Source organism: Trachurus trachurus, assembly GCF_905171665.1.
Source record: "Trachurus trachurus genome assembly, chromosome: 4".
Lineage (NCBI taxonomy): Eukaryota > Metazoa > Chordata > Actinopteri > Carangiformes > Carangidae > Trachurus > Trachurus trachurus.
The window spans coordinates 9,737,866-9,979,241 of NC_139898.1; the positions used below are offsets into that span (position 1 = coordinate 9,737,866).

The 241,376-nt window shown below is 42.6% G+C and overlaps 16 protein-coding genes across 27 annotated transcripts; 7 read left to right on the forward strand and 9 right to left on the reverse strand.

Annotated features, from left to right (window-relative positions):
• Positions 1–1,356: 1,356 nt before the first annotated feature.
• On the reverse strand, positions 1,357–9,513 carry cracd (capping protein inhibiting regulator of actin dynamics). The gene is made up of 8 exons (XM_083969702.1): positions 9,398–9,513; positions 8,911–9,043; positions 8,658–8,813; positions 7,219–7,422; positions 4,756–7,108; positions 3,047–3,240; positions 2,770–2,932; positions 1,357–1,590 (listed from the first exon to the last, which is right to left on the reverse strand). Exons 2-8 carry the CDS (start codon positions 8,950–8,952, stop codon positions 1,430–1,432), a joined length of 3,273 nt encoding a protein of 1,090 aa, XP_083825828.1. The 5' UTR covers positions 8,953–9,043; positions 9,398–9,513; the 3' UTR covers positions 1,357–1,429.
• A 14,494-nt stretch (positions 9,514–24,007) lies between these two features.
• Positions 24,008–26,799, forward strand: chst14 (carbohydrate (N-acetylgalactosamine 4-0) sulfotransferase 14). Its single transcript, XM_083969413.1, has 2 exons — positions 24,008–24,566; positions 25,519–26,799. The coding sequence occupies exons 1-2, from the start codon at positions 24,276–24,278 to the stop codon at positions 26,344–26,346; spliced, it is 1,119 nt and encodes a 372-aa protein (XP_083825539.1). The 5' UTR covers positions 24,008–24,275; the 3' UTR covers positions 26,347–26,799.
• Positions 26,800–26,955: 156 nt separating this feature from the next.
• Positions 26,956–37,101, reverse strand: cep135 (centrosomal protein 135). The gene is made up of 26 exons (XM_083970842.1): positions 36,929–37,101; positions 36,446–36,583; positions 36,142–36,332; positions 35,891–36,058; positions 35,609–35,750; positions 35,442–35,526; positions 35,214–35,342; positions 34,845–35,060; positions 34,684–34,749; positions 34,363–34,513; positions 34,052–34,281; positions 33,791–33,946; positions 33,569–33,706; positions 33,164–33,241; positions 32,845–32,996; positions 31,855–31,970; positions 31,591–31,745; positions 31,353–31,408; positions 31,088–31,256; positions 30,873–30,983; positions 30,477–30,662; positions 30,130–30,339; positions 29,815–30,017; positions 29,557–29,661; positions 27,485–27,634; positions 26,956–27,301 (listed from the first exon to the last, which is right to left on the reverse strand). Exons 2-26 carry the CDS (start codon positions 36,556–36,558, stop codon positions 27,280–27,282), a joined length of 3,498 nt encoding a protein of 1,165 aa, XP_083826968.1. The 5' UTR covers positions 36,559–36,583; positions 36,929–37,101; the 3' UTR covers positions 26,956–27,279.
• Positions 37,102–37,698: 597 nt separating this feature from the next.
• Positions 37,699–49,581, reverse strand: exoc1 (exocyst complex component 1). Of its 4 annotated transcripts, XM_083970609.1 has the most exons (20): positions 49,536–49,581; positions 48,493–48,624; positions 48,256–48,386; positions 47,999–48,158; positions 45,741–45,928; positions 45,157–45,384; positions 44,515–44,647; positions 44,324–44,433; positions 43,595–43,663; positions 42,812–42,961; positions 41,877–41,985; positions 41,167–41,211; positions 40,021–40,184; positions 39,807–39,920; positions 39,473–39,552; positions 39,056–39,284; positions 38,777–38,960; positions 38,490–38,689; positions 38,209–38,403; positions 37,699–38,114 (listed from the first exon to the last, which is right to left on the reverse strand). In XM_083970609.1, the coding sequence occupies exons 2-20, from the start codon at positions 48,614–48,616 to the stop codon at positions 37,962–37,964; spliced, it is 2,766 nt and encodes a 921-aa protein (XP_083826735.1). In that variant the 5' UTR covers positions 48,617–48,624; positions 49,536–49,581; the 3' UTR covers positions 37,699–37,961. The 4 variants fall into 4 exon arrangements, with proteins under 4 accessions (XP_083826735.1, XP_083826737.1, XP_083826736.1 ...); XM_083970611.1 differs by lacking the exon at positions 43,595–43,663; XM_083970610.1 differs by lacking the exon at positions 41,167–41,211.
• A 14,653-nt stretch (positions 49,582–64,234) lies between these two features.
• Positions 64,235–68,058, forward strand: nmu (neuromedin U; the record flags this gene model as incomplete). Its single annotated transcript, XM_083969539.1, has 7 exons — positions 64,235–64,382; positions 65,251–65,306; positions 65,443–65,490; positions 65,610–65,663; positions 65,743–65,772; positions 67,877–67,930; positions 68,023–68,058. The coding sequence occupies 7 exons, from the start codon at positions 64,235–64,237 to the stop codon at positions 68,056–68,058; spliced, it is 426 nt and encodes a 141-aa protein (XP_083825665.1).
• Positions 68,059–70,973: 2,915 nt separating this feature from the next.
• Positions 70,974–94,032, forward strand: clocka (clock circadian regulator a). 5 transcript variants are annotated; one of them, XM_083969541.1, is made up of 23 exons: positions 70,974–71,050; positions 77,049–77,133; positions 83,556–83,777; positions 83,860–83,951; positions 84,101–84,160; positions 84,782–84,930; positions 85,021–85,112; positions 85,753–85,842; positions 86,000–86,120; positions 86,247–86,360; positions 86,452–86,570; positions 88,378–88,460; positions 89,051–89,157; positions 89,274–89,421; positions 89,539–89,614; positions 89,707–89,851; positions 89,953–90,053; positions 90,189–90,311; positions 90,714–90,872; positions 90,995–91,207; positions 91,322–91,509; positions 91,702–92,005; positions 92,726–94,032. In XM_083969541.1, exons 4-23 carry the CDS (start codon positions 83,932–83,934, stop codon positions 92,993–92,995), a joined length of 2,682 nt encoding a protein of 893 aa, XP_083825667.1. In that variant the 5' UTR covers positions 70,974–71,050; positions 77,049–77,133; positions 83,556–83,777; positions 83,860–83,931; the 3' UTR covers positions 92,996–94,032. The 5 variants fall into 5 exon arrangements, with proteins under 5 accessions (XP_083825667.1, XP_083825670.1, XP_083825669.1 ...); XM_083969544.1 differs by having other exon boundaries at positions 91,349–91,509; XM_083969543.1 differs by having other exon boundaries at positions 89,710–89,851.
• Positions 94,033–98,460: 4,428 nt separating this feature from the next.
• tmem165 (transmembrane protein 165) lies at positions 98,461–104,464 on the reverse strand. Its single transcript, XM_083969407.1, has 6 exons — positions 104,160–104,464; positions 103,533–103,761; positions 103,269–103,444; positions 102,344–102,526; positions 101,986–102,091; positions 98,461–100,232 (listed from the first exon to the last, which is right to left on the reverse strand). Exons 1-6 carry the CDS (start codon positions 104,307–104,309, stop codon positions 100,156–100,158), a joined length of 921 nt encoding a protein of 306 aa, XP_083825533.1. The 5' UTR covers positions 104,310–104,464; the 3' UTR covers positions 98,461–100,155.
• Positions 104,465–105,499: 1,035 nt separating this feature from the next.
• srd5a3 (steroid 5 alpha-reductase 3) lies at positions 105,500–109,732 on the reverse strand (the record flags this gene model as incomplete). The annotated part of the gene is made up of 5 exons (XM_083969572.1): positions 109,504–109,732; positions 109,263–109,405; positions 108,544–108,729; positions 108,337–108,462; positions 105,500–105,759 (listed from the first exon to the last, which is right to left on the reverse strand). Exons 1-5 carry the CDS (start codon positions 109,713–109,715, stop codon positions 105,500–105,502), a joined length of 927 nt encoding a protein of 308 aa, XP_083825698.1. The 5' UTR covers positions 109,716–109,732.
• Positions 109,733–110,706: 974 nt separating this feature from the next.
• On the forward strand, positions 110,707–133,727 carry btbd8 (BTB domain containing 8). The gene is made up of 18 exons (XM_083969775.1): positions 110,707–110,809; positions 111,595–111,713; positions 114,185–114,364; positions 115,877–116,001; positions 118,843–118,960; positions 120,538–120,627; positions 122,397–122,477; positions 122,578–122,674; positions 123,117–123,205; positions 124,356–124,458; positions 124,937–125,119; positions 125,209–125,379; positions 127,061–127,190; positions 128,121–128,182; positions 128,757–129,279; positions 130,217–130,304; positions 131,631–131,743; positions 131,836–133,727. The coding sequence occupies exons 2-18, from the start codon at positions 111,610–111,612 to the stop codon at positions 133,704–133,706; spliced, it is 4,128 nt and encodes a 1,375-aa protein (XP_083825901.1). The 5' UTR covers positions 110,707–110,809; positions 111,595–111,609; the 3' UTR covers positions 133,707–133,727.
• Positions 133,728–136,104: 2,377 nt separating this feature from the next.
• On the forward strand, positions 136,105–136,893 carry LOC310984541 (BTB/POZ domain-containing protein 8-like). Its single transcript, XM_083969776.1, has one exon. The coding sequence runs from the start codon at positions 136,126–136,128 to the stop codon at positions 136,543–136,545; it is 420 nt and encodes a 139-aa protein (XP_083825902.1). The 5' UTR covers positions 136,105–136,125; the 3' UTR covers positions 136,546–136,893.
• Positions 136,894–137,414: 521 nt separating this feature from the next.
• On the forward strand, positions 137,415–138,771 carry cUnh1orf146 (chromosome Un C1orf146 homolog; the record flags this gene model as incomplete). The annotated part of the gene is made up of 5 exons (XM_083970048.1): positions 137,415–137,590; positions 137,813–137,906; positions 138,150–138,321; positions 138,433–138,511; positions 138,664–138,771. The coding sequence occupies exons 1-5, from the start codon at positions 137,525–137,527 to the stop codon at positions 138,769–138,771; spliced, it is 519 nt and encodes a 172-aa protein (XP_083826174.1). The 5' UTR covers positions 137,415–137,524.
• Positions 138,772–139,024: 253 nt separating this feature from the next.
• Positions 139,025–145,974, reverse strand: glmnb (glomulin, FKBP associated protein b; the record flags this gene model as incomplete). The annotated part of the gene is made up of 18 exons (XM_083970076.1): positions 139,025–139,120; positions 139,201–139,295; positions 139,421–139,556; positions 139,648–139,711; positions 140,617–140,726; positions 140,855–140,939; positions 141,165–141,238; positions 141,323–141,364; positions 141,551–141,640; positions 141,729–141,759; positions 141,848–141,901; positions 141,991–142,154; positions 142,258–142,348; positions 142,522–142,771; positions 143,250–143,358; positions 143,443–143,553; positions 144,906–145,031; positions 145,936–145,974. 18 exons carry the CDS (start codon positions 145,972–145,974, stop codon positions 139,025–139,027), a joined length of 1,767 nt encoding a protein of 588 aa, XP_083826202.1.
• A 13,656-nt stretch (positions 145,975–159,630) lies between these two features.
• gfi1ab (growth factor independent 1A transcription repressor b) lies at positions 159,631–163,293 on the reverse strand. Its single transcript, XM_083970077.1, has 6 exons — positions 163,038–163,293; positions 162,179–162,370; positions 161,305–161,681; positions 160,503–160,640; positions 160,181–160,346; positions 159,631–160,066 (listed from the first exon to the last, which is right to left on the reverse strand). The coding sequence occupies exons 1-6, from the start codon at positions 163,147–163,149 to the stop codon at positions 159,888–159,890; spliced, it is 1,164 nt and encodes a 387-aa protein (XP_083826203.1). The 5' UTR covers positions 163,150–163,293; the 3' UTR covers positions 159,631–159,887.
• Positions 163,294–165,725: 2,432 nt separating this feature from the next.
• On the reverse strand, positions 165,726–200,544 carry evi5b (ecotropic viral integration site 5b). 3 transcript variants are annotated; one of them, XM_083970237.1, is made up of 20 exons: positions 200,317–200,544; positions 193,105–193,337; positions 187,030–187,219; positions 184,714–184,938; positions 184,517–184,591; positions 184,259–184,384; positions 183,995–184,138; positions 183,207–183,296; positions 182,816–182,913; positions 182,159–182,219; positions 181,995–182,048; positions 180,845–180,877; positions 179,624–179,776; positions 178,619–178,750; positions 178,040–178,180; positions 177,758–177,916; positions 177,301–177,447; positions 176,722–176,817; positions 171,223–171,318; positions 165,726–167,621 (listed from the first exon to the last, which is right to left on the reverse strand). In XM_083970237.1, the coding sequence occupies exons 2-20, from the start codon at positions 193,254–193,256 to the stop codon at positions 167,358–167,360; spliced, it is 2,436 nt and encodes an 811-aa protein (XP_083826363.1). In that variant the 5' UTR covers positions 193,257–193,337; positions 200,317–200,544; the 3' UTR covers positions 165,726–167,357. The 3 variants fall into 3 exon arrangements, with proteins under 3 accessions (XP_083826363.1, XP_083826364.1, XP_083826365.1); XM_083970238.1 differs by lacking the exons at positions 193,105–193,337; positions 200,317–200,544 and adding an exon at positions 189,644–189,751; XM_083970239.1 differs by lacking the exons at positions 179,624–179,776; positions 180,845–180,877.
• A 4,585-nt stretch (positions 200,545–205,129) lies between these two features.
• rpl5b (ribosomal protein L5b) lies at positions 205,130–210,502 on the forward strand. Its single transcript, XM_083969403.1, has 8 exons — positions 205,130–205,242; positions 205,735–205,804; positions 205,905–206,020; positions 206,304–206,438; positions 206,638–206,840; positions 208,334–208,511; positions 209,988–210,076; positions 210,344–210,502. Exons 1-8 carry the CDS (start codon positions 205,240–205,242, stop codon positions 210,441–210,443), a joined length of 894 nt encoding a protein of 297 aa, XP_083825529.1. The 5' UTR covers positions 205,130–205,239; the 3' UTR covers positions 210,444–210,502.
• A 504-nt stretch (positions 210,503–211,006) lies between these two features.
• On the reverse strand, positions 211,007–219,844 carry dipk1ab (divergent protein kinase domain 1Ab; the record flags this gene model as incomplete). Of its 3 annotated transcripts, none has more annotated exons than XM_083970215.1 (5): positions 211,007–211,819; positions 212,261–212,437; positions 212,519–212,626; positions 212,750–212,884; positions 219,770–219,844. In XM_083970215.1, 5 exons carry the CDS (start codon positions 219,821–219,823, stop codon positions 211,007–211,009), a joined length of 1,287 nt encoding a protein of 428 aa, XP_083826341.1. The 3 variants fall into 3 exon arrangements, with proteins under 3 accessions (XP_083826341.1, XP_083826340.1, XP_083826342.1); XM_083970214.1 differs by lacking the exon at positions 219,770–219,844 and adding an exon at positions 217,056–217,154; XM_083970216.1 differs by lacking the exons at positions 212,261–212,437; positions 219,770–219,844 and having other exon boundaries at positions 212,750–212,878.
• Between the last annotated feature and the right edge of the window lie 21,532 nt (positions 219,845–241,376).

Below are 241,376 nucleotides of genomic sequence, written 5' to 3' on the forward strand. Positions count from 1 at the left end.
AAGAATCTTTTCATGAATATCTCTAAGTGGGACAAAAAAGTGCAAATAATACCAAACATTTTTTGTTACATATAACACTGCGTACACTACACTATTGTGCACGACCAAAGTTAGAAACGAAATGACAAAGTGACCCTCTGACCGCAGCTCTGCTTACGCCTTCCGACTTAACGCACAGTACATACTTACATACATACAGATCATTGAGTGAGTGTTGAGAAAATGAGAATACCGGAGGAAGTTTTTTTTTTTTTTTTTCTTTCTGTCATAGAGGAAATGCTTACATGTCAGATTGTATCACATTAAACGAGGAAGTGGTGGCGTTCAGCCCACAAACACGAGTGTGTTACAGGAGGACAGCTACGAGAGTCGTATGTTACAGCAAGCAGGTGTCGCGTGGGTCAAAATCCAAAAAATCACACCGTCACACAGCTGTGAGGAATCGTGTGCAGCTCAGCTCACTGTTAAAATGCCCGGTAACGCCGTGTGGTCTCCAGTGACGCGTTCAGGTGCACCCACCACCACCACCACCACCACCACCACCGTGTGGTCTTTACGTCAACTTTATAATGGCAGAACTGTACAGTAGCTTCGTGGACAGCCGTCACAGTAATCACGGACACAGTGAGAGTTGTTATACGCTAAGGTTTTCCAAGTATGAGTAAAAAAAAAAAAGAGAAAAGGCTTCTTCATCTTCTTCTGTACATGACAAACAAGGCTCAGAGAAAAGATACAAGTGTCGTTTCCACGCAGGTCGACCTGCTGCTTCACGTAAAATACCAGCCGCCTCGCTCTCACCAGCTGTCCATGTCGAGTTATTGTTAGTACTGGTAGCCCTTACAACACGGTTCAGACAGTTTACCCTCAGTTGATTCAACACTGTCACATGTCAGAGCTTTGTCTCTCTAATATAGTGTTATATTGTGTTGAGCGAGTGGTTTATTTACAACCATGGTGACACAGTTGCCTACAAAGTCAAAACAATAAAATATAATGGGGGGGTTGGCTATTGCAATGGCCAGCCATGGTTGTGATTGGCTGCTAAGGACCGTCTCCTCAGGACACATACGTTTGTGTGTTTGTATACAGTGTGTGCATGCTCGCAACAATTGTTTACATATATCTGTGCAATTGTACTGGAATATTTGAATGTGAAGCGCACTTTAACATGATAATAGTACCAGCCAGTGTTATGTGTGTGTACGTGTGTGTGTGGTAAGGAGGTGATGGAGGGCTCTACTTGTTTCACAGTCAGCAGGGGTTTTTTTTTTTTCTGGTGAGAGATGGGAGCTGGAGTTCAGGGAAAGGGGGGGGGGGATGGTGACGCCGACTCTCCAGGTGCTTCAGAGTCCGAGGGCAGTGTGCAGTCTCAATGCAGGCCGGAGCCCAGAGCGGAGCTGGGACACGGGGGAGGGGAGCAGCAGGGGGCTTATTTGATGATCTGAGGACAGTCGCTCCAGGCTTTGGCCTTCCTCTTGGCCAGGGCCAGCCAGGCCGGCTCCGTGGAGACCTGCGGCGAGTCGGTGGAGGGGAAGCGCTTTGACACCTCTTTGACAGCAGGTGGCGACGGTGTGGAGTCGGCGATCTCGACTGGAACAACAAACCACAGACAAACGTTGTTAAAGATCTTTGTTCAACTACATATGCAGACACAAACTGATTCTAACTGATGATAATGATCATTTTCAGTATCAATTAATCCTCGAATCGTTGTTCTTTTGATTATTGTTATAATTGACAATTAATCAAACTGCTGCAACTTTAATATGGAATTTGTTCAGTTTCTTCTTCATTTGATCTCTGGTTCCTGTCGGGGGCAGTTTTACAGCAAGCAGTCTCTGCATTTGCCTCGAAAACAACTCTGTCTCGTAAATGTTCCGTTATTATCTCATAGCGTGGTGAATGTGCAGGTCACAACTTGTCAACCAGAGCGTTTTGGAGTTGTTGGATTGTGTATTTGATGAGTTTTATGAGGGAAACCAAGAAATCCCATGAGCCTCCGTAGCGTAGCTCTGAGCAGCTCGCGGCTCTGCTCCGCTGTTCTAAAAATAGCTTGCACCGACAATTACTGTAAAGGTAACAAACCTACTGCTATGACTATAGGAATTATGACAATGGGCCAATTTGCCAAAATGTAGAACTATCCCTTTAAAATATTTGTTGTAAGTAAAATAAGGTGCAGGATTTGTTGGTTGCCACTGTTCCTTTGCACCTGCAAAATATATGTACATAGTTTCCTCCTGCTTTCGAAACACATTGACTTGACTTTTGCAACTAAATGCATCTTTATACTTTACTTCATTACATTTAAGAAATATTGTACCTTTTATTCTACTGCTGTTTATTTGACGTGTATTTCTTACCGTACAGATTATGAATACTTTGCATGGGATCAACATATAAAAAAAACTGCATGATACAAATGTCAGGCATCAAATCTCTCAACAGCAGCTGAGGATAGCAATATATCTTTGTTTGCATGCAGATGGCGAACTGTGCTTTGCTATGCTGAGATAAATCCACACAAAGACAACTTGCAGGCCGAGCAGCCTCTCTGTAGGATGGGTAGACATTTTCTTGTGGTATGTGGAGAGGTTTATCACTTCCCAGTAGAGCCACTCCTGTTTACCCTTTTAGTTTGACCTATATGCTACTAAGAGTTTAATTACACAATAATGATGATTGATGATTGGACTTGAACGTGGCTGATGATCAAAGACCGATTATCAGCAGCATATTGTATTTACAGCCGTGCGTGCCGGTTCTCACCCGTGACGGAGCTGGGTAAAGTGTTGGCTTTCTTCAGGTGCTCTCTGCGGTCCAGCCGTCCCAGAAGGCTGTCCGGTCTCTTGGGTTCCTCTGGGGTCTGAGGTTTAGAGGAAGGACTGCTGCTCCCACTGCCTCTGCTCTCAGTGGGGCTCACCAGTGTAACCTGCAACAAAACAGATTTGGGATTCTTTCAGAGAAGGGAAACTATGTCAGGGAGATTATGTGTGATCAGAGGAAATATAAGAAAGTGGGTGAGGAGGCCATCTGGCACACATACACTGTCTCTGTCTCTCTCTCTGGCCTGTTTTTCGGCCAGCTTGGCTTCTCTTTGGCTGCGGCGCTCCTCCCGGTTCTGCTGCTGCTCCCTGAAGCCCTTCTGCTTCTGCAGAGCCAGGGTGATCCACAAGGGCCCCTCCTTCTCCTGGACCTTGGAGCTGTCCAGTGAGTGCCTGCTCTGAAGGGACGGTTTTTCTGCAGAGGAACACATGAGTATTTATTACACTAGGACAAGACATGGTTCAAATGTTCTGAATCTGCCTCTGAGCTACATTTATAAGAACAGTGTCTCTCACTTTCAGTCTGTGCCTTACTTTGAGAAATATGAGCATTTTTATTAAACACCATTTTTCATTTACAACAAAATGAGATAAAGTTATCTTTTCAATTGCTAAAATCATAAAGTTACTTTTCCCAAACTCTTAACAGTCTGCAATACCAACATGCATCTCAGCTAACAGTTCATCTCAGCCCCAAAACTCACCCATCTCACCAACAATACACTTCACATGTCTCAAAATAAACTCATCTACTCACTACACTGGCAACGAGTCTCACTCAGGAAGCAAACACTGTCATTCTAAGCCAACAGGGAACATTACATAAAATCAATTCAAGTTTGAATGCTTTTTTAAAGGGGGTTAGTATTTTATCATAAAAAAATATCCAAGCACTTCCCTGAGTGCACTAAATTATTGCACATTATATTGTGTATTATAACAAGAATGAATCAGTAATGCAGCATTTTGCCTCAATTCCATGTATTGTGCATAATCAGGGGTGCAAACTCATCAGGGGTAAAAAAGGTGACAAGATACGGACCCCCTAGGAGGGTCCGGGGGCATGCTCCCCCGGGGAATCATAATCAATCATTATCATTATTAATGATTTACAGTTCTTACAAAAAATAAAGTTTACTGTAAATAAAGAAAAAAGCAGAATCACAAAATGACTAAAACATAACATGTTTTCCTAAAGATAAAGAAACATTTTTGTTCAAAACAATGAACCGTTTATAGATGCTCTTAACAATATAAAACTTAAAAAAGTGAATAAATAAGGGTTAATTAAATCTATATCAGGCCTTGTGCCACGCCCACCTGCTCGCACTAGGTTGATAGGTAAATGAGCAGCAACACTTTAACTCTCACTCTTGCTCTTCAGCCCCGCCTCCTGCCCCACAAGCTGACAGGATTGGTTCCTTAGATTTGTGATGTATGAAACCATGAGTCTGTGTTCATGAGACTCTCTTTGGTTATTGGATGTTAAGATGATTTTCATTCTATTTTTCATGAGAAACAAAATGTTAAAGGGATAGTTCAGTTTTTTTGAAGTGAGGTTGTATGACGTACAAATGGCCACTAAGTATAACTTCTGCAGTAGAAATGTCTCTGCTTCTCCCCCCACTGAGAAATACTGGCCATCGTGCAGGCAGTAATCTGTTGTGAATGGGGGGCAATTAATCAGTGTATTTTCACCGTCTATGAGAAGTCCCGTCTCAAAATAAAACACCAGTTCAAGAGTACGATATAAAGTAAAAATGTACAATGCATCAGCTGGTTGGAAAAAAGTTTGTTTATCTGGAACTAACTGGTGTATTATTTTGAGACGAGACTTCTTGTAGGCGGCGAAAATACGCTGTCTACAGTACTATCCCTTTAATTTTACTGTCTGTCTAACAGCAGGACTGCCAGACGAAGAGACACTGACCTCTTCTGATGAGCTCTGTCTTTCTGTCTGCCTTCTCTCTCCAGGGGATGTTGATGGAGGGGAAGAACGACCTCTTCTCCTTGGGCTCCTCGTCCCCTTGGACCTGTCCCTGGCTGCTCCGGTGCAGCTGGGCCACCGCTGAAGGTTCTTCAGTCCTGCTCGTCTGCTCCTGGACGCTGGACGAATCTGTGGCCCCCGTTCTCTGGAGCACGGCATCGCCGGGAGGCCCGTGGACAGATTTAGGTAGCGGCGACGGAGGAGGGGTTGGGACTGCCCCGGAAGGTTTGGGCGACGTGGTCGGCCTTCGGTAGAGCGGAGGTTTCGAGTGCACTTTCTCGCCCTCGCTGTGCGGGGTCGGGCTGGCGGACTTAACCGGCTTGGCCCGAGGGACGGCGGGGGAGGCAGATGAGTGTAAGTACTTGCAAACCACGCCTTCTCTCTGGGGCGAAGCAGGACTCGATTTATCGGAAAAGACGGAGGAGGCATCGGAGTCCTGCTCCATGGGGGTGAGAGGTGAGGGGACGCCGTCGAAGCTGTCCCCGGCGCTGTAGCGTTTCTTCCTTTTCTCGGTGGACTGCTCGCTGTGGAAGCGCAGGGAGTAGTTGGTCCTTCGCAGCTTTATGCCAAAAGGCGAGGGCTTCTCCTCGCCGTCCTGGCCCCGCTCCTCGCCCTCCTCTCTGCTCTCCGGCGCCTCCATCTCACTCTGAGCCCTGCTCCTCAGCTCTGCCCCGTCGGGTTTGGCTCCGGGGCTGGGGACCAGGAAAGACGGCAGGTCTTTGGCAAACATACACTCCTCCGACCCTCTGTCTACGATGCGGACGGTTTTACTGGTCCGGCTCGGAGGTTTAGCGGTCGGAGCCGGTGAGGCTGCGGTGGGGCTGCCACCGGACGGAGGAGCTTCCTCTCCTGCTTCCTTGTCGTCGCCACCGAACACCTCGGAGTTCCTGTTGGAATCTCCAAACTTCTTCTTCGCAGGGGTGATGGAGAACTTGGCGTTGGCAGACATGGTCTTCCTGAGGTTGCTGTGGGAGAACGCGTGCTGGTCTTCGCCGCCGGGGGGCTGCTGCTGCTGCTGCTGCTGCTGCTGGCTCCTGTTCTGGTCCGCGTGCTCATCGTACTTCCCCTCCTCTACTCCCTTGAAAATCTTGGACCTGATGCTCGCCCACTCTGCCAGGACGGCCGCGCTGGACTGATCCGTGGACAGCGCGGCCTCTGTGAGGGATTTGGTTTTCCCAGACTTGCGGTCCGGTGAGGTCTTGCCCTTGGGCGGCGGCGTCCCCTGGGCCTTCCTGTCCTCTCCCAGACCCAGCAGAGACTTACAGGCCGTGTCTTTGATCTGGTCCAGGTTGACGGCCGTCCCGCAGAGCTGAGCGCCCGTCACCAGGATGGCCGTGTGGGGGACGTAGGGGGACGCCGGCAGGTTGGGGGAGTCCGGTCCCTCGGAGGACGAGGCCTTGGCTCCGTCTCTTTGTTCGGCCGCGGCGGCGCTCTGGTGGCTGGAGGCCGGAGTGACGGGCGTGAGGTTGACCTTCTGGAACAGGATCTGCTTCTCTCCAGAGGAAACCTTGAAGGAGAACGGCCGCTGTCGCTCCTCCATCTCCCTCCAGCGCAGCTCCTCAGCTCTCCTCTTCCTCTCCTGTGGATCCGAGCCGCCATCAGCCTCCTCTGCCGACATCCTCCTCTGCTCCTCCTCCTTCCTAAACCTCTCCTCCGCTTCCGCTTTCTTCTTTTCCTCCATCTCCTGCAGCCTCACCTTCTCGGCTTCTTCCTCCCTCTTTCTTTCCTCCTCCTCCTCCTCTTCCAGCTTCCTCTTCCTCTCAGCTTCCAGCTCCTGCTGCCTCCTCACCTCTTCCTCCTCCTCCTTTTTCTTCCTCCGGTCCTCTTCCTCCTCCTCTTTCCTCCTCTGCTCTTCCAGTAGCCTCCTCTCCTCCTCCTCTCTCATCCTTCTTTCCTCTTCCTCCCTCTGCATCCTCTCTTCCTCCTCTCGCTGCCTCCTTTCTTCCTCCTCTCTCATCCTTCTCTCCTCCTCTTCCCTCCTCCTCCTCCTCTCTGCCTCCTCTCGAAGCCTTCTTTCCTCTTCCTCCTGCTGTTTACGACACCTCTCCCTTTCCTCTTCTAGCTCACGCAGCCTCATCTCCTCCGCCCTCTTCCTCCTCTCCTCTTCCTCCTGTCTGAGCCTCTGCTCCTCCAGCTCTCTCCTCCTCCTCGTCTCCTGTCTTTCCTCCTCATGGAGTCTCTGTTTCTTGAAGCTTTCCAGGGACTCAACAGAAGCTCTGCGCTGGTCATCACCGGAGACTCCTGCTGCCTCTAGGTCCTCTTCCATCACACCAGGGATGGACACCTCTTGGAGGTCCTGTGGAGAAATTAGGAAATTATTATTATTACTTTCTTCATCTTAAAAACGAGGGTAAAGGTCACAGAAATAACCGACAACGTGCTCGTCATCACTCGACAGCAGCTCACCTGTGTGAACCGTCTGTGCTTGCGGGAAATCCTCTGGTTTTTTGGTTTGACGGACAGTTTATGCTTGGCGGCGGTGTTGTCCAAGCGAGGAACAGACTGTGGGACGGCATCCAGGTTGATGGACTCAATTGTACCGGTGGGTGGAAGAACTCGTTTGGATCTTGGGGACTTGACTGGAGTGCTGTGTGCGTGGGCCCCCAGGACCTGTATTCATCAAACAACAGAGCAGATATTTAAAACTAGAACAACAGATCTCTTAATCTCTTGCACTCCAAATCGATGCAAGAGATTAATTAAAGGGATACTTCACCCAAAATCAATAATTCACCAATTTTCTACTTACCGTACTTACCGGCGTTCTGAGAATTTTTGGAGTCATCAAAACTCTTTTGGAGTTCCAGGGGGGGTCCGGCTGGCAACAGATTTTCATATAATGGTGGCGGATAGAGTTCACTTTTCAATCGTCCAAAACACACTATGAAACATCCAGATACCTCCATACTGCTTGTCTGTATTGATCCAAGTGTCCTGAAGCCGCCACATGAAGGAGTTGTTCGGAAAAAAAATGATTTGATCTCTGTTTTAACCTTGATGTAGTAGTAGCTCCCAGTAGCTGCGCAAGATTTGCTGCGAGATGTTCTTCTGTGTTTACATCATACATCCAATGGTCAAGGTCAACGACGAACAAACATCTGTCAGCAAATTTCACGCATGTACACAAACATCAACAGAGCCACTGGGAGCTACTACTACAACAAGGTTAAAACAGAGATCAAATATTTTTTTTCCAAACAACTTTTTCATGTCTCGGCTTCAGGACACTTGGGTCAGTACGGACGAGCAGTATGGAGGTATCTGGATGTTTCATAGTGTGTGTTTTGGACGATTTTGGAGTGAGCACTATCCACCGCCATTATATGAAAATCTGTTGCCAGCCGGACCCCCCCTGGAACTCCAAAAGCGTTTTTATCACTCTGAAAGTTTTCCGAACCCTTCCTTGGCATTACGGTGATTAGAAAATTGGTGAATTGTTGATTTTGGGTGAAGTATCCCTTTAATCTCCAAAACAGTTATTTTGCTACCCACAGTGCAACAGAGCGCACAGAGTTAAATACAGAGGCAGCCCTCCCGTTCAGCTACATAAACCCGGACCAGACTTCTAGCCCATATACAGCATGTTTCTAAGATGCTGCATCTACATCTGGGCGAGTTCTGGTTCACATACATAAAATCCTCTGGCTGTCAATCAAATGTGGAGGATAACAGCTGGACGGGACTGCCCAGATGTGGTCCTGACTTGATCAAGGACCCAGACATATGTTGAGCTACAGTAGGAGTTTCATTTCTCTCTCTGGCTCATGCTGCTTCCTCTGGAGCCACAACAGGCTCAACAGTGGTACGTCTTTATGAATGGATTGAATGAGATATTAAGTTGTTACCTTTGGCTCTGTTTTCGGTGGCTCGGCCTCTACCTGGGCCAGCACCTTCAGAGGGCTTTGGGGAACCTCTTCTTCATCTGAACTTCCCTCATCTCCCTCACTCCTCCTCAGGGAAGACGGCCTCTGGCCAAACTTTATACCTTGTGCAATCTGCCTCTGTGAGATCAGCAAAGAATAAAAAATTATAAAATAAATTATACACATACACAGAGAAGGGATCATTAAACAAGCCGACATGTCCACACGCTCCCACCTGCAGATTTCGAACTTTATCCGACACGTTTTCCTGGGACATGCTGTGATCCAGGCCGGGCTCTGTCGCCGGCTCCTCTGGGATGAAGATGCTGTCGTGTGAGAGAGCTCTAGATCCAATGGGATTCAACTCCCTGCACGATGAAAGAGAGCGTCCTCAGTGCCGCAGTGTCTCATCACTGTCAGTCATTCAGTCATTTATCATGAGCGGGCTGTGCATTGCGCTACGTAAATCATTTTGCACAATCAAAACGACTCGTGACCTCTCTACACGCCGACACTTTAAGCACATCAAGCTCATCTGGAGCTGAGCCTCGCACTTTTATCTACAGATTGTGAAACCACAACATGCAGCGTTATGTGAGAATGAGAACACTTTACTTTTTCAGAAAGTGAAAGCGTCTGATAAAGAGCTGTATTCACTAAATGACTCAATAAAGTAGTAAAAGCTCAAGCGTGAGTAAAAATGTAACTGATTATGTACTGACCTCAGATTTTGATTGGATTCCTCGTCATCAGAGACAATTCCATTGCACACTTCCCCCGTAGAAAAACTCGCCTTTAGCTCTGCTCCATCAAAAACTCCCTTCGCCTCCCGCTTCTTCTTCTTCCCAAACAGTCGTCTGAAGGGCTGGAATTTGCCCTGTCGCCTTCTCTCTGTCGGAGGAAGAGAATAAATGATAGCTACAGCCACATGCAATCAGATCATCAATCTTTATATCGCACCCTCGTGTAAGATAACGAGCAGGACTGGGCCTATGGGCGTGTTTTTGTTTTGGGTCCAGATGACAAAATGCAACTGAATTAAAGGAAAATAAATGAAAGTAGCAGATGGAATGAGAGAAAACCTTGGCTCCTTGGGTCATACTTACTTGTATTTACAGGAAGTGGAAAAGATAAACAACACACACGATAACAGAGCACCCACAGCCAATAGCAGCTTTGGCAAGACAGGGACCAACTCTTTGACTGAGAACAGACAAACGTTAAGTCCATGATTTGACCTGGGAGAGAGGGATGAAGTGAAAGCCCACATAGACTCCCTAACTACCCAGAAATGTACATCAAGTAACTCACATCTTACTTGACCTTCGACACCTCAGTAAATGACAACAATCATTGCTATTTGATGACACATTTTTATCACAGCTAATCACTGCAAAGGACCACGAGTCAGTGAGGCAACCTCTGTAATCATCAAACAGCATTATAAAGAACGGAGATTAAATAAAACGTGTCGACAACTGATGCAATAAAGCAGAAAAGATGTAATAAAGCCTGTTGGGAAGTCAAGAAACAAAGTTAAGAAATTAACTTTGGACTTGTTATCACTTATTTCCTCATAACCTTAAATGTCTGGAAGCTATAAACTTTCAACCTCACTGTGTGTAAAAACAAAATTGTCACTCTGCCCTCTATTCGAGATCCCAAAGAACAGATCTGCTGACATGATGTTGTTTGAAAAAAATGTTGATCTCTTTTCATTTCAAAATGTGACAAACGGCGTTTCTTAAGGACAGCTCTGTGCTCTTACATAAGTCTGTCTGTGTGTTTTGTTTTTGGCCTGTGTGTCTATTTGTGTGTCTGAGAGGATACTGGTGGAGGTCCTCTGGATAAACTAAGTGGGTGAGGTTACAGAGCCACAAAGCTACTCTACACCACTGTGCAGACAGGCGTCCTCAGGGCTCAGAGAGGATCCCTTTCAGAGCTATAAGTAGCAACTGGTGTGGGATTTCACAAAACCAGAGGCATCATGGGAAATGATACAGTGAACTCATTTCCCCAGTCGGAGCCACGACTCTGACGTCTTTTAGTGTGGGAGAGTAAAGACAAGTTTAATTGTCGAGAATGTATTTATATACTACATATACTGGCTACCATTTGATGATATTGCCTGTAGTGTACGGGAGGTATTTGTTATGTGACTGTCTTTGACTGTCCAAGCACACACACAGAGGGAAAACATTTATCCTTCAATTATAAATGTGTCACTCAAGTCCATGTAAATCACATAATAAACTGTTATTGATTGTTTTTACATAGACTATAGAATCAGTCTTAACCATAACTGTTATATACAGTAGTTGCACAGAGATAAGAAATTCACAATATTTTTTCCACTATTTGGACTGAAACTAGCCTATTATTTGTTGTTTTCACTGAAGGGAGAATATCACATTTTCTGTGAAAATTGTGCCCAAGTGTTTTTTGCAATGGAAACTGTTTTTTTTTGTTTTTTTTAACAGTTTACAAACCCTCCCCTCCAGCTAATTGTTATTATACCATCTTAATACCACACTATCAACCCCAAATCATTAAAGTGAGTTAAGGGAAAAGATGGGTTCCACACGTATATGTCGAGCTAATGCTAGCAACTAGTTAGCTTGGGTTGGGTATTGTTTTTACACCTTGATTTTTTTTTTAACAGATTAGAGGTTTTGGGAGGCACATAAAACCTTTTATTACTATTAAACACAGCCAAGGTTATAATATAACCATGTTCCACCCTCTTGTTTCTAGTTTTTCTGCCATGCTAAGCTAACCTGCAGCTGGTCATAGTTTTGTATTTACTGTAGAGGCACGGTCGTGCATCAGTCTTTTTAATCAACTTCAAGAAAGTGAAATTTTTAATTCAATTAATGTGTCCAATGTAAGTTGCTAATGGTTTGTGTCATTTGAAGGGGCTGAACTACATTGGCAGTTTCCCGCTTTATTTTTTAAATTCTTTTTACTGCTGCTCAAGTGTTTCGTTCATTTAGATTTCTTCAGTAAGAATATACAGGAAAAAAAATCATTAATCATTTCATTTTTGAGACATCTGGTTTGTGAACAGAGCACTAGTAAAATAGACTATGCGTCAAACACTCTCCTACACTCCCTTTTAATGCAGTGAGCGACGTGAAGGTGCGACACTGATGCCGCTCCCCTGCAGCATCAGGCCTGTCCAGCGTCCCCTCTCTGGTACAGAGCCCATGATGCACTGCCCTGGGCATGCTCACACAACTCATGCATGAAACAAGTAAGGACGTTTTTTTTCTGCAGTGTAGATGTTGCAGTGGTAAGAGCAGCCAATCTAATGCTAGGGTTAACTCCTGCCTCCTGTGTGTTGGCTGTGCAGTCTGTTTTGACCCAGGTCCTCTGGATTCAGACCCCTGCTGGTTTTCACTCAGGCCATGTGAGCGGGGAATATTTCACATCTGGTGAAGGCAAATGAACTCATTGATGGCACAGAGAGGCAGCAGGAGGCCGGCTGGACTGGCACAACCGCTTTTCAATTATATTAATATAAAATAAAATGTAGCCAACTGTTCTAACAGGCAGCATCCTCTCTTCCTTTTCAATGTCACTGAAGGAATCATGATATTCATAAAGATATATAATAAGCCTATTTGCTTTCAGGTGATAGTAAAATAATATTAATAACAGTGTGATGCTACAACCAGCCTACTTAGTTTAGCACAAAGACTGGAGCCAGGGGTTAACAGACAGCCTGGTTCTGTCGGCAGGTCACAGACTTTGATTAATTAACATTAACATTATGATCATTATAATTAATATGGTAAGTGGAAAAAAAAAAGACAATTTATCTTTTATTGGGGTGTTATGTAAGAACTCACAGAGAACAAAATATTCTGACACATGATGGACCATAAAAGATAACTTTGTTTTTTTGTACAGACCAAACAAACAAGGCATGGTATGTTAATTAATGAGCTAATTACTGAGCTTTAGCGGTGGATGTTGATAGCTTGCCTTTGGGCAGACCCACGGTTTCCCCTTTTACCAGTCTTCATGCTAAGCTAAGCTAACCAGCTGCTGCCTGTAGCTTCACATTTACTGTAGAGAGATGAAATTGGCATCGATTTTCTCAACTTTTGCAGGAGAAAGTCAAACTTGCTTAGTTAAGTTGAACAGCTACATAACCTACATTTAGCTGACGTATGAGAGTGGCACAGATCTTCTCATCAACTACCAAATACTACTGAACTATCCCACACTGATTTTTTTCTCCATTTTATCTTCTGTGAAATGTATGTTGCAAATCCTGACATCTAAATGTGACTCTTTGCCAGAAACATTCCAGGCTGATGACACTCACACAGCCCATTTGCTGCTGCACTTAGTTTAGAAAATGGGATGAATGAAAGCAAGGTGTACTACTGACCTTTTGTTGTTTTCTAAGTGACTTGGTTAACGTGTCAGAATCAGTGTGTCATCATGCACATGATGTTTCATAAGGACCAGTGGGGTGTGAACAGTTGAAACAATTCATTCCAACTATTTTTAGTTTTAAATATGCAGGTAACTTTGTCCCGTAGCACAATGACTAAATACTTTAAACATACATATTAGAAAAATAAAAACAAATCATTTTAGGATTATATTGTTTGCGTCTTTTGCCTGTTTTGTTGATCAGAAGAAATAAAGCAGATAAATTGGGCATATGCTCTCTATGCAGAAGAAAGCTCATTAATAAACCTTGAATAAATATGACTAAATAACTATTGTAAAATACACTACAAATTCACTGTAGACTTATTCATATTTTCAGAATACAATGCTTATTTGACAAAAAAGGTACAGTAATTGCAATCTGCTGTAATCAAATCGTAATATATTGCATCCATGATCTGGGTTGCAGCTGCCTCCAGGATTAGGGTCAGTTGCATTACCTGAATACTAATCAATATAACAAATGATCTTTAGTATGTATGTAATCTTCTGTAGGTGATATAGGTAAATATCAGATAGATGTCCATTTTATACATAAAAGCTTGGTTGTTCTGGTCCAAATGGTCTCCGAGTTATGAGAAATCTTTTTTTTTAAAGCGCTGCAACCTTCCTCAGGCTCTCCTACCACTGATCTAAATCTCTATATCTTGAATGTAATCAGATTATGAAACTGCTCAAAGACAAATAGATGAAGGAAGGAATCAAAGAGCTACAAATCACAAATGTAGCCACAGCACACCACAAACCTTAGTAAAGGTTTCAGCCAGGTCAAACCCATCACCACACCATGCAGCTCTTAAAGAGACAGCGAAAACAGAATCACACCGAGGTAATTCCATCCTCCCAGATCCTGTTTTAAAGCACGCTGCCTCTTTAAGATGTCGCTGAAAGCACTCAATTTTTCCTATTTACCTGGGCCTTTGGATTCGGTTACCTCTAAAAGCATGTCATGCTTAGTTTCCACAGCGTCCGTCGCCATGGTCACCGCACACCTTGGCTGGGGTGAAAGAAAAAAGGAAGTGATCATGGGGATGCTGTTATCTGCTTGAAAAGAGAAAGTATGAGCTTTTGACTGAAGGAAACAAAGAGGAGCAGTCTGAGGCCACTCTGTTGGAACTAGAGAGCACAGAGCTAAACACTTTATAAAAAAAAAAACACACTTTCAGCTGAACGTATTCCCTCCCACTAGATGAACTACTGCCCTGTCTAATGATTAGAAAATCATCCATAAAGATACAGCACGAGCAGTCACATAGAACCACCACGTATTTACATCTCGTAAACTGACAGGAACAAACAGAGCACGCCACACTGCTTCCTGAACCCTGAGCTGCACGGCCCCCCCTAGTCAGCAGAGCAGAGCCAGAGGTTTTCTGATGTGCTGCGGAAATGTGTGTTGTGTGTGCGAAAACCAAAATCACCCGGGTCGGCTGTATAAAACGGGAGAGACTGTGAGAGACAGTACTGAGAGAGCTGGAGGGAAGCCAGCTGTCTCCAGTGGGATCAGCATGCCGTGGGCTTCCTTCCTGACGGTGACAGAGCTGGACCGACTCTCTCAGAAATGTCTTGTCCCTCCGAGAAAAAGAAAAAAAAAAAAAAAAAAAAAAGGCTCTTTGTCCCGTCTGACTCCAGCCAGCGCAGAACAAGGAGCGAACAAGCATGTGTGGTAGTAGAGGGTGTGTGAACACGGGACAGCGTGTGAAGAGACTGTATGTAATTGTGTCTGCTGGTGTGAAGGGAGATACTGTGGATTTTTTGTGCTTGTATTGTTTGACCATTTTGGCTGCCGGTCCTAATGTTGAGCAAATGTCTGTGTCTGTTGTGTGTGTTTGTTAGACCTGCTGCTGCAGAGGACAGATTGGGGGGAGCAGATAGAGATGGGATGAAGAGAAGCACGAGGTGCAGCCATGTGCTCTACAGAAGCAGAGAAATGCCTTTGACAGGGATACAGCTGCATCATAGTATGGCGGCGGCATAACACGATGCTGCATCTCAGCGCTCTTGAAACAAACCCCGGCGGCTCAACATCACTTGATGGTGACACCGCTCTGCACCAGAGTGGGCCAGACAACCGCCAGAGTCCTGATGGCAGGGCTTAGTGTCGCTGTAGCGGCAAAGGGCCATAACCTTACAGCACAAAGTAGCTTGCTGACAAAGCAGACAGACGGACGTGGCGGAGCCGTGTTAACAGTTTACCTATTTCAGCTGCACAGCTCGAGATGGCTGCGCACCACTGCAGTAAAACCTTAGGGAACATCGATCTGCCCTTTTGCAAAAGCTCGTTTTACCCAGATGAGCGACGCTGCTGCTGCTTGCTTGCTTGCCTTCCGCTGTGGCTTTGGGGGAGAAAGTGGTGAAATACACACAGAACAGAGACAGAAGAGCAGATTTGGGTTCGTTAGGTCCGTTAGCATCAGGTGCACTCAGAGTGAGGAACATGGTCAGGGAAACGTGACGGCGGCGTGGGGGGTGAACATGGGACAGGGAGGATGAGGAAGCACCAAACAGAAGAACATGATGTGTAATGTAACTACGACAACACTGAAGAATCCATGTTTCAAAATATACGTATCATCTTCAGGTCCAGACTTTCTATACAACCCTTTGCCCCCAGTCTCATGTACCATACTTTTGACCAACCTTTTGGTTTCCATGGAGACATGTGCACAGCAGCCAGAGCCAGAGGAGACAGACGTACTGGCACAACAAATCCTTATCACTACAAACAGACTGAAATGGTTTGCTTGGCACACACCTGCATGTGCACAAACGCTGCCCTGGGTTCTCCTGATGTTTTAACAGCAGCTGCACTGGGCAACGCAAAGGGCCAGTGCCAGGCACATGCACGACAAGGGGGCGCACCTTAAGAGCAAGAGTGCGGTGTGTGGTGATTAATCATCGTCTATTCAATCAGCTACAAAACCTCAAACTGTGAGTTCAACATGTTGGCAAATTGGCCCATTGCCATAATCCCTTAGTAGTAATTGTCGGTGCAAGCTGTTTTTAGAACGGCGGAGCAGAGCCGCAAGCTGCTCAGAGCTACGCTACGGAGGCTAATGGGATTTCTTGGTTTCCCTCATCAAACTCATTAAATACACAATCCAACAACTCCAAAACCTGCACCTGTTGTGACCTGCACATTCACCACGCTCGACAAGCAGTCTCTGTATTTACCTCGAAAACAACTCTGTCTCGTAACGTTCGTTCCGTTATTATCTCATAGCGTGGTGAATGTGCAGAGTTGGAGTTGTTGGATTGTGTATTTGATGAGTTTGATGAGGGAAACCAAGAAATCCCATTAGCCTCCGTAGCGTAGCTCTGAGCAGCTCGCGGCTCTGCTCCGCCATTTTAAAAATAGTTTGCACCGACAATTAAAGGTAACAAACCTACTCCTAAAACTATACGGATTATAGCAATGGACCAATTTGCCAAAATGTTGAACTATCCCTTTAACACTATGTTTTCTCCATCTCCACAGCTCACAACAAACCAGCACTAAAACAGGCATCCCATTTATGTGATGCGCAACTAAATGTACATACTAATTGCTCCAATCAAAGTGTTTACTTACACAATGTTGTTCCATTACATTATTATGTAACTGATGTGCGTTTCCATCATGCATCACTTGCTGTTATTCATCTGTCAACAGCCATGTTCCTTATTCCAGAGGACGATCGAAGATCATGTTCCGCTTTATTCTCATGCAAATCCCATCTCCTCTCACCTTTGTTCCACACACACTCTATTGGACATGTGGAATAACACCAATCTTCATGTTGCCATGAAAAGAGCGATCCCTCAGTGAGTGTAAGAGACTAATGGAGTCACATTAGCATCTCTGTGAGGATGGACCGAAGCACAGAGCTGCTCTGACCTAAACACTAACATCAGCATGCTAACATGCTCAAGCTGATCAATTAGTTCATCATCTTAGCCGACAACTGCATGACAGCACTTAGCAGGAAATACAACTGACAGAGTGAAACGTCAACCTCACAGTGAGGCTAGAGCAGGGGTGGGCAAACTTTTTGGTTCAGGGGCCAGTATGAGATGGATGGAGAGTGTGTGTGAACTGAAATAGATTACATGTAAAAGCCATTACCTAAAGTAAAAGAAAACTTGCAAACAAGTTACATTCAGGTCCAGTGGAAACACTGTTGTTGGTCACCTTTTCTTGCCAGTGCATTGAAGTTTGCGGTCTTGGGCAGGCCGGATTAAAAAGCCAAATGAGTATATGTCCCCAGGGCTGTAGTTTGCCCATGCCTGTGCCAGAGGATGACCGACATCAGTGGTGTACGTCCCCTGGGGACCAGGAATGTTCCATATGTACTGGTTTCATAGACCTCCATTTAATTGTTGAGATATTTCACTCTATTTCAGTTGGTCATCTGACTCGATTGGGTAGCAATGCCATCCTGAGAGAGAGCAGCCAAAAGGCTAAAGCCTCGATTGGAGATGCAACACAAACAAACACAAACACATATCCCAGTCCAACAACAACCAATAACCCACTACTTTTGAGAATGATGTAATATTGTGTATTCTCTTTTCCACACAGGATGCTGTAAGATGTTGTTGGCATTTATCTACACTTGCTGTCCAAAGGCTGCATGTGAAGAGACAATGGAGCTCAGACTGACACGCAACTCCTGTCACATGACCGCGGTTTATTTTCAACTCTAGCCACCGGTTAACCAACAATGCTCGTGTGTAAACAAACGACAAAGAGGCCTTCTGATCCCGCCTGAGCATCTGGAGCACAAACACTGCGACTTGTGACATGTTCAGAAGTACACTGACACAGACACACTTCACCGAACCGCCTTGTACAACACGACACTGGTCATTACGCGCAGAGAGCCTGCAAGAATAAAAACAAACTCTACAGACTACGTTGACGACCTAAAGCTAACATTTGATCAACTTCCTGCATAAGAATGTCTTCTTACCGTCCTGCAGGCGCTCTGTGTGCGAGGGTGAGTGTGTGTCCGTTCCACCTGCCTGCTGTCACTGTGATCTAGGGCATTACCTGGAGTCAGGTGTCAGATGCAGTGTGGGCTCAGTTTGGTGTGTGTGTGTGTGTGTGTGTGGGTGCATGGACAGTGGCAGCGCAAACATCTTTTGATATTCTCATACTGATGAGAGATTGATTGCCGTTCTAAAGCGCAGGCATGTCCTTTTGGACCGAAAAACACAAGTCGGTGTGGGCTGAGTTCCCATGAGTGCAGATGTGTGCTGGAGCGCAGCACATGTGGAGAGTGAGGGAGGGGGCGTGTCAGAGGGGGATCAGGGTAGTGTTGAGCGGCTGAGTGAAGAGAGATGGGCGTTCTCCTGTGTCTGTTAGTGCTGCTGTGCTGAGGAGGCACAAAGTGACACTTTGTTTCCCCTCCAGATAGCCAGCGCAGGAGAACAGAGTGGCATTCAGCGTTTCAACTGGCTGATGCGCACAAAGGCTCTCATTGTGTTTTAACTGTAACCGTGCATGCACATGTGTGATTAAAACGCCTTGTAATGTGGTGCACCACGACCGCTTAATAACATTATGGTTATAAAAGTCGGTTTTGTGGAGCTCCTAGTCTTCAAAGCTGGTCTCTGACTGGGTGAAGAGGGGGGCACAGGTGAACTGGTTTTTAAAGCAGCCCAGTTCAACGAATCTCCAAAAGCCTCAGTCCCAAACGACTGGGAAAGATCCTCATTTCATGGTCGTATTAATCTGAGCTGGAATCATAATAGCCGTGTGTATAAGCACAGCATTAGTGTGTAATAAGGCTACCCCCACCGCCCCGCCCCCCTCCCCAATCTCCAGGTTTGGCAGCCTCACACTGCAGTCTCAGAGAGATATGGTAATGATGGGGCTTCACCAACCTGAATGCTGCCTATATTACAGCAGCACAGCACTTCAAAGACAGACTCTGACTGACTCGGTGCAGAAATAGAAACCCCCCAGTAAAGCAGTGCAAACATGCTCTCAACGCACACATCCTCATGTATTCTCACACGGGAAAAGCAAAGTGTCTTATTGACTCCACTTTATGTGAGAAGAGGCCAGGATCAACCACCCTCAGCTACTCTCAGTGAGACGGGAGCAGCCAGCACACTTGACATGTGGTGAAGCAGTCATTCTGATTTTCCGTGGAAGTAAAATAAAAGCACGAATGTGTCAAAATAATGATGCAAGTGTGAAGTGTGTTGCATAAGATAATGGTTGACAGGCATCATCTCGGGGAGCAGAGAAAATAAAAAGCCTAATTTTAAATTAAAATGTCATTGTAAAATTACATTAAATGACAGGAATCTCTATCAATTTGGCTTTTTTGTGATGTTAGGGGCTGGAAAATGAGGATAATGGGGTTGACTGTGCTATTGTCTACCTTGTTTGTTTGTGGATGGAGCTGGTAGGGAAGAATCCGTTTGTTTCCAGCTTGATTTACAGTCAGTTTTGGATTCACAGTGAAATTCCTGTGATTAAACGACTTAAAATTAGATTAACAGTTTGAGCAGAATCCACACTATACGGCGGCGTATCATTCTGAGCAGAGATGTGTTACATGAACATGTCTAACCTCATCAGGGAGCCACATATCTGAAGAGCTGATGATAACTAGCACCACACAGGGCTGAATAACTGGGACAGACCAGCTCATAAGAAACCGAGTGCGGTTGTAATTACAATTCTGTGCTTTAGATAAAGGGCAGCACTGATACTAATACAAATGTTTGCCATGCAATATACTGTACTGACTAATATCAAAACTACTTAATTCAGGGTTTGTGCCTCTGGAAAATGTTGAAACATTCATAGTTAGTTTTGAATGCAGGTGTTTTGTTTTGTATTTTTTAACATGAGGGTGTTTCCAGTTCAGTGTTTAATGTGCGGCTGTTTTCTGTGCGTTTAAAAGCCAATTGATTTGCAAGTCTCACAATGAGTCAGACTTCCCTTGTCTGTCTTACAGCGATTAAATCTAAATTCATAGTCGCATCTTTATCTGAGGTCAAAGGGTGATGCATGACTCAAATAAAAAAAATGGATGCTGTCTGGCGTTGCAGAGGCACTCCACAGATGTCTCTGGAAAAAGAAAACATCCATTAGTCACATTTATGGTGATGACAGGATAACTGTGAGTCTTCTCCTCATCTGAGAATCTGGAGCCTCAGGTTGGATGAAGTGAAGTGAAACACTGCAGGGCTGTAGCCTATAAAAGACTCTATTGAATCAGTGATAGTGATATAGTCTCTCTCTATGACAGCTCTTTGCCTGTGTCTCCTGCAAAACACAGAGCAGGGAGGCACACCATGCAAGCTCTGTGTGGCCTAAGATCTCATCATTCAGCCATTATCTATTCATTATTTATAGATCCCCAGATGACTACATAGGCTTACTACAACCCATACTGTCAATCATGCAGTGAAGCAGCCAACCAAAAAGCAGACCAGTTTACTCGAACCAGCACCATGAACCCAACACCATCTGTCTGTGAATTAATCTATGGCAGTCTGTCATCCACTCTCCCTGCCTCTCACTGTATGTCTCAGCACCATACTCCATATAGGATGTCAGCAACACAGCGGTGATTTAAAAGCCTTTTAACGCCGCGTGGAAATATAATCCTTTTATAAATATATATATTGCACATGGTACTAGGCCCACGCCATTGCCTAGTCTCTGGCCTACGCATGGTTTTCCAGCTGACTCAAATACCCTGACATCTCACCGGGCTGTACCGTGGAGAGAGCCGCGGACGGCTGTAGTGAAAGATTACATCAACACAGATCTAAAGGCACGGATCAATACGCAGCCGTTAGCTGTAGATTAGCGGATGCTGCCGCACTGGGATTATACAGTCTATTAATTGCAGACTAAAAAGGCGCATAGAGAACAAAGAATCTGGCCTCTGCTATTCTCACATAAACCCCACGGATGAATGTCAAATGTGGTTGAATTGATTAGCCTTATTATGGATTTTTTTTTAAAAATTGAATCAGTTATGGCAATTTGGTCTGTTGACATCGGCGTTTGCGCATTTCCAGTCGAATCAGATTCAAAGTCCCAGCCCATTTACAGCACGCGCGCGCACACACACACATACACAGGCTACACACACACATACACATCTGCGAAGGATGGAGCAGAAGATCCGAGCAGGTCAATGAGAAATGAGAGGTGAGATCCAGTGACAAGGTCATGAGCGTCGTGAGGATGGAAAACAATCAGCATCAACACAGACAAGGGGAAATGCAGCACCTTATTGTCTTAACCGCGAGTCCTCCTCCTCCTTCTCCTCCTTCTCCTCCGCCTCCTCCCGACCAGCGCTGAGGTAAGACCGGCTCCGGCTGCTCCGACCTCTTTTGTGTTGCTGATGCTGCGGGTGCCCGACAGGGAGACGCACGCACCGACCGTCAGCCCCGCACAGCTGCACGCGTGCGAGATGGAGATGGGGATGGGAGGGTGTGGCTGTGGAGAGAGAGAGAGAGAGAGAGAGAGAGAGAGAGAGAGAGAGAGAGAGAGAGAGAGAGAGAGAGAGAGAGAGAGAGAGAGAGAGAGAGAAGCCGCCAGACACACGAGCCCCCCTGTCACGATGCGAGCACGTTACCGGAACGTAAGCTCGTGCTTGTCGGGGACTAATTAGTGGAGGAAACGATGTAACGGTCCGGAGGTCGAGGTGCTCATCCCGCTGGGATGTCTGTGGTTTACTGTGAGGAGAGTGATCACCTACTGGAGGCCTATTTATAACCATCTACTGGTAGCTCCCACTCTCACACTGCAGCTTATACAGGTCAAAACTGTATTTATGTTTAATGGAGGTGTAGTTTATATGAATTCACATTAATGTGTCTAGAGCGATATTAAGTCCTGTCAATCTTCTTTAAATCGGTAGAAAATGACTGGAATGGGGTCAGAGAAGGGGAGGGGTGGTGCTGAAGGCTGACTCCTTGAATGTATTGTAGGTAAATAAATAAAAAGCTAAATAAAGACGAGCCTCACTGCAACATGAGAATTTTTGATATTGTTTTAAGAGCATCTGATCTACACAGATGTCAGGCTGTAGTTATATCATCTTTTCAAATCTGATGTCATCAATTCACTTGCTGCTCTGGTTGTAAGGACTTTTTATTCAAGCTAGTATCAAAAAAAATATGTTAACTTTGCCAAATATGAAAATTTGATCATCTTTTAATTATTTTACTCAAAGTTTGTTTAAGATGGTTTGTGAATGCAGATACACAATTAAAATAAGTGTGCAAAGGAGTCATAATTAATAAGAATATCCATGTTAATGCAATAAGCTTGATATACACTACACTATACAATACCTAAAGATTTATTAAGTTGATAACCAAAAAAACATATTTTCAAAAAAGTATTTTTTCTGTTCATTATCATGACAATCACTATCATTATCATGAAGTTACCTCCTGGCCATACTGAGTTTAAATGTAGACAGACGTTTGATATGGCTTTTATTCATTAAAGATTTTATGTTTGTCTTTCTGATCAGCTTCAGACTCATTTGGATGTGATGCTGTTAATAGCTGGGGCTCTGGTTTTCCCCAAGGGAAACGGCTGAGAACAAACACAGTCTAAATCCTAAGATTTCAGGTAGCATCTGATTAGAGACACTGTACTGATACTGGATGTTATTGACTGTGATTTTTCTTATCAGGGATGCTGAGTCAGACTGTAACAGTAATGATTTAAATATACGATTAAGTGGACAGATGGGTGGGTGTGACTGACTCATCTCACTGTTCCTCCATATTGATATTGCAAGCACCGATCTCAAATGGATTGTGACCTAAGATTCTGTTACTTCACCTACATTAGCCTACGACAGACTTAAAACTAACAGCACTGAGACCTGTGAAACACTGCCATAAGACGGCTATGTCTAATCCACTTGGAAAATGTGAATGCAGCAGAGAATCAGAATCAGCACTAACCAAAGGGAGAGTGTGACCTCTGCTAATAACTAGAATCAAGTGGACCATTATAACTCAAGTGTTTATTAAGTGAGGATTTTCAGCCGCAGTTGGAGCGTGTTTTGACTGTAGAGATCTTGTTGACCTGTCAATGAGTATTCAAAAACATTAACGGTGTGAAGTGAAGGCTCATAAAGCTGTAGGCCTACTAGAGTGAACGTCAAATTTGAGAAAAACTTGGAGTTCAGGTTCAAGGGCTCTTTGAAAGTCTTAGGCCTCCACAATGCAAATCTACAAATTTCCTGTATATGGCCCTGCCTGCCCCAGAAGCTGCCATCGTCAGCTCCTGTTGACTGAACAATTCCATATTTTACATTGTGAACTGTTTTCCTCATACAAGATCTATTGCACGTCTGCTCGTCCTGGGTGAGTGTTCCTTCCTCTGTTGCTCACCCTGAGGTTTCTCCTGTTTTTTCCCCGTTAAAAGGGTTTTCCTGGGGGGGGTTTCCTCAGTGGATGTGAGGGTCTAAGGGCAGAGGATGTTGTAATGATGCTATGTAAAGCCCTTTTAGACAAACTGTTTGTAAAAATGGTCTATACAAATAAAATTCCCTTGCCTTACAAAGGCTTCACTAGCTGAACTACATCTCCCAGGGGTCCTGGGGACATCTGAGGGTCCTGGGAGGAGGTGTTGGAGACCTGATTGTTCACAGTACAACCCTCACACACCTTTCTAAATACAGAAATTAAGATATTGTGACAGAATGAAACGATTATGAACTTTCATACATACAGTATTTGTCTGACGTGCTGATACTTTCTCTGATGGAAAATACACAGTGGGGGGATTTTATTTTGAAAACGTTAACCGGATATCATCTTTTTTTAAGCCCAGCTGTTTTAGTATTAGCGTCCTCAGACGAAAACGCCCTATGAGAGGAAATAACTGAGCACCAAAAACTTTTAATATAGCCCAGTAAAAACGCTGTTTTCCCCACAGTAGACAAAGTGCTCACGACGTGTAACTTTTACAAGGATTTTATTTTGACAGTTCAAACAGGAATAGCAACATTTGCGCTGGCTGACTTGACGCAGTTTAAAAGTTAAGTATGGGTACGTGGTAGGTAACCAGCGGTCTTCTCTTACGTAGTAGTTAGCCGTAAACTTTGAAAGCTGCCTGGTAGGTGTGAGCAGACGAGCCGGACACAAGGCATGGTTCCCCGCAGGCAGGACTACGGGGTGAAGAGGGCCGGGGCAGCGCGCAGCGGCTCGGTTATGAACTTTCGGACCACGGTGAGCTCGGGCTCGGTGCGCCGCAGCTCCGCGGTGCTGCCGTCGGTGCTAACGTTCCTGGTGATCGTAGCGTCCGGAGGCCTGCTGCTCATGATAGAGAAAGGAATGCTCAACAGCATGGATACGCCTCCACCCAGGGGGAGCGGCAGGCGGCTGGACTTCATCCGACAGCCCGGGAAACACAGCTCGGCTGTGGACGTGGACTCTCAGGTACGGGTCGGTCGTGGAATGAGCCACGGAGGCTCTGCACCGCAGGTTGCCACGCTCGGTGCAGCCTGCACAGATTTTTTTTGCTTTGTCTCCTTCTGACTGCGAAGAAATTTCACAATATTAGAGGATCTGTCGTAAACAGGATTAAAGGCAGGGAAGCCATTTCATCACACGACTAAAACACGTTCTTATTGCTGTCATTTTTCTGGTTTAAACACAAATTTGATTTAGGGAGATCAGAAACTTCCCTGCAAAGTTTAGCAGTTGGATCAAACAGTATCCAGGTGTGTTTACCACCCAACAGCCTCGGCCTCTAACAATGAATGTCATAAGATGAGTGTATATCGTTTAGTTCCAACTTTTATCATCCACCACACATGTAGGCTAATTAGTACCCATCTGCCCATAATGGGGTCCCCTATAAACACGTTACATTACTTGCTATAAGCATCTCAAACAAAACCCTTGATACAGTTGTTCTTACAAGGATACTAGAGTTAAGTTGGTAAGATGCTTCGTTAAAGGGATAGTTCAACATTTTGGCAAATTGGCCCATTGCCATAATCCTTATAGTTTTAGGAGTAGGTTCGTTACCTTTAATTGTCAGTGCAAGCTATTTTTAGGATGGTGGAACAGAGCCGCAAGCTGCTCAGAGCTATGCTATGGAGGCTCATATTTCTTGGTTTCCCTCATCAAACACACACAATCCAACAACTCCAAAACGCTCTGGTGGACAAGTTGTGACCTGCACATTCACCACGCTATGAGATAATAACGGAACATTACGAGACAGAGTTGTTTTCGAGGTAAATGCAGAGACTGCTTGCTGAAAAACTGCCCCCAACAGGAACGCGCATTAGTGGGTTTGCATAAATTTACCTTGAAAACAACTCCTGTCTCGTCCTAAATGTTGAACTATCCCTTTAATTCTTTAACTTGTGTTCACATGTAGATCCTTCAGGAGATCCGTAACCGGACCATCAGGACCATGTGCAGCCAGAAGAACATGCCCCACAGCATCTGGTCTCTGAGCCCCCTGCAGAGGAAGACACTGCTGCAGCACGTCCTGGTGAACGACCAGTACCGTTTCCTGTACTGCTACGTCCCCAAAGTGGCCTGCTCCAACTGGAAGAGGGTTCTGAAGGTCTTGAGCGGAGCGCTGGAGAGCGTGGACGTCAACATCAAGATGGACCACCGCAACGACCTGGTCTTCCTGTCCTCTCTGAAACCGGAGGAGATCCGATACCGCCTCAAACACTACTTCAAATTCATGTTTGTGCGGGAGCCCATGGAGCGGCTCCTGTCTGCCTACAGGAACAAGTTTGGAGAGATCGAGTCTTACCAGAAAAAGTATGGCGTTGAGATCATAAAGCGGTACAGGAAGGGTCGCGCCAAGGACGCATCCGTGACGGGAGACGATGTGACCTTTGCAGAGTTTGTCCGTTACTTGCTGGATGAGGATGTGGAGCGTATGAATGAGCACTGGATGCCGGTGTACAACCTGTGCCAACCTTGTGCCGTGTCATACGACTTCATCGGCTCCTACGAACACCTGGAAAGTGATTCGGAGTTTGTGCTCCAGCGCATCGGAGCACCTCCTTTTGTTCACTTTCCGGAGAGGCAAACGTGGTACAAGCCGGTCACCACGGAGACCTTACACTATTATCTGTGCAGCCTGCCACAGAAGCTACTAAGGGAACTCCTGCCCAAGTACATTTTGGACTTTTCCCTCTTCACTTATCCGCTCCCCAACACAACCACTGAACACTGTCGGCATTAAACGTGCAATATCTTATAGTTTGGAGATTATTTTTTATAGAGAATCATTTGTATTATTTTTTATGCTTTAGGGAATGTTGACAACTGTTACACATTTTCATGTCGATTATCGGAAGAGACGGAGACTTGACTTCAAAACCACTAGAGCTTGAAATCAGCTGCAGACAAAGGAAAAAAGTCACTGAGATGTACGTTACATGCACTGTTACAGTATATGAATCATTGATGCTAATGTAAATAAGGTGGAAGACCAAACTTTGTATTGTACTTGTTTCTTCATGTAGATAGAGAAGGCGAACGGTTAATGGCTTCAGTGGGCATTCAGTGGTTTAGCAGGCTAAAACACACACACACACACCATATACTCAGAGAGTTGTGGGGTTTATATCAAGCTTGTGTTTTTTTTGTATGTCACAGCCTCTCATTCCCATTCATTCATTTCCATTTTCTATTATATACCATCCAATTAAACCAGAAGTTTTGTGATTTACATCACTGCATCTTCTCTTTTTTTTGTATCATTTTATTTTGTGAATAACTTAATAATTTAGACATCATTAAAACATGAATATGAGGCATAATACAGAGAACCACAGGGCTGAACGAACAATTCTCTTGCTACACGTGTGAGGTTATAATTGGTGAGAACGATTCACTAACTCGTCTGGGACGTTAAGTCCTAATTCTATCAGTGGCTGTACCACATACTGACAGGGAGGATGCTCCGGTTATGTAACAGTCTGTTCAAATGTGAACTTAAGTGAGCATGATTTCATCCTGGGTGCTTCAGGACAGATGAAGGAGTAAAGTGGTATCAATGTACTGGCTAATTAATGCAGCGGCTTATGAAGGCCTTCACAATTCGTGTCCAGACTTCAAGCACCTCTGTTTGTTTCTGACTCACTCGTCTCGCCTTCATTTGTCCATGTCGTCGTTAATCCTTGAAGCTCACACTTCTGAAAAGAGGAAGGAGACAGAGACTTCAGTGAAATGAGAAGTATTATATTATTTGTTATAAATAGGTCTGGTTCATTTCTTTCTGGCTTTCATTTGCCTTAAATGACCAGATTTCTTCTATCACCCAGATGTTATGCATCCAACCTCTAAAAACACCATCGTTTGATCATTCAGTGTCTTACTTGTCTGCCGACTTGTCAGTGGAGCGCTCCAGGCTTCGGAGGATGGAGCGTTCTGGGGAGATGTGACCGCTGGACATGCTGAGGGACGATGAGCTTTGGAGCGATGAGAAAGACAAACCCTGTCTGCGCATCTCCTGGACCGCCCTCTCACTGAGGACACAGACAGACCAGGTCAGGATGTGCTACATTCTCAGACATCCTCAGACCCTACTTATCTTCTTAGGCAATTACTGTTTTGTATAAATACATTTAAGGGGGGTCAATATGATGAGTCAATTAGACAATTTAAAAAAAATAACAGAAACTTTTGATGGTTTAATCAGTTTGGGTGCAGCAGGGCTGTTTGTTGTTTCTTTGTCTCTGGTGATGTATCCTACCATCGCCCTGTGTCAGCTGGGATTGGCTTTTGGAAATTCTTGTGCAACCACAGAGGCTGTGAATTTTGAGGATGTGGATAGAGCAGACCCAGAGGTCACTCTGAACCGAGCATTAGTGGCTTGAATTTCATTCAGGCAACCATGGTCAGGCAGTGCAGGCCACATTCTGGACCATTTGCAAGGCAGACATATGAACACCAGGCGGAGCGCTGAAAACCTCCTCTGTGATAGTTCCTGCGACCGTAGTTGTCCCCAGGATGGCATTTTGCCATGGCATCACACAGACTCACAGGGTGAAAACAACAGCAGTGGCACACAGCTGGTGAACATAAGGGCCATTTCATTTTGCAACCAGCTACGAGTGAAAACCGATTAACTGTTTTCACGTGGGTTAAAAATCTAGTATGTTAAAAACTGCTGTTGCATTAACTATGCAACTTATGTAATTATAAGGCCACAGTATAAATCTTACATCGATGTTAGCTGTGACATCATCTCAGATTTAAAGGGATAGTTCAACATTTTGGCAAAGTGGCCCACTGCCATAATCCCTATAGTTTTAGGAGTAGATTTGTTACCTTTATTTGTCAGTGCAAGCTATTTTTAGAACGGTGGAGCAGAGCCGCAAGCTGCTCAGAGCAACGCTACGGAGGCTCATGGGATTTCTTGGTTTCCCTCATCAAACTCATCGAATACACAATCCAACAACTCCAAAACGCTCTGGTGGACAAGTTGTGACCTGCACATTCACCACGCTATGAGATAATAACGGGACTTTATGAGACAGAGTTGTTGAGGAGGGAAACCAAGAAATTCCATGAGCCTCCGTAGCGTAGTTCTGAGCAGCTCACGGCTCTGCTCCACCGCTCTAAAAATAGCTTGCACCAACAATTAAAGGTAACGAACCTACTCCTAAAACTATATATAATAGAGATTATGGCAATGGGAATTTTACCAAAATGTTTAACTATCCCTTTAATATAAAACAGGTCACAGTGTTCAAGGAGTCACTGATGGTTTTAAAGTATATAAATAATCTGACTCATCAGCTCTCGTTACAGTCATCAGGTCTCTAACCAACCTTAACACCTGTGGGAGATGTTGGACCAACTCGTCTGACAGCGCTCTGGCACAACCATCATCTAAACACAAGGGAGCACTGGAGCTGTTCTGACAGCACATGGTGAACACCACTTTACTGAGCACTCTTTCTCTTCAATTTATCACCACTCAATCTATACTCGCACAGCTGATAGCATCATCTAAATTGTGTCAAACTTTGGTTCCACTTTTCCGAACACGGATAGCCTAAATATTGAACCGGTGTTGTAGAATTTTCCAACTCCCCACCAGAATCCCAGTGACACACAAAAACTCGATGTTCGATCACTTCCTCACTTTTTTTTTTCTTCGCCTCCTCATACAGGACTCTTTACTTTCGTCCGACGCCGGCTCCGTCAACAAATTCAAGTACTGTGCCCCCGGGGGATGCTTGTAAAGCAGGTTGCACTGGCAGATGGGGGAGGGTTGTTCCTATGATTCATCCCATTAACCATTTTTCTACCACTTGAATGAGTTTAGAAACCTTTTTTTAAGGCCGAGAAGCTACATAGTGTTGCTTTAAGTGTTGCTGATTCCTATCTTGGGGGACACAGTGGAAAAGCAGATGTGAAAACCAACAGTGGGCAACCTCACCGTTCAAAGCGCTCAGTGGTCAGTTGTCTCTTCAGAACATCCATCTCCGTCTGCAGCTGAGACACTTTACCACGGAGCTGGGACACCTCCCGGCTATGCTCCACACTGAGTGTATGTACACACACACGGACAAACACAGACAGAGACACAGACATAAACACACACACACACACACACACACAGATAACGTTCAATAATTTTTTAACATTCAACAAGTGTGAGAAGCTCAAGAACTTTTATTGAATTTGGTTTGTTTACGTTTTGCTGTCAGCCAGCGTGAGCCTGTCGCGAAGAACTTTCAGCTCCGACTCTCTCTCGCTGGCTGTCAGGTGAGTCTGGAACTCCTTTTGGCGATTGGTGGAGAGCAGCGTCTCGAGGTTACGGACCGTCAGCCTCTCGCTGGCCAGCTGCTTCTTGAGTAGCTCCCCCTCTGACCGAACATCCTCCAGCTCTCCAGTGACCTAAAACATGACAAAAAAGGTACAAATGTGTCAAGACAAGACCTTCTGCTGGTGGGGTGGCAGACACAACCTGACTGGTTAAAAGCCAAGTCAAAGCCACGGTAAACCTCACCCTCTCCAGGTCCATGCTCTTGGAGGTGAGCTGACGTGCCGTGAGCTCCTTGCCAGAGTCCAATTTGACACAGAGCTCCCTGACTGAAGCCAGATCTGAGAGGAGAGCTGCCTTCTCCTCCTGGGCTTTGTGCAGCTCCTCCTCCAGTCGGGACATCCCACGAACCAGCGATGACACCTGGGCTTCATAGGCCTGCAGGGCCTGCACATGCTTCATAAACCAGCAGGGTGAAAGGGACATTTATCTCCTTCTGATTTTAATGCACAGTATAATCTTGTAAACTGATCTATTTAAAATCTTTTTACCTAATATGATGTATCAGCTACTTGTTCCAGCCTCTGTCTCACCTGATGGATTTCTCTCTCCTGGTGGCCGACGGTGTCTCGGAGGTGCCTGCGCTCAGTGTCTGAGGAGAGCAGCTCCAGGCGGATGGAGTTATTGAGGCCTTCGGCTTGCTGCAGCTTCTGCTCGCGCTCCTCCACCTCAGTGTGAGCCATTCTAAACCTCTCCAGCAAGTCCCTGTTCTCCTGCTCCTGTGGGTCAAATACCGCGCTAAGTGAGGCTGAGTGGACCTGCAGGATGTTCAAGGTCTTCAAAAACCGTATGGGAATAAAAGACTACTACACAGATTCTTAACCGTATATATATATATATATATATATATATATATATATATATATATATATATATATATATATATATATATATATATATAGCGTATAGTATTTGTGGTTCTCTCTTGCCTTGGTGGCCATCAGTTTCTCAATCCTGGACACTTCGGAAATGTAAGAGTGGACTCTGAGTTTCAGCTCGTCCTTCTCATTCAAAGCCTGTTCCATCTCCAGATGTACAGCCTGGGCAGACCATCACAAGAGTGTAGTCATTGTCATTTCCTTTACATTTCTTCCATTTCTTTATATACGTCACAGAAAAACTCATTATACTTGCTTTCCCATACCTGGTTCTCTCTGGTCATTGTGGCCAGGTCGTCCTGCAGCCTTCTGTTCTCTCTGATGGTGATTTCTTTGTCTCTCCTGAGTCCGGCCAGCTCCTCCTGAGAGGCGTCCAGCTGCCTCCTCAGGCTGGTTATCTCCCTCTCTCGGCTGTTTAATGCCCCCTGCAGCTGACTGAAAGGATCACATGTTAATGGGTGAGACTTTTTGACCCTGATGTTCTGATGTTTTAAAAACCAAACCTGGGAGCATTGGGAAAAAGATACTCACGCTAACGACTCCTCCATTTTTGTAGCTGTGAGTCTCACATCTTCAAGGGTGTTTTCCTGTGGAAAAGCCACAAAAATAAACTTTATTAGTCCTGAACATGTCGAGCAGGAAGAGGGTTGTGTCCATTTTTGCTTAGTGTACATTGGAATGGCCGTTATAAATAAGAGGAATTGTAACAGGAACCAATAACTTTCTCAAAGAAATGTTTTAATAGAAGCTTGTTAATGTCGACGGCTACCTTCTTGGACAGCTCCTCCTGGAGAGCAACCAGCTTTTCGGTCTTTTGATCAACTTCATCCTGCAGAGCGTCTTTCTCTCGATCCAGGGCAGAGACCGACTTCTGAAGAACAGTCACGTCCTCCTTGGTCTTTGAGCCCCGCTGACTCAGCTCCTCTGGCAGAAAAAGCCAAATCATGCAAAGAGCCAAGCGACCACAGAGAAGAGAGTGCAGCACAACTACACAGCACTGATGCTGAACCTCATCACATCAACAAATGTTCACCTATTCTCCCCTCCAGTTTCTTGATCTGCCCGTGGGCAGCGTGCAGTTCATTCATCTTCACAGACAGCCTGTGCTGGGTGTCAGACAGGGACTGCTCCATCTGCTCCTGTAGCAGCCTAGAGAGAGACAGGGAGACAGAGGGGACAGCCAGTCACTACCTCACCAAGGCCCTGACTAATTACTGTGGCAGAGAACTTGAGGTAAGTAGTTTCTATATCAATGTGGCCTGGGTCCATTTGTGCTCGCTACTTAAAGGGATAGTTCAACATTTTGGCAATTTGGCCCATTGCCATAATCCCTATAGTTTTAAGAGTAGGTTCATTACACATTTAATTGTCGGTGCAAGCTGTTTTTAGAACAGTGGAGCGGAGCCACGAGCTGCTCAGAGCTACGCTACAGAGGCTAATGTGATTTCTTGGTTTCCCTTATCAAACTCATCAAATACACAATCCAACAACTCCAAAACACTCTCATACCTCGAAAACAACTCCATCTCGTAATGTTAGTAGTTGTGTAGTGTGTAATGTAGTTATCATCTCATAGCGTGGTGAACGTGCAGGTCACAACTTGTCCACCAGAGCGTTTTGGAGTTGTTGGATTGTGTATTTGATGAGTTTGATGAGGGAAACCAAGAAATCCCATTAGCCTCCGTAGCGTAGCTCTGAGCAGCTCACGGCTCTGCTCCGCCATTCTAAAAATAGTTTGCACTGACAATTAAAGGTAATGAACCTACTCCTAAGACTAAAGGGATTATGGCAATGGGCCAATTTGCCAAAAATATCCCTTTAAAAAATGCGGTCCAGACTACCACCAAATATGATCTCAGTGATCAGATCTCAAATTGGTGTCTGACAAATCTGTTGAGCCTCACACATCTTTAGAAATAATGTAATTCCTTGGATTGGCGTGATAAGATGGATTTGTGACTTACTTCCTGGCAGCGGTGATATAATTAGCATTTTTAACTTTCATTAATGTTTCAACACAAACCTCAGAGCATTAGACTCGGCCCTCTGCTGGGCCACCTCCTCTGCATTCTGGACCACAGCAGCAGACCGAACCCTCAGCTCCCCCTCCACAGCCTCCCTGTTCTCCTTCAGCAGACACACCTGAGTCTGCAGGTCCCGTCTCTCCTGCTCCAACTGTGCCACAATGGACAGGTGAAATAAACCAGGTGGAAATACAGTGACGGTAAGATAACTGGGACCAAAGTTACAGTAGTGAACACAAAATAATAATTCTATGTCGGTGTTTTTCAACAAGCTTTGGTGAGGAAGCAGATTTTATTGAAACATCCAACAGACTTTACCCTCTGAATGGTGTTTTCCAGGTCAAGAACCCTGCTCTCCTCCTCCTGTCTGCCTGTGAGAGCTGACGTCTGGGCAGCCTGCAAGATGTGACCATATTGTGTTAGGCTCATTGGTGGCAATTCAAAGTTATAAGAGCAATGAGAGTCAAAGTTATAAAAGTAATGAGAGTTTACTTTCTGAACAGAGTTTAACAATGCATCAATTTCAATGGAGTTGCAAGAAATACATCTGAAAATAATGAATAAAAAATGCCAGAAAATACAGAAAAATGGCCAGAACAAGTCCAAGGTGATGTTTTCATATCTTCACTATGAAAGACAACTTCAAAATACAAGCAAATATTCCAAATGAAAATGTTTTAGCAGTAAATTAGCTCACGTGCAACAGTGCTCTGTGGGACTTACCATTAATCTCTCCAGCAGCGTGTCTCTTTCACTGCTCATCTGCTTGATTTTGATTTCTGCCTGTCTGATCTCCTCCTGCAGCCTCAAGACGTCAGCTGACTTATCCGTGCTGCGGGCCAGGTGTAAATCCTCTTGAGCCTGAGCCAACGAGAACATTTGGTCTTCAGTAGTAGAAAATAAGTCATTTCAAGTGCACGCACCTTCTGCTGTCGTACCACTCACCTGTCTGAACAGGCATTTCAGCTGGTCTCTCTCAGTGCAGAGGGCCTTCACGTTGTTTTGGATTTCCACTGTGTGCTTCTCAAAGTTCAACAGAGCGGCTCTCAGCTCATCTCGTTCCTTCACTACACAGAGCAGCTCTGCTTCTGCAATACCTCCCTGAAAATGTGAAACTTAAACTGTAGTGTTTTGGCATAGTTTTCAGGAAATTATTTAAAACGGCAATAAATAAAAGTAGTGAATCACATTTAGAGTTTTTTTTACCCTTGTTAATTTGGACCTTGGACTCCTGAGTCTGCCTGGACTACGACTGGGGCTCACGTCCAGACTGCTAGTCCCTCTGACTCTCTTGTACCTCTCGGCCTCCAGGCGATAATAATCTCTCTCCTCTTCTAGGCTCCGGACGAACGCATCCAGACGTGACGGGGAACGTTCCCTTCCACACACACCGTGCTTGGCCCGCATGGTCTCCAGCTCCAGCACCAGGTCTTTGTCTAGTCAAGTGATACAACAGTCAAAAGGTGGCTAAAGGAGGAACAGGTCTACAACTGAGGTATAACTAAACTGCTGCTTACCAGCTGTCATCATTTTCTCCATTTTGTCCTGCAGACGGATTTTCTCGTCCTCCAGGAAATTCACCAGTCCCTCCATTTTCTCATTCTGCCCCTTGAGCTCCACCAGGTCGTCTCTGAGGCCGTCTCTTTCAAAGTCGCCTTCAGACTGCTCCTGAAACCAATCATTACCAACAGGTCAGGCTCTTGGCTTGTGTTATATTTCAACATCGGACATGTTTTGGCAAAGAATGGTGGCGTATGCTGCCTCAAGAATTACATACAACAAGTCAGGGGGGTATTTCTATTTTAAAACTATATAATGAGAATATATGACGTGAATACCTTTCTCGTCTTTGTGATTATATCCTCCAGGTCTTCCATGATCTTCTGTTGCCGTTTAATTTCTTTCTGTTGAGAAAATATATTTAAGTATTATAGAGTTATTATCTCACTTTGTTACCTGAACTTAAGCTGGTACATTTTCACAGCTCTCATATTCTCACTTTAGCTTCATATAGTTCCATATCAGCGGTTTCCAACACCCGCTCTTTGTCCATCTCCAGCTGCTTTGCGAGGTCGTCTATGTGCGTAAGCTCTTCGCACAGTTCCAGGTTCTTCAGAGACAGATTAGCCACCTCAGTGGAAGCGTCTTTCTTCTTCTGCTGCAGTCCTTCTACCTTCTCCTCCAGTGTACTGTTGGTCTCCTGCAGGTACTCGATCTGTGTGACACAAAGAAATGCCAATCAGACAGGAAGGTGGGTAGCAACCATGCAAACCTATTTTCTGCCAGAGGAATGAGGCTCATCGTGAAAAAAGTGTTACATATGTGGCGTTTAACAGCAGCACACATCTTCTATCACAGCTACACTTACCTGAAGGTTAAGATGGGATATCAGCTTCTCGTTGCTGATGTTTTGAGCCTCAAGAGAAATGACGTCATGAGGTCGCCCACCATGCAGAACACGGTTCAGACGCTCTATCTCTTTGTTCCTCTCCTCCACCTGATGGAAGTGAATTTGAGCAAATCAACAAATAATTTCCACCAATTTAGCACTGAATGCATCAGACCTGTCAATGATTCTACTTAGTTTCTTTCTTACCTGTGTGTTTAAGTGTTTTATATGTTCTTGAGCATTTTCCAGGTCTAGTTTGACCTTTATCATGTCTTCCTGTAGCTCGTGAATTCTACAAAGATAATGACAGTGAGTAAAAACAGAAACAATCCAAATCCAATATATGATTCAGCTGTTCCAAAACTCTGACAAACCTTCCATCAGCTAACAGCAGTAGGTCAGCGATGTACGGATCATCGGGTTGCGACACGGGGTAAGATGATGCGGAGGACGAGGGCACAAGGTCATCAATCTGCATCCTCTGCCGTCTGAAAGGAATGCTGCGTTTCTTTCCACCTGTGAACGCCATGATTAAAGCTTGAGTTTTGATTGTTCTTTAAAGGCCAAGTATGATCTGTATTTTTTTCTTAAACAAAATCAAGACAGTGTAGCTTCTTTGACTCAAAGAGCTTGGGTCAGAAGAACCCTGGAGTCACCTGGCGTCTGCACCACAGCTTGCATGTTCTTCTCCTGCAGCTGCTGGATGCGCTCGGCTTTCGACTTGCTTTCCTTCTCCAGGGTGCGAACTTTGTGCACATACTGATTGTTTAAAAACTTCAGGTCAGACGTCTCATGGTCTAGTTTTCTGATGTGGGTCTTGAGCTCTAAAATGACACAACATATCGTTAAGTTATCAAACCATTTTCCTGTGGATGTCGTGAGGAGGAGGCTGGTTGTCACAGCTTACCTCTGACGACGCGGTCCTTGTCCTCCCTCAGCTTCAGCACCTCGAGGTGCAGCTCATTGTTCTCCCTGACCACCCGGGCGTTCTCCGTCCTGTACGGCTCCAGAACAGCATCAAGATTTCGGCTCTCTTTCTCAGTCTTGCCCGCTGACAGTTTGGCATTGCGCAGGCTCTCGGTTGTGTGAACCAAGTCACTGAAACACAGAGGAGAAGATCAGACTTAACTACCTTTAATCCACCCTACTGTTGCTGCTGATGTCACTGGGATGAAGGCGAGGAGGTGCATTGTGGGTGCTGTTTTTTTTACCTGAACAGTTTCTCCACCAGTGGCAGTGACTCTATGCCCAGTGGCTGTCTGTAGCCCAGCTGATCGAGACGCTTCCTCAGGTTGACAAACTTCCTCTCTGCATTGCTGTTCATGGCTGCGATGTGGCACTGGGGTTACCTTAGCAAAACATATCAGTGTTTATACTGGTTCGCAAATAAGACGACACTTAAAACAGCGTGACACAAATGATGTAATTTACTGAGAAGGTCAGTTTATGAGTAGCGTATGGTGGCTAATTACGCCTGCTACCGTTAGCCAGACGTTTGTTGTTGGCTACAGTTAGACAGCTAGCTTAACGTTAATTAGCTAATAAGCCAGCATGAGCTTTCTGCGTACTTAAGTATTGAGTTACTCCGTTTTCTAGAGCTAAGAAGTAGCATTAGCCCACCTGCCAGCACCGCCTGACAACCGTTAACTACTTTAAAGCGAGTCTTAAATCTCCGGACGTTTGCCTCGGCTCACCTGGCTTTGAAGGATAGTGCTCGTCTCACGGCTAACGTTAGCTTCACCAGCATCGACTTGTTAGGTTTAAATCTTCGACATGCATGTCTTGGTCGGACACACGACTTTCATAGGAGTTATTATGGCTCCACATCTCTTTCTGCGTTAAAGTTGTATCATCCGCAGCTCTTCCGTTGACATGTTTCCGCGGTAAAGTGGTTTGAAAAGAGCGCCGCTGGTCTCCGGTTTGGATTCGTCACCATGGAGGCTAGACGCGCTGCGTGCGGAGCGTCTGCGGCGGCTTGTTTTGAGAACCGACGTCGCCCGAGCGTACGGCGTAGGGGCGGGGTCGAAGTTGAGCCTCAAGCATGTAAAGGTGTTTTTTTCTTCTTTTTTTATTTTGTTTTACCTGGCTTGTGATTAGATTTCGCCTATAGGTTTTTCTTTTTTTTCCTATCCTTTATTTATTTATGTTGACCGTTTAGTTTGTAGTCTTCTTAGCCTATTTATTGTATAATTTGAGTTATTTTTACCATGTTCTTGCACGCTTTGTTTTATCCAGAGTAAGATTGAGCTGCAATTGCCTTTTTTCAAGTGTGTGTGTGTGTGTGTAGCTTTTGGTTTTACTTCTGCTTTGTTTTATGTGCTTTTATGGTGTAAATCACTTTGTGCTACATTTTATTTGTATGAAAAGTGCTCTATAAATAAAGTCTGATTCCTTGAAAGGGCATTCAGTGCTGTGTGCTTAATAGAATGGATACAGAGATAGGATGCATTGGAGGGTTGGCAGATGCAAATTTATTATGTACATATGGCATAAAGACATAAAAATATAACAACAAATATTTAGAGCAGAGATGTTGAGACTAAAAGAAACAGGCACACACACAATGCAGAGATATCTGCACTTCATCTCTTTCATTACATTACACAGACACACAAAGAGGAAACGTTTCATCATTCAAAAAGCATTACAGGGAAATTTGTGAATAGCTATTGTATTTTCAGCCAGTGTGAGGCAGTAGTGAATCATTAACAGTGCACAGCAGCTGGACTAGTGAGACTGGGCAATGCTGGAGAAGTACTCCAACATGTCCTGAATGGTAAACTCCATGGTGATCCCAGATCCAGGGTAGCATCTGCCGATCAAATCTTCAAAGTGCTTGTACTGACGGATAAACTCGTCCTGCATGGAGTGCCACACCACCTGGTGGAGTAAATCAGGAAGAGCAGCAGTGAGAAACGTGACACCACTGACACAGCTGAGCATCTACCCTCCCTTAAAACCCTGAATTCCTCACCTGCAGCAGACTTTCCTCCTCACACAGGTGTTTATCCACCTTTTTGTAAAGGTTGTCGAGTCCCTTTTTCACCTCTTTGCCTGGGTATTCTTTGATAACTTTGCGCAGCTCTTGTTTGTTGAAGGCCAACTGGTAGCTCACCTCCTCCTCACGAATACCCTGGGCTACGCGCGACTCAACTCCCTCAAAGAAATGCTGCAAGAGACACATAACACATTTAACCTATAATACATTTGATACAATATAATTCTGTAAATACTCTTAATGTTACAGCATCTTACATTGAGTTTTTCCAGAGGCTGGCCCAGGGACATGATAACATAGGACTGCAGGTGGTCTGTGTATTTGTGCTTGGCCTCCCGTCTCTCTGCCTCCAAGCAGGAGATCTTTAGACGCGACAGTGTAGAAAAGATGTGATGGAAATTTTCCATCATCACTACATCCCGAGGCGTCTTCTGGCTCTCATTGGCTACCTTCTCCACTGGAAAGACAATCAATATTCAGAGTTTAGTGTCTCGGGCCGGTATGCCAATATCAGTATTTGATTCTGGATTACCGGTGGTCTTACCATTCATGAAGACAGCCCTGATGAGTTTGACATAAGCTTTATCAAGATCCCCTCGACGTTCTGCGTTACGGAAAATTGTTTCAGCCAACTCGGCAAAGTCCTCGAACCCACCGACAAAAGTCAGGATGCCAACTTTGCTTTTTTTGGAAATCTTCACTTCCTCCATCTGTCTGATCTGCCCAGACTGCAAGAAAACAATATATTAGCCTTTTTATATTTCACTGAAATAAACTATACTTCCATTCAGGGAAGCATGAATTTTCCTCTTCGTCCACTCACAATGCATTTGTCAAAGTTCCTCTTGACAGTGACCAGCACATTTCCCAACGTGGTGCTGAGATACGAGGCCGGGTCGACATTCTCAGCTGTCCACACGTGGTGACTCATCTTCACCAGCATGTAGAGAGAGTTGAAGCTGTCGATCTTGTCACCCAGAGCGATGAGACTGTTGAGCTCCGTCTCGATGCTCTGGAAGATTTTATTCATCATCAGCCGCACCATGTCTTTCCTTCAGTCAAGAAGACAGGATAGAAAGTTGTGGAAAAAGGGGAAGACAGAGGTAAGAGGATGAGAAAACAGCAGTAGGTTGAGAATATGAATATAATTTGGTCTCATTGGATTCATGTGATAATTCTGGCTGTGAAGATGGGTGACATTTGCAGCGGCGCTGTTTGAAAACGATGTGTAACTACTCACTCTGATGACAAGGAGTGTCTATGTTCTGCCTGGGGAGGCACTCTTGATGGCATGCTTCCATCTAATTCCTCTGTCTCTGGCTGCCAGAACAATGGACATTAAACATGACTAATCCAAACAAACATCTGCTGACGTACACATGAATGATGCTGTAACTGAAAACATGTCAGCGTCCGTTATTGCTGTATTATCTCATGCTTACAGCGGAAAAAAAATCCAATTTCAGGCGGCACCACACGAGTAGAGCTACTGATGTATAGTGAGGTTACATTATTATTTTTGGATTAGACAATTTAACGTTACAAGGTTTTTCTGTACGTCACCGTAGATTTACCTGAGCAAGTGGAGGTGAAACCGTTGGGTGCTGCTGCAACTTAAAGAACTTGCTAATGAAGTCTTGTTCTGCAAGACACAGAGGTTCCAGCTCACTGAGGACCTGCTCAAATATCTGCAGAGAGAGAGAGAAACACCCCGTTTAATCCACCGCTACAGAACAACATAACGACACGGGTGCTTTGATTAAATCTGCGCATCTCCGGCAGCGTCACCTTGTCGAACTTGGTCCTGTCTGCCACGTCCAGGTCGGAGGCGGACATGTTGCCCATGTCCAGCAGCGAGGACGACTGGGAGCGCCTGCTGTTGGAGCCCTGCACCGTCAGCTTGTTCAGACTCGAGGTCGAGCCTGTCAGCTTCCCAGAGCTGCCATGAAGGCCTAAGACAGCACAATAAGTCCTTTAATGACAATGAGCCCAAATGTTGGGAAAATCATTCAAACTGCAGGATCATGTCTGTCAATTATGACATCACAGAGAAATGCAGTATTTAAACCAATACAAAAAAAACACATGGTTAACAATGGTTAGCTTTTATAGGCATTAATCATAGAATTAAGTGACAATGCATTAAGCAGCACTGTGAACATTCAGCTCAAACCAACCAGGTACATGGTGAGGTAATGGTTTGTAAGGCTTAAAAGGATAGTTAAACATTTTGGCAAATTGGCCCATTGGCATAATTCCTATAGTCATAGCAGTAGGCTTGTTTCCTTTAATTGTCGGCGCAAGCTGTTTTGGAGTTGTTGGATTGTGTATTTGATAGGGCTGGGACGATATGCTTTTCTCCCGATTCGATTCTTCTACGATTTTTTGGATGGCGATTCGATTTAAATTGCGATTCTACAATATTGCCGATTATCTCGATTTTTAACATTTATCTGCACACAAATACTGTAGGAGCCTATAAATTAACATACTCCATTATAAAGTGAACTTAAACCCTTTTCAAAGCCTGTACTCTCTGTATGTAAAAGAGGCTAACAAATACACATTGCACAATATTTAAAAAATTTCAACAACAAAAAAAAAAATTCAAAAAAAAAAAAATCGATTTTTGAAATCTAGTATTTGATGAGTTTGATGAGGGAAACCAAGGAATCCCATTAGCCTCCGTAGCGTAGCTCTGAGCAGCTCGCAGCTTGGCTCCGCCGTTCTAAAAATAGCTTGCACTGATAAATAAAGGTATCCTAAAACTATAGGGATTATGGCAATGGGCCATGTTGCCAAAATGTTGAACTATCGCTTTAATGTGTGTCAGCTAGCACAGGAGTCTGAGCATCTTTTAGTGCAGTTATGTAAGGCACTGTGGTACGAAGCAGAAATGGGTAATTAACAGCTCTAACCAGATGGCATACTTACTCTCCGTTTCCTGTTTGAGTGCACTTTCTTTCCGCGGAAGCGTGGCTGCAGCCAGTTAAAAAGGCAGGCATCAAAGACAGAGACAGGTTAGGGCTTTACAACATGCAGCATGGGAGGAGTGAGGCCAGACGTTAGATGTACAAAGTCACATATATGCTGACGTGCGCAGCAGTGGTTTAAGTTTAATATGCTCGTAGCTTTGGACAAACCTTTGGAAAACAAATACTTTACTTTGTTTTCAGAAGGAAAAGCTAAGACAGAGTGCAGAAAGCAGAGTCCTATAATTCTGCCAAAACCAAAGCTAGACCAAGAATACTATTTATATACTAAACAATAAAAAAAAAGAGTACAGTAGTTAGCATACAAGGTCCCCATGCAAAGGGAAGGGGATTATTGAAAGATAAAACAAGAAGCAGGACTTTAACACCTTGGAGGCAACATTAGTGAGGTGTTGCAGAAAAGGAAGAATGAGGCTTGTTTCCATATTTAGACATGAATACTCTATTCATTTCTGTGTGACAGTGCAAGACAAATATTGGACCAAATACTCTGGATGCAGTGAAATTCACATAGCTTTTGAGTGACGTACATGTTGTAAAAGGGGAGAAAAAGACAAAGAGTTACTAAAACAGAATCCTAATCTCACCGAACAGCATCACATGCAGGAGACAAACATGCTTGATAACAAGTCTCTGAATCACAGCTCTTACCAAACTTGCCCTTCGCTTCCTTCGTTGTTCCCGCCATCTTTATCTTAGCAACCTCAAAGAAGTCTTTGATTTCTCGTTCATACAGTCTGCTCATGTAGTCAACGTAGGTCTGTAAAAAGAGAGGGAACATTTCTTTAGACACTCAGACACAATCATCTTGTGTGTTAAAGGAGCAGGTTTGATTAGACGTTTTGAGAAAAAACATGTTCCTGTTGCTGAATCAATCTAATATATAAATATAAAGGTAGTGCTCATGTACCTGTATGTACAGTAAATATCAATCTCCAGCTGCTAGTTAGCTTGGCAAAAAGGATGGAAATGGGAAGAGGACTGGCCAGGGAAAAACAAATCTTAATAAAAGCATCTTTAAATTTCATTACACAATATACACATTCAACTAAGGCCCTTAGCTGCAGTTCATGCCCTCTCTTTCTTTCCAAACTTTCCTGTCTCTCTTACTGTAGTCCGATTGTCAGAATGATACATGTATGATAATACCAGCAGGTGTTAGACCTTGTGGATCTTGTTTATCAGTTCATCTTTTTGCCTTTACAAACCTTGCGTTATAAATGAAGAATTCAGTATGTATTAATGCTTAACTAATGCTTAATAGCGTGTACTTATTATAAGTGTTACCAATTATTTTTATGCACTTGTGTAGTTATGGTTACAGGTTCTCAAACATAAGTCTTCTCAGGCTCAGGTCTGAGTGATTTGCCAAAAAAAAGACATAAAATTTTTTTCCCCCATATGTCCTATAGATTTTGTGATTAAATTGTTACTGTGAGTTACTTTGGCCATGATAATACTGCACTGAAAACCATAGTAACCAGTCACTAAAATGTAATATCGGTCCTCTTATCTTATACTCCTTAATTATTCAATTAAGCATATTTTCCAACATGTTGAGGGTGTTTTGTGAGAACAGCACTGACCCTGGACAGGCCCTCGTACTTCTCCTTCTGGGTGTTCTTCAGCCACTCCATGAGCTTGGCGTAGCGCAGCAGGTCCCTGTGGAGGGGGCTGTGTTTGGGCAGGGTCAGCTCTGCTGTGTGCTGGGAGAGCGTTGAACTCTGGTCATGACCCTGGATGACAGGGTGAGAAATAAAGAGACGATTTGCAGTATATTCGACAACAGAGTTAATGCAGACCAACCAAATGCTGTTTAGTCTCGTTTCATCTTTCTGTGTTCACACAAACACACCACACGTTTAGGAAGATCATTTTCATACATTTCCACGAGAACAACAGATGTTTTTAAAAAGGTAAACGACCAGTTTTTCAATTTAAAAATCCAACAACTGTTTCCAGAAGTTATTGACAAGCTTATTGAAAAGCACCACTCTTACTGCCAGACAGATGGTCGCCTCACTTCCCCTCAGAGTTCAGGCTCTAGCGATTTTACTACAACACATGCACGCAGAGCAGACAGGCACAGGATTTCATGATACAAGGCCTTTTGCCACAAAGCCATGTTAGCACCTAAACATTAAAAAAGAAGCCCGTAGCTGAGTGCAGATAGTTGGTGAAGTTGAAGGATGAACGGTGCCTCTTCAGCTCTGAGCTCAGATGAGAGATGTTAAAGTAGTGAGAAACATATCCCATGCAAGAAATAATGGAGGGCATCTAAAGTAATGAGATGTAGGTTAGAGTGAGCTCTGCCAGGTCATACATTAGCAAAGAGGGGTGAGGCTGGGGGTTGCTGTGAGGGTACTCACTGGAAGTGACAGACACGAGGACCTATAGAACTGAGGGATGGTCATTTTGAAGTGACTGAAGTGGTTGAACTGACACAGAGACAGAGAGCAGAGTGGGATGTTTCAAAGTGAGCAACACAGAGAGTCAAGAATAGGAGGGAACCAACAGGAAGGAAACACAAGGAAGCCCAGGAAGAATCACAGCTAAACAGGAAGTCCATGAGGGGCCACAGACAGAGAGAGAGAGAGAGAGGAAAGAAAGAAGAACAGGAGAGACTGCAGACCTCTACCATGCAGCAGACTCACAATGTCACCGTGTGACAACCACACATTCCACTCCTACTTTGTTGCCTTATTCCTTTGATTTTCAGACACATAAAGGTCCACAAAAAAAATTATATTTGTTTAAGCTTGTAAAGCAATTTGTCATTTGATTCTTTATCAAAGTTTTACAGAAGTGATGTAAGGTCTGTTTAATTCCACAGCATTCAAATTGCCTATACCTTTGTGAAGGTGCTTATTGCACTAGTGACCAATAATCTCTGTCACACTGAACATGTTCACATTTTAGAACTAAAAATGACACAAAGACGATGTCAGAAAGTCAATAAAACCCGTCCAACCGGCATATTTCCTAACGATCAACAGGCTACATCTGTAAAATAACTTTTCTGTACTTGCTTTTGCTACTGCTGTATTTTTTTTTTTTTTTTAATTAATATCCCTTTGTCATATCAGACTGCTCATTACCTGGTGGACAAACACATTGTTGAGATGATTGGTAAGGCGCCGAGCAAAGTTGTCCCTCAGTTCAGTGAACAGGAGCTGCTGCTGCTTGACAGCCATCAGCTTGTCGTGGCCTTTGAAAAAAGAAGAATAGCTTTAATTTGATGACTTAGCCGATCAGCGAGAAATCATCAACACCTCATCTGTAAACCCACCTGGTCTGAGGGCCACGTTCATGCACTGCAGAAGAGCTTCAGAGGCATTGATGCAGGCCTCGATACCTTTAGGGGAGGCTAGGTCCCCCTCCTGCAAAGCCCTGATGTGCCCCTTTGACAAGTCCATGTAGTTCTACATGAGGAGAGTCACACCACAGGTCATCAAACAATCTGGCATTACATTTTATCTTTTACTGCAGTCCTATTTAAAGGGATAGTTCAACATTTTGGCAAATTGGCCCATTGCCATAATCCCTATAGTCTTAGGAGTAGGTTCGTTACCTTTAATTGTCGGTGCAAGCTATTTTTAGAGCGGCGGAGCAGAGCCGCGAGCTGCTCAGAGCTATGCTACGGAGGCTCATGGAATTTCTTGGTTTCCCTCATCAAACTCATCAAATACACAATCCAACAACTCCAAAACGCTCTGGTGGACAAGTTGTCCACCAGAGCATTTTGGAGTTGTTGCGTAGCGTAGCTCTGAGCAGCTCGCGGCTCTGCTCTGCCGTTCTAAAAATAGCTTGCACCGACAATTAAAAGTTTATGCGCAGTATAAAACTGAGGAATGGAGGCAGATTTTTTAAAGCAAACTGACCTCCAATAAGTATGGGCCTTCAGCTGAACGTGTCTGAATGTGGTCCTTACCACTAAGAACTGGATCTCATCCAGCAGTTTGCCATTGTTAGTGTTGCTGATCTGGATGAGGCGGTTGCTCTGGGAGATCTGGTCCATCTGCTCCTTAACACTCTGGAGCATCTCCTCATAGCTGCTCAGCTTTCCCTCGATGGTGTCCACCTCTGATAGAGCCTCATCCAGCAACTGCATCAGGATGTTGACCTGCTTCTCCGATGCCATGATGGACTGGATGTTGGCCTTAAAGTAGGGGACAAAGAAGAGATGCATTTGTTTCAATGTTTTTGAAAAGTTAGTACTTATGGTGCGTTCCAGCAACCCGTAACTCGTGTTTTTCCGACCGGTGAACTCGTATCAGTTCAATCTGGTACGAGTTCATGGGTTGGAAGTTACGAGTTTGACTGCCGTTATAGTGCATTTTCACGGGTAACAGGTCGGAAAAACACGAGTTACAGGTTGCCTAGAAAGCTACAAAGTCATAAGTCGTGACTTGAAGTCGTGACTTACAAGTTCAAAAGCCTGCCTGGGACGCGGCATTATGTCCAGACTTAATATCAATACTTTTCTGGTTTTAGTTCAAAATCTGCTTCACTCACTCCGTCTAAAACCTGCAGCTCCTTAGAGAGCTGCTCTGCAAAAGCCTCAGCGTTGGAGATGGCGTATTCGCACATCTCCATCATGCTCTCAATGTCCGTCTCCTCACGGGTGCTCAGCTCCTGGTAGTCATCCAAAGCATCCTCATCGCCCCCGGCAACGCTCTGGCTCTCACCGCTTGGCACCGACTCTAAACCCATGAAAAGAGACGAAAAGCATGAACAAGCCATGAGCATGAATACAAAGTTCAAGATATATTCTGCTACCCTCCAACTCAACAGGACTTACACTCCCCTTGTGAGGACAACTACTCACATAAATACATCCAGTAACAGGGATGGGCATTTTATATCATTCTGACTGAAGTGACTGAAGATTTTAAAAGTCAATTGAAGTAAACCATAAAACTGTAATAATTATCTTGTACTGGTAAAAATATAACATGAATTTTAAACAATGATAAGTCTAACTGCAGGTTATGTAAATCCCTTAAAACCACTACCATATGTTGTGGAAACGGGCATGTCTTCAGACTTAGATGGCTTTTATTGTTTTTTTTATCAATATTCTTAGTTATGTGTTATTCTTAGTATTTGTTTTTCCTGATAAAAGCTGCTCTGTAAAACAAATTTAAGTACTACGTGTAACGACTCAATATTATATCACTCTGGGTAATATTTAGAAACAATATGGGCTACGACCTTGGTTCACGTTAAATACATAGAGTACATTAACTCATTGAGTGCCAACCACGTAATTTCTCGTTTTTCGTTCCCATGCGTTGAGTGCCAAAAAGGAGATTTTTCGTTTTTTGCTTTTTTTTTATATTATGAAAATAGACACTTTAATACACATTATATGTAAATTTGGGGACTCTACGACGAGGAGAACTGAAATAGATGACGATCAAAGTCACATGACAGCTCATGATCTGGAAGTTTTTATCATAACTCGGCTTCTGCAAACGGAGTTCTGCATGCAGATGCAGCGCAGATGCAGCAGCTGCTCTGCTCTCACCCGCGCTGCTGCAGCAGCTCGGAGCTGAACCAGGAAGCTCTCAGCCGACAGTCCCGCCCGTTCTTCACCTCGAGCAACACCGTGTCCTCCCCAAAGTCCTCCCGCGGTAAAATCTGATGGTCTCTGGGCCAAAGCAGACCGGTACCACCGACCCGTACCACAGCAGGACCGCGACCACCGGCGGGACCGGTGTTCGCGAGCCGCTGTGGCCGACAGACCCTCACGCTCCGCGGCGAGTGGCTGTGACATGGCACGGTGCGTCTGTGTTATTGTTGTTTAGTGGCGCCCCCCCCGCCCCCGCTGGTGGATTTGTGAATAGAACAACCAGTGTTGTATATATTTATCTTATACGAGCCCTTTGATCCAGAAATGCGAGTGTCAGAAGAGCGACAGACACAAACAGCGCACCTTTCATAAAAGACGCTCTATCTCCTTTTCTAGAAAAAAAGGAGGGATTTTGGTGAAACCCAGCCATGTTTAGCTTGAGTTTTCTCAGGAACGGAGGCACGTAGAAACAAACGGTTTGTGGTCATTTGAAGCATTAAGTTAAACCTTTCAATTGAGCTACAGTATGTGTTGGTGGCAATAATATAGAATACACTATGGCTCTACATAAAAAGTCAAAAATGGTCTAAATTGCCGGTACACTTGACTAAAACTTTGGAAAGGAGCGCGGCACTCAATGAGTTGTGTCAGTAAATAATTTTATGAATTAAGGTGATATGGAAGCAAAAAAAAAAGACCTAAATGTTTGTTATGATTATTGACAAAATAAATAGAGGGAATAATGCCCATCCTTATTGACAGATGATTCAAACAGCAGGCGCTTTAAGAAGGTGAGAGTCTCTAATGAGAATGATGGTTTTGAGGTCATGAGCATACAATGGAGAAGGAGTGAGGAGAGGGGGGAAGTTAAGTCCTACCAACCTTCCGCTTTAGGAAGTTCTGGCCAGAGAAAGTTCAAGAGAGAAAAGTGAAAATAGAGGAGAATTTAACACAGAAAGCCATACCACAAACCAGGATACAAAGAAGAAGAAACCTCAAAACATGCTATTAATAAATTAAATCAACCAAAAGTTGCTTGTTTCCCATCAAAATCAGAATACCTCAAACATGACCAATACACACTGTGGTCGGCACCATTGGTTTAAGAGAAAAAGATACGCCCTTAAGCAAATATAATCAAATAATGTGAACAGACATGCAGTCACGTGGTTGGCTAAGGGACAGAGAGTTTCCACACCTTCCAGCAGCTGAGAACTGACATTCACAAACTCCACCTTCTTCCTCAAATAACGCTGGTTCAGCTTCCAGATGCAGGAGATGAAGGAGTTTTTTTCAGCCGTGCTGCTGGCCAGCCAGCGGTATACCTTCTCAAAATGCAGGTCGAATTCAGGATTTTCCTATCGGATAACATAACATAAACAGAAAGAATATATCAGATGTGAATAAGGGGGGGAATTAAGGAAAGGGATAGAAAGAAATATTGAGTTGTTTCACCTTGCTGGCATCTTTGGCATCTACTTCTGTCAGATCTCGGAGCTCCCAGGTTTGCTGACGCTTGTAAAAATCCCCTTTGTCCGATTTCTTCACCTTCACCACTTTGACCTGGACAGGCCTCTCTGTGGTAACTGGGAGGGAAATTAACACATTATGAGTAATGTCATTATTATTCCAGAGACATTTACGTACCTGTCGTAATAAGTAGTGATTTAAAGCTGTCCCTGTGGCCATTACCTGTAGCACACAAGAAGCAGTTCTTCTTCTTCTTTCCTGCCTTGCAGACATTGACGATGCCGAGGAGGCGCTCATCGTTGGGCGTGAAGATGTCCCTCTGGAGGGCATGCTTGATGGCTGTCATGGTGGATACTGGAACACAGAACACAACACTCAGCATACAGTTTCTTTTTTGTTGTTGTTTAATGGAAAGCAGGTGCAGATCAACATGTCTGTCTGTCACTGCCGACAGAAAACATAAATGCATACAAGCTTACAGACATATTCAAATAAAGACACATAAACATACACACATACATATACCAAGACATTAAGCAAGAAATAAATAACAAAAACAGCAACAACAAATATATATATATATACATACATGTACACTCATATATGTTCAACTCCAACCATTAGTCCAAATTCATATCATTACTGTGTACAGTTGGCAGACAGGAGTCGAGTTAGAAGAGAAATAACAACATAGCGTCTGCATATTTTATAGCAACCCCAAGCATACAGTTGTCATAAATATAACCCACTGACAGCAGAGAGACTGTCCTGCTAATGGCAGGAGACAAATACTAACACAAACAAATCTGTTTCAAACATATAACAGTTGCTCTTTATGTTTGACTAAAATAAAACAACGAATATTTTTTAGATGTCAGCGCTAATGAATGGTCAGTGTCAGTCTGTCAGACACTCCCCTTACCCCGGCGGCAGCTAGCTTCAGTGTTTTCAGTCACGTAAAAGCAGCTCACTTTAAGGTCAGCTCCCGCAGCTGGCCACACCAACACTGGGCAGAAGCAGCCACAGGCCCTTCCCAATGAAACGCACCGATGTCCTCCCTCTGTGTGTGTTAGCCTGCTGGCTGCTAACGCCGTCGCTAGCCTGAAAGAGCTAACTGCTGTTAGCTCGGCTACACCCGCGGAACACGTAAAGGTTTGACGCTACACCAGGGGAACAGTCTAAACTACAACAATGTGCATTGTGCTTCAGTCAAAAAGCTCCGCCTGTGTATCAAGACAGAGGTTTATATCGTTGGCTGCCGTTACCTTGTTTTGTCAGTCCACCACCACCAGCAAAGCGCCGCCCTCTCGCTTCCTGGTTCAGTGACGCAGCTGTCATGTGCCGCCCGCACTGTTGTCAACATCAGCTCCACCCACAGGGGCAGGGGCGGAGCAGGGCCGCTGCAGAGGGGTTTCTACGGAGCTTTTCTTCAGTCGATGTGAGGGTCTAAGGGCAGAGAATGTTCTTATGAAGCCATGTAAAGCCCTTTGAGACAAACTGTTTGTAAAAACGGGCTATACAAATTAAAGTGCCTTGCTGCTGCTGCTGCTGCTGCTGCCGCCTCGGTCCTCCGGTCAACTCATTATAGACTTGCCTCCACACTCAACAGTCCAGGGGCGCCACCAGGGATTTTGGGCCCTATGAAAAGGAATCTTTTGATCCTACTTACAAACTTTTGATGCTGTTTTGTATAAAACCATGTTTTGTTTTTAATCTGTTTATTGTTTGTGAAGTTAATAACTTACTTTAATATTATGCATTATTATCATTTTATTGGGCCTCTCTGGGACCCATCCTTCTTTTTCTCCCCTTTTCGGGCACCAGAGCAGAGCCACTGTTCAGGTTTGTAATAATATACACAAATGAACACCTTCACTGTCTTAAAGAAGGCCCTTGTGTCAAAATCTATATTTTAGTAGGCTACATTTATATTGGGATTACTTGAAGTGTTGATTCACAAATAGATGTGGCTGTTGTTATAAGTAACAAAAAAGGTAAACTTTACTCAAAGTAGTTTTGCTTCTCCTCTGCCGGGACCCTTAGTTTGGAGCTCTACCACTTCTACAGTACTTGTCACAAATTATAATATAGGCCTAGTCTACATTATAAATAGCGACTTTAACATGTCACATGTTCTTTGAGAGATTCTCATTTGGATTTGTCATTGTAAATAGTTGATTCTTCATTAATGTCATAGAGGGTTTTATTATTATGGAATCAAATAATTTATTTGTCACATCTGAGCTCTTTTGTTTCACATTGAAGCTGCAGAACCAAAGTAAATGGAGATATTTTTTTTACAACTGTAAGAAAAAAAAACTGTGCCTTGTTTTAACAATCAAAAAAATCATTGTAATGTCAGGATGTGTTTGTGTTTTTGAGATGATAGGGGTTTTTTTTAATTTTGAGTCTCTAAAATGTGCCATCCATTGATGCTGCTGCACTTTTTTTGGATGACACTAACAAAAGTAATTTCATACACTGCACATGGTCTTTTCAGAACACCAGGTGGCATTGTAAATCCACACAACTGCCATCATTTCCAAGAATATCAGTTCTTTTTATGTGATCTGTTCTCTTTGTTGTTACTGTTGCAATGATGCATTTGTTACGAGTTTCAACAATAAAAGTGGTGTACCTTGTTCTGCCATAGAGAGTCAGCTGGAAGTCTACATTATTGTCTACACATTGAGTCTCACATTAGCGTTAGAAAGAAGAAATAAATGAGCTGCAGAAAACGCCAGAGGAAACTGTCTGTGTTGCAGTTGCTCTGCAGAGATGGCTGGTGAATGAGGCATGCACTGCCATCATCATGTCATGGGTTATTGCCACCTGTCATGTAAATGTGTACACCACAATGGAAGTATTTCACAACATGTCTAGGTCTGTGACATATATGTTCATATCTCTGTTTTTAGTTGTCACCTAACCATGAACTCCTGTCTCCTGCGTCCAGGTATCTGACAACAACAATCACGATATCTGCAGAGGATTAACATCGCTCATATAATAGTCAGGCCTGGAGCTTATCACTGGTCCCCAGAGATGATTTTCTGCCCTTCAGTGGTGAGAAAGATGCACGTTTTCTAACCACAGCTCATTGACATTGTTTGTTGCCCAAATCAACTGAGCTGTGGCCTGCAATATTTATTTGTAAGAGTGAATTATCACTTTAATATGGAAATAGAATATATTGTATGTCTGCCACTGAAGAAAATTATGGCAGTAAGTCCAGAAAGAATATATTTTATTTAGCATTTCAACACAATGTAGCTATCTTAAATATTTACTGTAACATGAAGAAATTACATTTGTCCAAAAGGAAAACTTTAAGAAATCCCGTTACACACTTCAAACCAAATTCCAATAACCAGGTTCAAATTCTGTGGTGAATTAAATGGAAGTGACATCGATCTATCTGATTCAAATTTGAGAGAAGTTATGTGCCTATACAATCAATCAATCATCCATCCATCCATCCATTTTCATCCGCTTGATCCGGAGTCGGGTCGCGGGGGCAGCAGTCGGAGCAGGGATCCCCAGACTTCCCTCTCCCCGGACACTTCCTCCAGCTCTTCCGGGGGGACCCCAAGGCGTTCCCAGGCCAGCCGAGTGACGTAGTCACTCCAGCGTGTCCTGGGTCTTCCGCGGGGCCTCCTCCCGGTGGGACATGCCCGGAACACCTCACGAGGGAGGCGTCCAGGGGGCATCCTATACAGGTGCCCGAGCCACCTCAGCTGGCTCCTCTCGATGTGGAGGAGCAGCGGCTCTACTCCGAGCTCCTCCCGGGTGACAGAGCTCCTCACCCTATCTCTAAGGGAGCGCCCCGCCACCCTGCGGAGGAAACTCATTTCGGCCGCTTGTATCCGGGATCCCGTTCTTTCGGTCATGACCCAGAGTTCATGACCATAGGTGAGGGTGGGAACGTAGATCGACCGGTAAATCGAGAGCTTTGCCTTTCGGCTCAGCTCCTTCTTCACCACGATGGACCGATACAATGACCGCATTACTGCGGCCGCCGCACCGATCCGCCTGTCGATCTCGCGCTCCGTTCTCCCCTCACTCGTGAACAGGACCCCAAGATACTTAAACTCCTCCACCTGAGGCAGGAACTCTCCCCCGACCTGGAGGGTGCAAGCCACCTTTTTCCGGTCGAGAACCATGGCCTCGGACTTAGAGGTGCTGATTCTCATCCCAGCTGCTTCACACTCGGCTGCAAACCGCCCCAGTGCATGCTGAAGGTCCTGGCTCGAGGGAGCCAACAAGACCACATCATCTGCAAAAAGCAGAGATGAAATCAAGTGGCTCCCGAACCGTACCCCCTCCGGCACTTGGCTGCGCCTAGAAATTCTGTCCATATAAATAATGAACAGAACCGGTGACAAAGGGCAGCCCTGCCGGAGTCCAACACGCACCGGGAACAGGTCTGACTTACTGCCGGCAATGCGAACCAAGCTCCTGCTCCGGTCATACAGGGACCGTACAGCCCTCAGCAGAGGGCCTCCGACCCCATACTCTCGGAGCACCTCCCACAGGATGCCACGTGGGACACGGTCGAAAGCCTTCTCCAAGTCCACAAAACACATGTGGACTGGTTGGGCAAACTCCCATGCACCCTCGAGCACCCTGCGGAGGGTGTAGAGCTGGTCCAGCGTTCCACGGCCAGGACGAAAACCGCATTGTTCCTCCTGAATCCGAGGTTCGACTATCGGCCGAATTCTCCTCTCCAGCACCCTGGAATAGACTTTCCCCGGGAGGCTGAGGAGTGTGATCCCCCGGTAGTTGGGACACACCCTCCGGTCCCCCTTTTTGAAGAGGGGGACCACCACCCCGGTCTGCCAGTCCAGAGGCACTGTCCCCGACTGCCACGCGATGCTGCAGAGGCGTGTCAGCCACGACAGCCCCGCAACATCCAGAGACTTGAGGTACTCAGGGCGGATCTCATCCACCCCCGGTGCCTTGCCACTGAGGAGCTTCCGGACTACCTCAGTGACTTCAGCTTGGGTGATGAATGCATCAACCTCTAAATCCTCAGCCTCTGCTTCCTCGACGGAAGGCGTGTCAGTGGGATTGAGGAGATCCTCGAAGTATTCCTTCCACCGTCCGACGATATCCCCAGTCGAGGTCAACAGCTCCCCTCCTCCACTGTAAACAGTGTTGGCGGAGCACTGCTTCCCCCTCCTGAGGCGTCGGATGGTTTGCCAGAATTTCCTCGAGGCCGACCGGTAGTCCTCCTCCATGACCTCCCCGAACTTTTCCCAGACCCGAGTTTTTGCTTCCGTGACCACCCGGGCTGCAGTCCGCTTGGCCTGCCGGTACCCGTCAGCTGCCTCGGGAGTCCCCCGAGCTAGCCAGGCTCGGTAGGACTCCTTCTTCAGCTTGACGGCATCCCTTACTTCTGGTGTCCACCACCGGGTTCGGGGATTACCGCCGCGACAAGCGCCGGAGACCTTACGGCCACAGCTCCGGACGGCCGCGTCAACAATGGAAGTGGAGAACATGGTCCATTCAGACTCAATGTCTCCGGCTTCCCTCGGAATCCGGTCAAAGCTCTCCCGGAGGTGGGAGTTGAAGACCTCCCTGACAGGGGATTCTGCCAGACGTTCCCAGCAGACCCTCACGATACGCTTGGGTCTGCCAAGTCTGACCAGCTTCCTCCCCTGCCAGCGGATCCAGCTCACCACCAGGTGGTGATCAGTTGACAGCTCAGCCCCTCTCTTCACCCGAGTGTCCAAGACATACGGCCGGAGATCAGATGACACGACTACAAAGTCGATCATTGACCTCCGGCCTAGGGTGTCCTGGTGCCACGTGCACTGATGGACACCCTTATGCCTGAACATGGTGTTCGTTATGGACAAACTGTGGCTAGCACAGAAGTCCAATAACAAAACACCGCTCGGGTTCAGATCGGGGAGGCCGTTCCTCCCAATCACACCTCTCCAGGTAACACTGTCGCTGCCCACGTGGGCATTGAAGTCCCCCAGCAGAACGATGGAGTCCCCAGTTGGAGCGCTTTCCAGCACCCCTCCCAGGGCCTCCAGGAAGGCCGGGTACTCTGCACTGCCGTTCGGCCCGTAGGCCGAGACAACAGTGAGAGACCTATCCCCGACCCGAAGGCGCAGGGAAACGACCCTCTCGTTCAGTGGGGAGAACTCCAACACATGGCGGCTGAGCTGGGGGGCTATGAGCAAGCCCACACCAGCTCGCCGCCTCTCACCATGGGCAACTCCAGAGTGGAAGAGAGTCCAGCCTCTCTCAAGGAGTTGGGTTCCAGAGCCCAGGCTGTGCGTGGAGGTGAGCCCGACTATCTCTAGTCGATACCTCTCAGCCTCCCGCACGAGCTCAGGCTCTTTCCCCCCCAGCGAGGTGACATTCCATGTCCCTAAAGCCAGAGTCGTTGTCCGGGGATTGGGTCGCCGGGGCCCCCGCCCACGGCTGCCACCCAAAACACACGGCACCGGCCCCTCATGGTCCTTCCTGCGGGTGGTGGGCCTACTGGAAGGCGGGCCCACGTCGCTCCTTCGGGCTGGGCCCGGCCGGGTCCCGTGGGCGGAGACCCGGCCACCAGGCGCTCGCCTGCGAGCCCCAACCCCAGGCCTGGCTCCAGGGTGGGGCCCCGGTGACGCCGATCCGGGCGACGTGAACGTCCTCGATATTGTTCCACTCATGAGGGGTTTTGGAACCGCTCTTAGTCTGACCCGTCACCTACTGTAGGACCTGTTTGCCTTGGGAGACCCTACCAGGGGCATTAAGCCCCGGACAACATAGCTCCCAGGATCATTCGGGTGCTCAAACCCCTCCACCACGGTAAGGTGGCGGTTCAAGGAGGGGATCAATCAATCAATCATACCAAACTTAATTTGTGTTGCACATCTTCATACGAACAATATCACACAATTTTCTAATATTATTCCATTTTAAAATGATGAAATGATGTCACATTTTTGTGTTTGGACCATCATGTTCATAAGAATTAAACCTGTTTCCATTTTACATCAAAAATAACACATACTCTATCATACACACATAACTAGGAGACACGAACAGGCGCGCGCACGCACAGACACACACTACAGTACAATTATCTTTCTTTCACATGTTGTGCTTTCCTTTACTCATGATTCACCCACAGTCTCCACTCCTGGTGCCTGATGATGTCCATATACTTTTAGTCTAGTAGTTAGGAAAGGGGTCCCATGCACCAGAAAGATATACTGTATTTTTCCAACCTATTTGTGAATGTCAAAGGTCTGACGTTGATGCTCCTGCTGACAAAAACAACAACTTTGATAACCAACCAGTCACAGTCTTTTGAGAGAAACACAAAGGTGCTCTAGATTTGCTTCAGGGTTTGAGGGGTGTGAGGCCTTACCTCCGTATGAACCTGTGGTGTTGCGAGGGCAGCGCTCCCCTGAGGGAGCCCCGGTGGCCCGCATGGGGGAGGACATACAGATGTGACTCGCAAACAAAAGGGCTTTACACGCCGGCTGCTGTAGCGTCAGGGGAAGGTGATTACATCTGTGTAATCTCCATTTGACATTCACACAGGTGATTAAAGGCTGATAGCATTTTCTATTTCTGTTTGGAATCAGAAACGTTTGAGTTGCTATCTGGATGGCATTTTGTGCAGCCTTTAATGCGCTTGAAGGAGGCATCATCATTGTTGGCCTGGACCCATATTTGTTATTGCACATGAAGAAACAGGTTTTCGTTATACTTCTTTGACTTACTTTTCTTGTAGCTGAGTTGACAGCTTTGACATTTCTGATTCTCAAACTTCAAATTGAAACAAACATGACTCCTCTTCAAACACATACGGACTCAAGTGTCCTCCTGCTGCTGTTTGGGGTTTTTCCTATGTGGCACTCACTGTAAATACATCCTGAAAGAGGTGACACCTGACATCACCCATCCAAACAGCCTCAGTAATAGGCGCCTATATGAAAACTTTAGTAACCTCATCCCAAGGTGAGGTCCTCAGTCATCGCTGCCAAAATTACACATAAAATGAGAACACACCGTTTTTTTTTACAAAGTCAAGTAAGCATGAGAGCTGCTATTACATGAGCAGCGCTCTATGTAGAGCTCTCTGCTTGTTAGAAGATCGATCATGTGTGCGATTTTGTTTTAAAGCAATCATGTAATTTAAAGAGTGTGCATGTCTGTACGCCGGAAAGAGTGCTGTACTGTTTGTTTGTGTAGGGTTAGGGTCAGGCAAGTGTTCAGGTGATAGAGCATGTGAGAGGATTATTGATCATTATTGATCATTACGAAGACATACATGATTTCAAAACGCTGATGGCAAGAAAAAGACAATGACTGAAAATGAAAAGAAAAATAATGAAAACATGTTCAGTGTAATTTGTAATGATTTCATTAGGAAACAAGTGCACTAACTTTACTGACAATTTGTGAAAGTCCTTTTAAATTCACCTTTATCTGAGAGAATGTCTTTATCATGTTCATTTATTTTCCATTGTGTTTGTTGTTCTTTTTATACTCTTCATAACCACAGAAGATGAAAACACACAATAGCTCTTATTGATCCGATTTTGTGATGTCAATGGCTGCATCATGTAAATCAATGGCTCTCCTAAACTGTATTTAAAACATTAAAGCAAAGAAATATTTTGTGCATCTTCTGATGTTTCAACGCTTCATCACATTTAAATTTAGCTGTGGAGTTAAAGTCCTTCAGACTAACAGAAAATAATTTGACAGCAGGTTGATCATTTGAGCCTCTGTGGTTTATTTACAGAGCATGTGGTTCTCTTGTTGCCTAATTAGGCCTCTTCTCAGGATTGTGTGGATGAGATGCCAAGTTTGATTAAGGTTCTGACTCTTGTTTTTTGTTGTTGTTGTTTTTTTTTTAGCTCTGCTTATATAAAAATTCACATCTTTATGACCTTTGTGACCTTTAAGCTGAGCACAACTCCAGTCTGAGAGAAAATTAGCCTAAACTAAAGCTTCTGAGTTCACAGTTATGGAGACATTGGTATTCTATTCCAGTTCATGGATCAAGGATCAAGGAAATCTTTATTATCCCTGAGTTTTACAGCCAGCAGAAAAAGGGCATCATACAACAAACAGTACAGTAGACAATAAACAAAAACTTACACTGATGTATTAAGGACAACAGCAGTCAGCAGTAATATGGACGTCGTACCGGACCGTTGAGTGAAGCGGGAGTTGAGCCAGAATGTGAAGCTTTCGATTTACTAGTCAATTTTTGTTCCAACTCTCACCTCTGGTCAAAAAACAAATGGTTAAAATAAGTTTCCCCCAGGGTGACATGGGCTCAGCCTTTGAGAAGGTCAGGACATCTGGAGGGAGCTGGGAGTGAAGCCGCTGCTCCTTCACATCAGAAGGAGCCAGTTGAGGTAGCTCAGGCCTCCTAGGTGCCTCCCTTTATAAGTCTTTCATGTCCAACTGTGAGGAGGCCCCCAGGGCAAACCCAGAACTTGCTGGCTTGATTACAGTACATGTCTTTTCTGGCCTGGAAACATCATGCGATCCCCCAGGAGGAGTTGAAAAGTGGATACTGTAGATGTAGAATGTTAGAACCAGAATCTTCTCATTGTTCATGTCACAGCATCAGAACTTCTACTCGGAGAACTGACTAGTCTTTCATTTCAGGACACGGGTGTGAGCAGGCAACAGCACCATGAGAGGAGAGTGTGTTTTTCCTTTTTTTGTTTTTGCACTGGGAGGAATCTGGATTGTCTGCAGCGTGGCAGTAGCAGTTTACTCTGCCCTCAACATGGCCAACATCAGAAGGAACACAGTGGCAAGTAACGTTGTAGCTGTGGTCAAACTGATCGCCTGTTTGAATTTATTTGTGCTGGCCACCGATTTCCTGTACAAGATCATTGTTTACGCTGCACATCAATATCTCGACCATGAGATTATGCCGTGCGACTGCAGGCGTCAAACCTTTTAGAAGTGACATGGCCGCTTCCTTCATCTGTTCCTGTTGTTATACAATAAACATTCACACTCTCTTTCTCAAAGTCTTAACTTTGTAATTCAAAATCAATAACAGCAGGTCTACTGTCTAAAAGGTGCAGGGTACTTTATGATTTAATTCATGCCTCTCTGAAAGGTTATCATGAATGTGATGCTCTCTATCACTTGGTCCTGCTTTAGGACAAAATACAGTAGGTTATAAGGCAGAAGAAAGCTGGTCTGTGGAGGTGAGACTGCTTTCCATGCAGGTCAGCTGTGGTTTGCAGCTCTGATTCTTGTTTTGAGAGAAGTTGTGTCCATGTTTTGACTCAGCATTGTAGGATTACTTTCTCTGACACAGGCAGACAGGTGAAACCAAATATCGCTAATCTTTTGTTCAAACTTAAACAAAGTACACATGGGCTGCAATAAAATGGGTTTTATTTGAGGAAACGCAAACAGAAACTGGAGACGGTGTGACAATGAGTCAGTTCAGTTTAAAAGTTGTCACTATACTCATATAAACCCACAGTGTAGCTCAATCCTGCAGAATGAAGTGTTACCATATCCTGGTTGTAGACGCACATTATTTGTGTTCTATATTATTAGTACTGCTAATATCATTATAGAAGCTACAACATTTCCATATATTATCAGGGGAGGCTGGATTCCAGCTCCCTCCAGATTTGCCATCACATAATGACGGGAAATCAATAAATGAACACAAAGTGCCATAACATCTTGTAAAGCGTTTGGTCACCATGAGATCTTTCTCCCATAGATCTAGAAATGTGGTGACTGTGAAGGTCATAGTATCCGTGACACTTGTTGGAAACCTTGTCCTCCTGTCTCTCCATTCATTTTAATAGATAGTCGTCCATGTGTGTCTGTGTATAGTGGGGGTAAGAGATTATTACGTGCTTATTTAGCAGCTAATACAATACAGGAAATTGTGAATATGCTTGGTAAGAATGTGATACCCAGTGTGCTGTTGAGATGATGCTTATAGCTATAGTATAAGATGATTGCTCAAAACCTAATGTAAAATGAGAGTGAATCTAAGTGGATTTCTGTTACTCGATACAATCAGCAGTACCATTATGAGTTTGAACTGATAAGGTTTGTGCTGATGGTCTCTCTTACATTGCGATTCCACTGTAGTTGTATGACTCGGAACATAATCTTGTATTATTATCATGTAATATTAAATTGTCATAAACTAAATTAGTCTGCAACCTAAGGGAAGGAGCAGATTATTATTACAAATATTCTGAGCTCAATCTATTTCCTAGAATTGTGATGTTCATGTAGTCACTTTAACAATATTTGGGTTTGGTCCAAATCTTCTATGTCTTCTAAAAACACTGAGTTGCTGTTTTTAGTCATGGACATGATGTAACCAAAGTGATGAAGATAAAATGTGTTATTACGGTTTGGAGGATGTTGGTTCAGCTGTTTCTAAAGAGTGATTTTCATTATTCCTACAATTTGGAAACACAATAAAGTCAGAAGCTTGTCATATTTTATATGTTTAACTAATTGTCTTTGTAGGAGGATGTGACTTGTTAATAGGTTACTGTCCCTGCTCATTTTCCCCTCGTTTCTAATCATGAACATCAGTCAAGCATGCAGAGACATGAGACATGAGAGATGGATGCATGGGCTCAGTGTTTGAAACAAAAGTTCACTACTATGGGAGACAAGTAGTTTCCTGGTAGAGTCTGATGAGGATTTCAATACGGTGCACATAACTTGCAGTTAAATATCAGGTTGCTGCTTACAAACTTAGCTTGGCTTGGCAAAACAACTGGGAAAAGGTGTCAATTTTAAATACTTTTATGAACAGACCGAATTGGTTGGATACTAGTGTGTATCAAAAAATACCTTGTTATTTGATACCAAATTTCAAAACTTAGGAGTTAATGAGGGAAAGATGGTTATATAGCTACTGGAAGATGTAATGTTATTGTATCTTTTTGTTGAAGTTGGTTTGATGCAATTGGTAAGGACATTCAAGTAAAAGTCAAGGAAATCAATGTTAATGGTAATCTTTTACACTTTTTGTATGATTAAAAAATTTATTTATTTATTATTTGACCTTACAGTTACCCTCAGACCAAACGGCTAGCTGTTTTCTCATGTCCACTCACTGTCCCAGGCAAGTTAAGCTGCTAACATTAGCTTTGTATTTAAAGCTCAGTCAGCCAATCAGAAGAGAGCAGGCTTTGAGCCACTTTTTTTGGGCTTTTATGTATGAAATCTGTTATAAAAATTAATCGTCTTTAAAAAAAAAGACGATTAATTGTTTTCTGGATGATCCTATAAAACCAAGCAACCAACCAATCAGAAACCATCCTGCGAGGCTGGATGGTAGGTCTACGTGGTCATGGTTTGTGATATAGTGGAGAGCAATAACTGCTTTAAAAATGCTAAAATGTTACGCCAAAGGGAGAATATCTATGAAACATCAAAAATAAAGTATTTAATAAGCATATTCAATAGTAATTCATTTCCACATCTGTCCATGATGGGGGTTACAGTTACAGTACAACCACACAATAAAGACTCTATGATGCGTTTTCAAGGTATGAATCATAGACAGTAACCTTCCCTTAGTACCGTTGGGTCCTACCTCAAACAAACCAATTAGACCAGCACACACAAAAGAAAACAGTAAAAAGGTCATGACATTTCAGGCCTTCTACAGAATGGTGGAGTGATTGGAGCTTCCTCCAGAGCTTTCAGGAGGACCAAAAGAAAAGAAAAAAAAACAATAAACATGAGGCCTAGTTACTGAAGCAACAAATGGTGCCACTTCATCCTAAAGGGCCTTAAGAAAGGACACAGCTGTAGAAAGAATATATCTCATCATCCTGTCGCTCTACTTCCATATTGAGTCTTATTGAGTCTTAATTCACGATAATAAGGAAAAGTGGCAGATTAAAGAGGACAGAGATATTAGTGTGGGAGGATGACAAGGGTGGGGATGAGTGTGATGACTCCCTGGAACTGCTCAATTATCACTGTGCTTCATTTGTTGCTATTCGTGCTGTCAAACAAAGTTACATCTGGTTTTCAAAATGAGGGCAGGTCTATTGTTGCTGCTCTCATGTTCTCACAGCGTTTTCCCTCATAAAGTAGCTTTCATTTGAACAGTGATGCCAGGTAATGAGGGCGATGAATCAAGCTTTTATGATTTATGTTCCCAACAGGATTTATTTGTGTCATATTGATGCAGGACTGCAATGCAAATGCAATAAGATATTATTCTATGTACAAAATTCCTATGGAATATCTGCATGAATGCAATACATCTTGAAAATCTCTCTTGCAGCATCTGTTTCTCCTTCTCTTTTCTCATCCTGTATGCCTCACTTGTGCCATATCTCCTCTTCACGACACTGTGATAAATCTCAACTCCCTCTCAGTGACAATAAAACCAATTACAGTAAACCCACCTCTCTTTGTATAGTGTGTTTAATTCATCTCATATTCATCCTGGATTCTGCTGAGGGAAACAGGACAGTGGCTGTTTTAGTTATTACGTCGTCTAGTTTATTCTAACAGATCAAAATGAATTATAGTGCCCAAGAGTACTTCTGCCCTCACATACACAGCTTCACATAAAGACCAACAGTAGGTAGAGAAAAGGTAATTCAGTAATGATCCATAATGAGTCTCGGACAATGAAGCACATTTGAATTCTGTGTGAAATATGAAGGAAAGTTGTATATGAAGGCATACATCAATGAGAGAGTAATTATGTTCTAAGTAAAAGCGCACATTTTGTATTGTGGGCCAGTTATGTAATTATTAATTCTCCACATGTGGCCATGTTAAAGGGACAGTTCACCCAAAATTCAAATTTCATTATTACTCATTATCTACTCACCCTCATGTCAACTAAGAGCTGTGAGAACTTTCAGAGTCCTCCGTGCCTTCTCTGAGTTACGGGGGGGGGGGGGGGGGGGGTCCAAAAAGACACACCAAAAAACATCCAAATACCTCCACACTGCTCGTCTGTAATGTCCCTCTTGTATTGAAGCCCCGACATGAGAAATTGTTCAGAAAAAAATAAAATAAGTCTATATTTTAAGCTTGTTTGTAACGGAAGCTCCCAGTGTCTCAGTTCACTGCTCTTCCTGTGTCAGTGCAAATCTCGCGTGATTTGCACTGACCGGCGGAACAATTTCTCATGTCAGGGCTTCAATACAAGGGGGACATTACAGACGAGCAGTATGGAGGTATTTGGATGTTTTTTGGTGTGTCTTTTTGGACGAAGAAAAGTGGTATCTATTCACAACCATTATATGGACAAATACTGCTGCGCGGACCCCCCCCCCCCCCCCCCGTAACTCAGAGAAGGCACGGAGGACTCTGAAAATTCTCACAGCTCTTAGTCGACATGAGGGTAAGTAGATAATGAGTGAAATTTGAATTTTGGGTGAACTATCCCTTTAAATTAATCATGACTATTGATATACAGTAGCCTATATATATGTAATTTGAGGTTTTGCCTCACACCAGTGACACTATCAACAGTGACTGCTTCTTTCTTTAATGCTCCTTATGCAGAGGAGGACATGACACTATGGCGGATGACTAAATGTTTACAGCATAATTCAAAAATGGAATAAATGTGATTATACAACAATAAAATCTAAATGGAATGTTTTTTCTTAAGTATCACATTGCATTACAGCTGGCTGATCATAACCGTGCCATTCGAGCATGAAATAAAACTTTCCTTCACACAAGTGAGGTGAGGACAAGATGTGTGGAAATGTTCTCCTGACATGCACATAGAGAGAAAATCACAGTCAATTTTAAGCTTTGATGGAAAAAGAACTATAATCCTCAAAAGTGGCCCACGTCAGTCCTGGTCTGATCTTTGCTCTGGGTCCCTGTGTGTTTTCACAGTGTATTTGTTCTATTGCTCTATATGACACTGTATGATTTAGGACTAAAAAGCAGTTGTTGATATTTATTAAAAATTGTCTGGATGTCTCAGTGTCTGCTCACTGTCCATAGGGACAAGAAAAAGAAAGCATGAGGAAACTGTGTTGAGTTTTTGTGTAGCCTACTGTATATATATAGCCTACTGTTGAACTCCTTGAAAATCTGAAGTCTCCAGCTCTCAATTCTTTAACATCAAGGTAAATGCTTTTGTGTTTGTCATTGTCTTTTTATATAACCAAAATGTGGAAATAATGTATCTTTTTTTCTGTTTTATTTTATTCCCTTTTGATTCTATTTTCATGCATTTTCTTGTAGTGCCTTGTTTTTTGTGTAGGCTAATATATTTTTAAGTTGCCTGAAAGCACATTTAGCTGAGCTGTCATTGAAAAGTGATTTGCACAGCAGAATAGACATAAATTCAAATGTGCATCTGATTTCTACATACTTTGTTCCACTCTAGGAGTAGTAGCCTATAGATTGGTAATATTCATCTTTAACCTATGTGATAATAATAATCATTAAATCTGTTAACCAGATGTGAATACAAAATGTTTGTTTGTTGTTGTTTTTTACTTGAATGTTCAATAGCAACACAACATTAAGAAAGAGTCAACATGGTCTTTCAAGCAAAGTTTAATCTATACAAAAGTGTATAGATGAAAGACTGGACCAAAGTCACAGGTTGAGAAGCTACAAGCTACAGCCACACAAGTAACTTGAGTTGGCAAACAATCTGACACAACAATAACCAAGCACAAAACTATACGAGAACAACAAAAACTCAGGTGTAGTTGGTTAATTTGCAGTTGTTATCCAGCAGGACTTTTTTACTCACCTTCAACCTGTCATAACTTTTCAAGCGCGCGCGGAGCATCCAGTGACGCAGTCGAGTGTCAGCGCGCGTGGAGGGGGTGTGTGTGTGTGTGTGACACGAGCCTTCATATTTCTCTGACGTGAACCAGAAACTCTCATAAGAGCAAGAAGTCAAGCGGATACGGATAAAAAAGAAAAAAGAGAGAAAGGGGTAAAAAAGAGAAAGAAAGAGAGCAAGAGAGAGATGAGGACCTTCCAGAACCAAAGTCATCCTGCGCCGCGCGGAGCCTCCAGCAGCCTACACAGCCTCAGCAGCAGCGCCATGAGTCCACTCAGCACGGCCGGCATCACGCTCGCTGCCCTGCTCATCCTCACCATACCAGTGTGCACAAGTAAGTTATCTATCTATCTATCTATCTATCTATCTATCTATCTATCTATCTATCTATCTATCTATCTATCTATCTATCTATCTATCTATCTATCTATCTATCTATCTATCTATCTACTGTATCTATCTATCTATCTATCTATCTATAAATATCCTGTTTCAGACTATGACCATCACAATTTTACATGAAATTAATGGTGGATAACTTTTGTTGTTTTTGACTATGCTTAACTTACATCTGCCTGAAACCTGATCAATTTTACTCATTTTTCATGGTTCAAGTTCTAAGATTTTTTTTCCATCTTAGAACTTTTTTTCCCCATTTTTTTCCATTTTTTTCCATCCATTTTTTCCATCAACTACAAGACAGTTTGACTAAACATTTTCAGGCAAAGATGCCTGCAAAAAAAACAAAAACTGACCCCAAGTCACCAGTGATTGAAATGTCATACTATAAAGATTGACAGTCAAAGTGATCGTGGCATCAGCTGTATCTGCATCAGCATCAGAATCAAAGCAGCACGATGACAACTTGATTTCTTGCAGAAAACCAGACACACTGAAAAGAAGAGGAGTTCATAAAAGTTGTTTTCATTCATGATTCTATGAAGCAGAAGTAGATATGGGTTATCTCACATCAGCATGATGGATGATAATTTCCTCTGTGTTCTATAGCAAAGCTTTTAGCCCTTCTAATCGACATCAACAATCATGTAATCATGCCAATCTGGAGCGTCAAGAGAACAGTCGTTCTGCAGACAGTCCAGCGTCTACACATCTCATGTATCATTACTGTTGTGTCAATAAAATGTGTTACTGTTGTTTGATGTGAATATGAAGTGAGGATGTTATGTTGTATGAAACTACAGGTGCTCCAGCAGAACTTCAGCAAGCCACAACAGAGCAGAGGCAGCTACTCAGCCAGGTATCATGTCTTTCTTTCTTTCTTTCTTTCTTTCTTTCTTTCTTTCTTTCTTTCTTTCTTTCTTTCTTTCTTTCTTTCTTTCTGTCTGTCTGTCTGTCTGTCTTTCCTCCTCATCATCCCCTGTGTTGCTCCACAGATAGACGCTGCGTGCTCATCCTACCTCTCTGCAGACCCGAAGTTCTGGGTGAGTGAGGAGGAGCGATTCTGTTTGGCTCATTTTTCATTTCTTTAACCACACATGACATCACAGGTATCGGGACTACTTTTCTTTTTTTAATTCCTGCTCTTTGGTATCTACTCTAGGCATCCGATGTCTTAGGAGAACTCTGTGTGTTGATGCTGGTTCAGAAATCAAAGGTACTTTAAGTTTAAGCACTATACTTGCAAGTAAGTGCAAGATTTCACGTGAGGAGTGACGTCTTGTTGTCTTCTCCAGGAGCTGAAAGTGCGAGAAAACAGTAAAAGGGTAAGTGCAACTTTTTTTCCCCCACAATTTTTCATCAGGAGTTGTTCCTCCCATATGTGCGAGTGTATTTCCTTCAATGCAATGCACTGTATGTGCAGTTTTTATTTCACTACTCCAGACCACAAGGTTCTGCCTTGTCACAGAGGACGGTGAGTAAGTCAGAAAAGATTAATCTGTACTGCTACAGCTTGTTGCTTGACCTACAAAAGCACCTTCACATTGTCGTATGACTGCACTTCATGTGTGAGTGTGGTACTGTGCAGAGCAACAGCCGAGTAAATCCAACTGGCTGATAGAGCTGTTCTGTGACCGGCAATAAAAGAAGTTGTGTAAAGTAACCACATGTCATTCAGCAAACAGAAAGGCTTGCATGTAGGTAAATGTCAGACTGAACGTGCACACAGACACACACAATCCTGATATATACACAAATATAAACTGAAATCTGCTTCAACTGCTTGTGCGCTCTGACTGTTAGATGCTTCCTCTCATAAAGCAGCAGGCATGGCTCTCCAACCAGCTCTGTTTCTCAGCTGCATGAGGACTTGACATATGTTTGCCTCTCCTTGTCTGTCCCTCACATTGGACAACACACACATTGATCAAGAGACCGAAGGAAATGTATGACTGAGAAATGTGTGTGCAGCTCTCAACGAAGAAGGGAATTACATTTTGTTAATTATAACCCACTTTGATTTTTCATTGTGTTAGCTGAAACTAGAAAGCATTTCGAGCATTGACAATGCAAAGAGATGTTTCTCTTGCAGTGGTGATAAATGTTTACATCCTCCCCCACTTATGGATGTGACATAAGTTATGATTATTTCCATGTTCCATTTGTTATCCTCTATGTTCAATGAAACCCATAAAACATCCTAGTATGCACATCCATGATGTGCCACAGCAGAACATATTCCTTCAATGAAGTAATCTTGTGTTCTGCTCCTCCGTCACTGCTGTCAAATAACGCAGAATGTTACATGTCCATCAAAACACTGACACTGAGTGTGCAATGAGGAAATTGCTGCACGGAGGAGGCGTCCGTGTTATGTGTGCATTTCTGTGTTGCATGTTGTTGTGTATTAACGAGAGGGAAACAGTGTTTCATCATTTCCCTGTGTACAGTCCATAGTCTGTACTTTCTCTCTCCCTGGAGCTGTTATTCACGTCTGGTTCTGTGTGTGCGTATGGGGGCATGTGTGTGTGTGTGATCGTCAGACCCCCATGTTGCACCCTCTCCTGCATCTAGTTTCTCAACTCCATAACAGAGGAGAGAGAGGACTCTCGATGCACGTATGTACCACCCACGTCAATTCTCCTTTCACCCTCCATCTTTGTTTGTTTTGCTTTACAAAATAACCTCACAGCCCCTAATTGATTGATTGATTGATTGATTGATTGATTGATTGATTGATTGATTGATTGATTGATTGATTGATTGATTGATTGATTGATTGGTTGGTTGGTTGATTGGTTGGTTGATTGATTGATCGATCGATTGAAACAAAAGCTATCAGACATCATGATGTTTTGTTTTCAGCATACATACAAAACACTGTATGCAATCAGTCATGAACACTGACATGAAATTCTGTTGTATGTGATTTGTTTTGTCAGTCACTGCTGATAGTAGATACAGAGTGTATTAAAATCCCTCAAGTGCAAAGTAATCCTTGGTTGAAATCACAGAATGTGGGTAATGGATGGAAAATAATAAATTTACGACTGCATCATTTAAGTGCATTAGTGCCTTGTAGTTTTGTATGTTTGTAGGAAAATATTGAAATGTGTGTGTAGCTTACAATCAATAACGCAGCTTCGTGTTGGGCAGCTGTCCTCTTTCTCTGTGCGAGCCCTACATTAGTTGTTCTTTCCCAGGCTGGCGGCAATTATGGTCTAAAATTAGTGCAGCTGACAGGTGAACTTATCTATCATTACTATCAAGCGCTGACATTTGCAACGTGGACGCAGGACAGGGGAGGAATTGTGAGCAAGACATGTTAAGAGTGTTTGTTTTGGAAAATCCAGATGTTTAAGTGTGTGCATTCGTGTGCTGGTGGAGTTCACATTTCAGTTCAATTCTGTGGTTTTTGTGTCTATACAGGCTGAAATCCAGGGACCTGGTGGAATCCAGAGCAGAGGTTACTTCCTCTATCGGGTATAAACATTCAAACATTCAATTTAAAAGAGATGATTACAAAAAAGATTCCCTTGACAATATGCTGAGAATAATTTCATTTGCACTTGCAGCCACGAAATGGAAGAAGATCCTTAGAATATGAGTAAATGAAAGGTAATGATACTTTTTTTTCATTCTTTTTCTTTCAAATAAACACCAAATAGTAGTGGATTATTAAACTGATACAACTGTACACAAATGATTGTTTTAAAGTTTTTGATTCCCTTTTTAAAAACAAAACAAAACAAAACAAAATTATATATATATATATTATATATATATAATTTTTTTTTTTTACTTCTACAAGTAAGAGTAAGTAGGAGTTCTCATACTCATCTAATTGTGTGTATCTCCACCTCTGAAGCTTCGTGTGTAGAGACAACAGACCCTGAGACCTGAGCTGCTGCACCACGACTGAGTGACCCTGACTTTAACCACAGCCCTTTGCCACTGTTGTATAGTGATGTCTGAATGTATAATAAATACTAGTAATTTGTCCGGATTTTATTTTGTGTTATATGTTTGTCATTTGCATTAAAATGCTATAATGTGGCCAAGTGTTAAGCATGATTTGTTGCACACTGTGTTATATGAACACACACATCTGTCATTGTCTTTGGTATAAAAGCATAAAAATGTACTGTTTGCATGAACAGACAAAATTGCACTAACAGACCATGCATTTATGAAAGATGGAAAGGAAAAGGAAAACAACACACCTGACTAACCAATCACACCTTTTTGGAGAAGAATATAAAACCCAATTCAACACTGTCAGATAGAAAGAAAAAACTATCCTATTCAAATCTTTCTTATTCTCTTGAAACAGAGATTCTGAAGATTTAAGTGCTTGTTTATTTTATGTGATACACAATTTGAAGAATGAATATGTAATTGCTGTAATGAACAGTAGATGTCGCTATCCTCCACCAGTTATTTTTATACATTGCACAAGATATCTTGTTGAGGAAGGATTGACATGACATTTCTCTTTTTGTCTCTGTAGCCTACATGTTGGTTTAAATATGAAATGCACAAATTAAATACACAAACCATTTACTTACATGAAAAGCAAATAAACTATAAAGGATTCCCATACAAAAATATATGATAATAAATATACTATATGACATAGAGTATGAAATATCAAGTGATGTTGTCATATCGTCACTTAAGATATGGGCGACGTGTACTATCACATGACGATATATGCCTATAGTTTATAACATATGCATAGTAAAACATATGTGAGTAGCTGACATTATACAAACAATATACTGTATATATGGGCTATATTCAATTTGCAAATAAATCAACGTGTGCAAATTCTAACAAGTTTTATCTTCTCATTGTGGGAACATGGTCTCAGACTTTTGGAATCCACAGTTTATAATACCAAATCAGGCTTTGAGATATATTTAGTTATGTAATGTAGGCCTATGTCTACAGTATTCATACGTAACACTTCCAGTCCTATGTTTTGTGCCCATAGCCTCTATTCCATATGTGGATATTCCATATAGCCTATATATACATTGCGTTACATTTGTGAATGGCTGAGTTTGTTCAGGTTGTGCTGGGGTGGTGAGATTCTTAGATCCTAACAGGTACAGGAAGTTAGAGGGAGTTCAGTGCTGAGTGCAGTGTTAGCCTCATAGTTGTGGCTACAGCATGAAATCAGTTCAACTGCACATGATTTAACTAGTCTGAGAGCCATTGAATTTTACCACAGAATCAGCTACTGTGCAAAACATGCCACGACCCACTGGCCAACTCACTAAGCTATAATGACACTACCACACTTAAGGCTGTTTCGTTCAGTGTGACCTGTATTACCTATTAGCAACAGTGAGATCAGTGTAACTGAAGAATATTGTTTCATACTTTGACCAATAGAAAACTATAGGCTAGTAGTTGACCACTTTGCCCATTAAGCCTCCTTCCAGAGAGATTCCTCCAGAACATGTAATGTAAACTCCCACAATAACAATTTGCATTGGCAACATGCAAATCAATTAGCATTACCAGCAAATGCAAAACTTGGCTTCAGAGTCTGGTCAATACATGGGCCTCTGTCCCTGCTTCTTCATTATGAAATGAATACATTGGATAATTTAGGGCTATGTCTGCTTTGTACAATAGTTTTCCAAACATCAAGTTCATTCATCACCCCGTCACAAAAACGTCGAAACAGCGCCACCCACCCTCCACTCCTTCATTGTGGACAAGCATGGTATTGCATCTGTTGCCTCTTCGACTGTTGCCATGGTGACGAGTACCAAGCCAGAGTTGGGTGAAACAGCGCGATGGTCAATAAATCTGGAAGACGCTCGTTTCAGCGATAAAGAGGAGAACTAAACTGTGAGTATCTTATCATATCTGAGTCAACGAGCCGATGGGTTCTTAAGGAACACAATACCTGTGTGGTAGAATAAATATTAAAAAAAAATATATATATTAAAATAAGAAAAAAAACAACAACAACAAGGGTGTAAGTTAAAAAAGTTAAAAGTAAAAAAAAAAAAGTCCCCCGTAATCCAGACAATAAACGAATAAAAAATATGAATGAATAAAAAACAAAAACATTACTTACTCGAAAATAATGTGTGTTTTTATTTTTACGCTAAAAAAAAAACTTTCAAACAAGCAGAGCACTTTGTAGAGTGAATAGCTGATGTGGTCAATCGGGCAGATCGTGAAATGTTTTTTTCTCTTTCCCGAATATTTTCATAAAAAGCGGAGAAAACAGAGGTGGAGTAGTTTTGAAGTCTTCATTTCTACAAGTGGTTCCGTCTGTCACCGACCACCCCAGTAACTAAAAAACAGAAAGAAAGAAACTGCACGTGACGTGAATACGTGAGGGTCCCTGTCCAGCACAGGTGATCTACTAAACTGTGGATGCTGCTGACTGACCTCCCTCTGACAGACAGACAGACAGACAGACAGACAGGCATGTGTGTTATCTGGAGGACAGCGTTAGGCCCTGTTGGCTCCACTTCCAACTTCAGTCCGCCTGCCTCAGCGCTGCGCAGTCAGCCGTCAGCAGCAGCAGCGCCACTGGGTGCAGGGATATCCCGATGAAACAGGAGGCTGTTCGGGGTAAGTGTGACACCTTTACCGGTCAACTCCAACCACCGTGTCCGTGTCGCTTATACTTGCAGCCTCTCTGCGTGCTGTCGTCGGCTGGAAAGCGGCAAACGGAGCGAGTTTTTTTTTTTTTTTTTTCTGTGTGTGCTTTTGCTTGTTTGGTGACAGGAGACTGGCCAGAGGCCCGGTGACCCACATTCTTATCTAATGCTGCATGTTAGCTAAGCTAGCTCCGGCTAAAAGTGGGTTGACATCCAGCGGTACAGTAGCTACGCTGCTGGAGACGAGTTGAACGCCCGCTACGTCTCGCTGTAAAGTGGCTCGGCTTCGGAAAATTGACGGCTCTCTAATTTTCCACGGATAAGGACGCCTCGACGGTGTCTGTGTCGTGTCGCAGTAAGTGTGTCAAACTATAAAGCTCTTGTTTTGGTTCTGTAATTGACGTTAGCGGGCGAGCTAGGCGGCGTTAGCCTTGTAGCAATCAGTGCCCGGTGTGCCGGCCGGTGTCACCGGCAGCAGGGTGACAGGCAGGCGGACAGTGCCGTAGCACCAGGGCTTGTCAAGGGAAGGTTGTCCGAGTTCAGGGGGACATAATGTACCTGAACGCTGCACACGTCTTCCCCACATCTACTACCTCTGTGTTTTAAAGGGTTATGTCTGTCTGTCTTTCCCACCCGGTGTTAATCACTTGATCTCTGGCAGCTGCGATTCACTCACACTTTCTAGCTTTGTTTGTGGCTATATGTTTGTTCTGCTGCTCCTCATGCATCACGTCTTCACCTCAGATGTTGTAGATCCTAGATAGACAGACGTGTCCATAAATGTGTCATCAAATATGTTGTCTTAAGTTGTGAGTGATTTGGACCGTGGGCTACCTGGTGAAATGATGAGTTATGCGGTCTGGTGTGGAGATCAAAGATGTCTTATTTTGCAAACGCGCCACACATACATATGTGAAACAAGCGTGTTACATTCATTTCTGCTATTTGGTATGACATCTGAATAAAAACGACTTCGGTGTCAAATTGAGATCTGTTAATTGACAGAACAACATGAAAAGCCATATTAAACATCTCAATAGGTTGGTGTTGTTTCAAAAGGTTGGACAGTGACTCTGTTTTGGACCCTGATCCTTTTCTAGCTGAACTCTAGACATGAACTTAGTGGTTTCTAGCTTCAGTAATAAAACGACATGAGTCACCCTTTGATCCAGATTAAATACCATATAATGTGACGTGATATGTAATACCATTAGTTTGCTGTGACATATATTTTAGCCTCATGTTCTGCAAAGATCTGCCACTAAAGCATGTTGAAATGGTTTCGCACATAATGTACTGTATTAGTGCCCTTTTTAGAATGTCGTTTCATTAGAGCAATATGGCACTGCATCAGTATTAATCATTTATCATCTGCCAATGTAATAGTTATTTGGTCCAATCAGCTTTTGACTTGAGTCTGTGAGTTGTGCCAAAATGATTCCCTAAATACTCGAGCATGCAAGCTAATGAATAATTCTCATTATCATGGAGTCTAATGTGATAAAAAACAATTATGGTTAGGGTTATTTTTCCCCTCTAGGCTAAACCCGTCTCTATTACAGTATTTTATGACGATTAGTACATATTGCCAATCTCTAGGTGATTGTAAATTAAATGAAAAACAGTCACGGTAGAGAGCGATACATTGAAAGAGGCCATTGTTAATTAATAATACCTTCCAGATGTATTTACACACACACAGAGTTGTCAGAGCTGTCAGTAGAGTGTGGAAAAATACTTTGACACTTTGTCTGATGCCGGTGTTACGGCTTGCTGCAGGTGACGAGGGGAAACGGAAAATCTCTCTCTCTCTCTGCAAATCTGTTGTGTCAGTGCTGCTTATTATGGTTACCACTGCCTACCTGTGTGTTTCACTATTGCTCTGACTCTTTTACACATGTTTTGTGTGGTGGATAGGTTTTTCAAGATGTATATAGCCTAATAGAACTCTTGTTATGTCCTAAACTTTTACAATTCTGCAGTTTATACGTGTCACAAGTAGCCTATCATATAGGCTAATTGTCCTCAAAAAAGTAATGGGTAAAATTGGCAGGACAGAACTGGCAAGTTTGTTGTGTTTGAACTGAGGAGGGGGCGTGACTGTGACTGACACCAACCGTGATGAATGAGGGAACAAGCACTTACAGATTACATGATTACATGCCACGCCTAATAATGTAATTATGAGATGCTTGTCATGTCAGTTTGTTCCAATATGGCCGGTTGACGTTTTCTGGCTTTGGTCTAATGCAGCTCGAATCATTCAGTGGTAAAAGTGGTGGCACGGCTTGGCTTGGATGTTAAAACCTCAATACTTTTAAGGACAGACTGAATTAGGTTTGGTACTATGAAGGACTGAAAAATGCAGTCATTATAATAATAATAATAATTATTATTATTAATATGTATTATGCATATTGATATATTATTTTGGCAGTTATTGTGACAGCCAATTTCACTTGGAATGGTTTTGGTCATTTGCATAAAAAAGATGGTGATGCCAATGATGTCTCTTTTTGTCTCTCATTTATTTTAAGGAAAAATACATCAAACAGGGATAAAACAGGGGGAAAAATACTCTGTCAAAATGTAATAACTCTATAATTTATACATTAGCCTATATGTAGGCTAACAATCCTGGTTTGAATTTTCCCTTTTCTTTTACAGGCATTTGATTTATTAGAATTAGAATAAGAAAAGGAACCCAAAAAATTGGTATTGAAGTCATGGTTTAAGTATTGACTTGGAAATGTTTTGATTGATATGCAACCCCAGACGGTGAATCATCAATGAGAGACCCATTAATGGCGACTCACGTCTAGAGAACAGCAGCAGTGTGTAATCCAGATTCCATGTTTTACCTCTGATGGAATAAAAAGCTTGACTCAACGACTGGGTCATCATGAAGGCCAGAGGCTTAGAGTAGTGGCTTCAGATGAAAACTGTACATTCAGAGTCTGTACAATGACTTCTATTACCTCAGGGTCTAACTCTCCATTTGACGTCAGTGAGAGATTATCATATGGTACTGCAGCCAGAATGGTACACAATGTACACGCAGAAAACAAACATTCATTCTTACAAGCTTTGTGTTTTCTAACATACATAACTGATTAAATTAAAGTTGACATAGATTCTTGCTCCAGTGGATCTCACTTGACACTAATGAGGTCACAGATTCGATTCTGGTTCAACAGAAGTTTGATACCACCCCCCATGTGTGTCATTTTACTTGATCACCTTTGAGATGTTTCAACACCTTGACCGGAGTCCAGCTGTGGTAGATTCAGCTCAATCGGACATGATTTGGTTTCCCAGCTGACATCTCTGCCCTGCAGAGCTCAGAGACAGGATAGTGTTTAGGTGAGAAACAAGATTCTCTGCTCTGATGAAACCAAGATCGACCTGTTTGGCCTCAGCTCTAGGTGTCATCATGTCTGGAGGTAACCAGACACTGTTCGTCATCAATTGAACAATGCTATCCCAACAGTGGACAGCTGGCTGTGGGGGTGACCAAAGACACTGGTTGAGGTTGAATGGAAAACTGAACAAAGAACAATTAAAAACCTGGTCCAGGGCTCAGGGCCTCCGACTGAAGGTTCATCTTCCAACAGGACAATAGCCTTAAGCACACAGCCATGACTACACACACAGAGTGGCTTAGGGACAGCTCTGTGAATGTCCTTAAGTGGCCCAGTCCGAGCCCTGACTTGAACCTAATCGATCATCTCCAGGGATCCTGGATATGTCGCTTTGCTGACGCTCCCTATCCACCCTGACAGAGAATGATTGGATGTGCAGAGAAGAGTGGCAGAAAATCATCAAATCCAGATGTGCAGAGCTCTTATGACACATTCAAGAAGGCTTGAAACTGCGCTTGCTGCCGAAGGTGCTTCCACTAAGACCTGATCAAAGGGTCTAAATATTTAAGACATGTGATGGAGGATTTAGTGCAGATTGACGGGGGATTCTTGGCATGAGGTGTCTGTATACTTATGAACACACTAATGGTTCACTGCTACAAACATTTGGTGATGACCTGCAGCCAAGGGCCACAGGTTAGACCCAAACCTGGTGCCGCCGTGGTTCGTACTACTGGTACATGCTGTAGCAGGAAAGCCACTTGGTCGTCGAGTAATGTTCTATTACTTCGTCTCAGTATGTTTAATTATGCCACACTACAGTGATGCCAGTTGATGTGGTTAAGGACCAGACTTGTTTGACGTTGCTCTTTTTTTTTGTGCACAAGCTGTGAAAACGGATATCTCTAATCTCACACACGTTAGGCCTGGACAAACACTTGCACAAACACACGTGTCACATGGACATCACACATTGTTACTGAAGTCAGATGTTTTCATGCCGTAGCAGCAGGCTGTTTTAAATAGCATGCTATTTCTAGAATTTAAAGACTTGACTTGGTGAGTGCAACAAAAACATTGTTGTAAAAGTAGTACAACAGAATAAATATCACCTTTAACTGTATACATACCAGCAGGTAGTGCTTCTCATGCACTTTCAGATGTTTTTCATTTGTACAGCTGGAGAAAAGGTTGACCTACTTATAGATTAGGGGCAATCAACGACGATCTTAGAAAAGATGCTATCTGATTTTACTATGATCAAGAAAAAATGGGTCAAGTCTGCTGGGTGTTCCCCCGATAGTGTTTGCGAGTAGATGCGCAGCAGTGTTATCTGTAGAAGTCTACGGTTTAAATTAGTCATCAGCATGAATTAGGACTGTTAGGACCGTTGTAATGACAGATGTGTTGTTTCGTGAAACATGTTGTTGTGTAAAAGAAAAAGCATCTACTTCAGCAAGAGAATAAAAATAAGTAAGAGGTGCATGAATAGATGAGCTATGATTATCAAGTGGAAATACAAGAGTGAATGGAAATAAAGACTCAACAATCAGATTAGGTAAACACAAAAAAGAGAGAATTTGTATCACAGAGTTTCTCCTTGTTGGATTATTTGTCTTGGGTGTGTCTTGAGCCACAGTTCACATAGTCAAACCCTGCAATATTTCTGATAATCAATTAATTATTAAAGCATCCTCTCTAATAAAAGTACAAAGTCTTGTTGCAGCCTCAAATACTGTATGTGAGGATTTTCTGTGTTTTACTAGTTTAATTTCATGACATGCAAATATATACGGTGACTGATGTTGAGCTATTCTACTGAATTGGGTACTTGGTTCTGAGATTTTAATTAATTGTTGCTTTGTATTTGTGCTTGTTTTTGTGATTACATGTACATGATATGTATTACTGCTGCTGACTGCAAACCAAATTGCCACAGACAGAGACACCTTGAACCTCGAAATCAAAGCAACTTTTTTTTTCACTTTTCACTTTGACATTTGAAGTCTGAATGAAATCAAAACACTTAACATTTATCAAGAACATGGCGGGAACGGTGCAGATCAATGATCCTGTGAGGCCATCGTTTTATCATGAGTAGCACATTAACACCACTTTATTACTGGTTGTAAGTGTTAGTATGATAAGGCCCTTGATCATGAAGGGCTTTAGATTATCTGAGTTCCGGTGATCAAACACACACTCACTCACACACACTCACACACTCGCTCACTTTTCGCAGCACTTTTTAGAATCACGAGACACAGTTGGGCTCAGGTTTACATAGACTGACTTCTAAGAGCAGATGCTAATGTTTACATTGCCTGGAAGAAGACCCCCTTCCCAGCTGATGACCAGGGGCTCAGTTTGCGATTGAATTTCCAAAAGATGTTTGTATGTGTGAGTGTGTGTGTGTGTGTGTGTGTGTGTGTGTGTGTGTGTGTGTGTGTGCGTGCGCGCGCGCATGTGAGTTCAGAGCTGCTCTCTTATTTCTGCAGTGCTGTGGGAGGCTCACGATGACCCAGATGTTTTAGCTCTGATTTTAGTAATGTGAGTTTCTTCGCTCTAAGCCGCTCACTGGTGAATGTGTCTCTCTCTGTTCAACAGGTGAACAGTTCAGACCAGTTGACCACAGAGCTGGCCGTCATGAGGTGAAGCGCTTACCTGATCAACCCTCATCCAAACATAAAAGGTAAGACATGTTGGATGTAACCCACTGAATGCTGCTCTCGGGTGTGGACGTTGTGGCATGGGAACATTAGATTAAGATTCCATTATAAGATGTTCTTCAGTAGTCTTATTCTATTGATTAGCTCATATTGCTGTGTCGTGCCTTTTAATAAAAAGATCTCAGTGTTGATCATTAAAAATATCATATCTAAACAGATGTCTTTCTACCAAATAACTAAAAGTTACTCTTAACAGTTCATAGTCTTGTCAAACCTGTCACTGGTTTAAGTTTAATAATATCCAAACCATGCAGATTGAATTTAGTCTGAATATGATTATCATGACAACAGTTACCTTGTGTTCATGCATTCATCCAAACTGTGATGCCTCATCCAAGGTTTTTGTCGCAATGTTATAGTTTTTTTTTTTAAGCTTGTAATGTAATTATTATTGAGGTGAATTATTTGTTTATTTGTGCAAATAATCATCATCTATTTTGACAATTGGTTGACAGTTGAAGTCATATTTGAAGCATGCTAAGACTATATTGGCAGCATCTGAAATGGGAAGATTTTCTGCTTTTCTGTGTTTCTTCTTATTGTAAATGGAAAGTTTTCTGGTGGAACAAAACAAACATTGGATAAACAAGGCCTCCAGAAGCTTCTTCACTACAGACAATACAAACAAGTACAAACCAAACAAATGAAACAAAAACAAGAGAAACAATAATGAGAAAAACTAAATAATAACAGCAATGATGATGATCATTTTGACCAACATCTTTTTCTAGACTGATAAATCAAAACAATAATTAGCAGATTAACTGATAACCCCAAACATTCAATGTTGTAGGTTGGGTTTTTTTTTTGGCTTTGCTGGGGTCCTCTATGTTCAAGTTAACATGTGACTTGAACATGTGCTTAAGGTATCACCTCAGCATTTCTCCAACTCTGGCATCCAGGCATTCTTATACAGTCACTCTGTGAGTTCAAAAAGAAAGCTGCTTACATGATCATCATTTGGTTTTGTCCATTAAACTCACCGATGTTCTCTTTCAGACTCTGAAGCAACTTCTTCAATCGTCTCGTTCCATCTGCTCTTAATGACATGTCAAGCCTTACCTGTTCTGATGAGGATGTTTAGTCTGTGAGTGTTTAGGGCTCCTGGGACTCGGAGCTTGTTAAGGCTGCCGAACACTTATTGAAAAACCATTTTTAGCTCTGTCCTGGCGTAAACACATGGAATGAGCCACAGAACATGCTGTGGAGAAAAGCCCAGTTCTACAGCTGGGGGTTTTAGATGTAGGCGTGAATGAGGATCTCTTACCTCTGGAACAGAACCAATACGTTCTAGTTTCACTTCAGCTTGCTATTTGCAGCTTGGCATTTAAAACTTCACTTTGTATTTTCTCATGATGGGTTTAAATCCTTTTAATGTCTTTACTGGCAGCGTCTCCCACTTCAGCTCTTACTTGAGCCGTGTATAAAATCTTCCACACATTTTACAAGGTCTTAAGTAGGCTTTGGAAAGACGGCCTACCTAGAAAATGAAAAATGTTTTTGAAATATGATGCCATTTATGGCTGTTGCTCACAATTATTGTCCCTATTGCTTTACAATAACAACATGTCTTGTTTGCAAAACCTCAAAACGTCTGAATTTAGTTAAATGACTGATGATGAAATATGAAAACACAGACTAAAGCAGCAAAATTCTCACACTTATGTCACCATTTTTCTTGAAACATCCTGAATTAATAGTTGAATTTGTTTGTTCTAGCACTTAATAAAGTGAAAGCAAGTGAGTCCTGCTTGATGAACGTTTGATTTGGGATCTTGCAGTGGCACACCATGGAAGCCCCGTCTTTATCTGAGATTAAGTGCAGTCAATAAAGTGTGATTTTGGCCCGGACAAAGTAGGTTGGGTGTGCCTTGACACATTAATCCGTGGAGCATAATATAGTGTGGTGCAAAGTCTTCACAGAAAGGGACCAGACCATATGTTCACATACAGCACAGTCACGCAGAGGTGTTGGTTGAAGTCGCCCGGAGCGCGGCTGCTGTTGCCGGTTAGTCAGCACGATCAGCGTTTATATTATTAATAAAGCACACTGGTGTCGGTGGTCATGTGTGGGTCACATGCTCCGGTGGTAGTTGGTGGTTTTAAAGGGCCGGGGCTCTGTAGACATTCTTGATTGCTTCCCCCCGTGCTGCCAGTCATTCTCCTGGACTTCAGTGACCCACTTGGCATCTGTACCAGGCCCCTGGCTGAGTTCCTGCTCCGCTGGGACAGGATGCCAGCAGCAGTGGAGGGGCCCCTGCCAACCGCTGCCGCTCGCCTCTAACATTCCTGTCTGTGGGCTGTGCAGAGAAAACACGGAACAAAGAATCCTTTTGTGCCGTTGGTTCTGTGGATGCGTTTGCGTCGAGTGGAAACACAGCTGGCTGTGCCGGCGCTGAGGGTTTGCTGTGCTGAACTGTGCTGCAGTGTTGACAAGCTTGTGCTGTGTTTTTTTTTCATTAATTAATTATTTTTGGCCTAGTGTCCAAATGAACATGACATTATTAAAACTACCCTCAGTTGTGTCTTCTACCCAGTCATTGTGAAACAGAAACCTGGCAACTGAGTGGGCTCACCCCTGACGTTGCGGTGTGGATTCTTCAATGTGTACGAACCGTGACGCCACCGCAGACGGGATGTGTGACTCAGTAAATAATTCGTTGGAGTGTTTCTCTGATTTGCGTGCCCTCCTTGACAGTTCGTCTGCTGTTTGCCAGCTGTGAGAAACTGAATAACTCTGTCCAAGACACTTTCCCCACACACCTGGAGCGGAACGGACGCCCGCTCTCCTCTGTATGTCCCTCTAACCTGAGTCCACGCAGAGTGGGTGTTGTGTGTAATACATGATGCATCCTGACATTTGAATTTTAAAGAGATATGGCAAAACAAGCTGTTTAGATTTTCATCTGCTGCTGCTCTCGCTATTGCATCTCAACAAGTAGTTTCAGCCCTCATTAGAGCGCTCCTGTATTATCTATTGATATTTTCCTCTCCAATGGAGCATAAAAATACAACAGCTGTGTCCCTGGTGAGTATTGATATCTGTTTGCTATTGGATATTTACCGGCTACATTTAATTTCAGCTTTCTATCATTCTTTTTTTGCCTCTTCTTAGTAAAAACCACCAGAGCATCAGCCTCATAACTGAATAGGAGTAGGGGGCTTGTGTCTAATTGGTTCTCTCTGAAAGAGGCCCACTGCACGAGAGAACAGCTCAGTAATGTTTACACATCACGTGCCGTACCGGTCGACCTGTCAGTGCTTTACATTGCACATGACAAAGGGAGTAACTCAATAGTCTTAATAACTCCGGGTGCACGGCGGAGGGGTGTATCAGCTGTGGAGGAATTCAGCCAAGCTATTTTTACTCCGCACGGTGAGGCCGGTTGCTATGGTGTTGCCCATTAGCGCCGTTGCTATGCTGGCATCTCGGTGCGGGGTGTGGCAGGGTGCGTGACGAGTGGCGCCATAGATCCACTTCAGAGTGACTCATATCCTCAGAGCTCTGCTGCCCTATATCTGAATATGAGCGCCCACACCCACACACATAAACACGAGCACGAATACACACACACACACACACACTCAGCCAGACTTCTAACAATGCTGTGTGAGCAATAGAGAAACGGTGATAAAGGAGGGTTTTTTTCAGTCTGAGATTTGCTGTATTTCCAGATGAGAAATGCATGGCATGTGTGAGGTGTGCTGATTTGAAGACATCTCACTGCCAGAGAACATTGTGGACATGAATAAAAACTAGTAATTAGTTACTGGATGGAAATTCAGCACCTTTATTCATCTGCAAGGGTTTTTTTCCTTGACGTCTGTCCCCGCCGAGGCTTAGGAAACACCCAGAAGCCTTTGTATCTCATGTTATTAAATGAGGAAATGCGATACGGCAATGCTTTGATTCCCGGCTCGCACCTTTTCTTGTCGAGTGCCGGCTGCGTGAAATGTTGGCTGTGTGAGGATTTGTGTTGACGGGGAGTGTTGTGTTGCTGGTAAGAACAGGAAGGTGTTGCCTGTGGAGCTGTGATTAAGTTAGATCGGAGGAGGAGGAGGAGGAGGAGGAAAGTAGGTCATTGGGCCAGCAGGTCAGTGAAGCACGGATGACATCACAGTTATACAACCCCTGCTCTCCAGTTACACAACGCTGGCTCCGCGCTGCAGCTACTGCTGCTACATCCTCCGCTCAGTCACTGCTGTCAGTGGCTATAACTTTTTCTCCGTCTATTCTCAGTTACTCTTGTTTCACTAATATCTTTATGTAATTTTTTTTTCACTTCCTGTGTCCTTTTTTCCCCCTTTTTCAGCCTTAATCTTTGCTCCAGTGTTTCTTGTTTTTCTTGTTGTTTGTGATGTTACAGAGCAGAAATGAAATGCAGAAGCTGTGCACTTCTGTTTTTCAGTACAAAGTCTGTAGATAAAGCCGTATATGACAACTCTCCAGCCTTTATAGTGCCGCCGCAAAGTGTAGTCTGCTTGTGTTGACAAAACGGTAATCTTAGATTAGATGCCCATTCTCTGTAGCTTATTTTTGAGTCACATGCAATGAGCAGTGAAACCACAATGCATAGTTGAAACCCAATGGGCCATGATAAAACCTGCTCCACCTCTCACTGTCAGTTTTCCTGTGCGTGTCCCGACAAGATGGTTGACTACCTATTCTTGTTTTGGCGAATCTGGCACTAAGTTCATTTTAAGCCTGAACACGTTTCTGCCACAACAGTCAGTCCTGAATGGGTTGTTGCTCATAGATCTCTCGTGTGCTGCCAGTAAACAGACAGTGATTCAAGGTTTGTACTTTATCTGACTTCATTTATACTTTATGTTTTTGCATCTTATTTTTTTTCCCTGTGTAGAAACAAATGTATTCCATCAGTAGGTGGGACAGTTGTTTTAGGTGCAATCAAATGTTTAAAAACTTGAAAACAAAATGAATAAGTAACAGAGCTCCATTTGTGTGATGTGTATGGTGTCTGATTGATAATGTGGGGGCCTCCACAAATGTGAATAGTAGGATGAGGCCAGTGATATCAGGAAGTGCTGTTATATTATAAATGTTGCTCACATCAACAGACCTTATCAAACAAGAAAGGCTCAAATCAGTTTTCACTCAGTCAGATTAAAATCTCAAAATTTGTATTGAATGTAAATCTCAGTGTGAACCATGATACATGAAGAGCAACACTGAAGGGATTTTCTCACCAACACAAATAGGCCATTATGATGGAAAAAACCTCCCACACAGGTTGTGACGGTAATTGGCTCAAGCAAAGAAAAAAAAATGGGTCAAATATTTAGGCTAGACACCCAGTGGGCCTTCATTTTAATGTGACAATCTATTGTAGGCCTACCTGAGTCAGGTGATGAATACGTGAGCAGTTGGGCAGTATAATTTTGATTATAGGTTCCTGTACAGTGCATATCCGTCACACTGACATTCAAGGTGTCAAACATGACTCATCATACACCTGAGGTGGTGCCAGTCACTTCAGAGAGACAATAGGCTGGTGCCAAACTATCGTTGTTCTTCATATCATATCATGAAGCTCATTACCTCTTTGTGTGGCTGAAGCCCGACCATGACACAATTCATGCTGATTTTCTTTCCCATCCTCTGATATCTCAGGGAAAACAGGAACAGAATTTGTTACTGAACCTGCCCCACTGCGATCAGATCACATTTTTAAAGTACTTTACCTTTTCTAATTCATTATCTTAAGTTGGTAATTAGACAGATTACATATAAAATGTAGCTAAAAAAAAACAACCTAGGTTTGACTGCTGTAGTAAAGTAAAGGTCTGTCACGGTGCAGCAGGAGTTATCTGGCCATCTGGACCTGTAGGAGAGTGTAGGAGAGCATGCATGTGAATAAAAAATATTCCATGCAGTCTCACATTTCACACTGTGCAGGCAGCTTTACCTCTGAGTCCATCTTTGGTCTTTAGCCAACCACAGTCTACCTCTCAGATGAATAACTATGACTGTGTAGGATTGTAAAAGTGTGAATATACATATATGAACTGACCCATTTATGACTGTGTACTGTATTTCTTCTCACTACACATGTTAAATAAACACATTAAAATCAGGTCCTTAGTAGATGCTTATGGCTAGAATGACTTGATTCAGTTTGATTTAAAACATTTGCCATGCTACAGTGTAAACACTCACTAATTGGCCACTTATTGGTATCAGCATCACTTTTTAACTCAATGTTTTCCAGAATAAGATGTCAGTGTATAAACTAACAGCATGTGGTCATGCAATACCAGCATCTTTTCAATATAGGACAGATGGATAACATCAACTGAGATATCTCTATCATCTACACCTCTAAGACTTTTCTAATGGCCACACATGTTTTCTAATCCTTCACAGACTCGGATGTCGCTGCCATGTGCCACACTTGTACCCGACCCATACAGAGAACTCAGCTCAGTAAGGACTATTCGGAGACTTTCTCCCCTCTGATCGAGGAAACTTTCAGCGACTCTCCCCCACGACTCCCGGCGCTCCACCACAGTGTGTCCACTCTGACCCCGCCTTCATTCAGCAGCACCTTCCTCACCCTCTCACAGAACTGGCTGTACTGTCAGTGAGGTAAGATTTGGATTTCAAATTGTCAAACTGTCCTGAAACCGGAGCCATTGCAGGTGTTCTTACTGTGGCTTCTTTCTAGAAGGTTCATTCACAAATGTCTACCTCACGATTAAAAGAGCCCTCTCCAACACTGCAACCCTGAACAGGATACAAAATGACCTCAAGCATTGATCGGTGAGTCAAACATTCAAGTCGTCTTTTTAGCAGGAGATGCAGTCATTCAGACATTCATGCTCTGTGCTCAGGATTAGGAAGGACTCTGTTCATAAAACTTTAACAGGGAGCAAATGTTCACTTCAGCTGTTGGTTTGTTTGCTCTGCAGGGATGACAGCAGTATTTTTGATGGGTTAATGGAAGAAGATGAGAAGGACAAAGCAAAACGGTGAGTCCTGTTTCAACCTTTATCATACTACAAGTTTAGTTTTTATATTTTCAGTGTCATGCATGTTACAAGCAGACTGTCCCATGCCTCTAATACCCAAGTTAAAGGGACTTCAAGGACTTTCGGAAAGCAAAGTGTTTTTACACTGCATTTCCCATGAACCTACTGTACGCACGCATGGTGAAATTCTTGGACCGGCGCAAGACGGACAAAAGCGAAAACATTTGCCAAGAATGTTTTCATTAATCAGGAATGAAAGTCTGTGGTTCGAAGACGATCAGATACCGTCGTAGTTCCGACCATAAACAATGCCAACTAGTGATCTGGTGGCATTATTCCCATGACCCACCGGGCAGCGTCCAGGAAACCGAAACTAGGAAATGCTGGGCGAGTCAACCACTAAATAATAATATCAAAATAACTATAAGACAAAACGATAACAAGTGTGGGTAATGTAGATTCATGCACATTAATATGAGACTTTTATAATCAAAAGCAAACTCCTCTTTAAATGCAGCTGCTCTTTAATGACTTTTACATTGATGCACATTTGCTAATGTGGCCTTTACTGCACCAGGCCCCAGACTGTATAATGAAGAGAAAATGTGTCTGCATCCTCAGTGTGTCCCGAAACAAGTCTGAGAAGAAACGCAGAGACCAGTTCAATGTCCTCATCAAGGAGTTGGGTACCATGTTGCCGGGCAACACCCGGAAAATGGACAAGTCCACTATTTTGCAGAAGAGTATTGACTATCTGCATAAACACAAGGGTAAGAAACTCTGATTAATGCTACCATTTGTTCTTCAGGGTCACACTCACTTCTAACTGACTGTTGACATCTTTTTGCTTCCTTCATCAGAAATCGCTGCTCAGTCAGAGTCAACTGAGATCAGACAGGACTGGAAGCCTCCTTTTCTTAGTAATGAAGAGTTCACTCAGCTGATGTTGGAGGTGAGTTAGGAGCTCTGCTAAACACGTTTAGAGGTTTTTATCTTGATAGCAACAGTTCCCTCCCCTCCCAGAAAAGACTGAACTACAGACATGAATCATGAAGTTAGACCATTGGTCGGTTGGTCGGCTGAGTGATGGCGTTTCCACATTGGCCTTTGAAAATACCTTGGCACCAACAGTTTCTACTGCAGTGCAGCCAACTTAGAATATTTGCCGCTTGATTTGGAGACTTCAGCAAAAAAATTGAGCAGCTATTCCTCGAGCACAAACCTTTCCTCTTTCCATACAGAGTCTCTCCAGTCCTGCCCTCTCTGTGTATCTTCTCTGAGAGGAGGATGGAGTCTATTCACTGAATAAAAGAATGTCTGTAACTTTATGTTTGGGTATTTTTGTCAGACCATATGAAAGGAGAAAAGCTGGTATGTGAAATCAGCTATTATAAAATGCAGCATACATGTGAGGAGGCGAGAAGCAAGAGACATACTGATACCAGGCTGAGTGCACATTTGACAAGATGATGATGGGATGATGAGTCTGGCCAAGAACTAGAATTTGATCCAGTCTTGTTACGTATAATTTGTCTTTATATCCACATGGAAGTATTGGAGTGAATTAAAGGAGCATGTTTTCTTTCTGACAGGCATTGGATGGATTTTTCCTTGCAATTATGACTGATGGGAATATAATCTATGTCTCTGAGAGTGTGACATCTCTACTAGAACACTTACCTGTGAGTATATGGTGCTCAAGTTATGAACCCATGATAATGTGGAGTCATTGTAACACATCTTCATCATTTTGTATGTGCTGTAATCACAGTGTTGAGGGAAGCCATCAAAGATACACATGGTCTGATACACCTTTGTGTTAAATGTTGTGTGTTTCAGTCTGATCTTGTTGATCAGAACCTGTTGAACTTCCTGCCTGCTGGGGAGCATTCAGATGTGTACAAGGCTCTGTCCTCTCATATCATGGAGGGAGAGACACTGACGCCTGAATATCTGAAAAGTAAGTGCTGCAGGTGTTGAAATCTTCTACAGGCATATTAGCATTTTCATTAGTTCTATCATGCTGGTATATTATTGCACTGTTTTCCAGTCAGTTGGCCTTTTTAACACTCATCTTTTTTTCCAGCAAAAAATCAGATAGAGTTCTGTTGCCACATGCTCCGAGGGACTATTGACCCCAAAGAGCCCCCAGTGTATGAGTATGTCAAGTTCATTGGAAACTTCAAGTCCCTGAATAATGGTGAGTCACAGTAAACTATATCTCAGCCTCCAGGTCTGGTTTACTGGTCACAAGGTCTGACCTTTTTTGTGTGTGTTTCTCTCTTCCCCAGTGCCTAACTGTGCCCGCAACGGTTTCGACGGAGTGATCCCACGATCACTCCACTCTGCCTTTGAAGACAGAGTGTGTCTCATAGCAACTGTGAGGCTAGCCAAACCACAGTTTATCAAGGTGAGAGTCATTGGCTGTTCTCCCTTTTGCCATTCCTCATTTTTATCAGGTTGAAACACATTTGTTTTTCGGGTTAGAATATTGCAGTTGTAACCAGTCACCAGGAAAACAACATTTTGACTCTTGAAAACTTGATACTTTGACTTTTCATGAAAAGAAAAACAACTACGTAAATGCTTTAGTCTCCTGCCCACAAATCTTTCTACTTCAGTGTAAGAGCTGATTCGATTGACATGATGACACATCAGTGTCATGGAATAATATGGAGATCAGTGAGTGTTAATCATCGGGGGCAGTCTCTGCATTTACCTCGAAAACAACTCTGTCTGGTAATGTTCCGTTATTATCTCATAGCGTGGTGAATGTGCCGGTCACAACTTGTCCACGAGAGCGTTTTGGAGTTGTTTGATTGTGTATTTGATGAGTTTGATGAGGAAAACCAAAAAATCCCATTAGCCTCCGTAGCGTAGCTCTGAGCAGCTCGCGGCTCAGCTCTGCCATTCTAAAAACAGCTTGCACCGACAATTAAAGGTAACGAACCTACTCCTAGGGATTATGGCAATGGGCCAGTTTGCCAAAATGTTGAACTATCCCTTTAATATTGAAAAGAAAAACAACTAAATGCTTTTAGTCTGCTTCCCACAAATCTTTCTACTTGAGTGTAAGAGCTGATTTAATTGACATGATAACACATCAGTGTCATAGAATAATATTGAGGTCAGTGAGTGTTAATAAGGATCTGTGTCTATATCCTCCCACCGTACAAAGATGAAACTGAAACATTGTGGATATAGATGCTGCCATAAGCTCCATCACTTGATTTGCCCCACCCACACATCCTCCCCATCATTTGCGAGTCTTGTCAATCAGAAAACCCCTCCCCATGAGGATAGAAATGTTACATCAAAGGAAAGTGGCAATCACTCACAACAAAGGAGACAAATGCACTCAAAATGCCCCCACAGCGCAATACAGCCACAGGATCGCCCTCACTGTAGCGGGGGCCTGTACTCTTCTCCCAGTATACGCCACACGGGCACTCGCCCACTTGTAGAGAATATGGTAATGGATGACTCATCTGACCATGTCACTTTTTTTTTCTCCTCATCTCCGAAGAGCAGTGCATCCAAATTTGTCTCCATCTTCACACTGAGTGGTGTGTGCTCTGCATAATGTTCCTCTATGTAACCGTCAATGGACTGTATGATCACGCTCCACATGGACATTGTCAGTCACCATTCACTCTACTACCATTCACTCTACTACGTTTTAGTTATCAAACACATCATGCTTCATCTAATGAACTGCAATTTCCTCCCTGTTGTGTACATGAATGGCCATATGATATGAGTTTTCAGCTGTTATAATGGTTGGGCATTATTTCTGAAGTGGAGCTACACTGCTAGTCTAGATGAGGCTGTTTTTGTTTTTCCACTCATGTCTTTCTCATAGATCTAAATGCAAATTACACTTTAGTATCTGTTCCTGGTGAAACAGCAGCCAGCTGAGCATCTTTGTGACTGATTTAGGTGCCATATAATACGCCCCATCCACAATGAAACCTCTTTCAAAGTCAGTTTTCAAAATCCACGATCAGCAGGGCCTGTCCAGCATTTTTTTGATGACAGCTGTAGCTGGAGGCATTACGTTTTTAGGTTTTCCAATTGTCTCTCAGGAAATTTCTGATTTGGCACAAACATTCACTTTGTCCATTCTCAAATTTTAATACTCTCTGTAAACCTACATACCGTATACCATATGGAGAATGTCTAAATGTGTCCTACACTGTCACCTCTGCCCCCCACAGGAGATGTGCACTGTAGAAGAGCCAAATGAGGAATTCACCTCCAGACACAGTTTAGAGTGGAAATTTCTCTTCTTGGACCACAGGTACAGTGTTTGTCTCTTTGTTCCATTTGAGTTAACGTGTTTTTCTTTGTGTAAAGATACAATTGTGTACTAATTTGGCTTTTGTATATTTACCGTATGACAATTTCATGTGTTCTTTAAAACCTGTATTTGGTTTAGATGAAACTCAGCCAAACTGTGGTGTTGACTAAACACCCAGATAAAAACAGGTCTAGTGAGGTCTCGACCTGCTTTCATGTACACTCTGGTGCATACATCACCTACATCACTGTGTGAAAGTAGAAATGCAATTATAGCATTAATGTGGTTGTTAGATTAATATTAAGACCATGTGGCTCTTCTTTGAAACCAGTATTGTGTTGATTACTCACAGTAGTGTTTTGTGATCCCAGAGAGACACAGTAAAGGTCAGCAGCATTAGATATTCCTATACTGGTCCATGTGTAACTGATGGTGTAGGGTGACATCACCAAACTAACCTGAAAATCTATACATCATGTTTACAAACCAACGTGTCCCTGGTGTGGAAGCACCGAACACACTTCCAACACACTTTCACCTGTTGCCTGCAGCTAAAAAAAGAGTCTCTCTTACATGTTCTGTTTGTCCAGAGCTCCGCCCATCATAGGTTACCTCCCCTTCGAGGTCCTGGGTACATCAGGATATGACTACTACCACGTAGATGACCTGGAGACACTGGCCAAATGCCACGAGCACTGTGAGTACACGGCTCCTTGGCATCAGCGAAGCAAGCTGATCCGCAGCTGTCGGCTTCTCCGTGAGCTTCCAAACGCTAAATGTCGCTCTCTGCTCCTTCTCCCGGTTTCTCCGTAGTAATGCAATACGGCAAAGGAAAGTCCTGCTACTACAGATTCCTCACAAAAGGGCAGCAGTGGATTTGGCTTCAGACCCACTACTACATCACCTACCACCAGTGGAACTCCAGGCCAGAGTTTATTGTCTGCACACACACTGTTGTCAGGTAACCGGAAGATCCATCCACCGCATTTGCATATGTAGATCCAAAAGTACAGAAGAAGCATCTATCAGGATTCTATATACATTCACAGGTCTGTTTTTCTCCGTCTCTGCTTTGTAGTTACGCTGAAGTACGAGCAGAACAGCGAAGAGAACTTGGAATTGAAGTATCGCCACCTGAGATCACAGTGGACAAGGTGAGTCCGTTGTCCAACAGGAGTCGGATTCTGATCAGTTCAGTTTTCCCACATTGATACTGACCTCAGCGACTCTGTACCTCTAATCACAGCAGTCCCAGGACTCAGGCTCCGAATCCCAGCTCAACACTTCCAGTCTGAAGGAGGTTCTGGATCGTTTCGACCACAGCCGGACGCCGTCGGTGTCATCTCGCAGCTCGCGCAAATCGTCACACACCGCTGTGTCTGACCCAGCCTGTAAGCACCTTTAGCCAGCACCTGTAATCTTCTGACTGAGACACTTCTATGAAGCAGCTTCCTATTAACAGTCTGATATCATGTTTATGTCCTACCCGCAGCGTCACAGATGAAGCTTCAGGGAGATAGGAGTACACCTGGTCGGCAGTCAGTCTCTGCTGTGGAGATGACGTCACAGCGAAGATCATCTATCACCAGTCAGGTCAGAGAAGGGACCAGAACAGTCCGGTGTAAAATTTCTTAGATAATTATGTCATGGATTGGGAGGGATTTAACAGGGGATAAAGGGAGGTGAAGCACCCTGAACTCTCTATTCCTTCTCCATTGTTGCCAGCAGCAGTCGATGAGCTCTCAAAACACAGGACAAAACATGACCCCGTCTATGGTTTCTCAGCAACCGCAGCAGCCGCAGCCTCAGCCTCAGCCTCTACAGCAACAACAGGTTCAGAACAGTGGACAAGTAAGATATTTGTGTCATTTGTTTTAAAGCTTCATTCATCTTAAAACAAGAGTCTGACGTAAGCTGTGGCTACACACCACATTTTCCTGAGTATATTTTGAGCTTAAAAATAAAATAAATATTCAAAATAAAATTAAAACTTTACTGGTCCATAGTTTTCTTTGTTTGATATGTCAAGAGCCTTTTGGTTAAGTAACGATGGACAGCTCCTGCATCATAACCGATGCAGGACAGCCCTTGGATATAGCATTTTTATTAGGGGCACAGTCAGCCGCTTGGGTGGCCCCACGCGTTTACGTTACTGCATAAAATATTACAGGTACCTCAATTAACTGTAGTCAACACCACTGAAACATTCTTTTAATAATCTCTTTATCTCACGCACTAAACTTGTTGTCACAGGCGATGGTGCAGTTCTCCAACCAGCTAGAGGCCATGCAGCACCTGAAAGACCAGCTGGAGCAGAGGACCAGGATGATCGAGGCCAACATCCAGCGGCAGCAAGATGAGCTGCGGCAGATCCAGGACGAACTGCAGAGGGTGCAGGGCCAGAATCTGCAGGTGAGGACTGAGTGTGTGTGTGTGTGTGTGTGTGGCAAATGGGTGAACACACAGCCCTAAGAATCTGGATGTTTGTGCGGCTCCTCTGCTGTGGGAGTCTGACCGTGTGCTACATGTTTCAGATGTTCCTGCCGAAAGGAGCTGGAGGACTGAGTCTGGGCTCGGTTCAGATGGCCCAGGGTAATAATGCACTGCAGCAGGGGGGGACCCTCAGCATGCAGGGCCAGGTGGTCTCTGCAGGGCCTCTACAGAACAACATACAGCAACAACATGCTGTCCAGCCCCAGTCCCAGCAACAAACGCTGCTGCGGGAACAGAGCCCAGCGCTGTCACAGGTCAGACAGGCTAAAGAATTCTCCTTTACACCGTTAAACACATCCAACACTCACTCGTCTTATTCATATCTGAATTAGGATTTTCATTCTTGTCTCTGACTCTTTATATTTCAGTCTCAGGGATCATCTCTCACACTGCAGCCCCAACAAAACCCAATGCCCGTGTCTCTCTACAACACGATGATGATTCCGCAGCAAAACCCGGGCAACGTGGTCCAGATTGCCACTAGCCTGCCACAGAATACTGTACCCAACACTCCTGCAGTGGCAACATTCGCCCAGGACCGCGCCGCTCAGATTAGGTTTGCTTTTCTTTTTAAACCTCCTAACTTTATTTTCATGGTTACATTTTATGTCTTAGCTTAAGGTGAATTTTTTGATTCTGCACTAGAAGGTCAAGCATTTCAAGTTGTTCAAGAGTGTTATCCCGCCCAGCATCATTTCACTGTGCTTCTCTTACCTCTGCCTGACCTTCACTCACCTGTTTCTCACAGGTTTCCTGCTGGCCCTCAGCTGCTCACCAAGCTAGTGACTGGACAGATGGCATGCGGGGCAGTCATGGTCCCCACGACCATGTTTATGGGCCAAGTGGTGACGGCCTTCGCTCCTCAGCAGGGCCAGACCCAGACCATCAGCATTGCCCAGCAGCCACAACAACAACAACAACAACAGCAGCAGCAGCAGCAACAACAACAGCAGCAGCAGCAGCAGGAACAGCAGGCCCAAGCGCAGACACAGGTCACAGCGATGCAGCCAGGCCAGGCTCCACTGGCCCAGCAGCAAACACAGTTCCTACAGGTAACACACTCAGACTTACAGTATGCCAGGAACACACCTGTGCTTCACGTATGTTCACTGCAGTGTCACTGCTACTGCAGCTCTGTCTCTCTGCAAAAAGTTTGCCCTGGATTATGACCAACGGACAATCAGCGAGCTACTCAAATGTTGGATTTCTTTCACTCTAATTTAATTTCTGATTTATTTTTGATAGAAAATATAACTAAAATGCCAGTATCTCCACATGCAGCTGTTAAAATGGTTAAAAACCCTGGTTTTGGTATTTATATTTTGGCATCTGTCATATTCAGATTCAGCCTAGTCCTTGACAGCTACAGTGGAAGGTGTCTGTTTTATGTGATGTTGGTGCTTGAATATGGCGTTATCACTTCACTTCTTTTCTCTTTCTATTTCTTCGGAGAGACATACACATCACTTGTGAAAAATAGGCAGTGAATTATTATTTAAGTAACAGTAAGCATGGAAGAGTTCCTCTACTGCAGTTATTAGCTGACACACTGTACACAGTGATACATTTGCAATAACCTAATATACTAGTTCTAATAGATTAAATACAAATTGACCTACTTTTTCAAGGTTTGTGTTTACAGTCAGTCACTAAGTGCCTAGTATCATGGTTTCTCCATGTTGTCATTGCACATCCCGTTGCCAAGTGCGATCTTAAACCAGATCTGGACCCAGTTGGTTCATTTTCATCATAGTCTGAATATTTCCCTGCAGGCTCCGCGGCTTCTTCATGGAAACCAGTCCACCCAGTTGATCCTGCAGGCGGCGTTCCCTTTGCAGCAGCAGGGTGCTTTCACTGCCACAACCCAACAGCAGCAGCAGCAGCAGCTCCAACAGCAGCAGCAACAACAGCTACAACAACATCATCAACAACAGAAGCAGTTACAACAGCAGAAACAGCAGCTTCAGCAGCAGCAGCAGCAGCAGCTGGCTCCTCACAGAGCAGACAGTTTGTCTGACCGCTCCTCTTCTCAGCCACAGTAGCTGCCCACAGCCAATCACAGGTGGAATGAACCAAACCCAGGTGTGGGCGTTTTTTGTGATGGGGGGTCAAAAGAGGAGCTCTGCTGAAAGTTCAGCACTGAAACAAGCCTGAGAGGCTCAGAAGTGAGTGGCTGGGCCGGCCGTAGCCCTCCCCTCCCCTCACAAGGGTCTATTGCTGTTTGCACTTAACTCGTGAGCACAAAGTGCTGCAGAGAACCCAGGACCGGGCTCACTGTGGGTCCAGCAGTCGGCTTCGGTTCTTGGTTGAAGCCTTTTCTTCAAGAAAACAGGGAGCCACGATCCCTGTGATGGAACCCCCGCCCCACCACACACCCCTCCCCCAGCCCTCTCCTTGCGTTTGTGGTGTGCGTACGTGTGTGTGACTGTGTGTGCGTGTGTGCTCCTGTCACCCTCACAGGATTATTTTATGCAGAGCTGTCCATTCAATGCAGTGAAGCTTCTATCAGAGCTTCAAGGACGTCCTGCAGAGCAGCCAGAGGCTCTTTGTTTTGGATGTTGTCTCCTTTTTTTGTCGTTTCATGTAAAAAATAATTATGGGTCAGAAAATATTTTTAAGAATGTGGTGTAGATTGAACTTTTACTGTACAGAACATCATGTGTAATATATAATGTAAATATACTGAAAAAGAAAGAACTAATATTTTATATGATGCATGAAATGAAATGTGTAGTCTGTTCTTTGCAGCTTTGAATATGCTTTTTTTCTAGTACTCTAAGAAAAAAAGATCTTAAAATGCTCAGTGGCTGATATTTTCACAGACTTCCTTTCTCCTAGGGGATGTGTTTGTGTGTCTGCATAGCAGACAATGTCGATGCTGCTTGTTGTGTCACAGTTTGTTTAATCCTTGACCCATATTTTCATAAAACTGTCAGAATGAAAGACATGTTTTAAAGTATTTTTAAGCTTTTTAAGATGTGCTCCAAATCTGCCACTAAAGACTCTAAATTCAGCTAGAGTCAGATATTGTGAATGAAATAAATCCAACCAAGGATAAACTAAATGTATGGAATAATTTGCCAGCATAATCCTTCATAGCTGTATTTCTTCATTTCCAGCACTCCTGCTGAGATCCCTGATCCCTGTGTGGCAATTGATGACACTTTATTCCCACGATAAACATTTATTCCTAAACGTACACGTACTGGAATTCTACAAGACAGGAGATCAGGTCCTGTTGCTAATACACCCAGGCTGAGCTTGAGTGACATCATTTGTGCTAGCAAAGGGCCAATCAATGATTTCTTCATCTGCATGCTTTTCCCATTTATCGAGGTTAGCGTCACACAGAGAGCAGCCTGAGAGCCTCCTCCTCCACTCATGTCTGTACCATCTGTGAGACAGACCCAGATCACCAAACCAGCTTCTGGAGAGACGCCACCCTCCAGAGAATACATGTAGTCTCCCTGTACCAGCTAACCCGTTGACCCGTCATTAGCAGTTCTCAGCAGGCAGAATGACGTTTGTTTCATGGGAGCGTTGCTTTCTGGCTCTGTCATTTTACACTATTTAAGTAAATCTAAAGCCCCCTGCAGTTCACTCGCCCTCACTGAAACCAATAACCTCTCTAGGGACAAACCAAGTCTAGTGAACTTGTAGCATCCAACAACCGCAGGAGCAACTTTGGAGTCACATATGAATCCACTGTTAGGTCCCGTTTAGCCCAGTTTTTGGTCTCCATCAACTCCTGAGAGAAATACCAACAGATATCAGTTGAGAAAATGAACTGATATCTATTGATGCATTTATATATTTTTCAGTGGGACATTTTAATCTGAGCTGCGTACAATGAATCAAACCAGCAGTGTTTTCCCTGTAAGCATCAGGAAAATGGGAAATGTGGAAATCTTGGTGAGAAGGGAAAACCACAGTAATTAGATGAATGTTGCTCATAATTTGGCTCAGTTCAGTTTTATTTGTATGGTGCCAACTCGTGCATTATCTAAAGAAATGTGGGATGGGGAGTGATATGTTGCCATATCTCTGATAGAAAGTAAAAAGCTGCTGCAGTGTTTGTTGTGCAGTCAGGACAGAATCCAGCCTAAACCGGTGGTGTACGTTTCTAAGAGCTGTCCTCATCAGTAGCTGGGACAACCCAGTCTCACTTGGTACAGGCTGAAAGTGGGGACCACCCTCCTGTCTGCTGAATGAAAGTCCTTGTTCTCAAACTCCCGCTGACACCGTGGTTCAGCTGCCTCCTCACCATCTGATCCAGTTCACCAGCAGATGGTGTGGAGCTGATGGTTCATTCGTTCTTCTGTGTGTGAGTGTGTGTATGTGTGGGGAGAGGCTGAACTCAGCACGTAAACACAAGGCTGAGAAAGAATTTGGTTTTAACTTTGGCCTGAGGAGTCTGGCGACACCATTATCACGTATGCATCACTGCATCTCCTTGTTCATGTTTATTGTGTTCATGGAGAAACCTTGTGTTGCACTAACATCCATAATAACAGGAGTTAATTTAAATCTCCTCTTTCCTCTACGACACTTTGAATTCTGTTTGTTCATTTGGAAAGATCTTGCCGTGTCCTGGTTTTACTCTATTGTAAATCAGTCTCATTTTCACACCCTCGCTCTGAAGCACCCAAAGAGTCACAACATTTCTCATCCGCTGTGCAAACAGAGAGCCGTGCACCAGTAGTCATGTTTGGTTGAAGCTTGGCCTTGAGCAGCAGTGGAAAAATGCTAATAATAACTCTCATTTGTGGCGTAACTGCTCTGAGATACAGGACTGGAGCCAGAGGCTGGTCTGTCTAACGGGTTAAAGTAGCTCAGTCAGAGAAAAGATGATCTGCCAGTGGAGAGATGAACCCAACACGTGTAACAGCTGCTGTTTGGACTGATGGTTCCTGAAGACCAGCAAAGTTTGAGAAGATCATTTATACCCTTCATTACTACCTTTGCATTAAGATGCTACAGTAAATGAATGAACTCTCATTTAGATATATGTGACTGGTCTTTGTTCAAAGGTCCCATTCACAAACAGTGTTTAATGTGATGAATTGATCCATAAGAAAATACATTTGTGGTTTTTAGAAGTAAAAACCACCTCAGTGTAGTTTTACAGCTCCTGGAGCTATTGTAACGCCCGCTTGATCAGCCAATCAGAAGAGAGGAGGCTCGGAGCCTTTCTTCTGATTGGCTTTTTTCTTGAGTGATCTAATAAAAACAGAGCAGACTTCAGGTTAAACATCCATTGAATCCAATTCTATTAATGTTGGATGGCGGGGACTGGTGACTGCTTTGTTGTGACATCACAAAGTCACAGAAGTCCAGACGGCTGGTTTTAAAGCTCAGTTTTCTGAATACAGTCTGTATGAATTTCTCTGTGGGCATGATACTTTCACCAAGAGCTGATTTATGAACACACTACACATGGACGTTTACGTCATATCTGACCAGTTATTTTGTGGTACAGTACATGGCTACATCTGGAGTTGTTTTAACCAGTATCAATGTTATGTTTGAGTGTCATTTATTTATTTACATACATAATTTTAGTTGGACCCCCCATCGTCTCTCAACAAAAACCTGATCTCCACATGATGTGGATGAAACCATCATTACAAGGTCTCATACTAAACATGTACGTATGATACCCTCAGCTTTGCCATGAGCCACTTTATATTCAGGATAAACTGAAGCTGCTGTTCCCACTGTACCTGCGATCACCCACATCTCATTCAGTTCTTTCCTTCATATAGTCCCTGGCACCTGCCGTCTCTGCTATGTTGTTTCTGTGCTACTTGAATTTGCATTTAGTCACAGTATAGTTAACTACACAGCACCGCTGGATCTCTCCACTGGCATCAGCTGTGGTGCTGCAAAAGAAAAAAGAAAGACACGCAACAGTTCCCTCTCCATCACATGGCATTTATTCTCAAACCTGCACAGGTGGCGTACTGGTGCTGCATTCAAGGAGCACCGATTATAGGGTAGTGCAATAAACCTGAAAGAATGTACCAAAGTGTCATGAACAGGAATGTCATGAATAAAGAGGTTTAAGGCTGAGTGAGACAAAGAGTAAATGACAACTTAATTGTTTAAAAAAGGCAGCAGCACTTAATGTGAAATTAAAAGTAGATGTGAAGTTCCAAACCAACACGGCACAAAGGATCTAAACCAACTGTGACATACACACAAAGACTGTTGAACCTCTCCCCCTCAGAACGAGCTGGTTACTTGTGAGTTTATGGTTATGCAAATGACTGGTGTCAGTTTGAAAGGTTGATTTTTGCAGTGTTCATATTGAATCTTTACCTCCCAGTCAAATGTTACATCGAGCTGGAAATGGTTCAAATTGGCACATTTTGAAACACAATGCAAAGTTCAGTTGAGATATAAAGTACACAACATCCGATGACTGTATTGGCCTTTTAAAGTGATCATTACTTGGTTCTTTTCCAAGTCTCAAAATCACAAAGGAAAATGTTTTGTATCCAAAGAGAGTCCAGGAGGCGAGTCCTGAAAACAGAAGGACACGGTGCGTTGTGTTAAATGTTGTGTGGTTCTGATGTACACACTAGAAACTCTGAATGTCTCTCAGTGTTTTCTCTCCACTTTCATATTTGTGTGACGTTCATGTTCGGCTCAGGAAATTCACGGCTGCAGGACACTCCTCCACAGAAACACCTGTCGTCGTTCTCTCAGCTTAATCCTCACACTGTGTCCTGTTGGTTTATGTCACGCCCCCACTTTCCATGTCAGAGCAGGTGCTTCTCAACGGTGAAGACGAACACCTGCTGTGACATCGCTTTAAAGGTTTGATGCCCCTTTTTTAATCACGGTTCATAAGCTGTACTGCAGGATCAGCAGGCTGTGAGTAGTAGTAGTAGTTGCATCAGATCATCACTCTTTTCTGTAATCAATAAATTAAATAGAATAAAGACAATTGGGCCTAAAATACATCTACTGACAAATATGTAACTAAGTGCCACAATTTTATGAGTTAAACCTTGTCATTAATCACTTATAAGTGGTTACCAGCATGTATAATGATATTAATACCATAATAATTTTTTTCCCCTTGAATGTCTAAAATCATCTGTAATTGGGCTGCAACTGACTATTATTTTAATTAATTTGCCACAGATTATAATTATTATTTAATGGCCATTCTAACACTTCTAACTATAAAAATATAAAACTTTAATTGATTTAAGAAAGAGAAGCAACATATCTTAATATCTAAGATTAATAAAACACATTCACTGATTCTTTTTTGTTTTACCTCTAATCTAAAGCCTTAATATGGTTGTAAATGTTAATTAATGCATTTGAACTGGAGCTTCTCCTGTCAGGTAGGTGGATAGTTTATAAACACTTATATAAAATGCATATTGTATAGAATATGTCTTCATAGGAGAAGTTTTCATTGCTAAGCATATAAAAAAAATACTTACTACATTATTAATATGATTAAAACTTTTTACATTTTTACAAAAAATGAGAACTTAGTTTTATGAACTTCTGTTCACTTTGCATTTCTCAGAGTGCAGCGAGGCAGTGGACACGCTGCTGCTGCCATCTGCTGCTCAGTCTGAGCTCAAACATTTTCAGCCTCTACATTTTCAATTCAACCCTCGTCTCAATAACAAAATTCAAACTTCATTCTCTTAAAGCTTACATGATGTAAAGCCACTGGTGTGTGCGTGTGTTCTCACTTGGATGTCGGCAGCCGTGCATTCATTTCTTGAGCCAAACCAGAAATCAAAACATAACCTTTGAAGGCAAATGTATCAGTCGTTTGCTCCCCTTTGATCTGAAAATAAATCCATATGAAATGTTCTCCTGTGTGTTTCTCTGCCTCCACTGTTCAGCTCCAACACGGCACAAATGATTGGTTTTAGAAAATTAAGACAACACATAAAACATCTTTATTGAGCATTTTGGATTCATAGGCATCTCAAAACCAACCTGTATCACAAACTGAAGTATATTTCACAGCCGGGCACAGCCTGTCAAATATTGACAACGCAGCTTTGGCCTGTTCACTTAAAAAAATATTCCATTCCTTGTTTTCTTGTGTTCCCTCTCTCCCACCCTTTCTGTGTCTACAGTACATATGCTAAGAAGAAGAAGAAGAAAAAAATCAAGCTAAATAAATACATACCAGTTTAAATAAAAGGAAAGATGTAGGTCTTAAGTACATTGCTGGTTGAGGTGCAGCTGCTTATGGCAAAAATAACATGGTGGTGACTTCACGGTCACACTGACTCTGGGCAGTAAATGGCTGTGGACCAGACTCTGTACCTAATGCAGACCTGTCAGGTGTGAGGGTGACACCAGGACAGAGGTATTCTAGTGGTTCAGGTCTCCCTCTCTTCAACAGAAAACTGCTGCTGTGTCTTAACAGTCAGACCGAGGGAAATGTATCGGTGATGCCTCATAAAATCTCAGCTTTTCGAGCAGCATCTTAAATATGTGCCGTTGGTTCTGTGTTCAGTTTTTTCCTCACAGTACACACCAGGCCCACTTCCTCTGAGACTTTAATAGATTGCAGCAAAGAGTTTAACCCAGAGAGGAGACTGGGTGACCCCTGCACCTGGGCTCCTGTTAAATAGACAAAACTCAACCAGGCAACATTGGGAAGAAAAAAAAAAGGCAAGGCAAAGATTTTGAAACGGGGCTCAGAGACTGAGCGAGTGTGAGGAAAAGTACTGCATGTCGGCTCCGGGTCTGAACCACAGAGCCCGTGAGGAGCAGGTCAGAGGGCAGCAGTCAGTAACTATCCAACCAGTCCTCTCTCTCTCTCACACACCCCCCATGATGAGGACACAGGTCGTACAGAAAGCCACAGCCAGGCCTGCTCTCCTCTAGCTAGCCTCTCTTCCACTAACACCTGCCACTGGGTACTTCCTGCTCGATGAGAATTTAGTGTGTAGTTAGTGTTCAACGACTACTTCTCCCATGGTTTAGGTTAGTACTGGAAACATGTTATTTAATGCTAAGTTCCCCCTCTGAGTAACAGGCTGCAGTGGAACAGAGGCTCTCTTGGGGAGGCGGGGTGGGACTTTGGCTCCCTGTTTAACCTTGTCACATGTTCTGTTGGACACAAACAGAATCAAAACTACAGTCTCTCTACAGCAACTGGACCATTTTTTTTTTACACATATGTACAAAGTAAAGTCTTTTTATCCAATTAAAATCCAGATTCCGGCTTGATGAACAGGGCAGAGAAGGCGAACGCCAGGAAAACAATCCCTCCAATGATGGTTACTATGGAGACAAAGAAGAAAACAACAACAGCAGGTATGTTAGAGGATGATCAGACACTTATTCATGAATGTTTCCTAAAACACAGCTCATTGCAGCATCTCATCCCCTCCATGATCCTCTAGGAAGAGCCAAAAGGGAAGCTGCTTCCGTCACTCCGTTGCCATGACAACACACACACACACACACACACACACAACATTGACTGATGCTCAAATGAATGGCTGGATAATCACTTGAGGAGGAAGCAGCAGAATGACCTGCCTGACAAAACTGTCCTAAACACTGATCAACCAGCTCACTCAGCACGCTGCAACTAATTATTATGAGCTACTAGAACTTGTGCACTCACACTCAAAACATTATCTGATATCACAGACGGAACAGACGTTTTTAATAATCAATATGTTTGTCCACAAAAATCTGTCTCCGTTTGACTCACTGTTTGTGTGTGGCCCTGTTCAGGTGCGACAGCAACATCTGTCTCAGGTGAGCTGGCCACCAGCAGCCAGCTCTAATTTCAGGTGTGAATGCACCCGTGACACATTGAGGGCCTGTTTGACATCTGATCACTCCTGATCACATTCTTTTAACAATGTGAGTGAATCTCCAGTGGCCTTCTTTGTCCTGACTAAGTTTTATAATAAAGTGACAATATTTCCAATGGATAGAACCCAATGTTTTTGTAAAAGTGCACAGCGAAATGACTCACTAACTCCCCAGTCCCTCTTTCTCTCTGTCTCCCTCTCTCCCTCTGTCCACTTCTCTCTTTCCATCTCTCCACCACATTGACAATGGACCATCTGTCATAGTTGGAGCGTCTAAAAACAACACATACCTCTTCATTTACATACAAAGCAGGGAAGCGTGATCGGATCGCGAACTGTCACTCAAGACATGTGGAGATGCATTTTAATTCAGGGTGTGAGGCGACATATTTACAGCTGTCCAATTGTGATTGGGGCCAGAGAGACTTGCTTATTAACTGAATGTAGCTGAATTATATTTATGTTTTACACCAGGGGTGTCAAACTCATTTTAGTTTGGGCAAATTGGCCCATTGCTGTAATCCCTATAGTCTTAGGAGTAGGTTCGTTACCTTTAATTGTCGGTGCAAGCTGTTTTTAGAACGGTGGAGCAGAGCTGCGGGCTGCTCAGAGCTACGCTACGGAGGCTAATGGGATTTCTTGGTTTCCCTCATCAAACTCATCAAATACACAATCCAACAACTCCAAGACGCTCTCATGGTCAAGTTGTGGCCTGCACATCCACCACGCTATGAGATAATAACGGAACGTTATTAGATGGAGTTGTTAGAGGTAAATGCAGAGACTGCTTGCCGAGAAACTTCCCCCGACAGTAACGCGCATCAGCGGTTTTGCATGAATTTACCTCGAAAACAGCTCCGCCGTTCTAAAAATAGCTTGCACCGACAATTAAAGGTAAGAAACCTACTCCTAAAACTATAGGGATTATGGCAATGGGGCAAATTGCCAAAATGTTGAACTATCCCTTTAAGATGTTTACAGTTAATGAACTGTACTTTTACAAAACATATTATGAACAAGATGACATTTCTTGGGAAACATTAAGTGTAATTTCAACAATATTATACCACTTCTGTTTTCTATGTAATGTTCACACTTGGCAAATTCATCCCACGGGCCGGATTGGACCCTCTGGTGGGCCAGTTGTGGCCCACGGGCTGTACTTTGTTTTACACTGTAAGACTGACAACGGCAACAACAACACTCACCTGTTCTGACTGATATTTTCTGGGCGATCATTCTGCCCCCGATCACAGCCAAGCCTGTGCACATACAGTGTCCAAGTGTACCGCCCACTGCAACTCCAAATGGATCCTGGGAAATGTAACAAAAAAGCATTTCATGTTAATGTCAGAGAAAAGTATAGCCTAAGATGCCTAAACATTTAATTAGCAGTGTACTGACATAGTGGTGCAGTGTGTGTGCGAGTTACTCGACAAAAAAACAAACAAAGGATTTTGTTTTTCAGCGGGACCACCCGAGGGCAACATTCAGACATGCGACATGTGACGAGGCAACACGTTTTAAAGCAAACAATAAACCCGTCGCACAATAAATGCAACGAACCTCCCGTGCAGCTAGAATAATGGTGGTCAGCTGCGAGCGGTCCCCCCACTCGGCGAGGAAGGTGAGGGTGAGGGCCTGGATGAAGATGGGGGAGATGAAGCTGTGCCACTTTCCCTGAGGCATGGTGGTGCCTGATCCGGCCTCCACGTCTGGAGAGCCGTTGGCCAGCTTGGAGCGCTGAAGCTGAGGACACAACAGAGGGCAAAGTGAAGAACAGAATCACTGGATAAAAAGGGGGGACGGGGGGAGTATTCTTCATTTTACATTTCACTCTGCTACACAAAGGAGTACACTACTACCACCAAGGCAGCGTCGGGAGTTCATTTACTTAATTAAACGCTGTTAGAGTAGATGAGAGGATTAGTCAGCTGAGATACTTTACAGTCCACAGCACAATGGGTATGAGCTACAATTTGCTCTTCTCTCACTACCTGTGAAAGTGCTACTTCAGATACGTTCAGGGAGGGGTTCCCAAGACAACCAACCTGACTTCAATCCATAACGGCTGCAACAGAAATAATAAACCAGAATCCCATGCAGTCCTGTGATTGGCTTCTTTTTTTAAACCTTGATTAACAGTAGTAAAAATAAGTTTAAGCATTAATTTTTGATTGATATAATTCCACATTTAAATCTTCAGCCTGACAGATTTAACTGCTCATTTCCCTTTTCTCATATCCAAGCAGCACATTATCTTTTTTTCAATTCCTGGTGATAAGGTAATGTGAGCTACCTCTGAGTCAGAGTGTAGGTGAGAGAGTGCAAACAGTCAGCAATGGTGCTATTTATCTGGGACACTAGATAAATTATGCATGTGTAGTCAGACGTTAACGACTTACAGTCGCCTTGGAGGGGTACGACTCAATGAACTGGGGGTAAAAGTGTTATTAAAGTGTTAAGTGTTGGTAAAAAAAAATGTCTTTACCTCTTCATCCTTCTTCTTGATCTCTGCCTGCACCTCCTCCAGCTCCTCCTGGCCTTCATCTGGACTCATCCTCAGCCCTTCTCTGAGCATGCGTATACCAAAGATGGCAAACAGGGCAGTAGACACATAGTATGTGTAGATCCTGGGGATGATGGTGGTGGCATAGCCAAACAGCACTGCAAGGCAGGAGGGCAATGTGAGCGCTCATGGTAGAAGGAATAGTCTTAAAATACAGTATAGACGTCATTACACATTTCTACTCACCAGAAAGGCAGGTCATGAGTCCCAGAGCCAGCATAGCACCTGCCAGCACGGTGAGCCGGTTGTAACGCATGGCCATGATGGCTGCAATGAAAAACGTCTTATCCCCCAACTCTGAGACGATGATGACAGAGATCGAGGCCACAAAGGCGTGGATGAAACCCAGGTCTGCTTTGGTGGAGTCATCCTCAGACACCACCACCTGGCCCAGTGGGTGAGGACTTGGAGCTTTCTGTACAGAGGATCAACACAGCAGCACACATGGCGGTCAGCTCACTTAACGTACACACAATTGGTTTTAAAAGGACGGACTTGTTGTAGCCTATGTCTGTCCCAGCTGCCATGAAAATGTAAACAACGCTGGGGGTGGATTATCAGAGTGACCTTACAATGCTAACACCCAGCACACCCGCTGTATCCGCCCTTTAATTCAGTTTACTCGATATATTTAGCCGTGAAACACTAACTTTACCCACTCGGGCTCGACACCGGAACTCGGTGTGACATGCCCGTTAGCATGTCGGCTAGCTCGGTGATGCTAGGCGGCAGCGGCGGCTCCAGCGTCAAAACCTGCCGCTCACCGACGGTAATAAGGTGTTCAACCGCGAAAAACGAGGTCGAAACTTTTACCTCTTGTGCGGGCTGCTCTTGGACCGGTTTGTGCTCCTCTGGAACAGCGGCAACTCCGACCGACAACAACAACACGGCGGCGAGCGGAAACAAGACGCATATCACAGTTGTATGAGCCCGTCCGTGTCCTCCGCCGACCGTCAGAGGCATCGTTGCTGCCGGAGCTCGGACCCAACTCGGTTTGCGTGTTGATTTATCTTCCGCGAATTACTTAATATCACCTACAACGAGAGTGGCTAACTTCATATTAGCAACCTGCACAATATGTGGTACTCCGTGATACACGTCACGACGAGAAAGACCGAGCCAGCTCAAGACGGAAGTTAGGATCTTGAGGAGAAGTCCTGAGGACGGAATCAGTGAGCTGATTGGACCGTAGGATGGATGACCTCAGATGTAGGCTGACGTACGCGATGGAAAGTTCAGTGATTGGACAGTATTGCTGTCACTAAGAAATCCTTTCAGCTCTATCTGTACTCAATTCAATGGTTTAAAATCACACAGGGAAAATACTATGAAGTTATCACCACATGCAGTTAGTTACTACTTCACTGTCATCAAATAACCTCATCCTGTCTCAATATTCAGTATTGATTATCCTACAATAAGATTTTTGATACAAGCATGCAAGCGCTCACACACTTGTGCAATTAGTGGTTTTAATAATTTTTCAGCCAAAGATGACCAACGTATTGTCACCATTGTGTATACTGTAAACATAGACAATAAATACAACAAATAGGTGAGCAGAGCAATTAAACATAAATATATACAGTTGTCTTTTCAATGAGTGTAGTTTTTAATTTGATTGTATATTATGGTTCAGAATGATTTTTTATTACAAAACCCAAATGTTTCTATGAGAGCAGGATATTACTGTCAAGATAAAAGTAAAGAGTGCGGTTACAACAAAAATAGCTTGTGTTACAATATTCTGTAATTTCTTCATATATTTTGGTTTCACCAAAACCTCTAGATAGATACACTGGTATTCTGAACTTGATCATTTTATAATTTGGTATAAGAAGAAAAATGTTCAAAGCCAACTTATACAACTTATAACATACATCTGTATGTTGTCATAGGAATAATATGTCATCAGACATTATTATGACGAAAGAGTAGGATCCTGCAGCCCTGCTCCACCTCTCATCAGTTTGGAGCTGTCACAGTCCTGTTGGCTACTGAGCAGTTCCGCATAGCCCCGAGCGGCTTGTCAATCAACGCTGAGAGGGAGTTGAGTTTTTCACCAGCATGTTCAGCTCCTCAGATGTGCGTTTGTTTAGCAGTTTACTGCTCCCAAAACCCAGTGCATAACACGATCCAGTGCTGACAACTCCTCAGAACACAAAAGGTATGAGTGCTTTCCTATGTTGTGGGTATGACTCATATTTACTGATGTAAAGGTCATGACAGAGCTGTGCTGCCAGTGACTGGTTGAAGAGCACATAACAGACTACAAGCCACCATGTTTGAGACAGGCCTCCGAAAACCAAGGCAAGAGAGACGTAGATCAGCAGCTCAGCAAAGTAATGTGGACATGAGACCAGCTCGAACCAGCCTCCCTGTGGCACTCTGTGAGCCAGAGTCTGCACTGCTCCTGCAAGACAACACACAGCAAAGAATCACACAGCAGTTCACTTTGTACACAGACATTTACTACTATGTTAAATTAATGCTGCACTAACTGATATTTTTGATTAACAAGGGTTTAAATGATGTATAATGTGAAATGTGAATTTTAAAAGCAAACTCAAGACCCACCTTTTTAGCTTGGCAGTCCTATTTGAGCTTTAAGACAATTGTTTCAGGTTTTATTATCTTATCTACTTACTTATTTACTTTTGATTATTTTTATCCTGCTTTTATCTTAGCTTATTTTATAAAGTTATCCTTTGGTCTTGTATAACTTATTTATTTACTGAGTTGTATTTATTTTATTTTGTTTAATGTAATTTATTTCATTTTATTTTAATTTTCATTCTATTTTTCATTTGTTTTTAAAGGAACAGTATGTAAGAAATCAAAAGCAAATAGTCATAAAATCCTCCTAATATTTCACAGAGACTCAGGAATAATGTTGATATAACATACTGATCACACCGACAACAATAGTACAGCCAGAACATTCGCATACATTTTTTTTGCAGACCACAAATTACGTTTATGTTTTGAATTTACGTGATGGCATGTGGTGCCACCCAGCGCTCTCTCCCAGTCACAGTGTCTGTGGCATTTCAGCCTCCAGGTTGCCAGTTAAGCTTCCACTGAGCTGCAGCTACGGCTGGGAGATAAAACGAGATCACGAAAAAAAAGAAAGATCGTTTTCTATTATCGGTTATTATGGTCATATTTCCTTGATATCACAGTAAGCGGCTTGGCGCTCTGCTGTTTGATACACAGCTTGCTGTGAGCATGTAGCCTAGTTAAAGCAGAAGTAAATGATATATTTGTGTTAATATAAGTCTCAAATAGTTATATCTTCCGACAGCAATCACTTACATAGAGTGTTTGGACCGAAACACGGGTCTGTCAGTCACTCTGCTCTGCTCTGAGCCGAGGAGAAAACATTTATCGTATCCTACAGTTTTTATCCAATGAGGAGAGAGAACGGCATGCAGGGCTGTGTGTGCAGCCAAGGGACGCCGTGAATGTGGTGACGTAGGGACGAGGACTGTTATGGTGCGTTCAAGGAAACTCGTAACTCGTGTTTTTCCGACCTGTGAAGTCATACCAGTTCAATCTGGTACGAGTTCACGGGTCGGAAGTTACGAGTGGCCGTTATAGTGACTTTCACAGGTAAAACAGGTCGGAAAAACACGAGTGGGTTGCCTGAAATGCTACAAAGTCGTAAGTTGACTTGAAGCTGTAATTTACGGTTTCAAAAGCCTGAAAGACAAAGAATTCAGTTTGACAAACCTTAATCTGTATATAAAGAAATAAGTGGATGGCAGGGATCCACAAAAATACTGGGAGAAGATAGAAATGAGTTTAATCAGGCCTTTACAAGTTGGTTATGAGTTTTTTGTAGTGCAGACTCATCTGTGCTCTGTAAAAGGTTGTTCTCAAAGGCAGGGAAGAAAAAAAAAATCATCACCCACATCATCTTGGTCCCTACACAGTTGAGAAGTTGTGATTTTGTAATAAAGAAGGAAGTGGGCATTTTACACAATCTATGTTCTTTGCCTACAGTGCACACTGACTACACAATTTTCACTTCAGTTAAAACTACGGCTAAAATATAAATTGAATATCACCAAATTGCATTAAGATGTGTAATTATTTGATAAAGGATAAACTGTTTTTTAACTCGTGTTTACAGAACATTTACTTTAATAACACCTAATCATATCGAGGCGTTCAGAAAGTCCTCTGGCTGCTCACGGTCTGCTACTTTTTCTGATAGGAGCTACCGTTTTGTCACAACAAGCCCAAACGTGAGACCAGCGGCGAGGCAGAAAATCACCCTCTTTCTCAACGTTTCTGTCTGCATCAGCCTGGGGTGCGTCTATTATTGTGGCAATTAAGGTTAGTTTTGCATTGCTCATTTTAGTTTTCATAAAAATTGTAATTTTCACTTTTATTTCAGTTTACTGAAGTATTTTTTCACTGCTAGTTCTAGTTTTAGTCTTGGCTTTGGTTAACTATAATAACCCTGTTATAAAGTCACAAATCACATTATCATTTTGGGATTGTTTTTCAGGAAAATGAAATGACTGATACTGACTCATAATAATAATCAATTTTTTTTTTTTGCAGGTCTTTCAACCTTCCATAGATTTTGGCCCTGACCTGACTGATACAATACATCTGATTCATATGATATAAACTTTGCCCTCAGTAAACTATACTATAAAGATCTGGTTGGACTAAAAAAAAAAAAAGTCTTGGTTTCCCTTATACTGACACAAATATGTGTATTTGCCTGTTTTACATTCTGGCCAGTAGATGTCGACCTGGTTACATGAAGCATCAAGAAATAAACCTTTTCTAAACCTGCTTCATCTCACCATCTGTAAAACAAGTTGTGCATCTCTGCTAGTTATATAATTTGCAACAACTTTACTCAATAATGCAATAACAACACACTTAATGTAGATATGATGTTCTTATGAAATGAGATGAGATGGTCAGCATTAATAAGGACTCAAAACACGCTGGAAGACAACAAGCTGACCTGACTTTCCGGTGCGAAGCCTGGCCAGCAGGACCATGGACTGATGCTGCAGCAGTGAGGCAGCGATAAACAGCGTTAATCCAGCCACGTGGAGCCAGTCCAGCTGAGAGAGGAGGGGACCACTCCCTAAACAGCACAAACATCATATATGTGAGACAGTGGGAAGCAGTGACAGGCAGATGTACAGAGGACTAACTCCAGTCTAACCTTTCCCCGCACGGTCTGAGCAGAGCACCGTCAGCCCCAGTACGATGTAGTATCCCAGCCCGAAGGCGTACTGCACCAAATGCATGGACCCGCCGGAGAAGACGCTGACAAACAGGCACTCCAGCAGCCTCCTGAGGGAGTGCAGCCAGAGGAGCAGCAGCACCAGGATAGTGGACAGCTGTGGGACTGCAGACAGGACTCACATCAGACACCACCACAGACACCAGTTGTAAGGCAACAAAAATGTCCTCTGTCGTGTTTGTTTAACATTTATCAGTCCAAATGGATTTCCAAAGTTAATAGTTTTCTTGATGAATGTGGGTTATCTTTTTTATGGCATGACACTTGACTGGACCGTTGATTCCTAACAATGATTAAATGAAGATTGTCTGATATGGAGCTACAGAGATGGTATGAGAAACTACACGGTAATCCTTTATGTGATGGGTATAATATGTTTAAAGAAGACTTCATTTTTTAACCATATCTGATTATCTTAAGACCCTCTGAAAGGATGTGTATGTCTAGATTTCGTTGTGGAAACCACAAGTTTCCAAACTTAGGTATGACAGGGATAACAACCCACAACAATGTATTATTTGTTAGTCTGGTGACTGTGATTACTGATTACCATTATGTACTTGTAATATGTATATGAAATGAAAATGAAAGCACTATCAATAAGGGAGAACAGGAGCTTCAGAGGGATGTCAGCCTACTTGGACCACCGGTGCCTGGTGTTCCTGTCAACACGTCTATCAGCCCGGTCAGCCATGACGGGCGGGGCTGCAGCTGGAGCATGAAGCTGAGGAGGAGGAGGCCGTTCCAGCAGACAGAGAGGGCGTAGAAGTGCCAGAACCACCTGAGGAGAGGAGAGGTCCTTTATTAGACTCTTAAGAGGTAAACAATCACATAAAACAATATTATTTTAGCCAAATGAATTTGTGAAATCTCAGTTACCTTTTAGGGACGTCGAACACACGTAGCCATTCGTCTCGTTTGAGACTTTGTTTTGTTTTCCCGTATCGAATAAGATCCTGAAATAACATGTATAAACCACTCGTTTCATATTTACTCGAGGCTTTGTGAGCACAGAAGGCCACGAGGAAACACAAAGCCAGGAAACACCACAGAGTGTCAATAATGCTCAGGCCGACTGGGCTCCAAGTCATGTTTCTGTTCTGCCCGGTGTCGTGTGCATTGTTTTGTGCAACACTGAAAATAGACCGTCGGAAACGGTCGCTAGAGTTCCGGATGAAATGTGATAAAGTCTCCAGCAGGGGGCAGCACTCTCACATAGACTGTCTGCTGACTTAAATCCATAGACTATAAAAAAAAAAATCTTAAATCTGCTTAAATCTGTGTTACTCGTGTTGAAGTACTCTTGAGATCGAGGTCTTGTCGGTCTCGGTCGAGCTGGAATCGGGATTTTTTCTCAATACCAGTGAAGACCACAGCTGTGACATCTTTTTCTTCTTCTTCTTTTTTAAAATGCAAATATCTCTCTGCCACTCGCTTAATTTTGGTTTATGTAATGTAATAATGATAATCATCATTTAAAAAAAAAACTTTAAGACGATTAAAATAATCTGAAAAACTTGGTTGCCCCAGTGTCAAAGGTGTCAGACTTTAGCAGATTGTGTGCTGTTCTTCTGTTCAATCCAAAATATAGCCTACAGAAGAGAAATCCAACTTGGCCACTGGCGCCAGGGCCAGGCTGAAATCTACTTTTTAGTATATCTTTTTGACTAAACAGGTACAAACAAAAAACATTAAAATGTACTTTTCCTACATGGACACTTCAATGCCATTTCCAGATTTGAGATGTAATCGGATGTAATGTGAAGAAACTGCTTAGATATTGCAAAAAAAAATAGTTGTTATTAACTATGAATAATTACTCAGTTATTATTAATATTATTATTAATTATTATTATTATTATTATCAGGCTACTTTTACTTACTTAGCATTTTGTTTTGAGGTCAAATGTGTCAAATTAATCGTCGCTTGTCTGAGAAGCTATGACTGCGCATGTGCACTAGCTTCCGGGTCCTGACGCAAATGTCCTCTCCTGCTCCACTTTGCAAACCGTGTCGTAGTGGGTGGTGAACAGCGTGCAGCAGTGATGTCAACAACAACGGTCAGTGGGTCGGCATTGAGTAAATGAAAATAGTCTACTAATGCTTGTTTACGAGCCTCATAATAACAGACATTTAACGACTGAAATTAACGGCACCAGGCCCTCGTGTCGTCAGGCTTTTTAAGGTGCGAGAAGATAAACTACTACTGATGGTCGGTCCGGTTAGCTAGCGCTAGCATGCTAGACGCAGAAAACGAGAGTGATAATCTTAAAGCACGGACCGTGTCACCTGAAAAAGAGCAGATAAATATGTCAGCATCAGGATGTTTTCTCTGTGTTCGTGTGTGTGGAAGGGAGAGTTTCGCTGAGCTTATTTTATTTGATAAATTGCTGAAGAGAGACTAAATGAAACTTAACGGGAAATCAAGAACAGCTGATTTTGCTAGCAGGGGAGTTTTCTCCTGGAGGCTAACAAAGGTTGGTCTTCAGCTGGATGTAGTTTTACTTGCATGGTTAATCCATTTTCATGGTCATGTAACAGCTTGTGAAATTGTGGTAATGTCGCGGTCATCTCTTTTGCGTGGCCAGTGATTTTGTTTAAACTGGTGAAACAGCGCCCCTCTGGGTTGCAATGGCAAGTGAACGTTAGTTAGTTTGTGTGGACGGTGTTGGTCATTACAACAGAGGAAAATGTCAAACCAGGTTATGATGACAGAATATTATAATAATTTTAAAAAGCCTAAAAGCTAGCCATTTGTTGCGTGTTGTATTGTAGCACCGCGTAACAGTACATGAAACATGAAAGTACCATCGAGGACATTTGTCACAATTTGAGTATGTTGTTGGGCGACCTGTCTCATTTAGCTTCCACAGCATGTTTCCACTGCATGACATTTGATGTTATCTTGTCCTGTTATAGAGGTGTGCAACACATTCATAGACTGAAGTCTCTGTCTTGTCCCTGTCTCAGACCACATAATCAACCATGATTACCACTGAGGCCGCGAGAGAGTTCCAGGCCAAAGAGCGCAGATACAAAGAGCAGTTGAGGAGATGTTTATCATCTGCTTTGTCTGCAGACCTTAACAGGTAAGACACGTGACAGTACACCGTTAAACTGCAAAGGCATGTGAAAAATTGTCCATTACACATATGATTGAGACCCATGTTTTATGGTTTTCTCACTGCATTAAAGCAATGGAGGGCTCTCAAGTGGGGGAGAAAAAAAACTCTTGCTGCGTCTGTCATTTGTTTCAAGGCTGGCTTGCTGTCATCCAGTCAGCAGCCAGGTCTCCATCCAAACAAGTTACATTTTTTTGTTTTGTGAACTGATTTTCATCACCTGCAATGCTCCAGTCAAATGCCATTAATCCACTGCAGGAGAAGAACTGTGGCAAACAGTTCAGAAAACATGATGGAAGTGTATGTTTTTTTTAAATTCAGGAAATAATTTGAAAAATGTTACAATGAATCATCGATCCATAAAGTGCAGCGGAAGCTTTGGTCAATGTGTAGGTCACATGCTTTATTTATGTCATTAGTTATTCCACAAGTCTATCTGCATCGCCACGTTTTGGCACATCAACCTTCAACCTTAGTTAAGTGTTAATCATTGTGACAATGTTGTATTGTCCAAACACATATCAGAACTGAATTTTCCTTTGAAGCATTTATAGGGCTTCTTAACGTAAAAATTGTGACAAGGAGCACTGTACCTTGAACCTTTGTGTCTCTGAGGAGAACTTTTTCAAAGTCGACAAAAATAGACCAGTCTTCAGGTTTATTGAAGTGTGTCCCTTAAGACTTCAGAGTTTAACAGACAGCCTCATACAAACCATAGACACTGAGTTTAAAGATTCACTCTGTAGTGATAAACAAAGCACTCTCAGATAGCACAATAGGAAATCCATCTTTGATCTTTACTAGGAATGCAAAAATAAACATATCTTGGCCTCTACCACTCGATTTGCACATTCTTTCTCATATCTCTCTCCTTGAATCCCCAACTGTATGGAGGACGTACAGTGCTAAAATCTTAAAACTGCTGCTCAGAGTTTCCCTTTCCCTCCTCCATTTAGTTTTAACTTTCTTAACTATCTTGACCTTCCATTTATCCTTTTTTTTGTCAACTACTCTTTCCATGGTCAGTGATGTACTTTCACTCGTGTCAAAGTGTACGTATATAGGGTTTACATTAAAGCTCCCCACACCTCATAAAGACAATCAATACATATTTTAGTTTATAGAACATGATAGAGGTCGACAGATAAATAGGTTTGGCCAGGTAATCTACACCGATAGAAATAATTGTGATTGGCAGAAGTATCAGCTCTGCTCTGATACTCAGCCAGTCCACAGTCAAGCTGAATCATCTTGTTGCACCAGATCTCCACATAGACGCTAAGGGCTTTAGGGCAACACTAGTGTGTATCTGAGATGATTTATATTCAAACAGGGCTTGATGTTAAGACTTACTCGCAAGGAGGTGGAGCTTTCACCCCTGAGCTGTCTGGATCATTGACTTATAAAATGAATAATCTACTATCGGCTTCCTCCTGCTCCAAAACTAACATTATATCAGGGTTTAAAAGTTCAGTCAGACCTGCAAACCTCTACATATGATTACTGCTTAATCCTGTTGAATAGACTTATGGGGTGTTGTTGCTCTGAAGGCAACAAACACATACTTTCAGCAACAAGCATGGCCTGCCAGGCCGGTTAAATAACAGGTCTTGGCATTTAATGATTTTAGTGTCAGCGATGACATTCACCTAGTTCAGTACTATACAGATAAGAGCTGTTGTCATATGGCCACATAAGGGTTGGAGTTTATGCCTTGTTTTTGAGAAGTACAATAGTTCACTAAGTGGTAAAAGGAGATAGAGCTGCGGGGGAAGAAATTATACAATATCAAAGTAAAATCCTGCTATTCATCACAGATTTACTCTTAGAAAAAAAACTCACAAATATATTCAATATAGATGTACAAGAATAGCCAAGCCGAGGTTTTTCCTCACACGACAGGATCAGTAGATTTTATCATATAAAACAGAGCGGAGCTGCAATACATTCCCTAGTGAGTGGACGGTGGCTCACGTGTGTGTGAGCAGTTCACTGGGTTTGGGTCTCCTTGTTGCCTTCAGGCGCCCTCATCAGAGGGATACAGAAATGGACACAGCACCAGGCAGCATTTGAACTCCCACTGCCCAACTGGCCTTGAGCTGAGTCATTTCTGGGTCACCCAGATCAGTCACTGAGGCAGGATGGGAGAAAATGATGGGGTGGAATAAACGGCCCGCCTCAGGACCGCACTCACTGTGTGATTTGTGAAGTGGAGAAATAGGCCATCAGATTAATCTTTGAATCTCACAGGTTTGTTAAGAGTCTTCACATTTCTGTCTTAGCAACTTGGCGTCAGTCTGGTGTTGTCTTTTTTCCTGTCAGTTGTGATTTACACGCTCTGATTGGTTGAACGCCCTTTTTCATTTCTTTACTCCATAATTTTCGAGGGATTTTTGAGGGAGTTGCCTACGATAAAGTGTCATAATGTGTCTCCTCAGGTTGCTGCAGGAGGAGCTGGAAGCTGATGTGTCTCTGTGTGCGGCCTCAGGCTCACTCCGAGCACACAGGGCTGTGCTGTTGGCCAGAGCACCTCATGTCTTCCAGAGACAATCGCACAAAGACCCCACCGTCATTCATCTGCCTGGCTTTCAGCTGTCTGGGCTGAAAGATTTGCTCAGGTAGGCAGCGAGTTCAAGTGACACAGCATAAGGCGTCTGCATCCGCTTTCCATGTTAGGAGACATCTTCTATCCCTCCTTCAATGTGTTGCAGTTTCAGTGTCTCTCTGACAGGGGGCGCCAAGCACAACCTCTTGAATCTGCAGCTTGTTTGTCTCGAGGAACACTGCAAGTGCTGCATCCGTTAAATAATGAATAGCACATCACATTTTTATTTGCTGTCAAGGCTTTACGGTTTGGTCTCTAGGAGAGCACACGTCTTTGATCCACTGATTTGTGGCTTTGTCTCATTAACAAATTATAATTAGCACCAGCAGTCAACCTATTTTAGCTACACGACTGCTGGTTCAGAAAGTTTGTTTTTGTAGCTCCCTTTAACACATGGAAACTGTGACATTACTGGGTTCAGTTATCCAGATGAGGCAGAGCTTCTTAGCATTAACAAGTCTCTCATTAGAAATAGATCCAGATTTAAGAAAGGGTTTGCATTAAAAATGAAAAACTCAAATTTTCCGGCTTAGTTCAGTGATTCAAGATTATACTGGTTCAAACCCACTGTTCCTTTATGTGAGAGAAACCACTGAGGAAGTTTGTGGCTGAGAGGATATCGTTTCAGATTTGATAAAGTTGCCAATATGTCTCCTGAGGTTTGCAACCAGTACTAAAATTAGGCCTTTTTTTTTTGCATTCTTTTTTTTTTTTAGCAACATCTCAAAAATCACACATGCATCACCAGTAGTTTGTATATTTTTGGGCATGTGTGATATAGCAGGAGCAGAAAGACGACATAGGTTGAAGGAGCAATGGTGAATACAGGCAAAAGGCCCTGAGTGGATTCAAGTCACCATAACTGTTGTGGTTGCATTGTGATATTTAATTTTTGCCTAAAAACAAACAGCCAAATGAACATATTTACATTGAACATTGTTGCATGTTCAGACAGGCATGTGAGTTTTGTTTTAAGGTCATCTCTAGTCCACCATGCTGTCAATTGTAATTTCAGTACATGGTTTCACAGACACTTTAGTTGTTTTTACGGCCACCCCCTCCAGGCTGCCTCCCCCCAGACCTGATCTGAGCACAAACTGTCTGGAAGGAGACACAGCACTCGCTGGATGGATTACATCACCCAGCTGCTTTGGCAGCTTTTGGCATCTCTTGTTTCATGAAGAAGCTGCTGGGAAAATGATGTTTGGGTTGCTCTGCTCAGGCTTTTGCCTCTTTAACAATGAGCATGGCAAAAATTCAAATATGGACATATACAAAGTGAGAAGCAACGCACGCTGGCAGAACAGGCCACAGTGCTACAGCACGTTGCAATGGGAGTTGGGGTAGAAGTGCAATAACAGGCAGAGAAATGTTATAAGGTTGCCAGTCACTTTATAAAATGCTCAGCTGTAAAAACTGTTACAGGCTCCGGTGTCAGTGAAGTCACAGTGCATCAAATGAGATTGTAATTTAACAAGGTGTGAAAAGCCTAGTTTTAATTAACCTTTAGAGTCTCTCCCTGCAGGCGGGTGTACACAGCAGACCAGAGCATGCGCTCCATGGAAATCATCCCAGACGCAGAGGGTTTCCTGCCAGAAGGAAATCTGTCTGTTCCCGACCAGGCGGATCTTCAAAGTTCCACTGACTCAGGTAAACAGACTGACACGCTTCTCTGTGGAGGGTTTACTCCTGGTCTGTCCAGCTGCCTTCCTCCCTTCTCCTCACATCATGTTATCTCAGCCATAATCCACTTAAGGGCTAAGCGCATTTGGATCCCTGGTGTTGTTACTGCTAATCGTAGATTGGCCATACTATGGATAATTCAGAAATTTAGCTCTGCTTTGACAAACTTTTTTTTTTCTGTATTTACAGTATTTTTAGTTAAGTTATGTAATTACTTTTCACTCACACAAATAACCAGATTTTGTGGCAAGAAAAAGGGTGCTAACGAAGCCAAATGCACTGAGCTCAAGACAACACTCTTTTGTCTTTATTAAATACGCCGACCTGTTAACAGTGCTTCGGACTGAATGTGTGTTTTACAATTAAAGGTAGGGTTGGAGATTCTGGAAAAACGGTTCTATCAGGCCACATTTTGAAAACACACAAGTCAAAAGTCCCAGCCCCTTTCCCCAGACTTCTCTCTGAAGCCACGTCTTCACCTTTCCGTGGATGTGGGTGAAGACACCCAACGTGCATTCCCAGAGCTACACTGCCACCCATCAGATTGGAGTGTGGCTTTTCCGCGGATGTAGGTGAAGACTCTGATCGCGCACGCGAGAGGAGGGAGAGGGGAAGAGAGACGGCAGCTTGATTGGGCGTAGGCAGAACCAGACATGAAGGCATCTGATTGGTTTTTCCTTTTCGGAGCGGAAAGCATGGATTGGTCAGGAGTTTTGTCAGTCCTGCAGCTGCCACGGAGGTCTGATTATTTTCGTTCCTTTTTCTGAATCTATAATGTATTGACTACTCTCAGGATAGAAGGACCATTTCACCCAGTGTAACAAAAAGTGTTTCTGAACATGATTACCAACCATAACTTAAATATATATCATGGTATAATTTGAAGCATAAATGATATCGATATAGATCACAGTATATTCATTCATTTCAAGATTTTTATATCAATGTTAAAAGTAGCCTATGGTATGACAACTACAGTGATCTTGTATTACTGGGATATATTCCACATAGTACAGAGGTAAACATTTAGGATGCAAAAATACAGTAGGCATCCTTTTGCTTACTTCACATTCCAACACGTGCTGTGGGCACCTATGGGCAATTTTGAGTCTCCAGTCAACCTACCGTGCACGTCTTTGGACTGTAGGAGGAAAGAGGAGAATGACCCACACAGACACAGGGAGAACAAGCAAACTCCACACAGAGGCCAGAGACCCGGCTCTACTTCCTGTGCGGTGACAGTGCTAACTGCTGCCCCCTCTGTGTGCCATCATATTAACGAGCGTGTGATATTTTACAGACAGCTCATAATCTAGCAGCGGCGGTGCACCGATACGACCGCCGCATTACTGCCTGTGCTCATATCACTGCTTCTTTAGAGCTTATCTGCAGGGTCACACTGTGTATTACAGCCATTTTTGCATATTTAGTTTGATTATGATTATCTTTAATATTATTGAACTGGAACATAGATGTTTAGATGAAGTTTATGATTTAATTGACTGTTTGATTATTCATTGTGATTATTGTGATGAGCCACCTCCCAGGAAATGGGGACACAAAAGGGGAGAGTGGGACAGGTGTCTCAGATGAGACAGAGGAGAGCCACAATGTTTTCAGACAGCTCTCATTTGTCGTTTTACTTTTCTTTTAGTAATCGTAAAGTTGTCGTACGTTGTGTGTGGACACAGCAAACCGGACACGAATAAAACGCTGTTTGTGATTCAAGAGATGCAGTGATTGTTTTTTATTGGAGCGCGTCACAACAACAGCGAACCCCTGAACAAAGGACGGTGGCTGGAAGCCGGTTAAAATGCTCCCACACTGTGATATTAAAATCCATACTGAAACACAAATTCACACCGCTGTGCTTTTGTTACTGTGTTTATACTGCCCCCTCTCAACAGTGCTGTTGTAAAAAGTCAACCCTTGGTTGTAATATGTGGTCAGACCTGCCATTACAGCAATAACCTCAAGGGAACTGCAGATCAGACCTACATATGTTCTAATGTTCAACAACAAACACTCAGGATGTCTGCGATGAGTGCTGGGGCTCGCCCCGGGTCATGTCTGGGTCTGGGCTCTGACCGCTCCTGTCTCCACTCCAGCAGGCACACTCTCTTTGTTTGAAGTCATTCTGTGGTACATTTTACCACCACTAACTTAGTTAAATGCCTGATTTTTTTTGTCCCAACAATATCTTTATTTACTTCCCCACATATTAACATATAACATACATACAACCACTGGGACTCAATGCTCCTGCCCCTTACCATGCAGAACACATGTCCACCCAACCACGACCAAGACGCAACAACAAAACAGCAACATAAGTAAATAAATATTAATAACTGGAGAATACATATGCAATAAAATAATAATGCAAATACAAATAATACATAAGTAAAAGGGGGGGGATAAAAAAATAGAAATGAATTGTACCCAGCTCATACTCACAAGTATGCACTACACTACATCTTCAAATGAACTGCAGAGGGCTACTTCTGGGTCGTCCCCAGGTGTTTCCACTACACGAGACAAGTCTTTATTTGCAAGAAAATCTCTAAAGGGGCCCCAGATCTGATTTTTTTTTTAAATTATTATTAATTAAAACATGGAAAAGAACAATTCATGAGTGATTTAATGTGATTTGAATCATAAAAGAATGTGTTTGTTCATGATTTGTTCACAACATACGTAGAGATCTGACCATGTTTGAAGTCAAATGTGTGAGTCCGAAGGGTTTGTGTATTTTTTTTGTCTTGTCTCAGACGACTCTAAGCTTCTCTCCACCTTCCTTTGGTCCAGATGCTGTTGTTGTGGAGCCGGCTTCTGGCCTCGGAGCCGACTTGCTGAATCTGTATCAGAGGGGAGAGCAGTGTGACATCACCATCCAAGTAGCGGAGCAGGTCTTCTCCTGCCACAGGTACAGTAGAGCCATTTATGGTGGAGTCTCAGCTGCTTGTATCAGTAAAAACCTGTTTTCTTTAGTTTGTTTTTTAAATTCTCTTCAAAGTGTCATCCTAGGTAGCAGCAGACGCGGTGACAGCATGTTCACTTCAGTACATCACATCCACATTAACCAGATGTAAAACAACACAGAGGTTGCAAATCTGCTATTGACTCAAGCCAGTGTGGAGCAGCGGTGGTGGTGGGTGGTCAATCAGTGATGCAGAGGTAGTAGTAGCCGCAGCTGGTTACCATGGAGACAGGTTTCTCCCAGCTCGTGCTCATGGGAGCAGCCCAGCAGCTAAATCTTGTCTGAGAGAAGAAGCTGGGCTATTTTTTTTTTTCTCGGCTCCTCTGCAGCAGTGATGTGTTTGACAGTACAGTGTTAGCTGCTGCAGTTCCCGCCCAGCACTGATGCACCACAACTCTGCTTCACTGTCGATCTCATGGCCAGAATGCATGCATAGAGTAGCTAACACATAGAGGAAACCCCTTAAACAATATTTACATTTAGAATATCGCTCAAGAAGTAGGACCATGGAGTAAAATGCCTTCATATCTGTCATATTCTGTACATTTCGTTTGAAGTTATCCAAACTAAATTTGACAGACGTGCTATTCTACAATGTTGAGAGAACACATCCATCTTGATGATTTGTGGAATAGAACTGAGAGATGTTTGGGAAAGCATTTGACAGAGGTAGATAGGAAGTCTACTGAGAAATGAGAGCCTTAAAGATGGATATGTACTGTTGAACTTTCATCTATATTATTTTCAGTGCAGGTAATGTATATAAATTACAGCGATGCATCTGTGATTTGACAGTGTGAATGCTAGATAAAGATGAATGGTAAACAGGAACAAGCCTAAGCGGATGCATCCATGTACAGGAAGATAAAAAAAAACTAAACAAGGTTTTCTCTGTGGTCCAAGGGGAAGCATTGGCCGGCTCACATTGAGCTGCGACCTTTGGTTGGTGTATTTGTTGGGAACTACCGGCATTTGTAGCAGAATATTAATCCACATTTGGATTAATACCACTCACATTTTCTGAATATTTGTGGCAGCAGGACAGTGTGTGTGGGACTGAGTCCCAAAAAAAAAATATGAGTGGCGACTTTCATAGTAATGATGGAATATATCATCCAGTGCAACAATGTGGGTCAATGATGGGCTTTTAATAGTTTTTTGGAAAACAATGGAGGTCTGTGGCACAGCCGAATAAGATTACAGGCTTTACACACAAACAATAACATTGTCATTAGGATCATTTTATTGCCAGAATATCACCAGACTTGTGCTTTAATATATCTTATTAAGTGCCCCAAACATCGTCTTGGATTTGTATTTCCATATCACTGACAGTACCAATCAGTCCATGGAGAATAAAAACGTGATCCTCAGAGACTAGAGAACATAAACATAATAATCTTTTGTCTTCCCGCTTGTCATTTGAAAGCCACTTAAGTACACACAGCCCTCGACAGATGATGTGAAATATTAAAACAGTGGGTGGATCTGACATGCGACTGCCTGCTTTATTGGGTTTCTAGGGCAATCCTGTGCGCACGATCTCAGTACTTCCGAGCCATGCTGAGCGGGAGCTGGATGGAGAGCTCCAGACAGTGCATCACTCTGCAAGGGTAAGACCAATGCATCAGTATCATCCAGCAGCAGATTTACAGGGATCAGCAATACCCCAGGTCTAACAATCCTGTATTACAACAGTACAGAATACAGCTGAATTACTGCATATATTGCATTAAATATTCATGGCCTGCAACAGAGGTGGCTGTGTGCAGTATGAAGTTTCACTTCCCATACAAACACACACACACACACACACACGCTTTGGCACCCACTGCTCGTGGAATCTCAAATCCCTCACTCAGATGTCTAACAAACCAGGAGGCACATAAATGTCTACTCATCCCCTGCCTGCTGAAGAGCCCCCACCCCCCCCACTACCACCCGCAGTCTCCTTTCAGAGCAAATGAAGCCCATTTTTTTTTCCTCCGGGGAGAAGAGATGTGTCACTCGCCTGGGTTTTACTGATCTGAGGGTAACGGGGGAAGACGAGGCTGTCAAACCCACGCTGACGTGCGCGCGGGGGGGGGACCTGTGAAGTGGCCCTCAGGCTGCAGTCACGTGGACTTGGTGCTGCGTGATACATGGATTTTATTTACAGCAATATGAGTGGTGTTTCCAGCCCTTACAGAAAATATACAATATAGATTATTAATAATAATAATAATGATAATAATAACTTTATTTGTATAGCGCTTTTCATACATGGCTGTGCAACTCAAAGTGCTTTACATTAAGAGACAGAGGAGAGAGGAAGAGAGAGTAGAAGAATAAAGAAAAAAAGAGCATAAATAAAATAGAAGCATGAGAATAAACAATCATGTTTAATCATGGGGGGTAGGGTATTCCAGAGCTTGGGTCCGTAGACAGCAAAGGCTGCTTCTCCAGTTAGTTTGTGGTTTGCTTTGGGGACGACAGCCAGATGTTGCGGATCTCAGAGGTCTTTGTGGTTGGTAAGGGGTTAGGAGCTCGGTTAGGTATGATGGTGCCATTCCATTTAAGGCCTTGTAGATTAATAGGAGGACTTTAAAGTCAATTAAGTCACAAGCACCGTTTGTCTGGCTTCACATTAACAATATTAAAGGGATATTTCAACATTTGGGCAAATTCGCCTATTGCCACAAATCCACGATCCCTATACGTAGTCATAAGCAAGGTTCATTACCTTTTATTATCAGTGCATGTTGTTTTGGTGCTCAGCGAACACAATGGAGGTGAATGGTACAACCTCCCCTGTCCCTCAAAACTCATGAAATATACAATCCAACAACTCCAAAACGCTCTCGGGGAGAAGTTGTGACCTGCACATTCACCACGCTATGAGATAATAATGTAACATTATGAGACGGAGTTGTCAGGGTTCCCTACCTGGAAAATGGTTGACTGAGTTTTCATCGCACACAAGCTCAACCATAGGCCTCTGCAAGCATAATTAAATGATCACGAGTGGCTTTTCTAAGGGTCAGCAGGTAGATCACAGACAAACTTGGCTCTCAGGGTGACTGCATGGCGGCTGCCGGCCGTCCTGGACTACCGGCCATTCTGTGATTCTCCAGATCACACAGATGGCCAGTCCGCCCCTGATCCTATACTACCATGAGTGTGAGAACACAGAGAGATGATGCGCTTGCGAAATAAATTTAAGGCAGCATCAGGTGCACCATTGCAACCTAGAAAAATTATCAGTCGCCCCCAGTCGATCAATTTGGTCGCACTCTGGAGCCCTGCAAAATGTTGATCTATCCCTTTAAGTTGTGAGAGGAGACACTTCTGCACATTAACCTGTAAAATACGGATTGTAAATGGAATGTATTCACCTTTTCAGTTTAGGGCCAGAAGAGATGGAGATCCTGCTGCAGTACATGTATGGTGCCATTGTAGATCTACCTGCTGGAGCCAGCGCCAGGTACCTTGTCTGTGTGTGAATACATGTACACCTTGTCCAGAATGAGAATGCAGTCCTTGAAAAACAAACTGACCTGCATTGGGTGTCTCACCTCCCACAGTCAGGTGGTGCTGGCAGCGGACATGTTGGGTTTGGAGGGGCTAAAGGACGTAGTGGAGATGGTTCTGACTCGAGACTACTGCCGCTTCTTCCCCAAGGTCAGTCCCGCAGAAATAAATCTAGTGAATGCCTTCGTGGATGATGGATATAGAGGGCTTGAAAGAAACTGCGACTCTTTTCTGTCATGTCTGTTTGATATATCAGGTTTGTGTTTGAAGCATCACACAGTGAAAAAACAGCACATAAAGTCTTTGTAAATCTGTCCTTAAGTGTCAATATTGCACCAGAAACCAACAAATCCCTGTGTTACTCCTTTTGCTTTACGCTTTGTTGATTTTGTACTCTGCCTGCATGCACAGTGTCAACAGTGATGATGTTTTATTCCTCTCAAACGTTCCCTTTACATCCCTCTCTCACAGGACCATGTGCTAGTTAGCAAGTCCCTTTACGAGGCCCTGCACCTCACAGGTCACTCAGTGGATCAAATCACTTTGTGAATATAAATTGTTTGCATTGTTTGTCTTTTCTTCATGATTTCAGCCAGTTGATGGAGTCCAGAGAACCGTTCTCGAGTGCCTGTCCCTCACACACGCCATAGGCCTTCAAAACCTCCACATGCTCTGCAAGAGGTGAGAAATTTGCATTTCTATATCTGCTGTCATTTAACACGACTCCCACTCTTTGAAATCCTGGAAAGGTTACGGCGCAAAAAAGCTCATTAATTTAAAAAGGTGAATATTTAGAAACATAATTACATTCTAATTAACGGTCCTTGAGAATTTACTTCAAAAATTACCTGTGTGATTAAAAAAAATAAAATTGCAATGTTTTCCAACCTGTCGCCTCTCTTGTCACATTAGCATCTTGTTACTAGGCAACCAGCACGTGGGTTCATGCTTGCATGAAAGCATGTGTGAAGTGGCTAAAGGTTAGGGTTAAAATGCAGATAGCTTTAATGCAATTCTGAACACTGCACATTTGAGTAAAACGTGATCAATATTTACACTTCAGGAAGGACAAAAGAATTTATGGAAGGCAGGGTTAGGGTCATTTCTTCAATCAAGGTTAAGGAATTTCTCGCTGCGTAGTGAAAGATATTCATAGACATAAGTGCGTTGCATTGCAGTGCTCTGAGACGCTTGATTGTGCTCTTGTATCAGAATTAAGTAGAAATCTATATTCTGCATGTGTTGGCAGTTTAGTATTCTGCGCACCTTTCATCACATTCCTTTTAATTCATGTATGCGCACACACACACACACAATATCTATCGCTTTGAGTCCTCTTGTAGCTGGTACCACTGCAAGCTCTCTCTGCTCTCACTCACTGCAGTGAGCTGGCAAGAAGTGTGTGAATGTAGGTCAGGGGGAGAGGATGTGGTGAGTGAGGCTGTGAGATGGTTCTGGTTTGAAGTGGGGAGTGTGAGGTGGTGGGTGGTGGGGGGGGGGGGGGGGGGGGGGGGGGGGGGTGTGGCGTTGCCATGTTGTCTCCGTTGAGTTTGATGAGTCACGCGAGTGTGACGGTGAACCGAGCGGCGCAGCCCTGTGCAGCGGTGCGTTACTGACCTTCTCATCCCTACTCGTTGTGTTGTTCCCTCAAGCAAAGCTCTGCTGACCGCTGCGTGAAGCCTCAGAGGGCTGAGTGTCCTCAAGGTTAAACTGCAGAGACATAGAAAAAGGGGCTGCCAGCCAGGGTTTTGTCTGACTAGTGAAAAACAGTCTAATTGCCCAGAAATGGAACTGTCCTGTTACTCGACGACGTGTGTGTCTGTATTCTCAGGTGGGTTTCTGAACACTTTGTGAAGACGTGGTGCGAGAGAAACTTTTCCCTCTTGTCCCCCGAGCTGCAAAGGGCCTGTCTAAATGCTGTCACTGAGACAATGGTGAGTTCTTCAGCCGCACTGTGCACTCACATAATTACACAATTATCATCAACCCGTTCTGCAGTGTTTTTCCACAGGAAGGAAATTCAGCCATGATCTAATCAAAGATGACCTTTTATTGAATTCACAGTTATTAAAGACAGGCTAATTTAGGAGTATGATGTGCGGTGCAGACAGATGGGGAGGGATTCAGGCTTATAATTGATAATGAGTCCAGAGTCTGTCTTTCATCGCTGCAGAAGAGGTGGCGTTCATTCTGTGAGTAAAGCAAGACAAATGTAGTGTTGTTGTCCCCTGGCAAGCACTGGGGGTTCAGAGCTGGCCAAGAGCTATTATACAATTTGGGGAATCCCTCCTCTGACCAACAGGTGCCAGGCAGGAATAGCAGTGTGTTTCACGAGGGACTGTGTGTAATATGACTTTTAATTTGTGTTCTCACTAAGATAAGTGTCTGTAGCTGATAGATGTTTCCATTCAGACCGTGCAGAACGCAGTGACCATGCTCTGTGGCACCGAGCAGTTGCTTGGCAGTCTCCCAGAAGTCAAGTGGGCTCAACAGGTGAGAAGTCTCGCGACGGAGTTACAGGAGGAGAGCCTGCGCGTCATCGTCCAGCACCTTCCCAGAGTCACGCTGACGCAGGCCTTCCACGAGCTCCGCAGGGTAAGGCCTGTGTGTCCGCTGTGCCGACGACGCGTTCTCCGTCCGCATGCGTTTGCGTTGGGGTTCTAAAGTGTCTGACTCGGTTGCAGAGAGAAGAGTTTACCCGAGAGCCCACGCTGTTGAAGAAGCTGTGTTCAGCCATCAGGGAGAGGGTGACCGTGGACAACTGCTGTGAGCTCTTCGCTGCTGTGAACTATCTGTGCGGAGACGACGTGGAGGAGGACTCTCTACTGGAGCTGAGGAGGGAAAAACAAGAGGAGGTGAAATGGATTACAGACCAGCACTGACCATTTTGACTATGGCTCTGTTCTGACCTGGTATTAACATGAATCTCAAGTGGTGCGATCACAAGTGGTCAGCTCTAAGCACATCACCTCACAGCTGGCTTACAGATGTGTCTTCACATGCGTCTCGAGCGATAATATGTGTTTGGATCTCAGTTCCTTGCTTTATATGCAAATAAACAGGTAAGAGTTGTCTCTTTTAGCTAATCCAGCTGTGACAGACAGGTGTTTGTGGTGGCTGATGTGTTCTCAGTGCATCTAAGGTGCATTCACACCTGAACTAAGAGCAGACCACTTCTGATTGGATCACATTAGACAAAGGATAATAACAATCTGTAAGAGGGCATTTTACAGTATGTAGTTAATCAAAAAGTAGATTTTCTATTCATTATGTCATGCAAGTTGCATCCAGGTACCGAAAAAACAACTGAGCCAGGTGGTTCTTGATCTGCCATTAAGAAAACGTTCACTGTTTCAGCTGCATCTCAGTCTTACTAACTAACTTGGACTCAGTTGAATTGTCAGAAGGGAAAATATAGAAAGTTGACATCGAGTTCTCATTTTCAATGAATGCTCAAATGCAGATATTTATTTGGGAGCTTTAACAGAGGAAACAGAGAGAGAAAGGTGCTGTACAGCCTGACTTAACTACAAGTGGGAGTGCAGCTTTGAATGTCTGTTAGAAATCTTTGCTCTCCGTCAGATGGCTTCTTTGCGTGACTTCCCTAGAAATCTTTACTTACATGAGATGTACTTCACTCTGGGTGCAGGGTAGCATACAGTAAACTCCACGTGAGCCATACTGGTGCTCTGAGTAATGTGTAACTTCATTATGACGGACAGGGGCACTGTAATGTATTTTTAGTTCATCCTCATTGTAAATACTCATTCGCGCCAGATCTACATCTGAAAATAGGCCCCTTGTGAGTCCACTGTTTGAGTATTTTTTGTAAAAACATACAGGACCTCGCAGTTTAAAGATGTAATTAAGCCTTTAAAATTGAAAGTGACACTTATTTTAGTATCAACAAATGGGTGCATCTAGGCTGGAAAAATTAGGAAGTATAGAAAGCCAGACTTATAAACTGTTTCGGTGTCTTCGTAGTTTTATCCCTAAAATATCTCGGTTGAGGGAATACAGACTAAGCAGAATCAATTGTGTGAACAGGCGTGCTAAGCCTGTGAGCTGACTTCCAGGAGAAAGTGACCTGGCTGCACGAGTTAAAGCGCATAACCTTTGTAAATACTGTACTGTATGGCAGAATGGATTAGGCTGAGGGAGACTGTGACGTGTGCTAGTGGCCTTCACTAATCTGGCTGTGCATCTGCTGGTGAGGGGCGTGTGCGGTTCGTGCGGCGAAGGGAGGTCGACGGCTCCTCCCTACCTTCCAGCCCTGTTTTTATAAGCAGGCGTGGAAACAGGAGTATGGGCATCGGCTGCTGACATCACTGACTTCGCTCAAGGGAGCTCAAGTGGATTCTGCAACAGCGGCAGAGGGGGAGGGAGGGAGGGACAGAGAGCGGGAGGGAGGGAGGGGAATTTGTTGCCATGGTGAAAGGTCCTTCAAGCAGCTGCTGATTCGCCTGTGCTGTAGCGCACCCCTTTCCATTCTTCTCCTCTCCCTCTCTCTCTCTCTCTCCTCTGTGCTCGCGCCAGCCGTTCAGACAAGAGATTTGTACGCTACGTGGTCGGCTGTGGACCTTCCTGCTTCAGACCTTTTACGCGGTCCGCCACACGCAGGGATGGGAGACTCTGTCGTCCAAACACAGAGAGAGGATACTGGCAGGTAAGGAAGGATATTTTTATGCTCTCTCTTCCCAGTCACACACAGGATATTTTGCTCTGCAGTGTCTGTGTGTGGATGTATATGTGGAGTTTTTTTTTTTTCTCCCCCCTAACCCAGCCTAGCGTAGAAGCTGTAGCTCTGCATCATTAGAGGTGAACCAAAGCCCAAGGAACATATGCTGTTGGCTGATTTAACGCTTTAATGGCTTCTCTCTGCCAACTCATTTATTGTTTGGTCAGTGCTGCTCTGGCACAATTTAGCTCGATTGTTTGTTTTTTCTCAAACTGTCCTGGGCTAACGGGGTAAATGCGCCATGCTTGTTTTTAATGGGTGGAAGTGAAAGGATGGATTTATACCTCTGAGCATCCTCACATGATTAGAAGCATCCGTAAAAAAACAAATAATACGCTGCTTCCTCACTGTTGGGGTGAGTAATGTGTTGAAATGCACCGCATGAATAATTTATTCAGCTGGTATCGGTCTGTGCCTATTGCTGGTCCATTTCTTGTCAGTGTAATCGGATTCCAGGTCTCGTATGCAGACATAACAAATGCACTTTTGAAAATTGAATTAATTTTCCTGCCTATTTTTGTTCATGTATGACAAAGCATTAATCCCTGAAATTGTTTATACTTTATACTTATAGAAATGATTTTGCTTTGTTTGAGGTAGTGTTTACCAGACATGGCCGACTTGTCAGTCCATTGATTTAATGTCTGTGTCCTTATGGTCAAAGAGTAAACACAGGGTGTGGAAACAGGGATTTGTGAATGAAAAGAATGGCTCCTCTAGCTCAGATAATGACGGACCTGAGCAGCAAAAAACTGGTGCGGCCCCTTTTTTATGCTCCGATGTAAATAATCAGTTTTACAGGCGAGATTCAAATTGACTAATTTGTCATTTATCTTGCTTTTTATTTTGTTTTCACAGAAGCCATTGATAAAGGAGACAATAGGAGACTTGGCAAAAAGCCAGTGTTCACAAGCTCACAGGTAATACGATTCAACAATTTGGCCTGTTATTTAAAGTTGTCTTTTTGGATCAGAACCGTGAAACCATTCAGTTTTATTTGTTATTCAGAACTTGAATTAAACTTTTACTGTGCTGATGCTGTGAACTTGCATGTTTCAGCTGGGAGAAATCCATGTAAGTTTGTGTAATCCCTGTCAGTGATTACAGGTCATGGCCAGCAGATGCCATATGTCATAAATGCCGCACCCTTGCAGCAAAGAGATACGGTATGAAATGAACAGCAGGGCCTCTCTAAACAGATGTATAGCTAAGATAAGCCTAGCTGGGGTGATCCAGATAGGGATTGCCAACATGTGAGGCATGAGCGACTGAGAGCAGTGGAGCTGCTACTGATCTCTCAGGAAGTGGTTTGATAGAATCAGAACAGGAGCTTTGCCTCTTTAGCGTTTTTTGTGCTGGATCTAAGATAAAATTACAGATGTAATTGTTTCATTGTTTGACGGGAAAAGACAATACAGGTTGTCTGATTTATTAAATCAACTCAGATTATTTGCTGATTATTATGAAAGTAATATGGTCATTTTTTTCTCACAGCAAAGGGCTGTAAAATGCCCTTCATCTGCACCTGAGAGTCCTCCTGTGCAAAGGACCCAGAGGGTGTCTGAACACACAACTTCTTCCTCTCGAAGTGCAACATCAGCCATGAAGTCTGATGGACTGGGGACAGCTAACAAACCAGGAGATGGTCAGACCTCAAAGGCAAAAAACGTGAAGAAGCCAGGAGATCGCAGTGTCGCCGCAAAAGGAAAGACGGCCTCAGCTGCCGCACCAGTCGTCAATGGCACTGGGACTGCGGGGGCCCGACGTGACGTAGCCAGTGCCAATGGTCTCAGAAGCTCTCATGGGGCTAAAGACCAAGAAAAGAAGCCAAACCCAGGTGCAAGGCCTAAAACCTCCCCCCCTAGCTGCACGTCTACAAGGCAAACAGTGGCGACAAAGGCTCAGAAGAGCGCCGCTGGCACCACCCAAGCTCAGCCCTTCGCCTCTTCCACATCAGGCAACACTTCGCCAGAGAACGGTGCCAGCAGCCCTCGCAATGACACCCACTCTATTCCAGGTTTACACCCTTTATTGACTTCTTTACATTTCCTCGCCGATGCCAATTACAATGTAGTAGATCACTGCAGCCAAGTGTCTGCAAGTCAACCCAGGACATACTGTAGCTGAAAATTTGGAAGGACCTGCAGACTAGATTCAAGGTTCAACGCTTTATTGCCCCACCAACATGATTGATGAATAAGCTCACTTAAATGTCACACACTAATTAATATGATGAATCTTGTGTTGTGGCCAAGAGGGATTTTTTTTGGAAGACAAGGGAAGTGCCACTTCCCAATGTTGATCATTCAGGAAACAAAGCACATTAGGCCGTCCTCGACAGCCTGCTGGCATCAAACTAACGACAGAGGTCATAGCTCTATACAGCTGTCACACGAGGGGGGTGTGACCGATTGCTTTGAACCTCAGTGGTGTGGTTTGTTTTGGGGAGGTCGAGTAATCCCATCTCATAGCAGTGTTCACGGCTTAAGTGGGCCTCAGCTGTCTGTCCTGCTGGTACAAGCGCAGCATGGATCCCTGTACCCCACCCTTAAAGAGACTTGGTCTGTGATGTGAGCTCATACACAGTGCAGTAACCTGTGACCTTAAAAAGGGTGGGGAGCTTTGATTCTTTACGAACAGAATGACAGAATTGGTTTAACTATACACTATTAGGGATTGAAAAATGCCTTGTCATTCGATAATACGTTTCAATATCTGAGGAATATATGTGTAAATGTACTGTTGTTGTCCCCTGGCAAGCACTGGGGGTTCAGAGCTGGCCAAGAGATATTATACAAATTGAGCCAATACGAACATAGCATGCTTGGGCCAAGATCTAATAATGCTTGTATATGCTTATATATGCTTTTCTTAAAAATTTGTTCCTTAATGCATCTGTTTGTGCTCAATGCTCCGTGCTGAGTTATACATTTGGTTCATGTTCTGTGTTTTAGGTGCAAAGCCCAAACACCAGGCTAAGGCAGTGACCAAGTCCCCACTGGCCAAACCCTCTCAAAAATCAGATGCAGCAAAAACCAGCAGGTGAGCTCTTTGTGTCATTGTGTCTGTTCCCACTGTAACATTTTAAGGGATTAATCTGTACGCCTGTCAATTTCCCCTTGGACGTTCTCTGAAGATGGAGCCACGTTACGTTCCATCCTATCGCTGAACGCCAGAGAAATATGTAACTCTAACTGAATTGTGGGAGGTTCAGCAATTCTGCCAGCTGTTTGGTTGAAATATATCTGATCCAGAACATTATGAACTCTGTTTTTCTTACCACTCTAAATCTGTCTGCTATTCGGAGAGTATAATAGAACAGCTGATTTTTTACAGTTTCTGTTGTCTGACCAAACTGTTAAATGTATTTAAATTCTGGTTACAGCACCTCCACTGAAATAAGAGAATCAGTTGAGCCACCCCAGCACCATAAGAGAGAGCTTAAAGCATCCAACAAAACAAATATATATAAGACTGTATGTTCAGTAATATAACTGGAGGGAAGATTAGAGGGATCCTGCAGCACACTGTCACCTAGTTGTGTTTTTTAGGCCACAGGCTGACAGGAGGATAAAAGCAGCTGTGTAGAATTTTCTGACAAGCCTCTTATCTGTCCTTCAAAGATTTTAAAAATACCCGTTTCACAATCAGCATCATCCAAACTCCATCTGCCCTGCCAGCCTATTAATATTTTCACCAGACTCCCTGGAAAGCAGCTATGTGAGTTAGCCAATAAACAGCTGACAGCCTAATAAATCCTGTCTTGGTTGCATCTTCGCACTGAAACATACTATACATAACAGTTCATCAATTCAGTATACAAATTTTATTGTCCTGAATTTATGTACTACTCCAGTCTACTGAGGTGAACTGTTAAATTCAAAATGTAGATTTGCTGGGAGGGGCGTTGGCAGTGAACTCACCTCTAGCATAAATTTAGGTCATAAGGCTAATCATTTGTACATGATGTTTTTTAAAAACATAACTTATATCATCAATGAGTGTGTCCGAGGTTGATGAATCTCAAACTGTCAAAAGATGCTTTCTTTTTTTTGTTTTTCTGAGGTCAGATCCAGTAAAAAACAGGGAAGAATATCCTTTACAAAGACACCAGCGACAACTTGAAATTCTTTGCATTGGTAATCAGCCCATGTCTCAGAGTCTTGTCCTTGACAAAATGGGAGAAAAAACTTTGCTGCCCCCAACTGGTGTTAAATATTAATTCATGATTTACTCCACCCTCAGCTCCTCATAAATATTTTTATGATGATGTGAGCATGAGGTATTAATTAGTCAGGATGTTGTCGTAAAAACATTTGTGGATACAGTGTTGTTTATGGCTCCATCCTTCTCTTTCACCAATCACAGTCCTACCAGTAAATCAAGTGGCAAAGTCAAGACAGGTGCAGCTGAGAAAGCGCCTACTGCAGGGACAGCAGCAAGAACAGACACCAAAGGAAGAGGCACACCAGACCATCATGGTGAGATGTTGAAAGTCCTCCTGGTTCAAATGTCTGTGTCTGTGTACTCTGGCAAAGTCTTACTGTCGTGCTCTGCTCTGTCTTTGATTCAGCCTCCAAGCATGGGTCCTCTGTGAAAAAGCCAGCGTCACCCAGGAAAGAAGACGGCAAGGAAGGGTTGAAATCCTCCACAGCACACAAAGCAGGCAGTGAGACTCCTAAAAAGATCACAAAACCTGCTTCAGCTACTGGATCTTCAACTAAGCCCAGTGCTAAACCAGCAAAACCAACCTCCTCAGCCCCCTCCAAACAATCCTCAGTTGTAGCTGCCAAGTCCTCACCAAAGCCAAAAAGTGCTACTGAACTACCTACTGAGAAAGCGTCACCCAAGTCGGGAGGAGCGTCCAAAACCTCTAGTGCTGCTGCCACCAAGAAATCTGGATCTAAAGGAAAAGAGGCAGCGAATTCAGACTGTAAAACTGTCCCAGCTGAAAACACTGGTCATGTGGCAGTGGATAAAGATAGTATAGAGCTAGTAGCCCCAGACCAGCCTGCAGCACACACTACACAGTCGACAACACAGCCTGGAAACACTAATGGTGGAGGAGAGGAGACCAGTGTTACACCGGCAGCTAACAACGTCCCTCGTGTTAAATCTGCTAACGCTTGCAAACAGACTGAAGGGAGCAAAGCCAAACAATCCCCAAGCGGTGTCATCCCTGCTCGCACCAGCGCGGGGCAAGTTCACGACGTGGGCTCGCCAAACTCCCAGAGAGACACCGAACCCCCCATAGAGACCCCCTGCAGCGTGGGAAGCACTCACACCCCCTTGGAGGACTCCTGGAGCGGTATCCACCATCAAGTCAGCCCAGAATCTGAGACCGGCAGCACGCACACCACCTCCTCCGACGACATCAAGCCCCGCTCAGAGGACTACGACGCGGGGGGCTCGCAGGACGACGACTGCTCCAACGACAGAGGCGTCTCCAAGTGCGGCACCATGCGCTGTCACGACTTTTTGGGTCGCAGCAGCAGCGACACGAGCACCCCGGAAGAATTAAAGATGTACGAAAGTGGGGCCGGGTTGAGGGTGGAGGTGCGGCTGCGTGGGAGAGAAGCGGAGACGACCAGCGAGGAGGAGGGAGTAAGACGACGCCCCCGTTCCTGGTTGCAAAGAGACGAGGTCCACGTAGAGGAGGATCACTCGGAGATCGAGGCCACCGTCACCGTGAAAAGTGTCCCCGACCACCAGCTGTTCTCCTCCGAGGAGGAAGAGGAGGACGACAACGAAGAGGAGACGGAGGACGAGAGGTCAGAAGTTGAGGTGATTCCAGGCCAGGCTCCACCGCCACCGACTGAGCCCTCGCCACACTACCAGGGGATTGTCAACCTCGCGTTTGACGACGACGGCGTGGACCAGGAGAATGACCAGCCCGACTACCAGCAGACATCTAACTTCCGTCGGTCAGTGTTACTGTCTGTTGACGAGTGTGAGGAGCTGGGCTCGGAGGAAGGTGGCGTCCAGACCCCACCTCAACAGCCCGACGATGTCGCGACTCCCTGCGACGTCTTCGAGTCTGACCCCAAGGCTCCTCTGTCCGACTGCGACCAACAGAACCACCTGCCCTGCCGTCTTGAAGATGAAGGCGTGAAGCACAAAAAACACGAGGACGAACATGAAGAAAAATCCTCTGTATTCCTGACGGAGATCCAGGAGCCCGTGCTGGAGGAGAGTAATCACATTCAGGAGGATGGGATGAAGTCCAGCCTCTCCGCCGTGGACGCTGACCTCAGAGACCTCCCCCCTCAGGAGCGCCCATGCCACCTGGATCTGCGGCACACCGAACAATACAACGGAGGGCTGCGCAAAGCTCACACCAATGCCTCAGAAAGCAAGAAAGCTGATTTACATCTAGACTTAAATGAGCCTCTGACAGGGGACTCTCCTGTACATGCTGCACAGTCTCCAGCAGGTAATGTATAATCTACGGATGATTCCTAGACCCCAAATCTAAACCCATCTTATCTCCCCAAACTCCAGTAGTGAAGGTATAGTATTCCCCTGCAAGATTCATTTACCTCTGCTCTGACTCCTAGACCTTACCTATGCCCAACATATACCCATCCCTCCTTCAGAAAAAGGATATTATTGAGTGTACTAGTTTAGTAACTAGTTATAAATACATGTTCAAATTCAAATAAATTAGTGGTCATCATATTTCCATAGTTGAACGCTTCCTCCCATCTCAACCCATGGATTGTGTAGCTGTTGTAAATTTGAATTTGCAACGTCAATATCCTTTTCAAAGATGGAGATTGGCTTCATCAAAACAACTAATCTAAACTGTAAGGTTTAAACAACTGAACTACCTTTAGACAGGCATTTAGGCCTTGGTAACTCAGTTTACACAAAAAAAAAAGAAGGGGGACATCAGTGTACATCCGTTAAGACTGATCATAGAATTGTATTTGTCCAAAAAGAATCTGCCTTGTGACAAGGCATGTGACATAGTTACACCAATGCACTTTTATGTACATAAGAATAAGATTTTTTGATTATTTTTGTCATTTCTTTTATGCAGTGGAACAGTCTGGCCTTTTTAAGCCATAGATAATTTGACATAGTTAAAGGTACTATATATATATAAAACAGTTCGACGTCAACATATCATCGCTAAATTATCAGTGATTTGTTGGTGTAATTACAGTTACAGTTAGACTATTGTTGAGATAATTTGATATCATATCACTATTGATGGTGATATTGATTGATTGAAGCTTGTGTTTCTTGAAACTTAGAACACTTTATGCAGAAATCCCAGCACTTCTTGTCTCATAGGATGCTCAGACGGTGTCTCTTCTTTACTGCGCTTGTTTCTTTTTGCTTTGCATTATTGTAAAAGGATGAATGTGTTTGGCTTTTCATTCACTACACCTTTGCCATTTTGAGAAACACAAACTTCTTGCCTCATGATCTCTTTTGTGCAATCAAGCACAAACAAATGTTGACCTTGTGGTTCACAATGTCAAACGCAGCGTAGCATCACCTGGCTTCTCAGCGATGGTCTTTCTTGTTAATGGTAATTATATCAACATCTCACAATTCATTTTAAAAGATTTGTTTATACTCAAACACTATATGTAGCACCTTTAAAATTGTGTTAAAGGGAAATTTACATTACAATCAAATTTATGGATAGTGACTACCTGACATAAAGGTCCATTACAAAACTGCCACTGCTTCTCAAAAAAGTGTGTTATACTTGGAAACTTTTCCCTTGCATCTCCTTGCTGTTTTTCTTTTTCGATTTTGAGAATGTACCTGTTCCTGAGTTTGGGGATTTTTGATTTTAATTTTTGCACTGCACACATGCATGCTACTATTAAAATTTATTTTCCATCCTGCTATGCCATCCATTCTTTTTTTTGTGTTTTTTTTTTCTATGTCCCATTACCTTTTGTCATACCCAGTAGACTTGTGTCTAGAAACATAGATGTCCACTTTTTAAGAAATGTTTTGTTGTAAGCTTTGGTTTAGTAGGCTTTTGTGTAGTGTCAGTAGCCTCCTATGTACAGTATGTGATGTGTCTCTAGAGCAGCTGTTACAGCTCTGCCATGTCTCTCTTTTTTCACTATCACACTCAGAAAAAGAAACCCTGCTGCACCATTACTGAGGGTCTATCCCGATGCAAACATGTAAACCATTTTGTTTTCAGCACCAAACAGGCATCAGTTATTTCATCCTTTGCCATTTTAGAAATAGAAAACAGAGAATGTCAAACAGAACTTGGTGGTGTGCCATTTTTTGTGCTACTAAGTGAAGCACCGTTGCCTACATTTAGGTTTGTTGATAGTACTGTTTATTAGGCCTGCCCCTTCAAAGAACTGCACCGAAATCTCAAAAACATATCATTGTTAACTCAACAACAAATGCAAATTTCACTGGTGCTGGCAATGTATGGCTTACTTTGTTTGAACAGGTGGATAAAGAGATGCATTCAGAAAAGCATCGTCTGTGCATTACCTTTAAAGCTGTCTGTCCATCCATATTTGAAGGGGTTGGTGAGTTACGAGCCAATTTATTTGATATTCGTATTAACCGACAGCAGTTACCACTGACCAATTCACTGCTTTCCTCACCTGACTTCACTATGGAATATGTTCTGAAGGACACAGTTGCATTAAGGGTAAACTTTCAGTAATCACTGTTTGACTGTAGAAGGCAGTGACTAGTCTCTGAAATGAAATTATGAAAAAAAAAAAAAAAGAACTGTGGAGAATTGAATCAGTTTGTCATTTTGCAGTATTGTCAATTGTTTTTAGGGGACAATGGTTGTGACAGATTGGATCAAACCTGCAAACATGACCGCCGACCATCCAAAGCCCTCTCTCCCATTTACGAGATGGATGTGGGAGAAGCCTTTGAGCACTGCTTGGACAAGGACAGGAATGTAAAACTGCAAGCAGGGGAAGAAAAGCAAAGAGGAGATGATGAGAAAAGCAGTTACTTTGCAGAGCGGGACTGGAGTCTGCTCAGGCAGCTCCTCTCAGACCACGAGTCCAGTCTCGGTGTCATTAACCCCGTGCCTGAAGAGCTTAACCTGGCCCAGTACCTTATCAAGCAGACGCTGTCCCTATCACGTGACTGCCTGGACTCCCAGGCTTTCCTGTCTCCGGAGAAGGAGACCTTCAAACGCTGGGCGGAGCTCATCTCACCCATGGAGGATTCCTCCACCAGCATCACTGTGACCAGCTTCTCCCCAGAAGACGCTGCATCTCCACAGGGGGAGTGGACCATTGTGGAACTGGAAACACATCACTGACTGCACAGAGGAGAGCCTGCTGGACAGTTGACACCCTCTCTTTGAACTTTGAACATATTCACATTGACTTTGTCTTAATTTATTATAATTTATAATGATATTCTGTCTCCTCATGACACATCTTTATCCTGGACTCTGCAGAAGTCTGGACTTTGCAGCAGCTTATTGGCATTCCACGTCATGCTCTCAGTGGACTGTTTCTTAACAAACGGGCTGTTATGCATGCTGATATTTTTCTATGTTTGACTGTTTAATTGGTGCCGCTTTGAAAGTCCTAGAAAAGAATGAGAGTAAAAAAAACAAAACATTATAGGTGACTGAAATTTCTTAAAGAAAATACTATCGGCCCTAATAGCTTGCATTTTAGTGTCATATTGAAAATAAAGATTTGTGTTTCTGAAAAAAGAAAAAGAATTGTTCATCACTGTCTTGTCAGGCAGATTTCTCCTTTTTCTACGTTTGTCATGTTTACTCATTGGTCTTTTTAAAGACCCCTTACTCTACAGTACACAGGTGAAATTTTTAACACTCACAACGCTCATTCATTTGTGTGTAGAGCCTTCACTGATTTTAACGTCAATATCTTGCTATGATAAGTTAAAATGTGTGCCATGTTGTGTACATTATAAATGGATACTTCAATAATGAGAGCAGTTCAATCAAACACCAACAACAGCTGCTGTAAATTAGCATTGATTTGGTGAAGGCACACGTGTGCCGTGTTAACTAAAATAAACTAATCTGTGCAAACATGCAAGTTGTATTCCAGGACTGATATTGATGATTTAGACTTGAATACATTGATTATTGAAGGGGCCACGACCAGTGTTGATGCTGCAGCGACATCTCGTGGCTGTCTTTAAACACGACACGACAGGCTCGTGCGGCGTCCAGGAGGACACAGAGGTGGCTGACTGTCTCGAGCCCTGTCAGTTTGGTTCAAACTGCGTCACTAATTTGACTTGAACCGACCAGAACAATGGCGACGGACAAAGACACGACTTCTCCGTGGAAAACAACGATAATAGTCAGCACCTGCCTCCAGGTGGGTGATAAGTCTTCACCTGTCAAACCTGCAACAGTTTGGTCCTAGGTGTGCTGAGTTTAATAGCCTAGCCCTAGATAACGGTATTTGTCCACAATTAGCTAAGATGCTACCGCCAGAACTGAGCAGGAGTAGCACTCGATAACCATTATTGATTTTTAACCCATTTTAAAAGTGAAATGCAGTTGCCTTTATTTTGATCTACATTTCCACTTTTGCCAGAGGCATGATATCAACAGGATGCTCCAAGTGCAGCAGCATAGAATCAGATCCTCGGACACCGTCGAGTCTGGCGCCATTATTTTTCCCCTGTCAGGTAAACCATCATTAACCCTATCAACTTTAACACCACGTCCCTCGGGATATTCAGCTCTCAAATACATCTGCTGCACATTTTTTAGAATTAAGCATTGTGCCCATATTTTATCATCAGTTTACGTATATATATTGCCGACAAATATTCTTTAAGATTTGCCATACAGTAGATGTGGTTAAAAAAAAAATCTGTATGTCATCTTGTGTTTGGCATATTATATGCTATATATATTTAAATCTCTAGGCACTGCATTCCTGTTGGTTGACCCTCAAGACTTCTCAGGGCGTTTTGAGGAATCAGGACTCATTGAGAGGATAAAGAAGTTTGTGCAGGTGCACCGGAACAGCTTCCTCCTTCTGTTTGCTCCATTTTTTGGGAAAAGGGAGCTGGAATTCTTATTAGGCATTCAGCACAGGTATATAGATAAATGGCTGTGGTTTAATCTCACATTCGTGTTGCCTTCTCATTATGCTCATTATCATCAGTTCAGTTCAGTCAGTTAATATAAAGTATTTTTTTCTTTCAGGTTCTTTGGCAGCAATCTCAAGACTTTGCCTGTGAGAAACAATGCTGAGATTATCAAAGGAATGTTGACTATTGCCAAGGTAAACATGCAGTACACAAATTGTCTTTGGTAGTAGTAGTAGTACTACTACTACTGTATGCACTAAATTATTATAGATAATGATCATTGTTGTTTTTGTTAAATAATTATTTTGTGAAACTTTAAAGTAAGCCCAGTCTCATTTGTGTGCAGGCCACCAGTAAACCCCATTCAGTCACTATCCATGAGCGGATGTCTCTGGCCCAGGCTCACATCGTTGAAAGCAGTCCTGTGTGGGAGATGCTAAGAGACATACTGTAAAGTGCAGCAGGTGATCCAGACACAATCCTTTGAGTAGTTTTATTTGATACTAACCAGTACAGGTTGTATTTGGTGAACATACAAATGCAAAAGTAGAAGTGTTTGCTTTTTTTTTTTTGACATTTTTGACAATAACTTTGAGATAGAAAAGTTCACACATTAAAAGCATTTTTTTTATAAGTCAAAAAATTAAAACACAGCTTGGAAAAGTTACTGTGGTCTGAAGTGACACTTGAGCACAAGCGGTTGCAGTTTAGTGTGGGATCTTCATCTTTTCCTCTGTAATCTCTTCAATCCGGACTATAAGACTTTCCATCAAGTCAAACGTCACCAAAGCACTCTGCAACACCTGAGACACACGGGAAGAGTCAGTTTGTCTGCAGAGATCAGACTCAGAATGATAATTAAAAGGAAAGTTAGTGTGTATACCTGCTGCTGGGCCTCTGGGGACAAATTGGACACGTTCTCATGCTTCACTCTTATGCTTCTGACTAGTTTGGAGGATCTAGCAGCATCTCTGGCCTCTGGAGGAAAACCATAGAGACAGTCCATGGTGTGAAAACTGTGAGGCTGTTGTTCCATTTGTAATTTGTGCGAGGCTATTGCAATGTCATGTTGTCAGACAGTCAGATTAGCAGAAAACTCCTACCTTTTGCTTTGAGCTTTCGATCCTCCTTCAGTGCTTTCAGTTCAGCAGAATAATACCCTCTTGACATGCTGATACACACACGCAGTATTTTCACGTAGTCCTCCTTCATCCTACACAGCGCTTCCCACACATCTGTCTGAAAGAAAGAGGTGTATATCATCAGCTTTCTGCATTAACCAGGCTGACTGGCAGAAGAGCAGTGAAAGTGTTGAATGAGACTGACTTACAGTGCTCCACGGTTCTTTGTCTCTGATAAATAGATAGCGCAGAAGATTCAGACTCTCCATTATCCTGGATAAACAAAGACAGGGCATTTCTAAATGGCTCAGTCTGGATAAAGTGTCCCCGTTCTCACATTTATAGACCTTTGTCTTTGGATCCCTGCAGTTAACCAGACTTCAGAAACACCAAATTTGGTTTGCGCAGTGTAAATTAAATAGGCTTGTAATTTGTTATGTCACCTACATTTGATGCATTAAATTCTGTAGTGATATAGCTTTGTATTTTAATCTCAATGTGGGCACAGTTTTGTTTTCCACAGGCCAAGATAAATATTATATACATTGTAAACTAGTATCTTTACTGGGTTATGCATAATGTAGACTCATAAACCACAAATGAGCAGGCCTGTCATTTAAAGCAGAAGTAAGTGATATATTTGTGTTAATATAAGTCTTAAATAGTTATATCTTCCGACAGCAATCACTTACATAGAGTGTTTGGTCTGAAACACGGGTCTGTCAGTCACTCTGCTCTGAGTCGAGGAGAAAACATGTATCGTATCCTACAGTTTTTATCCAATGAGGAGAGAGAACGGCATGCAGGGCTGTGTGTGCAGCCAAGGGACGCCGTGAATGTGGTGACGTAGGGGCAAGGACTGTTATGGTGCGTTCAAGGAAACTCGTTTTTTTCCGACCTGTGAAGTCGTACCAGTTCGATCTGGTACATAGACTGTACAAAAAGACGTACTGGTACGATTTCACGGGTCGGAAGTTACGAGTGGCCGTTATAGTGACTTTCACCGGTAAAACAGGTCGGAAAAACACGAGTGGGTTGCCTGGAACGCTACAAAGTCGTAAGTTGTGACTTGAAGCTGTAATTTATGATTTCAAAAGCCTGCCTGGAACGCAGCATTAGCGAAAACGACCGGATCACTCACTTCTGCTTTAAGTTAAACTCTTGTTTACGTTGGTTACCTGTCCATACTGTTGAGCAGATCTGTCTGAGCACCTTGAGGCAGAACCAGCACCAGTCCCAGCAATGAGATAAATTCCTCTCCCAGGAACCATTTATTGGCATTTCCAGGCTAGAGAGGAGATACCATAGATTAACACCCTCTGATAAAACCATCAAACTAAACAGTAACCAGACAGTAAGACTGAGATTTAGCCCCAACCGCCTAAGAAAGCTCTCATCCGTCATCTTTGATCTCACCTTCATGGAAAATTCTACTTGATTCTTGATGTTCTTTATTATATAACTCTCCACTCCTGCGTGGTTGCTGACTTTTAACATGCACCTACAAAAGGAAAACATCAGCAGACTGAAACTGTGAACACTTTCAGAATACATACATGCTGAGCCACACTAATAAAGTCTCCCTTTACTCTCAAAACAGCTTCAGGTTTTCTCCACATTTTGAAAAAAAAAATGTTTTGCTTCATGTTGACGTGAGTGCAACATTTCTACAAATTTGTCAGCTGCACATCTTCTGTTCTCTTCTTACACCTGAATCAGATCTTACCTGAAAAACTTGTGCTTTGCCTCAGCATCTAATTTATCAATGAAGAGCTGGAAAACCTGCAGTCCAGATTCTCTCTGTGGAAGCAGTGGTCACAAAAATGAGAAGTGTGTTCTTTGACAATATCACAGATGCAGAATAGAGGAAGTCTGTATACTCACCAAATGTTGCATAGGGCAGTCAGCGAGTACTTGCCGCAGTCTCTGTGAATCACAGCAGGACACCAAAAGTCACTGATTGGTCAAACTATTCATATAGTTGTTGACCTAAGTGTAGTATGACTTGCATGACTGTGGGTATGAATGTAGTCATGTTGTGATATGAACAGTTTAAGTCTTAATTCAGCTTTTAAAATTGTGAGAACGAGGGAGCTGTAATGTTTGTGTTACCTGTGGAACACTAAAAAAACTCTTCAGTTCCAGTAGACTGACAGGAAGGCTGTCGTCCTGCACTTTCTCCAAGCTCTTTGAGTACAGTGCCTGAGAAAAATTACCATAGTTTCCATTAATCATGCTTGGTCTAATCTCACCTTCAGAAAAATACAATTCTATATTAATATACCCTTACCAGCCCTTTAAGCAAGCGTGATTCCTTTTTGCTGCCAAAAAAGCAAGACAGAAGATGATTATAAGTAACTGATCATTAAACAAGAACCATATTCACTTCACGTCGTGATAACAGCATACCTACTGAGAAGTTCATTGATGTATTCCATGTTGCACTGAAGAATGAATACAGGACTGGAACAGCAGGAAAGAGCAAGCAACGTTAACCATGTGCTGCACAGTTAGAATGAAGTCATTTTACTGGCCATTGCTTCTCATCACACCTGAACACTGCGGGAAAGCTGTCCATGGTGATGAGCTGGACAAACAGCAGATAAGCCAGACATGCTCTCGATTCCTTAGACTGAGTTATGTCCATCACGCTGCTCCTCTTCGAGTTGAAAAACAGGAGCTCTGAGGGGGACACCTGGATTGCAGGTAGTATGACCTGTAGAGTTGGGTAGTGAAATTCAGCTTTAAAAAAATTGAACACTTAGCCATTGTTGGTTCTCTTAAGATGTAAAAAGAAGAAGAGGAGAGCCTGTTCTCACCATTATATCTGTTGCAAAGAGCCAAAATGATGATTTCCTGTCTCGATTTAGTTCAGCCTCGAGCAAAGGCTCCCGCAAGCTCCTCATGCAGCTGAAGGGAAAAACTTATCATTTATCAATAATGCTAAATTTGTTTCACTGGAATTGTAAACTAAAAAATAAACTTAAAGGTTTTGTTATTGTTTGATATAAATGGTCATCAGCAAAAAAAAATATATATATATATGTTCAACTAAACAACCATAATAAAGACGGGAAACATACAATTTGAGCAGCTCAGATCTCAGCTCCTCATCCTCGGCAGTGGTAACAGAGTTTCTCTCTTTCTTCTTCACTTCCTCAATGAAAGACTTTGTAAATTCAGCCAATGCGGTGCAGCAGCGACACAGGCCGTGCTCATCAGCCTCCTCTTGCTTTGGTGTGTAAGGAACAGGCAGTCGCAACAGCTGCTTCTGTATGGCAGGCAGAATCAAGCCCACTTTGGCTGCCTTTCCATCCTCCATCCGAAGAAGCACTTTTCAAGATATAAGGTTGCTGTTAGTTACCGTACACGTACAGCAGGAGGAGCCAAACACCATAGTTTTTTAACAACAGCATGTTTTTACCACCAGTTAGTAAACGACCATGACTGCATCTGTGTTGTAAAACCTCCATAATTTACTCTGTTTAGAAAAATATTTCTTACACATACTATTTTGTAGAAAAGTGGGAGGAGACAAAAAGAAGAAGAAAAAAGGGAATATCAACAGTATAGCATATTATGAAATTGAATTTCAGCTGTTAGGATGCATAATGTTTCAGTCATCAGTGCTTACCAATGTGATTATTACACTGGTACTAGTGACATTTACAATGTCACTGGTCACAATTATTAAAGCTCCATCCATTGTGCATGAATGAATCAATAACATCAATATCTCTGTGACTAGCTCTCAAATTGGTAATTTATAGCAGATGTGATAATTGGCATAATTTCTAATGCTGTTAGTCACCTGTTTTAAGATGAGGAACAATGGCCATGATGGTCTCTGAAATGGCAGCTGGATCAATGTCCTCAATTATTTCCAGCAAACTGTACAGGAGTTCCTCTGGCCTGCAAGTCTGAAAAAACAACAACACACACATGGATTTAACCTACTGTATAGAAAGCACGCCACATTATATAAATGGATTGTTTGCACCTACCTGGGTCATATGTGTGATGGCAGTCTGGCAGGGGTTGAGACTTGTCTCTTTTTTAACCACCTCATTTACAAGAGGTGCTATGAGTACACAGCCCATAGACTTCACAATCCCCTAAGAGCAACAGAAAACAAACACACCTAGTCAATAACAAGATAAACAGAGACCCCGTTGCTATAGATTCACTGTGCCTTTCCTCTCCATTTGCACGTGTCACTGCAGAAAAAGTTGCATGCAACACCACCTGCAGTTTCACATTAACTGAGAAAGCGTGATCTCAAGGACTGACGGAAAAAAACATGATTAGGAGGGCAAGCTTGAGTATCTCCACAATGGTTGAGCTGCAGTGCTGTTGAAAGCCATTAATCTCAATGTTTGGCCTAAAACACAAAAAAGCATCAGTAGCGTCTTCACTTCTGTGTCTACGAGGAAACAATTGATGAAATTATAAAATCTTACATGGCTCTAGCCATGAAAAAAGGCCACATTTTCAGGCTTCTGGTGTAATCATGGCTAAAATATTTTATACAAATTAGAGGTAATGCCCCAAAAGAGAATAATAATTAATTTCTCTATAATTGTAGACTTAATTAGTAATCTGTGTTAAATCGTACACTTGTACATAATTGGAAGCGTACCAAATGAGCTCACTCTTTGTTTCTCCTATTATGAATGAGTCAAGTCGATACATATTTAACAAATCATAACGTAACTTATTTGAGAACAATTTTCATATACAGCAGGTCCAGACTCATTTTAGAAATTCATTACTGCTGCACTGACTGTAAAGATTTGTCATATTCTAAGTACCTAGTGGAAGTGACTGCCTGTTTATCGGTAGATTAAAAATGGCTGCCAGCCAGAGATATTTTATTTCTTCCACAGAATGTAATAAACTGTAGGATTGCAGTCCCTTTACTCTCGGCACTGCCTATGTCTTTCTCCATGTCTTTGCTCTTTAAGTTCACGTTGAAAGCCACGGATTTCTCATTTGATAATCAATCATTTGAACCCCTTGAGACTCCTTCAGCTTCAGAAAAAGGCAGGACTTAAAAGATGCTTCTAAAAGTACACTACTCAAAACTGCGTGAAGCATGGAGAGATAGGACAACCAAGGGCACTTAGAGGAATGCCGTATTGAAGAGGGTTAGCAGTGGAGCGAGAAATCTGACTGAATATCTGCTTGTTCCCTCCCCACACCTCCAGGTCAAGAGGCCAGTAAGCACAGAGCAGTGGTGTGCATGTTAATGTTTAGCATAGCTGGGTGGAAGGGAAGTGGTTGCTGCTGTTCACCTCAGTACATACGTGGCTCAGGAGGCTGCAGTATGTGCTTTTAGTCCTGTATGACAGATTAACACTGTCGATCCACTGTCACTTCATATCTGGGGGTGTGACTGCTACTAGTCTGGATGGATGGTACAACAGATGTTTCTCTGTTAGTTGTGCCAGTGCTGGAGGAGGATTACCTGGTTTTTCTCATCCTGAACAAATTTCAGCAGTTGTGCACTGTCGCCCTGGCTGAGACATGCAGATCCCAAATCCTTGAACTGCTGGTAGTCCTCTGTCTTCAGATGGTCTTCTGGGGTGTCTCTCTAAACATAGGATTGAGGATTATCAAGTTAAATTATTTTAGTGTGTCTGATGAAAAAAAAAAAAAAATAATAATAATATATAAAAAAAATTATAAATAATATTTTTGTTATTAAAAATTAAATAAAAAAATGAAATGTACAAATCCTAATAGTTAGGTGTTTCAAACAATATTTGAAACATTAAAAATGTTTAAAACTAAGGCTGATCACTGTTATAATCAAATTATAGTTAATGCTGTTGCTGCTTGATCACATTAACCTACTTGTTTAAGATCTTTGGCAGAATCTGAGAATAATCAAAATGCATAGCATGTTACCAACAGGAAGTGTTAGAGGAAAAGAGTCGGTAATTGACACGCGATCTCAGCCTTGAACCAAAAAAGAAAAAATGGAGTTTACACTACTCTCAGTTCAGTCCTGAATGTTTGATTGTTATCAATAAAATAAAAAGTAGAACACAGTATTTGGCATCCATACTTTTATGTGGGTTGGACATGGGCCACCAATACCTTTTTGAGTTGGAAAAGGTTGAGAACTAGTGAACCCAAAATGTCTAATAAATATTGTTTTGTTTTGTTTTTTTATGAAAATGATCTATTGATAATTGAGACTGTCCAAAGCTAAATTTGTACATAGCCCAGATGAACTAAGATAACATGTCTGCTATCACTGTGTTTTCTTCTTTTGTTTTGATAGGCCGCCACAGTGAAGGAGAAGGACTGCCTCAGATACAAAACAAACCAGTTCAAATTCACTTTAATGTCTAAGCATCTAAGCAGGTATGTTGTTGTTAATATGTTTTATTAAAAGCACCCACTTCAAAAGGTTGTATTCCACAGAGGCATCATGAGTGTGATTGCCTCGGCTTAATTGTGTTACAGTGAAAAAATAATCATTGACTTACCCATCTCTTGATTATGTCGTTCACCTGATCCTCCTTCATGATCAGTCTCTCCCCAGTCCTCACAGTCAATCCTATTATCAATATGTCTTTATTTTCAACACAACACAACAGATGCTGTGACAGGTATAAGAAGAGATGTCAGCACCAGCTTCAAAAGAACCAAAATGTGAAGCTCTGCCGGCGTCTCAAGGGAGACAGAGAGAGAGAGAGAGATTCAGTCTGTAGAGAACCCCAACGTAAACCTCTTATCTCCCTTTGTGCTTGTCATGTAATAGGATTAAACCAGGGCACTTATGTGTGGTCACAGAAACTTGTGGGTCTGTCTGGAAGGTTCCAGTCGTAGAAACACTCACAGTCCTGAACCACTACTTTTGATAGTGCTGTGGTCGACTGAAAGTGTCTGTACCCACTCATTTGCTTAATCTCTTGTAGGTGGGCAAACACCACTAAACACTGTATACAGAATAGTTATCAATTATATTGCAAATTAAGCCAATTTTTTCATTATTATTTCATTTATTTCAAACATGCTGGAAATTCATCATGTATCCATTGAATGAAGCTGTATATTTCTTTTCATTTTACTAAAGTTATTCAAATCATATTATATTGACTTGGAAGCTTTGTTATGTTGGTCATCCCAGTGATTGTCATGTCTGCTGATATTGTCATCACAGATGAGGTTGTTGTACAGGCAGATTTAAGAAGGGCTCGACTTCCACACATAGGAATGATAAATTAATTAAAGTTAATTTTAAAAAAATCAACCAAACATAATATGTGTTTTGTACACAATGTGTTTTGTTTAAATTGTTTATTTTTCATCCTCTACAGGTATTAAAGGAAAGTATTGATTGCTTTGAAGTAGCAGGGACAGAGAGACTGGTCAACATCAAGGTCCAGGTGAATTCAGTCAAATACAGACATCTGTGAAGAAAGCCACAAAAAAAGGTAACTTTTGACTGCAGGGCTTCTGTTTAAAGTTCACAGTATTGATGAGTATTGAAATTGAATTGTATGATTTGGGAAAATCTCAACAAGTATAAAGTACTTACTTTTTTAGTACAGTAACTACAAATAAGTACTTTATTCCTTCATCATGAGCAGCACTGGTTTGATCTCCATTGTGTTTCGACAGTATGAGACAAATCTACCTGTGTGACATGTGCTGGGACATTTCTCTATAATTAAATGGAAAAACCTGTTGTACAAAGACACACAGACACAGGATTAAGGATGCTTTTCTGTGATTGCTGAATGACAACATATTGCTCTTCTGTGTAAACACATAAGCCCCCCACCCCCCTTCCCCAGTGTTTACATGCATGGGTAATATAATAGAAAAACAATCACTGACTTCCTGCTCCAGGCACACAGCCTCGGTAAAGGAGCAGCTCAAGTCCTGATTTTAGATGAATAGGGGGAGAAGCGTGTTTGAACGGTTGGATTTAGCCAACATCTGCTGCTCAGGTTTACTCTCTGTATTGCTGTGTGATGAAAGCCTTAGACAAAAGCCACAAAGTAAATACAATACCCAGACTGCAGCTCACTCCGTGTTTGTCCCTGATTTTGTCATTCTTAATTGCCGGCTGATGAGGTTTAGTTTTGGCAGTTCTCCTGAGGAGCAGCAGACACAAAAGCATATAAACCCCATCTTGCGGTGAGATCACAGCAGTCGTACTCAGCCCACGAGTACTCAGTCATCACTGCTACATAATTACACCAGTATGCAGTAGTTATTACTACATTATTACATTAGCGCTCAGTAGTACGGTGGACCACACTCATCTTCAAACTCCTGAAGTTTCATGACTGCATCTTACATCATGGTGACAAAATACATAACACACATGAACTGAAATCAAAACTGCCTCTGTGGTAGCTTCCCACTGTAGGTGAGGCCACATGTCGCCATGATGGCGCCCACACAGACTCGCAAAGTGAAAACAATACCAGCAACATATTGTTGCTTATGACTTGTTTTATTTTCTGTGGCCACAACCCCACACACGGGAGACCATCTGCAAAAAATAGTAGTTCTGTATTTAATTTGATCTCATTCAATTCGAGTCTTTCATTCGATTATTTTTTTATTGGACAGGAATTGTTTATGTTTTATATTAATGCATAAAAAAAAATAAAATATACTTAGGATTAAAATTGGTTTACCCTACTTAATAAAAAAAAAGCACTCAGTTTTAGCCACGGACTATTTTAATAAAATCTTTTCTCCTTTTAATTTCTTAAGACACAGGCCTGTGATAGACTGGCGACCTGTCCAGGATGTACACTGCCATGGCCGCATGTCAGCTGGGATTTGTTCCAGCCCCCCCACGACCCTGCACAGACGAGCAGTTGAGACAATAGATGGATCACAAGAAATACAAACGTCCCGAAGAATAACGCAGTGATCTCCTTCCAACTCAAGAGGGCACTGTTTGTCTGTAGGGGCACATCCATGTGAGTACAATGGATTTGTCATTCAACACCTTATGGACACATGTAAACATCAAGTTGACACATCACAATTATATCTAAGAAGTATTATCACCCAAATGTGTTTACTTCAAACCAAGCATCTGCTTTTCACAAGGATCTAGATCAAAGTTAAGACACATCTTATTTTTTATTCAGGGTTCAACAGTCAAAAACTCATTTCAGGACAACATGGGTGTGGTTTGATCATCAGTAACCACACAACTCAAAAGTTGTCATCAGATTAAGATTCAAACGTTGATTAATAAAACATATAAACATGCCCCAGCTTTGTGCACAACAAAAAATATGATTGCGTAGTCTGAAAAACTTGTATAATTTGACTTTGATGTGTACAGAGCCAGGCTGTAATGGGCTCCAGTGTTTTGACCAAACCTGCTCCTAGATTTGGTTTGTTTCAATAATTAAATGGGTAACAGCATTGTGTGGCATAAGGTAAGTGTGCGGAAGGCTATGGCAATGTTATTTATAAAGCACCAAATTGTGCTTTACATTGAAAGATAAAAGACAAAACTATATAGATGAGAAAATAGAGTGCAGTTTATATTTATATATCAGCAAGCAAGTAATAATGAACACTGTAACCAATGATGAGCAGTATATCGCTCTCTGCAGTATCAGTGTGTCAGGAGATAAAATGTTCCAGTGTGAAATCTGAGACACAGTCGGCAGCTTCACTCTACACCTGTAATTTATCTTCGATTAACATGTACATTTATTCGGGAGCCTTGAATGAAGTATCTATTTCCCTGAATCTTCAGGTGAAGATACTGTGTGACGGTCTGTGTGCTGTCTAGGCATGTGGGGAGCGGTGGGCAGTGGGCAGTGTTCAGAGGCATATCTCAGGTCACCGATATCACATGCCCATCTATATTTAATTTACCAGACAAGGTATGTAGAGGATGGACTTCAATCAGCTCCAGGACACTGAGAGAAGTTAGATTAATTCAGGATTGGGTTTTAATTCATTATTTGTTTCCCCCTGTAATGAAATTTAAAGGTGTTTGTTGTAGAGGATGTGGCTGTGACGGTTTAAAGGGGAACTATGTGAGTCCGGTCACTTGCGCTGTTTTGCTAACCTTCCTCTTGACCATGTGCATTTGTTTACAACAAAGCCGGCGAGAAATCAATCAATAGAGCGGTAGATAACGTTATATATCATATATGATGTTACAACGCGTATATTTGTGTAGTTTAATCTGTCCTAAACAACAGATTACGGTCGCGGTGCACAGAGATGAGAGCTGGGACACTGGAGCGGCAGCCCCAATCTTGCAAAGTTGTTTTTCAGCCAAGAGACACTACGTGGAAGGCAGAGTGCCTCCAAGTTACATGTCATTTATTAAATCATCACAATTACTCCACAGCTGTTTAATTAATGTAAAAATGTAGCATTAAGATAAAAATCCTGTTTATTTGTCCTGGTAAAGGTAAAGTAGCTTTAGTTGGTTCTTAAATTGAAAGAAAAATCCAAAATTAAGCACAGCTGACTGTATCATTTCAGTCACAAAGCAGATAGTGCAGTATTTATGGAGCAGTCTAGTATACAAACAGGCAGCAATCCTATGAGAGTGAGATAAAGCCTCTCCACTTTCCCTTTCTATCCTCTATTTCCTTTGTGACCTCTTAGAGCAAGAGGTTCTAAGTGAACTATTTATCCATTCGGCGTCCCCGGGAGGCCTCCTCAGACTGCTGCAAGCTCTCGTGTCTGCCCAGCACCTCCCCAGGCCCCGCTGTGCTTGTCAAGAAAAACTGCCATGTTTAGGGCCGCTCCCACGGGGGCCCACTTCAGCTACACTGCTGCTTTCAGGGACGGGCGGATGAATTTGATTTTAAGATATTTTTATACAGTCCAGATTTGCTTGTGATTGCTACTTTACTGTCGGATTCAAAGGACCTCAAGTGAATTTAAATGTTTTATAGTTTAGATTTATAGTTTATACTTCACCCAAATCGCACAAAAACAACGAAATGGAGACACTGAAGTAAACCACCTGTATTTTTGTACCTCAATAATAGTGCTTTTACTTTACTGTACAAAACATCACAGGCTTTGATTATCAGTTATTGCATCCTAGTTGTTTTTGGGAGACAGGGTTGCCATGGTAAGGTGGCTCTGTTGTGTTATTGAACACTGGAGCTCTGTGGCACAGAGGAATAACAACATCAGATTCAATATCAAGACTAAAATGTTCCGTTTATTTTCAGCTAAAATGTCGGACACAATATGAAAACCAAAGCAGAAAAACATTATTTGTATATGACTAGGGGTAGAGGGATGTGTCTTTAAGTCCAAGTGCCCTTGTGATGTGCAGGTGAGTCCACATGAGCAACTCTTTTCTGTTTTCTTCCTGCCTCACCAGTGGTGCTAACCTCCAAGTGGGGCCTAGAAGGAGAATATATTCAGGGGGAAAGAGAGACCCCAGTGTACTGACAGCTAATGGAGATGGGGGTCTCACAAGGGAGAATCCTGACCTCGGCCCCTTTTTGTAAAAGCTTTGCCCCTGTAGCAAACAATCTTAGGGAGGGGCTGTGTGTGTGGGTGAAGTCTGAGTGTGTGTGTGTTGGAGAACATCTGTTTGTGCTCTGGAAAAAGCTGTTGTGGTAGTGTAGTCCAGTCTTTTTCACATCTTTCAACATGGCATAAAGCTGCTTTATCTGCCAGTGTACTGCGAGGTGAAAGCTCCCAAGGTGAGACAAAGGCCCCGGCCGCTCACCTCAGTCTTTCCTGAGCCGCAGCATCTGTCTGGTATCGAGCGCCGCTGGGGGAACCTGCATCAACAAATCCATACCGCCTGGGCCATACAGACTCCACCACTGCCTGCTCAACCTTTTGTAAATCGGCATTTTGATGACAATTCCCTGTGTCGAGTTGTTTCCCAATCAATACACACAGAGCGGACGCCTTAATAGACACAGATAACTGCTGCTTGCCTCGCTGTATCTCTGGGCTGTGGAGACTGACACCCTGTCTGACTGATCAATAAGTGGCGCGTGGCGTGGCGCACACACGCTCGGCCCTGCCCACTCTGCTATCACACACGGGGCTTGGTTTCCCCCGGCAGCAGGTTAAAACTGCCCGGCAACTCCCCAAGGTGGATGAATCGGAGATGTTACATGTGAACTGGCTGTCAAAACGATTCTGTCATCTCCCCTTCTCTCCGGTGTTTAAAGATGCTGACACACTGTGTTTGGGGTACCAATGTCTTGTTGGAAGTGATGGAGGCTTTTAGCCGTTTTTTCAAACTCCCTTTATCCGTTTAAGTGTTCACTCAAGTGTTAGAATTTCTATTTCACCTGCCACAGATGTCTCCTGGCGCTTCCTGCCTACTCACGGCTTCCTTTCAGGTCATCTGATCTGGACCTTTCTTTGAATTTACACACTCTACAACTTTGTTTAGAATCTTTTCCTTCACTAATATCTATGGTGGCCGTTGTTTTTATATTGTGTCATTTGCTCATTTTCAAATGTATGAAGATGCCTCAATTTTATTCATCTGTCGTCTCCCCAATATGGGTCATTTTATTTTGAAAAAGCAGTTTTTAACACAGCTAATCAATAGCTCCTTTGTGTTTGTCTCTGAGGATGTTAAGTGAATGTTTTTAGTGGGCAGGCAGCTCTGAGTAAAGACAAAACACTGAGTAAAGAAGGCCAGATCAGATTCAGCTTGGGGTCATTAATGTTTCAGAGGATGCCAGAGGGAGAATGGGAGAGTCACTGCACTGCCTGGATCAATTTCCTTTGACTGTGGCTTTGTCATTTTGGATCAATCCCACTGTGTGCACTCCTATTGTAAAGTGGCACATCCCTAATAGAGTGACTGGCAACATACTGGCACATGGTAAAATAACCCAATCGAATGTTATACTTCAAGGCTCGGCTTCATGTTTCATTGTAATTCATGGATGAAACGGGAGAAAGAGACGCAGGAGACAATCTACAGTATTAACACAGTGATTATTTTTCACTCTTTCCTGCTTCATGTTGCCGGGCCACGGCACAGTGCAGACCTCTGGGGCTGTGGAAGTACTTACTTACCGTCCTGCTCCTCCATGCCGCGATCTCCACAATGGCATTACTCTGCTTTGATCCTGCTGCAGTCTGACACATGACCACACAGACCCCTGAATGGGCATTAGTGCAGGCTTCAGCAAACCCAACATCTGTGCCTCCCAGCACTACCACTGCTCAAATCATTCATTAAATCAGAACACAAAAAGTAACTTTACTTGAATGCCTCAGCATAAATATTTGATCATGGCTGAGAATAAATCTTTGTCATTTTGTGCTCCTTCCTGTGGCTGAGGGTTCCTCTTATAGATCTTCCTCGCCTCGCTCTCTCCTGGCTATTTAGATACAGGCATACGCTTGGCTCGGTCATTTGTGAAATGGATCTTATGAATTTTTCAGAAAGATTCATAGCTGCAATCAGGCCTGGTTAAGGGAATGACAGTATCACGAAGTAACATCTTGTGCTGCCTGCTCGTTCACAAATAATCTGCTGTTTGCATAGATAATACAACCTGAAAGAGGTTTTGTGTGTTATTTTGACACAGGCACTAAGCTTTCCTGCATTACAGTGCATCTTACCACTCAATTAACAGCTTTGGCTACACAACCTTTGGTTGTACTGTACATGGTTTGTTTATTTATGCATGAGTCCCTATAAAAGTGATGTTTTCTGGTTATTAAAAGTAAATCATATCACATTTACAGTACATTTTTGACGCTGGTGAACAAAAACAGTAAAAACAAACAATGTGTGTCACCCGCTCCATGTCAGTAGGTCGATGATGCACCTTTCTGTCTTGAGTTTGGCTGGATAGACCAGCTTTGTTTTTGGACACCGACCCTTTTTCCCCATCCTGACACAGGATTGTGAATGGAACAACCTCTTTCTTAAACATTAACAGATCATATTGAACTGAGATCTGGACTAGGATTAATGTTGTTTGTTTCTGTGTAGTTATGGAGCTCATTAGATTGACAGCTAGTCTTTCCATTTCTAAATGGCTGATTTAACTGGACTAGAGGGATGTTCAGTGAATTAGACTTCTATCTGATCTCTTAGCGACGCCTTAAAATCAGTTCCTTGCATTGTCTTTGAGGTGAGGTCCAGATGAACCATGCAGATGTTTGCACTGTACACACTACAGTCAGTTGAGGCTCCCTGGATACACACAGATACGTCACTTCAATCAAAGCCAGACTCACCCTAATGATACCGTATGTCTGACTGTTAAAAGGGGTGATTAGTATTTATGGAAACAGATATTTTGACTTTGTAGAGCTGCTCTGTTTTCACTTTCTTGATTTTTTTCTTGATTCACAAAACATGGAAAGTTGGCAGTGTCACTATAGCTACACTGAAATATGTGATGTGTGAGGATATGGGAGTTTACACCCACCCACTTGAGCTCAGTCCTGCGTTCAGGCTGTTCTCACCTGTGGTTCCTCACTGCAACAAGCCACCGGATGTTATGAGTGCAGGGAAATCCCTCTGTCTTCATAGAGCACCTCCTCTCTTAACACCTCTAACATCACAACACGCCTAGCTAACGCTTGTTTAATTTCATCCCCAGGCACTTCTTGAATAGACGGAGTACTTACTGCACTGATTGTGTGGTGATGTCACTTTAAATGGAATTGTCTGCCCAATTAGTTACTGTAATGTAAAACAATGATGTGCTTTACATTTGTGAATGGCAGAATTTAAGATAACAGCATAATAGAGAGTTTGTTTATTTTTACATTAGCTTGTATACAATAGCTCTCTTTTAGTACCAATATCAAAATTACATTTAAACTTGACACACACACACTCACATACAGTATATACTGTATCTTACACCTCATGTTTAATAAAGGAAATCACACTTCTTAAATATATTTTTTCCTGAAGATCAGCAATTATACTTTACTAAAACAGTGGAAACATAATTTTGAATTTTTTTTCTTTTTTTAAAAAGGATGGAAACAATCAGTTGGAAAATAAAATTTTGTTCCAACATTAAATACGTAACATAATGCTATTGATGGTTTCCATCAGCAAAAAGAAGTATTGAAGTCCGATCCCCTGCCCCATACTGCACAATTAACAGCTCGGGGTCATTTATACTCAGGTTAACTTTGTAATATACAAGGATTTGTGCATGAATCTCACAGCTTTACATCGTCATCTGCACATCATCTAATCACAAATTCTCAACAATATAAAACCTTTTATGAGGGAACAAGACTATCAACCACACACTAAAAGGCAGCAAAGCTCTCTTTCTTGACACTTGGTTTTCTTTTCACGTGTTGTCTTTCCCCTGAAGAGAAGCGGAATCCTTTGTTATCGAGCCTTTTAACCAGAGTGGATCCTTTTAATGTCACCTTCAGGATTCATTTATTATTAGACGTGACTTGAGAAACCAGGCCAACGTCGCCAGCAGCAGCTGCAGTAAAAGGATTGAACACAGGTTCTTTTTGTTATAGTACAGAATATAAATGTATGTGTATCGGGCCGTCCAGAGAGGCGGTAGGCTGTGACACAGACAGTGACGGCAGAGCTGCCTTTTGTTCCTGAGTGACAGCTCACATCCAAATTGTCTAGTGATATGTAATGCTAAATGAACCGGATAAACATGTCTTTAAATGAGTGGACAGCCTCACCCCCCCCCCCCCCCCCTCTCTCTCAGCAAACCTGTGAGTCCTTGTCCTAGTCAGCCCCCACACGCCCACCACTACCTACCACCACCCCCAGCAGCAGCCCCCCCCACCCGACCCCCCGCCCCCTGGGCTCATGCTGTTCAGGGCCTCAGACCCCGAGAACAGAGGCCAGCTAATGGAAAGCTTTCAAGGCAGCTGGAAAAAAAAATGTCGGCTCTCATTTGGCCTCCACCATTTTCTGATGTCAGTGGTGTGTGTGTGTGTGTGTGTGGTCATGGCTTTAGCATCAGACACACACGCACAAACACCTTGGGACATGCCATTATAAACAGGCCTGAAAAACTGAAAACAACAACATTGTCCAACCCCTCCACAAACACACACACACACACACACACACACCTGTAAAACAATAATCTATAAACATATTCTTTCTTCATTATCAAAATATTAGTTTCATGGTTGAACTCATTTTTATCAAGCTTTTTTTCCCCTAAACAACACTGTTTTGTTGTTTTATCGCATTTACTTAAAAAAAACAGCAACAATGAAATGTAACTGCACTGGAAAAATAAGAGGCAGCTGAAGTAACTTAAATCAGGATTAACCAAAAGTTAGCTCTAAAGATTTCTCTTCTAAAATGAACCGTCAGGCAGCACAAAGCAGCTGGAGCAGGTGGAACATGAAACATCTTTTAAATATGGTTAAAAGCCCAGCACCTCTATGGCTTTTTGGTTGCAGCAAGTAAAACTTCTCTTCTTTAGTGTCTTTAAAATCAGATTTAATCAAAGTTAAATCTTTGCTTTTTTTCCTGATCAGTTAAAAAAAAAATACTAGACAAAGTTTCTTTGATAAAGTTTTAAGCCCCAGTGAATAATAAGAATACCGGTCTCATCTGCATTGTAATGTCATGTCAGAAAGACATTCCTGTGAAGAGGGAGCCAACAGACCAGACATATCATCCAGAATTGTTCGTAGTATGATTACATTAACACTCTCTAAAGTACTTAACATGCTTAGTTTTATGAACGGAGCAGCATCAGGGTGCACTCTTCACCCCCACACAGAGCTGCTATGATGATAGCAAACCCAATCACCTGTGACCTTTTTGAAACTTAGGGGATAAATAGCTTTTTAATGGTGTAAAAAATCTCTAAAACTGTGTGGTGTAGAGGAGCGGGAGAAGCACGGTGTAGCTGCGGCCGCTGCTCCAGGAGGAAGCTTGTCAGCCTGGAGAGGCCCGGCTCTCCCCACATGTGTTCAGCCTGTCAGCTGCTTCACTGATGTCTCTTGTTATTATTTTCCCGTCATTCTGCTGCCTTTTCTTTGCAAAGTCATGAATAATTTGTGCCTACGCCTTGTTGCTTGATGACAGCTGTGCAGTTGGTTTGCAGTCTGTTTTTCAGATCAGGTGAATAATGAATAAGCCTCTGCAACAAAAGAGGCTGTGGCCTATATGAGCCGTGCCTCTCATCGTCTGTCCCAGCTTAGCTGCCGTGTCGAGCGCAGGGGGAGGGGACAGGTGAGCAGCAAAAGTCTCTCTGATGCAGAAACTTTCCAAATAAAATGTGTGTATAGATGTATGAGATGCTTTTTTTTTCTCATATCTTTTCATGTTCCAAGAACTTCTTATCATCATTTCATGTATCAGCCATATGAATCAGTGCTTTTTCTCCGAAGCTTGCAACTAAAAATCCTGCATGTCTCTGTGTAACCTGTCAGACCTGTGTGAAATCTGCTGAACACACCGTGAGAGTAAATACCACTTTATTATTACAATATACACAGCAGGTCTAACTCGCCCTCAGGGAAATGATCATATTTGCTCTGTCTTCATCGTGGCTCCCCCATTGCATGTATTTGCGTGTGATGTTTTAATCACATTCTTTCCTTTGGTGCGTCAAGCTGAATATCACAGTGGTAAATCAGGAGTCTAGTTTCAAAAGCTGTTGCTGCCTAGTGACCTGTAGTAACATCTTTTCTACAGCTTTCACATCTAATTCCAAGGTTTTTGTCTCTTTAAAGTTGAAATAAGGGCACAAAGAGGCGTCTGTATTTATCGTAACTCTTTTCTTCAGTCATTTTGACAGTAAAACCAATAATAAATCTACTTGTTTAATCCCAGATTGGGAATATGTGTAGTTTAAACAGTAAAGCATGCAAGAAAGAAAAAAGGAAATCAAAATCCAACACCATAGTCTGTCTCTAAAATCCCCTTTATGATTCATATTTAATTTTAGATTAATAATAAATCATCCAAAACCACGACACTGAACTTTCTAATTGCACAACTGTGTCTGTCAGGAAAAATTAATCCAGTCATATGTGCAATTGGTGTACGTGTTGTGCATGTTTCTTGAGCGTGTGTGCACTTATGGACCAATATGCAGGCCTAGATTTGAACCTCAGACTGCAGTGCTCTGATTACTCGCCCACTCCAATCGATCGAGCCGGATTCTATCCATATTTGATATGCCTCGGGGCAGTGGGGTAATGCTTAAAAAGAAAAATCCACCCGTGGCCATGGAGGAAATCTGGTCAGTCTAATGGCTCGTTTTAAGATTTTTGCTTGAAAAGCTTCTCTCTGAGATTGTGCTTGAAGAACTGTTCTCAGAGGAAACCATGCAATGCCATACCTCACACATGATTTGTTTTCTCAAATCAGACATGTAGCTATGTAGGCACTGGCAGTCATCAGTGCACTTCGGTGGCAAAAGTTGAGTGGCAGTGTACCTGCTCTGCACAGAGGTGCCCCACCTGAAATCCCCTCCTTTGCCCTCAAAGAGATGTTGTCAGGCTGGCAGTTTCAGGCTTCCTCAGATTTAAGATACTGCATGACAAAGTCCCTGCAACATCCCCTGTGATCAGACTCGTCATCGCTGAGGCTGCACCCTTTTCTGATGGCAGCATTGCCGTTGAAAATGTATCTGACACTTTGTGATTTCCTGCAAAAGTGCCACTTGAACATAGAGACTGTGTTCTCATAGCACCTGAAGTTTATTTTTATACAATTGGCGTGACTCACTCCTGTGTCACATTGAACCACCGTGCACATAGCTCCACTAAGTCTGGCTTCAAATGAGCTCGCCTTTTCCTGTTCTCCAGCAGGCTGCTCGTCTTCGGGTTTAAAATATTCAGTATTTTTGCAGGCCTGGATGTTGTACGATCTGGAGGGAAGTGAGGCAGAGAAAATCCTTGAGAGTCAGTGATTTCAATCAATGTTGAGGGAAGACGGCTAACTGATTGTTTCTCTTTTGTCTTTGGTGTTGGAAAAAAGACGGCACCAGGAAAGAATCAAGAAATTAATCCAGAGTATCAAAGTGATGGAGGTTACATTATTTTATCTCTTTTATAAATTAATTGATACAGTATTTATTTACAGCTTGTATATACAGCATGATGTATAAATGGATACATATCTGCTGTAAATACTTCCCCCCCCCCTCCCAGACTAAGTTTGTTGTTTGATTCCAGTGGATCAGATTAAAGCCAGAGTAAATAAAGTGGATGTCAGTCCCTGTGAGGATCACAGCTGCTGCACGTGCACGGAGCCTCCTGAGTCTGCTCTCTGCCAAAAGTCGTTTTTCTTAAAATAACAGCCATGAGGGTAAAAGGCGTTTGGTTAACGGTTAAATCTGCTCACACTGTTTTAGGTCCAAACACATGGCGACCGTGGTCAAAACAAACAGCCGCCTCTGGGCATTCACAATCACGGCAGCAAGGTGGTGAGACGGCCCGGCCCTCTCTGTGTGGCTCTTATCATCCACATCAACATCAACAGCATGAAAATACACCAGAGCTTTGTTTGTGGCTGACAGATTAAAACAACGCGACGTTTACTTTAATGAAGATAAATTACTGCCCAAGGAAAATGTAAAATCCTTTGTGATAATGACATGAAATCAACCACTACTTCTGTTATTGATGTGTGGTTATTGAGTAATACAGTAGCGCATTAATTAATTAAACTCGAACACTGTCTTTAACTCTAGTTTTGGTGATGAAACAATAGCCTAGTTGTTTAATTTCACTCGGAGAAGAAATCGCATTTCACTTTTTTTTTTTTTGGTTTTAATGCAGAATTAACTAAATCGAACAAAAATCAAATAGTTCATGTTTTTTTGTTTTTGTTTTGTTTTATAAACGACAAAACTCCTATTCTGTCCAGAAAAATGTGCAAAATGAAGAGTCAAATCAAAGGTATAGGCTAAGAGCTGAGACGCGGGCGGTGACCGGTCCAGCATGTCCAGGCTGTTGTGCCAACATGAGTCCCAGCCTACAAAATAAAAGCCTCTGTTCTTTGGAGAAGCGCTGATTTCATCTGTCCCTGCTGGTTTTTATTGGAGTGTGAGTACAAATATTTTGGGTGTAATGCCCACTGAAGCAGATTCCTATCAGTCGACATACAAACATGATAAATGTCTCTCATCATACGTCATCGTGTCATGATGACAACGTGTTGCTCCAACAGTTCACAGCTTATCTCTGGTTCTCTGCCTGGGCCTTCAGTCGATCAAAGGCCCGTTTAGTGTTGTTGATGTCTCTAAACGCAATGTCCTTTTTCGTTTTATGTCATTTTTTAAACGTTTTCCTGCGCATAGAATAAAAAAAAATTAAATAACATTATAATTATATATATATATTTTAGACAGCTGTTTGTGGATCTTGTTGAATCTTGATCCATCGATTGTCCTGAAGCAGGCGACATGGCCATTTAAATAAATGCCTTTTTTTGTCTTAAAACGTCTTTGTCGGACTTTCTCTTTTGGAGAAGAAGGGTGTGAAGGGGGAAGATGACAGGTCACTTGAGTCCGTGCTGCGTCTCTTTGTGTCTCCTCAGGTCCACCTTCCTCTGGAAACCTTTGCCGCACAGGTCGCAGCCGAAAGGTTTGTAGCCGGTGTGTTTCCTGCTGTGTGTGATGAGGTTGGAGCTCTGGCTGAACGCTTTGCCACACACCTGACATTTGTGCGGCTTCTCACCTGCGGAAATAAAAACAGGTATTAAGTTATTATTATTATTATTATTATCATTATTATTATTATTATTGTTGTTGTTATATTGTTGATGATGATGATTCCCTCGGCTCCACTCGCCTGTGTGGATGAACGTGTGTTTCTTCATGTCGGACTTCTGGTGGAACCTCTTCCCGCAGTACTGACAGGGGTACGGCCGCGTGTCTGTGTGGATGAGCAGGTGCGTCGACAGCGTGGATGACCTCTTGAAACTCTTACCGCAGATTTTGCAGTCGAAGCTCCTCTCCTGAAACGAGACAGCAGAGGCGGGTTCAGGCGGTGACACCGAGTCAGCGCGCTCCTTGCTGACAGGAAGACAGGTTGACAGCAAGGTGCAGACGCAGAGGAAGGTGTGAAGTCAGGGGCTGTGGCGCACGCGTGTGTAGTGTGTGTGAGAGGTCACCTGAGAGTGCACGGCCTTGTGCTGCTCCAGGCTCACCGCGTGCCCGAAGGTTTTGCCGCAGATTTCGCACGCAAACGGCCTGGTGCCGATGTGAGACCTGCGGACGTGGACCTCCAAGCCGTGCGGAGTGGAAAACACCTGGGGGGGGAAAGGCAGAGGGGGGACAAGTCAGTGAAACAGCTGGAAATAGATTTGCAGGGGAGGTGGTGTCATGCTCAAATGCTTTTTGAGCATGTTTTTTTTTTTTAAGTAGCCTAACTTTCTAAAAAAAAAAAGTAGGCTAACTGAGTTAGTAACTGAATTACTAGGCTACACAAAATCAACTAGCCTAATTACCAGGAAAAGTAACTATTGTGTTACTGTGTTGTAAAAAATAAAATAAAAAGATCAAATATGTGAAATGACTTGGACTCGCCTCCCTAAGCCCCAAGCCCTAACCTCCTGTTTATCTGGAACTAACCAACACACTCAGTTAATTGGTTAGTTTTTTACGACTAGCTGATGGACTGATAAAAAAAAAAAGTGCCTATAGCTATAACGTGATGTGTATTAATTTGTGACGGGACTTCTTGAGTCAAGTCACGGTGCATTTTATTGTGGAAGCCTAAGGCCGTTATAACGGGGAAGCTGTAACTCTTTTGATTCCTATAGGCTACTCATTACTGAAAAAAGTAACGTCGTTATTCCCATCACTGATTTTCTTACATCAACCACAGGACCGTGTGCATGCTGCTGCAGTTAGTGGTGTTTTTATTATATTTCCGTCAGTCACCACCTGAGATGACAGACTCGTGTTCCTCACCTTGCTGCACTTGACGCACTTGAAGGCGCCGTTCAGGATGAGGCTGGAGCACAGCAGCTCGGACTGGGCCTTGGCGCCGTGGCTCTTCCCGTGCAGCCCCCCCTCTGGGAACAGCAGCCTCCTGTAGTCACTGTACGCCTCCTCCCCCAGGACCCGCTCTGAGTACAGGGCCGAGTGGCCACCTTGGTCCCCGTAAAATGAAATGGGCGCCGGCCCCCTGTCCACCTCCATGCTGGGATGGAGATTCTGCTGCTGCTGCTGCACCAGGGGCCTGAGCCCCCCGGGCCCCGGGTAGCTGCTCCAGGCGTAGGGCCGGAAGGGGACAGTGAAGGGCTGGGAGTCGTCCACCAGAGGAGACAGGGACTTCTCTGAATCAGCTGGAGAGGAGGACAGAAAGGCCAAGTGAACATTTGATGTAAACCAGTGAGGAGGAGGAGGTTGGGACCACCAATATCAGATGATGAAGATGAGCTATCAATGAACTTTAGGCAAATGTATCCCAGAGTTATTTCAGCAACTTTAACTCATCTAAAGAACTGAACACAAAACATGAACTCGATACCACAAAAGCCCCCTCTGTTTCTGTTACACTAATCTTGTTTGATCATGAGATTAGATCTGAAATGTTATGGCTTCCAAAATCTACTACACACACATAATGCAAATTTAGAAAAGCAGGCTGCAAGATTTAGACTTTCACGTCACGTCCCAGTGGTTCTATGGGGTTTTAGCCTCCATCGCGTTTGACTTCTTTTTCCCTTGGCCTTTAATGTGAAGCTGATCACATACGGTGTGTGTGTGTGTGTGTGTGTGTGTGTGTGTGTGTGTGTGTGTGTGTGTGTGTGTGTGTGTGTGTGTGTGTGTGTGTGTGTACCCGGTGATGCAGAGGGGGACGGAGGCCTCCAGAAGTCCTCGTAGTCCGGGGATCGAGCGCACAGACTGTCGGCGCAGCTCAGCGGAGACTTTGGGGAGAAGTCAGCAGCGTCAGCCAGGTGGGAGTCCGAGTCCGGGGACAGGCCGTAGCTGTCCACCGTCAGCTCGCTCTCATCTGGGAGCTTGTCTGCGTCTGAGGACACGCACAGGACAGTCAGCATCAAGTAAGCTCCCAGTGTTATCTAAAAAACCCAAACAGCTGCACAGTCTTCTGTTATTGTGCACTATCCTGTACAGTGGTAACCCTAACTATTATGGAATAAATGGTGACACTTTCAAAACATGCAGGACAATGTGGGTGAATTGTCAAAATGCACATTTATTAGTTGTGCAAAATTACCCAAGTTAAAGCCAATATCACATTATTCCTATTATAATCTAATATCATAGAAAAACAATGGCGATACGACAAAAACTAAAATAATAATCTCACAGTTGAAATGGATTTATCGAAGTTATTTTTCGTCCTCAGAAAATCTCAGAACCACCCATGTAAACACGAACAATTCCAATTATTTTTTGTGTAATAAAACTATTAATTTTAAATAAATTATAAAGCACATTTTAAAGAGAAAATAATTCAAGTGTCTTCAAACGATAAATCACTTTAGCCTGTGTGCAGCCGGTTTCACTTTGACTTCAGCCTTTAATCTGTCTCTTCTCCAGAGGGCCGGTCAGGCGCTCAAACATTTTTTTTTATCAAGAAAGAAATTTGAAAATGATGGAATGGAATTCTTTTTCTTTCTCTCTCAAAGAAATGTGTTAAGTCGGTGAAGAGTATTTGGTTATTTTGCACATACCTGAGCAGATCTGCGCCAGTATGGAGTCCAGCCTGCTGTAGTCATCCTCTAAAGCCCGGGGCTGGTGGTAACTGTGCGCCTTCTTACTCTTCACCAAGAAGGAGCGAGGCATCTCTGACCTGAGAGCAGACAATCAAACAGTCAAACAATAATCCAGCTGTAGAAAAGGCTGCTCCTGTGCGCGCCGCTGCTCGCTCTGAGTCTTGCAGACACTCGGTCTCCACTGGAGCAGAGATGTGTCTCCCAAGTGCTTTAAACAGAGTCCAACCTGCCCACGGAGCATGCGCCGATCCCGTCCCGTCCGCCAGGTGTTGCACGGACAGGTGTCAGTGCTGCGGCTCCCCACGCTCCCCTCTCTGCAGATAAATGTATCCGCCTGCGGAGTTTGAGTCGGCGTGCAGCCCGGGGTGCTCACAGGTGATAGGAAAATAATCAGCAGCGGGGGCGACTTCTTGTCACGTCTCCCCAAAGCAGCGTCACTCATTTCAGGACTTGACTTGATAACTTCGGCCTCTGACGCAGCGGTGCGCCTTTGCCCTACTTCTGTTTTCAGGAAACACTCGGGTTATTATCAGCACTTGTCTTTTTTCTTAATCAAAAAAATAAAATAAAAATACATAAATAAATAAATATATATATACATATATATATATAAAATAAAAAAAATCAGATCATAACTCTGAATCTTATAACTGCTCCTTTGAAGTCCAGATTGTTTTTTGTTGCTGTTGTTGTTGCTGGGGCTGCGAAGCTGCAGCTCGTGTCTCACATCAGAAGAGATACACGATTTTATCAGCGCTTTACTCAATCTATGGAGAGGGGACAGGGGGAGAGGAAACGCGGAGGCGCACCCCGGGGTGTCTGAGCCTGCATGTAGCACGTAGTGGTAAAAAAATATAAGGGGTGGGGGAAACTCTGACCCAACTGTGTCATCCTTTGCTTAATATAGAGCCGAGTCACTTATACATACAGTTAAAACAACACTGTCACCAGTAGCGCGTTTGGCGGACCTTTTGCCTAAAAGAACAATAACAGGATAGAGAATAAATCCAAACATGAAGCGCACATGAATGAGAGCTCGCCCAAAGTTCTGGTGCAGCTTTGTTCCGCTCTGCTGGCCAGCTGAGGCCACCGACTGTTATTATGTGACAGACAGTCGCCGTCCTCGCGCCTGCGGTGACAGTTTCACATTACTCTGGGCATTGTGCTCCAAACGAAGGAGCCCCCAAAACAAGAGGCGGTGTGTTTTCTGCTCTGCTCTGGACGCAGATTACCGCGGCCGCTCAGCGTCATTACGCACAGAACAATAGAGGAGCGGCCGGAGCAGCGCGCGCTGCACCACGGTGCCTTTTATCCACGGCAGGTGCGACACTTGAACTGGATCCTGTCAGTGCTACAGTGACGGAGTGGGTGCGCTCTGATGATCAACAAACAACATGAATACGATCTACTAGACCTATAGTTTCTTTATGTGGATTTCAAAAGTTACGAGGCACACAACATCCCACCCCGGCCCCGGGGCAGCGGGCCACAGGCGGAGCAGCCTATCAGTGGACGAGGGACAGGAAATCAAAGCTCCACATGTGCCGGCTCGATTAGCCTACCCGTCACGGCCGCGGCATCCGGACACAGTGCGGGTGAAGATATGATGCAGAGCCGATAAAAGCAGAAGGCGAGAGGGCCGGAGAGAGCCGATAGGCCGGCACAGGAGTTTCACAAGGCCGCGTAACGACTGTGTCATCCTGCCATGGAAGTAAAGAGTTAAATATAGCAGAGCTTATGTCCGATCAATAACAGCAGTCTAATAATAATAATAATAATAATAATATTTATAATAATTAACGTATTTAGAGTTTTAATCCTCTGAAACCGTTCTCTGAAAAAGTGTTGTTCCGTGCGGTTGTTTTATCGCTGCATAAATTAAATCAGTTTCATCTGAACTTCAACGTATTTTTTTTCTGACTGATGAAATCCAGATTTTAAGCAGCGCGTCTGAATGTGAAAACACTATTTGAGTCATCGGCTCTCATTCGGCACCACAGTGTCACCACGATCTGGTCAAATCGTGCTCAGGCTCCGTCTGTAGCTTTAACCATTCATGTTTAAAAATCTGACTTTTATGGACGTTAATTGTAAATCTAGAAACCCGTGCAGCAGCCGCTCTTGAAATGATCTAAATGATCTAAATCGTAATTTTGTGGAAACATCACGCGGGTCAGTTTTACAGGCACAGACAAAAAAAAATCACGTCAAGTTTTACCAGCAGCTTGTCATGATTTGAATAAACTATCACTGATTTTCCCCGAGCTGTAGAAAAAAAGCACATTCAACACCCACGAGCACAATCAATCACTGCAGTATAAACTTTAACACACTGGCCCTGATGGCCGATCATTTAAAAAAAATCACGCGTTCATTAGTATTTGGCATTTACACAAACCTGGTTAATCTTTCAGTGCCCGATGAGAGAGACGCTTTTTAAAATGTGGTTTTCTGCATGAAATGATTAGTAGTTGAGGCTCAGCTCTGAAAACCGCGAGAAATCACTTCCTGAAAGACTCAATCTAAGCAAAAAATCTTCACAGAGGAAGAAAGAGAAAAAAGACTGAACATCCCCCATGTGCTCACAGCCTTTGAGCCTGTGAGAGGAGGCTAGAGGTCTGACACATACAGACACACACACAGGGCCAGGAGTGTTTATCAAACATTTTATTATGAACTCATCAAACACACAACAATCTCATTTAGTCTCCAGAGTGTGCTGACTGCTCCATAGTGTTGCCATGTGTGTCCTTAACTGCACCGCAGACTCACAAAGTGCCATCAAGTGTTCCTCTCCCACCAAAACAACACAGGGTATCTAAAAGGGACATCATAATTACCCAATCAAGTCACAGCCTTTCTGTTTCCTGGAACTGACTCGTCCCATCACTGAATATAGGAGTTAGTGTTGTGTACGGACATTCAGAGAAATTCACTCTTTACACATCCAGGTCCTCTGCGCATGGAAGTGGAAGCGACTTGTGGATGAGTAGCGTTGCACGGCTTGGTGTTTGCTTTGGTGCCAACCCTAGATGTTAGAAAGGAAAAGTGTACAATCGTGCGTCGTCTTATCTCACTTTTCTCTCCCAGCTCGAGCTCCCCACGGCTGTCGATTTGTGATACCCAAAAACATATGATAGAGATTACTCAGTTTTGACTCATTGGTAGGTTACATGGGTTGCTCTGTATTGCTCATTTTGAAAGTGTAGTTGTGATGCTTTCAGGGAACTCTGAGCAACAAATCTGTCCTCTTCTGTCTCTGCTCATTATTCATGCAAGCTGACGCCTTCTAACCAGGAAACATCTTATTCTCTTAACAGGAATTCACCTCACTCATCTCAAAAAAACAACATCATTTGTCATTTGTGTTACCATATTAAACTAAAGTCCCTTTTTTTCTGTATTGTACAATATATTCTAAACGTCAGATATGCAATAGATACATATGTTCAAGTTCACAAGGAGTTGAGAAAAAAACAAAAAAACAAGGATAATACACATTTACATATCTACAAGTATTCAGATGTCACGATGAGCTTGTGATACACCAGCCCTGGTGAAAGGCACGTGGCACTGCTAAGGCCTAAAGGTTAGCGTGACCTCAGGTCAACCCTGGCTGATACAAGTGGCTTTGAAACCAGGCTCTGACCAAGCTCATCAAGACCCATACATATATATTTATATATACACACACACACACAGCACTCGTACAGTTCTGCCTCTGCATGACGGACACTTAGTAGTAACGGCATTAATACGCTGTTGACGTTCATTTATAAAACGCTTTAAAAGTATAAAAATACATCAGATGAAGTTGTGTAGTAGAGCATAAAATGTTTTATTGCACAGTCTCTTTCTCTGTGTTGTATCGACAGGGAGGGGGAGGTGGAGAGACAGACGGACAGACGGACCGCCTCTCCTCCCTCCTCCTCCTCCTCCTCCTGTCTCTGTGGTCCAGTAGAGTTTGATAACGTTCCACATTATTTTAATCTCTGCTCAGGTCCAGGCTGATGATCTGCCAGCTGTCAGGTGTTTGCTGCCCTCCAGAAGTTAACCCCAAAAAAAAAAAAACTACACATAGAGGTAAACAAAGACAAACTAAATCCAATAAGTGTGATTCTGGTGATATGAAATGTTGATGCATATCCTCTCTGAAATCCAGATCTCCAGCTCTAGACCTCTCCTCTGAAATGCTGGCTGGAAACACCCCCCCCTCCCCCTCCTGGTCGGTGGGTGCCGACAGCCTGTGTCCCGACTCTGGCAGCCAGCTCGGACCCGTCACACAGTGGTGGACTTGCTCTGAGGGACAGAGAGCCGCAGCGTCTCCCCGTCCTCCTCGTCGCTATCGCTGTCCCCGAGGTTGGGGTGCAGTCTGATCCGGCCGCTGCTGCTCTGCTGGGTGTCCTTGAGGGTGGGGTCCTTCACTGCATCTTCATCTGAAGACTGGTAAGACTCATCATCTCCTCCATAGTGATTGACGATGTGGATCCCATCAAAAGCGGGCTGACTGGCCAAGCCCCTCTGGCCTTTTAGGCAGCAAATCTGTGAGAGGAAGCAGAGGAGCGTTAGGACTGAAGCAATGTCTGTTTTCATCCTGCATGCAAACTGAGCAACACACATGTGTGTGACTCCCGAGGGAGAAAACAAGACTCTGACAGATGCAGTATGTTTATCAGGGCTTTGGCTGTCAGTGATACTGTAGACTTATCACTGACACAAACACAAACAGATGTTTGACAGATCTCACATGCAGCAATTTAACCAAAAACCTCAAGGAAATCATTTGGTAAGACAAAAAAAAAAACTTTGACCCAATTCCACACCACATACCAACAGGATATAGTCTGTACTGTATTAGGATTCTCATTCTTGATATTGAGAAATATAAGAGAGAGAAGATAAAAGAGAAGATGCCATTTTCTATATTTTGCTTTCAAACCATTAACAATTAATCAATAACTCTGCTTCTTCTGTTGTGTGTTATATGGTGGAGCAACAGTCATCACTGTGAACTCCAGAGCCAGTTTTCTGTCCACGCTGAGTAAAATTTACATTGTTACATTCACAGTGAGAATGTGTAACACACTCATACGTATGTAGTATGGATTTGGGACAAACCGGTTGTATATATATTTTTTTATTCTCTTAAAGGGATACTTCATCCAAAATCGACAATTCACCAATTTTCTATGCCAAGAAAGGGTTCGGAGAACTTTCGGAGTTATCAAAACGTTTTCGGAGTTCCTGGGGCGGTCCGGCCATACTGCTCGTCTGTACTGACCCAAGTGTCCTGAAGATGCGACACGAAAAAGTTGTTTGGAAAAAATGAATTTGATCTGTTTTTAGCCTTGTTGTAGTAGTAGCTCCTAGTGGCTGCGTGAGATTTGCTGTGAGATTTTCTTCTGTGTTTACATCATACATCCAATGGTTTACAAACATCAACAGAGCGGCTTCAGGACACTTGGGTCAGTACGGACTAGCAGTATATTTGGATGTTCCATAGTGTGTGTTTTGGATGATTCAAAGAGCTCTATTCGCCGCCATTATATGAAAATCCGTTGCCAGCTGTACCCCCCAGCTGTACCCCCCAGCTGTACCCCCCCCCCTCTCCCCTCTCCAAACCCTTCCTTGGCATGAGGATGAGTAGAAAATTGATGAATTATCGATTTTGGGTGAAGTATCCCTTTAAGGGGTTGTGTTTGTGACTGTTTGTGAAATGGTCTTGAATGTGTCCCACAGCAAGTGGCTCGGCTGTCCATCAGAGGTGGGAAGTGAACCCGACACCAGATCAACCAGCTCATCTTCACTCGCTGTGTCCTTCTGACGCTCCAAACGACCACAGCCACATCTGACTGTACAGGTTGTCTGTTAGTCCCATTTGATAGATCGGCATCTTCTTCACAAACACTAACTTGGACTTAAAGATGAACTAATGCTTCCTCCAGGTGAAAAGACTAAAAAACACGAGGACTGTGGATGGTTTGACTGGTGTGTTAGGTTGTCTTCTCCACCTCTGATGTGTAGCAGCGCACCATCACTTTGAGGACAGACTCCTGCCACCAATCCAACAGGATTACAGTGGGAGGGGGGCACAATGCTAATGAGATGAGGGTCAACACAAGGTCAGGCTTTAACCACGGGAGGTTACATGGGCACATCTGTAACAACCAACTCACCTGGAACGGCCTGCCAAGCAACAGACATGTAGGAAGAGATGCATTCAGAGGCCAGTTCAGAGCACGGTACACAATGCACACAGGAACAAAACTGTGCCTAGGGTTACCTGCACATGTCTAAATATGGGGGCTTCCTTCCTGACTGACAGCAACAGACCTTTACAGCTATATGATGCAGACGTCAATGCAGAGTGTGTGTGATGTGTGTGCATGTGAGGGGGCTGATGGTGGGACTTGTTTTTAGCCACTCAGGTTTGTCCAACGCAGCCACTTGAGTTCTCATGACTCATAGCAGAACAGACTGAGACCAGAATGACCACCAGGCAAAACCAGAAGAGACTTGTGACTGCAGCTTGATGTGACCACATTCTGAGTAGAGACAATGATGTTGTTCCTGTATATGACTCATCTTCAACTATGCTTAGAAAATGTACTCTTGATATCAACATTATTATACTGCTTTTTTTTTTTTTAATCGGTGCATGAATATTAGGGCCGGGCCGATATGCTTTTGTGCCGATCCGATTCTCTAACGATTTTTGGGTCCCGATTCGATTTAAATTGCAATTCTGATTAAACAAGATTCGATTTTACCAAGTATTGCAATTTTATACTTTCCTTAAAACAAGAGCAGGTTGAACCAAACACTTGACAATACATCATAAGTCATATTTACAAAAAACAATACACACATCACATCAGTTTGTCTGTTGTGTTCGTTTGTTCACATAGATATCTGTGAACAAACGAACACAACAGGCCGGTTTGACTTTGTCGAGTGTAATGGCACAGAATACATGATCGTACAATAAAGATTGGTCGTCCCCCAAAAAAAAAAAAAAAAAATTATTAAAAAACAAAAACCAAAAAAAAAAATTGATTCTCATATGAGGCAAGGCAAGGCAATTTTATTTGTATAGCCCGTTTTTACAAACAGTTTGTCTCAAAGGGCTTTACATGGCATCGTAACAACATCCTCTGTCCTTAGACCCTCACATCCACTGAGGAAAAACTCCATGGAAAACCCTTTTAACAGGAAAAAATCGGAGAAACCTCAGGGTGAGCAACAGAGGAGGGATCCCTCACCCAGGACGGGCAGACGTGCAATAGATGTTGTTACAGACAGAGAATATGAGAATCGATTTTTAAAAATCGCCAGAAAAAAATCGCAATTAATAAAAAAATAATTTTTTGGCCCAGCCCTAATGAATATCATGACAATTTCCACCTCTATTTTTTTTATCTTTTCATTTCTTTTCTTGAGGAAGTGCTGATTCAGGGCTCTGTGTGGGTCTGAGGCTGGGTCTCCATATTCAACCTTACAAACAAGACCACAACAAAACCTCTAATGCATGAGCCCCCTCCTCAGTTAATGACAGGATGGATCAGCTCCCTTCTTTCAGGGTTTGACTTTGATGCAAGAACCCCCCCCCCCCCCCCCCCCCCCCCCCACCCCCCCACCCCAAAAAAAAAAAAAAATCACAACAAATGATTAAGCATAACTGAAAACATGTTGCGTACAATACTATTAGCAAAAGAATATTTCTACATGCATACATACATACATGTATGTTGCGGTATATACAGTATCAGTACATATTCCTTTACTACAACTAACTTAAAGGATCAGATTTTACTTTCACTAATGTGCAGTTGTGATGTTTGATCTCTAAACATACACCTTTGTTACCTATCTGTTGCTCTCATCTGCGATGAGCTGAGTGAAACACTGTTGTACAAACATCTTGGGTCGTCACAAGAGCTGTGTTAGCTCCAAACAGGAAATCTCTGGGTGTAGTTAACACTTCTAATTTGTTAGCTTCAAAGAAAAAACATATCTGGGGGAATGTTGTGAAACTTCTGAGATGCTAGATGAAAAAAGACCCGACAACAACTAAGTTAGAATCAGAGTTAAATCGAGCCGGCCCGTTTCGTGAAGCTAGCTGGATTAACAGTGGACCTCTCACCTCGTGTTTGAGCTCTGCTATCTGGTCTTTGAGGTCGCGGATGTACTGGCTCGAGTCTGTGTGGTTCAGCTGGCCTTGGACCTTTCCTTCTTCTTTCTGTTGGTAGAGAAGACGAGTTCTTTAGAAAAATAAAACTGCACTCAGTGACAGAGACAGCTTTCCTACAGAGGAAGGTGACTAAACATCTTAGCATCATGTAAATTAATCGGCAGAGACTGAGTGGTTCAACATGGGACTGAGTGGAAAACGCTGCATACATTTAAAACACTAAGAGAGGAAATTTCAGTGACATCTTAATGCATACCCACTGATATTCACAGTTGTGAGCTGCTTGTCTAAAAAAGCAGCATGACGAAGTAGCCTGCATGTGTGAGTGAAGTGACAGATGTCAGAGGAAACACAAGACTGTCATTTGTGCTTGATTTCCTCCTCGGGCCCTGGGGACGAGGATGGTTGTTGTCTCTAACAGTTTAACAGCCCATGTGATGTTTACCTTCCTCACTGAAGACATCTGCATGCACTGGAGACAAACACTAACTTTTCTTTCAAAAACCTCAGCGACATCTCTTGAACGTGCCTGTTCTTAGTCTGAGACCAGTGATGGGTGCACAGAGGAGTTCAAACCACAAGCTGCAGCACAGATACACAAAAAGAGAGACAAAAAAAGAAAGACGGCGTACAGCAGGGGTTAGGCGTCAAGGTACAGAGGTGGACTGAGTGTTTTCTGGCTCACCAACACCTCAAAATACAGATGGGGTTTTTGATTCCTGTGGTGAGGCGCGGTAGAGTTCAGTGGGCCCCAGTGGGGTTTTTTTTTTTTCTTCACAAGGAGACGTATAAACATGTGAGATTAATCCAAATGTGTGTTGTTTTTGAGGTTTACACGCTTGAAAACAACACAACGATAAGGGGCAGGCAGTTAATAAGAGTTCCTCATGTGAATCACCAGGTGCCAGACTGTCGCAGAGGGTCTAAAACCTTTCAAAAAAGAAAGAAAAAGCAGAACATACTGTAGTAGTTTATGTTTAATTTGCTTACTGCACTGACATGATTTGAAGTGACCACCACAGACTAGGGGTGGTTATTGCCAAGGACCTCACAATACGATACGCATCACGATACTTGAGTCACGATACGATACGATATTGCGATATCCAAATTTTGTGATATATTGCGATATTCTACATAGTTCACTGAAAAATGTAAAAGGCATTATGCATCTTAAAATCCGAGTTGTATGTACATCAGATGACAGTGATAATTTATGGGACAAACTGAGTCAAAACAATGTAATTCAAATTATCCATGCCATTTTATACAATAGTACAAGTGCAAGTTACAACAACATATTTGCATGAACAACACACTGTCTGAGGTAGCAGTACAGTGACACCGCGCGGAGCAGAGGTGCGGAAGTCGTACCGGATTTACGCCTGAAACATGATTTATTATTTGAAAAAATATCGATATTGGGGGGCGTCGAGTGGAGCAGGAGGTTAAGCAGGCGCCCCATGTAGAGGCTACAGTCCTCAATCCCCCCTCTTTCTGTCTCTCTCAACTATACTATAATAAAGGCATCACTGCCAAAAAAATAAAAAATCGATATTTAAATTTTGAATATCGATATCGTATCGCGATATATTGCCATATCGATATTTTTGCCCACCCCTACCACAGACATCATCACAGCTTGGGCGGGTGAGCTCATAAGGGAAGTTTCCAAAAACTGCACTAGAATTTCCTCGGACAACACAAAGTGTTTTTTACACATTATGTCTCCATTGTAGTGGCGATGATGTGTGCTTTCTTCTGAATCTGTAGGATGTGTGAAGTCTCACAGCTGGTTAAGTTAAATCTGTCATGTGATCAAACTACACTATCAATCAGCTGCTTCTCAGTGAAGAGCAAATCTGATCAGTTAAATAAATCTACAATTATTTCCAAGAGATATTTGATGATGATAACATTCTAAGCTGCACCACAGATGCATGGCTTTAGTTTAGTTAAAAAACAAAAAAAACACATTTCCTACAATAACACGACAAGTACAAAATCAACATGATAATGCCACTTACAGTCTAAAACATTTCGTATAAATCTCTGAGCATGTAATAGAAACCTCAAAATAAACCATGCATGTCACCTTTGGTAAGAGTCTCTGCTTCAAGATGAGAAACCACTTCCTATCAGCTCAGAGACAGTGGCACTGTGGCGTTAAACAGAGGCCATGATTGTGGTAGTGAAAGAATCCTACATAAACCTTTCTAGAGATCTCAGTTTCACTGACAACGTTTTCCATCGCCACTCTGTGTTTGTTATCATCCCTCTGTATCATTCAATAAACCTCTGCAGCAACATCCGTGGAGTTACAAGAGGACGATCAAGTACAAGTCATCACCGCTTCACTCAAGTCTGCCACTGTTTGGAATTCTGCACTCAAAGTCAATCTGATCTCTGTGACCTCTGACCCCTCACATTAAGCTGCAAATCATCAACGTCATTATGCGTCACCTTCGCTTGCAAGGAGGGAAAGAAACTGATTTTTTTTTCTGCTCCTGACAGAACAAATAAGTCAATGCACAGACCACAGCTGCAAGAAGCATCTGAATCCTGTTGATAAAATAAAGCAAAGTTAAGAGCTTTATATATCGTCACACCCAACTGTGTTGATTTCATGTAGTCTAACGTGTGTGAAGGCGGTAGTGGTAAAGTTCTGGTGTTGCATGTTTTTGCTCTATCACTTAGTAACAAAACCTCAGACCACACAGTGTGATTGTGTAGCCTGTGAAGGGGAAGAGGGGGTGTTTTTGTTGTAGGTGTCAAACTTATAAATAGTCTGGGCCTGCAGCTTAGATCATGTCGAACACCTTAACACTCAGGAGCACATTTACAAAGACTACAGACCTGCAGCACTGACCCTGGGTCACAACTGTTTCCAACAGTGTCTGTAGCTCTGGCTTTGGTTTGATCATTGGCTCAGTTCAACTGATATTACACCCATGTCGGTGGCACTTAACTGAAGGCTCCTCCATGAGTTCAGCCTTCAACATAATTATATAGATTGATTTATTAATGTATAGCATTTGCCAACACTATTATAACCCTTGAAGACAAATATTGTTACAACTGTGTTAACTCAGTATTTTCTAATCTAATCTGTTCCTACAGCAGCATACACTAAGGAAAAGCTGTAACTATTGACAAATAATTAACAACTGTGTTTTATCTCATGTAAAATTTAAAATAAACATGGCATGTTCAAAAGATAGTGCGACCTCAGTGCATGAAAAGTGATTACAGCTGTGATTTTAAGGCTAATTAGTTGCACAAGGTCATGAAATTACATGTGAACACCACAGCTTTGAGTCTAATGCAGCGAGGCTCCACTAGGGATCAGCCTGAACTGAACTGTGTGACACAATAAAGACTGGAGAGGGTAAGAGAGCATCAGCAGACTGCAGCTGCAGCAGGAAGAGCCTCACAGCTCCTACCAGAAGGCTGACGGTGGCTGTCCATAACAATGAGTGCCACTGGTTTGTTCTGACGCAACAGTGGTTGATATTTATATAATCACTGCTTCTATCTTGTGATCTGGCGTGTTATTCATACACTCATATTCATTATGTTCAACAAAATAACACTGGAAAATTCTCAGGTATTGTTTTATATGATCAGATCATGTGTGGGCGCAGTGCCAAGCCAGACTGGGACAGTCACTTGTGATGCGACAAAAAGGTCTCTTGACTCATCTAATAACATGAATTTGTCCAATTTCTTCAGAGCTGCTCATAGTACTGGAATAATTCCAATAAAGTGTAATGACAAATATTATTAATAGACCTGGAAACAACAGAATTTAACAACACTATGTTACGTCCACCTCCTGTGATGTCACCAGTTTACACCCAAATACTTTGCAATTTCAAGTACTGTATTGGAAATTCACATTTATCCCCTACAGTTTATATAAACCACAATTATCTTCCTGTTACTCTTACTTAATAAAAAATGCCGTGTTTCAACACTAAACCAATCTGAAGATTTTTTTTAAAGATTATCTCATCTGTTATCACCCACTACTGTTGAGTGTTGGTGCTGTGAGAACAGGCCTGTATTTGTTTTGGTCACCCTTGTTGTGTGTAACGTTACATTTGTTTGGGGATAAATACTGATTTCTTAACTCCTGTTCGTTGACGGTGTATGTGTATGAGCTTCACTTAATGTTCTTGTGACTGAGAGTCTTCTTTGCATTCCCAAAATATTTAATATTTGCTAAAAAAAATATTTCCAGCTATGAAATACAACACTCTGGGAAACAAAATGATGAGTTAAACCGTAAAGATAAACCTTGTCAATCACTCTTTGTTGATTGAAGGTTTGAAATATGTGTGGAAAAATGCTGAAACTCTGCTGTGAGGCAGATTTGAGCTTCTACTGTTCATAAAACAAGGAGACACTCATTCTGCACACAGGATCAGTGTGTATGCATTTCTCTGTAAGATTACAAATTCATGACTAACCAAGTAGTGGTTGGGAAATATATAACCAAGTTTATCTGCTATATACGGACTGTGTGGGCATGAATTGAATCAGATTCAACACTAGTGTCTCCATGGCAACATGTTTAAACAAGCCACTGACTGCTATCAGATTCAGAGGCTCAAACTGTGTGTTTTGTTACTGATCATTCTGCCTTGTGCTTTCAGACTCAACTTCGTCGGTCACCCACTTCTAGGGAGAGAAGCCACAGAGGTAAGTTATGATGTCGTAATTATTCTAAGGCGACTCTGTAGCCCTAAAAGCTTTATAGAAATCAATAATTGTTGATTGTTAATCTTCTTCTCCAGCTCTTTTTGTTTGGCCTAGTTGATCCAAAAAAGGCAGCGTCTCCTCGCTCACCTGGAGGCGGCTCATTGGGTGTTTAGTGACCCACCTGTCCACTGTAAAGTCTGTGGCCGCTTAAAGCAGCAGTGAAACTAATTTTCTCCAGCGTCTAACAGAGGCAGCAGCCAAGTAGGAGGAGCGTGCGGCACTGTGAGTCTCAAGACGGTGGCAGCTTTCAAACTACTGCTAAAAAGCAGCTAACATGAGTAGAATCATTTTCCCATAGTGTCCTGTGTGAGAAGAACAGGTCCCATGGCAACACATTAAAGATGTGGTGGCAAGGGGGAAAAATAAAATTGAGATGGGATGTGATAAAAAATGATAGATTTTGTTGTGAAGCCACATCGCCCAGATCTACTGTGAATGTTTGAGTGATGTAACTAAGGATCTCATTATATTTCAATACACGTTCATGCTGAAACTGAGGTTAGTCTTAGGTCTTCTTCCTTTTTCTTGCCACTGTAAATTTGGTAGTCGAGGGCTGGAGTCATAGAAACTCAGTGTGTGTGTGTGTGTGTGTGTGTGTGTGTGTGTGTGTGTGTGTGTGTGTGTGTGTGTGTGTGTGTGTGTGTGTGTGTCTGTGTGTGTGTGTGTGTCTGCACGCTGGGACTTTACCTCAATCTCAAGCTCTGAGATCTGTTGCTGGAGTTCAGCCATAGCAGCGATGTTGTCAGCTTCCCTCAGCCTCACTGCCATCACCTCCTCTTTACTCTACAGACAAACAAACCAGACAAAGCTCTCAGGCAACAGCGAAGGCAGCTAAAGACGTTACGTTAGCTAAAGACAACAAGGCATCAAGAACATTTGTCTATTTTCTAAATTTGGGTGAGTAAATTTGCAGGGGGGAATTCCTACGAAGTGGGGGAGTCTAAACAGAGTGTACAGCAGAAATCTAGCACCATCAGTGCTGCTGAGATATAATCACAAAAAGCTTCCTCCTGGACCTGGAAACTGTCACGACAGGAGGCAACAGACCAGATTTTATAACATCACAAGGTTTTATAGCAGAGTCAGATGAGGAGACTTCACACCATCTGACCTTATTTCTCTACATAGATATGAATATGCAAGTTGACATAAACATTGAGTGTTCAGGGGTTTTACTGCAGATCCTACGCCACAACAGAGCTGCAGTGGTTTGTCTCCGTGCGCCGACTGTTGTGTTGTAGCTCGGCAACAGATGTACACACTTACCTTGCATTCAATCTCAGCTTGCCTCCGCTTGATCTCTTGCAGTTGCGTGTTAAGGTCTTTGTTTTGCGTCGTCAGTTTTTGCACACGGTCCTGGAGACAGCGACCCTCCTGCTCCGCCCGCCGCTGGTGGTTGCTGTGAATCTGACTCTGTGGGAGCAAAAGTGTTGGATTTAAATGAGAGTTTACTTTACTGTGACATTTACAACATTTTCAGATGTATCCAAACACAAATGTGGTGATTGGTGACGTTGTTGCTTCACACTGAAGTTTGTCAGTTGTCTGATCAGTAGATGACTGCTGCCACCTGAAGGCCACTGTGTGATAATGCAGGTAGAAGTCACTCTTCAGCTTTTTACTGTTTACTAGACGGACTGTGCATCCACCTCGACTACTGCAACATACCTTTATCTTTTCTGTGACTGAATAATTTAATTTGAAAGCTGATGTGATCCCTGACCTGCGTCTCCAGCTCCAGGATCCTCTGCCGAGACTCTCTCAGCTCCGCCTGCGCCTCGGCCTCTCGCAGCCTCACGCTCATCAGCTCGTCCTGCAGCTCGCTCAAGGTGTTCTTCTTGGGGCTGTCCTTCCAGCGACCAGTAGTGCGTCCCAAGTGACGCTGGGGAGATGTGTCGGAGTTGTGTAAGTCAAGAACATTTCTCATTATTTACTAAATGGACGGTGAAGCTTTCAGTTTTTCTTTTCCATTTCACAGACTTTGTTGTGAAACGTTGGCCCTCACCTGCCAGTGCTCCTCCAGGTCTCGGACCTGCTGCCTCAGCTCCTTCAGGCCAGTCACAGCTTCTGCTTCCCTCAGCTTCACACCAATCAGCTCCTCTTGTAGTCGTGCCACATTGGTGTCATCTGGTAGGGACGTGTTCCTCTGAGGAAGGCGTGTAAGAAAAGTACGTTTTAAACATACAGTGATGGGGCAATTTTTGAGATTAAAGCTGGGGTAGGCAGGATGTGTTTTCCTCGTATCTTTGACCAATCAAACCTATTCTTGCCTAGGGGTTCCTGATTGGTTGAAGTCCTACTCTGTCCTTACAAATCGGGAGGACAGAGTAGGGCCAGCCCCTCAACCATTCAGGAACCCTCAGACCACAACAGATTTGATTGTACAAAGATACTGGGAGCTGTAGGCTTTTCAGGCTGCTGCATAGAGAGACATAGAGAAACACTGTGATTGCCCCAAACACACAGACCTTTCCTCACTGATAGCTGAATGGGAAAACACAATGTTCTTTGTTAATGAAGTTAATATTTTGTTTCTAAAACAAATCCTGTCTACCCCAGCTTTAAGGCAGAGCAGTAAACTCACCTTTTCCATATCGAGGATCTTGTCTTGCATCTCCTTGAGTGCACACTGGGACTCTGCCTCCTTCAGTCGGGCCTGTACAAGCTCTCTCTCCAGCTGCAGGACGGCCTCCTCAGAGTAGCGAGGGACTCCCTTCTACAACCGACAGCACAGGTGAGTGAGCAGAGACCGACACGACGGACGGGGTGACAGATATCGACACCTGCGTCCCCCTCCCCACAAATCAAACACAAAACATTCAACTTTCAAAATGAACACGAGTCCTTGTAAGAAATGCCTATTTGTATGTGTTTGTGTGGTGTGGTGTGGTGTGGGAGAAATTCACAATACTCCTCAAATGCCTCTTCACACACGAAGAATTCAGCTGGTATCAAACGTTCTGTCTTTCACTTGCACATAAATAATTCAGGACCGCTCAGCGTTAAGCAAGACAGCAAATTATGTAAAACACGATAATGTCTGCACATTACCATCTGGACTCCAACCATCAATAATTAAGAATGCTAGGTCAAGAGAAATGTCATGTGAACAGGAGGCCAAGTGTGAAATCTACCAGCCTGGGAGACAACTGCTTACAAATTCATTCACTCATGACTGTAAACGGTGGCTGAACCGTCTTGCTCTCCATGTCCCAATTTGAGTTCATGCATGCCAAAACGTATCATTACCCAAAGCCGATGTGCTAAGTGAGAAAAGCTCTCCTCAGCCACCGCTTGGATTTTGTTGCTAGGTGATATGAGCCAGCACGGCAGGGGAGACAGAAAAAACCGTGACACGTTCGATCTCTGATGAAAACGCGTTCTTACTGGTCCAGCTGTCAGTGCACCGCATAATTGTAAAATGCTCAGCCTGAGGTTTTTCTGGCACAGCACGTCACAAACTGATTGGGGGAAACATCCCAGTGTGAATGTCCCAGCTCCTGTCACAGACTCGGCAGGATGTGAGGATAAGCCTGGGATGTAATCACCACTGCGTCCTGCCAACTGGGGACTCTGTGGCCCTCCTTACCGCTTGTGGCTGCTGCTGCGGTTGCAGCTGCGCGATGGTTTTCATGGCTTGCTCCAGCTGAGCACTGGCCTCCTCGCTCTGCTGTTTGACCGTGGCCAGCTCCCGCTTGACCAGGTAGTTCTCCTCTGCCTCCTGAGCTCGAGTCACTTGTCCCTTGGGACATAACCAACCAGGGAGGGAGTGAAGTGAGCATGGAAAAAAGTGAAACCAGTGGAGTGGGTGGGCAAAATCAGAAGAGAAGACGAGGGGTTTTGAAAGGACATGCTTGTTCAAAATCTAACAAGGCGGGATTTACATTTTGATTCTTTTGCTTTCTTAAAGGGATAGTTCAACATTTTGGCAAATTCTCCTATTTCTATAATCACTATAGTGATAGGAGTAGGTTCATTACCTTTAATTATCGATCAGCAGGGCAGAGACGTGAGCTGCTTAGCGAACACAATGGAGGTGAACGGTACAGGTCCCCTGTCCCTCATCAAATCATCAAATACACAATCCAACAACCCCAAAACACTTCAGTGGAGAAGTTGTGACCTGCACATTCACCACGCTATGAAATAATCATGTATAATTATGTAACATTATGACACATGAAGCAAATACTGAGAACTACTTGCGCTTTTGAAGTCACTCCACCCTGCAGCCGTGCCTGGAATGTAGTATTTGGCTATACATTTGCCTTGAAAACAACTCCGTCTCGTAACGTTACGTGATTATTTCATAGTGTGGCGAATGTGCAGGTCACAGCTTCTCCACGAAAGCATTTTGAAGTTGTTGGATTATGTTTTTGATGAGTTTTGAGGGACAGGGGACCTGTACCATTCACCTCCATTGTGTTTGCTGAGAAGCTTGTGTCTCTGCCCCGCAGATCTCAAAACAACATGCACTGATAATTAAAGGTAATGAACCTACTCTTATGACTAAAGGGATTATGGCAATAAGCAAATTTGCCAAAATGTTGAACTATCCCTTTAAGCATGATCTACAGTATGAGTCTCTTATTTCATCTGTCATGCCAGAATGTGGAACTGCATGCACATATTCAAAGTTATTAGTTGTCAGATATTATAATCTGGTTTTGTTCTATATTTATTATAATTCATTAGATTAATTTTTTCTCCGTCCTTCATTGTGCTAATTGCATGCAATACTACGAGAGGTAGGAAAAAGAGGGAGGGAGCAACGTAAGTAATAAAGGCAAAGAGAAAATAAGGAATATACCTGGATCAATCTATCTGCCAAGGAAGCACTTTCCTACAAAACAGAAATATCAACAGGAGACAGTAGAGAGAAAGAGACAATCCAGAGGACAGATTAAAGCACACACAAGAACAATTGATTTTTTTTAGAGAAGAAATGCAATGTTCATTTTCTCACTTGAAATATTTGTTTACAGACTCGAGCATGATGTTTACGTTCAGGGGTAGAAAAGGAACATTGCATGCAGGTGTGGTGAAAAGGTGCAAATGAGCTGGTGGAGAAGTGAAGACTGAGGCAGTGCTGATAACACAGTGAAAGGTTTCAGACAGGAAACGGCGCAAGACAGCTCTAGTTCAAGTAGAGAGTGAGGTACGGTAGCACAGCACACATTCACAGAGTTAGACAGCGACGTGCTGTTTAAGTGAACAGAAGAACCGGGCTTTGATGTAGCTTATCAAAGCTTTTTGAACGGTTTCAGTAAGTGAAGAGTTAAAAGGGTTCCTGGGAGTTAAGTGACAGTCTCATCAGAGAGCAGCAGCCTCAAGCTGGTTTTAAATATCGGAGTTCGATCGGACCACAGTGTTTCTCCCTGCAGACAAGTGCAGTGTAGCAGACACCCTTGTTATCATGGCAGACCTCATGCATGGTGCCTTTACCTGGCAGCAGTCGGCCCATTCAGAGAGACACAAACAGGTGCAGAACGATACAAATGGTGCAATTGTCATGCAGTGTTTTGTATCAGCTTGAACTGCATCAAGCTGCCACTTTCACATTCCAGACAAGCTTGTTTGTTAACAGTCTCAGGCTCCAGTTAGTGATGTCTGGTGAATTTTCAAATGTCGCTACAGTACATGAAGTTATTCAAGCCACCCAGAGCGTCACCATGACACAAAGACAACTTCAAATACAAAATCCAGCTTCTGTTTCTGATAGAAGCTTCCTCTACAATCAGAACATTTACTGTACCAGTCCACAGTGGTTTATCTTGTAAACTTTCAGCTAACACAGCCCTGTTAGTGAAAGACAAGACTCCACCATTAGGAGGAGATGCATGGTGTATGAACGCACACAGCCGGATGGGTTAATGTAATGTCGATGAGCGGGGAATGGGAGTGTGAAAGTGGTTTGTTCGGTGACCTTTGACACCTTTAACAAACACCGATGCACTCACTTTCTCTAGTGTGTCTATCCTCTGCTTCAGGAGCCTGTTCTCTGTCCGCAGCCTCTGCACAACAAGGAATTGCAAAAGCGCGTAAAGATAATGCATCACAATCACCGTGGTTAAGCCTTCTTCATCATAGTTCACATTTATGATAATTCACAATGTCCATTTACCTTTATCTCCACCTGCTCCTCCATCTCTTTAGTTTTGATTGTAGTGTATTCTTTCTCTAATCTGAAAAAAACATAAAGCGACTCATTGAAGACAATACTAGTGTTGCTTATTGAATAGCAATCTACTGAAGTCTGTGCAGTGTGGGCTGAACTACTGACAAAAAGAACAGTAATAAAAACAACTCAAACATTAAAACATACATTTCAAACAAATTTCTTTGGAGGATCTCTTTCATCTCAAGCTCAACTGATGGATTTTAGATAACATTAACATATATTAACCATAATAAGGTTTAATATTAACAATAACAACAACACTTGTTACTATTATCATTCCTATTATCATTACCATCGTCAGCATCGTTATTTATTTGTCTATTTTAATAGCATCTGTAAAATACAACAAGGCCAATCAAGGTTAAAACTTTTGGGTCTAAAATATAAAAATTTTAACATCAAAAACTTCTATTGAACTCCATAGAAACGTTTGCAGTTATGGCTGAAATGTCCATTGTTTGAGTTGGTAAAGTAAATGATGGAACCTGAACAATAAAGACTTGTGAGGTACAGTGAGATGGGCCATTCGCATGTGAGAAATAAATGCATGAACAAAAAAGAGAGAGTGATACGTAGTGAGGACACAATAGCTGTGCTTACTTTTTCATCTTCTTGGCATTGTACTTGACTTGATAAGCAGCCTGGATGACCTTGTCTGGTCCACTGTCAAACTGGCGTGGGATGACTCTCTGAAAGTGCTGGAATACAGTAAGGAAACAGAGTCAGAATAAGTTCCACACACCCACAACACACACACCCAGCGACTTTCAAACAACCGTGCACACACTCAAGTCCCAGGCAGGTGTTTGTCTGACCACAAAGCACTTTTGCAAATGTCATCATGTGCGCAAGTACAACTTGGGAGGATACATGTATCAATTAACTAGGTGTGGTGGAGGTTTCTCCCTAGAGGGAGCAGCACATTTTACAGCAGAAATCTGAGCTGCTTGAAGGACAAGTTACGTGATATCATGGTCATGGTGATATTTACCTGTAACATTCCCTCCATGTCGAGCTGGATGAGCTCAGTATGATTCATCTGAAGGATTGCAAGTCCCACTCGGAAAACGATCTCTAGCCCCTGAGGAGAGAGATCACCAGTGGTCACCGAGGAGTCGTCTTTAGAAAGATCTTTGAGAACCAGGGTGGGTGAAATATGTTTATAGAGTAAGAATTCAAGTTTTGTCACAACAGGTCTGAGGGGAAGGTTGAAAAAACTCACAGTGACAATTACAACTGCTCTGACATGTTTCTGTTCTCTCCAGCAGGTGGCACTAATGGATAAGGTAGCCATGACAACATAATCAAATTTTGTTTGATTTTTAATTTATACTGTATGTAATAAGTCTTTGTAGTAGAATAAAAGTTAGCCTTGCATCTTTTTAAGTGGAAAAGGGTCATATTCAACAACATAAAAACCACAAAGTAGTTAAGAATAAAAAATAAAGTCATGAAAGTATTTCCGATAGAAAGTGATCACTTGAGTATTGTGGAACCTCAAAAAATACAAATTCTCTATAGATTAATAGGTCTAGGGGCGTCGTATAGCTCAGTGGGTTGAGCAGACACCCCATATGCAGAGGCTACAGTCCTCACTGCAGACGGCCCTGGTTTGAATCCCGAATCTGGTGGCCCTTTACTGCATGTCATCTCTCTCCCCATTTCCTGTCTCTCTCAACTATCAATTATAGGCAAAACCCCCCCAAAAATACATTGAAAAGAAAAAGATTAATACATTTAAGTGGACACAGGACATCAGCCAGTTTCCTTTTCACTGACCTCACACATGAAGATATCAAAGATTCTTGTGGCGACGGGCAGAGGGAAGGAGGTGAGGAAGATAGTGAGGAACCATGAGGAGGCATACATGGAGGTGTGAAAGCTCTGAGCCTGGAAGTGTATGTGCAGCTCTGGAAGTTGCTCCTGTGAGGGGAAGATCCAATTTAAACGGATTCAAACCTTTACTACTGTACACGTCTACATTTTGTCAAACTGTTAAAATCCCAGCCAGCACCTTTACAATACAGAGTGTGAGGTTTCTACCTGGATCATGACCTCAAACTGGTACATGCAGAGTCCCAGCTCGGCCATGCTGGGTTTGAAGAGCTCTCGTAACCTGTAGTCTTGCATCAACTTGACAAACACACAGAAAGCCTCTTCTTCAGGCATCTGGAGAAAAACAACAACATGAAGGTTAAACCTCAACATGTGTCTTGTTGTTCACTCACACATGATAAACATGTTGCTGGAAGCTGGTGAATCAGTGTGTTTGTACAACATGTGGTGAAGATGGATTATTACCTGCATGAGCAGCAGTCCTACAATGAAGGCACTCCCCTGACAATAGCCAACCTCGCGGTCCACCAGAGAATACGCCTGAGGTAGGAAGAATTAGCTCTGGATGAGTCTCAGTGACTGGACACAAGTTTCTCCACTTTGGATTTCCTCAGGTCATCTTCTTACATGGAGGTGCCTCCGAACCATAAACCAGGACTTACCTTCATGACATTGAAGAGCACTTCCTGGCCCAAGCTGTCCTTCTCCTTGAAGAATTCATGTTCAGGATAAGTGCGGGCGATGTCTCTGCGAATCAGCTTTTCACAGGGTGACGTCATCTTCAGGAGTTCCGAGTATTGATCCTTGATGGGCATATTTTGGGCGTTGCACAACAGCTGCCACACTATTGCCCGAAAGTGGTGAGGAATCCCTTTCCTGACAAGGTCCTGTGGTGAAGGAAAAATAAAAGCATACTTTGTGAAACTGATATTAATCTAGTTGATTGTTTAAGACATTGACAAGGTTTTTAGAAGGACACGTGAAGGTAAGGCCGATAAGTGTATAAGTGTAAGATAACAGACAAGCCACATGTAGGGACAACTCTGGCTTACTTTGCCCTCTAGTACTTATTTTTTTCATTTTAACACAGCAAACATAGTCATAGTCATGATTTGATGTCCACTGGCTAATACAACCTTGTCTGTGGGGCACTTGCTGCTGCGATTTGTTTCCATACATTTCTGCTGATACAATTTGATTAAGCAATTTCCTGTGCTGACAGGGAACACTGGTCTTTCCTGCTGTGATGGGAGTGTGTGTGGCTGTGGCTGTGTGTGTATGTGTGTAAGTGTGTGTGTGTGCATCTGGTCGGTGCAGGGTGCATCTGGAGCAGAGGTCCACCCACACGGGCTTTCAGCAGGGGGATCCCTCCCCCTCTCAGAGGTTAGATAAGACAAACCGAGCTTTGTGCTGGAACAATGCACTGTCTCATATCTGAACTATCTGTGAGTGAAAGCTGCTTTTTGCTTTCTAAAATGCGTGTTATGAGTCTACATTTAATCTCTAATTTCATTTAGCTCTCACTTGGTCAGTAGAAGGTCTTGATGAAATGTTAAGTACAGAAAACATGAACACATCATGGGTTTTGCTGACAGGCAAAGAAAACTCAAGGTTCCTTCCTTTATACACCAGAAGCTGGGTCCCCCTCTCTCTCTCACGCTCTCTCAAAGCTAAGAGGAAGAAAACGTTGAATCTGCAGAGGCCTCAGCAGTTATGATTAATATGCAGACTGGTTTCACCCAGCTGGTCATTACTACTTCTGTTAAATTACATAGTAACACCCATGCATGTTCACTGGTCCTTTGCAACACTTCCCCATTTACACATGCAGCAACAAGAAACACTTTCATGCAGCAGAAATTCCATTAAGCGCATTTTTGGTATGTGAATGAATTACAAGCAATGGGGTTAAAAGTAATTTAGGTGATTATAATAATATAATACACTTTATCAAAATCAGAGCAAATCCTCCTCCACACTGAATAAGATGCTCTAGATCCAACCATTTTATTGTTGCCATGACAAATATCGAGTATTTCTCCAGGACTGTATACATGTATACAACCCTTAAAGTACAACAGACTCAGAGTAAGGCATAACTATGGCCAGTTTAGGGTGTTACTATGACTGTAGAGGTGTGGGTGGTTATTTAAAAGCTCAAAAATGAATGGACCAATCAGATGCTTCATGTTTTAGTGCAACGTTTGAGTTATTCAGGTGGCATGGCATCAAGTCCCAACATCCTGCGTTCAGTAAACTGAGCAGTGATTACGGTTTCCTTGCTGAGTCACTTCCACAACTTATGGCTGTTGTCAGGTGGCCCAACACGGCACTGTGCAGAATTTTTATGGTTTTTGTGGTCACGGTGTTGACACAAATTCTCACTGTGCATGTGCAGTTTAAATCTGACTACCGCTGACTGAGACTGGGCATAGGGTTATCACAAGACTTCAGAGAGTAACTGTAGAAACAAGGAACCTAAAATTAGCTTCAAATGTCAGGAACCAAAATAACAAGATCGGGGACAACACTACAGGGTCACTTAGGACAAAGATAGCCTTAGAAATTGTTTCTGGACTGAGTAAACATTCAAACAGATATGGCCATTGTAGCATTCAGACCAGAGGTTTATACAAATGACTGTGAAACACGTGTATCACAAATGAGACAGAGCAGCCTAGATTGTAACTTTTCTTTAGTGTTTCAAGTCGTTTTACTGCAGGAAAATATCAAGGGAGCTCCTCACTCTTTTCTTTGGGACCAGGGATACTGTTATTCTTATCAACCAGGCAATTATCTGAAAGGCAGACCAAAATAAATGTCTAAAATTACAACTCCACAGCCTAACCTCCTCTTCAGCAGCAGGGTCAAATGTGTCTCAGTAAGCTCTTAATGCAGTCATGTTTCAGTAAGCTCTTAAGCGTGTCTGCACAAGACTCGGCCGTCACTTCGCAGGTAGTCATGTGCGCTGGTCTCACCTTGAGCAGCTTCTCTTTCTTCTTGCGCACCTCCTCCCACTCATTGACAATTCGCCCCCAGAGAATCCACGAGTCCTCCTCCAGGTGGGAGAGGTTGGAGGAGGCAGAGGAGCTGGACACCAAGGAGGAGCCGCTGTTGCGCCTGGAGCCGTTCATGGAGCGCAGTGACTTGGTGTCCGTCTCCAACAGCCTGTGGTCAAGTTAAGAGATAGGAAGTACCGTTAAGATTTAAATAGCTGAATAGACACAAGACAACATTTTTTTGTGAAGTCCACTACAAAGAAACATTTGTTTCAAAAGATCTAATTTATGCCCCTTTTCTCAACTAATCCTAATCAAGAGTATATAATTAAGAACTGACAACAATAGTTGAATCCTTTACTAAAAAAATGTAAGAAAGATATAGTAATGTCAGTAACTACATTGGTGTACTCTTTACAAGGTTTTTACAGTGTTTTTATATGCGAATTGATACAGCGTGTCACAAAGCCTACCTGCATGGAGGAATACTGAGTGAGCTGGTTAGTTCGAGATAAACTAATCACTACTCCGACCAGCTGATGCATTGTAAATTTTTACTTTATATCGCACTCTTGAACTGGTGTATTATTTTGAGATTGGATTTCTCGTAGTCAGCGAAAATACACTGATTAATTGTCCCCATTTACAACAGTACACTGCCTGTGTCTCGGTGCAGCACGATGTGCTGGTATTTCTCAGTGGGGGGGGGGGCTTTCTACTGCAGATATTTTATTTGGTGGCCATTTGTACCTCATACAACACCACTTTAAAAAAAACTGAACTATCCCTTTAATTATTTTTTACCTTTAACTGTAACACACCGACTAAAAATGTTGGTGCATCATGGTCCCTGTTGGTGCTTTGAAATCTCATTAAAAGTATTAATATAGGCTTCATTTAAACAGCACAAGAGCAGGCGCACTCCATGGTCTGAACATCAGTACATCAAAGTAACATCTTGATAAAAATGTGCAGCTGCAATGCAGGACCATCACAACAATTAGAGTCCTTGTTGGAGTGGCATAGTGGCCTATTGGTAAATACACAAACCATACAACTAGTGATTTTGGCTCGTGACCACTGTTGCTATCTGCTACATCTTGAATCAGTGCCAGACAATGTGCAAGCTGTTTAGGCAAACAGACATATCGCATCTAGTACTGAAACCCAAAGCCACTCACATTTCTAGGGCACTGCTAAAAATGAAAGAGTATTTAGGATTCATGACTGAGAAACGACATGCTGCTTTATAACAGCAACTGGCTGTCAGAGTTTAGCAAACAATTAGCAAACAATCCCCCTCAAGAGATGAGTCTAAAAATTGTCAAAACTGTTTAACAGCTGTTGTCTGATGTTTATCAGCAGCAGCCATCAGCTGTCATGGTGTGATCATAAACAGCTACATTCTTAATCCATGAAAAAACCCCATCACTCAAATTGTCACAGTAACAACCAGTCAAATACTCATATTAAAAACAGTAGCCTTGTATTCAGACTGAAAGACTGTACAAAAGGGATCTAAAACACTTGTACTTTTTTTTTTAACCTCTGCTGCGAGTACTTGTACTTAATGTGTGGTTGTAGGAATGTGTATTATTGTGTTGGGTATGTCTGTCTGTGGTATGTAGGGATGCGTGGATCGTTGTTTTGCACCTGCACTTTTGATGTCCTTCCGCAACGAAGTTCCTAACGGAATAATAAAGTACTTTTGAATTGAATTGAGTTGAAAATGAGAGCTGGCATTCATTGAAATTCTACTGGCAGCCGTTTTAAGTGGACAAAAAAAAAAAAGCCATGGTCAGCATAGGAAGTGGCTGGCTGGGGATGAAAACACAAGCAATATGTTTTTCAGCAAGTTAATCTTGCACTGTAACGCTCTTATCAGTTTGCCGCTGAGGTAACTAAAAGCGTGACCTGATCAGGGATCAGTGTGCAGAGAAAAGAAGCAGTGACTGCCAACCTGCGCTGCAAAGAGGGGCTCATGACAGACACACAAAGGCTCAGACACCTGATCTCGGAAAAAGGCCGCGGCCTTTGCACCGGAGCCTGTGACGCTGCACAGCATACTCCCAGAATGGCTAGGGTTACAGCCAAATTTGGGTCGAGAGGGAGGGAGTGAAATGGATGTCCAGAAAGACCAGCTAGCAGGAGACCTCTTTTGCTTTTATGTAGCTCTGGCATGGAGCTAAAAATGTGAATAAAAGGTAAATCTTTTAGCAAGAGTTTAGCAGCCATTGTTGTTGTTTTTTCCAAGCATTTTGTCAGCCTGTCACATCTAGTCACTCAATGCAGTATCAGCTTGTGCTAAACACGAGCCTGTTACAGCTCTGCTAATAATTCACTAGTAGTCAAACACAAGTCTGAGGCTTTAAGAAAACAAAAATAGAAAAACCTTAGGTTAACTGATTTTGATTAAAGAATAATTGAGGCGATTAAAATGAAAATCCGAGTAAAGTTTGAGCTAAAAACACAAAAAGCCAAACAATTAGAAGCACGTCCTCTTTAAAGAGTGTGACAGTTAAAACGTCATCATGACCCCATTTCTCAGTTCATTACGGCAGCAGGTTAAACCATGAAATACTATAAACCTTACCAAGAGAAACTCATGATGTTCTCCTCATGTCTCTGGTTTCTACAAAGTCTGGCGCAGTAGCATGTCTGATTCACAGATCGCAGCAGCGCAGGGCTTCCTCGTCTATGTGACGCTACTCACTGCTTGAGCTCTTTATCTGCTCTGCAGGGTACAAAGGCCTCAGCAAACACACAAACACTTGGCAAGCGAGTACATGATGCATCACAGTATCTGTGACACATTAAAGGACAATTCCAGGCAAATTCAACCTGGGGTTATAGTTTCCTAATATTTTAGGTCTAAAAGAGAATGAATCTGAAGATTTTCTTTTTAATCTCTCCTGTTACTGTATGCAGTGGTTGTGTCTGTCCCCGCATCGCCATGGGAGTGGATGGATCTTAGGCTGTTGAGGCTGTTTACATCCCACAAAACCGCAAGACAGACAGCATCAGATGGCTATTCAAACATACACCAAGGGGTTTGTTTCCTTCAAGAAAGCCGACATGTTTGTAAACGGAGCTGTAATACAAAGTCTCGTGTGAGAGTCAAGTCACAACGTCTTCGTAGCAGTGAGAGTAAGTCTGTCTGTTGTTTATTCTGCCTGTAAACATACTGAGCGCGTCAACTTGACTCTCGCGCGAGACTTTGTATTACAGCTCCGTTTACAAACATGTCGGATTTCTTGAAGTAAAAGGACAAATGAAAAAGTCAGCACTCCCTATTACGTGTATGACGCTTGCATTTAATTGCGCAAAGCAGTAGAAAAAACTTAGGCCATCTTCAGTGTTGTGGACACAATCGGGGGCGTGTTCAATCATAAATGCAGTAAAAAAATTCTTGAAGGAAACAAACCCCTCGGTGTACGTTTGAATAGCCATCTGACGTTGTTGAGATGTAAACAGCCTAAACAGCATAAGATCGGTCCGCTCACATTATACACTGCTGTGGCGATGCGGGGACAGACACAACTACTGCATAACAGGAGACTTTAAAAAGAAAATCTTCAGATTCCTTCTTTTAGTCATAAAATATTAGGAAACTAATAGCCCCAGGTTGAATTTGCCTGGAATTGTCCTTTAATGCCATAGTTCCTCCCACCTATTGTTGCACCTGCCCTGTAAACACCTTGAGGACAAAATTATGAGATTTGTGTGTTTGGCGGTGATTAGCATGTTGCTACAGCGTGGTACGAAGCCCGGAGAGTGCGTCGTCAGTCTGATGCAAAGCGTGGAATCAGAGAAATGTGTGTAGTGAGACGGCCCAGCTGTGGCTCTAAGTGTTGGGGTGGAGACAGGGGTCAGAGGGCAGATTAACTATGAGTCCCTTGACACCACAACTTCTGTTCACCAGATTGGGCATCTGCTCAGATCCTCAGAGTGGATATTAGGGAGGAAATGTTTTACATTTTCCTGGTTCATCGTGAAATGTGACGAGGGAAAATCATTACAAGTGTCACTTGGCACACTGGAGCAATGGGTGCTGTGGGCGTCCCACTGAATCATCGGTTCTCTGTATTCAACAGAGCTTTGTTGTCCTCTTCACTGACGTTACCTTTGACAATCCCCGACTCTGAGCTGCATGCTTGGTTTCCATGCTGACACAGAGTGCAGCGCACCAGCCATGGGTGAGAGGCGCAACAGGGGAAGAATTCACAAAGTTGGCAAGACAGTTAGTGCTGCGTCATCCTCTAACAGTGCTTTAATCTGCATGTCAGGGGGCAGCGCACTCTTTACTTCTCAACTTTTACCCACGGACTTTTACTTGATCCAGTAAACAGATAAACTTCTCAACAACTAAGCTTGATGTGAGGTAACTTTTTTGGAGCTGGCCTGGTTCCTGTAAGTGAGTTTATCAAGTTATCTGATCAACTCTGATGAGGAACCTGCTAAAAAAAACAATGTGTCATTGAAAATGCAGTACTTAGAGCTGCTGTTGTTGTTTAACAGACATTGCCCGTTATTGTTTAGCTAGTGGATGAGTCAGTCACTACAGCCTTCAAGTTAAAACAAAGACAAAAAGCTTAACACTGAAAGCCAACAAACAGCATGGTCAAATGTATATCATGGTTTTACTCTTAGTCTTCTCCACTTAACTAGCTGGCACGGCACAACCTGTTGGACACCACTCACACCCGGCTGTGAGACTGCAGATCAGACGGGTGGTGGCAGGGATGACTAGGAGGTGCAGTCGGTTGTGCAGGTGTGTCAAAAGGCAACGTCATAAAACAACAATGACTCAAATGCTAACTGATAAAAATGTGTACTGTGTTGGTGTGTTAGTGTTTTGGAAGTATCTAAACTGTATAATATAATCAACTAAAAGGGTATGACACGAACAATGTAGCCTGCACAGCAGAGCATCTTGCTAACTGTACTTCCTCAGGAAGTTTAAACTTGTTTGGGGTGTGTGAGAAACACACACTCACATTCTGAGCATGGAGATTTGTCTCGTGCTGAGGAGAACACCCTGTACAGCATGATGAGTTTGTCCAGTTATGTCATACACAAGGACTTAACCTGTTTCACATTTATAAGGAGGAGGGTGAGTATCCATTCTATCCTCCTTGAGTGCAGTCTGGGTCATCTGAAGCACTGAGGGTCAACAGGACCAAACTGTTACGTCCCATACAATCAGCATCTGTATTCATGATGGTATAGATCGTCATGGTGAGGCTGAATGATGACGTCATGCTAAAAAAGGTTTGGGCAGTTGGATACATTCTTTTTATGTTTCTGATTTTAACCGTCATTGGTAGCCTTTATGAAGTGATGTACCTAATTTCACTACACGTGCAAGAGGAGTTTCCCTTCAGGAACCATTAGGTCAAAAGTTGCTGGAAAGTTAATGAGCTGGAAGGAACAAGCAAACTCACATTTTTCTTTGCTGAACCCCAATGTGCAGCCAGCTCTATAAAAGTAATTGTCCCGGACAGGTAACAAGCTGTCAGCTTCAATATCCTGTAATATTTCAATGCATTGTTGTGTTGGGAGATTTACCATGACAGCAGGGGATGAGGGATTTTAGCAGTGCAGAGAAACAGCTTAGAAACAGCTTTCAGTCACTATTTCTTAACTGTTGAACTGTCTGACTCTACAGACCAGCTTCATTGGAAATGTGGATGTGTAAGAATAATGTAAATGTGAGCACAAAGAGAAGAGAAACAGACATATAAAAGGCTAAGACTGGCTGATACTGGGCAGAAGGAAGATATGATGTAATGATATGCATGTATGAATACATTAATTAGGTAATTGCGTCATCTGGCAACATTTAGGGACTTCAGCTCCAGGTTTTTAGAAAATACTCACTTTAAAACTATGTCCTCCTTAATTTCACACGTTGATCATACACGGTCCAGCCATATACTAAGTTGTGACCTAGTTGTGTTGTTCTGCTATCCAGGGCAGCCTCAAACATTTCACTGAAGAAAATCTGCCGCCGCCACCGATTGGCAGGACAGGCTGTTGGTACCGACCGCTTACCTGTTCTGCTCTTCGAGCTTGGCGAGCAGCTCCACATCGTCAGGAGTGAGCTGCGCCGGCGAGGACGGTGAGAGAGCGGGCGAGGAAAGAGACGTGGAAGAGGAGGTAGCAGTGGTCTGCAGGGACGTGGGAGTGGCCACCTGGCTAGCCATCTGACTGACCGTGTGGGACACCGAGTTCTTCACCCATGAGAGAGTAGAACTCAGCTTACCAGCAACCTTGTCTGTCGCCACCTACGCAGGATGGAGAAGAGACATTTTAATTCAGGGGGAACATCTCACTCACTTTGTCATTTAATCATTGTGCCATCATTAGTGTATAAACTATTGAGTAAAACGTGTTTTATGAAGCCTCAATGACCTTGACCGTTGACTATGGCCCTCAAATTCTAATGTTCACTCATTATGCACTCCTGAGGAAGGGATGGACGGACAACCTGAACACCTAATGTGTGAAGAAGCAGTAATAAGTTCCACCGTTCTTATCTAGCAGCTACTGAACATCATTATATCCACACACTGGTGCTACATCCAGCAGACTGTATTGACCCAAGCTAGAAATGGCACACTTCTTTACCTGTAACTTGTCATGTATAACATACACACCGCAGTGATTTCTGTAATATTTTAATCACAGTGAGAAAGAACATCTTGTCCATAACAGACTACTACACCACTAAACACCATAAACAAATCTAAACAGCCTCCCCTCCAATACTATAACTTGTGAACTGGCAACTACTATATAAGTACGACACTATACACATGAAAATGACTACGGTGCTCCTAAGTGGCCAGTTTCTTCACCATAATCCTAAATACCTGCTTCAAAATAATGATTTTGTGTTTTTATATAACTTCAAGAACTCTCCAACAGTTAACTGCTTAAAAAGGTACCTACATTTATGTTATATTATCTTCCCACCTGCTACTCCAGATAGTCCAAACTCCTTGGCTTTCAGGTGTTAACATAATCCATGAGTAAATCCAGTTTGTATTCATTGAGAGAACAGCTTTAAAAATCCATTACGTTTAGATGTCACTACTACAACTACGGAAAGTAATCCACTCTCATGGACCTTCGACCGATTTAATGGTGCACTGCTGTGTAGTCATATGCTGATCATACTGTCAGGAAGGGTCAAAGTGCTCTACAAAAGACAGGCCTTCTTTAAGGCTCCTGCTGAGGTCAGTATATGACAGGAAGCACATTTCTGTACTCAGCACAAACAGACAGAAAGTATAAGAAAAAACAGAATCAGTCTTGCCCTCGCTCGGTTCCAGAAGGAAGTATGGATACTGCAACCAGAAAGAAAACCAATCATTTCATAGATCTTACTCTGTATAAAAAAGATGAGTCATTTTTCTGTGTGTATCAGACAACTGTAGACAAAGCAAAAGAAGGTGGAGGACTGTGGTAAATGTGGTGAGCGGAATGTGTTACAGTACAGACTGTAAATATGCCAGCTAAGCTGTTTTCATCCTCCTGTACACAGACAGACACACTGACAGTGCTTTCACACAGGCTCAGTAACTCTGAACTGATCATGACCTGGAGGAGCTGTATGTGATGACACACATCTGAATCAGCTGGACTGGATGTTAAGCAGCTCGGCCCCTAATACATAAAAGTCTATGTAATGTCCAAGTCAATGGATGTGCGACCAGAGCAGGTTATTGTCCAGAGAATTCAAAGCAATTCTTGTGAATGTTGATGATGACGTTTCCAGGCAGACGTCGCCACCAACCCTCACCTGAACCAAAGAGGGTATTTCCAGTGAGTGGGAACCAGAGGAGGCTGGTCCATTGAGGCAGAGGAGGTTGGTCCTCCTCTATTTTTGAGAGGCAAAAGGAAAATTTATTTTTTATTTAAGAAAGAGTAACTGGTTGAAATAAATCATTACCAAATCTCAGTATAATTTATAAAATATTATATATGTATTTTATCATAAAAAAAGTTTGTTTTTTGGAAGAAAATCCACTTAAAACGGCTCAACTGCGCCGCCAGCAGGCTCAGGAGACAGAGCAGGCTGTGTGAGGAGCAGGGAGCAGGAAGGTGGGGGCTCTACGGAGGTGGCAAGATTTTTACCTCCCTAACTGGCCTCGGGGCGGGATCTTCTTCCATTGACTCAATGCATTTAGGATGTCTTCATCCTGACCTGTGATTGGCTAAGACACGTAAAATGACGTCATGACGGAGGAGGCTCTTCTGTACCAATCAGCAATCAGAACACAAGATTGACAGCAGGTTGGTCCAATGACAGTTCTCCAACCCCCCTTGGTTACTGTTGCTATGTGCGCCAAACTTTCACTCCCAGCCGTGCTGCTTATGCTGCTCCTAGCACAAGAAATACGGAGTTTTCAGAGATATTGGCATCGATTTGAAAGGAAATATCAGCAGATTTCTGGATAAACTGTTAGGAGATATCAGAGAGAAGCAGTCAGAGAGATTGTTAATAGTTTTCAGTTACGTGACCTGGGCAGCTGGAGGGTAAACAAAGACACGACCGGACTTTTTTTTTTTTTCTCCGCCATCAGCTCAGGTAAAAGCATAGCTATATCTAAGAGGTAAAAGCCAAATATGTATGTAATTTGAGTGGAACACTTTGTTTTGTTATTAATAATTACAGATTTTCATGGTTTTTGTTTTTCCTTTTTAAATCAGAGGGTGTAAATCCCCACTGTGGCATTTACAGGTGTTGAACACTGGCCTGCTTTTTTTTTTTTTTTTACATCCCACATCCAAGATCATGGCTCTGTCTTTTTCATTAGGCCTGTGTTAATCTGAAAACAGTAAGATTTAATAAAATTATGTTGTTTTTAAGAAATCTTGTAAGACATTGTTTTACTGTTTAATTTTCATTGAATATAATAAAGTAGGGAGAAGTAGTGCTATAAAATAAAATGAGGCCGTGGACTGGTGTTCCTCCTGTCCTCCCTAATTTTTTCAGTCACCAGCCGCCACTGGTGGGAACGTTTCTGACAGACCATCTCCCATTATGAGCGACACGTGTGAAAGGAAAACACAGCTGTATGTACTTCATATGAGTGACTTTACTGTTACCAGTTACCACAAAACACACAGATGGATGCAACACTGTCTTCAGCTTTGTCAATAACATTATCATAATGTAATAATGTGTGGTAGGGCTGCATGCAAATACGAAAAACGAACAAACATAATCTTGCCATTGTTATGGGCAGATACTGCGGTTGCGATATGCAATTTCTGTGTCATTTTGCTTCATTTTCTGAAAAATATATAAAATTTGTTGGGTCTTGTACCAAACAAACATGTCGTTTTACATCTTGAGAATATGATTTCTTGGCCAGGGCATCCCTGTAGCAACACTTATGGTGCTGACAGTGAGCAACGATGCCTTTACTAAGTGTACCGTGTATATATATATATATATATATATATATATATAAAAAATACAGCTTCTGCCATTTGGATACTGAACTAGACCATATAGCGATTTTAATAACATTGTGTTTAATTGTGCAGCACTAATGTGACACTGTTGTGTGTTTAACAGTCATGAATAAAACAAAATGTCACCACAAATGTCAACAGTATCTTAAAAAGATACGAGACCGGCACCAACACAGTTCTATTAGTGTTTGTGTTACAAAACAAGTAACAAGTTGACTAGAACGCACATCTAATAAGCTGATGTGAAATCGCAGGGTTGGATTCACCTGGCCTGTGAAAAAAAACTGTGAAAAGTGCATTTCCCAATTTAAACCTTAAAAAAAGCCCCTTTTGCACCAGTGAGTCAGACAAGCTTTGTGTCTGTGCTTTTCCCCTCTGAAAGCAGAGAAGAGAATGTAAGGGCATGAGGTTTCTTCAAAGACTGACTCCAAATGCGGGATGCCATGCAGAACTAACTGGGGAGAAAAAAAGGGGGTCCGTGAGGACTGCACACCATGTGTTGCCAAGTGAATTTAGGCCTTGTTTGCGATGATGAACATTTTAAGTATGAAACTTATTAGGTCATTTCATTCATGTTGCAAGATCAAAAAAGAAATCCCAGTGTGCCTCGTTGCCTTTCAGTTTTTGAGCTATAAATGACCTGGATACCACATTCAGGTAGCACATTTGAAAAATGTTATCAACTCAAGTCAGCACAGCGAATGCCACACTTAAAAAGATGCCAACGTCCAGGTGGCCGTGGTGGCCTCGGCCATGTGAAACAAGACTTCCCTGTAAATCCTGGATACAGATTGTTTCTGCTTTTGTTTGCCAACCAACTCAAAGGGGCCCTGAGATGCAGTGCGCATAGATAATGAAACTCTCAGCAAGGCAAGAAGAAAGCCCCAGCGAAACAACTTCAGGATGATTGGGGAACTGAGAAAGGCCATGGGCAGAAAAGAGAAGCGTTTCCTTTCCCCTAATTCAAATTGCAAAAACACCCACAGTGCTGTAAAACAGAGCCGGCAAAGAAAAACTTGCTAGTTGGGACAAGTTTAAAACTTTCCATAACAAATTTTTTTATTGTTTTCATTCAAGGTGGAAAATTAACACAAATGTATCTGTTCTTTCTCCATTTCACTCATCTTTTCTGTGTTAGTTCCAGGCAGTGAATCAGAACAAACTTGTCTGGCTCAGCAGGAGAGAGCATGGGCTTCTTAAGGGAAACACACTGACCATGAGCTGTGTGAGGGAATTAAAACACAGCTCTGACTTACAATAACACACTCACACTGAGGTAGAATGGCCTTTTACTACACACATAGAGGGAAGCTCAGATTTTCCCAGAGTTCACTCAGCATTTCAGTGGTCTTGCTGAAGGCTATTCCTCTTTGATAAACCACATACCAGCTAACAATTTGGGCTACAGGCCCTTTAACGCAAAAAAGTAGATACACATCAAGTTACCGGTAAGTAAATGTAGTGGCTTCAACTTTGTTTCAATTAATAATAACACAATATTACACTGTAGTATATTGTGTGGGTGCGACAACTGTGACGACAGGATCCTTTTCTCTAAACTCAGTCTTCACATTTAATTCTCTCTATGCAGCAACTACAGCCAGCACATAAACAGACCTCGACAGCCTTGACCAAGATGTGTAGCAGGAAAGAGTTGACAAAATGAATATTTCAACAAAAGGCCTTTTCACAGAAGATATTTTAATATGTCACTGCAGGAAAACCATTGATGTTGGCTTGATTTAATTCATCTCCCACAATCCCAGGGGTCTGTTGATGCGTGTGGTGGTTTACTATGAATAACTGTCTGTTAAAATGGCTCAGGTGAAAACTCTCATAGCTCTGATTTCTGAATTGATTTGATTTTGATAATGTACTGATATTTTCAGTATGACTGCTACAATTTCAGGGTCAGGGGTGGTTGGCTGGTTTTATCAATAATCTCTGTCATGTGGAGCAGCACTTCAGCTGCATTACACAATTAAAATACCTTTGATATGACTGTATGTGTGGTATTACTTGATAGAGTGATCTTTCCTATTTGCACTCAGTGTAACACCTGCCTCGTCACCTCATCCGTCGCTCGACCACTCTATTTAACAGCCAGACTTGAAGATTTCAAAATACCGATGCAGAAAATGATAAAACACACACAATTACTCTGCTACTCCACTTCACAGAAGATTTACTGTAGCTCTTTCATCTATGTACCTCAGCGTCTCCAGGTCTGTGTTATGAGACCTGGGGGGTCAGAGTAAAGTTGGTAAAGCTTTAAGTCATAAATTTCAACAAGTACCAACGAGTGCATTTACAGGGCCACCCCTCACAGATACTCCTGACTGACTAAAAGTGAAGAGCTGCTTGGTGTTACAGAGGCATGAGACCATGACCAACCAGGATGAACAACACTCACAAACGGTCCCTATTTAGACACTGTGACTGACTTCAGCGAAGAGAAATCATCCAAATTAATTTATGGGCACTGTATAAGGTGTTTTTAATGCTGAATGCCTGTCAACAGCGGGTTAACTTTCAATAGGGCTGTGTATTGGAAATATTCTGCCAATTGACGGGATACTGTAAGCTAGGTCATACATTGCAACTTTTCCAAAAGCTTTTTTTTTTAAGTTCATTGTACAGTAAACACGCAATGTTATGCACAGAGAGAGAGAGAGTTGAACCTGAGTTACTTGCAATCTGAACAAAGGAATTACCATAAATTGGGGGCTCAAATACAACACAAAACCTCTGTCACCTATTGATAAAATATCCATACAACACTTCAGAGAACTAATAGAGTATCATGTCATGAAACACCACAATATTTCGGCTACCGTAATAGATATTTTTGACCTCATACTCTACTACTGTAGGCTACTATATCAAACAAGATATGATCAAACTTACAGTATAAGCAGTTAAGACCCCCGCTGACAATCTAGGCCTACATGTTAGTTTCCTTAACCTTACCCTCACATGCCGTACATTAGGGCTAACCAGTCATGGAGCGAGCAGCACTTTTGTATTGTCTTTAAACTTTGTAGAGTAGACACTTACACAGTGTTCACAGGTCTGTTGCTGCTGCACGTTCAAAGTCACACTTTAAGTCACAGGAGCCACTGTTGGCTCGGACACAGCCAATGCTACTACTGAGCTGTGTTAAATCTTTAGCTGCCAGCCAGGCCACACATTATCCTCTCGACTGGCAGCAACATTTTAGTCCAGAGGCAATAAACAGAGGACCGGTGCGTTACACACTGGAGAAGTCCCCAGTCCTTTTATGGCTCGCTGGTGTTGTGAGCTGAAATGGAGATCCAGCATCAGCTGCAGCAGCAGTGTGCTGTGTTACATACTGTAGGGTATATTGTGTTGTGTGTTATGTCCTCCAGAAAGCCCTAAAGTCCAGGAGCTCGACGAAGCCACCGTTGGTCTGAAGAGCTAACGTTAAATGAGTTTCTGAAGAACAGGAAAAAAACGTCCACGTCTGTTAGCTAGTGTTTTGTTCCAGGCAATAGCCGGAGCCCCTAGCAACTCTATTAAGGACTCGACTGCAAGCGTTTTATATGAAATGACAACACTATCGAGCTGTAATGTTAGCTAATTTTGCGACTAACTATGTGTAGGAGTTGAGTATTGACACCCCCCGTTACTTCGACGTAATGTCACGACTCGTACTTCGACAAATACATAACGTTAGTGACAACTAGTAGTCGCTTCATAAGTTAGTGTTCGTTACAGTAATTAGACAGAGCCCGAAAAAACAAGAACATCCATTACCTTGAAATGTTTTTACCGAGCCGCAGCAAACGTCGCCTGCTTCCCATGCACGAAGGTTATAGTCCTACTGATATGAGAAAGAGACTGGTTTTTCAGACACTGTACTACTCGGGTACATTAGCTGCGGTGCCCGAGGTAGCTTAGCTTGGTTTCCAGTTGAAGGCTAGCCAGCGTTAAGTTAGCCCGTTCCCATTGACTCCTCGGTCGGTCCAGCCCATGCAGCCGTAATACGTGTACACACAAATGTCTGCAGAGCTCAGACAGGCGGCCGTGGCCTAGCGAGTGTTTACATCGCATTGAGCATGCGCCGCCAGCTGCAGCCCGGAACAACACCGCCACCTAGTGTTCACGGTGAGGAACTGCACACAGGGACCCTTTAATTCATTTCCGAAAAAGGGAAGACAGTTAGGTTAAATGATGAAAAATGAATAAAAATAGATGTTTGAAATTGGGTCAGCAATGGAGCGAGAACAAAAATACCTAAATAACTGAAATATCTCTACAATCATCACATTTAGGAATTTCAAAAAAGATCACAAACTTAACCAACATCACTTGTGTTGCAGCAGAGTGTCCATGACTGCTCAGTAGCCTACACTGTGACTTAGGATACATAGACAGAAAGTCACTATTTAAAACTCACAACAAAACACAAATTTATCTGGGGACACATAAGTGATCCAACCGAAGGCTAAGCTATCAGTCCATGTTTGATGTAGGCCTAATATCAGAATCGTTATATTGGCGTTATAATAAACCAAACAAACTATGGACTAAAAAAGTGTCTGCCCTGAGGTGTGTTCAAACAGATTTATTATGGTAATTAAGGCTTGGCCAATGTGGTAGCCTATTAAACATCTATGACTAAATATTTGCAATATGAATATGTTTTGCCAAGCATTTGCCTTGTGACTTACAGTTCATCTTGTTACTCCACTGCTTGTACACAAGTCTAGTACTTACCTTTCCCAAAGTTGTTGAGTGCCATACAGCACTCACACATCTACTTAGTTAAAGTAGAATTATACATTTGTACATATGCAAAGACTAAATAAATAAAAAACCTACAAAGAGTTAAGTATAAAATTGTTAGGGCTATAGGGGGAACATGTTGCCATGTTTGTTCCATCACAGCACCCCTGAAAGATTCAAGACACCTATCAGCACTTACTGTGACAGCAAGCATCACCAGTGGTTCATAAAATGTCACTCTGGCTCTTTGTTGTAGAGCAGATTTACATTTAATGAAACATATCACTTCAACATCACTTAAGTTAGATGACACTGAATAAAATGATCAATTGTTTAAACTATGCCAGGGGGATAAGGGTGTAAAGATATTATACAGTAACAACCTTACCTACTCGGATAAAATAAAAAGCCCATCAAGGGCAAGGAAAGAGGAACCGAAGAAAGGGAGAATCTTATACACACCCAAAGTAAATGCATTGATTCTTGCACTAATGACTAGATATGACCAAACTTTGGGACCCTTTAACAATGATATTATCAGGTCAAGTTAAAAAGTATAAAGCCCCCACGTAGTCTCCTTGTGTTTTGGAGCAGCAAATGAAGAGCGTTTAAGTAAAAGAAAGGAGTCTCAAGCCTCATGTGATGTGTGGTGCTTATCTGATCAATGAGATCCGTCTGTCTTACCTGAAGTTCATCGCTGAGAGTAAAAATGTTTCTGCTGGAGTAGACCGGAGGTTCAAACCCTGCGGGCTATCTGAAGCTCTCTTAGTTTAGGTGTGTTGTCGTTGTAGAATCAAATCTAGAATTAAATGAATTCTGTAGCCTACACAAACTAACCTCTAGAAACTACATGAGGCAGCTAAACTCTATCTTAAACAGCTAGTTTTCCCTGAGAAATGTCAACAGAAACTCTTGATGAGGTGAAAATTTGACTTACGTGGACAGCCTTGATTCACATACCAAACAGTCATAAAACCTACTCTTCAGGTTTTAACAGTGACGCATATCTTTTGTCGGGTGTTAGACACTCCTCTATTCATGGAAGTAAAAGCAGCTGACATTGAAGTCTATTGGCAACAGTGATTGCATATAGGTCTCTGATTTGGTACACTGTCACAATAATCACACCCCAGTCATTAGATATAAATAACTCATAGTGAAATATCTCTTACAGAGGATATAGACCGTGAGGAAACAGTTGAATCATCAATAGAATAAAAATAAATGCAGTAAAAATGTTACCACTATAAAGTGTCAGATAGGCTTTTAGATCTCAGAAGTTACACTGGGTTGAAAAACATGGCAAAGGCCAAAATCCTTATGAGGCAGGTGTAACAGACATTATTTACTGAATATTACCGGGTTAACTGTAGCTCTCCTGTAACTGTTAAAAACCACTTGCATTATATCCAGATTCATCCTACTGTAAACACATTTTAATCCCAGTTTGTTCTCATTTATCTACATAATTCACCTCCCTTGCTGCTAGTTGTTGATTTTTCTATTGTACAATACCTGCCACCACCCTGTTACAATGGAAGTGACTAAATTTCTTTGTAGTGCCACCATCATTACAATATTATGAAAAACAGTTTGCCTTAAAGGGACAGTTCAACATTTTGGCAAATTGGCCCATTGCCATAATCCCTATAGTTTTAGGAGTAGGTTTGTTACCTTTAATTGTCGGCAGAGCAGAGCCGCGAGCTGCTCAGAGCTACGCTACAGAGGCTCATGGGATTTCTTGGTTTCCCTAATCAAACTCATCAAATACACAATTCAACAACTCCAAAACGCTCTGGTGGACAAGTTGTGACCTGCACATTCACCACGCTATGAGATAATAATGGAACGTTATGAGATTAAGTTGTTTTTGAGGTAAATTCATGCAAAACCGTTGATGCGCACTCCTGTTGGAGCAGTTTTTCTGCAACCAGTCTCTGCATTTGCCTTGAAAACAACTCTGTCTCGTAACGTTCCGTTATTATCTCATAGCGTGGTGAATGTGCAGGTCACAATTTGTCCATGAGAGCGCTTTGGAGTTGTTGGATTGTGTATTTGATGAGTTTGATGAGGGAAACCAAGAAATTCCATTAGCCTCCATAGCATAGCTCTGAGCAGCTTGTGGCTCTCCGCCGCCTTTCTAAAAATAGCTTGCACCGACAATTAAAGGAAACCTACTCCTATTTCTATATTGATTATGGCAATGGGCCAATTTGCCAAAATGTTGAACTATCCCTTTAAGAAAATGTCTGTGGATCAACCTTGAGCAACAAGGATGTTGTACCTGTCACATCACAGGTTTTTCCAAAAAAGGTTTGTCATAAGTGAAAAAAATTCCATTTTCCTTCTTTGTACCCCAGTGATGTCAGAAAACTTAGGGGCAAATGCTTTCCTCAAACATCACCAATGAAAGGAAGAATGGGCTTGTTTTGAATTACATAAACTGATCTTAAAAAATGATAATCAACTAGATCTCCACTTGGTAGTACAACGTGGTATTTCAAAAGACAGATAACCCAAAACCAAGCTTCATCTTGTTGTTGCCTGTATGATTCTGACTTTTTACTTTCAATCAGTGTAAAAACAACTGAAAACCAACCCAAGATGAAATTTATGTGTGGGTCAAATTAAGAATTTGACCAAAAGAATTTGCGAGATTATATTGATTTGTCAATTGTCATAGATTTGATACCATGGTAAATTCCCCCTAAACAGCCCTCTGAGCTACAGTAGATAAGGCAAGGCAACATTGCAAATCAATTATTGTTTTATTGCAACATTGTTTTTATGTAATTTTAGCTACATTGTCTGGTATTTCATTTGCTGTAGGCTACAGATCAGATGATAGACCGTGTGTAGTAGATTATTATCAGGAAATACTTTCTCAAGTGAGTTTTAGACTTGTGCTTCTTCTACTATGTTGTTTTGTTAAAAGTCAAAATTTCTTCCATGAACAATGTTGTTCATGACTCAAAAAATCTGTGAATTAAAGATGCTTTCCTGAGGATGCATAACATTTACCAAGAGGGATAGCAGCAAGTAAAAAGTGCCTTTGCCAAAGGCACTGATGTGAGATCCCTCCCTTCAGTTCTCCACTCCATAAATAACAAACCAAGCTCGTTAACCTAATAGGCTACATGCCCATGTTAAAATTGGAAAACCTTAAACTTGAAAGCTTAATCTAAACTCTAAAACTATTCAAAGTTATTAAAGGGCTGAAATAAATTAGCTGAATAGTAGTAAACATTTTGTATCTGTTATGTTGCTTGAGGGGTTGAAAACTTGTAAAACCTTAAAACAACATAGGCTATAGTTGTCATTTTAAAGAGAATACAGATGAATCAGATTTAGAATAACAAATCATTGCACCTTCACGGAATTACACAGAAAACAATCAAACAAAAAGATATGTGTGGAAGTGGAAATTATCAACAAAATATAAATAGAAGAAAGTATAGTTTTTATTTGTTTTGTTTTTCAAAAAGGTGCACAATAAATGTAGAGAGCTGAACAGTGAATAGGCTCTACAGGTGTGTGCGAGTGACAAAGTAAGGGAGTCCAGGGAATTGACCAGTGGAGTTACAGTGTTGTAGATGGTGCCAAAAAAGGACAGAAAATCATCATAGTGATAAACAGCGGGGGGGGGGGGACATTGTGAGCATAAGCATCTGTAATTGTGAGACTTTGGTTATAAATATATGAATCTCTGGTACAGTAGCCTACATGTGTGGTGTTCCTGCCTGGTTGGAGGACATTGCGATGTAATGGCGGCCCCAGCTCGACAGGGGGCAGAGTGGTAAATCCTCGACAGCATGGCGTCTCCGCGGCTCATCCTGTCACACGGTATTTACGGCGCATGCGCACGACGTCCTTCCTTTTTCCAGTGCAGCGGAGTCAAGCCCCAGTCTTTGGCTCCGGGCTCCTTCATAAGGAGACAAAAAGACTGCAAAAATGGTTGGTAATCCGTCCCAATATGCACCTATGTGCGTACCTAAGACATACATTTGGTGTCGTGTGGTGTCAGATGTTTGAAAACATGTCGTTGATGTTCAGATGAAGTTAGATTCAGTCCCGCTAACGCTCACCGGGGCTCTGGCAAACGTGGCCTAATGGCTTCCTTCACAAACCCACAGCTTCCCCACGCTTGTGACCTACTTCTGTGTTTATTTGTAATAAGCATGTGACCACCGTGTCCCCGGTGTCGCATCTCATACATTTCCATTTTTACCCACTTTATAATAGCCTGTTAGCTTACCGTCAAACCCGGGGTAGCAGTTGTTGCTAACTCCCGTCGTTCATTCCCTATGGCTCAGCTTGCTGGTGTTAGCCTGTTTAGCTTTACCCCTCTGACACTGACAGCTCGACCACACAGCAAAGTTATTCACTATCACGCAGCAGTCTGTTGTTTCTCTCGCCGGTGCTGAGTCTGTGCTTGTGTTGTTGCAGGGTTTTGTTAAAGTGGTGAAGAACAAGGCCTACTTCAAGAGGTACCAGGTCAAATTCAGGAGGAGGAGAGGTAAGACACCATGTGACAGTCTCTTAACTTTACTTGTTCAGGCTTCACTCGGTATTAAATGCACATGATTTATATGTGTGTGTTTGTGTTTTCTCTCCAGAGGGAAAGACTGACTTCTTTGCCCGTAAGCGTCTGGTCATTCAAGATAAGAACAAGTACAACACACCCAAGTACCGTATCATCGTCCGTTTCTCAAACAGGGACATCATCTGCCAGGTGGGCACACGCTGAGATTGTTTCTCTGTGCAATTTATTACAAGCAACATGTGTGAATGCACAGTACGGTTAATCCCTTTAAATAAACATGTGCATAATAAGTTGCCGATCAAGAAGATACAGTCTTGTTGTCTACCTTGTCGTTTGATGAAGTAAAGATGCTGAATTCCAGATGTGCAGAGTTCAAGCAGTAGTTGGATTCTGTGTTTTGTCACAGTCCAGTGACAACAGTCAGAGATGTGAATGTGCTTTAAGTTTACCATAATGTGATATTGTGTTGCAGATCGCCTATGCCAAGATTGAGGGTGACATGATCGTGTGTGCTGCTTACTCACACGAGCTGCCAAAGTACGGGATCTCCGTGGGTCTGACAAACTACGCAGCAGCCTACTGCACTGGTCTGCTTGCGGCCCGTAGAGTACGTATACATACGAGTCAACCTGGCTCCATGCCTGATCGTTACCCCTGACTTGTTGTTTATCATTGTCAATAAGATTGGCCACATCAAAGAATGTAGTTTGCATAGTTAAGTCTGTAGTAGAGATTTGAGTAAAAGTAGTCACCATATATTATTGCAAACTTTGGTTTATTTTTTTCCTTTTTGCTCTTGTCCTCAGCTCCTGAACAAGTTTGGCCTGGATAAGGTGTATGACGGTCAGGTCGAGGTGACGGGTGACGAGTTCAACGTGGAGAGCATTGACGGTCAGCCAGGCGCTTTCACCTGCTACCTGGATGCTGGGCTTGCCAGAACCACCACCGGCAACAAGGTGTTCGGTGTTCTGAAGGGGGCCGTGGATGGAGGTCTGTCCATCCCACACAGGTAACTGTCTCCTATATTTGATAATAAACATGTTCAGATGGACTGCTTTGACAGTGCAGGCTACATGGGGAAAACGCCGTGGTGTAGTACTTTCCTGCAACAGCTCCAGTGAAATGTCAAATGAACTTGATTAAACTTGGTAAAAACTGCACACGACAGCACAGAAGCCGTGTTTACATCCTCATAGAAGCCACCTGTGTGGTTTGTTGTGGCCTCACTCTCTGGTGTTTGTGCCTGAGGTATTTTCCATTTAAATAAGTCACTTAGGACATCATTAATGCTATTAACAACTTATGTTTGTCCTATAAATAAAGTTGGCTGTGTTTAGAAATGTATCATTGGGTTTTTTTCTTAGGAGTAGTTAAATTATCTGTGACTATATTACAAAACTGAGATACTGGAGCTACAACAGGTTTCAGCTTGTTAACAGGCAGATTTTTGTGATGACAAACACTCTCTTTTTTTGCATGACATACTTAATGTGTTTCTTAAATCCCTTTCAATGAAACTGGGGTTCATCAGTAGCTACAACCTCATTCAAACGCTCCCATGTGGGTCACACCCACCGTGGTCCTGTCTCATCCAGCCACCCTGAAGCAGGCCTGACTGGGGATTGTAATTCAAACACCACCTATATCAAATGAACTGGCATCACTTGTGGGAATGGAAATAACTTTTTATAATACTCATCCGCACTTAAATGGCCTGAATAGGGAGGGAATGGGCTGGTTGAACAGGTTGAACAATTGCTGTGCATCTTCATACGGTTAGACTAGAAGAGGTTTTAAACTCGTGCTAAACGTTTTTGCTGTCACTATGGCAAGTTGCTACTAAACTGCTAATGTGGTTGTTGGGTTAAAGATTAGAAAATAGAGCTTCTAGTGACAGTGAGCCGAGGAGTTGAATTGGAAAAGCATGCTAATTTAACCTAATTTCATTATTGAAGATGCCAGTTTGGTCAGAAAAATATCCTTTGAGCAGGTTCAGTTTCTCGTTTTCCTCTGCTGTGACATGTACCTGGACAGACATGAATGCATTTAAGTGGCAGTGCAGTGAATTTGCTTGACACGGTAACTTTATTTTGGTCATGAAAGGTTAAGATGTCAGTACGGCTCGTCTGTTTTCAAGAGGAAGCGAGGTGGAAACGACCGCTGTATGGCTGACTTCTTGCTTTACCACCTTTACATGATTCCATATACTCGCATCCAGACACTTTTTGGAGGAAATGAGACCCAAATAGTCAGTGTAGGTGCAAGAAGGATGATGTGGTGACATTCCCTGGTAACATATTTAGATGCAGAGCGTTTTTGTCATGGCAGGTGTGAAAAGGGCCTAAGTGTTAGCTGCTGAAACACCAGCACATCAGGAGGAGGAGTACATGCTGTAATGTAGTGATGTGCTCAGGCCTCGAGTTGACACAATATCTGGAGGTCGTACTTTTTTTTTTTTTTTTGAATATGATTTCAATGTTTTTGTAAATTTTCTTCTTCCAGCACTAAGCGATTCCCTGGATACGACACCGAGAGCAAGGAGTTCAATGCTGAGGTCCATCGCAAGCACATCATGGGCATCAACGTGTCGGAGTACATGAGCTACCTGATGGAGGAGGATGAGGACGCTTATAAGAAGCAGTTCTCCCGCTTCATCAAGAACGGAGTCACCCCTGATATGGTTAGTCCTTTTTGTTTTTATTCTTATAATGCATCGTACAAAAACTGGGACATACGATGGGTGTCATTAAGATTTCTCCAGGACCGCCACTCTTCAATCCAGTCCTTAAACATGAACAACTATTTTTGACTCTTGTTTCAGAGAGAAGATAAAATATATATTTAACATTGCTAACTTAGTTGTACTCTTTATAAATTATGCTGAGTAGGAAACTGCAGCAACATTGTTTTAAACTAATCACAAATTGTTGAAGTATTAATATGTGTTAAAGTCAGTTGAGTGCATATGCGCTCCAGGCTGCTAGCATATGAAACATGCCCGAGGCTATGACGGATAAAGTTTGAGCTAGGTGTGCAAAAACTGTAATCCTTCATTTGTGTGCGAGGGGCTTTCTCTGGATGTTCCACTGAGTAGTCACTATCAGATTGTGTGCGTGTTGCACTGTGCGGGAGCCTCCGCCCGTCACATGCAGGATTTGAAGCAGTCGGACTGCATCAGACATGATGTCTGTGATCCAATCTATTTTTCTTAATTTGCCCACCACTGAGAGTAGAACAGGAGCTTGTCGATACTACAATCCTAAATAATTTAGCACCAGGTTATGATGCCCATCCCTCGTAGATGGTGATCTGGAGTTGGCTTGTGCTCTAATTGATCTTCTCAGTCCTGTTGAATGAGCTCATACACTTTCCATGTAGCAGCCAGGACTTATAACACATTATAGTTTTGTCAGTCATTGCAGCTGCAAAAGTACTTGATTGTATTGAGTGGCCTTTAAAAGAAAAAAAACTTTTTAGACTTGAAAAGAGTTTTCCTGCTGTAATTATTCATCTTGAGAAATTGCATAAAAACCATACAGCTAAATCTTGTAATGACTAATTTTTCAGTCCTGCCCCTCAGGTAACTTCCTAGCCTACTAGCTGAGAGCCCGTGCTTATCAAATAGATTTGTCATTAATGGCACATTTCCCATGGCCAGCAGTGATTCCTCAGCTGCAGTCATTATGTCTAATGAATCAGGAAGGTGGGAGAAGAGAAGCACAATCTAAATCCAGTCCAGCTATTGTCTGTGTAGATGGTGAATCGTTCATGTCAACGAGCTCCAATTCTGCCATAGCTGGTGGATAATTGGGCCACGGCACTAATTCATATGTCTGGACTTGGGGCTGCTGAACATTATAATCCCGGAGATAGATGAAGTTAATCCTCATAAAATTTGTTTTGCAATACAGATGCAGGATGTGATTACCTCTGCAGAGGAATACGTTGATTTAACTGAGCAAGGCCTCAATATTTACAACATAAAAGACTGAGCGTTTGCGCAAGCGAGTCTTTCCATCAGATTGTAACAGCTGCTGTTCTTGCTAGTCCAGGAGCAGGATGGACATCGTCTAGACTAATGTGATAGAAGTAAGAGTTGAGGCTGTAGCCCATGAGACCGAATGACATGAGATTTAATGGTTTTCCATCTTTTCAGATTGAGGAAATGTACAAAAAGGCCCATGCTTCCATTCGTGAGAACCCAGTCCATGAAAAGAAGCCTCCCAAAGAAGTCAAGAAGAAGAGGTAAGAGATTTAAAATGTTGAAAGACTGGTTATTATAGCAAATATTTGAAGTTGTGGGTTATAGTTGCACAATATGTACCCAGCAGTCGTGTAGTAGCTTGAATGCATATGGCTTCAGTAAGTAAATCTAGTGGTAATTTAGGCTAGATCTGTGGACACAGAAGGGAGAAACAAAATCCAACCCTTCCTTTTGTTTTTTGGACCATACACAATTTGGATGTTACTGTATGAAAAGGCAAATGCTAATTGTGTGCATCTGGGACCTAGGTGGAACCGTGCCAAGCTGTCTCTGGCCCAGAGGAAAGACCGCGTCGCCCAGAAGAAGGCCAGCTTCCTCCGGGCTCAGGAACAGGAGGCCACAGACTAAAGCATCAGTCTGCTGGGTTCCTAATGCAAAAGTTTGTCCTAATAAATCTTCAAAAAGGAGTTGGATCTTCTGTGTACTTTATCACATCATTACATTGCCCTATCCCTACAGTTCCAGTTTCCTCATTAGGCCCTTATTTGTGGATTTTATAGGAATTTTAGTTTTTCTGCGAGTCATGCAACAGACTCGTCACTGACGTAACTTCTACATGAGTCATTGTTTGTCTGTTTAGATGGATGGATGCAGACTGTGCACTCCTAAAGGTTCACCAACCACTTGATATTCAGGAATGATTCAGATGTATTAATGTGTCATAGTTTCAAAAAAATTGCACTTTCTAATTTTGGCCCCTTAGGCCATGTTTACTAAACATTACATGATTCAATATTAAAGTGACATTCCATGACAGCTGCTGAAATGACTCCTTTAAAATTAATACATCAGTTATACCGGTACATAAAGTTGAATACAAGAAGAATCTTAATGTTTCCACAGTGCAAATTACCATAACTTCATTTAAAAATATCACAACAGTCTCTGTGCCTGTGTGCAGTGTTCGCTTATTAGGAGTCTTTTGTATGAGAGATTTTCTTCCATAGCAAAGTCTTGAGATTGTTCAGAATCAGCGAGTGCTCTATTTCCATCTGTTCTGCTGAACCTTTCAGTGCGATGCAGGCGTACAGCTGCTTCTCCAGCTCCTCCCTTACATCAGATGGCGCTCCCCTCAGAATGTAGTCCTTCAGCGCTTCACAGGCTTTGGCTAAGTTTGGCCTGGTCACCTCAGGGGTGCAGCGGTGCTTGGTGAGGTCACAGGAAGTGAGGCAGTCGGCGCCGTAGAGACAGTCCTCGTCCACATCGCAGCGCTGCTGCCTGACGCCCTCTTGGAAGATGGCCTCGGGAACAATATACCGCGCGTCCATCACCTTCAGGTCATGGCGGTCGTTGTAACCAAAAGTGGTAGCACTTACATCGCACATGAGGAAACTGCCAAAAGTACCATGGAAAACGTCCTCGACCAGCTCCAGCAGTCCGATGCTGATCTTGGCCTTGTGTGGCCAGGAGGGGGTGAACCACTGGTCCATGCTGCGGCGCAGACCTGCGGGAATCCACACCTCGATGATCCAGGGGAGACTGATCCCATAAAGGGGCGAGTGTGGTACCTTCTCCATCACATACAGGTCTCCACAGAAGCCCAGTAACTTGGGCGTGTGCTCTCTGTCCTGTAGGACCAACGCTAACAGGAACTCGTTGAGCTGCAGCAGAGCCCACGTGGAGCGAGCCTCAGGTAGTGAGATGTGACCGTCTTTGTTGGCGTCTGCGATAGATAATACTTGGGTCGCCAGGTCTGCGAGGTTGGCCTGATCCCCGACTTTAGCCTGTAAAGAAATTAGAGACGTAAGATGAACTGGTGACCCTTTAATTTACAGGCTGTATATAATTATGTGATGTCAAGAAATGGCAATTGTGTAGCAATGTCAAGAAATAGCCTAGTTGTGTCATGTTTTTCATAAAGGCAGAAGATTACACGTGCTTGTAATGCTTTGAACTTTTAGGAAAGGCGAGAATGTTTCTCCGACAAGTCCTTGCAATTGGCCGTTATTTCTGGGCTATTTCTATGCAATCAATTATTTTTTGGCTATATTTGTCAACATGACTATGAAATTGACCGTTATTTCTAGGTATTATGATGCAATTAATTGTTAATTCTTGACATTATTATGTATTATAGTTAACGGCCTGTAAATTAAAAGGTTATCGATAAACCAGTGTTTTTAATTCAGACTTGCTGTAGGACTTGGGTTCACAAACTTCTTCACCTTGAGGTGGTTGAAGATCATCTCCCTGAACTTTTCCACTGAGGTGCCCTTGGTGGGCTTGTTGAAGGCCACGGCCTCCTTCCTGGGCTCCATCTCATTTCCCAAATCATAATGAGGAGCCTCCTCCATCTGGCATTTAATGACTCCCTCCAGGTCTCCCCAGCTCCCAGAGTAAACCTAGAATAAAAGTAAACTGCAGGTGAATTACTCGTGAAGCAGACCAGAGGGGGCTGTTAGATTTAAAAACATGATACTGACCTGGTTGTTGGGCTTGGCAGTGAAGCACTTCCCCAGGTACAGCGTGTCTTTCTCACACAGGCTGCTGCAGGCCGAGCCGTCAATGACGCCTTTTCTGTATTTGTCACACTGGAAAATTCAATGGGAGAACATGATCAAGAGCATAAAAAGGAGCTGGAACAGGACCAGACGTGCTGCTGACAACATATACATTCCGTAAGACAAGATACACAAAGGAAATAAGATACTCACTATTGAATTTTTGCAGTCGTGCCCACGACATAGCTCTGTGTAGGATGAGTACTCCACATACACTATCCAGCTCCCCACGAACACTGCCAGCCAGGAGAAGAAGAGGTACTTCATATGTAGATAGGAGAATCTGGCCTGTTGAAAGGGATTTGAAACACTCAGCTTTAAGAGCGACATCACAGATTTACTGTAACAATCTCGAATATTTCCAGCACGTAGATTTCTACCCATGAAACTATGTGAGATTTACTCTCGAGTGTGGAATTCACACATTATAACAGACGAATGAGAGGATGAGAGTCATGTTGGTTGCCTCAGGACTCGTTCATCAGTCCCGTCTTTCATGTGAGGAGCACACAGTGTGCTCTAGCCAGGAAAGAAATATTTCAAGCAAAGCATTGACCTTTGCAATAATCTTCATACTAATATCAGAGTCTGAGGAGGATAAATGCACAATAACGCGAGGGGGTGAGCATTCACCTGGCACAGAGGTCTACAGAGAGATTGATAGTTTACACTACAGATCTTGTAGGATCCAGCGTTTACTACCCTGACCCACATTGGGAAATGAAAGTGACACGTCAGCTCCTGCTGCTTTGATTCACTTCAATTCTAAAAGATTTTTTTGTCTCTTGCAAGTACCAAGTCCTCCACTGTACCTCACTGCCAGCCAGCCAGCCAGTCCCTCCATCCTCTCAGTGCTCTTAATTACAGGTGTGGAGGAGTCAGGTCACCAGCTGCCAGCCTTCATCATCTTCCTGCTCTGCTTTAAATACCTGGATTCTCACCTCATCTCCACACTGGTTGCTTGGTCAGTCAGATTTTTAGCATCTCCAATATATTTTTCCTTGTTGTGTTTGCCAAATTTGTAATTCCCTGTCCTCCTCTGCCTGCACTTCCTCAGCCTGGCTCCGCACTGCCTCTTCCACAGTCTGGGCCGACCCTGTAGTGGGACTCACTCAGCTCCCTGAACTGCACTTCTTCTGCCTCTTTACAACAAGCCCCACCAAGCCCAGGTACAATTTCGGCGCCAACCCCACCAATGCTGGCTCCAAACCCAGCTGAGTCCTACCTTCCACTCTGCTCTCTGGCCCAATCTTAACAGCCTCTCAGGTCCAGTCATTCTCCTCATCTGAGCAAGCTATCAAAACTATTTACTTTATTGATCTGCCCCAAGCTTCTGTGTTCTCCTCTTGGGTCCACTACCAGATTTACAGGAACCAAATGGATGTGCAATACTGATTTGTTTTGGGGAAATTAAATTCCTTCCTGGTTGAAATTATCTTTCAATCTTTCAAAACACTATCTACTGTGAAGGCTGTTTTAAGTTCTTTAAAGAAATTCGACAGGTAATTACTACCTTTGGTTATTTGTGATTACAGTTTTCTTTCCTGAAAACAGCCATGTCTGTTGAAAATGGTCAGATTGAATGAGAGCAGGAAAGCTAAAACCAGCTATGTAAAACTAAAACAATGAGCTGAAAGATGCAAAAATCTATAAAACAAGTAGGTTTTTCACCATTTCATGAATTGGTGCCACTGGAAAGACCAAGCTAAAAAAGAAAAGTATTGGGCAGGGCCGTCGAGCCACTGAAATATGCAATAAGGATTGATCACAAATTGATTGCACATTTGTCATTTGTTTGAATTGTACATTAAAGGCATATTTTTCAGTTTAATGATGTACAAATAAACTGCTTTATGTAAATAAAACTATTATACTTGAACCAAAAACACATTTCAAATATTGCCCAGAAACCAAAAATAACATGACGCCTTCTTGGTAACTCTTGGCACAGATGGTTTAAATTGAGACTGCTGCTGATTCATATATGGCAACTGCTTCAAGGGTTGGGTCAAAGGTCAGTAAAACAGAAAGTGTGCTAATCAAGCATGAAAAAATGAACAGCATTTAAAAAGAAATTGTGTTTAATGTGTTGTTATGGTGTGAACTTTGAGCTCTGTAGTGGAGCTGAAGCAGTTCTGTGTGTTGACTTGAAGACATGACAATGAAGACATACCATCAAAGGGGTTACATTTATCAAGAATAACTATTTTATTAAAATGACCTTACAGTTGTATGGAAGCGATAGTGCATTTGTGCGGAAAAACACTTGCTGTCTTTATTAATTTCTGTGGCCAACAGCTCTGAAATCATCTTAATGAATTGGAGTGTGTAATGTGTTCAGCGTGTGGAGTGTCAACCTCACAAAAAACAACATTTTCAAGAGGTTATAATATGCTAAAAGTCAATATAGCACTCATTTAATTTATATTTCATTTAGAGTATTAGTGGGGGAACAGGCCTGTGAGTGGAATACAGATTAGTCCCAAACTGAGTTGTATTACAGGCTACATCATTAATGCAGTTTCTCCTAAATAGGTGCTGTGTAATTAACAGTAAATGCTGTTTGTGGTCTGGCACGGCAGCAGTGGAACATTTAGAGTGACTGCAGACTCATTACCTTGTCTTTTGATTTTCTTTCTAATTCCCCAGCTGATAAATACAGTCTGTGAGGATCCATAATGGCGCTCCTCCAATTGGAGAACATTAGTGGAAAATAACATACTTTTTTTTTGCAGCCCTGCTTTCCCATCTATTAATGATTCTTGCACTCAGTGCTTGACATTGATGGACTCCCTCTGCCTCCACCCTCTGCCCCTTTCACTTCCAATTTTCTCTATTGGCTTAAGTGTCTTCATCTCCCCCCTCTCTGTTTCCTTTCAGTAACACTTTGTGCTTCATCTTCTTGTGGGGTCCTTTTGACACAATTTTTTACAGTCTAACGGAAAATAGCTTGATAGCGCAAGAAAAGTTTATCTTCAGTATTGAGAGGATTACATTTACGGTATATTTGACTCTAAATGGATTTTCCATCAATTTTCTTATTTTGTCACCACAGACATTGCAGAAACCAAGCTTTCAGACAGCCTCTATATGTCCCACTCTAATCTAATTTCATGTTAGTCTGTATTGTGGAAATGCTATGATCGGACATCATATTTTTCTAAATCAGTTTTGCTTGTAAGTATACCTTTTGCCACACTTGCTTAAACAAACTGGGAACAACAGGATTGGTTTCTCTGTGTAAATGATGTACTATACTATATAGAATTAATTTTGATTGATGATGAATCAGGTCTAGGTTCTATAAGAAAACTATGAAAGTGTCCAAGCCTCCGTCCACAGTGAAATACACGTGGCCTGTATTCAGAAACTGAGCCTTGAAACGAGCCGTCAGGACTTTTGTAACTTTGTGATGTCACAGCAAAGCAATCACTAAGCCCCGCCCCCCTGGACCCACCACCCAGTCCTGCAGGAATTGTTTTCTGTGAATGTTTACCTGAAATCTGCTTTACTTGATCCCTCTGATTACAGTCCGAGCCTCTATTGTGATTGGACAAAGAGAAACCTGAGAGATGACCCACAAATATATAAACTCCTTATGGACATCGAAACTTGGAATAAAAAACAGGAAAAGTGTAAAATAACAGAAGATTAGGCACTACAACTAATGAGAGATAAAGCTGATTAGACCATTTTGCAGGCATTTCATTGTGGCCAAACAGAAAAATCTTTCTCTGATTATCACTCATGTTTACTTTTGATCTGCCAACAGCTCATTACAAAGTTACAGTCATCTCCAGATATGAAGATATCACTTTCTGACTGATAATTGTGCTCTTAGTCAGTTTGTTTACATCAAAGTCACCTTGTAAATGCCCAGCAGACGCAGAAAATAATCCAATTATTGGTGTCAAGCTGTTTGAATAAGATTTCTACTGCTTTATGTATTGATTGGTTTACTTACAAACCTGACCATACAGACCCACAGCAAATTTAACAGAAGTGACCACACGTGTTCAAGCGCTCCGTACACCGCCTATTGATTTTTCCCTAGGTGAAATGCATCAACAGCAAAAGCATTATGGAAATGACACTCTACGGGGAAAGAAATGTATGGTTGGCCTTTCTCTGATCGATAGATTGTGGCTTTCACTTCAACTCTGCCCGATGCATTTCTATCTCTGGGATTACATATTGACCCTTTGTGAGGGGAGAGAGTTACACAAACATGGCTAATGAGGTGATATTGATTGTGGCTGCTGTGACAGCTATTAATTAGAGACTGACTGGGAACTGTGGCCATATGCTGAGGTGGGTGGAAAGAAACGTCAGCCTTGATCTGGTTGAACTCCATCCTCTGCGCCCACACAGCCACAGCGCTGTTATCCATCCCATATTACAGTAAACCTCAGAGTTGTTTGAAATGACACATCAACATGCAACTACATTCGAATACCACCTGATGTCGAAGTACAGAGGCAGAAAGGAGATTAAAGCTGATCAAGAGCGGCACATTGCTGTTCTGACACTTGGTTTTTGCAGCCGGCACACCATTCATCCATTATGTATGGTTATAAAGCTATCCCTCAGAGGCTGCCTGTTAATGGGCTGCTGTGCAGAGCTGAGAAAGGCATGAAAACATGCAACGAGCTGCAGGAGCGAGAAACAGGAGATATATGTGAAGTTTGTTTGATATCATTGACAAATAGGAGCCGAGCCAGAGTTCTGAGTGTCGCGCTCCTACAACAGACCACAATGCCTTGCTGCCTGCGCACTGTCTGCACATACACTACAAAGATCTGACTCATCACAGTCCAGACAGCACCAACCCCCCTCCACACACACACACACACACACGCACACACACGCACACACACACACGCACACTCCACCACCACCACTACCCTTCCACACACACACATATAAAGCATGCATTTCCATGCTGACTCAACACTGCGACATTCACACATGTGAATGTTACTTTATCATCAGTTGCTACTGTAAATCTTAACAATCCAGCAATCAAACATCATCAGCGTCACACTGAAACAATACACATTATAAATGAAGGCCCGTGTTATTGCTGTGAGGAGCTTCCTGTTGGAGGAAACCCCCTTCTCATATCTGAACAAACAGCTGTAGTGTGCAAAAAAAAAAAATATATATATATACATACAGTTTATTGGTAGAAATGTTTTTAATTGTTCATAATCAGGCTTAGGCCACATTTGTAAAGCATTTAAAACAGTCATTCAAATCAAACTGGGAGTTGACCAAGTTAAGTTAGTAATTGTTATTATTTTACTCTAAAACAGCTGCAGCCACAGTGCTCTCCCTCCATCGCCATCTGTCAGTGTTTTTGATGCATTAATAGGCTGTATCACATGTTGTAAATCCAACATAATCTCAACAATCGCCAATTCTGAGCAGAAATGGAATGTACACAGCTGCTTGTCATCATCCAGACTCCTGAATCAGGCTGTGATGAAATGCTACATTTTGGAGACTAAAGTCCTCCATTTCCACTCGGATGGTTTTGTGGTCACAAAATGATTTTGATTTAACAACTTCTATTCTGCACAGGTGATTTTAAACTAAAAATAAAGATATGGTTAAATTAAGAGGATTAGAATGAAAAAATGTAGTTTATGAAATTAACATAGTGCATATGCGAGGGGAAAAACGGTGAGACAAAACAGATAAAGACATTCAAAAAAAGAGAAAGAATTAAAATCATTAAAATGATTAATGTAATAAAAATCAGTCTCAATAGATGTCACTGTTCAGCATTTGCTTGACTGATGGACACCAATGATTTCAACTGGATATTTCAAGCGACTTAATTTGTATGTTCGAAGCCTCTTTGCAACATGACATAAAAACACAATCGACAATGTTATCTTTTTATCAAACACGTCTGTATTTGTTCATAATATCTTGTAAATCTGAATACGATAAAGCAAAAACCTGTACACGAACAGAACCACAACTCTCCGGCTCACAGTGCTCGTCTACTTTTATGTATTTCAGTGAAAGTAGCTTCTCTCCAAGGATCAGTGAATGACACTTGTTAAGTTGTCACTGGAAGGCTGAGGTGGCCTAGAAAACTGAACGATGCTGGTGGCTGTCTCTGGAGAGCGGCTGTCTCTCCCTCTCTTCCCTTCACTTGACAGTTTTTGTTTCTAACATGCAGGGGCAAGGGCAGGAAGTGTGTGTCCCACCAGCTGAGGCGACACTGTTGGACTAAAATTAGTGAGGCAAACGGCTGCAGTGCACAGTGCCACAAACATGCAGGAGGAAAATATGGAGATCTCTAGTCTGATAAATGTGGGGCATAATTTCTTTCAGTCGGGCAGGGAACGTGTCCAAATCGACTTTCTATTAATTTCAGTGTGGATCCTAAATTTGGGTTTGTGAGACCTCCACACGTCCTTGAGGGGCTTCCCCAGCAGAGTTTTTATTGAACTTATGAGAAGTCACTGTGGACTTCACCCAGTTTCACTCACAGCAAACTGTTACATAATGTTCTATGGTATGGTCTATGATTTAATATTAACCCCCGACCCCTTTTTTCTTTCCTCTGTGTGTGTTTTGTCCTCTATGTGTGTGTGATTTGTCTGTATGTTGTTTTAAGTTGTAAACACCCACAATAAAAAACTTGTAATAGCAAAAAATATTAATTTACAGGACATGAAGGGGAATCTTCCTGAGAGATGCAACAATTTTAATCAGTATTTAATCTGTGGTTATTTACCAGGAGAAAGTCAGATGAATGAATACAGCCTGTAAAGGAGATTGATAATAAAGTTTTACAGCCTTTGACACAGCCTCCCTTCAATGTATGACTGTAGCAGCTGGATGCATCATGGAGGTGGTTGCTACAGCAACGGGCATCAGGAGGATGGTTGATTCCTGTCGAGCCGTCGAGCATCAAGTGAAGCTCACAGTAAAACCCACAATGATCACCAATGTGTTCGCAGCATGTGAAGGTCAAATGATGGATCGGTGACAGTTTTCAGTGGCTGCACGCGTCGCTTCACGTCTACTTTAACCTTATAGCAGGTGTTCAGACCACAGCCACACACACACATACACATACACACACAGACACACAGCCCTAGATTCCCAGTTGCACTTTTGAGCGGAGTGAGGAGGGATTTCCCGGCAGCTTACCTGGATATAGAGAGGCTTTCTGAAGAACCCCCATGGAAACAGAGCCCTGGCCATGGCAGGTGCAGAACATCTCACCACAGATGCTGAACGAATAAATTCGGCGCTCACTCGGTATCAGACAACGCCTATTGAGCTACCCCCCCTTGGAAAACGTCCAGAGATTAACCATCGGTGGTTTAGTCGGCGGCAGCGTGGATGTGACTTGGACACGACGAGGCAGCAGCAGCAGCAGCAGCGGCACACTGAGCTGAGCTGCGGCGATGTCAGACTCATGTTGGCCATGAGCTCTTCGAGGGCGTTTTGAACACTTACAGAGGGCGGGTGGGCTGGGGTGGGGGGATTCAGTTTCTATTTGGCTCTATTTTTGGACGCTATGAAACATGGCGATTATTTTGCATAATTAACATGTGAAGTGTCTGTAAACCATGTTTCTATGACTCCTTGTTACAGTGTGAAAACTTTAAAACTGTACAATAGGCTATTTGTTTTTTATAGGTACACTGTATAGACTGAAAACATGTATGCTAATTAAAATATGATAACCTTAGAAATTGGTATAATTTCATATAGCCTAGTGAAATATATGTTAAGATGTTATTAGCTATGTAAAGTGTGTTATTTGATATGCTTATATTGTAGGCCTACATAAACATGATTCATACATACAGTATACCCACACCAAAGACTACTGACATGTTTTTACAATTATGTAAATGTACATAAACATAAAAGACAGACCTGTATTTTTTTTTTTAATCATTAAGAAAATAATGCAAGCATATGTTGAGCATAATAGAGAAGATATAATGCCATCTAAAGATTCAATATGCAGATACCTTATAAATTTTACCTATGTGTACATCATATCAAGTTGTAAAAAGTTGTAAAATTATGTATTTATTTATATATGATAACATGTCCCTTTATGTGTGACGTCTTCCATATACTGTATGTGATACATTTCTGTTTGGGTGGATCTCCAGAAAATAAACCATGCAGCTTTAGAGTAACTGTGGCTTTCAGCTTTTTGTTTTGATTCAACAAAGTACAACTGCGAGAGTTGTGCTCTCACAGCTGTAACGTTTTTTGTTTTGTTTTTTAAGCAAAAACTCTTCACTGTATACTCCCTGTTCACCGTCAACCAATAGGTAATGAGTATTGGTATCAAGTGATTTTATACTGGAAGAAGTTGGTTAACAGTGGTTAATAAAGCTGCTTAGAAGAAGCTGTTCAACTTATAAAATGATCAAATTTTACATCAAACATGTGAAATGAAATCATAACAAAATATTAAAATGAACAATAATAAAATGTGACTTATTTAAATTATATGGCAGAAAGACGTACCCACTTGTTCTCAAATCATAACATAAACCAAAAATATTATTCATGGGAAAACACAACACAAAGTCAGTTTTTGTTGTGTAAACAGTGACTTCTTAAGTATGGCCACGGTGTCTGCTTCCTTAGGCTGAGGTTAATCCATGATGATGTTGTATCAGTGTGACCGCTGAGCACTGCCCTTGGCTTATGCACATGCAGGTCAAGTGTGTGGTGTGGACTGTGACAAATGCATCATCAGGACGTGTCGTCACAGTCAGGGCTGGTCAGAGGGGGTTCAGCTACAGTAGAGAAGCATTGGTGCTTAAAGGTGTACAGAAAAGAAAAATGAATTTGATTCAACTAAGGGTCATAACATTTGTGTAATAATTCATCTATCAGACAAACTTTTTGATTAAATCCGGGATGAAAGTGGGGTATTTTTTTTTGGATAATGGAGGCACACGAATTATGTGCCATGTTGCTCACGATTCATCAGCCACTGATATTGGATCCATCATCCGTCAATCAAACGTCTGAGACACACACACACACACACACACACACACACACACACTGAGCTCGGTCTCACCCCAAGCTTTGAATATCCCGCCCGCTCGATAACGACCAATCAAATTCATTTTCCTTACTCGGGTAAACTCGTGCGGCAACTCGTGGAAACTTGTAAAAGGAGGCGCGACAAACAGGACAAACAGCCATTTCTGAACACCTTTAAAAACCCCTTTATGTTCTAAAATTTCTTATATTTTCAGAGTTAAACAAAAAAATAGGAAAAGATAAACTTAAATCATATGGAACAGGTGAAAATTATTGAAACTTAATAAAGTTCCTCTCCAAATATGTTTTGGATGTAATAATACTCAGTAATGATTAAAGCAGAAGTAAGTGATATATTTGTGTTAATATAAGTCTTAAATAGTTATATCTTCCGACAGCAATCACTTACATAGAGTGTTTGGACTGAAACACGGGTCTCTCAGTCACTCTGCTCTGCTGTAAGCTGAGGAGAAAACATTTATCGTATCCTACAGTTTTTATCCAATGAGGAGAGAGAACGGCATGCAGGGCTGTGTGTGCAGCCAAGGAACGCCGTGAATGTGGCGACGTAGGGACGAGGACTGTTATGGTGCGTTCAAGGAAACTCGTATTTTTCCGACCGTGAAGTCGTACCAGTTCGATCTGGTACGAGTTCACCGGTCGGAAGTTACGAGTGGCCGTTATAGTGACTTTCACCGGTAAAACAGGTCGGAAAAACACAAGTGGGTTGCCTGGAACGCTACAAAGTCGTAAGTTGTGACTTGAAGCTGTAATTTACGATTTCACAAGCCTGCCTGGAACGCAGCATTAGCGAAAACGACCGGACCACTTACTTCTGCTTTAATAGTTTAGGCTGTGGGCACACCCTTACTCCCTCATTGGATCAGGACTTGTGCCCGCCCACCACAGCTTTTGTTATAGGTTGACAACAGAGACTCAGGAGTTTTTGAGGAACTTACTGTTCACCAAAGCTATATACTTACTGTACAGTAGTCTGGTTCTGCTCAAGGTTTAAGCCTCTTAAAAACAACTATTTCCTCTTGTTGGGTCTCTAGATACCATCATGAAGGTCTAGACCTGTTTTATTAGAAAAGTTGCCTACCTTGAGTTAACTTCTGTGGGCACTATTTAAATAAAACGGACTTGGCTTGTTAGCATTTTTAGTTTATGTTGTTTGGTAGTTTGGGTCCGGCAGTGACTGACACAGTGATAGTGGTTGTGCTGATGCTGCACTGACACAGTTTCAGGTTGTTGTTTTTTGCAGTGAGGCCAACATAGAGAGAAAATTGTGAATTCTAATCATGTTGGTTGAGTCTAATAGCTGTGTTACCTGAAGCTTAGGGGACCATTAAAATAATCCTTGCTACATTTTCACAAATGACCTACACTATCAACCTCTCCTCCCAGAAAAGTTGGCTTTGGGGCAGATTTGTAAAGCCTGGTTAATTTAAAACAACAACAACAACCACAACTAAAGACTATCTCAGTCTCACTGGACATGGTGAGATCTGTCTCCTTGGAGGACGAGACAGATCTGCAGGGACAAGTCTCACGGCTCAGCAGAGGAGGAGGAGGAGGAGGGCAGAGAATAAGAAGCTGTCAACTTCAGAACCTAAGAGTGTCCATGAGTCACCTCATCCTCGCCTTGATTTATATTTTATAGTGTTAAGCCCACATCCGTGTTAAAGTCTCATCTGTCACTGGATGTTTTTAACTGCAGGGAAGCTGAGGCAGTACGTGCAAAACATCCTCATCTATATGAGCACCTATACAACACATTTGAGTATTCAAAGCATAAATCTCCAATTATTGCTATGTCCATACTCGTAGCCTGAGATTCATACTCGATTAGATTTGAAAAGTCTTTTGTGTTTGACTGTGGGATGTGAGACATCCGATAAATGCAGATAGACAGAAGCCTGTAAGACTGCCCCTCCAGGGAGTGCACCAACAAAAAGGTAATGGGCACTCAGTTGTACTGCACATTAGTATGGGCAGCACATGCATCATCATCCATCAGAAGAGACAACAGTCTAACTTTCTGTCATAGCGTTTCATGAAAAATTAGCACCAAGTGTGAAAAGACTACAGAGCAATTTGTCTTTACAGTGAGATGTGACACGTTTAATTGCAGGGGAATAAAGAATTCATGAAGCACAACAGAGCTGCGTTGTTCATTTCTTTATACAGAGAACAAAGAGTTTGGATGAGAGTTATAGGAGCCTAGAGTATGATAACTGGATGCAGATAAAGTATTTCCTGTGATTATGTAATACAGATCACCTTGAGGCAGTTTGAGTGGGCAGATTAAAAAAAATAAATAAATCATGTTTCACATAAGAACAAACAAACCAGCCATGCTGATCCACAGAAGAATGTAGTGGCACCACTGTAATGCACAGTGAAAATGGCAGAGACATATTGTGATAGATGGGCTTTTGCAGAATAGATAATTATGCACAATGTCCGTTGTGATGTACAGATGGTGTTGTATCTGCTTGGCATCTCTGCCTGTCGCACCTCCTCCGGTGCACTTTGGGTCAGCTACAGGGTCGTCAGCTTGTGCCACCGTCCATGGATATTTCACCCCCAGACCAGTGCATCTCCCGGTGGGGGGGCAGTGGCCTTTGTGAGCCCCAACTCATATCCCATCTCCGTAGCCTGTAGCTTTCTCTGCCTCCTGAGCCAGCTCCTTGATGAACTTCTTCAGGTTTTCCCCATCATCACGGCAGCGCGGAGAAGCTGGATTGTGGATTTCACCATGAAGCGCCTGCAGCCAACTTCTTATTCTTTTTTAAGTATATTTTTGGGGATTTTTACGCGTCTATTAGATAGAACAGTTGAGAGACACATGAAATGGGGAGGCAGAGAAAGGGCTAACCGATGCAAGATTCGAAACCGGTGCCACCTGCAGTGAGGACTGTAGCCTCTATATCCCCCGGTGCAAGTTGTTTTTGAGTTCTTATGTTGTAAAGTCTATCTATCTATCTATCTATCTATCTATCTATCTATCTATCTATCTATCTATCTATCTATCTATCTATCTATCTATCTATCTATCTATCTATCTATCTATCTATCTATCTATCTATCTATCTATCTATCTATCTATCTATCTATCTATCTATCTATCTATCTATCTATCTATCTATCTATCTATGGGGTGCTTAACCTCCTGCACCACTCGATGCCCCCCTGCAGCCAACTCCTACCGGTTGGAATCCGGTCCAATATAATGAGTGCCTCTCTCCACAAATATGGCCCTTCAGATTAATTAACACCAGAAAACATCTGCACTAATTTTGAATTTCCATGCCTAAATTAAATTTACCCATTCATTACATGTAATAAATAGACCTTGGTCTTCAGCCTTACAGCCCACACCTGCTCATTACAGTGTTGTTCCGTTACTGTACAGTAACATCCATCAGAACCCAATAAGTAGGAATGAAAGGACGTGTCTGACATGAATGATTTCCGATGCCGATGCTGAGTGATGTACAGTCTGTACCTGTGATAAAATAGGGAAAGATAAGGGAAGGTATTAGTAACAGTTAGATGTTGAGGATGATGACTAATTTTAGTGTGGGTGATACGGGAAAAAAGGTAGGAAAAAAAGGTTCATGACAGAGAAAAATGGTTTATTAGAGCTGCTTTGTTGAGAGAGAGAGAGAGAGAGAGAGAGAGAGAGAGAGAGAGAGAGAGAGAGAGAGAGAGAGAGAGAGAGAGAGGGAGAGAGAGAGCAAAGAAAGCTGTAAGAAAAACAGTTGTTATCCCTCCCCCTCATGGTGATAACCTTGTATTACAGCTTTACAGTTAGACCCAGCGCAGAAGACAGGGATATTTACATGAGTTCACTCACATTGTAACAACAATGTGTTTCTATTTAGCTATTAGTTTTTGTCAGAATAAGGAGCTGTTCAGGAGGAAAGAGGTCCAGAGCAGGGGAAACAACAACATTTTAATTCATACAACTGGGATATTTTACATTTTCTTCAGCATCAACAAACCCCATTGAAAGATCCAAACTAACACTGAAGCGACAGATTGTGTGTGAAGCCGGATGCTGTCGTCCAAAAAATGCATCACACCTTCCCTTAACAGCATGAACACACATGCACACACACACACAGTAAGGCGAACTTGCGTCAACACAACATATACTCTTCTGCTGGTAACACTCATATGTGTGAAGCCTATGTGAAACTAGCCCCTGACAAACACACTGTTTCTTCTTGTGTGAGTAGTGATCACCAACTAAAGTGTCTTAACAATAAGAGGATCTTGTTTCGCCTTTTTCAACAATGGTAAATGGATGTATTATGTGGTTGTTTGATCAAAGTGGCTTTTACAATATTAAACCCATTCGCACACAGATTGCAGTCAGCTACCATTCAGCAGTTTGGGGTTCAGTGCTTAGCCCAAGGCCTCTTGTTAACCTCTTTTTTCCTGCTCATATAACAGGCACATTGTGCTGCATTAAATTTAGTTAGGACTGTGAAATCCTCCTCTGACATTCTGTGAATTACACAGGGAAAGCACCTTCTTCTTTTACTAACATAATCATTACCAGTGAAGATGTTAAACTCACATAAACCTGAATTATTCAAATTAACCCACCATCCACCAATCGCAATAAAACCTCAGTCTAGGCTCACATCCATCATGTAGGGCACTGTTTTTTATTTCCATTGGTTCATTCACAGATGGCTGAAGTCTCTCAATGTGCTCTATAGTGACAACAATTTCTGAATTAACAGTTCTTTCCCAATATTTTATATACACAACACATGTAAAGACAGATCTATCTATGGAACAGGATTTTGGGAAATATGCGGCTCTTATTACACAACAGATGCGCTGCTTTGAGAGTGTTCTTTGTAAATGTAATGACTTACTGTGATGCTGCAGAATGAGACACTGACATATCACGTACAGTGACCCCGAGGATTTTAGCCAAAGCACTAATCACTAATTTAGCTCTCTACTCCTCACTCAGTCTTTTCTGTACAGTTCTATAACCTTCAACAACAAGAAGAAAATTCAGATAGCTAAATCGTCACGTGTTAAGGAATTCTCTGGGACACAATTAGTTCATTGTAGATAAGTGTATCAAATGTATTCACTCATTTAAACACAGCAGCCTTTTATTGGAAACTCCTCACCCTGAAGGAAGACATGTTTCTTCCTGAAATAGATCTCATACCCTTTAATAATATTTTGTTTTTTCCCCCCTCTACTTTTATCTTTTTGAATGGCATTTGATTCTTTCTTTAGATATAAGTCAAACAATTTTTATTATTTCAATGACAAAATAACCTTTAGTTGCTATAATTTGTCATTTCTATAATGATTAATATAATCATAAAATAATATAATTGTTATACTGTCTTCATGGGAGCATAAGTTCAACTGGTGAGAGTGAGGAAAGTGAGGATGTGACAAGAGAGCACAGACATCTGGATGCCAAGAACTCTATTCAGTCTCAAAGATCATATTAGTCAAGGTAATCATGATGTTTTTTTGTGCCACGACCATTTTTCTTTTTAATTCAAGCAGCTTTTCAGTTTCCAAGTAATGGTGCTTCTTATTGGTGAACATAATTCTGATTCTCCGCATGATGCCGCCTGTACATTATATCATCTGCTGTTTCATAAGATTTGATTAAAAAAAATAAAAATAAAAATACAAGTGAGTTTGTTTGTGTTTGTGCATGTGGCCAGCCCGCGGGGGAGTGGGTGGAGACGGACAGAGTGCGAGTCACACTGCAGGAACAAGGGGAGGAAGCCACAGAAAGCCCAGGAGGTGAGTGACCCTCATGCAGGGACATGTGGCAAAGTAATAATAGCACACACGGACGCGGTCGAAAACAAGGAGCACGGCCTTTGACATGCATGGCTCCCTATAACGAAGCACGTGTGAATGCGGTAAATCAACGATTAGCCTACTTTTATGTCTAATCACTGCAATCAGTAGCTACTGATTAGCTCTGGGTGACACCAGAGAGATGTGTACATCTGTGTATGAGACGTAGAGGAGGAGATGAACGCAGCAGAAGCAGCGCCACAGAGGAACATGACAAAAGGCTGTTTTCATCAACAGTCAAGTGAGCAGCATACAGAAGCCATAATAACTCTCTATTTGCCTTTTTTTTTGCAGTAAATCTTGGCACCATAATTGCAGTAGACAGCTCCTCCCCTCCCACTGCAGTGCACAGCAAGTCATTAAAACACCAGAACAACCCACTGTGCCTCAGGAATATGTCTCTTTCCAATGGGCTCTCATGAGAATACAGACTCACAAATTAGTAAAGAATGAAGGCGCTGCATGAAATTGGCACTGTATGATGCACACTGGTTGTAAACAGAATAACAGGTCCGGAGTTAATGTTAACATTAAGTTACTTGTGTGATCTGAGGGGGCGGCATGGTGGAGCAGTGGTTAGCACTGTCACAGTGAGAGGTTTCTGCGTTTGAACCCTACAGTCTATGGTTTAAACCCACGTCAAGTTTGCATGTGTCTGCATGAGTTTTCTCCAGCTTCCTCCCACAGTCCAAGGACATGCAGATTAACTGGTGATTCTGAACACTGACATTGTATGCTCAATATGTAATGCACATACTGATATTACTATCAATATTTTATTTAGGCTACCGTAGATCTTATCAAGGGGGGGCGGAGGGTCGGTTAGAAGGGTTTCTGCTTCTGTTTTTGAGTTTCAGTTATATTGAACGTATTATTGAACGTATATTCATTAAAATGGAAAATCTGTCTAACCTCGCCCTAGCTAGGATTGGCACTTCACGCTTTTAAAATATGCATTTAAAAAATGACATAACAATAACAAACTTAAGTTGCATGTAATATTTAATATACACATAAAAATCGGTTACTTAAATATCAATGCTTGAATTACTATGGGATGCTCCTGTATGAGCTATGGTTGATGTGAGTTTATGTAGAAGAAGACTATACTTAGCCGTGATAGTTTGAGGACTGTATGAGCACAGGCTGTTTGTTCACCTGCGTGTGTATGAGCGTGGCATACCTGGTGATGTGCTGATCCTGGTGCTGGTGGGAAAAAATGACCTTGACATGACATTTGCCTTTTTTGAGACATTTCCTTTGTACTGTCTTTGAATCTCACAATGCTGCACGATTATGTACAATTTGTGGATTTGCTGAAACTAGTTTGCATTGTGATCTCCCGTATTAAACAATATATTTAGTAATATAGTAATTGGCATAGTGGTGTTATGACACAGCTACAGAGGCCTGGCCTGAGAACATTTATCACCATACCCAAGTCTTTGTGCTTGACCTACTGAATATGACCATGATCATTTTTTTTTGCAAAAGAACAGGACAAATAGAAACAAAACCTCAATTGACTCGCTGGGCAGGGAACTACAAAATCATAATGCTAATACAAATTACACACTGATACCCACCAAGTCATAATTTCTGTGAAATGCATTATCACACAAGAGTGACTCAATAGGCAGAGGTGGGAGCAGATCACAAGCACGTCTCAAGTCTTAATATTTGACTGCCAAGCAAGTCCCAGGTTACTGTGGTGAGAATCACTGCTCAGATCAAGTCACAAGTCGAGCTACATGAAATCTGTTAAAGACAGGTGTCATCAAAGTTTAACTTTACCTTCAATATCATGAAACCTGTTGAGCTGCTTGTAAACCCCATCTCTCCACCAAACCTAGAGGAGCAATGGACCATAGGACACAGAAGAGACCAGTACCTTTTGGTGAAGATCCAAAGTTGCTCTACTGAGTGCTATTATTACTATTACAATACATCTTTATGCAGTCAAATACGTGTTTTTGGACTAAGCCCCTCCCCTCACAGCTTTGTCTGCAGGCATCAACACCAATTGTGATTAAAAATCAAGATGCAACTCATCTATAAAAATGTGAAGACACCAATGAAAACAACAACAGAGCAAATGAACCATACCATATAAAATTACAGTAATACCATAAACATAGCCTATATTCTCGTCAAGAGAATATGGACCAATAACCTTTATTCTGAATAAATTATCTGAATAAATGGCTTTGTGTGAGAGGAGTGTGGGAACCAGCATGACTTCTGTTCATTAGATCATTCGCATAGAGCTGAACAGAACTTCACTGACTTTCTAAGTAGTTCACTGACAAACACGCCGACTGACTATTTCCACAAATGATATGCTCTATAATAAGATGACATAGAATGGGCAGTAGAGACACCTCTTTGTAGCTGTAATTGCTGGTGTTTACTGGTATGTGATCGATCCAGGGGAAAGCATCCTGCATGTTTGTGCCTGTCTCACTATAAAGATGTTTCCACTTTGACTTTGTTCCTACTGAGTGTTTTATCTTCTAGTTTGTTTTTTTTAAATCCCAGACTTGTCCTTTGTTGACCGGAACATAATTCTATACTCCAAGTTTGATGATCCAGGCAATGTAATATCATGAATAACACACTGTTGTCACTGCACTGGTTTCATATTTGTCAGCTCATGTTCTCTAGCAAATCTGAAACTCTCCCTCAGGTGTGAATGAAGATAGTTTTTTTCTTTTGTTTTACATCATACAGTGGGACAAGATGGCTGACTTCTGTTCTTCCCAACAACTTTTTCACCACTGACTGAGTGTAAACATTATCCATTTTGCTCAAGGGCTTTCTGAAGTCAGTCTTATGACTTGGCCTATTGTAAGTCCGTGTACTGAGAAATGGCTGTTTTCAGATGACTCCCAGACATGTGCCGGGGTTACGGCCTATAAAAGGCTAAATATCACCAGCAGTTCACTTCATTTGCAAACAAACCAGCGTTTCATGTGCTGCAGCAGCAGTTTACGCTCTTCAGAGGATTCAAAAGTGGGACATTAGCAGATGCTGAGGTCATTTCTAGAAGCCTCATCGTGTGTCTTATGATTCCTGGCTGTTGTGTTGTAAGTCATCCAGTGTCCAGGCGCTACACGTTGTGCTGTTTAGATCTTCAACACTCGACATGAGTAAATTTCAAGGTGAGCTGACCCAGAGGGAGCAGGAGTTACTGAAAATTCGCAGAGACAGCGACACCAAAGCTGCTCAACTTGTGAAGATGGAGAAGATGCTGCAGCAGACCAAGGACATGATGGAGAAGAAGCCAGAGCCTAGTATGGAGGGCATGGGCTACCAGGAGAACATGGGTCTGTATCACAAAGATTTCAACTCTTCTATATCTATAAAAACCCTGTTGGTATCTGTTTGTCACTGTGTTTTCTGGTCGCCACTTTGCAGTTGAGGATCTAGAGGAAAAAGTACGCTCTAGCAGGCGGTACAGGAGAAACTCCCTCCATCATACACAGATGCTGGAGAGCCAGATGAAAACTGTGAAAGGTGAGTTGGTGGGAACACTGGACCACCTTCAGGAGCTGAGGAACGTGTTGCGTCGCTCGCAGCAGAAGGCAGAGGAGCGCAAAGTAGCCATGGAGAAGCTGGCAGCAGGGCTCAGGTGAACGTTTCTACCTTCCCAAGCTTTAATACACCGACTGAATGTCTGGTCCGACGCCCTGCATCCTGCCGGTGAAGCTGTGCAGAGATCCTCCGACGAGACCGCACCCACACACTGGTTCAAAAGGCAGAAGAAGAGAGACTGGAGCCGCTGTTGTGTTGGTCCTCACCATGTTCTTTTACCATCTCTGCAGTGAGGGCAACATTTTATTATACTGTCCAAGGTATTTCAGGAAATACTTTTAGCAAACGATTAAATATAGCATCCTCTTCTTTTCTTTCATTCCACATTTTTGTCTCTGTACCCCCCACCCCATCTCCCCCCACATCTGTGGGAAAGATACAGATCCCGTTTGAAACGAAACACACAGTAATCATAGCGCTTTGATGTTATCAGATTGAAGAATTAAGAATTTTTTTTTTCTCCTTATCTCAGAGAAACTGATGATTAGCATTCGACTCTTAAATAACTAAATGAAGGAATAAATAGATAAATAAATAAAAATGGATCCTCTTGGTTTCTGTATCAACTATTGTGATAAAAAACATTTTCCATCTGCAGCCTTTAGATCGCCCCACTGTTATTTCTTAATGAATTCATTATTCATTCATTTAACCCTGCCAATACATAACATTTTTGTTGTCTTTAATTTGATGTAAGCATGCAAGTGTGTCTGCCAGTTAATGGAAACAACAAAAAAAATCATACACCGATTGAAAATAAGTTTGATGAACAGCACAAAGATAATTATGCTTTGATACCTTTGTATTTATATTTTGTATCTCACGCAAAAGGAAAAAAAACAACAGTTGCAACAATTTGCCTGCTTGAAATGAAGTGTCTGATACTTAATTGTCAGAAGAACAGATATAAATCACCATGAGATGTGAACATTAAACGGTGTATTGCAAATCTAAAGAGAAACACAGTTACATTTCTTGTCTCTGTAGCACATTTCCTCCCCAGATGACAGAGAAGTGTGTGCAGAATCTTCCGTGTTTGGACTCCCTCTGGGATCAATAGTCTGTCGTCTGTTTCTTGCGGTGAGTCATCTGAACGCTAGATTTGTACTATTCCCTGTGGCTGTGATGTGATCACATCAAATTTAGCACAGTTTGTTTCACACAGTGTCACATGCTGTGAGGCCGTGAGGGGATTTTCATTCACTGACCCCAGCTGAGACCCAAACGGTAGCCATGACACCGTCACAGGGCCAAGTCACACATATTCTATGTAATATCTCATGTATCCTGTATATAGTATCTGTATTAAATCAAACATGTAAGTAATCAATACATATGATTATTATTCTTATCAGCATTAATGTGTGTAGGCTAATTGCCACGTGTGAGGTGGTGTCTGTATGTTCAACTGAGATTCAGAGAGTGAACTGAAGGTTTCTGTTAACATTTGGTAAGGAAACAAGTTAAAAACTGGAAATACACAAAAAAAATCATTGTTCCTGTCATTATAAAAGGGGAAGTTTTTTTGGATTAATTTTGATGTGGTTTTTAAAACAGATGTAGAGGATCTTAACAGATGACCTGCAGAGGGCACTGGAGGGTAGATGGACAAACAGATGGGAATTTAGTTCAATAGGTTCTATGGGTTATTTCCTGTCTCATTACCTCATTATTTACAGTAATAATAATAATAGATGATGATGATGATGATGATGATGATGATGATGATGATGATGATGATGATGATGATGTGGAACATGAAGAGAGCTCTGAAACAAACAAGTATGTTTTGATGGTGTTGCCTGAGATAATGGTGAAGGTCTGACATGTTGGGTCTCTGCTTTTGTAGAGCGAAACCCTAACCTTCTTCTTTTTTAGCATAAACATTAAAGCTATATGACAAATAATGTTTTTGAAACAGTATGTCTGATTTTTCTGAGGTGGTACCTGTAAGTATGCTGATTATGTATCCTATTGAAATGACAGGAAGTGTTGTAACATTATGCAATGGGTTAAACTCTGTTCATAATTCAAAAAGTAACATATCTGATGCTGAACGAGACCAGCCAAAAAGACATCCTCAGCCTTTTAATGTCACCATGTCAAAGTGACTGACAATGAATTCTCGCCTCCAAGGCTTTTAAAGCTACTGCGTGACTTCTGTCGACCCCTAGAGGAATTATAGGTAATTACAAGAACCCTACTGGAACTTTGGTCGTGTCTGGCAGTTTAGGTTGCAGGCCACTCAAACAAACATGAATGCAGGTCTTGTGTTTTAGCATGTTGACAGACTTTTTACTGCAGGACCAACAGTTGAAGAACGCACAGCGCACATATCGGTATGCACCTGTAAACAATCAACCATCAGAATTGTGCTGTGCGGCACAAGGGAGGGGTATAACTCCACACCAAAAGATGGTGGCAGCAGGCACTGGCAGGCGAAAAATAATCATATGCTTCAGCTGAATGTGGCTGATGCTGCTGTGACACAGAGCCGAATGCAGGCCCCGCCCTGGTGGGGCTTTAACGCCTGCCATTGGTGAATGTGGCTGCGGTCAAATACCTGAATAACAGTGCCGAATATTTCTGCAAATCTCCATCTTGGCTTCACGTGGATTCAGCCAAAGGGTCGGCACTTCACTGTCCCAGTCTGCTCCTGCTTCCCCTACCATCCTGTTGTGAAGTGTAAACCTAAAATGCGTCATTTCCTGTGCACCAGTGCAGGAATGTCGCCTGTCAAATATCACGAGATCAGTCAGTGTTGTGTTACCTCATCTTGCAATGGCTTGGGTGCAACAGATGTTTAATGGACATGAAAAAGTGACACACTATCACTTTAAATTCATGGACTGAATCTGATTGTGGACTTTGATTGTTGGGATGGCACAAATTTTGACCTGTAACAGGGGTCACTCTTGAGAGGTCAAAGAGACAAAGGAGACAGAAATGGTAGTGGAGTAAAAATCCAACTTCAATCCCATCATTCTTCAAAAATATGAACTTGATTTCTAATTAAAAGCCTGATCGCATTTAGTTGTGAGAAAAAAGCAGCTACAATGACTCTCACTGGTTGCTGAGTGATCTGGCACACATTCAACATCAGTTTTTAAGTTACATTAAAATAGGACTCATGTTGTATAATACAACATAATAAAGTCCTGCAATAAATCATGGATTCATAAAAGTTTCAATATCAATTGTTGCTTTTCCCGATAGACAGCATGGCACATAGGTAAATGGCGAGACTTGAATCTAAAAAAAAACATTTACATGTCTGATCATTATTCACCTTTGAAAACAAGACAAACAGCACTGGAACAACCTTTGTCTGCAAGATGCCTGACTGTCAGCTGATAAAAACATGAATGTACCAGTGAGAACCCTACCTTTTCATTTCCAGAGTCACAGACAAACCGTATATGAACCACTTCATATGTTTCAGAAAAACCTTGCAATTAGTTTGAATCATAGCATGCAGTTCACAAAATATTTTGCTTCATAGCTTTGTGAGTCCCACCCCCTGATGTTTGGCAAGAGAACAAGCTGCATTTGGTTTTCTGATGCTCTGTCACAAAACCCATGATTTAGCAAGTCATCAGGGAGTTCCTCATTAACATGGTTGTTATTGTTCCCATCCAACATGTTTCTACATGTAGTAGATTTCTCTAGAGGACACTTAATGTTTGACATTTAGAAAATGTTCTCTTTTTTGTTTTTTCATGAAATCTTTGATTAAAATGATCAATACCACTCATGCAAAGCTGCATCCAGAAGATAAAAGTAGTAGTCCAGTATCTTACATAACCTTGTACAATGTTGCTTTAATTTTTGTATGGATTAACAAAATTCAATGTGTTAAGCAGTGAACGTTTGAGGTGCTCATAGACAGATTGAGTAGAGACAGGGTCATTGCTTGCATCCTTTTCCTGTCTACATGTAAAGCTAAGCTAACAAACTTAGCATCTTAAATTGTAGAGTCCAGTCCTTTAAAATCTACCAGATCTATATGGTTTAATTTAATTCAAATTGCAGAAATAAATATTAAAAAAAAAAAAAAAAAAAAAACTTAGCCACTGTTATCACACATTTTTCATGCTTTTTATGCATTGTTCACCACCTTTCTACATTTGGTGTAGGGTTAGGTTAATATTTGCATTTATTTGACTGTTAGGTCCCACTTATAAACTACATGTATCACTGTTTACAAGCCTACATTAATGGTTGTTATCTGTCTTGGATTAAGCAAAATGGTGAATCTATTTCCAGAAATCACATTTAAATGAAATGATGTAGTCATATTATGAGGATAAAGGGAAGCAAAGACACCTGGATACTTTAGCGCACACCCGAGGTATCATTTAGACAAAGTAGCTGATATGCATGTCAGGAAATAGTCTTAAGTGTTACTGATAAGTAATGCTGCTCTTTGAACAGTTGTAAAAACAGTGGCCTCATACCAGTAGGTGACCACTGTGCTGATACTCAGTAGCCTATACATCACTCTTTCTCATGCGATGCTTACAGTAATAATACCCTTGCTGAGCCTAAATAATGGCTGCCATCTTTCTCCACTATGGCAATATCTTTTCACTACGAGAAGGAGGAGAGAGAAAACTGGTTGCTCTGCCTGCCAACAGTTTTCTTTGTTCAAGTTAAATGTGGCTGTGGCAGCCTTTTCAAGTTTTGAGGCACCACCTACACATTAGCCAAAGCATTATATAACAGCCCCCATCTCATAAATTATTCTGTTGTGATGTGTCTGTTGCATAATTACCTACCCATGTAAAATTGTGCAAGCACTGTTAACACAACTTTAGAGTATTGATTTTGACAAAATGATTTGTGTAAGTTAGAGCTAAGTTTACACTCTATGTGCTCCCACAGCTATGACAGATGTCCTTGTTGTGACAGCGTTGCAATTTTTTCATTCACTAAACCCACAAAGTTGGGCAACAGAAATCACTACGATGAATGTGGCGATCTCAACCTTGTAATCACTGGATTTTTGAAATAGTTAAGTCTAAACAGTTTATTAGTTTGAATTTCAAGCCGGGAGTCATTCCATCTTTTGTTCAGTCTCTGAGACATCTGCTGCTTCCTCAGAACAATGGTGGTTAATGAAGTTTCATATCTGGTGCTCACAGCGCTGAAAAATTACATTTGCAAAAAAATCAACAGCTGCAGAAGCAGCGTCTCTGCTGCTGTGATTAACTCACACAACACAATGTCAAGAAATTTCCCAACCAGGATTGCTCATCTTTATGGACGGGGATGTTGTTCTGGTAACAGATGTTGAAGTTTTAATTGTTATTTTCTGATGCTGTTATCACCACAAACAATGTGGGGGTGGAGGAAAGAAACACAATGCTGCTCACCTCATGGGAGTAGAGATGGTTTATTGGTGGGAGTATGAGGATGGAGGGGGGCAAGACTGCTGAGACCAAAGCTATTGGGGGCAGGGACAAGTGATTTTGTGATAATCAAATAATAATTTTATAGGTCAACAAAAGTTTGCCCAAATTGATTAATTATTGGCTCAGAGGAGAGCAAAATATAGACAGTTAGTAATGAATGCCAAAATAACTGCTTAAAGCAGAAGTAAGCGATCCGGTCGTTTTGGCTAATGCTGCGTTCCAGGCAGGCTTTTGTAACCGTAAGTTACAGCTTCAAGTCGCGACTTACGACTTTGTAGCGTTCCAGGCAACCCACTCGTGTTTTTCCGACCTGTTGCCTGTGAAAGTGCACTATAACGGCCACTCGTGTTTTTCCGACCCGTGAACTCGTACCAGATCGAACACGAGTTACGGGTTGCCTTGAATGCACCATAACGTCTTGTCAGCCGATGGAGTTAGCAGTCCCCGCCCTCGTCATGGATCTATTGGTCCTCGTCCCTACGTCACCACATTCACGCGCATCCCTTGGCTGCACACACAGAGAGGACCGGCCCTTCATGCCGTTCTCTCTCCTCATTGGATAAAACTTGTAGGATACAAGAAAAGTTTTCTCCTCGGCTTACAGCAGAGCAGAGTGACTGACAGACCCGTGTTTCGGATTAAACACTCTATGTAAGTGATTGCCATCGAAGATATAACTATTTAAGACTTATATTAACACAAAAATCCCGCTTACTTCTGCTTTAATTTTCTTCCACATAACATGAGTTTACATCCAACCATGATCAGGCTTTCACCTAACCAAGTGTTTTTGTAATAAACGCTGAAACAAAAAAAGAAAAGGAAAAACATACAAGAACAATGACAGAAAAAGCAAACAGTGACATAAAACTCATAAGAGCCGAAGAAACACATGCCATACAAGAACCCGACAACATAACTTGAGACCAGGAGGAAGTTAAGATTAAGATGATCTATGGGCAAAGACATAGAAATAATAAAGGGGGCGGTGCGTGGCGCAGTGGTTAAAGCGGCCGCCCCATGTAGAGGCTACAGTCTTCAACGCAGGCATCCCCGGTTCGAATCCCGCGTCGGGCAGACCTTTCCTGCATGTAATTCCCCATCTCTCTGCCTCCCCCTTTCCTGTCTATCTCATGTACTATCAAATAAAGGCAAAAAAGCCAAAAAATATACTTACAAATAAATAAATAAATAAAAGGGGGTATAGCCTAAGTGAGACAAAAAAGAGACAAAAGGAATTAAAACAAGATAAATGCATAAAAAGAAAATGCAGTAAGAACTGATAAGAGCGGCTGAAATAGAAACAGCATAAACAGAGATTTCCAAAATAGAGACAAATAGTAAATATATAATAATGTCAAAAGCTGTTTTCTCACATTTAAAAACTCCTCCAGCCACAGACCACAAAAAGAGTAGATTGCACCTTTTAACAGTGCTCCTCATGACTGACATGTCTGAAATCAGTTGAATGTCCTTTTAATGTATTGAACATTTTTTTCTCTTGATATGGTGTCTCAGACTTTTGATATAAATTTCAGAATTTATTCTCCACAGACATTTTCAGCAGCATAGTTCAACACATGAACAAAGATCCACACATGTAAAACCAACATGTAATATACTGAGCACACTGCTCTACACCTGAGCGAGCTCCACTCCTGTGTCGACCTGTGCTTTATCTGCACTCTGCAGGTGAACTGCTACAGCAGCTCGACCTCTGACCCTGCAGCATTATAAAGCATTTCAGTCACGTTATTGGTCCCTGTCTTCATATCCAAGATGAATCCCGTATACATTAAAAGTAAACTTTGTTAAATGAAGCACAGGTGTTATAAGGCGCTGTGTGTGATACTGCAGATAATCCAAGGATATTACTCAGCAATATTCATCTAAATATGTAATAAAATGCAGGCTTGTATTTCTCTTTCAAATAAGCCTGAGATTTATTTTCTTCTTGGTTTCATTTTCATTTGCTTTTACAGTTTTTCTCGATTGCTAAGACACATTTCTCGAAAGCTTCTCTCATTTTCTCTAAACTGTGAACACAAACCCCAATTTTCAAGCTACATTCACAAAACCTGAGACTCTTCTTGCAAAACCAAACTTTCACCTCAAAACAGTTCAATCTGTGCCCAAAACTGAACTATGTTGTCAAATCGTGCCCCGAGTCAATCAAAATTAAAAACACTACTGAGCAGCCACTAAACACTACATAGAAAAATAGAAAACACAATGCTCAGCACATGAAGCTGTAGAAATAAATGTTTATTGTTCACTGTAGGCTAAATGCATGTTGCAAAACAAAAAACCTGTGCATTTACACTGTAGCACTTCTCTCCTTCCCTTTCTTTCACCCTCCTCCTTCCCTCTCCACATCCATTTCATCCCCTTTTCCTGCCTTCTTCTTTTTTCTTCCCAGTTCATCCCTCCCTCCCTCCCTCCCTCATCCTTTCTTCCTTCACCCTGTCGTCTCTCATCTTCTCCTCTTGCAAAACAAAAAACCTGTGCATTTAGCACTTGTACATAGTAAAAAAAAGAAGAAGTACAAAAACCAGAAATCTTGTGCATTTACACGTAGCACTTGTACAGTACAAAGACAAACAGAAATCTTGTGCATTTAGCACTTGTATACAGTAAGCCTACGTAAAAATAAAGTACAAAAATATAGAAATGAGAAGTGCACAACTCAGCCACAGCATCATTTCTCTGTACTGGATCAGGCCACAGGACTTCATCCTGAACTAGCTTACAGTATATGTGCCCTCACATCATTGGACACAAGTGTTATCAATTTTGAGTTGTTGTGTTCAACCGGTGAAACTTGTGCTTTACTTGTGTTTGACTTTTGCCACCTGTGCTCAGCATTATGCAACACAGGTGCATCACAATGAAAATGTGTTGGTAAGATGTGTCTCAACAGGTGAAAAGTGCTGATGGTTTTGCCAAAAGAGTGACTGATTCAATCAGTGGGTTCAGGCAACTGAGAATTTGGTTCAGACAATAGGGTTTAGTGTTTTAGCAACTGAGAAAAACTGTAACACATCAACAAATAAATGTGTTGGAGAAAGTGAAATATTGTAAGAAAGAAAATTAGAATAATAGCTCTGTGTTGGAGAAACACTTATTTACCATTGTTCCTGGAGTTAGATCATATCTCTCAAATATCTGTATAAAGTTACAGACAGTTACAGACTATGGCTGCAGACTGTATTTACTGTAACAGACACACATGTACATTTGTGAGCTTTAGAGATGCTGCAAGGCTGTGATGTTTCAACAGAGCCAGGTTACTGTTTTCCTTTGTTTCCAGTCTCTCTTAAGATAGCACAAAAAACAAATACATATAGGCTACTTTACTGTAAAAATATCAAGCTTCCTTATCCTTATAGGTCTAGAGTGGAAGATTCAATCCTGACTGATAAATTAGGAGTGGTCAAGACTATGGTGACCAGTAAATTTCCTTTAACGGCTGCAGAAGATCTTCTTCATGATCACGTGCTATGGCAGGAAATTAAAAAGTGAGACACATCTGCAGACAATTTCAACTCAAGGATTCATTCAACCTGGTTATCGGACTTCTGATTGTGCCATATGGTTCACAGCAGTGTTTTTTCTTAAAGCTTGTGTGCTCATGTGAGACTTTGTGACCCTGTGGGTTATCACAGCAGCCAGCATCTTTCGCAGTTATGTAATATGCACTGATGGAGAATTTTCAAGTTCGAACAAGTAGCTTGTGGTTAGCAGCCTCCGTCTATGTGTGTGTGAGTGTGTGTGAGTGTGTGTGAGTGCGTGTTCTGTGTTTAGTCTTGTGGAGGCACGGTGGTATTTTCCAGACAGAGACTGTGTGACAACAAGGCAGAATGTGCTGATGCAGCTCTAACAGTAGGAGTGATGGACCCAGCCTTAACCTGAAGTGGCGGCCACAGCTCAGAGGAGAGATTTATCCTTTCGCTTTCTATCATGTTGACACATGGGAATCAGACAGGCTGCTCCAAACATATGCTAAAAAACAACAATTGCAATCACCAAATCAACTGTGCAACCACAATTTTAAGGACTCCCACTAGAAGGCCTGCTGTCCGTGACTATACAGAGAATGAGGAATCAAGAGTTCACTAATGTGATGATTATAAAACTTCACGTGCTGTATCTGGTATGGCACCAATATTTACATTCTCATATATGTTGAGTATAAGTCAGGCATCAATTTTAAGGCTCTGGTATCTGTTTCCCTCAGTTATAATCCTGTCTAGTCTTGTATGATGGAAAAGATAACAGTGCTGATACAGTTTTCATTTTTTTTCTCCTTGCAAATCATAAATAATCCCAGATAATATTGGAGTTACATTGTATCTTTCATTTATAACAGCAGCATGCACTGACTGTACATGAATGGATCACGATGGATTTTTACTGAGGTGAAAGAAGTAATCATTTCATCATTTAGTTCTATTAAAATTAAAGTACAGAAGAATCATTATCATCAAATGTTCCATGTAGCTACAATAAATCAAAGTGAGTGTTATTTTATTATACTATTAGATCAGTACAACTGGTAAGTTTGGACTTTTCTGTGGAGGCTTGTGCAACTGGAGCTGATTAAAGTAGAGTAAAAACTCTTTCTCTCAGAAAAGCAGTGTCAGAATAAGTGAAAGTTGTATTAAGCATCAAAAACTGTATAAATTTCACATTTACAGAACCTACTGAGTCTGAAATAGTCTGAAATAGCCCACTGAAGCACTAATTGACTGTAAAACTCATAGGATAAAAACCTTGCTATGACACAAAGAGCTAAAGGCCGTATTTGACCAACACCATGATAAACACAACAACTATAAGGTTTATCTGGAATTACA

Bases quoted from the DNA above. Each gene is read 5' to 3' on its own strand.
- cracd (XM_083969702.1), bottom strand. From the start codon at position 8,952: ATGTCCCAGGAAAACGTGTCGGATAAAGTTCGAAATCTGCAG. The intron at 7,423-8,657 runs GTAACAACTTAA...TGATGAATACAG, and splicing joins CACCGAAAACAGAGCCAAAG to GTCCTGGGGGCCCACGCACA. The intron at 7,109-7,218 runs GTGAGCTGCTGT...ATTTCTCCACAG, and splicing joins AGCACAGACGGTTCACACAG to GACCTCCAAGAGGTGTCCAT.
- chst14 (XM_083969413.1), top strand. From the start codon at position 24,276: ATGGTTCCCCGCAGGCAGGACTACGGGGTGAAGAGGGCCGGGGCAGCG. The intron at 24,567-25,518 runs GTACGGGTCGGT...GTTCACATGTAG, and splicing joins CTGTGGACGTGGACTCTCAG to ATCCTTCAGGAGATCCGTAA.
- cep135 (XM_083970842.1), bottom strand. From the start codon at position 36,558: ATGAACAGCAATGCAGAGAGGAAGTTTGTCAACCTGAGGAAGCGTCTC. The intron at 35,527-35,608 runs GTTTGTCAGAGT...TTATCTTTGTAG, and splicing joins CTGCTGTTAGCTGATGGAAG to AATTCACGAGCTACAGGAAG. The intron at 31,409-31,590 runs GTAGCCGTCGAC...GCTTTTCCACAG, and splicing joins AGGAGGAGCTGTCCAAGAAG to GAAAACACCCTTGAAGATGT.
- exoc1 (XM_083970609.1), bottom strand. From the start codon at position 48,616: ATGACAGCCATCAAGCATGCCCTCCAGAGGGACATCTTCACGCCCAAC. The intron at 45,929-47,998 runs GTGTGGAAACTC...TCATGGGTTTAG, and splicing joins CAGTTCTCAGCTGCTGGAAG to AGTCGGTGCCAAGCGGTGAG. The intron at 41,212-41,876 runs GTAAGAGCTGTG...AACTGGCTGCAG, and splicing joins GGAAGCGAAGGGCAAGTTTG to CCACGCTTCCGCGGAAAGAA.
- clocka (XM_083969541.1), top strand. From the start codon at position 83,932: ATGACCTCAAGCATTGATCG. The intron at 86,571-88,377 runs GTGAGAGTCATT...TGCCCCCCACAG, and splicing joins CCAAACCACAGTTTATCAAG to GAGATGTGCACTGTAGAAGA. The intron at 92,006-92,725 runs GTAACACACTCA...ATTTCCCTGCAG, and splicing joins AGCAAACACAGTTCCTACAG to GCTCCGCGGCTTCTTCATGG.
- tmem165 (XM_083969407.1), bottom strand. From the start codon at position 104,309: ATGCCTCTGACGGTCGGCGGAGGACACGGACGGGCTCATACAACTGTG. The intron at 103,762-104,159 runs GTAAAAGTTTCG...TCCTCTGTACAG, and splicing joins AAGAGCAGCCCGCACAAGAG to AAAGCTCCAAGTCCTCACCC. The intron at 102,527-103,268 runs GTAAAGACATTT...TTGTGTCCTCAG, and splicing joins TCAAGAAGAAGGATGAAGAG to CTTCAGCGCTCCAAGCTGGC.
- btbd8 (XM_083969775.1), top strand. From the start codon at position 111,610: ATGATTACCACTGAGGCCGCGAGAGAGTTCCAGGCCAAAGAGCGCAGA. The intron at 114,365-115,876 runs GTAGGCAGCGAG...CTCTCCCTGCAG, and splicing joins GGGCTGAAAGATTTGCTCAG to GCGGGTGTACACAGCAGACC. The intron at 118,961-120,537 runs GTACAGTAGAGC...TTGGGTTTCTAG, and splicing joins CAGGTCTTCTCCTGCCACAG to GGCAATCCTGTGCGCACGAT.
- LOC310984541 (XM_083969776.1), top strand. From the start codon at position 136,126: ATGGATGTGGGAGAAGCCTTTGAGCACTGCTTGGACAAGGACAGGAAT.
- gfi1ab (XM_083970077.1), bottom strand. From the start codon at position 163,149: ATGCCTCGCTCCTTCTTGGTGAAGAGTAAGAAGGCGCACAGTTACCAC. The intron at 162,371-163,037 runs GTATGTGCAAAA...GCGTGTCCTCAG, and splicing joins ACTGGCGCAGATCTGCTCAG to ACGCAGACAAGCTCCCAGAT. The intron at 160,067-160,180 runs GCGAGTGGAGCC...TTATTTCCGCAG, and splicing joins ACACACGTTCATCCACACAG to GTGAGAAGCCGCACAAATGT.
- evi5b (XM_083970237.1), bottom strand. From the start codon at position 193,256: ATGGCTAGCCAGGTGGCCACTCCCACGTCCCTGCAGACCACTGCTACC. The intron at 184,592-184,713 runs GTAAGTCCTGGT...TTCCTACCTCAG, and splicing joins TGCTCTTCAATGTCATGAAG to GCGTATTCTCTGGTGGACCG. The intron at 182,049-182,158 runs GTAAATGGACAT...CTTGTTGTGCAG, and splicing joins AGGAGCAGGTGGAGATAAAG to AGGCTGCGGACAGAGAACAG.
- rpl5b (XM_083969403.1), top strand. The intron at 208,512-209,987 runs GTTAGTCCTTTT...CCATCTTTTCAG, and splicing joins ACGGAGTCACCCCTGATATG to ATTGAGGAAATGTACAAAAA. The intron at 210,077-210,343 runs GTAAGAGATTTA...TCTGGGACCTAG, and splicing joins AAAGAAGTCAAGAAGAAGAG to GTGGAACCGTGCCAAGCTGT.